This window comes from Schistocerca cancellata, chromosome 1, assembly GCF_023864275.1.
Source record: "Schistocerca cancellata isolate TAMUIC-IGC-003103 chromosome 1, iqSchCanc2.1, whole genome shotgun sequence".
Taxonomy (NCBI): Eukaryota; Metazoa; Arthropoda; class Insecta; order Orthoptera; family Acrididae; genus Schistocerca; species Schistocerca cancellata.
Genome location: NC_064626.1, coordinates 816,660,850 through 816,937,034, shown reverse-complemented (window position 1 = coordinate 816,937,034; position 276,185 = coordinate 816,660,850). Strand labels below are relative to the sequence as shown.

The following is a 276,185-nucleotide window of genomic DNA, read 5'->3' as shown; positions in this document are numbered from 1 at the left end:
TAATTAAAACAAAATTCTTTTATATACCAACTTATAGGTAAATGTTCCAAGTATGTTCACAAAAAATTTCATTCTCCTCCTGAAAAAAATAAAAGAATTAGAGTCGACTGTGCAAAACTTTTTTAACGCCCTTTGTACGTGAAAATTTTAGATATTTACTGTCACGCGATCCACTAACGCTACGTTAGTTCCTGAGCTACCAAACCGGGTGCATTAATGCGACGAGTCCATCGCCAATTACATCGTTTTTATACCCGAAAAACTACAATAGTTACAGCAAAACCGATTACTGTCATTTAAGCTAATTTCCTTAGTAAATTAGCTTATGAGAGCCTGAAGTACTACGAACTCAAAGGAGGTGGTAAACGAAATGTACTTTCTTATATTATAACCTGCGAGCGCCATGCTATGATACGCTAAATAATTTTAACGTTACAAACAACAAACAATTTTGCAGTTAAAGACATCTGGCCAGAATACACAATTCTCCACAGTAAGTCAGCACAGAGTAGGCACATCCATTACCTGCGTCCTTTCTTAGCGATTTTACATATCCTGTGTTTTTTTAATAGTTATATTAACTTTATTCAAGTCGCACATTATTGTTATTTATTTAGCGTATCACGCCACACAAAGAAACAGTGTTTCTTCAACAATACATATTCACACGTTTAACACACAGGAAAGAAAGTTATGATTATAAATTGATTGAATTTACAATATTTACGAAGTACAGAATTCACAGGTTCATGTTGAACTACTTAACATATACAATTGATGCCTTAGCTGCTAACAGGAAATCATCTGGATCGCCATGAAAGGGTGAATTTGGAAAATTTGAAATTTGTGGTAAGTTCCTATGGGATCAAACTGTTGATGCGATCCGTCCCTAGGCTTACACACTACTTAATCTAACTTAAACTAATTTATGCTAAGAACAACACACACACACACACACACCCATGCCCGAGGGAGGACTCGAACCACTGACGGGGGGACCCGCTCGAGCTGTGGCAAGGCGCAGCGATGGATTTGCGTGCTTATGTATGATGCGGATGTTCTGAACGGTTTGTCGTTCTGCTCCACAGTCACAGTTTAATCCCCATTTTTAGACAGAGTCTGCACATCTTTCAGTATCTGTCCTCATTCCATTGAGCGCAGACCCTGCGATGCTCTTCAAACCGTGGTGGTCTCGTCAAGATGCGGGGCATCTCAGCTCTTCTGGCGTAGCGTTGTGCTGTCATATCTCTGTACATCTGTCTGCTGTTGTTGCTCCGTTATCCCCCAAAGATTTTGCTCGTTGCAGAGGTGGGTAATGGGAGCTGAGTACAGGAATATCCTCATTGTATAGGGAGGTAAGGAAGATGAGCAGGTTCACGGCTCAAAAATGGGAGAGCTATGTGGCTGAAAACTTATTTGCTCAACACATCATAAGCTATTAACTACGACGCGCAATAGTGACTGCAAGGAGCATCTGCAGGGTGTCTCAGGAGGAATAGTCAATATTCAGGGATATGACAGGAACGATCATTCGTAGCAAAAAAGTCCAGTAAGCAATGGCTCTAAAATGCATACCTCAAGAGCTATGAACAGTTGCTCACCTTCGATACTCAGGAACAAATCTCTTCCACTGCCAGCTCTTTGCTTTCCGTATTTTCAGAGGTGGTAGCATCGGAAAAAAATATCCAGTAAATCTGGGCTGTGATCTGCATACCTTAAGAATTATGTAAGCTGTAAGGTGCCTAGTTATTTCGCTGCGTTGACATGCACTGTACTGGTGAACAAATGCTTTGAAAACTCTCTCTGTGTCTGGCCAAACAATTGCTTTCTTCACAGGTCGTACAGTACCTCATAATGCTGAATGAGAGAGTCTGTGAAAGTAGGAAATTGCTTGTTTGTGAAAATCTGGGGCAAAGTGCGGTTTCCCTTGTGGCGTTTACACTTCGCCATTTAGTGTTACGTCAGGACTCGTTATTCGAATACGTCAGAGCTGTGAGCCTGACGACGTTTCAATGCATGAATTAATTTTCACTGTTTCCTTCCTGGGCGTTGGCAAGTGCTATTAAGCGAAGTTCCCTCGCGACATTACCGATGCGACATCGTGGATCTGCTGATTCATTTTGCTCACCATCAACATAGAGAATACTCGTAGTCAGTTGTGCAATGAAGCCCAGATGCTGCAATTGGCGCAGTGATCCTGTATCTGGCTTCCGATGGAAAATGAATACAAATGCCTTGCGGTCTGCGATAAGTGTAAAAAATCGACCTTCAGGCATGTGCTTACACTTGTTGTTTGAAGTATATGCCACGTAGAGCTCGCAGTCATAGAGCGACCAATTTGTTTGTGAAGGTGATAGTTTTTTCCTTGAAGAAAGTTAGAGGTTGCCAGTAATATTGCACGTGTTATTGTAACACAGATCCAGTTGCAGTTGATTATGTATCAACCATAACTGCCAGAGGTGCATCATGAAGAGGATAAGCTAACAATGCAGCCTCTGCAATAGTACCTTTCACTCCGCTTAAGGACGCTATCCTTTCATCAGCCCACTCTGGTGTGTCATCAAGTTTAGGCTAACCTTTTAGTATTTCACTGTGAGGTGCTGCCAACACTGCATGATTGCGCACAAAACGCCGATAAATGTTTGTCAAGCCCCAGAAATGGAGTTATCCCACACTGCAGTGAGCTGGGGAAACTCGGAAGTAGCTTCCACTCTGTCTTGAAGTGTCACGATTCCTTGTGAACTAGTAAGGTACACTAAGAATTTTACTTCCGTCGCTCTGAAGACACATTTTTATGTTTTAATCACTACACCATGTTCTTGAAGTCAAGTGCACAGTTGCTGTAGTTGTGTTGGGTGCTCTGCCTCGCTGGATGACATTACAAGTAGGTGATTACTGCAGGTATAACAAACTCCGAGTCTCTAATTACTTCATACGTGAAGTGCTGGAAGGTCTGTACGGCACTGCACAGTCCGAATGCCTACACAAAAATTCGTAAAGTGTGAATGGAGTGCAAAGAGTGGTTTTGGGTCAATCTTCCGGTGCAATTCATATATGACAAGAAACACGGACGAGGTCGATCGTGGATAACACGTTTTACCATGAATGTGCTCAGCAAAGTCTTCGACATGTGGCACAGGATAATGATCAGGTATCGTTCTGGCATCAAGTTGACGCCACAAAGGCGTCACCCATCACTCTTCCCAGGGGCAATATGGGATGTGAGCCCCAGCTACTATGTGAAGGGGACAGATCCCCTGTGCTGACCTGAAAGAGAGCTCTTGCTTTGCAGTCTTTAGTTTTTCTGCATGCAGACGAAGAGGCCATACATGAACTGACAGTCCTGGCACGGTGACAATATGAAGTATTGTTGAATATTTTAGTGATGCTGGAGAAGGCGATGGACTGGTGACTTAGGGGAACTGGAGAAGCAATTTGTTCTTTGGTAAATCACCTGCAGCGCTTTGACGCCAGCATGGTTGGCATGGAATAGGTGCTCATGACTGACTAGACAACTGTGTTGTAGAGGAAAGCAAGTGTCGACTACGAAGATCTGGGAGGATGCTGTAAAACGATAGGAAATCCGCTGGAAACAACGAATCTCTATAACAATTCACGTCCTGGACTGAAGTTTAGATATAAGTTGATGTAGCCGTAAGTTTTGTTGGAAGACCCGTTAGTAATACACAGGTGATTGCCATTGGTTTTCCGACGTGTAAGACGAGAATAAGAGTAAAGTGAGAAATTAGCACCTAGGTATCAATGAGGAATTGTAGCCTGGTAGAGTGCTCTCTTATGAACAGTCGACCGCTGTCAGGTTTGAAATCAGGCGCCGTAGCTACTGATTCCCGGCAGCGTTTCCCTCGTCGCGGGGTCGTCGACGCTGCCAAGCTGCAACTACAGTTTTTTTGTGATACCAGCAGATACTCTTCCTGGTGCGCAAACCCGTGTTATGCTGGAAAAGCGTCGCCGTCACGAAGCACCTGTGGAGCGCCGCACCTGTAGGGCTGTGACTTGCTTAGGTGGTTCAGTTACTTGTGTTTCCAGAGAAGTCTCTGTTCTGGCGGACAAGGCTGCCACGTCCGTCGATGGATACATCTAGAGTATTGTGTCAGAAGTTTGAGCGAGAACGCCGTGGTCGCCAGCGGAAATTACAATTCCTGTGCGTGCGGAAGGAAGTGCGACAGCCATAAATTCCACAAAATATCTTTGTTAATTGCGTTGTCTGCGAGCGTGCTAAGTAGTTGAGATGGAGTGCGGTCGCCGAGTTCTTTAGTGCAATTTTTCAAGACTCATAGCTTCTGACTGCGACAAGCGCGTTACAAGTGCATGCTTGCTGGAAGTGTGTTTTTCAGTGCTTGCCGGCCGCGGTGGCCGAGCGGCTCTAGGCGCTTCAGTCTGGAACCGTGAGACTGCTTCGGTCGCAGGTTCGAATCCTGCCTCGTGCATGGATGTGTGTGATGCCCTTAGGTTAGTTAAGTTTAAGTGGTTCTAAGTTCTAGGGGACTGATGACCTCTGATGTTAAGTCCCACAGTGCTCAGAGCCATTTTTTCAATGCTTAGCGGGGAAGCTAGAATGTCTTGTGCCACCGTACCTATTCGCTCGTGAATTACAGCTACCACATAATTACAGTTTCGTCTGAGGTGGCGTGGACCAAGACAAATTGTCTCTGAAGTTGTACGAAACACATTACTAGATTATCCGACCCGAAGGGCGGGGTTTTCGCCACAATTGGACTTAACGATCACATTTGTCACTGTTAAGTCAGCGTGTGTCACGGTAGGCGGTGGTTAGGCGACGCGGCTGTTCACGAGTGGTTCTGCATGGCGCCGTTGATGTAAAAACTCACGAAACTGTGTTTTATGGTTCCCGCGTGCGATGCGATCGTTCCGTTGTTGTCCAACACAACATAAGTGATTAATTACAGCCCTTCATAGTTAGACTGAACGAAGTACACTCTTGGAAATGGAAAAAAGAACACATTGACACCGGTGTGTCAGACCCACCATACTTGCTCCGGACACTGCGAGAGGGCTGTACAAGCAATGATCACACGCACGGCACAGCGGACACACCAGGAACCGCGGTGTTGGCCGTCGAATGGCGCTAGCTGCGCAGCATTTGTGCACCGCCGCCGTCAGTGTCAGCCAGTTTGCCGTGGCATACGGAGCTCCATCGCAGTCTTTAACACTGGTAGCATGCCGCGACAGCGTGGACGTGAACCGTATGTGCAGTTGACAGACTTTGAGTGAGGGCGTATAGTGGGCATGCGGGAGGCCGGGTGGACGTACCGCCGAATTGCTCAACACGTGGGGCGTGAGGTCTCCACAGTACATCGATGTTGTCGCCAGTGGTCGGCGGAAGGTGCACGTGCCCGTCGACCTGGGACCGGACCGCAGCGACGCACGGATGCACGCCAAGACCGTGGGATCCTACGCAGTGCCGTAGGGGACCGTACCGCCACTTCCCAGCAAATTAGGGACACTGTTGCTCCTGGGGTATCGTCGAGGACCATTCGCAACCGTCTCCATGAAGCTGGGCTACGGTCCCGCACACCGTTAGGCCGTCTTCCGCTCACGCCCCAACATCGTGCAGCCCGCCTCCAGTGGTGTCGCGACAGGCGTGAATGGAGGGACGAATGGAGACGTGTCGCCTTCAGCGATGAGAGTCGCTTCTGCCTTGGTGCCAATGATGGTCGTATGCGTGTTTGGCGCCGTGCAGGTGAGCGCCACAATCAGGACTGCATACGACCGAGGCACACAGGGCCAACACCCGGCATCATGGTGTGGGGAGCGATCTCCTACACTGGCCGTACACCACTGGTGATCGTCGAGGGGACACTGAATAGTGCACGGTACATCCAAACCGTCATCGAACCATCGTTCTACCATTCCTAGACCGGCAAGGGAACTTGCTGTTCCAACAGGACAATGCACGTCCGCATGTATCCCGTGCCACCCAACGTGCTCTAGAAGGTGTAAGTCAACTACCCTGGCCAGCAAGATCTCCGGATCTGTCCCCCATTGAGCATGTTTGGGACTGGATGAAGCGTCGTCTCACGCGGTCTGCACGTCCAGCACGAACGCTGGTCCAACTGAGGCGCCAGGTGGAAATGGCATGGCAAGCCGTTCCACAGGACTACATCCAGCATCTCTACGATCGTCTCCATGGGAGAATAGCAGCCTGCATTGCTGCGAAAGGTGGATATACACTGTACTAGTGCCGACATTGTGCATGCTCTGTTGCCTGTGTCTATGTGCCTGTGGTTCTGTCAGTGTGATCATGTGATGTATCTGACCCCAGGAATGTGTCAATAAAGTTTCCCCTTTCTGGGACAATGAATTCACGGTGTTCTTATTTCAATTTCCAGGAGTGTATATATATCATTTATTTGTGTTCAGACGTAGCGAAAAGGCTTTGAGAGTGTACACAGCGCGCATAAAATGTAGTAGACTATTCCCTGTCTACTAATCTGTATGTAACATGAACCGGAACGTCGCCTATGATGTACATATGATATTAACTGTTCTAAAAATCGTTTATCAGTTATCGTCCCGTACCATATTGTGCAGTATTCGAGGTGCTTATCTGTGCTCACAGTTTGGGGACGTAGCTCAAGTCTTCTACATCTACATCTACGTGGGTACTCTGCAATTCACACTTAAATGCCTGTCAGAGGGTTCATCGAACCTTTTTCATACTACTTCTCTACCATTACACTCTCCAATGGCGCGTGGGAAAAAGGAACACCTAAATCTTTCTGTTAGAGCTCTGATGTATCTTATTTCATTGTGATGATCATTTCTCCCTACGTAGGTGGGCGTCAACAAAATATTATCGCATTCTGAAGAGAAAGCTGGTGATTTAAATTTCGTAAATAGATCTCACCGTAAAGAAAACCGCCTTTGTTTCAGTGACTGCCACCCCAACTCGCGTATCATATCAGTGACACTCTCACTCCTATTGCGCGTTAACACGAAACGAGCTGCTCTTCTTTGCATTTTTTCGATGTCCTCCGTCAGTCCTACCTGATAAGGATCCCACACCGCGCGGCAACATTCCAGCAGAGGACGGACAAGTGTAATGTAGGCTGTCTCGTTAGTGGGTTTGTCGCATCTTCCAAGTGTTCTGCCAACAAAGCTCAGTATTTGTCTCGCCATCCCCACAATATTATCTGTGTGATCTTTCTAATTTAAGTTGCTCGTAATTGTAATTCCTAGGTATTTAGTCGAATTGACAGCCCTTAGATTTGTACGGTTTATCGTATACCTAAAATTTATCGCATTTCTTTTAGTACCCATGTCAATGACCTAGCACTTTTCTTTGTTTAGTGTGTTGCACAAGAACGATATTTTCTGAATCTGTGTTGATTATGTATCAATAAGTCATTTTATTCAAGGTGATTCATAATGTTCGAGTACAGTATATGCTCCAAAATCCTACTGCAAATTGAGGTCAGTGATATGGGTCTGTAATTCAATGGGTTACTCGTATTTCTTTTCTTGAATATTGGTGTGACCTGTGCTACTTTCCAGTCATTAGAAACAGACCTTTCGTCAAGTGAGCGGTTGTATATGACTGCTAAGAAAGGCGCTATTGTGTCTGCACACTCTGAAACGAACCTGACTGATATACCATCTGGACCGGAAGACTTGCCTTTCTCAAGTGATTTGAGTTATTTCGCAACACCTAAGATATCTACTTTTATGTAACTCTTGCCAACAGCGGTTCTGGTTTCGAATTCTGGAATATTTACTTCGTCTTCTATCTTCAAGGGAAGTGCTTCCACTTACAAATTCTGACGTCATTCCTCTCTCAAAAAAATAAAATCGTAGGCTCCTTCTACCAGTTTTGAATGAATCTCCTTTGGTGACACACGACTATAGAAATAAGTACGACAGCAGTTTACTCATTCGAATGCAACTAACAGTTTTAGTAAATAGCGCAGTATTATGCGAATTAAATGAAATGATATTGCTCCACATTGGGAGCAAAAATGTATTAAAGAAAGGAGTATGCAAATAGAATGGAAAAGCCCCACAATGTTCTCAAAAAATATAGTAAATAAAATTGTTAAAAAGACAAGAAGGTGTAACAACCACTTGATGTTCCTGCAATACCAGCTGCCCGCCTGCTGGCGCGTAGGACTACTTCGCAGGTTTTCTCTGTGAATGTGCATTTTAAATTCCAAATGTGCTCGTGTGCCACTGAGAATATTGCCGAACTGGCAGGTATTAAAGAGACCGTTTCCGGTTGTGTTCCTGAATGTGTCAATGTCGCACACCTCCACGATCACGCCACAGGAGGGCGTGAATCAGGAGGGCTTAAGAAGAAAAAGCACCGTTTGCTGCTTCGGATCACGTTAAAATTTCGTCGAATGGTTTTAAGCGTTCCATTCTGTACACCAGAGGAAAAACAGCGGTCGCAGTGTACTCCAGAGGGGTGCGATCACGCACAGATAGACACAACTCACTCACTAGACATGTTGGGAGAGATTAACCGGTTAATCTCACCACGTGATGGAATCGGGGGTGCTTAAATGCGCAGGCGGTAGGTGCAGTGTCGATGTATTTTGTGAATCTCTAACCGGGACGGCATCCTGTCGCATGGGCACTCATTGATAGCCGGCGGATTTTACATCTGCATCTCTGCCTACCTTCGGTTTTGCAGCCGACGATCAGATCAGCATAGCCCGCGTCCTGCCCACTGTTTTCTCCTTAATCGCTCTATGTGTAAAGCCGGCAACTGGCAACCAGCGCAGTACTACTACTGTGCTGGTGCCAGCGGCAGCTCGCTGTGTCGTGTCGCTTATACGGCGTCTTTTGTTTGCAGTAACCTCACTGCAAAGGCGGCGCCCAAGTCACGTTTGGAGGTGTACGTCAGATAGTGGAACACAGTCTAATGTTCACGTATTCGAACAATGGACCGAAAGACAGACCATTCGACACAGAATGGAAACCCAGATTGTCACAAAATGACAATACACATCCGAACGAATTCAGGAATAAGATTCAGAGTCTGAAAAATTGGGTAGAAAGCAGACTGACACGTCTCCAGAATGCGCAAGATTGTGTGAATCAATCACACGACCTCGAATGAAAATCTCCTGAAAGAATCTCGGAGTGAATCAACCTCAGATTGGACTCGTAAGTACTCGTGCTTGGGAGCTGTAATCTTATTCCTCCACTCTTGTCCTTCAGGAGACCGAATTTCTCATCGTTTCGCCTTGACTTTCATGGACTCAGTTTGCAATGTCTCCAACAGACGATCGATGTTGGTCGACTCCACCCCACCAATCTTGGTCACAGGGTGCCAACCCTTTCGATCCCGCTTCGAAAAATACCTTGACGATGGTTGTTGCAGAGTTCTCTGCATTCTTGAGCCCCCAAGATGGCTCCAGCTTAACAACAGGTCCCTTTGTTTGTAACGGGGACGCCTGTGAGTCCCCAGCTCAAGAGTCTCAGGTCCTTTGGGACTTGGTGGCCCCCTTGTGTTGTGTCAGTCTCTAATTGGAACACCCATTTCAGAGCGAAACATAACACTTATAAACCGCACCTGTCCATTTTCTGTGGCTTTGGTGGAAGTCTCACAGTAACAGAAGAAGTTTGCCTTTTAGCGAAATTGAAGTAGATAGTTCCTGCGAAATAGTATGGCTAAAGGTTATACCTGACAATTGGACTAAACTATTAATTGCATCGCTTGTCGACCCACCGACTCAGAAGATATAGTTGCTCAAACAGTTCAAAGAAAACTTGAGTCTCATTTCAAGTAGGTACCCCACTCATACAATTATAGTTGGTGATGACTTCAATCTACCGTCGGTATGCTGGAAAAATTATACGTTTAAAGCCGGCGGCAGGCATAAAACGTCATCCGAAATTGTGCTGAATGCTTTCGCAGAAAATTATTTTGAAAAATTAGTTCATGAGCTCACTCGAAGCGTAAGTGGTTGAGAAAGCATACTTGACCTCTTAGCAACAAATAATTCTGGACAAATAGTGAGTATCACGACCACAAGGCAGTTGCTGCTAGGCTGAATACCGTAACACCTACAACCATCAAAAAGAAACGCAAAGTATATCCATTTAAAAAAGTTGATTTAAATGCTCTTAACGCCTTTTTAAGAGAGAGTCTTCACTCCTTCTGATCTGATTGTGTAAGCGTAGAAAAGTTGGGAAATGATTTCCAAGAGATAGTATCGGCGGCAGTTGAGAGATATATACCACATAAGAATAAGTGATAGTACTGACCTCCAAGGTACACAAAACGGGTCAGATCGCTGTTGCAGAAGCAGCGAAAAAAAGCATGCCAAATTAAAAACGACGCAAAATTCCCAAGACTGGCAAAGTTTTACAGAAGATCGAAATATAGCGCGCACTTCAGTGCGAGATGCTTTTAATAAATTCTACAACGAAATTCTGTCTCGAAATCTGGGAGAAAACCCAAAGAGATTCTGGCCATACATAAAGCACACCAGTGCAAGACGCAATCAATACCTTCACTGTGCGATAACAACGGTGAAGTCACTGATGACAGAGCCACTAAAGCAGCGTTATTAACCACGGTTTTCCGAAACTCCTTTACCAAAGAAGACGAAGTAAATATTCCTGAATTCCAATCAAGAACAACTACCAAGGTGAGAGACATAGACGTAGATATCCTCGGTGTAACAAAGCAGGCAGCTTAAATCACTTAATAAAGCCAAGGCCTCCGGTCCAGATTGTATACCAGTCAGGCTTGTCTCAGAGTATGTTGATACAATAGCTCCATATTTAGCAATTATATACAACCGCTCACTCACAGAAAGATCCGTACCTAAAGACAGGAAAGTTGCTCAAGGCACACCAATACCAGAAAAGGGAAGTAGGAATAATGCCCTGAATTACAGGCCCATATCACTAACGTCGATTTGCAGTAGGGTTTTGGAACGTATTTTGTATTCGAGCACTATGAAGTACCTCTAAGATAACGATTTATTGACACGTAGTCAGCACGGATTCAGAACATTTCGTTCTTGCGAAACACAACTAGTTCTTTCCACTTATAAACTAATGAGTGCCATCGACAGTAGATGTCAAATTGATTCCATGTTTTTAGATTTCCAGAAGGCTTTCGACACCATTCCTCACAAGAGTCTTCTAACCAAACTGCGTCCCTGTGGAATATCGCCTCAGTTGTGCGACTGGATTCATGATTTCATGTCAGAAAGGTGATACTTCGTAGTAATAGACGGAAAGTCATCGAGTAAAATAGTAGTAATATCTGGCGATCCCCAAGGAAGTGTTATAGGCCCTCTATTGTTCCTGATCTATACTAACGACATAGGAGACAATCTGAGTAGCCGTATGAGATGATGCTGTCATTTACCGTCTTTTAAAGTCATCAGATGACCAAAACGAATTGCAAAATGATTTAGATGAGATGTCTGTATGCTGCGAAAAGTGGCAATCGACCCTCAATAAAGAGGAATGTGATGTTATTATGACTACTAAAATAAATCGGCTAAATTTTGATCACGCGATAAGTCACAAATCTGAAGCGTGTAAATTCAACTAAATACTTACGTATTACAATTACAGGTAACCTAAATTGGAAAGATCACATAGATAATGTTGTTGGTTGAGAAAACCAAAGACTGCGATTCATTGGCAAAACACTTAGAAGGTGCAACAGGTCTACTAAAGAGACTGCTTACACCACACTTGTCCGCACTATTCTAGAGTATTGATGTGCAGCGTGGGACCCGCATCAGGTGGGACGCATGACATCGAAAAAGTACAAAGAAGGTCAGCTCTTTTTGTATTATCGCGAAATAGGGGAGATAGTGTCACAGACATGATACGTGAATTGGATTGGCAATCATTAAAATAAAGGCTTTTTCGTTGCGACGGGATCTTCTCATTAAATTTCAATCACCAGTTTTCTCCTCAGATTGCGGAAACATTCTGTTGGCACCCACCTACATAGGGAGAAATGACCATCACCATTAAATAAGAAAAACCAGGCGAGCCCTGAAAAAATTAAGTGCTCGTTTTCCCGCGCGCTGTTCGAGAGTGGAACGGTAGAGAGACAGCTTGAAGGTTGTTCATTGAACCCTCTGCAAGGCACTTTATTGTGAATAGCAGAGTAATCACGTAGATGTAGATGTAGATGAACAGCCTGTAGCTTCGCTAGAACACTATTGTTCACCGGTAGGGCAGTGAAGTATTACACAGTACATTTATATTCTGGGCTATATGTCATGCTACACTCCAGTACCACTTACATTCACAGCACTAGATAGATATGTAACCTATTTTAAAATTATGAAAAGTTGATAAACGCAATTTTAAAATTCTATAGTCTGCTAGATGATGAGATACTGCCGAAATCAGGTGCTTATACCTTAATTGTAGTGTAACCTCCATTCCCATCTGAGATCCACGCGAAACATGAATATTTGACTTCGACAGGTGATGGGGGAAGTGCCACTGTATTATTAATTAGTGCATCGTTTCTCGAGTGATCTGTATTACTATGACATTAAGGTGAGGACAAGGGAAATTGAGTAGCGGGGAATATGGAACAGTAACCTACTAAACAGCTAGCTTTGGACAGTTTTATTATTATTATTATTATTATTATTAACATTAAGACCACCCCTGCAGCTGAGTGGTCAGCGTGGCTGACTGCCGTGTGTAGAACCCGGGTTCCATTCCTGGAACTGTAGGGAATATTTCCCTGGTGGGAGGACTGGAACAGGGTCCACTCAGCCTCATGATGTCAACTGAGGACTAACTTGAGTAAGAAGTAGTGACTAGAATGTTTGGAAATCCAACAGCTGGCAGAGTGGTGAGCTGACTTCATGCTCCTCCATACCGCATTCACACGGCACCGTTGGCAGAGGATGGCACAGGGGGCGGTACGTATGACGCATTCCTCTGGGCCTGATCACAGGATTACTTTTTTATCACTATCATTATGTAGCCACCCACATGTGGATCAGTATGATGCCATCCTCAATATTATCATGTTACTTTTTCTCTGTGAACTTACTGTATTCATTTTTATTGATGATCTGTATCTCATTCCAATCAATCCCTTTGTTCCCATCATTCTCGTTCCCAGTCAGCAGTCAAGTACAATCAGGCCTCTTACAAAATCTCTTAGATCAGCAGCTATCCCAGTTCTTTGCACATGCAGTGCTTAGGCTTGCATGTATTCATGTAAATGGCTTTACTTGTGGACTGTCTTTTCGTTACATAGCTACAGCTTCTCGTGTATCAGTAGCTGCTGCACTTTCACTACCCTGACTGGGATTTATGCGTGTGAGCAGCTCATGCAGGTGACTTGTGTGCTGGGGGTTGACAATCTCAGAAGAAGTCTCCGGATCGTGACTTACGCTTGCTAGCTGTCGAGTTCTGCTCGTCATGTCGAGATGGCAGATGTTTATTTTGAGAAGTGTGCCCACTGTTATGTGGCAGTTTATGTCCAAACTCCCATGAATCGTATTTGATAATGTAATATGCACATCCAAATAGTAAACTCAGTTCTTGTACGCTGGATGAAAACTTCAGACAGTATACACCGCTGTCAATGACTGCAGAGCTTGTTTACTTTTCCTTCTCCTTTCCTTTTATTTCAGTGAGCTGGATCTATTATTTTCTGCAGCCTTGGGAACCTTCTTTACCTGGTTCGTGACAGGAAAGTTAACTTAAAAGGACCAAAGTGTCATAAATGTACTCAGTGCTGAAAGCAACTCCAAAGCATGTACAGGACAAGTAAGTCGCTAGGTCCTGTCTCTGCACATCAGGCACGTGCGAGGAAAGCCTGTGCGCCACAAAAACCGCCATGTGCGAGACTCTAGCAGGAATCATTTCTAGTGGGATAAAGATCTGAAAGCCAGGTGTAATACCTAAAACTTGAGACCATGGGATCAACCGATGTCTGCGACCATGCCACCCGAGTAACAGGGACTGTTACTGGCTCACAGTAATAATTTCAATACAAGGAACATTTTACCATATATGTCTAACTTTTGGTTGGCTGAGTTTAGAAACCAGTGGGAGAGATGTTCTGCTTTCTTTCCTGCCCACACCATTATTGGTTGACCATAGCAAAATCTGGAAGACTTGTTAAATTTATTTGTAAAATTATTATCGGTCAGAAATCGCAAGGACTGGTGCACACTGATAGAACCAACGATGTTACGGAGAGAAAAGCCAGAATACATTTTCTGCCAGGAGACTCAAAACACACATGCTTCAGGGGCACTAGAAAGAGCACTTGCTTTAGGGCAAGGGCACCTGTATGACAGTCTGAATTGGGGAGGGGGGGGATAGGCATGGAGGTATGGAATAATTCTCATATTTTGGAAGACAAATGGCTATTTGGAAATATCCATAAAAAAATCTTCAGTTCTGACTGTTACAAACCAGGGTAAGACCGACTTTTAAATCATTTCCGTGAAATTTGTTCATTTCCCTGAGATGTAGAGGGGTTGCTGCCAATTACTGCTTCTGAATGTGGACGCCCATGCTTTAGAGAGATCAATGAGTCGTTGTAGAGAACTGCAGAGAGGGATGTGTCCGACTGAGAGCAAATTAGAGAGGTCGAGCTGGACTCAGAATTAGGTCAAGCTACACTCAGATTTTCCAGTCGTTGCAGCCACCATCTCCCACACTCACACTGTTTAAAGAGTGGCAAGCACGAGTTGGCAATGCAATAGCACATCTGAGGGGGAGGCAAGGCTAGTTAATTTAAATCAGAGTTTAATTGCAAGTTTTAACGTTTGCAGCCAGTTACTTGCTACCATCATTCACTTTGGCGTATCTATCGGTGTTCGCACTTGTTTCTCTAGGGTACTTTCCTCGAATCGCTAACCATTTTCATAGTAATTGGCTGTATCTACTATGTAATTTCATTTTATGCTTTCATGTGTCCACCCTCCTGTGACAAGTTTTTCCACTTATTAATGGATTATATATTCTATTCAGTGGGTAAATCATATGCTTGATGTCTTTCAGTAATAAACCAAACTGCTATAGTAAGTGCAACTTTCCTTTTATAGTTAGATGACACCTGCGTTAATACACTGCATCTATGTTAGATGTGGTATCCGTAGTTTCACGCTTCATTGGGCCACCCCCCAGTGATTTTTATTCTATAAGACATCATCCATTGAAAAACCTTTTTACTCTCAAATTTGTGTGATCTCATGAGGTGCATCCCGTCGCTATGCGTAACTGGGGAATTGGGTTTATAACATCTTAGAGGTCTGCTAAACTGCTCAACCGACACCTCACGCTGCACCTACTGGGGAGCTTCTGCTTCCCTCTGTCTGCACAGCAGTGGGCCATACTCTGCAGTTCGACTAGGCCAGTTTTTTGCTGCCGTGGTTGTTGGACGTGGCCACATACTCTGTCCTTAATTCTCTTAGGCCTGATGCAGGAATAATGGTGAGCACCAATTTTTTATGTAGTAAAGTGTTGGGCTCAGTTTGTGAAAACCTTTGTGCTTTTGCTTTCGTTTGATGTTCTCACCACAAGCTGGTTTGTCTTATAATACTGGCTGTTGTTTCTGCCAAAGTCCTGAATGTGGATCAGCATCCTGGAAATAAGGATGTAAGGAGGTATGATCGTTAGGAGGCATTCATTTTGCCTTGTTCTGTTTGAATATGGTCATTTCCGTGTAGCCAAAAATATTGTTAGTCCCAATAAGTGCTTCTGGGACCATTTTCTTACGTCTACAGCGTTAAAGAGTTTAGTTTTGAATATAAAAAAGGGAATTCAATGTACTATTATAGACATTGTAATCTATTTTTATTTGGGATGTGCTAATGAGCTTAATGGTTGATAATTGTTAAACATGGTGTCTCTGACAAATAAGTATTGTTCATATTTGTTGATATTAAATTTTGTATCCATGGTATATTATTTTCTTCATCTTTTCTTTAAGTGTTCTGTTAAATCGTGCAACAACAGATGCTTTTAATTATGAAAAAATTGAATAATGATTAATGTTACATTTCTTTAATAATTCTTTAAATTCTTTATTATAAAATTCTTTAATATTATCTGTCTGTAAATTATATGGCTTTCTATCTATAAACTTTTTTTCGAATGCATCAACTATATTTTTAGCTGTTTTATCTTTAATAGGGACAGAACAAGCAAATTTCGAAAATACATCAATAACAGTCAATAATTATTTGTATCCTCTATTTATCTTCGAAATTCCTTTCAACTTGCCCAAATCCATTTCGACTAAGTCGGCTTGCCATAAATCATCTATACCGAGAGAAATTACATTTCTTCATTTAAATTTTTTTTCATTGGCTTATGTAATTCATTAATAATTTCTTCACAAATATTATATAGACCTTTGCCTACAAATTTTTTTTGACGAATTTACTTTTCCTCTCTTTACAAATTCTGCAAAGACCTTCAATTCTTGGTCTTCCATTTTGATTTGTTACTCTGTGTGGATTATGTGTATGAGTAAATTTCTTACACTTTAAGCAATAAATGTGATAGTCACGCGAAGTGTGGTTGCCCATTTATGTAGATAAAATTTATTAAACTTTTAAATTAATCTATAGGCCTCAGTGCTTCTAGTTCTCTAGCAACTTTTTCATCCAAATATGTAACTAAAATTTTAAGTATACTCTTAAGTACGCTTTCTGTATTTTTAAGTGTGGTTTCTATAGAATTAATCTGTTTCCATCTTATTAATTTCTTTATTATAATGTGCCATAATACCATCAATAATACCATTTCTTTGCTCTAAATCTGAAAGATTCTTCTTATAATCTTCTCTGTTAACATAGTTATCAAAAACTTTTTCTATTTCCTTTTTTGAGAAATAATCTGAAAAAGCTTTTTCTACTTTCATGAAATTATTAATAGTCAGTTTGTTATTTTGATTAATCTCATTCAGTTTTTCATTAAACTGTGTATCAGTAACATAATTATTAAATTGTGTTAAAATGCTTGTATATTCTGGTTTTGTAACAAAATTTAATAGTTCATTGACAAAATAATGTTTGTTAACTACATCTTTTGCATCAATTGGATCATTTACATTAGCAAGTCTTCTACCTTTAAAACCAATATAACCTTTAGTTACTTTAAAAATAGCATTAAATTCTTTCTGAAATTTTTTAATTGCATTAGTTATCATTGGATCAAATTGCTTAATCATATTTTCAATTTTTTCTAGATCGAATGATGGTGCACTGAACTCTTCAGTTTGACCTATCTAATTTCCAAAAATGTTCATTTATTAAGTCTAAAATATTATTAAATTCAAAATTATCACAGAATAATTTCAAAACAAACAGACACAAATGGCCACATATTACTTCATCGAAATTTTGTATTCTCTCACTATTATAGTACAGATCAGTTCTTCCTAAACAGTTAACTAATTGATTTGGTATGTTGCCACCAAATGAACCAAAAACAAATTTCAAATATTTAGCTTTATAATAAAAAATCCAGTGAGTACCAACATGATAAGAAGTATCTAAATTTACTATTCCAGATTCATATTGTCTTGCATGATTCAGTAATTCATCAATCATGTGTACACTACAGAAGTGTTAAATTTTTAATTGTTTAGCAAGTTTTTCTATATCGAAACTACTTATTGCATTAGGATATTTATTAATTATTTTTTGGAATTTTTAATTTGGTTTCTTTAGTCCCACGCCAACCTTCTTTTCCATTACTAAATTCTGCTTTTTTTGTTCTTCTAATTCCTTATCACCTTTCTTTTTGTTAATAACTGCATTTACATTTGCTGCAGGTCCACCAGCCAAAGCACCAATTGTTGCTAAATAAGGTAATGCAGCTAATAATAATGGTAAAAATCGCCTTCGTGTTGTGTTATCCCTTTACCATCTGTCTTTTTTGTTAAATACTTAACAACAGGAATACCTAATGTAATAAATAAATTTCCACCAGTTTTTTTAACGTTCTTACGTTTTTGTGTTGCAGCTAAAAATGGTTGAATTACATTTAATTGATTTTGGTTTTGTTTTGCCACTAGGTAGCTAAGTATAATCAATTGCAACATTGAAACTTCCTGGCAGATTAAAACTGTGTGCCCGACCGAGACTCGAACTCGGGACCTTTGCCTTTCGCGTGCAAGTGCTCTACCATCTGAGCTACCGAAGCACGACTCACGCCCGGTACTCACAGCTTTACTTCTGCCAGTATCTCGTCTCCTACCTTCCAAACTTTACAGAAGCTCTCCTGCGAAACTTGCAGAACTAGCACTCCTGAAAGAAAGGATACTGCGGAGACATGGCTTAGCCACAGCCTGGGGGACGTTTCCAGAATGAGATTTTCACTCTGCAGCGGAGTGTGCGCTGATATGAAACTTCCTGGCAGATTAAAACTGTGTGCCCGAACCGAGACTCGAACTTGGGACCTTTGCCTTTCGCGGGCAAGTACTCTACCATCTGAGCTACCGAAGCACGACTCATGCCCGGTACTCACAGCTTTACTTCTGCCAGTATCTCGTCTCCAACTTTCCAAACTTTACAGAAGCTCTCCTGCGAAACTTGCAGAACTAGCACTCCTGAAAGAAAGGATACTGCGGAGACATGGCTTAGCCACAGCCTGGGGCATGTTTCCAGGAGTGCTAGTTCTGCAAGTTTCGCAGGAGAGCTTCTGTATAGTTTTATTTCCAGCTAATTTTTCACCATGAATTACAGCTAATCTATCAATTAATTCTCTAATATCATTCATCCAGACATATTCAATTGGTTTTTTCTGTATATTTTTAACTAAGCCTACATAACTTTTTTCATCTGAATCTGATGTCATTTTTTTGGAAAGATAAAGTTCAACAATTTCTTTTATCAAATGTTTATATTTATTACCTTTACTTGATTTTATTTTATTTGGGTTATTGACAGAATGTAATGTTCCTGACTCAATCAATATATCAGCATAATTTGACAGATCGGACCTTGTGCATAGTGTGTTCATATTATCCATAGTTATTTGTTTTTTAGTTAAATGTTTCATTAATCCATTAGTTCCTACATATGTTCTATTACCAATTGTTGATTTATCACCTTCAAATTTTACAGACAATCTACCAACAAATTTAAATGTGCCAACAGGCTTCAGTCCAAAAACTTTATCATCACTATAATTAATGTATTCAAACATTGTTTCACATATGTTTATTTTTTAACATCTTTGTCTCTTAACTGTTTTCTTTCTTCAATTATAATTATCTAACAACTTTGTTATTTCTGACTTGATTAATGTATAATCTCTTTTATCACTTTCATAATGCTTAATTGCTGGAATATCGTTAAATTCATCAAAATAATAAGGAATCATTTGTTTTTCAACTTCTCTATTTTCTTCAATAGCCGTCAAAACATTGTAATCCTTCAATTCACTGTTTTACTTGTTCAATGGCATCGATAACTGGTTGATCTTCTTTTTTAATTTTTTCATACTCTGTTCTTGTTTGTCTTTCCCATTTTTAAAACTCTTCTATTAACTGTTCTTTTACTCTCCTGTTCTGTCTGGCTTTTTTAACGACTTCTGGATCGTACTTTGCAAACATGTATTTAAGAATAAAAACATTAACCAAAATATTTATGCTGGTAAGAAATTTTGTATTTTATTTCCAAATTTACGTTCATTTGGTTTTCTAGACATATCTATTGTGAAAAATCCAAATTCATCATTCCAACATTTGCTACACATTTCTTTAAAAATATCAAACTACACTCCTGGAAATGGAAAAAAGAACACATTGACACCGGTGTGTCAGACCCACCATACTTGCTCCGGACACTGCGAGAGGCCTGTACAAGCAATGATCACACGCACGGCACAGCGGACACACCAGGAACCGCGGTGTTGGCCGTCGAATGGCGCTAGCTGCGCAGCATTTGTGCACCGCCGCCGTCAGTGTCAGCCAGTTTGCCGTGGCATACGGAGCTCCATCGCAGTCTTTAACACTGGTAGCATGCCGCGACAGCATGGACGTGAACCGTATGTGCAGTTGACGGACTTTGAGCGAGGGCGTATAGTGGGCATGTGGGACGCCGGGTGGACGTACCGCCGAATTGCTCAACACGTGGGGCGTGAGGTCTCCACAGTACATCGATGTTGTCGCCAGTGGTCGGCGGAAGGTGCACGTGCCCGTCGACCTGGGACTGGACCGCAGCGACGCACGGATGCACGCCAAGACCGTAGGATCCTACGCTGTGCCGTAGGAGACCGCACCGCCACTTCCCAGCAAATTAGGGACACTGTTGCTCCTGGGGTATCGGCGAGGACCATTCGCAACCGTCTCCATGAAGCTGGGCTACGGTCCCGCACACCGTTAGGCCGTCTTCCGTTCATGCCCCAACATCGTGCAGCCCGCCTCCAGTGGTGTCGCGATAGGCGTGAATGGAGGGACGAATGGAGATGTGTCGTCTTCAGCGATGAGAGTCGCTTCTGCCTTGGTGCCAATGATGGTCGTATGCGTGTTTGGCGCCGTGCAGGTGAGCGCCACAATCAGGATTGCATACGACCGAGGCACACAGGGCCAACACCCGGCATCATGGTGTGGGGAGCGATCTCCTACACTGGCCGTACACCACTGGTGATCGTCGAGGGGACACTGAATAGTGCACGGTACATCCAAACCGTCATCGAACCCATCGTTCTACCATTCCTAGACCGGCAAGGGAACTTGCTGTTCCAACAGGACAATGCACGTCCGCATGTATCCCGTGCCACCCAACGTGCTCTAGAAGGTGTAAGTCCACTACCCTGGCCAGCAAGATCTCCGGATCTGTCCCCCATTGAGCATGTTTGGGACTGGATGAAGCGTCGTCTCACGCGGTCTGCACGTCCAGCACGAACGCTGGTCCAACTGAGGCGCCAGGTGGAAATGGCATGGCAAGCCGTTCCACAGGACTACATCCAGCATCTCTACGATCGTCTCCATGGGAGAATAGCAGCCTGCATTGCTGCGAAAGGTGGATATGCACTGTACTAGTGCCGACATTGTGCATGCTCTGTTGCCTGTGTCTATGTGCCTGTGGTTCTGTCAGTGTGATCATGTGATGTATCTGACCCCAGGAATGTGTCAATAAAGTTTCCCCTTCCTGGGACAATGAATTCACGGTGTTCTTATCTCAATTTCCAGGAGTGTATAAATCTCCACCAACAAATTCGTGATAAATATGATTTAAATTTGTATCATCTTGTCTAAAGATATTTAAAAAATTTAAGTTATCTCTTACTAATTGTTTTGGTATTTTTGAGTAAGTCTGAGCTAAGTAAAAACAATCTATTCTTTTATGTCTTCCTCTAGTAAAATATTCTCTAACAATTTCTTGATTTTCTAGAATAAAGTCATCAAATACAACAACTGTATTATCTTCACATTTATTTAATGGAATTATTTCTTCATTATTTCAGATGAATGTACCTATTTTTTCATTATGCTTATCTTCAATTTTTTGACATCCTTTCAGAAATTCCAAGTATTTTGGTTGATCTAAACTTTTTGAATAAACTTACAAGTGGTTAATTTTATTCCAATTCAGCCATCCTGAAGCTAGAATATAAATATCAATCATTAATGTTATTTTTCCACATCCAGTCAGTCAAATTATTGCACATCTAATAGAATTTGTAAAAGATTAATATGTTTATTTTTGACTTCTTTTCTGGAAGTCTTATTTTTGGTTCCCAATCTCTTTTGCTCATGTATTAATAAAAATTTTTAATAGTAAATGAGTTGATTGTTTCAACTTAGTGATAAATCATCTGTTCAGGAAAAAAGGTTGACTGTTCCAATACGGGACAGTTTTAGTAGTGTTTCATTAGTTGATTTTTATTCAACTTTCCTAACTCCGAATATTACATTGAGAAATAATAAACTATACTGCGATGGAGAAACAATAGAAATTTCTGTAGGTCAGTATAGTTTGAAAAACTTGGAAAAATTTATTCATTCGAAGAAGCAAAAAATCCACATTAAAGGAGATGAAATTTTAAACAGAATTGTTATTGAAAATGATGTAAAATTATATATGGATATAAAAGATAGTATTGGTAGTGTGCTTGGATTTAGTAATCAAGTTGTTTTACCTCATGAAAAAGCTGTAGCTAAAGATGTTCCTAAAATAATTCCTTTTGAATTAATAAATATAAATTTCAATCTTGCTGATGGAATGTATGTAAAGCATAATGATCATTTTCACAGAGAAACTAATATTATTGCTTCAATCAAGCCTAATGCAGAATTTGGTGAACCAATAATTCATGAACCGAATTATCCCATAAATATACCAATTTTTGACATTATTCAAGACTTAGAAATTTCTATAACTGACGAAAACTATAATTTAATTGATTTTAATGGTGCTTATGTTAACAGTTATTTTAGAAATTTGCTGATGATAATGTTTTTATTCTTAAATAAATCATGAACAAAGTCGAAAGTTATCAGTTTTATTCATTCCCAGCGAATGAAGAGACTAAAAATAATTTGAATCTCCCTGACAAGAACATGGAGATTAATATAAATGTTGGAAATTGTTGTGTTCATCCAAATCATGCTCAATTGGACATGAATTTCAGTATTATTGGAACTGATGGTACAGATTATCCAACTTATGATGGAAAATCCAATAAAAAATTAATTGATAATTGTGTAGCAAAACTGTTTGTTCGATGTTATCACCATAAAGAAAGGTAACAATATTTTGTCTAGAATGGATTTTCTATTTATTTCTTCATCGGCACTTATTCGATTATCTTCGACTATAGCCAATGAGTTAACCATAGAAGGTCATATGCTTAATAATGGAAAGATAAAAAGCAAGAAAAATGAAGTACTTTATTCATTAGAATTATTTGGTGGATTTTTTAAAGATTATAAAGAAACAATGTGGGAAGGTGATTTAACAGTTATTTTTACATGGTCATCAAGTGCTGGAGATTCAATTTTTCGTTGGTCAGATCGTAACCAAGCTGAAGTTGAAGATGTAACTACATTTCCAGAAGAAGGTAAAATTGTTATGAAATCAATGGAAATTCGTGTTCCTGTTGTTAAATTTTAACCAGAATATTGAATTAGAAAAAGATAGACTTAAAAATCCAAAAATTCCCATATCTTTCTTTGAACCACAGACTGTAGAGATTGTTGAATTAGATGAAAAAAAATTGAGTTAGATATTATAAATTTCTATAACTGCAGAATGTGATATGCCTTATTTCATCTTCGTTGTTTTCCAGACAAAAAGGAAAAATAATCAGTTAGTTGACTCTTCCTTATTCGATTATGTTAAATTACAGAATATCTATATAAAAATGGAAGAAACGAGATATTTCCTCAAGAAATGTGGAATCTAGATCCGCCAAATAATTATTTAAAAGCTTATCAAGCTTTCTTAGATTTTAAGAGAACTACACAATTGAATGGCGATGTTAATGTGAGTCCATTCAGCTTTATTGAAAATTATCCTGTCTATCTTATAAATATGTCTAGAAGAATGAATGTGTTAGCTACACAGAAAACTACAATGAAGCTGTGTGCAAATTTTAATGATAAAATTCGGAAAAATACACTTATGTATTTGGTAATGTATGGTACAAACAAATTGACATGTGATTCACAGCACAGAATTTTAGTTGAAAATTTTTAATTGCCTTGCAGCCATTTATAAAAAAAATTTAGTGGCTAGTGCGCACAGATTGGCAGTTTATAAGACAATGAAGAACAGCATTATTAAATAACCTTCAGCTGCGCTCAAGTGACCCAGTTAATATTTGCCTACGTCTTCTGGAGAGTCGTCTGCTCATGCGGTAGCAGGCGATACTCTGAAGTTTGAATAGACTTGTTTCCTGCTGCTTTGGCTGGTGAACGTGGCTTCATTACACCATGCTTAATTCTTCTAGGCCTGATGCTGGAAAGACAGTGAACATCATATCTTGTGTGTGATAAAATGTCCACCACACTTCGTGAAAATCCCTGTGCTTTTGCTATTGAATTTGGATTGATGTTCTCACTGTAATCTGATTTGGCTTATACTGCTGGTCTTTGTTGTGGCCAAAGTCCTCAAGGTACATTTGTATATCAGTAATAGGGATGTTCTCAGGTTAAAAATTGATACGATTGTAAGAGGGCTTCCATTTTACTTAATTCTGTTTGTGAGTATCTGGTCTACAAGGATTTGTACTACTGGTACATATGTTTTTTAGGTTTAGGTATCCTTAAATCTTTTTGTTGTCTTTTTACCTTGATCTGCAAAGATTTGCCTTTGCCTGCGTTACTGGTGCTTGTCCTTTCCAAGTTAAAATTTCTTTAATATTTTCGTTATCATTTAAGATTAAAAAGCCCATATATGTTTTGTTATTTATTTTGTTATGTAAATTCTACACTGTTGACATCAAATACTGGGGGTCAAACGGACACAGTTGCCCAGCCTCATTTTCTCTGTCATGGCTGTAGGTCCATATGGTATTTGTCATTTATGTGTTGTGAAAATTTAATGTTGTTTATGTATGTTCTAGAATCTGTACTGAACAGAGTAATCTTCAGGCATGGGCCTACTTCAAGTCAGTTACCATATGCTGGTTAACTCACGTGCTCAACCCTTTTATTTACTTTGAGTTTGTTCCTGGTTGCTCTTATGAATAACTGCTTATCCCTGTCTATCTGCTAAAGCTCACTTTCTTTTTTTAAAGCATGTATAGCAGTAGCATATTCTGCTATTTTGAAAGTTTTTTACTGTTTAAAGTGTGTACCCGTTTTGGCGTTCGTAATATGGATTTCCTGGTACCCAAAACGATTGTTAGACGCAGTAAGTTCCTCTGGGTCGATTTTCTAGCATTTATAGAGTTGAAAGCGTTTATTTGGAGTTAATTAAAAATAAATAAAAATAGGATTATCTGTGCTATTGCAGATACTGCAGTTTAATTTTTTTTATTTGGGTTGTTTCTGTGAGCATAAATTTGGCCTCTGTAACAAATATGTATTCCTCATTTTTGTTGTAATTGATTTTGGGGTCTGTGGTAAATAAATATTTAAATGAGTTATTTTGAATGATTTTCTTAATGTTGAGCACCTTACCACTCCCAGATCATAGTTTCCACCATATCAAGTGGACCAAATTATTTATCTGTTTCTTTCCTACCTATTAAAGACCTTTTCATGCTGTGTCGTATTATCTCTACCTTCCTAGGTGTATTCATTAAATTCGTGTTACTTTAATTGTTACAACCATTTTAAAACATATGTTAGTATGTGTTATCTGCACAAATAATTTTTTTTGGAAGTGATATTTTTTGACAGAAATAGCAACATCTTTGTATGTATGCAAATGTACGATTATCTTTACATTTGTATATTTCTTGACTTGCCTGAATTTTATTTATGTTTAGCGAGATGAAAAGTGTGTACATGTATGAAAATATATTTGCTCATACTGTGCTTAAAAACTATGTAACAACTGCTGGAAAGTAATTTTTTACTATTTGTTTAGTATTTTAAAATTTGCAATCACAATGTGTCATCTTGTAATATGTAACAAGTTATTGATTGAGTACCATAAACAACAAATGGTGGTTTATATCTACACTTGACAAGGATCCTGGGTGGCAGAGACAGATTACCTAGTGGAGTGAGTCAAGTACTGTGGCCCTAAACATGTGGATAACGCAATCTGAATTGATCTGATGCTGAGCAGACTTTGATTGATCAAATCCACGGAAGTTTCTCTACATAGGTGTAGCTGAGAGCAAGTGACGATTGAGATCTGTATGCCCTGACAATGCCGGAGCGGGAGTACGTTACCTTGTTTCCTTCATAGAGCGATGTAACTTGATGCTGGCGAGGTGTGTGCGATGGAGGTGAGACGTGGAGGCGGCACCTGTGAATCGATGGCAGCCACGAAAGAAATGCAAAAATCTCATGGTCTAGCGATCAGGCAGATTGGTTGTAATTTACTCTCTACTAGAGCTCTGAAATGATGGTAGATTTCAGTGTGTGACACACCCGTTTGCTGGTCATACCAAGGACCAATTTGGCTCACTTATACGACAGAGCACACAAGGATATCAAATGTCAAGACTGGTAAGCCAAAAACGAATAATTGTGCCCTCGGCAAATGAGCAGTCTGAGACATTTGAAGTCACACTGTCAGTACAGTAAGAACTTCACCACTGGCTCCCCAGTCCAAACTACTCGCAAGTGAAGCCAGTCTCAGGAAATGTCCCAAGTGCCAACCACACATGCCAGAGCCTCAACTAGAAGTTCTCTTACCAGACCAAAGTCCAGCACCCGAGTGCTTCGCACCTCTCCAGAAAAAAAATTCTGTTTTCCCGCAAAGTGCATGAACGACACCGCCCTCATCCCATCTTGAGCCAATCACAGGGCTCTAGAGGCACTAAATCTCCCCTCTCATACAACAGCTCAAACTCATGACGAACTAGGGCAAGAGTTCAGAAACCTGCGACTCTGGAAAGAAAAAGAAACAGCCAATTACTGGCTTTTTTAAGTTTTCGCAGAGGGGGAAGATGATTTTCTCTGAAGTCATGTTGCTTCCCACGGCAACAAGCAAACAATACACTCTTAAAGATCTTTATCTAAATCGCCTGTGCCTTTGAGCTTATTAGTCCTAGCTATGAGGTGTAATAAAGATTCTTTCTCTAAACGTTTCTCAGATGCCGGAGTTTCTTATACAACTGAGGCAGCTGATGGAAGTGGGTCACAGGCCCATTTGCAATATTGGTGAACACGAAAACAGGTGAATTTTTATTACATGTGGCTCTACACACAATGCCCAGTTTATGACTCCACTGTGTAGACATGTACCTTCAGACTGTTGCCCCCAGCCCAGTGTTCTTTTGCTACCACGGCAGGTATTGTGGCAATGTTATGCTGGAGACCTGTCTTGACGAGGGGCTGCTCTGTCTGCCCTGTACAGCTGTGGGCATGTCCGGTAAGATTTACTAATGGACGGGTTCCCCGCCAATTGCTTTCGGCTCCCAACATGCCGTTTTTACCTCACGCTCTTAGCTCCCTACCAGGCTCCATCAACATCTGCTCAGGCCGTTAATTTTCTAGAGGCTCGCTCAAGGTGCATCAAGTTCTAACAAAATCTTTAATAATTTCCCGTATACGAAAAATAGGTGAAAGATTAACTTGTCCTCTCTCAATATCATTTCGAAGACATTTCATTATGATGTCATGTGCAACAGATATCAACAAATTTTGGTGTTACATGATCAAGTTTTAACAAAATCTGCATGTATTCTTCCGTCATTTTTTTGTCTGTCTTACCATAACTTACAAATTTCAATTAAGAATGCACCACAACCTAGCACAGTCATACATATCTTTGTGGCTGTCATGTTCTGCAAGTTGTTCTGAATCCTTGAAGGAGAAGCTGTGCTTCGAAATACACGGTCGGGGACAAAATTCATTAGTCCCATCGCCTTTTACGCCTTTGAGCAGAAATGCAAAGCTCCATTGTCTGTTAATTACAATAACAGGCAAAGAGACACAATGTTACTGAAGTATAATCAACTCACATGCATCCCGAGTATGCACTTCTTCTTTACTGTATCAATCTTATGACAGATTTCAACTGGAGGCTCTCCACCATGTCTAGTTCAGAGCATCTTCCATTGCCTCTTTGTATATTTGTCTTTTTCTAATGCCGTCCATTATTCCAGTTCTCTTCCTACCTACTTCTATCATTACTTCCACTTTTCCCTCTATAATTATTTGTTGCAGAGAATTCCTACACGGTAATTCCTACACGGTATACGTCCAGCCAAGACGTTTTGCTGTTTCTGATCGCTTTCAGTAATCTTCTTTCTTCCATTCTTGCATTACTTTTTCATTCATAGGTCTGTCGCTCCACTTCCCCTTAAGCATTCTTCTCTTCATTTCAAAATGTTCTAAATATTTTTCTTCTTCCTTTTTAACTGTCCTTGATTCACTGCTGTATAACACTATGCTCTAGACATAACATTTATCAGATCTTTTCCTCAGCTCGATTGGGAATCTTCTAGAAGTAAGTAACTGCTTCACCTTTTCAAATGCTATTTTTCACATAGATATCCTCCTTCTCATTTATTGTATACGGCTTCTGTTCTGTGCCAATAGGTTTCCCATGCACAGAAAGGATTTTACTTGCTCTATCGCTTCTCATCTAGAAATATGTTAACTGGAGTACCTTCTCGATTATTTTCATCACTTTTGTCTTTCCTCTATTTATCTTCATTCCATAATCCTTGTCCCTTCTTGCAGTACTGTTCAACACCTTCTGCAGCTTGTCTTCCGATTCCACCAGCATTACTTTGTCATCCGAACATTTCATAGTCCTTATCCTTTTTCCCTATCAGTTCTTTTCCATGTATGTTAAATAGTTTCGCCTGACAGTGACATTCCTTGTCGTACTCCCCTTCCTATACTCATCTATTCTGTCTCCTCATTCCCTACTTCAACTGTCACTTTTTGTTTTGTATGCATCTTCTTTATTAACCTTCCATCTTTCGAGTCTACACCCACATCTTTTAAAATTCTCAGCTGTACACTCTGTATGACTGTATGTTGCTTCTCCCAGTCAATGAAACAAATAACAGGTCCCTGTTCATTTCGTTCATTTTATACTCCAGTCACCCCCAGACAACCTATAGCATCTCTTATACCTTTACCCTTTCTGAAGCTGAAATGGTCTTCCCGAGAATTTTCCTCAATTTTCTTTCAGTTCTCCGTTGGATAACTTTTGTTATTGCCTTTCTAACATGACTGATAATACTAATTGTTTTACAGTCTTTGCATTCTTTTGCGTTGTACTTTTCAGGCAAATATACCAAAATGGTCGGAAGTAAATAGTGAGACCAAATTCATATGTCATAAATTCTGTTTACTACCTCACTCAGTCTGGCTACTGAATTTGGACCTATGACTTTAATTGGGTCAGGAGGTACGCTGTCACAGCCCGATGCTTTCTTTCCCCAGAGTTCCTGAATTGCTTTTTCTAATTCCTATTTCAATATCTTTGGGCGTCGGTCTTCTTCATCCACCCCAATCCCCCCACCACTTTATCTTCCAAAACCAATCTAGTGTTATCAGCCTGTGCACTGAATCCGCTCTTATACGAGGAGAACTCGCGACCCCGATTCTCGGTGGTCCAGTTCCCATGTTCTTGGCACCATCGCAAACGGTGCCGTCGATGTGCCAGTGTCAACGATCGTCGGTCAAAGAGACCACACCCATCCAGTTGACGCATCACTGGGGAGAATGAGACTGCGTGCTTACTGTGGTTGCAATAGCACCCGTTGCTTGTAGTGGTCACCTGCTTCAGTAGGTAACCGTGGTCAACCACCTCCTCTTCTTGGGGCAGCAGTGTCTGTGGCTCGGAATACTTCTCATTCAATGATTGATGTGAACCGTACCAAACTCCACAGCTACAGTTGTCACACTTCGTCTTTGTTTCAGTTTGCTGAGTATTCTTCTCCGTGTGTAGCCATCCATATGTTGTCTGTGGTCGATGATGTAATGAGCACCACCACAGAGCACCGTAACTGCTAGCTGGTTGACACATAGTGCCTTTTCCCGTTCCTTCAGCCGCCTCGCACTGCGAGGCCAGTCCCATTTGGTACTGTATTCACGGTGCGTCACGCCATGTGGCGTCCAACTTAACGTGCACGACTGAGAGACCTACGGCAACATGCGCATACACTTTTATTCATTTCCACCGAGTAGTGAATATGTCATGTTCCTTTATGTAGCACGTTCTTACGTTTTACAGACCAGTGTATAATAAACAACAAACAGTCTCTGAATCTCCACAGTCACTTATTTTCTAATATGTAGAGCATGCAAAGAACAGAAAATGGTTTCTGCTGATTGTAGTTCAGAAAAAATTATACTGGTTGCAGTTGGGTCTCTCATCGACTAACGTTCCTGCTGAAGGCAGAATATGAATGAGAGATGATACTTAAAGTTAAATGGTTCAAATGGCTCTGAGCACTATGGGACCTAACTTCTGAGATCATCAGTCCCCTAGAAAGTTAACAGCACTTAAAGTTAACAGCAGAATACGAAATGTATACAATGCAACGTAAGTAGTCTTGTGTTTATATATGTGTTAATCAGCGCCACGAGAATGTAAATAAATCACAGAATCTGTTGTTAAATTTGTAATTATTTCTCTTTAAATCATAATGATTGACACAAAGAAGAATAGACGTAAAACAGAAATCAGACCTGTAGCCCTGCGACAGCATGTGTTTTGGATACTCCTTGGGCTAGGGACCATTTGCATACCCAACAGAAGGATCGTCTTACTGTAACTATCCTATGGTACAGGGTCAATATTTGAGTATTATACATATTCTCCAGGTAAGGCAAGTGGAAGCAAATGAGTTGGTTCTTTTTAGATTATATGTGGTCTACGGTTCGCCTTAAAGGGCTTATGGAAGCGCCGTTTAGTTCATGGTCGGTTCATGAGAAAACCCGAAAAAAGCGTATTTCACCGTTTTTTCTCCGTCAGCAGCAAATATTTAATTAACTAATCCAAGAAAATTGCTCAAATTTTAACAGTACATTCTTTAGGCATTTTTCTAGAAGTTTCATCTTCCCGTTTCCAAAAATCTTTATCTGTCATCGTGAAGAACCTCAGAACATGGTTTTTGGGTACCAAAACCGTGCTGCGGATTCCAAGTCGGCTATGCATAGCAAAAAGCTGAACGTTTTACAGAATATTCCTAAGATCCCGATCTCGAACAATCTAGAAAATTTTCTTGATAACTTTATCCGTTTCCGAGATACAGACGTTCAAATTTACCCTACTACTACACCTAAAAGACATCGTGAAATCCGGACTTAGGCGAAAATGTATTTTATAAAGTTACGTAGCACGGAGGACTATGTTATAAAGTGTCTCCGTTTTCATCATAAGGGTTCTGGGAAGCCAATGTGTAGTACTGAAGCATATTCAAAAGTTTTGTGCACGTGAGAACTGGTCTGAGGTTTAAAATTAGTTTTGTGTTATTTCAATTTCAAATAAGTAAATTGTCAATAACTGAGCCCTAACCCTCGAAAGGCAAATGTCCTGAGTTCGCGTCTCGGTCCGGCACACAGTTTTAATCTGCCAGGATGTTTCATATCAGAGCACACTCCTCTGCAGGGTGAAAATTTCACTCTGGAAACGTCAAAATTTCACTGACCTATGAAGTTCTTTTCATACGAGTGATATGTCCTGCTATACCAGAAAAAAGAAGAGAACCAGCGGAGAAATGCTCCTATAAAGGCGAATATGCACCTGTTCAAAAGGCTCTGAGTGAAAATTTGGGTACCAGCTGCCCCATTATTGCCTTCTTTAAACATTTTCCCAAAAATTTTGGCATGCGAACACAGTCGCGCTATTATGTGCTGAGCGGGAAGAAGACAGTGGCAATAGGAAAGTAACAGAAAAGTAATAAATACTGGAAGATAATAGAGATTGGTTATGATGTAGAAAGAGCGAAGGAGACAATGGCAGTGTGAGAGGAGTGGGACAAAGTGGTAATGGAACATAGTTGTCAGCGCCACAGCTTTGCTAGGAAAAGAGTGAAGGAGACAGTGGACATGGAAGTGGGTGAGAGCCATTAGTAATGAGAAACAGAACCCATGACAATGACAACAAGGAAGAGAGAGAGAGTAACAGTGAGAAGAGGCAGCAGAAGTGGGAAGGCATGAACGGGATAGTAGCAGTAAGAGAGAACAAGAGGGTGACAGTGATAGTGAGAAGAGACAGTAGACAGTAGTAGAAGGAGAGAACGGAGGAGACTGTGGCTGCGAGAAAGGACACAGTGTCAGTTACACAAAGAGATGAATGAGTGAGAGACAATGGGCAAGTGGGAATGGATGGGTATGAGCGACTTACAGTGATGGACTAGTGGGTGTATGCGAGTTACAGTTAAGGGAGCTTGTGCGATTGATAGGTGAGTTCCTTGTTAAAAAGAGCGCGAATATGTTCGCATGCCAGAAATTATTGTGAAAATTTGTAAAGTTCTTCAAGAAGATAGACTGAGGCGGTTGGTACTCCACTTTTCTGCCAAAGCTCTTTAACAAGGGGCATATTTGTATTTCCTGTGCTCCGATATGAGAATTTTTCTGTTGATGGATTAATTTCTTGCATTTGTAAAGAGTGACAGCCGAATATCAACATTTGTGGTTGTGATTATGAATGTATTAAAATTATAAACAAGAAGTGCCTCTATTATTTCAGAAATTACGAGTACAACCTTCGTTTCTCTATTACGTGCACACTCTAGACGTGCTATTAATAAATCTAATAACCACTTTACCCTACAAGTCAAAGGTTTATTTTTCTCCAGGTATAGCCACAACTGTTATTGAGAAATTGATCCAAGGTGCACATTAGGTAATTATATTTATAATGTATCTATATAGGAAACTTTAATCACTGACCTCACTGCTAGCTTGTATTTGTATTTCATTTTAATTCGTATTTTAGTTGCTACGTCAACCGCAGGTATTAAACTAGTGGACTTGGCAATTAAAATGTAACCTTTAAAACGACCATTAGTAACCCCCCCATACCAGTTACCGCCACTTTAGTTTGACTTTCACGTGGCAGGTCCGAATATTGTGACTCTCTGTGACCTCTAGTGATTCGTAACAGCAGGAGGAAAGCAGAAGCCCCCTTGCTTGTTCTCCGAACGAACAAGTGCTGTAAATAGTGGTCCAGAGCAGCACGTATTAGTTAACTGATTCTTTTGTGGCAGGCAGGATTCGATACAAAAATTTTCTTCGGACGACGGTATGTGTTGCAACAGTCTGAAAATTGAGAACCGTAATGGCTACGAATCCACGCTGTTGTGGCCGATGGCTTAGGCTGCAGGTCTGTCGGAATGGATAGGCGAAAGCCAACTTGGACAGAGCCCAGGTCGTTGGGTACAATTATGCCAGCCAACCCGATTGTGAATTTTAGAAGTGTCCTCATCCTCATCTAGGATAGCTTTGGGCTGGCTTGCAGCTTTGGCTGCAGTTAAATGTTTGACGATCACGAGCATCAATGAGAAATTAAGCTGGATCTTGCTACAAGTACGAGGATAACCTTTAGACATAACTCGATTCTTATGTACACATATGATCATGTTGATAATGCTTAGGGATTTCACCTCATGCTTTTCTAAAGATATTATCGGTAGCTTAGAGACCCACGGGTGTCTGTCTCCTCTGTCTTGTTGTGATGAGGGTGACACAAACTTTGAAGCCCTAGCTGTTATCAGTAGTTTGCCTTCAGTCGTTTAATTCACTGAATTCACTGCCGTTTCATCATTAATAAATCAGGAAAGTTCGAGTAATATGTATAAACTATGACATCTTGAGAATTGGTGGTGTATAGTATTGAAACTTCGATAACACGGACGTAGAAAAAAATATATCAGCCACGAAGAGTTTAAAATGTGAGAAAATAAAATTTCTAATCAACTAGAAAATCCGTCTGCGAAGTCCGTATTCTGTCTTGTAAACACTACGATTCACGAAGAAAATTGCTAATAAAATGTTCAAATTTGTGTGAATTCCTAAGGGTCCAAACTGCTGAAGTCATCAGTCCCCAGACTTACTCACTACTTAAAGTAACTTATGCTAAGCGCAACACACGTACCCATGCCCGAGGGAGGACTCGAACATCTGGCGGGAGGGGCCGCGCAGTACGTGACATCGCTCCTCAAACGGCGCGGCCACTCCGCGCGGCAAGAAAACTGTAATTATTTGATATTATTACTCGCTGTGATGCCCATAGATGGCTATTTTCTGTTCACATTTGATGCCACAAAAAATGACCTTTTGGTAAAGTGTTTATGGTCAACGCCTGTTAATGCCTAACGTAGCACGAGTTGACATCGCACGTATTGTTTTCTACAAGGAACAATAGAAACACAGGTGAATTGCCTGTATTTTGGTAGCACTGTTTCCTTGCCTGTTGTGCTGTTTAACAGAAAGTAAAGCTTTGCAGTTCTGCATAATGAAAAGGCGGAGGATTTCGCGCATTCCGTCTCCGACTGTACATAGATAAATCAAATACGCTAATGATGAGACACTACCAGACTTTATAGTTAACGTTTCCATTCATTATAATCTGTATATGGCAGCCATGAAATGAGTATTGATCGTGCGGTGGATGATAGAATTATTGTACTGCTGAGGAAGAAACGACTTCACAGTCAACAGCGATCACGACATACGGAGTGATTGGGAGGAGGAAGCATAAACAACAGGGTACAAAAGTGGGTGTCATGCTGAGGCACCACGCGAATGTCGTGCGGTAGCAACGTGTCAACAACATGACAATGACGCCCTGACGTCAACGTTTTTGAAGCTCCAAGGTATCTCAAATGAATACTGCTTTGCGCGTTGCACTCAAGCTGAACGTGACATTGCTCTTTAAGGAAGCCAGACATACGTTACACGTTTCGTATTACGGAACGGATTGAGTAGCAGTAAATATACCACGAAGAGTTTCGTTCGTAGCTTCACAGAACAACGTTGATACAGTATTTAAACTTCCGGAGACCTTTGAATAAATAGGGGAGTGTTAAATAATTGAGCTCTTATGGACCAATAAACCATTTGAAACTTTTCTGTGAAACGGTCGAAACATTTTCAGCGCCAAAACTTTCCTTATCAGCCTGACTCAAAGTAGTAACTAGCTATGGATCGATATCAGATCCCTACATTAATACTTCCTTTCATAAAAAAGTGGAAAGTGTATGTTTATATCACACACCTCAGAAACGGTTCGAATCGGAGCTTACACGTGTACTAACAGTGTATAATGAAGGGAAAGCAAAGTGCGAATTTGAGAGAAGTATATCGTACGGCCATCAAGATTCCTGATATCAGCCTCACAACTCATGAGATTTTAATTTAAAACCAGGAGAACCCAAGAAACTAAATTGAAAATACTGTTTCGGTGTGCCAGAACGAACGTTCATCTTTTCATACAACTAGGTAGTCGTCTTTGTATCCTCATTTTTAACAGTGCCACGCATCTGTCGTCTAGCTTTCCTCCGTCAGTTATAATCGCGACACACTCGATTCCAACACTATAAACTACAGCCTCTTCCTCGTTTCTCGTACCAAATATGTGTATAAAGAGTTCTCCTTTGCAGCAAATACTTCAAAGTTACACAAGTATCCTCGCTATCTTTTTAATTAGATATTACTTGAAATAAGGTGCAACTAGCCCTTGCTGCTCATTCTCTATCCAATTTACATTTATTCTCTCCTTTTAGTTGCAATTTTTCTTTTCGCATTGCTGTATCACAATATAACGCAGTTATATAACCTCATGAATTGCCATTAGCAGTTTTGTAACAGTCTGTACATCGTGAAATACAAGCTTTCTGGAGCGATGTAAGAGGTGCTCTGAAGGTCCTAATCTACTTCATGAAAGTAACCGAATAAATAAAACACAGTAAATAACAATTAAAAAGCCAGTTTGCTGTCATTATCATTCCGAGCAGACAGAGTGCGTAATTTTTTCAGCCGATTGAAAACTCTGCACATTGTTTTGATTAGCTGTTTTCATTGTTAGACAGATACTCATATTTGATCCGTTGTAATAACCAGTTTTGAGAAGTGGATGAAAATTCTCCGAAACAATGTAGTGCTTTTTCTGAACCAAATTATCTTTTTCACCACGGAGACCCGTCTGTCAGATTTATACGTGGTTTACTTTTTTGTATGACATCGAGTAAACATAGTGGCCTGCAACACTGTACTTTTCAATGAATTATCTAAAGAATTATACAACACCACTATAAAAGCCTTAAAACGCACTTTTTGTTTATAAAGTTAAGGCCAATTACTTTAACGGTCTGTGAAATACTATCATGGGTTTAGAATCAGAAGTTTGTAACAAAAGGTCAACAGGTGATTAATACTCCTAATTCTCGCCAGAAGAAACTTTATTCGCAGAATCATATGTAAAATTTTTGTGAGAATTTAACTGCTGATTGTGCGGATGAAGTTAGAATGCTGTACATACAAATTAAACGACATTAGTTAAGAACAACATGGTAGATACTATAATAGATGAATGAAAATTGGTATCAGATCATCCAAATCTTTTTATTTCACAGCAGCTGTTTGAGAAGTTGACGTTTAAGAGCGCGCACATTGTTCGAGAGACTCTGATGCGTCTGGCTTGGAGGGCAAGTCGTTTTCGTTAACCAAACTCAGAGAAAGGCAATGTCAATTCATCCATATATGGAGGGCCGGTCTGTGACCCCTACAGTCGTCAGGACTTTGCCGTGAGAGTTGAGATGGCGAGGATCTGTCAGACACTCGAAAGCGTTAAGAAAACATTACTGTCAGTTACGTATTTATTAATCAGAAGTACGCAGTGGTGTTCCCAAGACGTCGACAGCAAAGGCGCGCTGGTGGAGTGCACGCCACACCAGAACGTACTGGCGAGTGCACGCCTCGCAGTCTCGGACTGACAGGCTGCTACGTCATTCGCGGACGATGCCTCCGGTATCGCAGCCAACACATCCAGCGCGGGGCGCTGCTCTGCAGCGCTGCTAATTCCTCTTCAAGAGACCTCTTGCTAACATCGAAGATCAACACCCAGGAGAGGCGTCCTCCAGCCCTGCTTGTAGTACTTGTAACCATGCAGAGGAAGGCCACTGCTTTCCGTTAGGAGAGAGGCTGGCAGTATCCTTCAGGAAAGGCGAGTGGTAGCAGTGGCTCATCTTCATGATGATGGATGACAGTCTGCTCCTAGGGTTTGCTGGTGAAGCCTCCAGAAGACCAGGTGGAGTATGACACTCACAGCACACCATCACTCTACATCTACATCTACATCCATACTCCGCAAGCCACCTGACGGTGTGTGGTGGAGGGTACCTTGAGTACCTCTGTCGGTTCTCCCTTCTATTCCAGTCTCGTATTGTTCGTGGAAAGAAGGATTGTCGGTATGCCTCTGTATGGGCTCTAATCTCTCTGATGTTATCCTCATGGTCTCTTCGCGAGATATACGTAGGAGGGAGCAATATACTGCTTGACTCCTCGGTGAAGGTATGTTCTCGAAACTTCAACAAAAGCCCGTACCGAGCTACTGAGCGTCTCTCCTGCAGAGTCGCCCACTGGAGTTTATCTATCATCTCCGTAACGCTTTCGCGATTACTAAATGATCCTGTAACGAAGCGCGCTGCTCTCCGTTGGATCTTCTCTATCTCTTTTATCAACCCTATCTGTGCTGGGGCTCACAGTGGCAAAGTCTCTCTAATAGGATTTGGTGCTCTATGTAAGTACAAGATATGATACTGCGTGAAGAATTTGACAGAGCACTGAAAGACCTAAGTCAAAACAAGGCCCCGGGAGTAGACAACATTCCATTAGAACTACTGACAGACTTGGGAGAGCCAGCCCTGACAAAACTCGACCATCTGGTGAGCAAGATGTATGAAACAGGCGAAATACCCTCAGACTTCAAGAAGAATATAATAATTCAAATTCCAAAGAAAGCAGGTGTTGACAGATGTGAAAATTACGGAACTATCAGTTTAATAAGTCACGGCTGCAAGATACTAACACGAATTCCTTACAGACGAAGGAAAAACTGGTAGAAGCCGACCTCGCGGAAGATCAGTTTGGATTCCGTAGAAATATTGGAACACGTGTGGCAATACTGACCCTACGGCTTATATTAGAACATAGATTAAGGAAAGGCAAACCTACGTTTCTAGCATTTGTAGACATAGAGAAAGCTTTTGACAATGTTGACTGCAATACTCTCTTTCAAATTCTGAAGATGGCAGGGGTAAAATACAGGGAGCGAAACGCTATTTACAATTTGTACAGAAACCAGATGGCACTTATAAGATTCGAGGGACATGAAAGCGAAGCAATGGTTGGGAAGGGAGTGAGACAGGGCTGTAGCCTATCCCCGATGTTATTCAATTTGTATATAGAGCAAGCAGTGGAGGAAACAAAAGAAAAATTCGGAGCAGGTATTTAAATCCATGGAGAAGAAATAAAAACTTTGAGGTTCTTCGATGACATTGTAATTCTGTCAGAGACAGCAAAGGTCTTGGAAGAGAAGTTGAATGGAATGGACAGTGTCTTGAAAAGAGAATATAAGATGAACATCAACAAAAGCAAAACGAGGATAATAGAATGTAGTCGAATTAAATTGGGTGACGCTGAGGGAATAAGATTAGGAAATGAGACACTTAAAGTAGTAGATGAGTTTTATATTTGGGGAGCAAAATAACTGATGATGGCTGAAGTAGAGAGGATATAAAATGTAGACTGGCAATGTAACGGAAAGCGTTTCTGAAGAAGAGAAATTTGTTAACATCGAGTATATATTTAAGTGTCAGGGAGTCGTTTCTAAATGTATTTGTATGGAGTGTAGTCATGTATGCAGGTGAAACGTGGACGATAAATAGTTTGGACAGCAAGAGAATAGAAGCTTTCGAAATGTGGTGCTACAGAAGAATGCTGAAGAATAGATGAGTAGATCACATAACTAATGAGAGGCATTGAATAGAATTGGGGAGAAGGGAAATTTGTGGCACAACTTAAAGAAGGGATCGGTTGGTAGGACATGTTATGAGGCATCAAGGGGTCGTCAATTTAGCACTGGAGGGCAGCGTGGAGAGTAAAAATCGTAGAGGGAGACCAAGAGATGTATACACTAAGCAGATTCGGAAGGATGTAGGCTGCAGTAGGTACTGGGATATGCAGAAGCTTGCACAGGGTAGAGTAGCATGGAGAGCTGCATCAAACTAGTCTCTGGACTGAACACCACCACAACAACAACAACAACAACAACAACATGTAAGTACAAAAGCGACTAGCCGAGTAGAATGTAGCCTCCCCTCCCGACAGGAGTGTTGAAGCTGAATAGTTTACTACCAGGACAGTATTAGCATTTATGCTGAGCGTGCTCGTGTGCTCTGGTAGTGAGGCAGCAGCAGTGTCATCATGAGTCCTGGTTTTCCTGTTTGGTCAGCGCTCTTGGTCGCTTCACAGTTTCTCAACTTCGCCTTCCAGACGCTCTTTTTTGCTACATTAGTAACTGAATAGTTTCTCTCACGATAGATCTGGGCTTTCTTGAGACTGCGTAGTCACCATTATGACGGTATCATTCTGTTGCCATGATGTCGTTGTGCTACATTTGCGTACTTGAGCGTTTGGCCATTTAATAGTGTCACAACAGTTTCTGTTTTAAGACTGCAGTGTTTCGCTCTTGCTGTCATCGCGCAGGTCATTGACTCGCTCTGCGCTGCTTCTGGGGTTGCTAAGGAAGAACTTTCATAGTTTTTAACGTCTGCCTGGAATACTATTCTCCTCCTTCTTTTAAAAAAATAGCCTGGATTTTTTCTGCTTGGAGTATCTCTGTAAAAATCGCGTCATGCGTAGTTGACATCAATAATTATACACTGTGCTCTATGAAAGTACAAAGCCGACCAGGCGCTCGACAGGACTGCTGCAACTGGATAGTAATCCACGAGGACAATGTTAATGTTTATACTGGGCGTGCTCTTACAGAGCTGAATCACATGACCCTTGTATTGATTATTAACCTTAGAACATTACATTCTATGTTTAGACCATTGGCTTAATCATCTTGACCTATATCGAAGTGATTACTTACGTTCTAGCACACTCTTACATATACAAGTTTATCTAGTGGTTCATTAAATAATCACTTATTAATTTTTAGCTCTGTTAATTAACCAATCAGTGCGTATTTGATATAAAGGTGGCTCTGAGTGGTATACAGACTTTCGTTCGAAACAAAAGTGGATTACACAAATCGCAATCAGAACTACTGCAGCACTGGAAGATGTAAGTAACACACATAGTCGTTCAGGTGTGACGTGGTCTACCGCGTTATCCTTGCACATGCTGGAGCATTTTCTCTGCTGTGATTAGTCCTTTTTGTGTCGATACAACTGCATCTAGTGAGCGTAGGATGTCTAGATTAAAGGTTATATTCAGGAAAGTTAGATTTAGGTTTGGCAGCAATTTCTAGTCGTTTCTCCAGACAGTAAAACATACACTCCTGGAAATTGAAATAAGAACACCGTGAATTCATTGTCCCAGGAAGGGGAAACTTTATTGACACATTCCTGGGGTCAGATACATCACATGATCACACTGACAGAACCACAGGCACATAGACACAGGCAACAGAGCATGCACAATGTCGGCACTAGTACAGTGTATATCCACCTTTCGCAGCAATGCAGGCTGCTATTCTCCCATGGAGACGATCGTAGAGATGCTGGATGTAGTCCTGTGGAACGGCTTGCCATGCCATTTCCACCTGGCGCCTCAGTTGGACCAGCGTTCGTGCTGGACGTGCAGACCGCGTGAGACGACGCTTCATCCAGTCCCAAACATGCTCAATGGGGGACAGATCCGGAGATCTTGCTGGCCAGGGTAGTTGACTTACACCTTCTAGAGCACGTTGGGTGGCACGGGATACATGCGGACGTGCATTGTCCTGTTGGAACAGCAAGTTCCCTTGCCGGTCTAGGAATGGTAGAACGATGGGTTCGATGACGGTTTGGATGTACCGTGCACTATTCAGTGTCCCCTCGACGATCACCAGTGGTGTACGGCCAGTGTAGGAGATCGCTCCCCACACCATGATGCCGGATGTTGGCCCTGTGTGCCTCGGTCGTATGCAGTCCTGATTGTGGCGCTCACCTGGACGGCGCCAAACACGCATACGACCATCATTGGCACCAAGGCAGAAGCGACTCTCATCGTTGAAGACGACACGTCTCCATTCGTCCCTCCATTCACGCCTGTCACGACACCACTGGAGGCGGGCTGCACGATGTTGGGGCGTGAGCGGAAGACGGCCTAACGGTGTGCGGGACCGTAGCCCAGCTTCATGGAGACGGTTGCGAATGGTCCTCGCCGATACCCCAGGAGCAACAGTGTCCCTAATTTGCTGGGAAGTGGCGGTGCGGTCCCCTACGGCACTGCGTAGGATCCTACGGTCTTGGCTTGCATCCGTGCGTCGCTGCGGTCCGGTCCCAGGTCGACGGGCACGTGCACCTTCCGCCGACCACTGGCGACAACATCGATGTACTGTGGAGACCTCACGCCCCACGTGTTGAGCAATTCGGCGGTACGTCCACCCGGCCTCCCGCATGCCCACTATACGCTCTCGCTCAAAGTCCGTCAGCTGCACATACGGTTCACGTCTACGCTGTCGCGGCATGCTACCAGTGTTAAAGACTGCGATGGAGCTCCGTATGCCACGGCAAACTGGCTGACACTGACGGCGGCGGTGCACAAATGCTGCGCAGCTAGCGCCATTCGACGGCCAACACCGCGGTTCCTGGTGTGTCCGCTGTGCCGTGCGTGTGATCATTGCTTGTACAGCCCTCTCGCAGTGTCCGGAGCAAGTATGGTGGGTCTGACACACCGGTGTCAATGTGTTCTTTTTTCCATTTCCAGGAGTGTAGGTTGTGTTCGCTTAAGTGGAGGTGGTAGTAGTTGTGAGACGGAATGTCGTGCCCTCTGGGCCATAAATTGTGCTATTTATCGGTATTCTGCTGTTCTGAAATTCCATTCCGATCATACCCTTCGGTTTCCCATTTTCGTAGCAATTTGTGATAACTATTTTTCGCGAAAAAACTGAGTAGACCCATTATGTACCTACTGTCTAGAAATGAGAACGCGGGCAGCTTCGGTTTTGCCCATTAACAGTTGTAGCTCGCGTTCCTGTGCGCCAGTCTGTATCATTCTACTCGGGCAAATCGTAATAATTTCCCTCTGTCACCCCCACAAGTCTTCCAGTGACATTAGAACGTAAGCTTTCCTTTTTTCCGAAATTACCGATACTTCCCTGGTTCCTGCCTGTGAAAAAGAAACCTTTACCACTTCTACTCCCTACTCCGAAAGGTGAGGCTACATACTTTGAGTAACACAACCTGAACATACAACAACAGTAACCTTCGTTCTCTCCCATTACACAATCTATCAACAAAGACTGGGGAAGAAACCAAACCTGCCATGATACATAGTACAAAAAAAGTTCGTATTACCCATCATTAAACTAGACAAAGAAAATAGGTGTGAGACTCAACCAAGAAATATAATCTAAAAGTCAGCCATAAACTTTGTTATCGACGTGGTCGAAGTGCTTAAGGTATCCTGTGTGCACTTTTTTCATTAGTGGCTGACCATTTATTTACCTCCCTATACTTTCAAGGGAACCTCTCCATCGCACCCGCCTCACATTTAGTTATAAGTTGGCACAGTGGATAGGCCTTGAAAAACTGAACACAGATCAATCGAGAAAACCGGAAACAGTTGTGTGGAACTATGAAAAATAATCAAAATATACAAACTGAGTAGTTGATGCGCAAGATAGGCAACATCAAGGACACGCTGAGGTCAGGAGCGTCGTGGTCCAGTGGACGTAGTCGCCTTCTATGACAGTGTGTGTAAAGATAGACTAGCGAGCTCAACGAAAAACCCAGCGTGTGAATTAGCTTGGAGTTCATTTCGTCTTTGAATTGTGAAACTATCAAATATTTTGGCAATGGCGAGTGGTATGAAAGTGGTCAGTGTTGGTGTGGCACTGCTCTGTTTTTTCGGTTTCGTCGCTCCGAAATCTCCGTTGTCATGCTCTGCTGTATTCAGTGATGGGTCAACGCAGTGGGTTGACATGGTTGAACCCTGTGTATTCATGGTGAAAGAACAAATATAAAGGGAAGTCAATGTGTCCATGGCGTACGTAGCAATGGGTGCATATTTTTCAAGAGATGCCGTCAACAGGCCATGATTTGCCAAGATGTTTTTCGATAGCGCAAAAGAGGAACGTGATCATGCTATCAAGCTGATAGATTATTTGCTAATGTGTGGTGAAATGCTGGAGGACATAAAGAGTCTTATAGTAGTGTTTCCACCAAAAAAGCTGGAGTGGAGGGATGGTGTCAAAACCTTGAAGGACGCACTTGAACTCGAGGGAAATGTAACCGTTGCCATAACATCAGTGATTAAGGAATACGAGTCCCCCAAGACCAAGGGTCAAAAACCTGGTATTGGCAATAAGCCAGGTCGAAAAGCAAAACAGTCATTCAACGATTATCATCTGGTGGATTACCTCACTGGGGTTTATCTTGAAGAGCAGTATCACAGTCAACGTGACCTTGCTGGAAAGTTGTACACGCTTGGAAAAATTATAGAAAATCATGGCCCTCTTGGAGAATTCTTGTTTGATAAGAAATTATTGAGTGGGGAGGTGCCTGCTTTTGGTTAAGTTGCTGCAATTAAGAACAAATTTTTATACCTGCAGATGTGAACAGTTTTGTTGTCACCTTATTGTAAAGTTATTGATAATGTTTTAGCCACCTCTGAGAGTCCTATTAGTAATGTAAATAACATTAAATACAATAAAGTTTTCTTAAAATTGCAAAAAAAAAAAGTGGTTAGCGTGAGCAACTGCTGAACGAGAGGTCCTTTGCTCAAGTCTTCCCTCGTGTAAAAACTTTGATTTTTTATTTTCAGTTTATGTGTCAAACTCTTATGTTTTCATCACTTTTTTGGGAGTGATTATCACATCCACAAGTGAACCTAAATCGGGCAAGGTAGAAGAATCTTTTTACCCATTCGCCAAGTGTCCAAGTTAGATGGGTCGACAACATATCCCTATCATGTGACGCACATGCCGTCACCAGTGTCGTATAGAATATATCAGACGTGTTTTCCTGTGGAGGAATCGGTTGACCTATGACCTTGCGATCACATGTTTTCGGTTCCCATTGGAGAGGCGCGTCCTTTCGTCTACCAATCGCACGATTTTGTCGTGCGGTCGCAAAACATAGACACTAAACTTATTACAGTGAACAGAGACGTCAATGAACGAACTTACGGATCATAAATTTGCGAAAATAAAGAAAGTAAAATTTTCCCTCGAGGAAAGACTAGAACCAATGACCTCTCGTTGCATAGCTGCTCACGCTAACCACGGGACCACGGCATTCTTGATCTCGGACTATCCTTTATGTTGCATATCTTGCCCATGGACTACTCAGTTTGTATATTTTGCCTATTATTTCATAGTTCCACACAACTTCTTCCTGTTTTCTCGATCGATCTGTGTTCAGTTTTTCAAGGCCTATCCACTGTGCCAGCTTATAACTAAATCTGAGGGGGGTGCGATGGGGAGGTTTCCTTGTTAGTATTACGTTTTGTAGATGATGACGGCACTTGTGGTAAAGCATCCACAGTTCCCTTAAATAGGTTAGCAGGTCCTGCGTGAATAATCTAAGTTTTCGTTGGTATCGGTATTTTAACGTTAACAGATGATGTCATTTCCACCACTTGGTAAGGTCCGTGGTATCACGTTAGGAATTTTTTTGTTTTGCCTTCAGGTGTGTATGGATTCATACGAAAACCCATTGACCAGTCCTGTATTGTGGCAACTTCCTGACTCATTGTTCTATCAGCTCCTGACATTTCAAAGCTTTCGTGTCTGCGCGTTTCACTTTTTGCCAAACGCCTCACAACATTTTCGCAAACTTTTTTACCGATTCAGCCTTTGTTCCAAGCTTCGGTTTTGTTATTTCGAAAGGTAAAGGCACATTCCTATATATCCTCATACGGCGAAATGCCAGTTGCTGGGTGGATTTTGGAATTGTATTCAGCAGTTAAGTAATTAAGGTACACATCGCACAAGTCGTGACTAGTATTCACATAGCAGCTTTACATCTTAGAAACCATACGATGAACTATCTCTATTCTCCCATTGGTCTGAAAGTGGAAAGGGCTTGTCCTCAGCTTGCGAAAGTAAAGAAATCGACGCAACTGTTTCATCACATGACACATAAAATTATTGCACTAATTAATGTTTCTGGAGCGCCGAATGTGAGCAACCAATCATTTGTCATAGATTCAGCTGCTGTACTTGCATGCTGGACAGAAATTGGTTTCATCACTATGAACCGTGAGAAATGGTCTGTTATGATCAACATGTACCGATTACCCATGGTGTCCTAGTAAATGATTCTAAAATGTCAAGTCCTATAATTAAGAATGGTTTCGACGCTATTGGTAGTCATTACAGTGGAAACAGTAGGTGACTGAGATCAGCTCATTGCTCACTAGGTACGCAGTTCCTAACATCTTAATCAACATCCTGTTTCCTAGTCCTCCTCCAAATTTTTCAGTCATTCTTCAGTCAGTTGCTCTACAGCTACCATGGCCTGCAAACATATCATCATATGCTTGTTTCAAAACTTTGTCCCAGAGCAATGCAGGTACCCTTACATATAGTCTGCACTATGTCATTCTTCAGAGTAAGCTGCCACGCATCAGGAACCGTGGCTGTCACTTGAGTGGTTTACAGTCAGCATGAGCTTCCTGGGCCCTTTGCCACTCTGCAATACTCTTGCTTATTGCCTGCAGACTGCAGTTTTCCTGCTTAAACTGTCAGAATTAGTACGCTTTTTACCCTGTTTGTGAACCACTTCATAATAAAATTCACTCAACCTTAGCAGCCACCTTATCAACCTACTAGTACTCTGTTTTAATCCTGACAATCAGTTAACTCAGCATGATCAGCCACTGTTTTAAAGTTTTTGCCATAAAAATAATTGCAGAAGCAAGAAATGCTATACATAACTGCTAACAGCTCGTTCTCCGTATAGAAGTAATTTCGTTCTGGTTTTTTTTTCAGTTGTCTGGACACACACACTACTCGATGTTCCTTGTCGTTGATTCTCTGGCTGGGAACGCACCTGACCACCTCATTACTAGCACTCCGGGACAAAATGAGCTCCATTTCGAAATTGGGGATCCTACATCAGAGCCTGTTTCAAAGTATCAAATGCTATTTGAAATTCGGAAGACTACTCAAATTTTGCTTCTTCCTTTAACAAATTGTTCAAAGGCTTGGAAAGCATGGCAAAGTTCGTTATGGATTTTCGTTAATGATTATAGAGACCCAAAAAGACTGCAATTGCTTAGCAATTTGTAGTGGTGAGAAGTTCTGAACTACCAGCACTAACCAAGGATCAGTTTTTGCACCTGACTGATCAGGTACTCGAGATACATTACTTCTGTCGCTACCGACATTCAACAATACTCAGCATTAGATGTGCTTTTCTCGTCTCTTAAACGCCTCATCCAGTCGCCATACCTGTTCTTTCATGTCCCTCGGAAACACTATGATGTCATCCAGATAGACCATGCATCATTTGGCCTTAAGCCGCTAAGAACCCTATCCAATAGTTTTTGAAAAGTAGCTGGCGCATTCTTGGCACCAAATGGCATTCAACGATACTGGTAACGGCCCCAGGGGATGGTAAAAGTAATCTCCAGCCAGTCCACTAACGCTACTTCCAACTGATGATATCCACTTTTCAAATCCACTGTCGAAAATATTTGCACTGACCCATACCGTCCAAAGTCTCTGGTATGGGATATGCATTGGTGATAGATCTTGTATTGAGGTTTCGATAATCACAGCGAAATCTGCATTTATTTGTGGTATCAAATGACTTTTTTAAAATCAAGGTGACTGGTGATGCCTTTGATCTGTCACTATGTTCAATAATTCTATCAGCCAACTGTTGGTCAAAAAATTCTTCCACCAGTGGTTGTATACATATCGGGATCATTTATGATTTCCTGAATACTGGAGCATTCCCCAGTGAGATCCTGTCTATGTGACTGGTGTCACTAGTAACACACCACTTTGATTAAATAAATCCATAAACTGCGGTAACAAGACTTCCTTTGGTTTCCTATTTTTTCTCCATATTTCAGTTTCTCATGTAATGCAGATGCATTACTCACTTGACTTACATGTATCATCTTCCTCTAAGACATCTAAATTATCAATCAGTAAACCCTTTGGCAGAGTCACCTTGTCCGTGCCAAAATTATCAATTGGAACCATAAAATCTCCATCTGTTTTACTGATGTGTACTATACTTCTGCGAGCAAAGCAGTGTAACTTGTCCAGTTCCTTGTTCCTTTTCAGTGTGTCTACAACAAATAATAATTTCCTCAGTAAGTCTGTACCTGCACTAATCCAGACCAACTTGCTGTGTTATAGCATGAAAATCTACCTTTATTGCATATGTCTGGTGTTTACTTGGTATCACCTTCACGAACGGTGAATCTTGCTGGAAATTATCTTACTAAAAATAATATGCTTGTTGTTATTTATTAAAAGTTTTGCAAACTGGCAATTTAAGCTATCTGTAAACTTGCATAAAGTTTTAACATAGGACTTTGAACACAACCATTGTTCCTGTTGAAAGAAATATGTTATTAGGGAGTCATTCGTCAGTCTGTGAAACATAACGTAAGTAAAATTTGTGGCCACAAGGGTATCTAATCTACGTGTGTACTAACAAAGAAATCTTATCTAAGGAATATCTGCTTAATGCACACCAAATGTATGACAGGCTGAAGTAAACAATAAAGAGTTGATGTACAATGATTACTGCTAAATGTCATGGAACAAACAGAAATCATAAGAAACAAGTGGTATGGACTTGGTGAGAAAAACAACTGTAAAATTGGGAACATGAATACAAGCAGAATCTCTCTTAATCAGAGTAAACAAACAGTTATCTACAGGCAAAAAAAAAAAAAAACAATGTTTGGAACATCATGTAAAATCAAACGTAGCATCCTCTTCACAACCTTATCAACAAGCTCCTTTCTTAATGCATACAACACCCCGTTCTTAGGTGAAATATTTACTACATCTGAAAAATTGTGAAGTGTGCGTGGTAAGCAAATCACAGGTTCCCTAACCATATTCGCATCTTCCTACACATCATCAACATATCGCTTAAAAACATATCACATAAACCAGAATGAGATTTTCACTCTGCAGCGGAGTGTGCGCTGATATGAAACTTCTTGGCAGATTAAAACTGTGTGCCCGAGTTCGAGTCTCGGTCGGGCACACAGTTTTAATCTGCCAGGAAGTTTCATATCACATAAAGCCACTTAACAGTATCAAAATGAAATCTCCATAACATCATGTCATAGCCACTACTAAAATTCCTCCAATACGTCATCATTCATCTTAGAATCGATATAAATGTATCTAAAGCGTTACACGACTTTGCTCAGAAATGTTGCCTTTGCCATAATTCGACCCAGCAGTCCTAGCTGAAATTAGCGAATTCTGCCAACATTTTAACAACTCCTTCAAAGAAATGTTACCTGATCTTCACAAAAGTCCAACCTCGTTTACCATTACCTGTCAGTTCCACGGTATAGCACTGTCTGCCTGTAACAAAAATTATTAGTTTGTTCCCGTACCTGTGAAACCATTTTTTGTGTGTTCATCATTTGTTTCATCTTCATTCCATTTTATTTTGTTCTCCTGGTTACATCTACAAAAATAAATTTCAAGACGCATAATGTGTGAAATGTAATCTGCAACAGTGAAGTAAATTGCATCAAGACGTGCATCTTAGGCAGAAATACAAGAAATTGTTGACTTTGCATCATCAAAAAATCGAAATCTACTCTCTAAGGCTTCCTCTTAACATCTAAAGAGATAAATGGTATAAAACATATATACAGGCTGAAATAGAAATTTGTTTTAATTTTACATATGTGTGGATGTTCCAGAATGTCATAGAAAAATACTCTTATGTTAAAAACTGCCATAGAAAAATTTTCTTGCTGGCTGCATTCATTCTCCATCAGTGTGTGAGGCAAGGATAAAAAGTATAAAAGCAGACATTATTCGTGAAACTTTTCGACGTTTGCTATGTGGTGTATGCCAAGGCCACGTTTAGTCCGTACAGATTCGACCTCAAAAGCGTTGGGATGACAAATGCAATGAATCCGATAAGGACCGTTGAGAGTTAAACAGAATTAGCTGAAGGTGTGTTTACCTTTGTGTGATATGCGGTGTGAATGAACCAAGGCTTTTTCACCTCCCTAAGTATATCTGTCTCTGCCTTTTGTTTTTTGAAGTCGTTTTCTCTTCTCTGCTGCTTTCTTGATGTTTGCTAGTGCAATGTCTACTATTTGGTGATGTCGTAAGCATTATGGTTTAGGAACTGGTACAATTTCTGTAAACCTGTCTGATGGCAGCTTGTTTTTGAGCACTAAATGAGGAGAAAGTAACGTTGAATCGTTTCGTAAAGAATTTACGATATCCTGAAAAATGTTGATATACTTGTCACAGTCTCTGTGTTTCCTGTGATAGTAAAGTCTGCATAATTTTCCAATTTCCATCATGGTTCTTTCAGCTGGACTAGATGAGGCATGATAGCGGGAGATAAAAATTAGCCTAATCTTCCTATCGTTCAATGTGCGAATCCAAAAACTTTATCTAAATTGTCGTCCATTGTCAGAGATAACGTTGTCAACATAACCCACACCTCCTAAGAAGTTCTTAACAAATGCCGCTGAGACCGTGTTGGCAGCTGCTTTCCTCAGTGGTGTGAACGAAACGGATTTGGAAGTAAGCTCAACATCTACAAAAATATACGGATAACCTTGTTTCATAGTCGTATCAGGTCCATTCAGGCCAACGGCTGCTAAATGACGCAGTTTAAAAGGAATGATAGGGTATAACTGAGCTACGTATGAAGTAGTTGACGTTTTAATCTTTTGACATAATTTACATTTCGCTAGAACTCCTCGAACCCGTTTCACCATGATGAAAAACTAAAAAGTTTGTCTAAGTATGTAAAAACATTTTCGTGCTCCGTAGTGTGCGTAACTTAGATGAATGTATCTCGTAAGTTGTGAACTAAATCTTCAGGAATTCAAAGACGCTATATAGTACTGTCAGGTTTCAGACGTTTGAAAAGAATGTTGTTTCTTACAAGGCAAAAGAGTCTAAGTGAAGAGTTGATTTTGCTGCTTAATGTTTTTACAATTGGTTCTATGTCTTGTTTCCTTGCAATGTTACTTAATGCTGATGAAACGTAAGTTTCGAACGCTGCTTGTTACATTCACAGTACGCTGATAAGTGGTAAGGTCTTATGGGACCAAACTGCTGAAGTCATCGGGCCCAGCACGCTGAAATTGGATTGCTAAGAAATCTGTAGATGAGCCAGTTTGTGTTCCTCTAAGAGATCGTGATAAAGCATGTGCTACAACATTTTCTACACAAGAAATGTATACAGTCTTAAAGCTAAATTCTTGTAAATACATTGCCCATCGTATTAATCGATCATGAGAATGTTTGCCTGTCATGAGATACTGTAAGGGTCTGTGGTTTATGTAAATTTTAAGGTGTTTTAAATCAGAAACGTCGATATTTAGCGAAAGCCCAAATTACTGCCAATTCCTCGAGCTCAGTGATGGAATAATTACGTTTAGAAGGTGATAACACTCGACTTACAAATGTGATACTTTTTGGAGCAATAACCACAATTTCCTGAAGCTCTTGGAATAGATACACGCCAATTGCCGTCTTTGAACTGTCAGTACCTAAACAAATGTCGCTAGAAAGGTCGGTATATGAAAGTAATGGTACATCTTGCAAAGCCTGTTTTGAAGTGCCAATTCTTTCTGAGCCTGTTCGTCCTGGCGCCAGTTCGTATTTTTACAACTAAGCTGACGTAATCGTGGCGTGTCAAGAACCTTGTAATGAATGAAACACCGAAAGAAATTTATGAGGCCAAAAATACTTCTTCACTTGGCGTTTGGGTATTGGAGTAACAATATCTCGAATGGCCTCTGAATCAGGTTTAATACCAGAAGCTGAAATCATATGTCCTTAAAATTTAATTGAAGTCTTTCCAAATTCCGTTTTATTCAGGTTGACAGTAATCCAATTTTTTGAAAAAAATTCTAACGGTGAGCTTAAAGTGCTTTTGTATTGGCGCCATGCTTTCTCTGCAATGAGTACGTCATCGACGTATGTAGTGATTCGCTTCTTTAATTCTTAGGGTCCAAAGGAGTTTAATCCACTGATAAATGCTGCTGAAGAAACATTCAAGCCGAAAGAGAGTTTGCAAAATTGCTAACAAATTCCAAAGCAAATAAGCGCTGTGTAATTTCTGAAACAATTCGTCTAAGGTATGTGGTCTGTCTGCTTCTGGTACAATGCTCTCATTTATTTGCCTCGAATCCATAATAAGTTTGAGAGATCTGTCTTTCTTTGACATGATGTGTAATGGACTATTGTAAGCTGCTGTTTCGATGATGTCTTGCCGAAACATAGAATCAGTCTCCTGTTTAGCTTTCTCTCTATAAATGAATCGAATATTGTAATGTCTTATTGCAAAATATTGTGTGGTTTCACTTGACATTCGTAAAGAAATCCCCTAATGGTTCCCGGAATGTCGTAAAAAACATGAGCATGCCTTTGAAGAATCTGCTGTAATTTTTTTTGTTGTGGTCAGCTGTAGTTTTGCAACTGTCTGCTTTAGTCTGTATTACTTCTAAATTGTTTGTTGATGATTCCTTATCTTAATTTGTGTGGGAAAAGTCTGTATTACTTAACTGTGTCGTGAACCATCAATGTTTTTGTTTGAAGTTAAGAAATATGGTCTATTGATATGCCGTTCTTCTCTCTATAAGCTTTTTTCCATGTTTAATGAAATCTTAGAGAGCATCGTTTTGTATAGTGATACGCAAGAATTATTGAAATCCAATACTGCATTGTGTTTGTTCAGAAAATCGATACCCAGTACTATTGCAAGTAGAGATACGATCAAGAAGATTACGAAAAAAGTGTGACTTTTTACGATGAATTCCAGATGTATTTGTGATTTGACATCAACTCGTTTTCCTGCAACAGCACCTTTTATTTTAATTTAGTGTAAGTGTAAAGTAGGACAACATTCGTCTGACTTACATTTGTTGAATGCTGAATCGCTGATAACTGTGACAATAGAGCCTTAATCTAAAACTGCATTTAAAGTTGATTTCCTGTTTGTATACTGGCGATTGGGTAGTAAATGTGTATCTGTGATTCTTCTTTCTCTCGTAATAGCAAATCTTCAGTCTTCTAAAGAGATTATATTTTCAATAACGTTGTCTGAATATTATGCTGTATTGTCTGCCAGAGCGCTTACACTTCTAATTACCATCAACCTCCGCTATAGCGTCTCTGTATGTTGGGTGATGAAACTTCTACTATCTGTACTCTTCTTTGTTGTTCCGGATTATTCGTAAAATGCTGCTGTGGATGGAAACGGCTGTCTGGTTCATTTAAAGACATATTTTGTTTTTTTTATTAAAGTTTCCTCTTCTCCAGTTTTCATTATTCCTGCTCCCATAACTATTATTTTGGTTCTGATAATGTTGTCTGTTGTTTGTATTCTGATGGTATGGTCGTTGTCTGTGATGGTGTAAATTGTTCTTCCTCTGTACGTAATTATTTCCGGAATTATTATTATTGTGTATGTGTGTGTGTGTGTGTGTGTGTGTGTGTGTGTCTGTGACCATGGCTGTTGATGTGAGGTATGGTTCATGTTTCCTTCTGCGTTGAATGTCTGCTGGTTGTTGCGATGAAAGTTGTGATCTATTAGAGTTCTGGTTATTATAATTTTGGTTTCGTATCGTTTGTCGTTACCAGAATGGTTACGTCTGTTGTCTGACTGACCTCTGTTGTTTCTGTCCTGATAATTGTGGTTTTTGCAGTGAAAAATTGTTATTACTCTATTGGGTGTGTGACTGCTCAATCTCTAGTAATTGTAAAATGTCTCGAAATACGTGAATATTGCCTTTCTGGTGACTTGTCAGCGGTGAAAAGTGTAATGATTTTGGAAGTTTCGAAGTGCAAAATTGGTTTAACGCTCATGGACTGTAAGGTTCTAACAAATGTTGGTTTGTTGTACCATGCGTTCAAAAAATTATGTGAGTGTTTAAGATTGCGAGTTTTCAAAGCTTGGTAAATTTAGAAGTTTGTCCTTGACATCACGCGGTGTTGCCTCAGACCAGTATGCTGCAAGGAATGCGCTCTGAAAGTCTTCAACTGAAAATCATTGTAGTGCAATCAGTCTCATTCTTATTGCTGGTTCTCCTGGCAAAAAACTGCAAATACATTCTAATTTGTGCGTGACTGGCCAAGTAGGTGGTAATGAAAAAGTAAACTGCTGGACCCAGTCTAACGGATGTAAGTCGTTTGCTCGGTTCCAGAAAACTTTACTGATAAAAAGTGTTCGTAGTCAAAGTTGTCGTTTCTCTATTGCAGTAAGCGCGAGAATGTTCATGTGTTTGTTCAAAGTCTCTTTCTCTCCAAGGTTAACTTAAATATTGCTGTTGAATGTTTTCCATTTTACCTTCGCTATAGTTTTCTGTGCAATTGTGAATAAATTCCTGAGAAATTAATCTCTTTTCAATTTCTGCAAGATGAGCGTGAATTTTGTTCAATTCTTGATTGTGCTGTTTCTTAAGTGCCATCTGCCTTTGTTTAGAATTTTCTAATGATAGGTATTTCTCTGTTTCCGTAAAGTGTACCGTTTGGGTTCCATCTGACTGATATTTGCTTTTAACTATAACTGAGTTACTTGAAAGGTCATCAACCTGAACTTTCAGTGTCTCGCAATGTTCCTTCATTCTGGCATCAATCATTTTTGTGTCTACTTGTATCTGTTCTGAATATGTGCATGACTTCTCTTGTGATTTGGTTACGACTGCGCTAGGAACTACCGTTTTCATCTTAGCAGTTATTAAAGTTTTGTCTCGGCGGTATGTGTCAGTGATTGCTTTAAGCCTTTCGACTACCTCAGACTCTCTTTGCGAAAAACATTCTAATTGTGTGTGTGCAGCTGCAGTTTCCTCGACCCTAAAAGTTCCATTCCGAATTTCTGTTTCAATTTTATTGGCTGAATTACTTTCAAGTACTTCTGCGTTTTCTTTTTGTTGTTTTCTTAGTTCCTTTTGACCTGATTTGATTAATGAAGCAGAATACCCATGTCACTATAATGTTTGTTGAGTGACGAACCAGTTGTATGACTATAGTGTCTGAAAAATTTTGCATAGTTTGAGTGGCTTTGGTTTCCAACGGAGTTGAATTCGCAAATTTAGTCTCGAGTTTTGACTACCCTTAGAGAAAGAAATGTTCAAACTTGCAAAAATGTTGTTAAGTGAATTTTGAAGCGTGTCTGATTCCTGAGTGCTGATATTAATTTTCTCTAACTGTCTGGAAGGGATGTGACAGCATCCTGCTTTACTGCATCTAAATTAAGCTCACTGTTATTAGCAACTATGTGATCTGAAATCATATTATTGCTGTCTGCTGAATTTTGCAAATCAGTTTTCTGCGAGCTGATTGTGGTACGTGGAAGAGGAGCCAAACAGACAACTTTGGCTGATGACGCAAAGGCCGCGCAGGTGTGGTTCCAGACATAGAAGTCCGGTCTGTGGTCCCTATAATTGTCAGGATCGTGCCGTGTGGGATTTGGTGGTGAGGATGTGGTGGTGAGGATGTGTCAGAGGCTCGAAAGCTTTACGAAAATATTACTGTTGGTTACATATTTATTAATGAAAAGTGCACAGTTGTCTTGCGAATGACGCTGGCAGCTTATGCGCACTGGTGAAGTGCACTTAAAGCCAGCGAATGCTGACTCGTTGCACGTCTCGCAGTCTCGAAGGAGCAGCAATGGCTCACATAGCAAACCGCTTCATCACGGGTGGAAGACGATACGGTAGCGCCGCCAACACAGCCAGCGCAGGGCAGTGGTTCGCATCTCTGCTAACTGGTCTCCAGAACGTTCTCACTGTCGTCGAAATCAACGCCCAGGATAGGTACCCTCCGGCCCTGCTTGGAATGCATACCACCGACCTGCCTTTAGGAGACAGAGGCTAGCAGCATCAGTATCCGCTGCAGGAACTGGGGTGAGCGGCAGCAGTGGTTCATCCCCACTATGATGGATGTCAGTCTGCTCCGAAGACTTGCTGGCCAGGCTTCCAGAAGGCCAGCTGGGTGGTGACAGTCATAGCACTCCATCAGTCTCGGCTCAGTAGCAGGCACTGCAACTCAAAGCAGTTAAGTCCTTCCACTAGAATTTGGTATAACAAGGGAGTTTACTTGGCGAGCAGATGGTCGACTGACATAAGCCTCCCCTCTCGACAGGACTGCTGCAACTTAATAAAAATTCACCAGGATAGTAGTAGTTTTTATGTTGGGTGCACTCGTGTGCTCTGGTACAGTGAGGCAGCAATGAAATCATGCGTTCTGGTTTCCCCACTTGGTCAGCGCTCTTGGTCGCTTCAGTATTTCTCAGTTTTGCCTTTCAGACGCTCTTTGCTACTGCGCTGGTAGCTGAGTGGTTATACTTATAATAAATCTGGGCTTTCATCTGACACTTTGCGCAGTCACTATTATGACGGTATTCTTCTGTCGTCATGAGCAAACATCAGTGTGTTGGTTGTTTTTCTCTGCGTCAAACTGTCTTCCCACAAAGACGTCACAAACTTTATGATTTGATATTTTCTGCACGGTCGTAACTGCACTAACAAGTGGACTACGCCTGTCAGGATAGAGTAACCGTTTTGCGTCCATGCATCCACACTTCAACACTTGTCGTCCAGGGGAAAATAAACATAAATGACTTGCTTTTGCCACGTGTATTTGGAGTTGGTACAAACCTAAAAACATTACGTTCCTAATACCTTTAATTATTAGTCTTCAAATCAGGTAAATACTGATGGAACGTTGTTCAGCACACTACACGCAGTCACCAACAAAATATCTGCACTTACACCCATTACATACCCGATAGAAGGAAAATTTTATTTTTACTTAATTAAAGATTTCCTTACAGTATCTTCAGTCTTGTTTTCGCCTAAAACAAGAAGGCAAAAGCTAAAAAGGAAAAAGGATAAAACGTGGACAACTCCTATGATTAAATTATCTATTAGTAGGGAGGTCCGCAGCTCGTGGTCTCGCGGTAGCGTTCTCGCTTCCCGAGCACGGACTCCCGGGTTCGATTCCCGGTGGGGTCAGGGATTTTCACCTACCCTGAGATGACTGGGTGTTATTGTATCGTCTTCATCATTACGGTCGGAGAAAGGCAATGGCAAGCCACCTCCATCCGGACCTTTCCTAGTACGGCGGTGCGGGTCTCCCGCATCGTTCCCCTACGCTCTGTCAAGAAGCATGGGACTTCATTTCCATTAGTAGCAAGAGGGGGCACTACCTAAATCAGTGGACAGATGACAGTTAAGTTGAAACCTGTTACCATCAGCATGTAAACAAAGCAAGAACGCTGTATTATGTCATAAAGCAACGCTCTAAGAATGAAGCAAAAGTAGTTTCGAACTTCACTAAAGAAGAAACGAGCGAAACAAGTGTCCAAATGAAATTTAGTCACCTGAAAGTAACTGTGGCGGAGATGATGACGCATTAATACCACTGGTCACCAAACTGTTGCTTACTACGTCACAGTGGCAGGAAACATTGCACCAACTAACGAGGAACCAAATACAGATGTTTTAATGTACAGATAAGGTGCCACATATCACGTGTCATTTTATGTATTCATCAGACGCGAGTATTCTCAGATATTCATTCAGGTTTCGAGCACGATCCGACACTATCGTCAACACAAAGATGTATTAGATGTACTGCAGAGACGGCATGCACCACCAACTGGTGTTAATTTCAAATATACAACCCTGCGAACAATTCCTAAAAATTCTGATATTTCGGCCTTGTACCTTCCGGTCATTGTCCAAATGAGCCGAGGGACTGAAGCTATAGCATTCGTGTCTGTCCTTTTAAATTCGCGGCCCACACCACTGGAGGCGTGGTCGCAGACGCACAAGCTTTAGAGATGTTTCCCCGCCGTAAAGAACGATGCATAAATTGTTTCTGTGATTAGGCCATGGCGATATCGGTCCGTGCACAACAGTGTACGATGCCAATATGTTCCAAAAAGTAACGCGCAAAAAAGGCAGTTTTTCATAGGGGAGGGTCATATCTCGAGGTCTACTGAACACAGAGATAAGGGGTCAAGTGTTTCGGATAGTCCTTGGTCTAGAGGCTATTTGTGTACCCATCGGAAAAACGACCGTTCTGTAACTATCTTACAGTAGAGGATCAAAATTTATACATTACACGCTTCCTCCAGCTCAGGCACATAGAGCCAATCGGTTGGTTCTTTTGCATTGGGTGTGGTCTGGGAAGTGCCTTAGACGGCTTATAAGAAAAACTGTGTTCTCGAGAAAGTCCCGAAAGCCAAGATTTTGGGACACCGAAAGTGTCATTTGTGCGAGTGGTCACTTCTATAATTTGTGCTCATGGGAAATCGTCGAAATTTTTATCAAATATTCTTTAGATGGCGATCTTGGTGAACCTTGAAATATTTTTCGATCTCATAATCCGTTACTTCTATAATTTGTGCTCATGGGAAATCGTCGAAATTTTTATCAAATATTCTTTAGATGGCGATCTTGGTGAACCTTGAAATATTTTTCGATCTCATAATCCGTTTTGGAGATCCAGAGGTTCAAGTTTACCACGCTTGTGCAAGAAGATATGCACGTAATATCGGCTCTGAGAGGCAAATGTAGTTTTAACTGACCTAATGAGCCCTTGGCAAGGACTCTAGAGCCATACGAAGGGTTCTCATATCACCAAACTATGTTTTAGTCACAGTTTTTTCGCCCATAAAACTTTATGACGAACTGTCTCTGTGCAATGCGCGATTCACGTTTTGAACTGAAAATAATTCGTTGGTACCACATGACGGTGTAAGTACCATGCAATAAATTATTTTGTTATGCAAAATTCGTTGTATTTCAAATCAAACACTTTATTTCTTGGTATATAGTAGGTGTAGCCTAAAAATGTGCATTTTTATGGAAAGTAGTGTAAAGTGAACTTGCGTTAGATGGGAATCAATTCTGTTTTAACGTTATTTTATGCGAACTTATTTGTTGTTTGTATGTGTACCGTAGCACACCGCTGTGTCTCTGTTCTAAAAGAAAATGACACGCTTTATCAGTGGACTGTACCATTTTGCTTTGGTACAGAGGTACGGCGATGTCTACCTCACTATGACCTGTGGATATCAGCGTATACTAGGACTGTAAAAATGGACCTGCAAACAGATAAATAATTTATTTCGTAACTTTATTTTCTAAGGTGTTAGTTAAAATTTTATAGCTAACATACCCATTTATCCGAATATAACTTGTTAACTATCCAACAACTTCTGGAGAGAGAAGGTAATGCAAGACCTCACAAACAAAGTCCTGACAGGGGCAAACAAGAACGACATCCTACTATTATACGCTAAGGTGATAAAAGTCATGGGATACCGTCTAATACCGTTTCGGACCTCCTGCCCTGCGTAGTGCAGTAACTCGACGTGGCATCGACTCAAGTCGTTGAAAGTTCCCTGCAGAAGATTCGAGTCATGCTGCGTCTATAGCTGTCCATAAAGGGGAAAGTGTTGCCGGTGCAAGATTTTGAGCACAAACTGACCTCCCGATTGTGCCCCATAAATGTTCGATGGGATTCATGTCGGGTGATCAGCATGACCAAATCATTCGCTCGAATTGCCCAGAATGTTCTTCAAACCAATCTCGAACAACTGTGACCCGTTGACACGGCTCATTGTCATCCACAAAAATTCCATCGTTGTTTGGCAACATGAAACATAATGGCTCCAGATGGTCTTCAAGTTTCCAGCTAATGAGCGCTTCAGTTCAGAATGTCCCACACATCTAGCTCGAGTTACCATTCTGTTATGAAAATCTGTTAATTCCCATCGTACGACTACAATCACGTCAGAAATCTTTTCACATGAATCACCTGAGTAACAAATAACAGTTCTGCCAATGGTCTGTCCTTTGATACCTTGTGTACGCGATACTACCGCCATATTTATATGTGCATATCTTTATTCCATATCCTGAGGAAGGAGATCCTGAGTACGTTGGTTTGGGATACAGCGTCTCATGGAAGGCGATCTGGACTATTGGATGTTCGGAAAACAAGAAACGGGAAGCATCTCAAATATGATGCTGTCGAAGAATGTAGAAAGTGCACAGGACAGATAAAACAGGAAGTGGAGAATTAGTACAAAGAATAGGCGAGGAATGGAGTCAATGGAAGGTCCTTACAAGATCAATAGAAAGGTTAGTGAAACATCTGCTAAGGCATCCGACACTAGTTAGTTGGCTCTGGAAGGAACTGCAGGGAGGGGGGGGGGGGGGGCGGGATATAGGGTCACAAATACAATGGAATACACAGAACACATGTGACTAGAGGATGTAAAATTTAAGATTAAAATAAGGTAGGAAAAGATGAAGAAAGCATTGGACCAGTGGAAAAAGCAACGCTTTAAAAAAATGCTTCGGAGTGATGATTATTCTAAAAGTGTACGGCCTAGAGTGGAAGGCTAATTTGCTTAATTCATGACACTGACAGCGGCTGAAAACCACTGCCCATCTTTTCTGTAGATAACGATGCGATGAAACACAGCACGGTGATGTTGACAGCGTGCATCCCTCACCCAACGTACCACTAGTTTAAGATGTGTACCTGTGATCTTTTGAAGCGTTTAATGTTTCTAGTACAACATCAGACCAGTTATATGCATTAAAGATGATTGAGTTTTCAGGCAGGAAGATACAGTTAAAGTACGACTAATCGATTGGAAAATTCGGATTTAATATAAATGTAATGGTTCAGACTATGCAATCGCTACATTCTGTGAGCAATTACTTATGTTTTATAGACTTCAGTAGGATAAGTTTTGGAAACTCTCATAAGTAGATAGAAAGAAACATTTAAGGACAAAATGTTGTGGAATGATGACGATACTACTAAGAATCAATTGTTACTGAACGGTGCGGGCAGTGAAAATAGAACCTAACGTAATTCAATTCAGTTAATGAGAATTACTAGCGCGTTGAACTTGTTGATTCAGACAATCTTTCATCACATATTTGTTTTCTATGTAAGCTGATGCTATTCAAGCAAACAACATCTAACCATCATAAATTGTAATAAATGCGAAAATTAACGTAATAAAAACAAAGGAAATGACATTTTTGCACGATTTATTAGAGAAAATACATCGGAAAATGATTCATTAAACTGCGTCACTGTGGAAATACAATCTGTACTAGAATTAAAGCATTAGCTCCATTTCTTGATTTTATTACATTATACGACACACTTGCTCAAAGAACAACATTCTTTACATTAAAACAACTAATTATATCCCTCGTTTAGCACAATATGCTATCCCATTTAATGGTAGTTGTAATGCGCTGCTATGCTAGTCATGTACTGTAGTTGGGAAACAAAGAGTCGGCGGTACTTCTGAAGTGCATGGATGAGGCTTTCAGAGAAGTCACGGTGGAATGCTGCAGCCGTGGCGGTCAGGGCCAGACGACGGACTCTATCCAGGGCACGTAGTGCGAGACGCGCGAGTAGACGGCCGGCGAGTTCTCGAAGCCGCAGAACTTGCCGAATGACGTCACGCCCACCAGGCCGTACATGCAGTAGGGCTCGTGCAGAGGCACCTGCAGCGGACCGCCAGAGTCGCCCTGTAACACGGGAGGAAGAAAAATCAGCACTAAGTCTAAAATGGAAAAAAAGATGCAGGTCGAACACGTAACTAGCAACATCAGGTTCTTGAAACTTCCTGGCAGATTAAAACTGTGTGCCCGACCGAGACTCGAACTCGGGACCCTTGCCTTTCGCGGGCAAGTGCTCTACCATCTGAGCTACCGAAGCACGATTCAGGCCCGCTACTCACAGCCTTACTTCTGCCAGTACCTCGTCTCCTATCTTCCAAACTTTACAGAAGCTCTCCTGCGAACCTTGCAGAACATCCCACAGGCTGTGGCTAAGCCATGTCTCCGCAATATCCTTTCTTTCAGGAGTGTTAGTTCTGCAAGGTTCGCAGGAGAGCTTCTGTAAAGTTTGGAAGGTAGGAGACGAGATACTGGCAGAAGTAAAGCTGTGAGTACCGGGCGTGAGTCGTGCTTCGGTAGCTCAGATGGTAGAGCACTTGCCCTCGAAAGGCAAAGGTCCCGAGTTCGAGTCTCGGTCGGGCACACAGTTTTAATCTGCCAGGAAGTTTCATATCAGCGCACACTCCGCTGCAGAGCGAAAATCTCATTCTGGAAACATCAGGTTCTTGTTATACACTGCTCTACAAAACTTAACGTCAAGAAGGATAAAGCAACATATCATGTTAACTACTCGTTGGAAATGAATCAAAGTAGGGAACATGTTGCCAGCCCCGCAGCACGAGGTAGTGCAAGGAATGGGAAAAGACGGTGTTCAAATGGTTCAAATGACTCTGAGCACTATGGGACTTAACATCTGAGGTCATCAGTCCCCTAGAACTTAGAACGACTTAAACCTAACTAACCTAAGGACATCACACACATCCATGCCCGAGGCAGGATTCGAACCTGCGATCGTGGCGGTCGCGCGATTCCAGACTGTAGCGCCTAGAACCGCTCGGCCACCTCAGCCGACCTGGTCTCTTTGACCGACGACCAGTACGTTGTGTTCCGATGACAGAGACACATGAGCGACACTGTTTGCTAAGAGAATAGGGACTGGACCATCGAGAAATTGGGTCGCGTGCTCTTCTCGGATGAGGGCAGATTCAGTGTGACTAGTGATTCTCGACGTACCCTCATACGTCGAGAGGAGAGAAAACGTAATGCACCCAGGAACGTTGTAGAAATGATCGTTTAGGTAATCTAGGTGTTATGATGTGGGGAGGCATAATCTTGCATGGCTGTACTGACTTCCAAAACTTTGAACACGGTGCAGTCACCGATATATGTCACTTTGCGCTGTACTAAATCCCCTTGTAAGTCATTTCATTTCTGTGGATGAGAATGTGCGACAGCATCGAACGGTGCAGACGGAGGAGTCCTTGGAACGACAGCATATTCGATGAATGCACTGGCCTGTCCGTTCCCCCGATTTAAAATCCCGTCGAGCACGTGTGAGAAGAGCTTGGCTGTTGTATTGCAGCACGCCCACATGCATCAACGACCATCCAGCACTCGTCAACCGCGCTGCTGGAGAAATGGAACGCCTTACCACAGGAAGTCCTTAACAGGCTTGTGGCCAGCATGTGAACACTTGCAGAGCGTGCAGTGTCGTCCAATCACACCCTGATAAGAAGCGTGTTCTGCCTTCCGCAAAGTCCAGGGGACCTTCATAAATGGCGGTGACTTCAGTGTAATTGTTACCCCCGAATAAAAGGGTCGCTACAGCTCGTCTCATTGCATGTTTTTTTCAGTTACCTTCTGTACTATGCTGCAGTAGTTATTTATATGTATGGTCCAAGTTTCGTGGAGCTTTGTTACTGGTAAGTGACACATCATGCGAAAGTTACTTTTGTCCCTAAGTTTTGGACACCAGTATACATACCACTTTGGCTAGCTGCGTTTGCAGATAATGAGGAAAGATCGATGTAAATGCAAACCGCTGTTTAGGTAACTGACATTATCTAGAACTGTTGATGCATTAAGCTACTTTCATGATGTAGTCAGGAATAAGACAGCACCCACTGCGATCAGATCAGATGGTGATGTAAAATTTTCCGTTGTTATAATAACAGTACCTAGACAGTATCTTCTGTGTGAAATGTAGTAGTAACGCTGTAGACCTTCAGAGCCCGAGCCACGCATACAGATCGGCATACAAGTTAAAACAGTAGTAGAATGTTACCTATTAGCCATTAGTTCTAGACTATGTACAGTCCAAGACCAGAACCAGTGGCGGCAGCGAAGGCGACTCACCAATATCCCTTCCCATTTTCAGTTGTATCTCATCTCTTATCATCTTTACTTACATTTTTTCAATTTGACGTGTAGTTCGTACATTTTACATTAAGTAGTAGTAGGCTGCACAAACCACAAGTGAACCTATTATTCTTCGTCGCCTTATGTCGTCCATATTGAAACATGGGTTTGAAGCTGCGACTGTTCATGACATAAAATATAAATTAAAACAATTATGTGTGTCAGTCACTTATATTTCCTTCCACAATGCATTTCGAGGGGTCATACCCTCATCTTCAGGTGGACCGGTGGGTTACATTAGAAATCTATTTGCTGATTATAGACAGTAGTCCATTGTAACTTTCTTTTAACTACAAGCAAGATATAATTTGTCACTATTTACAATAATGTGGCACTGAAATTAGTATTTCCAGAAACAATAAACTCAAGACTCGTAATACATATACATTTTCATCATTAGGTGGTACACGTACATGAAATAACGACGGAAAAAGTCAGAGATTGTACAGCTGTAGAAATACAGTGCTCAGTAACTGAAAGAGAATTTCCAGCTTACATTGCAGTTAAAATGCACTATATTGTTCGTTCGTGTTCGTGTGTCATTTAATGATGGAAATCTGTTTTTATAGCCCCCAGGTTACTTTTGCTGGAATATCTTGTAGTGCATGCTGGAATATCTTGTAGTGCATTTTTATCGTTAAAATTTATAACTTCAGTGCCATATCACGATAAAAGAGCCAAATTTTACTTTATTTGTAGTGAAATGAAGCTTAAGACAGACAACTAGCTACATCTAGTAAACGGAATTCTAATGAAATTCACTGACCTACATGAAGATAAGGGTGTAGGCCGTCGCAACACGTTGTGGAAGAAAATAAGTGACTATGACACACAATAGTTTTAATTTTGTATTTTATCATTGGAGGGCAGCGTGGAGGGTAAAAATCGTAGAGGGAGACCAAGAGATGAATACACTAAACAGATTCAGAAGGATGTAGGTTGCAGTAGGTACTGGGAGATGAAGAGGCTTGCACAGGATAGAGTAGCATGGAGAGCTTCATCAAACCAGTCTCAGGGCTGAAGACCACAACTAAAACAACAACAACAATTATTATTGATATTATTGTTATTAATCTTTCAAACCATATTATACAAACGAATTGTTATTGAATGCCGCAATTTTATGTGACTTTATTGCTGTAACTATCATAGTTAATTCTGCCATTAACGGAATGTAAAATCTGTCATTTTATCTAAGCATCGGACCGCATAGTTCTCGGAAAACTCAATTCAGAAGTGTAATAGGTCTTCTGATGTTCTCACTGGGCATAAAGGATTTATCTGACAGGATAAGCAGTACTAAGATTGTTCGCTGTTGATGCTGTTGTGTACAGGGAAGTATCGTCGTTGGACGTTCGTAGGGAATTGCAGATTGACTTGGACAAAATTTCCGTTTGGTATCTACATCTGAATCTACATGACTATTCTACAGTTCCATTTAAGTGCCTGGCAGAGAATTCATCGAACCATCTACAGACTATTCTACGACCGTTCCACTCTCGAACAGCTCTGATTTCTCTTATTTTCTCACGAGACTCTCTTCTCCCTATGTAGAGATATTTACACATTCGGATGAGAAATTTGGTAATCGAAACTTCGTGAAAATATCTCGTCCCAAATAAAAACTTCTGTTGTAATAACTGCCACTCCAGCTCGCGTATCGCAACCACTCTGTCACCTGTTTCGCTATACTGCAAAAGGAGCTGACCTTCTTTGAACTTTTTCGATGTCCTCCGTCGATACTGATCCCCTAACGCGCAACAATACTCCAGAAGACGATAGACAAGCCTAGTGTAGACAGTCTCTTTAGTGTACCTCTTGCATCTTCTAAGTGTTCTGGCAATGAAATTCAGTGTTTGGTTCACTTTGCCCTCAGCGTTATCTGTGTGATCGTTCCAATTTATATTGTTTGTAACTGTTATCTCTAGCTATTCAGTTGAACTGACATCCTTTAGATTTGTATGGTTCATCGTCTAACCGAAATTTGAAGGGTTACATTTAGTAGACCTACTCATATGGACGACCTCACACTTTTCATTATTTAGAGTCAATTCCCGTTCTTCATACTATGCAGATATCTTGTCTAAATCAGTTTGGCAGTACTGAGAGTGTTATGCACCAGTTGTCAAATGAATGATTTTTACCACTGTGGCATAATGGCATTATAGCATAGAGGCTTAAGGTACGTTACACTACAGGACGTTATAAATATTTACATTGTTGTCAGTATGGGTAGTATTGTCATACATTGATTTATTTCCTTCTTTTATGGCACTTGGTAATGGGATGACGTAGTAAATATATCACACGTGTGACAACTGATGTGTAACATTCTCAGTACTGTTTCATGAGACAGTCTTACGATAGCTTCACAAGGATAAACCATTTTGCTAATGGTTTTGATCTTGTGATGACTTTCCTAGACGGAAAATGGCGGCATCATTTGCAAGAAGTCTAAGAGGGCTGCTCAGATTGTCTCCTAAATCGTTTATGTAGATTAGGAACAGCAAAGTACCATAGCACTTCTTTGGGGAACGCCAGATACCACTTCTGTTTTATTCAATGAATATTCGTCAGTCACTACGGACCTTTCTGACAGGTAACGACGAATCCAGTTGCATAGCTGAGACGATACTCCATAGACACGCAATTTGATTAAAAGTCGCCTGTGAAGAAGGATGACAAAATCTTCTCGAAATGTAGAAATTTGGTACCAATTTGATAACTACTCTCGAAAGCTCTCATTACTTTATGTGAAGGTAAGAGATAGTTGTATTTCAAAAGAACGTTTTCTTTTCTGAATCCGTTCCGACTATCTGCCAAAAGAGTGAATTCTTCGAGGTACTTTTGGAACACTGTGTATGTTCCAAAGTCCTGCCGCAAATCGACGTCAATGGTATGGATCTGTAATTGAGTGTATTCCTATTCTCTTGTTGAGTAGTGGGTTGACCAGTGCAACATTCCAGTCTTTAGGTATAGATCTTCCGCCGAGCGAACGCTTGTAAATGATTAGTACACTCCGAAAAGAGACTTTCCTTTATTAAGCGAGTTAAATTGCTTTGATGTACAGGAGAAATCTACTTTATCTACTTCATCTACCTGAAATATTTACTTCATGTTCTTTGGTGACAAATTTCGGGAAACCGAGTTAGTAACTCCGCTTTAGTGGCACTGTCGTCGGTAACATTACCTCTGCTATTTGCCCAAGAAATTCACAGTGCCGTAGACACTGGCGAGCAGATTGATGCCGTATTCCTGGACTTCAGGAAGGCATTTGATACGGTTCCGCACTTACGTTTAATGAAAGAAATACGAGCTTACGGAATATCGGACCAGGTTTGTGATTGGATTCAGGATTTCCTAGAAGAAAGAACTCAACATGTCATTCTTAACGGTTCAAATCTGCAGATGTAGAGGTAATTTCGGGAGTACCGCAAGGAAGCGTGATAGGACCTTTATTGTTTACAATATACATAAATGACTTAGTTGACAACATCGGTAGCTCCGTGAGGCTATTTGCAGATGACACGGTTGTCTACAAGAAAGTAGCAACATCAGAAGACTCGTACGTACTCCAGGAAGACCTGCAGAGGATTAATGCATGGTGCGACAGCTGGCAGCTTTCCCTAAACGTAGATAAATGTAATATAATGCGCATACATAGGGGCAGAAATCCATTCCAGTACGATTATGCCATAGGTGGTAAATCATTGGAAGCGGTAACGACCGTAAAATACTTAGGAGTTACTATCCGGAGCGATCTGAAGTGGAATGATCACATAAAACAAATAGTGGGAAAAGCAGGCGCCAGGTTGAGATTCATAGGAAGAATTCTAAGAAAATGTGACTCATCGACGAAAGAAGTAGCTTACAAAACGCTTGTTCGTCCGATTCTTGAGTATTGCTCATCAGTATGGGACCCTTACCAGGTTGGATTAATAGAAGAGATAGACATGATCCAGCGAAAAGCAGCGCGATTCGTCATGGGGACATTTAGTCAGCGCGAGAGCGTTACGGAGATGCTGAACAAGCTCCAGTGGCGGACACTTCAAGAAAGGCGTTACGCAATACGGAGAGGTTTATTATCGAAATTACGAGAGAGCACATTCCGGGAAGAGATGGGCAACATATTACTACCGCCCACATATATCTCGCGTAATGATCACAACGAAAAGATCCGAGAAATTAGAGCAAATACGGAGACTTACAAGCAGTCGTTCTTCCCACGCACAATTCGTGAATGGAACAGGGAAGGGGGGATCAGATAGTGGTACAATAAGTACCCTCCGCCACACACCGTAAGGTGGCTCGCGGAGTATAGATGTAGATGTAGATGCTATCACGCTGGCGTAATTCACGTAGGGCTAGAATCTCTTTGGACTTCCTGCCAGATTTCAATGCAGAGCTTCGTTGAGAAAACTATTAAATGCATCTCGCATAGAAGCCCGCTCTAAATTTCGAGCTTCAGTAAAACATTGGCAATCTTGGCGATTTTGGGTTCTTTTAAACTTGGCGTGCTGTTTCTGCAACAGTATTCCGACCTGTTTTGTACACCATGTGGGGTCAGTTCCATTACTTATTAATAACTTATTTGGTGTAAGTATTTCAATTGCCATCGGTACTGTTCCTTTGAATTTAAGCCACATATGGTCTACGCTTAATAGTTAGTTTGGAAGGAGTGAAGAATGTGTATTAGAAGGTGTCAAGTAAATTTCTTACTGCCTTTTTAAATAGACATATTTTCTGTTTATTTTTCGTGGATTTGGATGTTGCGATATTCAGCCTCGCTACGACGATGTTGTGGTCACAAACACTGTATCTGTCATGATACTCTCTATTTCCCCAGGATTCTTTGTTGGTAAGAGGTTAAGAGTGTTTTCGTAACCATTTACACTTCGAATGGACTCCTGAACTAATTTTCTGAGAAGGTATTTAGTACGATTTCGGGCGATATTTTATCCCTACCACCGACATTAAACATATATTTTCGCCAATATATCGAGGATAGTTTGAAGTCACCATCAATTCTAACTGCATGAATGCGGAACCCACTGGAAATGAGACTCAAGTTTTCTTTGAGCCGTTCAGTAATTGTATTATCTGAGTCGGAGGTCGCTAAAAGGAACCAATTATTAATTTGTTCCGGTTATCAAGTATAATCCCTACCCATACTAACTCACAGGAACTATCTACTTCAGTGTCACTACAAGGTGAACTACTTCTGACAGCAATAAACACTTCATCACCAATTGTATTTATTTCATCCCTTCAGAACACCATTAGGAGCTTTGTACAAACTTCGGTTGAAACTATCTCCGGCTTTAGCCAGCTTTCAATATTTATGATCATTTGCGCTTCAGTGCTTTCTGTTAGTAGTTGGAGCTGTTCTTTCCCAACACAATTATAATCATTTACAGCTATAGTACCTATTGTTCCTAGGTACCTAGGTACCTAGGACTAGTCTCGTCCTGTGTTTACCCTCCACTGTTTGAGACTGAAGCCCTCTATGTACTTTCCCTAGAGGCTCTAACCTAAAAATTGTCCACAGTCCCGCAACCTCCCCCCCCCCCCTTCCCCTATCCGTGGAGACGTGTGTAATGGACCCTAAGCGAAACCCGAAACCCAATGGCGTATGTCGAAGAATCTGCAGTCCACAGGGTAGCAGAACCGTCTGAGCTCTGATTCAGACCCTCTACTCGGCTCTGCAGCTAAGGTCTGTAATCGACGATGATACGGATGGTGATCTGCGCTTTCATCTCGCAAGCAAGACTAGCAGTCCTTGCCAGTTCATACAGCCCCCTGCAACCTGCATCAGGAAGCATACTATGATAAAGAGCTGTAGATAAAATAAGGTAATACTTATAACACAGAAAAAGTCAGATAGCATCGGATTCAAGATTATTGGTGTACATCGTGAAAAGTGTTTTGGGGCAATACTGGGAAGCGACGTGAAGTGGGCGATCACGTGAAACGATTGTTAGAGATGTGCAAGGGAAGACTTGGATTTGTTGGAAGCGTTCTGCGATGTGCAGTGCATCTGTAATGGGAACTGAAAAAAAAAAAACACGCTAGTAGGACCAATTATATGGTATTTTTCCAGTTTTTGGAGTCCCTTCCAAGCATGCAAGGGAACTGAGATAGCAGGAATTCGGAGACACGTTGCTTGGCGTCACAGGACGATACAGCCAATGTGTAAGTGTAAGAGGAACGTTTGGACTACCTAAATGACAATTGTTGTAAGAAAGACGACGCAGTTCTTGTGAAACTTTGTTGAGGAGATTGAGAGAAGCTACATTCGAAGGAGATCGTGCAACCGCTACCTCTCGCGTATGGATCATGAGGATATGCCTCATTCGATATGCAAACGAATTTCCCCGCGGATGGCAAGGCTCTGAGTTCGAGTCTCCATCCGCCTTTCACTTGTAATCTGTCAGAAAGATAAGAAGTGTTTCAGATCGATATTAGAAGAGGAGGAAGGCGTCTTTGTGGAAGAAATATTTTATAGAGTGTTAAGTGGTAGGATTCGTCGAAATTCCCACTGATGTAGAAAAACAGTTACAGAAGGTGTAAGATTAATTCACGTAGCGCCGAAAATCAGACGATATACCGTCAATATCCCCCCAAGAACCATGGACCTTGCCGTTGGTGAGGAGGCTTGCGTGCCTCAGCGATACAGATAGCCGTACCGTAGGTGCAACCACAACGGAGGGGTATCTGTTGAGAGGCCTGACAAACTTGTGGTTCCTGAAGAGGGGCAGCTGCCTTTTCAGTAGTTGCAGGTGCAACAGTTAGGATGATCGACTGATCTGGCCTTGTAACACTAACCAAAACAGCCTTGCTGTGCTGGTACTGCGAACGGCTGAAAGCAAGGGGAAACTACAGCCGTAATTTTTCCCGAGGGCATGCAGCTTTACTGTATGGTTAAATGATGATGGCGTCCTCTTGGGTAAAATATTCCGGAGGTAAAATAGTTCCCCATTTGGATCTCCGGGCGGGGACTACTCAAGAGGACGTCGTTATCAGGAGAAAGAAAACTGGCGTTTTACGGATCGGAGCGTGGAATGTCAGATCCCTTAATCAAGCAGGTAGGTTAGAAAATTTAAAAAGGGAAATGGATAGGTTAAAGTTAGATATAGTAGGAATTAGTGAAGTTCGCTGGAAGGAGGAACAAGACTTTTGGTCAGCTGAATACAGGGTTATAAATACAAAGTCAAATAGGGGTAATGAACGAGTCGGTTTAATAATGAATAAAACAATAGGAATGCGGGTAAGCTACTACAAACAGCACAGCGAACGCATTATTGTGGCCAAGATAGACACGAAGCCAACGCTTACTACAGTAGTACAAGTTTATATGCCAACTAGCTCTGCAGATGACGAAGAAATTGAAGAAATGTATGATGAAATAAAAGAAATTATTCAGATAGTGAAAGGAAACGAAAATTTAATAGTCATGGGTGACTGGAATTCGGTAGCAGGAAAAGGGAGAGAAGTAGGTGAATATGGATTGGGCCTAAGAAATGGAAGAGGAAGCCGCCTGATAGAATTTTGCACAGAGCACAACTTAATCATAGCTAACACTTGGTTCAAGAATCATAAAAGAAGGTTGTATACATGGAACAAGCCTGGAGATACTGACAGGTTTCAGATAGATTATGTAATGGTAAGACAGAGATTTAGGAACCAGGTTTTAAATTGTAAGACATTTCCAGGGGCAGATGTGGACTCTGACCACAATCTATTGGTTATGAACTGTAGTTTAAAACTGAAGAAACTGCAAAAAGGTGGGAATTTAAGGAGATGGGACCTGAATAAACTGACTAAACCAGAGGTTGTACAGAGTTTCAGAGAGAGCATAGGGGAACAATTGACACGAATGGGGGAAAAAATACAGTAGAAAAAGAATGGGTAGCTTTGAGAGATGAAGTAGTGAAGTCTGCAGAGGATGTAGTAGGTAAAAAAATTAGGGCTAGTAGAAATACTTGGGTAACAGAAGAAATATTGAATTTAATTGATGCAAGAAGAAAATATAAAAATGCAGTAAATGAAGCAGGCAAAAAGGAATACAAACGTCTCAAAAATGAAATCGACAGGAAGTTCAAAATGGCTAAGCAGGAATGGCTAGAAGACAAATGTAAGGATGTAGAAGCTTATCTCACTAGGGGTAAGATAGATGCTGCCTACAGGAAAATTAAAGAGACCTTTGGAGAAAAGAGAACCACTTGTATGAATATCAAGAGCTCAGATGGAAACCCAGTTCCAAGCAAAGAAGGGAAAGCAGAAAGGTGGAAGGAGTATATAGAGGGTCTATACAAGGGCAATGTACTTGAGGACAATATTATGGAAATGGAAGAGGATGTAGATGAAGATGAAATGGGAGATACGATACTACGTGAAGAGTTCGATAGAGCACTGAAAGACCTGAGTCGAAACAAGGCCCCGGGAGTAGACAATATTCCATTAGAACTACTGACGGCCTTGGGAGAGCCAGTCCTGACAAAAATCGACCATCTGGTGAGCAAGATGTATAAGACAGGCGAAATACCCTCAGATTTCAAGAAGAATATAATAATTCCGATCCCAAAGAAAGCAGGTGCTGCCAGATGTGAAAATCACCGAACAATCAGTTTAATAAATCACGGATGCAAAATATTAACGCGAATTCTCTACAGACGAATGGAAAAACTGGTAGAAGCCGACCTCGGGGAAGATCAGTTTGGATTCCGTAGAAATATTGGAACACGTGAGGCAACACTGACCCTACGACTTATCTTAGAAGCTAGATTAAGGAAAGGCAAACCTACGTTTCTAGCATTTGTAGACTTAGAGAAAGCTTTTGACAATGTTGCCTAGGACACTCTCTTTCAAATTCTGAAGGTGGCAGGGGTAAAATACAGGGAGCGAAAGGCTATTTACAATTTGTACAGAAACCAGATGGCAGTTATAAGAGTCGAGGGGCATGAAAGGGAAGCAGTGGTTGGGAAGGGAGTGAGACAGGGTTGTAGCCTATCCCCGATGCTATTCAAACTGTATATTGAGCAAGCAGTAAAGGAGACAAAAGAAAAATTCGGTGTAGGTATTAAAATCCACGGAGAAGAAATAAAAACTTTGAGGTTCACCGATGACATTGTAATTTTGTCAGAGACAGCAAAGGACTTGGAAGAGCAGTTGAACGGAATGGACAGTGTCATGAAAGGAAGGTATAAGATGCACATCAACAAAAGCAAATCGAGGATAATGGAATGTAGTTGAATTATGTCGGGTGATGCTGAGGGAATTAGATTAGGAAATGAGACACTTAAAGTAGTAAAGGAGATTTGCTATTTGGGGAGCAAAATAACTGATGATGGTCGAAGTAGAGAGGATATAAAATGTAGACTGGCAATGGCAAGTAAAGCGTTTCTGAAGAAGAGAAATTTGTTAACATCGAGTAAAGATTTAAGTGTCAGGAAGTCGTTTCTGAAAGTATTTGTATGGAGCGTAGCCATGTGTGGAAGTGAAACATGGACGATAACTAGTTTGGGCAAGAAGAGAATAGATGCTTTCGAAATGTGGTGCTACAGAAGAATGCTGAAGATTAGATGGGTAGATCACATAACTAATGAGGAGGTATTGAATAGGATTGGGGAGAAGAGAAGTTTGTGGCACAACTTGACTAGAAGAAGGGATCGGTTGGCAGGACATGTTCTGAGAGATCAAGGGACCACCATTTTACTATTGGAGGGCAGCATGGAGGATAAAAATCGTAGACTGAGACCAAGAGATGAGTACACTAAACAGATTCAGAAGGATGTAGGTTGCAGTAGGTACTGGGAGATGAAGAAGCTTGCACAGGATAGAGTAGCATGGAGAGCTGCATCAAACCAGTCTCAGGACTGAAGACCACAACAACAACAACCGTCAATATGTTAATAAAAGCTCCGGAAAATGTTAGAGCATCGAGAGGCACATACTCTTTTGTTTGGTTAATGTTTTTAGCGCTAGTATCAATGGAGGTATTGAAGTAAGTTTTTTTTTAATGGAACCGTATGCTTCTTATAAAGGCATTCGATAGCTATTGAGAAGACAAATACAATGAAATAGCGTTTGTTAATGTTGACTTTGAAATCCGTTGTAAAATAATTCGAGAAATGCCCTAGAATTTGAGAGCACGGTGTCCGGAACGAGCGGTACAAACAACGCCAAGCAGAGTTTTCATGTTATGCTGTTTCAGAATTTGCCTGTTTTCTTGTCTGTACTGCAGGCCACACATTTCTGCTCCAATATTCGTTACGTGCAGACATGTGCACCAATGAGGAGAAGTTATATACACGATTTTTATATACTGAATGTAAAAAAAAATGCCGTAGAAACAGTACAGTGGTATAGGGCTATGTATACCCAGCGTCTCACGCGCCAGGCAATTGCATGAATTATTAAGACTCTCGCACGGACATGTTGCTTGAACGTCAAAAAGAGGTCAAGAAAGTGTGCTATTAACATATAACACGAAGAAGCTGTTCTCGCTACGACGCTAATGAATCCGCACAGTGGCAAGAGACATATTGCCAATGAATGTAGAATCAGCCAGACAACTGTCATTTGCATCCTGCATCGACAGAATTTCCATCCCAATCATTTGCCACATCTGGCACTCGGCGACTGTGATTTCGAACGCAGTGCAGAATTTTGTCGGTTTGCCCTTCAGCATCTGAGAGACGACCCTACGTTTTTCCAACGTGCGCTCTTTACCAGTCACGAAACGTTTACTAGCAACCCTAACGTAAATTTGCATAAGGTGCACTGCTGGGCAACCGAAAATCCACACTGGCTTCGTCAGATGCAACATCAATGGCCGTGGAACGTAAATGTATGGTGCATCACCATAGGAAATTACATTGTGGTTCCTTGCTTCAATGCAGGCGCTGTAAATGGACATTCATACGTCTACTTTCTGAAAATTCTGCCGGTTCTTCTAGAAGAGGTACCATTGAATATCATACCGTGTATGTGGCTGCAAAACGACTGTTGTTCAGATCACTCGCCCTGTGTTGCAGCGCAAATACTGAATGAAAACTTTCCTGACGTTTGACAGGACAAAATTCTGTTGTCAAATGGTCCCCCGATTTGACTCCTTTTGATTTATTTCTTTGAGGAGCGCTCAAAGATGCAGTCTGTGATGAAGCTCCAAGTACGCCACACGATGTGTGTCGTTGAATCGCCAGTCCATGCTCTACCATACCATCTACTCTAATTATATCTGTTCGTTGTTCTTTTGAACGACGATTGCAAATATGCCTTTCAGTCCATGGTCAACTGTGTGAAAATATGCTTAAATAAAGGATAAAGTTATTTTTTGAAGACACAATTTATGTTACATCATTGTTTGCTAAATTGTTTATTTCATTTCCATGTCTACGAAATTGCATTCCAATGTCAAATAAGTCGACAGCGTGTATTGCACGTAGCTGGTAACACTGTCATTATGAACTTACGTTCAACATGAAACAACGTTTCGTTAAGAAGAGTATTTATTTCTCGGTATACAGGTGGTCACCAAAGCATTTCTAATAAAATTTTTAATTCAACGCTTGTGTCCCATGTGATATAATTTAGCGCAGTATAGGCACAGACAGTTGTCCGATAGCATATATTTTACTTCTAAGAAGCACATAGACAAGTACAGGAAATCTTCCTTCTAATCATTTAGATATTTAATACAGTAGTTGTTTTTTGTAGCGTATGAGACCACATTATTTTTGAAGAACGAACAGTTGATTTCCCTGTTTCATCTCACGAAAATCTAGGTGGATACACAAATACGAAATAGTTTTCCTAAGCCCTTTGTGATACGCTAGAATTCAAGCCTATGTCGTATTTTCATATACAACATTCGTAGGTGAACCTGCATCTAGGCCGTAAGTTGGTTCAAGGGGAAATAAAGTTTTATTCTCATCGCGCAGGTCTAAATTACGGTGTACAACTACGCAGCCTGATCCGCGGAGCCTGCTTGGCAGTGATTGTACCGTAAATGACGTTTCCGGCCACGGTGCTCTCACATTCTAGGACATTTCTCGAACTACTTAACGACAGATTTCAACGTCAACATTAACAAACGCTTTATCACTGTAACTGTCTTCTCAATAGCTATAGAACGCAGTAATAAAAAGTACACGGCTCCAATTAAAAAAAGTCCTTGCTTCAATATCTCCGTTGATACCAGCTCTAAAAATATTAACCAAACAAAAAAAAGCAGGAGCCCCTCGACGCTCTAACAAGTTTTGCATCACCCCGGTTCCCAGAACTCGTGAAGATGTACGTTGACTGTGGGTATTGCATCACAGAGACAGTCCATTTGACTGTTCAGAGATGTCACTAAACCCGCCCAAAGATGTAAACAACCATGCATGAGCAGCGCCGATAGACGGAGGGCGTCCGACAGACGATCAGTTCCAGTCATTCCACATTCCACCAGGACGGAGGTACACGGCTCGTATTATCTGTAGTTCAACCATGCCTAGACGGTCAATACCGTGATTCGATCGCATCCGCATTGTTACTTTGTGCCAGGAAGGGTTCTCAACAAGGGAAGTGACCAAGCGTCTCGGAGTGAACCAAAGCGATGTTGTTCGGACATGGAGGAGATACACAGAGAGAAACTGTCGATGACATGCCTCGCTCAGGCCGCCCAAGGTCTACTACTGCAGTGGATGACCACTAACTATGGATTATGTATGGCTCGGAGGAACCCTGACAGCAACGCCATCATGTTGAATAATGCTTTTCGTGCAGCCACAGGACGTCGTGTTACGACTCAAACTGTGCGCAATGGGCTGCATGATGCTCAACTCCATTCCTGACGTTCATGGCGAGGTCCATCTTTGCAACCACGATACCTTGCAGCGCGGTACAGTTGGGTTCAACAACATGCCGAATTGACCGCACAGGATTGGTATCACGTTCTCTTCACCGATGAGTGTCACATATGCCTTCAACCAGACAATCGTCGGAGACGTGTTTGGAGGCAATCCGGTCAGGCTGAACGCCTTAGATACACTGTCCAGCGAGTGTAGCAAGTTGGAGATTCCCTGCTATTTTGGGGTGGCATTATGTGGGGCCGACGTACTCCGCTGGTGGTCATGGAAGGCGCCGTAACGGCTGTACGATACGTGAATGCCTTCCTCCGACCGATAGTGCAACCATATCGGGAGCATATTGGCGAGGCATTCGTCTTCATGGACGACAATTCGCGCCCGCAAAGTGCACATCTTGAGAATGAATTCCTTCAGGATAACGACATCGCTCTGCTAGAGTGGCCACCATGTTCTCCAGACATGAACTCCATCGAACATGCCTGGGATAGAGTGAAAAGGGCTGTTTATGGACGACGTGACCCACCAGCCACTCTGAGGGATCTACGTCGAATCGCCGTTGAGGAGTGGGACTATCTGGACCAACAGTGCCTTGATGAACTTATGGATAGTATGCCACGACGATTACTGGCATGCATCAATGCAAAAGAATGTGCTACCGGGAATTAGAGGTACCGGTGTGTACAGCAATCTGGACCACCACCTCTGAAGGACTCGCTGTATGGTGTTACAACATGCAATGTGTGGTTTTCATGAGCAGTAAAAAGGGCGGAAATGATGTTTATGCTGATCTCTGTTTCAATTTTCTGTACACGTTCCGGGACTCTAGGAAGCGAGGTTATGCAAAACTTTTTTTGATGTGTGTATACATGAATTCGAGAGGCTGTGAGGGTGTGTTGAGGGGCCAACCGAAGATAGCAACCCAACGACACTGACGCTACCGATTCTTCCGGTATGGAATCTGCGTACTCCATCTCTCTGCGTCTAGAGAAAATCTTTGATCAAACGTCAGAACGTTCCTCTGAATGTTAGAGCAGAATGTAAGGCAGCTCGTACATGATCAAACTTGTTTGTCAAATTCGCTCTTTTCTATTCACGTGTTTGTGAAACAGACCCGTACATGTACCAACAAAGTTTGTCAATCTACTCTCACTTTTGAAGCAATCTCTGTTCGTATCGTGAAGTATTTTGAGGTTAGTGGGAGTGACCACCAAAGTAGGCAAGCTTTTCTTGTACTGACTACATTATTGTGTATAAAGAAGAGAAAGAAAACTAGACGCCTTGCGATAGAGTGATTGAAACCGACAGACAAATACTCCCATGAAAATCTGGGAAAGGAAATATTGCACTCAGAACCTGATGATTCATCAACTTTCTCCTAAAAGACAGACGCAGTTTTAATGACTGAGTTGCTTTGGCCTCACACTGAAAAAGAAGACACAATTATGCGAACATTTGTTCTCTTCTATTTGATCCTGTGATGATAGTTCCTTAAAATGCCACGAACTGTGAACATGTACATCGTCCGTGGAAGAACTGAAGAGCTTCGACATTTGTATTTTATTCCACTCCCGCATGTGTGTTATGCATAGAATATTTATTTTCTACTTAACCCCTTCTTCCTTAAAACGTGGCTGCGAAAAACGCAAAAAGTTTACCATTTTGGTAATTTCCAGCGCTCTTTGGGTTTATCCTTGATCGCAGTTTACACAGTTCCTGAAACTCACTCCCTGAAACCCATCATACAGTCGGATAAATAGCAAAGAAACTCTTTTCCGCTAAACACGCGTGACGAAACTTCGATCGCGATCTTGTAATATCTGCCGTCAAACAACATTTCTCTCAAATACGCTTTATCTTTCACAAACACGTCAAACTGCGCCGTACACGGTCAAATATTTGACGGACCTAGTAGAGTCTGACGAACTGTTTTATTGAGTACGAGATGCTTAACTGAGGCGGGACATGGGTATCAGTCCAGTATATACCTACTGGGATGTGGGAAACCGCCTAAAAAGCACATAAGGGCTGGTCGGCTCACCAGTCCTAATCGTTAATCCGCGAGGCGGTTTCGATCCGGGGAAGGCTCGCTTCCTACTTCTGCAGAGTAGATATGGATGGAGGAGGAGTTGCCACATTTATTAAAAACTGCCATAAATTCAAGAACATTGACATTAATAAATTCTGTTTAGACCAGCATCTAGAAGCATGTGCAATGGAAATAGAATTCCATAACAGATCCTATATAATAGTAACTTTCTACCGAGCACCTGCAGGAAATTATAATCTATTCATAAATCATCTAGAAGCTCTTTTGGGTTATTTAACAGGAAGAAACAAAGAAACTTTGATTGCTGGTGACTTTAATACAGATTTTCTAATGCAATCTTCCAGTAAACATTTACTGCAGTTAGTAATGTTGTCTTTCAATCTAACTCACACTATAAACATTCCAACTAGGATCACTAAATCCTCAAGAACAGCCATTGATAACATTTCATAGACAAATCAAAGGAACAAAATCATATCATAAAACCTGTAATAAATGGACTATCAGATCATGACATGCAGCTCCTTGTTTTAGATGTAAATTGTAAGCAGATTATCAAGACTGCTAAATCTGAGTACAGGAGAGTAGTCAATCAACCAAAAATTGAGTGTTTTAGAAAACTGCTCAAAGATATGAACTGGAAAGATGTTTATAGTGCCCATGACATGAATGAAAAATATAACACATTCATGAACAGTGTCAGTACCATGTCTGAAAACTTTTCCTCTAAAAGTTACTCAAATTAAACATAAGTCTATAATAAAACCACGGATTACACAACGAATAAAGATTTCCTGTAAGACAAAAAGGAAAATATATCTGTCGACCAAGAATAGCTCCAATGCTGATGATTTAGCTAAATACAAGGAATACTGTAAAATATTTAAAAAAGTAATTCAGACATCTAAACAAATGCACTACGAGAAGAAGATAGCAATGTCAGAGAACAAAATAAAAACAATATGGGATATAGTGAAAGAGGAGACTGGTAGAACCGGAAAGGAACAGGAGCAAATAGAATTACGGGTAGATGGCATATTAGTCACCGATGGGAATAGTGTGGCAAATGTATTTAACAAGTACTTTATATCCATTACTGATGGAATGGGATTGTCAGGATCAGTAAATAATGCCCTTGAATATCTGAAACTAGCCTTTACAAACAGCTTCAGGTACATGAATATGTCACTCACTTTACCAAAAGAAATAACTTCCATAATAGAATCTTTAAAAACAAAGCATTCTAGTGGTTACAATGAAATATCAACAAAGTTAATTAAGGCATGTTCATGTGAGTTTAGTATAATTCTAAGTTACTTGTGTAACCAATCAATTATAACTGGGACATTTCCTGAATGGCTAAAATATGCAGATGTTAAGTCTCTATTCAAGAAAGGGGATAAAGAGATACCATCAAACTAGAGACCGATTTCTATTATGCCAGCATTCTCAAAAATTTTAGAAAAAGTAATATCAGGCAGCTTCTCAACCATCTGACCACAAATAACATATTATCAAGAACACAGTTTGGATTTCTGAAGGGTTCTGATATCGAGAAGGCTATTTACACCTACAGTGAAAATGTACTTAATTCATTAAATAACAAATTACAAGCAGCAGGTATTTTCTGTGATTTATCAAAGGCATTTGATTGTGTGAACCACAACATCCTTTTAAATAAATTAGAATTCTATGGTGTCACAGGCAGCGCTGCAAAATGGTTCAAGTCATACCTCGCTAACAGGAAAAAAAGGTGTCAGTACAAGGGACTAGTGAATTAAGTCATCAGTCATCATCAGAATGGGAAGAAATTACATGTGGTGTCCCACAAGGATCCATTTTAGGGCTGTTGCTTTTTCTTGTGTACATTAATGATCTCTCATCAGTTACACTGCCAGAAGCAGAGTTCGTTTTGTTTGCAGATGGCACAAGTATTGCAATAAATAGTATGTTGAGTGTAATTCTAGAAAGATCTGATAATGATATTTTCATGGATATCAATAAATGGTTTAAAGCCAACTCACTGACATTAAAATTCGAAAAGACTCACTATATGCAATTCAGAACCTGTAAGAGCTTTCCACCCAGCATATGCATAAAGTATGAAGAAGAGCAGATAGAAGAGGTTGACAGTCTTAAATTCCTGGGATTACTACTTGATAATAAATTCAGTTGGGAGGAGCACACCACAGAACTGCAGAAACGCCTTAACAAATCTGTATTTGCAATTCGAGTGCTAGCAGACATAGGCGACATAAAAATGAAAAAGCTTGCATACTTTGCCTACTTTCATTCCATGATGTCATATGGTATAATATTTTGGGGTAACTCTTCAAGTCAAACTAAAGTTTTCAGAGTCCAAAAGCGTGTAATACGTATTATTTGTGGAGTAAATTCATGGACGTCCTGTAGAAACCTCTTCAAAGAACTAGGTATACTAACTACTGCCTCTCAGTATATTTACACCTTAATGAAATTTGTCCTAAATAATATATCTCTTTTTCCAACAAACAGCTCAGTTCATACATACAATACCAGGAACAAAAATGATCTGCACATGGACTTAAAAGCACTTACTTTAATTCAAAAAGGGGTCCACTACTCAGGAACACTCATCTTCAATAATTTGCCAGCAAACATAAAAAATTTAGTTACAAATAAAGATCAGTTTAAAAGAAGCCTGAAAGACTTACTAGTGGCCAACGCCTTCTACTCCATTGACGAATTTTTTAATAGAAACAAATGATGTATTGTATATACTCATACTGTCAGTATTGTTATTTCAGCTTAAAAATGATGTCTAGTATATACTCATACTATTAGTATTGTTATTTCAGCTTAAAAAAAGTGACATGTTCCACATCCACGAGGATCTCCTCAGTACGGTTCTATGGAATGAAAAACTAATCTAATATACTCTAATCTAATCTAATCCGAAGCGATGCTTTAAAGCGTCCAGCTACCCACGCAATTAATGGGCGCACACTTACGTACGTACTTAAACGGCGTCTCTCACGCGCTCGCCTGTCACAACAACACTTTTTTTCCGAGTGGACTGGAAGTTGTTCACAGGACGTAATTAAAAAGATACTCACTAAAGGTCTCAGTTTTGTCGTGTACTATCGAAAAATTACATACATTTAAAGCGCAGTCAAGCATTATTAAACTCATTTGAAATAAAAATTCCTGGCATATTAAAACTGTGTGCCGGAACCTTTGCCTTTCGCGGGCAAGTGCTCTACCATCTGAGCTACCCAAGCACAACTTACGACCTGTCCTCAAATTTTCAAATGTGTGTGAAATCTTATGGGACTTCACTGCTAAGGTCATCAGTCCCTAAGCTTACACACTACTTAACCTAAATTATCCTAAGGACAAACAGACACACCCATGCCAAAGGGAGGACTCGGACCTCCGCCGGCACCAGCCGGACCCGTCCTCACAGCTTCAATTCTACCAGTACCTCGTCTCCTACCTTCCAAACTTCACAGAAGATCTTCTGCGAACCTTTCTTTCAGGAGTGCTAGTTCTGCAGGTCTGCTCGTCTCCTACCTTCCAAACTTCACAGAAGCTCTTCTGCGAACCTGCAGAACTAGCACTTCTGGAAGAAAGGTTCACAGAAGAGCTTCTGTTAAGTCTGGAAGGTAGGAGACGAGATACTGGTAGAATTGAAGCTGTGAGGACGGGTCGTGAGTCGTGCTTGGGTAGCTCAGATGGTAGAGCACTTGCCCGTGAAGGGCAAAGGTCCCGATTCCGAGTCTCGGTCCGGCACACAGTTTTAATATGCTAGGAAGTTTCATATCAGCCACACTCCGCTGCAGAGTGAAAATCTCATTTTCATCTGAAATACACTCCTGGAAATTGAAATAAGAACACCGTGAATTCATTGTCCCAGGAAGGGGAAACTTTATTGACACATTCCTGGGGTCAGATACATCACATGATCACACTGACAGAACCACAGGCACATAGACACAGGCAACAGAGCATGCACAATGTCGGCACTAGTACAGTGTATATCCACCTTTCGCGGCAATGCAGGCTGCTATTCTCCCATGGAGACGATCGTAGAGATGCTGGATGTAGTGCTGTGGAACGGCTTGCCATGCCATTTCCACCTGGCGCCTCAGTTGGACCAGCGTTCGTGCTGGACGCGCAGACCGCGTGAGACGACGCTTCATCCAGTCCGACATATGCTCAATGGGGGACAGATCCGGAGTTCTTGCTGGCCAGGGTAGTTGACTTACACCTTCTAGAGCACGTTGGGTGGCACGGGATACATGCGGACGTGCATTGTCCTGTTGGAACAGCAAGTTCCCTTGCCGGTCTAGGAATGGTAGAACGATGGGTTCGATGACGGTTTGGATGTACCGTGCACTATTCAGTGTCCCCTCGACGATCACCAGTGGTGTACGGCCAGTGTAGGAGATCGCTCCCCACACCATGATGCCGGGTGTTGGCCCTGTGTGCCTCGGTCGTATGCAGTCCTGATTGTGGCGCTCACCTGCACGGCGCCAAACACGCATACGACCATCATTGGCACCAAGGCAGAAGCGACTCTCATCGCTGAAGACGACACGTCTCCATTCGTCCCTCCATTCACGCCTGTCGGACACCACTGGAGGCGGTCTGCACGATGTTGGAGCGTGAGCGGAAGACGGCCTAACGGTGTGCGGGACCGTAGCCCAGCTTCATGGAGACGGTTGCGAATGGTCGTCGCCGATACCCCAGGAGCAACAGTGTCCCTAATTTGCTGGGAAGTGGCGGTGCGGTCCCCTACGGCACTGCGTAGGATCCTACGGTCTTGGCGTGCATCCGTGCGTCGCTGCGGTCCGGTCCCAGGTCGACGGGCACGTGCACCTTCCGCCGACCACTGGCGACAGCATCGATGTACTGTGAAGACCTCACGCCCCACGTGTTGAGCAATTCGGCGGTACGTCCACCCGGCCTCCCGCATGCCCACTATACGCCCTCGCCCAAAGTCCGTCAACTGCACATACGGTTCACGTCCACGCTGTCGCGGCATGCTACCAGTGTTAAAGACTGCGATGGAGCTCCGTATGCGACGGCCAACTTGCTGACACTGACGGCGGCGGTGCACAAATGCTGCGCAGCTAGCGCCATTCGACGGCCAACACGGCGGTTCCTGGTGTGTCCGCTGTGCCGTGCGTGTGATCATTGCTTGTACAGCCCTCTCGCAGTGTCCGGAGCAAGTATGGTGGGTCTGACACACCGGTGTCAATGTGTTCTTTTTTCCATTTCCAGGAGTGTATTTGCAGCATAATAATGTATTTACATACTTTGTAATATGAAATAAAAGAAAATTATGATAGTTTTGTTAGATCCTTTGTTTCTTAGCTACAATACTATACATTATCTGGATTGTGGCTATAGTGTTGTTCATCCGAGTTGTCAGTTTCTACTGGGGGATCCTGTTCATCATCATTTTCAGCTTGAGGAACCTGCCTAATCCATCCTTCGCTTGAGAGTGTAATATCTTTTTATATTCGATGAATTATTCTGATACAATTCTACCCTTGAATGACGTTTACTAATTTTCTATCTTCATACTCGCAGAATCCATGCGCAAAATAGTTTCATACAATAGATATGCCATGAGCGCATAATTATTCTTTGTCGTACTCTCTCTGGTGGTTGTTAGAAAAAAGCTTCCGGGATTATCTTCGTACCGATTAGCCTGAGCTTTGTTTTGAAGAACGATTAAAAGGGAAATATATATATATATATATACATACATATATATATATATATATATATATATATATATATATATATATATTGCTATTTCATACAAAAGGTGTGCATTTGACATTTGAGAATTAATGATATTCATCGATATATTGCGTAGTTGTTAATCAGAAGGGAACTTCCGTAAGACTGAATACGAACCTGCATTTAATAATCCAAGAGCTCCATTACTTCTTCGGAAGGTTAAACTTCATCAAAGCCAAATATCCGCTGGATCTGAGGTTTCCCGACTTATTATACAACGCTTGCAAAATACGAGGCATTTTATTTGTACAGATTAGCAGACTGCCGCAAAGCACGAGCCTGCAGAGAAGAAGAATCATCGCCTGATTTCATTCTAACAAGTAAAATTTCTGAATCATTTTGAGTGACTGAGCTATGACTGTGTTTCCTATCATGAATGATTGATTGGTCGAACGAATTGAGAACTACGTAGATAGGAGGAAAAATTACAAGAGCAGGCAATGTAATGTTTCTTTTAAGAAAGGTTTGCTTGTTTTCTTTGGTTTCGGTCTCACATCTGTTGTTTATAGATCAAATGTCAGTAGTAGCCTGTTTATCATGTCCAGAAGTCCAGACGAAAGTTCTTACTGCGGACCTCGGCTGCTTCTTCTGATAAACAGCCCAGGGGTGAGAGGGCACGTTCAGTGACAATTGGACCATGCCCAGAAATCTTGTGCACCGTGGGAAACGTAGGATGCCATGGATTAAATCAACATTCAGTCTTGCTGTTTCAGCAGTATAAGCAGAAAATTTTGTCTATGTCTGTCGTATGGCTAATGGAAATAGCTTCTTGAATAGCCCTGAATCGATAGATGAGTTGCAGATCTGCATCTGTTGTTTCTGATGATGTTTCAGAGTCTGCAACAAATCGTCTATTGGTATTTCCAATTTCCATCGTTGCTGTTTCCATACGCTTTCTTGGGGACATTTATAATTAATCCCAATCGATTTATAAACATTTCTTATGTGACTTGTTCCTGTCTTGAAGAACTTTCTTTTTCTCTTTTGAACGGATTTTACACTTCTTGATGTCTATTTTATAGAAAAAATGCAATGAAAATTCAAAAAATGTGATTCGGGCATGAAATATAGACATTTTGAACTGAAGAGCTTCTGTATTTGGTTTTTGACAAGTCATTGACGTCTATTGAGGCAACTTTTGCAAGTGTAGCATCTAATTATCGAAGGAGCCTCTGTTACTGCAATGCAGACCTTTGCATCTACCACAGGCATCAGCAATGTGTGTTTTATGGAATTTATGTCCTTGGATTTTTTTTTCCTTGTAAGCAACAATTTGTCTGTTGATATAACCAATTTCTTCGTTAGTAATATGAGCTATTTCATAAATAAATATAATTCTTACTGGTCTGCAATAGTGAGGAGATAATGATGTAGGAATTTTCCAAACAATTGGGTCTCTATTAGTGCGACTACAAGTTGGTGAGTCAGTGAAAATGAATGAAATATGTTCGCATTAGAATCATGATTGTTTACAAATTTTTGTTTAAATAGAATTTTCTGTGTACCATTACAACCCAATTTATAGTTAAGTTCGAATGCATTTAACCCATCATTTGGATGGTCATTCAAAACCAAAAAGAATACCACAACTTTAAAAATGTGTATTTAATGAAAGAAACATAATATAACCTTCTGTTATACATCATTACAAAGAGTATTTAAAAAGGTTTTTTTTCACTCGAAAACAAGTTCAGAGATGTTCAATATGGCCCCCTCCAGACACTCGAGCAATATCAACCCGATACTCCAACTCGTTCCACACTCTCTGTAGCATATCAGGCGTATCAGTTTGGATAGCTGCTGTTATTTCTCGTTTCAAATCATCAATGGTGGCTGGGAGAGGTGGCCGAAACACCATATTCTTAACATACCCCCATAAGAAAAAATCGAAGGGGGTAAGATCAGGGCTTCTTGGAGGCCAGTGATGAAGTGCTCTGTCACTGGCTGCCTGGCGGCCGATCCATCGCCTCGGGTAGTTGACGTTCGGGTTTCATAACCACCCTTTTTCGTAGGACTCTCCATACAGTTGATTGTGGAATTTGCAGCTCTCTGCTAGCTCTGCGAGTCGATTTTCCTGGGCTGCGAACAAATGCTTGCTGGATGCGTGCTACAATTTCATCACTCGTTCTCGGCCGTCCAGAACTTTTCCCTTTGCACAAACACCCATTCTCTGTAAACTGTTTATACCAACGTTTAATACACCACCTATCAGGAGGTTTAACACCATAATTCGTTCGAAATGCACGCTGAACAACTGTCGTCGATTCACTTCTGCCGTACTCAATAACACAAAAAGCTTTCTGTTGAGCGGTCGCCATCTTAGCATCTACTGACGCTGACGCCTAGTCAACAGCGCCTCAAGCAAACAAATGTAGAACTAAATGAAACTTTATACCTCCCTTAATTCGCCGACAGATAGTGCTTAGCTCTGCCTTTTGTCGTTGCAGAGTTTTAAATTCCTAAAGTTGTGGTATTCTTTTTGAATCACCCTGTATAACAACCGCTCACATGTGACACATCTGGCAGTCACGTGATATGATTCACTCATAAGATAGCACTGTTTTTTAGCCTCTTGAAAGACGTTGTAACAGGGACGGGCCTGCTTATTAGCTACGCGGATTATTTCGTTTTGTTCCCTTGTCAGCACGATTCCACAAAGAATGACTACGTTTGGATACGTGAAAGTCGCTTTTCTGCTTGTGAGTCTCTACGAGTTCGATCTAATGCTTGTCTGAATTTAGCTCCTCGTGTAGGAGATGAAGTAGTATATTTAACCACGTTGGAACCGTCAACATTTACAGATCCTCGGAGCTTCATTTGGCTGGCATATGTTAATTCTATGGCACCAAAATTGTTTCTCAATAGCTGTGTCTTGAGCCTTTTGCTGCGTTCGCTTCACTCTGCTAACGACTGTGGCGGCCTACCAACTCGAGTAAAAATCATGGAATTTTAATGGTACTTTGCAGCCAATCATTGTTATATTTAAGAAGGTTCTTCCAACTTTGTGTGAAGCAAGCTATCTTTTCTTTAATTGTGACTTTATGTGAGACAATTTATGTTTAAAAGATTTCTTTTTTTCATAAGGGACGGTAGGATCACCTACTACATACACTACTGGCCATTAAAATTGCTACACCACGAAGATGACGTGCTACAGACGCGAAATTTAACCGCCAGGAAGAAGATGCTGTGATATGCGAATGATTAGCTTTGCAGAGCATTCACACAAGGTTGGCGCCGGTGGCGACACCTACAACGTGCTGAAATGAGGAAAGATTCCAACCGATTTCTCATACAAAAACAGCAGTTGACCGGCGTTGCCTGGTGAAAGGTTGTTGTGATCGTATCGCGACATTGCTGCTCGCGTTGGTAGAGATCCAATGACTGTTAGCAGAATATGGAATCGGTGGGTTCAGGAGGGTAATACGGAACGCCGTGCTGGATCCCAACGACCTCGTATCACTAGCAGTCGACATGACAGGCATCTTATCCGCATAGCTGTAACGGATCATGCAGCCATGTCTCGATCCCTGAGTCAACAGATGGGGACGTTTGCAAGATAATAACCATCTCCACGAACAGTTCGACGACGTTTGCAGCAGCGTATACTATCAGCTCGGAGACCATGGCTGCGTTTACCCTTGACATTGCATCACAGACGGGAGCGCTGCGATGGTGTACTCAACGACGAACCTGGATGCACGAATGGCAAAACGTCATTTTTCGGATGAATCCAGGTTCTGTTTACAGCATCATGATGGTCGCATCCGTGTTTGGCGACATCGCGGTGAACGCACATTGGAAGCGTGTATTCGTCATCGCCATACTGGCTTATCACCCGGCGTGATGGTATGGGGTGCCATTGGTTACACGTCTCAGTCACCTCTTGTTCGCACTGACGGCACTTTGAACTGTGGACGTTACATTTCAGATGTGTTACGACCCGTGGCTCTACCCTTCATTCGATCCAAGCGAAACCCTACATTTCAGCAGGATAATGCTCGACCGCAAGTTGCAGGTCCTGTACGGGCCTTTCTGGATACAGAAAATGTTTTACTGCTGCCCTGGCCAGCACACTCTCCAGATCTCTCACCAATTGAAAACGTCTGGTCAATGGTGGCCGAGCAACTGGCTTGTCACAATACGCCAGTCACTACTCTTGATGAACTGTGGTGTTGTGTTGAAACTGCATGGGCAGCTGTAGCTGTACACGCCATCCAAGCTCTGTTTGACTCAATGCCCAGGCGTATCAAGGCCGTTATTGTAGCCAGAAGTGGTTGTTCTGGGTACTGATTTCTCAGGATCTATGCACCCAAACTGGGTGAAAATGTAATCACATGTCAGTTCTAGTACAATATATGTGTCCAATGAACACAGGTTTATCATCTGCATTTCTTCTTGGTGTAGCAGTTTTAATTGCCAGTAGTGTAATTTTCTATGAAGTCCAATGTTTTTCCAAACTCTTTTTCTGAACATCACTTCAGAAGGTCATAGAGGCCTTTCCTTGTCATCATTTTAGCTGCCTAAGGACCTAGGATAAAAGAATGCTTTCAGAATTCATTTAGGAGATGACATTTTATTATAGCTGACAATTCCTAGATCAAAACACTCGTACAAAAGTAAACTGAGGTATTCAGCAGGTACTTTTCTAAATTTCCAGTAGAGGAACGATTTTTCGATCCCACTGTGTTAACAAATATGCATAGAAACACCATGAAGTATAAGAAAAATAATGAGTACCAACAGAAGTAGTGAATAATGTTAATGAGAACAATTAATTTCGTGATGCCTGGGTGTTGGGTGATGTCCTTAGGTTAGTTAGGTTTAAATAGTTCTAAGTTCTAGGGGGCTGATGACCATAGCTGTTAAGTCCCATAGTGCTCAGAGCCATTTGAACCATTTGAACAATTAATTCCAAATAACGGTACATACCCGAATCTTCGAAATCCATATTGCTTTCTACCTTACTTCAAGTAAAAACACACTTTAAAGCAGCCACAAACCAGGTGATTTCAGGCCAATACAGAAGCTTCAGATGGACTAGCTCTGCTGCATATCAATGCACAATATGCAAACATCACACTGCCTCAGCAATGCCCCATCTCTCAGACTATTGTAGGAAGTTATGCATTCCGGGAGTTACTCGGATTTGAAGAGTGGACTTTTGGCCAGCTTTTAAGGCAAAATACCCCTGTGTGGGGAGGAAGAATTGTGAGATGCACTTAGGGGCACGTGCGCCGCGTTCGCCCCAGAGCTGCTAGGTGGACGCACCTGGCAGGTGTCCTTGCCGCCCTTCAAGTCTCCGGCGCACAGCATGGAGTCCCCGCGGATGCCGTCCCTCAGCTTGCGGCTGCCCCTGTCGGCGCTGAAGGCGGCCTCGCAGTCGGCGTGCGAGATGAACGGCAGCCGCACCTTCAGCAGGTCTTTACTCGTCGTCTTGCTGGCTGCAGGAAACACCAAGGAAATGATTAGTGCTCAAAGCATGACTTTGAAAGTCTTACTTTCTTTTGCTGTACAGCGTACTAACATCTGAAGTAGGTTCCACTTCCGGAAATCTTGGTCGTTCGTTCTAAGTAATTTTTTGTTTTAATTGTTATTATTTACTGCTTTTTATCAAATACAGCTTCTTATCCTGATAGCTACAATGGCTATGCAACCTTCATACACCTCCTGAGAAAAGAACGTGAAGTACCTGGAAACATGGTCGGACGTCAAAGTAACTTTGTACAATCCATTAAATTTCGGGCATGCAGCCGCGCAGATAAAATTACCTTCAGTGACATTTCGGCCGCGTATCGTCCGGATGGCACATTAGGACATATCGGAAACCAACGCACACAAATCTGTATCTCCATGCCAGTAGCTGCCATCACCCTTCACAGACCATAGGTATTCTTAAGACCTTAGTGCATCGGGCGCACTGTGTATCCGATAAAGACAATTTGCAAGAAGAGCTCACATACCTCAAGAGCATTTTTAAATCGAACGGATTTTCTCCGCAACAAATTCGTACAGCATTCGATGCAAAACCTAAAAATCAGGTATGTGGTGGGGAAGAAGATAGCAATTCCTTCAGATCTAGTGCGTTTTTGCCCTATGTGGGTGCTCTTTCCTCGAAGATAGGCCGTATTCTTGAGAAACACTGTATAAAGGTGATCTTCCGGCCCCCCACGAAGATAGCAGCTTTACTCGGCTCTGTGAAGGACGATTACAGCTTCGTAAAGCTGGTGTGTACCAGATTCCTTGCGGAAATTGTGAGAAGTCGTACATAGGTCAAACAACACGCACCGTTCATGAGAGGTGTGTGGAGCATTGAAGATACACACGCTTATTACAGCCAGACAAGTCAGCTGTGGCCGAACATTGTATTGATATAGGTCATTCCATGAATTACAGTGATGTGAAGATTTTAACATCCACCTCTTCTTTTTGGGAATCTGTCTTCAGGGAAGCTATAGAAATTAGATTAGCTGACAATTTTATAAATAGAGATAATGGCTCTGAGCACTATGGGACTCAACTACTGAGGTCATTAGTCCCCCCCCCCCCCCCTAGAGATAATGGTTTTCATTAGGACAGAGCATGGAATCCGGCTCTTGGAGTAATTAAACTGCAGAGAAGTCGTCATCGTGTAACCGCCGCCGATCATATATATCGAATGTCTGTACGCCTTCGCCACAAGCGGCGCATGTGTAAGCGTATGTCTATGCCGCCGACAAGCATCTGTGACCCGCATGCACAGTACCGCCACGGTGGAGCATATAAGGCCGCTCTTGGCATCTTGTCGTCAGTCTTGTGACTCAGTCTGAAGATGGCCGGACGATACGCGGCCGAAATATCAGTGGAGGAAATTTTATTTGCGCAGCTGCATGCCCGCAATCTAATGGATTATTCATTATGCCGCGAGAAGTTGAAAATGCACAACTTTGTACAAGTCCACACTACGGACGTCTATGTAAATGACTAGAATTGTAATGTTCTGTGTCAGCGTGAACGGTCAGCAGAGTGCATTCACGTTTAGTCTTCCTACCAGGCCAGGTAGGTAAACTGGGTCAGATGTTGACGATCACTGTGAAGGACATGAAGATGCCACGTGTTCGTGTGAGACAGCTTTATCAGCACCTGACGGGCGTTTGAGAGGGGTCTCACAGATGCCCCATCGATTTGTGTGGCATTCATATGGGAAAGTGGACCAACGTTGAACGGCATGGGAACGTGTGTGCACGCGTATTCGGCGTCAAGGCTCCACTCGACCACGTCTGACCACCACAGTTGTGGATCGCCGTATTGTACATCAAGCACATTGTAACTCCTTCACATCTGCGAGTACCATCCGAGAAAAAGCAACGGTGCTCCGGCAATATTCTGTGTCTTCCCGCAGCATGGTCAGAGACCAGCAGGAGCCAGACAAGGGAATACCACCGCACGCGTAGGCTGCAGTTAGCACCAGAACACAATTGGCTGCGTCTGTAGCAGTGCCGTCACTGGGAAGCACTGACTGCTGGTGAATGACGTGGCATTTCGTTCAGCAGTCAACCGCGGGGTACTGTACTATGCCGGACGACTATCGTCGGCAAGTTTGGCGGAGACATGGGGAGAGATCCAGGAAATCCGGTGCTTGGAGATGTATGGTTGGTAGTGACTGAGGGAACCCTGATGGCACAATGGTACATCACGGACATGCTGCGTCCTCTTCTGTTACCTCTCATGCGACAGTATCGTGTTGCCATTTTTCAACATGACAATGCTCGCCTATACATGGCACGTCTTTCCATAAACGGTATGCATGATGTTCAGTTGCTGCTGTGGCAAGCAAGATTCCCAGATCTATCACCGATAGACACGAGTGGGATCATCTCGGACGTCAACTCCGATCCAGTGACGATACCAAGGATGTCAAGGAGCAGTTGGAACAGTGATGGCTCATCTTGCCTTTGCAGAGCATACGATGGCTTTATGACACGATTTCCAACCGAATAGCCGGCCGGGGTGGCCGAGCGGTTCTAGGCGCTACAGTCTGGAACCGCGCGGCCGCTACGATCGCAGGTTCGAATCCTGCCTCGGGCATGGATGTGTGTGTGCTGTCCTTAGGTTAGTTAGGTTTAAGTAGTTCTAAGTTCTAGGGGACTGATGACCTCACAAGTTAAGTCCCATAGTGCTCAGAGCCATTTGACCCATTTTTGAACCAACCGAATATGTGAATGCATCTAGACCAAATGCACGTGCAACTTTCTACTGATACGTGGGCTCATACTGCCAAGCACTTTGTAAGTTTGACTCGATTTTATAATCACTGCAACAACACCACGTACGCTCGCAACCTGTCATGTTTCAGTCAGTTTCTTCCTCCCCTTTTGGGTGATTCACTTTTTTCTTCAGACAGTTTATTTGAGTATAAAAATATACTTGCCATAATTATTACTACCTGCTCCCCACAGGTCCTACAGAAGCAAAATAAAGAAAATGAATTACGCTTTCTACCACTACGAAGCTAAGCACGCCGAAAAAACTTACATCTAAGAGCCATCACGCTGATACATTATAACACTAAGGGTAGTCCTGATAATGACCTCAATTCAGCTAAATTGACCACAACATTTTTCAGGTTTGCCATTGATGATTGGGTACCGTAGAGCTATCAAATTGGGGAATTCTGACTGCTGCGTTTCACTCATTGTTCCACAAATAGGTCCGAACATTTTCTTTGGGATTCAGATCGAAAGATTTAGTAGGTCAATCGTGATGCACGAGGCTGCTTGAGTGCTCCTCAAAACACGAACGTTTGCTCGAAGCTAGTGTCATCTTGGACGATGGGGATGTCCACAGCTCAACCACGCCTCTATTTTTTTAACTAATACATCGAGGACAGATAGCTGGTCCAGAATTTCAGGTTTAATTGAGAATTTTATGCTTGGCAAATATAACATGTTTATTTTTCTGTTCCAGGTGTCCACAGAAAAACGTGTCGTCCTTGTGTCAATAATATCTCTACTTCAAGATGCTCCTTGTATAGGTTCGCCACAGCAGTGATGAAGGGCTACCGATCACTATGACGTGGTTACACGTCGGCGAACGGTGGATGAGTCTTACATTCTATTGCTAAGATTCTGTCGATGCAGGCTCGTAAGCTTTCTACGAGTCAGTTGTCGTAGAACAAGAGACGAAAGTAGGTTCAGTGTGACTAGGGACCGACTCTGAACGTGTGGTAATTGACAACAGTTACTGACCTATCTTTTAGAATTTGGCTCAGAAAATAAAGCAGATGGTTGGGCCAGTAAGTCACTTACGATGCACTCCGATGAATAAGCTTAACAGGTAACAGAAAATATAAAAAATCAGTTACCCAAACAAAATTTTTCGTTTTATTTTATTTTTTGTTTCTTACATGTGATCCATGTCTCAAAGCACTTTCATCCCACCCGCCGCATTAATCAAACTCTCTATTCTGCAAGTAAAGGCATCTGCACGCGAGCGATTTCACTTAGTCACAAAACTGTTCTGCTGGCAGTTTGAAACGCGTCTGCCATTCACCTCGACTCCTTTAATTGGTACATTAACATACGAGCTATCCTGTCTCATCCAAACAGACATATACATAAATATACTTATATAGCTCATTGCTCTAGCAGGTAGCAATACGTGTGGGATGTCTCACACGAGGCTCTTTGGTTTGTGGCGGGCCGCGAGAATTCACCTGGAACTCAGCATGGTGTGAGTTGAGTCATCGTTACTCTTATGTCGTGTCTTTTTTCTGCTCTGTTGTCGCTTGGCGTTACACTACATGCTGCCGGCCGTTGGTGGCCGAGCGGTTCTAGGCGCTCCAGTCTGGAACCGCGCGACCGCTACGGTCGCAGGTTCGAATCCTACCTCGGGCAGGGATGTATGTGATGTCCTTAAGTTAGTTAGGTTTAAGTAGTTCTAAGTTCTAGGGGACTGATGACCTCAGATGTTAAGTCCCATAGTGCTCAGAGCCATTTGAACCATTTGAACACTACATGTTGCTGCAAATCTGTTGACTAGATCGTTAAATACTACTGACCTAAGCAACGCGTTGCAAATATAATCGGCTGCATTCATGGTCTACTTATTCTCCAAAAGTAGTGGTTGTTAGCAAATACAGCGTCCAGGTGTCTGTCTTCCGGTGGATTATTTTGTTTGTCCCACAAGCACACGTTCATGTTAGCTTATAGTCGGCAACAGGCCATACTACGATTCCACGCGCTGTTTAATTTTCTGCCCCCGCAATTATCTCGTTGGGAAGAGTAGCCTAAATTGCATTATCTTCGAAATTTTATTTATTATGTCCTAAACAGTAAGTCAAAAAACATTTAAACAATTTCATTCTCAACTACAAGGTGTTGTACTTGGCATCTGATTTAAAGAATAGAAATCCTGAGAAAATAAACACAGTCCCTTTCACTTTCTAAACATTTGCAAGTGGCACAAATTAGGGAACTGGTTTTCTAATTTGTCCTAGTGAGTGCATAAATTGTACACCCCTTATACACTTTGTCCCTGAACTTGAATATATGTACTAGCCCAAGTTTAAAGAAATACTGCATATTTTAGTTTTTATATCACTATTTGCAGCCATTGCCATGTAACTTTTTCACTTCTTTCGCCACCCCCAACACAGTTTCCATAAATTTATTGTATCTGGCAATTTTTCTTTCATTTGATCATCTTCGCACAATTCGCAACAACATTCTACTATTTAAAGACTCTTTTTGGTGCCTTACCCGCAGAGTTTTCAAAACACTTCCTTTTCACAGATAAATATGTTTTTATAGATTGCTTCCTACTTTGCTTCTGTTAACTTATTTGCATAGGCTGGTCGTCAGCTTAAAGGCTCTTTCTACATCTACATCTACATGGATACTCTGCAAATCACATTTAAGTGCCTGACAGAGGGTTCATAACCACCCTCACAATTCTCTATTATTCCAATCTCGTATGGCGCGCGGAAAGAATGAACACCTATATCTTTCCGTACGAACTCTGATTTCCCTTATTTTATCGTGGTGATCGTTCCGCCCTATGGAGGTCGGTGTCAACAAAATATTTTCGCATTCGGAGGAGAAAGTTGATGATTGGAATTTCGTGAGAACATTCCGTCGCAACGAAAAACGCCTTTCTTTTAATGATTTCCAGCCGAAATCCTGTATCATTTCTGTGGCACTGTTTCCCATATTTTGCGATAATACAAAACGTGCTGCCTTTCTTTGAACTTCTTCGATGCACTCCGTCAGTCCTACCTGGTAAGGATCTCACACCGCGCAGCAGTATCCTAAAAGAGGACGGATAAGCAGTCTCCTTAGTAGGTCTGTTAAGTGTCCTGCCAATAAAACTCAGCCTTTGGTTAGCCTTCCCCACAACATTTTCTATGTGTTCTTTCCAATTCAAGTTGTTCGTAATTGTAATACCTAGGTATTTAGTTGAATTTACGGCTTTTAGATTAGACTGATTTATCGTGTAACCGAAGTTTAACGAGTTCCTTTTAGCACTCATGTGGATGACCTCACACTTTTCGTTATTTAGGGTCAACTTTTCGCACCATTCAGATATGTTTTCTAAATCGTTTTGCAGTTTGTTTTGATCTTCTGATGACTTTATTAGTCGATAAACGACAGTGTCATCTGCAAACAACCGAAGACGGCTGCTCAGATTGTCTCCCATATCGTTTATACAGATAAGGAACAGCAAAGGGCCTATAACACTAACTTGGGGAACGCCTGAAATCACTTCTGTTTTACTCGATGACTTTCCGTCTATTACTACGAACTGTGACCTCTCTGGCAGTAAATCGCAAATCCAGTCACAACTGAGACGATATTCCATAATCACGCAATTTTACTATGAGCCGCTTGTGTGGTACAGTGTCAAAAGCCTTCCGGAAATCCAGGAATACGGAATCGATCTGAATTCCCTTATCAATAGCACTCAGCACTTCATGTGAATAAAGAGCTAGTTGTGTTCCACAGGAATGATGTTTTCTAAACCCATGTTGACTTGGTCTTTGGTTAGGCCTTAAAATTTTGATTGGACTTTCAAACTAACTTTACCTCAGATTTGGTGATATCCCTTGGATAGGCAACTTTAGCCAACTTTTTTGCTTTCCATGAATTTTCTGCATTGAAATTATGGGGCAGTCATTTTCTTTATGCAATGTCGAAAGCAAGTGTATTAGGTCCGACATGCATAAGCGAAACATCATCTCTTTCAATAGAAGAATATGCTCTTTCGATTTATTTTCAGCTTCGTTGGAAATTACTTTCTCCGTTTTATACCCCAGTTTGCATTTTTTTTCTTTTTCACGTACCTCTTAATTGTTGGCTTAGGTACATTATATGCATGCATACTTATTTAACCCCTGATGCCATTTAGATATACTGTTACAGCCTAATGGCATTCATCTGTACCCCACTTTCCATAACGCCTTTCTGTTGCGATACTGAATTGCAAATTAATTGTTTGATTAATGACTTTGGGTAAAGCAAAAAAAAAAAAAAAAAAAAAAAAATGTTCAAATGTGTGTGAAATCTTATGGGACTTAACTGCTAAGGTCATCAGTCCCTAAGTTTACACACTACTTAAGCTAAATTATCCTAAGGACAAACACACACATCCGTTCCCGAGGGAGGACTCGAACCTCCGCCAGGGACCAGCCGCACAGTCCATGACTGCAGCGCCTGAGACCGCTCGGCTAATACCGCGCAGCTCGGGTAAAGAACGCATTAGAAAATTCACGACATCCTTTCTAAACCCTGTGTTGCACTGCTAATTGTAAACGCATTTTTAAGGCTCACTTTATGAGCAAGTTTTTAAATTCTACCTGTACAATATCGGACACTTACAGGGTTACGTTATAGATCACGTCGTCCTTTCTATGTATAGGTTTCTTACAAATGAATCACAACTATAACAGATTCACGACTAACTGAAAAATAAGGTATTTTTTTCATGTATATTCTTGAATACAACGCGTTAATGTTCCGCATTATTTCTGAAAGGTTAATAAGTTGTATTCAAGTTTCTTATATGTTTATGTTTCTCCAAGAACCGACGGAGCATTGCATAGATATCATGATAATTTTCCCTTAAATGATACATTACATTGCCATTTACCTTATAACAGTAAGCCCCTTCGGCACGTCGCCGGCCGGAGTGGCCGAGCTGTTCTAGGCGCTACAGTCTGGAACCGCGCGACTGCTACGGTAACAGGATCGAATCCCGCCTCGGGCATGGACGTGTGTGATGTCCTTTGGTTAGTTAGGTTTAAGTAGTTCATAGTTCTAGGGGACTGATGACATCAGAAGTTAAGTCCCATAGTGCTCAGAGCCATTTGAACCATTTTTGAACCTTCGGCATGTGTGCAAAATACACTCCTGGAAACTGAAATAAGAACACCGTGAATTCATTGTTCCAGGAAGGGGAAACTTTATTGACACATTCCTGGGGTCAGATACATCACATGATCACACTGAGAGAACCACAGGCACATAGACACAGGCAACAGAGCATGCACAATGTCGGCACTAGTACAGTGTATATCCACCTTTCGCAGCAATGCAGGCTGCTGTTCTCCCATGGAGACGATCGTAGAGATGCTGGATGTAGTCCTGTGGAACGGCTTGCCATGCCATTTCCACCTGGCGCCTCAGTTGGACCAGCGTTCGTGCTGGACGTGCAGACCGCGTGAGACGACGCTTCATCCAGTCCCAAACATGCTCAGTGGGGGACAGATCCGGAGATCTTGCTGGCCAGGGTAGTTGACTTACACCTTCTAGAGCACGTTGGGTGGCACGGGATACATGCGGACGTGCATTGTCCTGATGGAACAGCAAGTTCCCTTGCCGGTCTAGGAATGGTAGAACGATGGGTTCGATGACGGTTTGGATGTACCGTGCACTATTCAGTGTCCCCTCGACGATCACCAGTGGTGTACGGCCAGTGTAGGAGATCGCTCCCCACACCATGATGCCGGGTGTTGGCCCTGTGTGCCTCGGTCGTATGCAGTCCTGATTGTGGCGCTCACCTGCACGGCGCCAAACACGCATACGACCATCATTGGCACCAAGGCAGAAGCGACTCTCATCGCTGAAGACGACACGTCTCCATTCGTCCCTCCATTCACGCCTGTCGCGACACCACTGGAGGCGGGTGCACGATGTTGGGGCGTGAGCGGAAGACGGCCTAACGGTGTGCGGGACCGTAGCCCAGCTTCATGGAGACGGTTGCGAATGGTCGTCGCCGATACCCCAGGAGCAACAGTGTCCCTAATTTGCTGGGAAGTGGCGGTGCGGTCCCCTACGGCACTGCGTAGGATCCTACGGTCTTGGCGTGCATCCGTGCGTCGCTGCGGTCCGGTCCCAGGTCGACGGGCACGTGCACCTTCCGCCGACCACTGGCGACAACATCGATGTACTGTGGAGACCTCACGCCCCACGTGTTGAGCAATTCGGCGGTGCGTCCACCCGGCCTCCCGCATGCCCACTATACGCCCTCGCCCAAAGTCCGTCAACTGCACATACGGTTCACGTCCACACTGTCGCGGCATGCTACCAGTGTTAAAGACTGCGATGGAGCTCCGTATGCCACGGCAAACTGGCTGACACTGACGGCGGCGGTGCACAAATGCTGCGCAGCTAGCGCCATTCGACGGCCAACACGGCGGTTCCTGGTGTGTCCGCTGTGCCGTGCGTGTGATCATTGCTTGTACAGCCCTCTCGCAGTGTCCGGAGCAAGTATGGTGGGTCTGACACACCGGTGTCAATGTGTTCTTTTTTCCATTTCCAGGAGTGTATTAAACGAAAACTACAAGACTGTCTTTCGACGATCTGTTCCTCAACATGCAGAACTCATGGCTGACAAAACGGCGCCAAGAAGCACGTAGCTCACGCTGATCCCACTAAATGTCCGTTAGTGCAAGATGTATGAATTTCATAGAAGAGGTACAAATTAGTAGCCGTATCAATACACGCAACTCTCCCCTCCATTCCACAACGTCACTAGTATTATTTCATATTTCGTAATTTCTCAGCGGTTTTAGACAAAATATCATATAGCAGACTGATGCTAAATGCAGCCTCGCAACCAGCACACACTTCATATAGCTCGTTTTGTGTTCTGAGATTAGTGATTTTACTTTTAAGTGCGGTTCAGCGTTGTTTCACATTAGACAAACTGCACGAATAAGTGCACTGCATGGATGATCTCTTATAAGGAGATCTCAGTTACACTATGAGTTGATAATCTGTGCATCCCGTAGTTCACGTATGTTTTTTTTTGTGGTACTAACTAAGCATTTCTTTCTGTGACAAAAGAGTCTGTTTTCCGTTGGGCTTGCGAAAGTTAACTGTCGTCACCACATAAATGATGGTCAGATGCTTCTTTACCAGAACTTGCCGGGAAAAATATAAACAGTTACAAATAGTTCAATTTTTTGATCATAGGGTGGCCTGAAGAGGGGCAGTAGCCTTTTCAGTAGTTGCAGGGGCAACAGTCTCGATGATTGACTGATCTGGCCTTGTAACGCTAACCAAAACGGCCTTGCTGTGCTGGTACTGCGAAACTGCTGAAAGCAAGGGGAAACTACAGCCGTAATTTTTCCCGAGGGCATGCAGCTTTACTGTATGGTTAAATGATGATGGCGTCCTCTTGGGTAAAATATTGCGGAGGTAAAATAGTCCCCCATTCGGATCTCCGGGCGGGGACTACTCAAGAGGACGTCATTATCAGGAGAAAGAAAACTGGCGTTTTACGGATCGGAGCGTGGAATGTCAGATCCCTTAATCGAGCAGGTAGGTTAGAAAATTTAAAAAGGGAAATGGATAGGTTAAAGTTAGATATAGTAGGAATTAGTGAAGTTCGCTGGAAGGAGGAACAAGACTTTTGGTCAGGTGAATACAGGGTTATAAATACAAAATTAAATAGGGGTAATGCAGGAGTAGGTTTAATAATGAATAGAAAAATAGGAGTTCGGGTAAGCTACTACAAACAACATATTGAACGCTTTATTGTGGCCAAGATAGACACGAAGTCCACGCTTACGACAGTAGTACAAGTTTATATGCCAACTAGTTCTGCAGATGACGAAGAAATTGAAGAAATGTATGATGAAATAAAAGAAATTATTCAGATAGTGAAGGGAGACGAAAATTTAATAGCCATGGGTGACTGGAATTCGATAGTAGGAAAAGGAAGAGAAGGAAACGTAGTAGGTGTAAATGGATTGGGGGTAAGAAATGAAAGAGGAAGCCGCCTGGTAGAATTTTGCACAGAGCACAACTTAATCATAGCTAACACTTGGTTCAAGAATCATAAAAGAATTTTGTATGGTTGTATACCTGGAAAAAGCCTGGAGATACTGACAGGTTTCAGATAGATTATACAGGGTGTTACAAAAAGGTACGGCCAAACTTTCAGGAAACATTCCTCACACACAAATAAAGAAAAGATGTTATGTGGACATGTGTCCGGAAACGCTTAATTTACATGTTAGAGCTCATTTTAGTTTCGTCAGTATGTACTCTACTTCCTCGATTCACCGTCAGTTGGCCTAATTGAAGGAACGTAATGTTGACTTCGGTGCTTGTGGTGACATGCGACTCATTGCTCTAAAGTACTAGCATCAAGCACATCAGTATGTAGCATCAACAGGTTAGTGTTGATCACGAACGTGGTTTTGCAGTCAGTGCAATGTTTACAAATGCGGAGTTGGCAGATGCCCATTTGATGTATGGATTAGCACGGGGCAATAGCCGTGGCGCGGTACGTTTGTATCGAGACAGGAAGACGTTTGAAGCAATTGATCGGCGTCTTAGGGAGCACGGAACATTCCAGCCTATGACTCGCGACTGGGGAAGACCTAGAACGACGAGGACACCTGCAATGGACGAGGCAATTGTTCGTGCAGTTGACGGTAACCCTAATGTCAGCGTCAGAGAAGTTACTGCTGTACAAGGTAACGTTGACCACCTCACTGTAAGGAGAGTGCTACGGGAGAACCAGTTGTTTCCGTACCATGTACAGCGTGTGCAGGCACTATCAGCAGCTGATTGGCCTCCACGGGTACACTTCTGCGAATGGTTCATCCAACAATGTGTCAATCCTCATTTCAGTGCAAATGTTCTCTTTACGGATGAGGCGTCATTCCAACGGGATCAAATTGTAAATTTTCACAATCAACATGTGTGGGCTGACGAGAATCCGCACGCAATTGTGCAATCACGTCATCAACGCAGATTTTCTGTGAACGTTTGGGCAGGCATTGTTGGTGATGTCTTGATTGGGCCCCACGTTCTTCCACCTACGCTCAATGGAGCGCGTTATCATGATTTCATACGGGATACTCTACCTGTGCTGCTAGAACATGTGCCTTTACAAGTACGACACAACATGTGGTTCATGCGCGATGGAGCTCCTGTACATTTAGGTCGAAGTGTTCGCACGCTTCTCAACAACAGATTCGATGACCGATGGATTGGTAGAGGTGGACCAATTCCATGGCCTCCGCGCTCTCTTGACCTCAACCCTGTTGACTTTCATTTATGGGGGCATTTGAAAGCTCTTGTCGACGCAACCCCGGTACCAAATGTAGAGACTCTTCGTTCTCGTATTGTGGACGGCTGTGATACAATTCGCCATTCTCCAGGGCTGCATCACCGCATCAGGGATTCCATGCGACGGGGGGTGGATGCATGTATCCTCGCTAACGGAGGACATTTTGAACATTTCCTGTAATAAAGTGTTTGAAGTCACGCTGGTACGTTCTGTTGCTGTGTGTTTCCATTCCATGATTAATGTGATTTGAAGAGAACTAGTAAAATGAGCTCCAACGTGGAAAGTAAGGGTTTCCGGACACGTGTCCACATAACATATTTTCTTTCTTTGTGTGTGAGGAATGTTTCCTGAAAGTTTGGCTGTACCTTTTTGTAACACCCTGTATAATGGTAAGACAGAGATTTAGGAACCAGGTTTTAAATTGTAAGACATTTTCATGGGTAGATGTGGACTCCGACCACAATGTATTGGTTATGAACTGTAGATTAAAACTGAAGCAACTGCAAAAAGGTGGGAATTTAAGGAGATGGGACCTGGATAAACTGACTAAACCAGAGGTTGTACAGAGTTTCAGGGAGAGCATAAGGGAACAATTGACAGGAATGGGGGAAAGAAATACAGTAGATGAAGAATGGGTAGCTTTGAGAGACGAAATAGTGAAGGCAGCAGAGGATCAAGTAGGTAAAAAGACGAGGGATAGTAGAAATCCTTGGATAACAGAAGTTATATTGAATTTAATTGATGAAAGGAAAAATATAAAAATGTAATAAATGAAGCAGGCAAACAGGAATACAAACGTCTCAAAAATGAGATCGACAGGAAGTGCAAAATGGCTAAGCAAGGATGGCTAGAGGACAAATGTAAGGATGTAGAGGCACATAGCACTAGGGGTAAGATAGATACTGCCTACAGGAAAATTAAAGAGACCTTTGGAGAAAAGAGAACCACTTGTATAAATATCAAGAGCTCAGATGGAAACCCAGTTCTAAGCAAAGAAGGGAAAGCAGAAAGGTGGAAGGATATATAGAGGGACTATACAAGGGCGATGTACTTGAGGGCAATGTTATAGAAAGGGAAGAGGATGTGGATGAAGATGAAATGGGAGATATGATACTGCGTGAAGAGTTTGATAGAGCACTGAAAGACCTAAGTCGAAACAAGGCAACGGGAGTAGACAACATCCCATTAGAACTACTGACAGCCTTGGGAGAGCCAGTCCTGACAAAACTCTACCATCTGGTGAGAAAAATGTATGAGACAGGCGAAATACCCTCAGACTTCAAGAAGAATATAATAATTCCAATCCCAGAGAAAGCAGGTGTTGACAGATGTGAAAATTACCGAACTGTCAGTTTAATAAATCACGGCTGCAAAATACTAACGCGAATTCTTTACAGACGAATGGAAAAACTGGTAGAAGCCGACCTTGGGGAAGATCAGTTTGGATTCCATATAAGTATGGGAACACGTGAGGCAATACTGACCCTACGACGTATCTTAGAAGCTAGATTAAGAAAAGGCAAACCTACGTTTCTAGCATTTGTAGACTTGGAGAAAGCTTTTAACAATGTTGACTGGAATATTCTCTTTCAAATTCTGAATGTGGCAGGGGTAAAATACAGGGAGCGAAAGTCTATTTACAATTTGTACAGAAACCAGATTGCAGTTAGCAGAGTCGAGGGGCATGAAAGAGAAGCAGTGGTTGGGAGGGGAGTGAGATAGGGTTGTAGCCTCTCCCAGGTGTTATTCAATCTGCATATTGAGCAAGCAGTAAAGGAAACAGAAGAAAAATTCGGTGTAGGTATTAAAATCCATAGAGAAGAAATAAAAACTTTGAGGTTCGCCGATGACAGTGTAATTCTGTCAGAGACAGCAAAGGACTTGGAAGAGCGGTTGGCGCAATGGACAGTGTCTTGAAGGAAAGATATAAGATGAACATCAACAAAATCAAATCGAGGATAATGGAATGTAGTCGAATTAAGTCTGGTGATGCTGAGGGAATTAGATTAGGAAATGAGACACTTAAAGTAGTAAAGGCGTTTTGCTATTTGGGGAGCAAAATAACTGATGATTGTCGAAGTAGAGAGGATATAAAATGTAGACTAGCAATGGGAAGGAAAGCGTTTCTGAAGAAGAGAAATTTGTTAACATCGAGTATAGATTTAAGCGTCAGGAAGTCGTTTCTGAAAGTTTTTGTATGGAGTGTAGCCATTTATGGAAGTGAAAAATGGACGATAAGTAGTTTGGACATGAAGAGAATTGAAGCTTTCGAAATGTGGTGCTACAGAAGACTACTGAAGATTAGATGGGTAGATCATATAAGTAATGAGGAGGTATTGAATAGGATTGGGGAGAAGAGGAGTTTGTGGATCAACTTGACTAGAAGATGGCATCGGTTGGTAGGACATGTTCTGAGGCATCAAGGGATCACCAAATTAGTATTGGAGGGCAGCGTGGAGGGTAAAAATCGTAGAGGGAGACCAAGAGATGAATACACTAAACAGATTCAGAAGGATGTAGGCTGCAGTACTGGAAGATGAAGAAGATTGCACAGGATAGAGTGGCATGGAGAGCTGCATCAAACCAGTCTCAGGACTGAAGACCAGAGCAACAGCAGGGTGGCCTGATTATGATACTTAGTGCCGTAAGTATTAGGGAATAGACAAAATAGAAGTGCGTCTATGGATTAAAGCAAAAATTTTCTGATTGTGTTGGCACTGTTCCAACCGAGAAAATGTCGGGAATGCGTCAAGTCTAACACTTCTGACAATTCTTCCTTTATTTTCACAAGTCCGTCTTGATTACACAGATTTATTACACGTTATTACCGCTTTCGGCATACTGCCACCCTCAGGTCTGTTACAAGGATAAATATTGTGTAAGCGACAGGTTCAATAAGTTAACGCTAAATCTAACAAGTCTTAGTGATACATAAAATTTAAAATTATAAAATGTTTATAGCCACCTATATCAGCTATACATGCGATTAAAATATTCTGATGTAAATCATCGTCAAGTTAAACATGTGGGTACATGGTATGTGCTGGTAATACTCAGATTGCGTCTGGTATTTATACAAGAGACCAATGCGAGCAGTGGTCACGTTAGCTAGAGTGCACATTAAACCAGTGTCGCCAATGTGGTGATTAAATTGCGGAGTCATTAGCTAAAAATTTATTTTTTATTTTTTTATTTTTATTTTTCATTTTTTAATTACTTCCCATAGCAAAACGAACGTCTGACAATTAAATGTAACTGATGTGAAATTGAATTCATACCAAAATTCCATAAAAAGTACAACTACTAATGTAATACAGCCATTAGTATGACTAGGTAAAACATACAACCTCTAGAAGCTAGTATAAAAAGTGAAAAAATAAAATATCAAAAAAATCTTCCAGCCTGACAGATCAGTTACCATATACGAAATTGTAGTACAGTTAATAACATAGTAACTATTCGTTAGAAGTAAAAAAAATCGATAGTCGATATTATATCCAGCGTGTGGTCTCGATGGCGACATGTCGTGGTGTTCTTGCTTTCCTGTGGTGGAGCTTACGGAAGAGGCCCCGTCTCCGCGTTGTCGGTGGCCGGCGCACGTCATGCGCTGGTGTGCTCTACATACTCAAACTAGTAGGGCTCTGAATATATCAAAATAATCACATAGATTGAGTTCATTCTGTTCATTCAGCAGTAACTGCCCTCTGCTGGCATTGGTCTCTTGTATAAATACCAGACGCAATCTGAGTATAACCAGCACATGCCATGTTCTCACATGTTTAACTTGACAATGATTTACATCAGAATATTTTAATCGTATGTATGGCTGATATACGTGGCTATAAACATTTTATAGTTTTATATTTTATGTGTATCTAAGACTTGTTAGATTTAGCGTTAACTTATTGAACCTGTCGCTTACACAATATTACTCCTTGTAACAGACCTGAGGATGGCAGTACGCCGAAAGCGGTAATAAAGTGTAAGAAATCTGTGTAATCAAGACGGAATTGTGAAAATAAAGTGCCGAAAATGGTTGTGGACTCATTTACAAACTTTGTCTTCAATTAATAATTTTTCCTTTGTTAGGCACTACAGTCATTATTTTTCCCTGAAATCGTCTCAATTTTACTATGAGTGCATTTATATCACACTATGTTGTTTTCGGCTTCATAGCCATCATCAAGTGCAAGACATATCCACATGTCTGAATGACATTTCGTCGTCGAAATATTACAACACGTATGTGGTCATATATAGTAGTTGTCGCATTATAGGATCTGTATACGAATGAAAAATATTTTGACATGGTTCGAGTCTGCTTTAGGACTGTATTGGCCGTTACTAGCACAACGCGGTGCGTTAAAACGTGTCTGTTGGGCGTAATGTCAGCTGTAACACCAGTTTATAATTCGCGCTCAGTTCCTATAAGGCGAGCACTGGTATAGAAGACAACACATGTGTTGTAATGTTTCTATGACCCTATTAGTCAGATAATATGTGTATAGAGTGAACACGAAGGGTGCTGTAACAGTTCCGTAAGACATTTCAAAGGATATACTTGTCTTTGGTATACATTCAACGTGCATGGCAACGTTTTGGCTTCTATTGCTTAAAAAGTCTTCGATGCAGTCATATATCTGAGAATCTTATTTTGTATGCTCGGATCCTCGTTAACAGTTTGTAGTTTGGCACTGCGTGAAACACTTTCCGGAAATCTAGGAATACGGCTGTTTTTCTTCATGCATGGTTCGCAGGATACCTTGCAAGAAGAGGGAAAGAAGAACGAAAAAGAAAATTATGGATCTGTTAGACGACGATGGTCTGGTTTTAGGAGTGTTGAAGGCACCAGAGAGGCACTTCTGACGTTGCGCTTGATAATAGAGGGAAGACTTTAGAAAAATCAAGACACATTAATAGATCTGTCGACTTAGAAACAGTGTTCAATAACACAAAATTCTACAACATGTTTGACCCGCAGAAAAATAGGCATAAACAATACGGAATGACACATGATGTACAATAAGTGCAAGGAAAAATAGGGAACAATAAAAATGGAATACCAAGAGAGCAATGCTGCGAATAAAAGTGACGAAATGCAGAGATGCAACCTTTCTTCCTGTTAACTCGTACATCGAAGAAGCAGTGACCGAAACAAAGGGAAGGTTCAGAAGTGGGATTAAAATTCAGGCTGCAAGGATATCGATTGTAAATTATACTGATGATGGTACTATACTCAGCAGTGATGAAGAGTTACGGGACATGTTGAATGGAATGAAAAGTGCGGTAAACACTTAGTATGGAGAGTAATCAAGGAAAGAGGGAAGTAATTAAGAGTGTCAGAAATTCTATTTGACTGGTCTTTCCACCTGCGACGGTATCTAAGGGTTACTGCATGTGTAGTTGCTCTTCCAAAACGGCATGCGATAACGAGCAGTCTGGTTGCGCTTTTACCTGCGGTTGCTCGTACTTTATGTACTTAGTCTGTGCACGGCTCTGATCAAAAAGAATAGCTCGTTGTAGTGATAGGGTCGACCCGCACGCATGTGCTTTCATGCCCTGCAGCTAATTTAATGCAAATAATGACCTGCAGATGTGATCATGCTGAGGAATAGTCTATGTACTGATTAGAACTGCGAGTTAAAAAATATACAGAAATACAAAATTAAGTTATAGAAATCGAGTTGAACTTACGAGGGCTTAAGTCAGGGGAGTGCAGTAGGTGGTATAGCACCTAGCAGCCCCATCAGTCAAACAAATCAGTAACAGCTTGCACTGTACGTGCAAAGTGATGATCAGGTCTTCATAAAAGATTTTGGTTACTAATGTGGACAATGGATGGAATAAGGAAGAAGGGGGTAGATTACAAAGTCCTGTTCTGCCAAGCAGATATAATTTTTCCGTTATTTTTACCTTCGTCGCTTAAGGCGAACTCTCGATGATTTTCTTGAAGCGCCGATGTCTTTCATTGTCCTTCCCCTAGTCTATCTTACACACCGCCTGTAATGACCTGTTTGTGGAGAGAAATTAAACCCTAATCTTTTTTCCTGCCTCTATTTCATAGCAACAGAGTAGTTAGTGGTGCAAAGCATAGCGGTCTTTAACCCGACTGAAACACCGAAACAAAACAATTGTTGCTTAGAGCAGGAGTTCTCAAACTTTTCCCGTTGCCCCCCCCCCCCCCCCCTTCTGAAACATAAATTATTTTGCACTTCCCCTACCCCTACTTTTCTTTCCTTCTTCAGCACTTCTCATACTTGGCACAAAAACAGCGCACGACATCTATTTTCTTCTAACTAATTTTTGTAACTTTCAGCTACAACAACAACAACAACAATAATAATAATAATAATAATTAGCGACTGTCCTCCAAAAACATCAGCGCTACACATTTTTAAAACAATTATCAAACATTTATACTAGTCGAAAGTGGTGAAATTTAACAATTACAGCTAATTTATACATAACCTTGACTGTGTGTGCAGTTGCTGGAATTGACTAAATGTGTGTATATCACTATATATACACTCCTGGAAATTGAAATAAGAACACCGTGAATTCATTGTCCCAGGCACATAGACACAGGCAACAGAGCATGCACAATGTCGGTACTAGTACAGTGTATATCCACCTTTCGCAGCAATGCAGGCTGCTATTCTCCCATGGAGACGATCGTAGAGATGCTGGATGTAGTCCTGTGGAACGGCTTGCCATGCCATTTCCACCTGGCGCCTCAGTTGGACCAGCGTTCGTGCTGGACGTGCAGACCGCGTGAGACGACGCTTCATCCAGTCCCAGTCCGCCCCAGTAGCTGAGTGGTCAGCGTGACGGATTGCCGTCCTCCGGGCCCGGGTTCGATTCCCGGCTGGGTCGGAGATTTTCTCCGCTCAGGGACTGGGTGTTGTGTTGTGTTCATCATCATTTCATCCCCATCCGGCGTGCAGGTCGCCCAATGTGGCGCCGAATGTAATAAGACCTGCGCCAAGGCGGCCGGACCTGCCCCGCGAGGGGCCTCCCGGCCAATGACGCCAAACGCTCATTTCCATTCCATCCAGTCCCAAATATGCTCAATGGGGGAGATCTTGCTGGCCAGGGTAGTTGACTTACACCTTCTAGAGCACGTTGGGTGGCACGGGATACATGCGGACGTGCATTGTCCTGTTGGAACAGCAAGTTCCCTTGCCGGTCTAGGAATGGTAGAACGATGGGTTCGATGACGGTTTGGATGTACCGTGCACTATTCAGTGTCCCCTCGACGATCACCAGTGGTGTACGGCCAGTGTAGGAGATCGCTCCCCACACCATGATGCCGGGTGTTGGCCCTGTGTGCCTCGGTCGTATGCAGTCCTGATTGTGGCGCTCACCTGCACGGCGCCAAACACGCATACGACCATCATTGGCACCAAGGCAGAAGCGACTCTCATCGCTGAAGACGACACGTCTCCATTCGTCCCTCCATCCACGCCTGTCGCGACACCACTGGAGGCGGGCTGCACGATGTTGGGGCGTGAGCGGAAGACGGCCTAACGGTGTGCGGGACCGTAGCCCAGCTTCATGGAGCCGGTTGCGAATGGTCCTCGCCGATACCCCAGGAGCAACAGTGTCCCTAATTTGCTGGGAAGTGGCGGTGCGGTCCCCTGCGGCACTGCGTAGGATCCTACGGTCTTGGCGTGCATCCGTGCGTCGCTGCGGTCCGGTCCCAGGTCGACGGGCACGTGCACCTTCCGCCGACCACTGGCGACAACATCGATGTACTGTGGAGACCTCACGCCCCACGTGTTGAGCAATTCGGCGGTACGTCCACCCGGCCTCCCGCATGCCCACTATACGCCCTCGCTCAAAGTCCGTCAACTGCACATACGGTTCACGTCCACGCTGTCGCGGCATGCTACCAGTGTTAAAGACTGCGATGGAGCTCCGTATGCCACGGCAAACTGGCTGACACTGACGGCGGCGGTGCACAAATGCTGCGCAGCTAGCGCCATTCGACGGCCTACACCGCGGTTCCTGGTGTGTCCGCTGTGCCGTGCGTGTGATCATTGCTTGTACAGCCCTCTCGCAGTGTCCGGAGCAAGTATGGTGGGTCTGACACACCGGTGTCAATGTGTTCTTTTTTCCATTTCCAGGAGTGTATTTTTACATATTAGTTAGTTTGTTGAAATTTAGCTTTTTCCATCTGCATTGCTTCTAATTCAATTATAATGTTCTAAGATTTGAAATATCACGCCTAAAAAGGACGATACAGCTACAGGCAATCCTTAAATCCCAGTTTAAAAACTATTATGTTTAAACTGATCATACAAAAATGAAATAAACAATAGTAAATATGCAGATGTTTAAAAATTCGCAATTTTTTTACATTTGCAAATGTAGTATGACGTGTGCGCTTGAATTTGTGAAGAAAGTGGATCCAATATTGGTTGTATCTCTGAAACAGAAACTTTCAGATCCCATTACAGCTGCAGTCGAGACCGATATTTCGTTTGATTAACGCCACTAGGGATAATCTTGTCGAATCTGCACCCACAGATTTTCAAGAGACTCCTGTTTAAATTCATTTCATAATGTTCCAGCATTTCAGAGTTCTGTTAGCTCCTCATTTTTACTGTTGACAAGAGTCTGATTACTGGTCTGTTGTGATAATAACGAACGAGTTGTGGATCCATTAATAATCAGATGAACGTTCTGGTAATTTATTCTCGGATTGTTGACGAAGGTTTTCGAGATGTACTGCGCTCATTCTACTAATTTTGTCCACATCCACCTCATTTTCCTTCAAGAAATCATTCAGACAAAATGCATCTCGCTGTTACCCTTCTCCGTTTGTATTTTTTAAAGTGTAAGTCTTCTCTTGAACACAAGGACTTCCTCCCCAAGAAAGATGGCGATATTCTTTCGTCCTTGAAGTGATACGGTAAGATCATTCAGTTTCTCTTCAACACTGAGGAAGTAACACAATACTATAAGCCATTTTTCATCCAGAAACAGAGCTGCAGTTGTAGTACTGCTGTTCAATAGGAAAAGACAAATTTCATCCTTCAGATCCACAACAGAGCGAAGGACTTTACCATGAAACAAGCAACGTACCTCCGTGTGCAAAGTAGCGAATCGTGAGTAGAACCCATCTCCTCATCTCCTCAGAAAGAACGGAAAACAGGTTACAGTTTAAAGCACGCGTTTTCACAAAATTCAAGACACTGACAGCATTGTTCAGCACTTTATTGAATTTCAATTGTACTACTTTATAAGTCATTGCCTTCATGTGTATTATGCAGTGCGTGAATTTTACAGAAAAAGAAACAGGAAAGACTCCTTTGAACCCCTTTTTAGTTCCAGCGAACGCTGCCGCCGCATCGGTACACAAACCATGGCAGTCTATTGTCAACAAAAATGGAATTCACAAGAAAGAAAATATCTTCGGTGCAGTCTTCCCTTCTAGAGCTTTACAAAAAAGAAAATCCTCGTGTATTTCATTTTTCATGTCAGAGGCTATTGCATCAATACGCTGACCACAGTATCACCTGACGGTGATATCGACTTCAGACCCTCTCCAAACATTTCTCCATAAATTTTGACGGCTACGGGAAGAAGTAAATTCCCGCCAATAATGCCTGGTGATTTGGATTTCACAATTAAATAGGATTCATCTTGAATGCTCTCAGGGCTTTCTCAGGAACTGATATCAGCTTTTTGAGGAATCTGACGTTCCCTTTTAGTTAGCTCAGGACGATAAAAAGATTCGAAGGGTTTACTCATGTGATCTGTATATTCTGTCTGCAAGAGTCTCTTTGATTTTATACTCTTCAAGCTATCGTTAGCTAAAAACAAAAACACATCGTGATCTTCCTCATTATTCATAAGAGTGTTTTTAAAGCCTAACGGCAGATAATCAGCTTTATATTAAGCATTTTGGTTTTAACGTTTATAAATAAGGGTGCTGATAAGAACAGAAGAAGATGCGCAAGAAGAACGTACTTTGAATACATTCAAATATTTTGCTTTACCACTACAAAGCTGCTTATTATTCAATAGAATGGCGGAACTTTATTTTAAATCCGGTTAACTACTTCCCCTGAACAGACACTAGAACTCAACTTCTAGCTAACTTACTACCTCTGAATTCACTTCGGAAGCCTCGGATGAAAACGAATGGACATTCACAATGGCTGTGATTAATAGCCTATTATTGTAGTCAGCGTTTCCATGAAATGGCAGTTACATTGCGAAGTGGCTTACTGTCATTGGTGGTTGTTAAATGCTTGGTAAGTAGCTAACCCTGGGGATGACTGGTGACAGTTTCTCAGCTTCCCACTGACAGGATCTACTGGTCAGTTACCGATAAATAAGACAGCAAACTAACGAAGGGGGAGCTTCCTAACATGGCTCCTGGAAACGAGAATCTGACGCTAGCAGTATTTATTCACCGAAGATACGTAATATAAAATGCAAACATTTCAATGAAAGCCGGCACCCCCTCTATTACTTTGTGCCCCCCTCCCAGGCTCCCACCTCCCTCCCCCCCTGTGCACACTCACCCCCCCCCCCCCCCCCACACACACACTTTGAGAATGCTGGATTAGTGTCGTGAAAGGAGCTATTATCTTATAATTTAATGATATGTTTGTCTGCACCACAAATTAATTTCTTGACACGTTTCGGCCACTGGTCATCTTCAAAAGGACATGAAATAAATGAATACCAATTATCTCATGAATGTTATCTGGTACAAACCAAAAGTCCAAACACGGTTCGAACCGACAATATCGATATAGTTAGGTAACACAATTTCGACATCAAAAATAGGGGGAAATAGTCCATTTGCATTTTCAAAATGGTCGGTGCCTGAGACGCGTCGGGAAATTAACGAAATATTGGAGATCAAGATAAAGGCATAGTCAAATTGTATTAGTGCAGCTATGAGCGCTACATCTCATTTTGTTAACGTAATATATTTTCATGGTAAGAGATTTTGGGGATGCCATATTTTTTACTCGTCGCGTTGCAATAGTGTGTAAATATCTAGTGTGGTTCTCTAGTGTTGGTTCACGAAGCTAATTAACAACAGTAGTAAACGTCTGTATAAAACTAAAAGCACGTCGTAAAACTATTTACTGTTCTCGTGATGTGGTAAGACGGAATGTGTTGATCACAGATGTAAACGCTCAAGTTACTGGAGAGTTTCTCAATCCCCCGTGTAGCGAAGAAACAATATAGAACTGCAATTTATCCTTCGCCGATGGAACACTTCGTCACTTGACAAAGAAAAGGAAAACTTCTATCGTGGCACAGAAGTTACATCATTTGGTCGTGGAGGCTGTAAATGCCTTTTTAGTTGCAAACTTAATATTGTCTTTGACACAATCAAATTTTCTCTGTTTGTCTTAAAGAAAATATTAAGCGGAGCAGAGTCCATTTCTCTATGATAATAACGAACTTGTCGAAATAAGGACGTTAAAATACTTATTAAAGAAAATGAAGGTTTCAGTTTTAGCTTATCTTGGGATCTGATACTCACTATGTTAAAGTTTCGCAAGCCAACTCATCCTTCAGGACACGAAATCATCGAAGGAATGTTTAAGAATAATGTTTCTCATATCTGAAGAACTCTAGTAGGACGGTCGACAAAACACTGTAAGCCTAAGTGTAATCGTCAGCTCCCATGGACGCCCGTAACCTATCATCGTGTCGGCTGTTATTTAATTAAAGAATCTGTTTATTCTCGGAAATAAAACGATATTTTTAAACAGCTGAACTACACTGTCGGAAGAAAATAGTTCACCTGAAAAGATGACGTGATGTTGATTCGATGACGGCCTATGCCGCCTCGGGAATGGTAGATTTACTGATAATGGTTGCAACGTCGTTCGCCAAAAGAGTAGTATATACCCTTTAATATGGAAAGCTCACAGCTAGAATGCTCAGTGTGGTGCAAGCAAGTGAAGCAAGCAGGCAACCATGCCACGGAGACAACTCGTGCTTCCTACAGCCAACTGAGCGTTTGGAAGGTACACAAATTGGACTTGCTGTGTCTGTTGTGAAACGACGTTGGTGACAGTCTTCACGCGAACATTCTCACACCAGCAGACGAGGTTCTGGACGTCCACGCAGCGCAGAAGACCGCCAGGATCGTCGTATAGTAAGGGCAGCAGTGGCAGGTCGTACAGCTACCACAGCACAGATGAGAGGGCTTGTGAGGCCGGACGTGGGAACGCGAACTGTTGCGAACCTATTATTTGCAGTGGGACTACGGGTATGAACATCTTCAGCACGTCTTCCACTCACGCCACAGCATCGACGTGCACGGCCCGACTGGTGCCGTCAGAGGATCACTTGAAAGATGGAAGGCCACACTATGTTCTGCAGCGATGGAAGCAGATTCTGCCTGCGCGTAAGTGACGGTCGTTTGTGCATACGACGTAGACCTGGTGAGCGCTGTCTCGCAGAATGCATTAATGCAAGGTACAATGGCCCCACCCCAGGCCTTATGGTCTGGGGTACGATAAGCAACAACTCTGGTTCATCGTTGGTGTCTGCGTAGAGGACGCTAACCAGCGCTCGGTGCATGTGGGTTGTCCGTTCTCTTGCCGTTCTTACAACAGGAAGGCGATGTGTCGCTACAACAGGATAATGCTCGCTCACACACTGCCCGTGAAACTCAACGTGCTCTGCCAAGAAGTGCAGCAACTTCCCTGACAGTACGATCTCTGGGCCTGTTTCCCGTCGAGCACATTTGGGATATGATCGGACGAGAAGTGGCTCGTCCAACTTGTCAACCAACAACTCTTACAGAACTACGTGAAAAGGTCAATCAGGCGTGGCATAATATGTCCCAGGACAGTATTCGCCATGTGTACGATCAACTGGATGGCAGGATCAGCGTCAGCATTGCTACCTGTGGAGGCTACACCACATATTAATATGGTGCCTCAGAACCGCTTGAGCTAATGATTTGTTCAAAAATGGTTCAAACGGCTCTGAGCACTATGGGACTTAACATCTACGGTCATCAGTCCCCTAGAACATGGAACTACTTAAACCTAACTAACCTAAGGACATCACACAACACCCAGTCATCACGAGGCAGAGAAAATCCCTGACCCCGCCGGGAATCAAACCCGGGAACCCGGGAACCCGGGCGCGGGAAGCGAGAACGCTACCGCACGACCACGAGCTGCGGACAAATGATTTGTAACTGTAATCACTCTACGTACTCCATATGAACTTTTGCATATATGAATTGTGGAACTTTAGACAACAATTAACTGAAACAATAGAATTGAATACAACAGAAGACGAGCATGCAGTTTCTAGAGATAAAACAGAGAGGGCAGCAGTGGATCAAATAGGTGACAAGACAAGACCTAGTAGAAATCCTTGGATAACACAAGAGATACTAAATTTAATTCACAAAGGATGAAAATACAAAAATGTAACAAATTAAGCAGGAAAAAACAAACCGATCAGAAATTGCAAAATGTCTGAGCAGAAATGGCTAGGTGACAAATGCAGGGCTTTAGTGGCAAACGTGACTTGGCGAAATATAGATGCTGCCTATAGGAAAATTAAAGAGACCTTTGTAGAAGAGAGAAGCAGCTGTATGAATATCAGGAGGTCAGATCCAAGCAAGTACTAAGCAAAGAAGGTGAATCTTATAGCTGAAAGGAATATATAAAAGCACTATACGAGGAACAATATTATAGAAAAGAATGGAGAAGTAAAAAAACACGAATGGGTGACGTGGTATTGCGAGAACAATTTGACGGAGCACTAAAATACCTAAGACGAAACAAGTTGCGTTAGAAGCATCGAGATCCCAGGAAGAGCCACCCGTGACAAAACTTTTCCACCTACTGAGACAACTGAAAGACAATATTGAAGGCTGTGATAATTCCGTTTCGAAACAAGACTGCGACTGACGGTTGTGAATATTACACAACTAAAAGTTTACTTAAGCATGGTTGAAAACTGCTGACCTGAATTATTTGCAGACGAATGGAAAAACTGGCAGAAGTCGACCTCAGGGAAGATCATTTTGGTTTCCGGATGAATGTAGGAATACCAGAGGCAATAATGATTCTACAACGTATCTTAGAAGATAGGATGAAGAAAGGCAAATCTACGTTTATAGCACAAGGTTGCTGTTGTCGTGATCTTCAATCTAAATATCGGTTTGACTGGTTTGATGCAGCTCTCCAGGCTGCTTTATCCTGTGCAAGCCTCTTCATATCCGAGTAACTACTGCAACTTACATCCTTCTGAATCTGATTACTCTATTCATCTCTTGGTCTCCCTCTACGACTTTTACCCCACGCTTCCCTCCAGCACTAAATTGATCATCCCTTGATGCCTCATAGTTATGTCAACTACCCATCTAATCGTCAGTATTCTTCCGTAGCACCGTATCTCAAAATATTCTATTCTCTTCTTGTCTATCGTCCATGTTTCACTTTCATATATGGCTACCTTCCTGACGCTTAAATCTATACTCGATGTTAACAAATTTCTCTTCTTTACGAACGCTTTTTTTGCCATTGCCAGTCCAGATTTTATTTCCTCCCTACTTGGGCCATTATCAATAATTTGCTGCCCAAATAGCAAAATTCATTTATTACTTTAAGTATTTCATTTCTCAATCTAAGTCCCTCAGCATTTCCTGATTTAATTCATTCTATCATCCTCGTTTTGATTTGGTTGATGTTCATCTTATATCCTCCTTTCAAGACATTATTCGTTCCGTTCAACTGTTCTTCCAAGTCCTCTGCTGTCTCTGACAGAATTACAATGGCATCAGCAAACCTTAAAGTTTTTATTTCTCCTCCATGGATTCTGATTCCTACTCCAAATTTTTCTTTTATTTCCCTAACTTCCTGTTCGATATACAGATTGAATAACATCGGGGATAGGCTGCAACCCTGTCTCACTCCCTTCTCAACCACTACTTCCCTTTCCTGCCCCTCGACTCTTACACTGCCATCTGGTTTCGATACAAATTGTTAATAGCCTTTCGCTCCCTGTATTTTACCCACTGCCACCTTCAGAATTTCAGTGAGAGTACTCTAGTAACATTGTCAAAAATTTTCTCTGACTCTGTGAGTCTACAAACGCTACAAACGCAGGTTTCCTCTCCTTAACCTATCTTCTATTAGAAGTTCTGGGGTTAGTATTGCCTCGCGTGTTCCTACATTTCTACGGAATCTAAACTGACCTTCCCGCGGTCAGCTTCTACCAGTTTTTTCATTCTTCTGTAGAGGTTTCGTGTTAGTATTTGGAAACATGATTTATTAAACTGATAGTTTGGCAATTTCCACATTTGTCAGCACCTACTTTCTTTGGAACTGGAATTACTATATTCCTCTTGAAGTCTGGGGAAATTTCGCCTGTCTCATACATCTTGCTCAACAGATGGATGAGTTTTGTCATTGCTGGCTCTCCCAAGGCTGTCAGTAGCTCTAATGGAATGTTGTCTGCTCCCGATCTAGTTCTAAAGACAGTAAGGGTAAAATAAAGGGAGGGAAAGTTATCTATAACTTTTACAGGCACGAAAGTACAGTTACTAGGTTGGAAGAACACGAAACGGGAACATTACAGTATTTAAGAAGGGAATGAGCCAAGGTTGTAGCCTGTCCTCAATGTTACTCAGTTTATACGTTGATCAAGCAGTAAAGGAAACGAAGAATATATTTGGAAATAGAATTAAGGTTCAGGGAGAAGAAATAAATACTTTGAGGTTTGCCGATGACATTGTATGATGAGGTGACAAAAGTCATGGGACAGCTATATGAACATATATAGATGACCGTGAAATGGCATACACAAAGTATAAAAGGGCAGTGCATAGGCGGAGCAGTCATTTTTACTCTGGTGATACAAGTGAAAAGATTTCCGACGTAATGGTGGTCGCACGACGATTAATAACAGACTTTGAACGCGAGTTGTAGCTGGAGCCAGACGCATGAGACACTTCATTTCGGAAATCGTTAGGGAATTCAATATTTTGATATCCACAGTGTGAAGAGTGTGCCGAAAATATCAGATTTCAGCTATTACTTCTCACCGTGTACAACGCAGTGGCCGACCATCTTCATTGAACGACAGAGAGCAGTGGCGTTTGCGTAGAGTTGTCAGTCCTAACAAACAAGGAACACTTCGTGAAATAAACGCATGAATCAATATGGGACGTACGACGAACATATCTGTTAGGACAGTGCGGCAAAATTAACGGGCTATGGCAGCAGACACCGATGCAAGTGTCTTCGCTAACAGCACGACATTTCCTGCAGAATCTCTCCTGGGCTCGTGCCCATATCGGTACGACCATATACGTCTGGAAACCGTGGCCTGGTCAGTTGAGACTCGATTTAGTTTGTAAGACCTGATGGTAGGATTCGAGTGTGAAGCAGACCCCACTAAGCCATGGACCTAAGTTGTCAAGAAGGCGCTGTGGAAGCTGGTGGTGGCTCCATAACGGTGTGAGCTGTTGTTATATACCGTTAACATTTCTTTCATCGTTGACAGAAAGCCGAGCAAAAAACTCCTGCGGCCTCCTAGACGACACAGGTTTAATTGTGCGCGTCGTAAACACAGGATAACATGATGGTCGCGTATGAATTACAAGCTTTTGGGGTGAACGTTTTATTCCGTAGTGGTGTGCAAGCAAGAAGGTAGCTGAGTGATACTTTCAGTGCAGAGAGATGTGGACAGTAATTTCCAGTGTCGCCAGTGTCCCACGCCACAAGCTCCGCTCGTGCTCTTCCTTGATAACTGTCGACAACAGGGTAGGCCGCACGTTGGGCCACTGTTTGTGCTTCTGACCCTCCCTTGACAATGTCATGTACTCGGGATACTCTGTGCCGAACGGCTCAGCCCTCCCACAATTCTGAAGTCCAGCTACATACCGTGTGCGGCGCTGTTATCTCTGGCGGCTGATTTCGCGATCTAATTCGTGCAGCGGCCAGAGACTAGGTTTACTCGCTCGTAACAGCGAGCAGTGCCGTACGCTAGTAATCAGTAGTATGGGTCACCTCTAGACGTTGTGTAATGGGTCGTTCTTGTTGCATTGCTGGAACTTACAGTCGCTTATGTAGAGGTTGTTGTGACAGATTCGGTCTCGCTTTAATGGATAGCCAAGTAATTGCATTCTGTTTAGTGTTCTCGTACTGAACGGAAGTGCCTGGAGGATTTTCATCAATTGTTCGATGGTTTCTTTAGTAAATCGTGAATCGATTGAGCATCGGCTGAGGTGTTACATTTTAACAGCAGTAGTAAGGTATTTCTTACTTTAAGTACCGGCATTTGCAATGAGTTTAGTGTGTGTGATCTGATCCTGGCCCGTCGTGCACTGCTTATCTGGAAATTAGTTTTAGCTCCACGATGAATTTTTTCATAATTTCGTGTATTTGGTGACTAGGGACATACGTGTTGTTTCGTATGCGAACAGCGTGCAAAAAATGATTCAAATGGCTCTGAGCACTATGGGACTCAACCGCTGTGGTCATCAGTCTCCTAGAACTTAGAACTACTTAAACCTAACCAACCTAAGGACATCACACACACCCATGCCCGAGGCAGGATTCGAACCTGCGACCGTAGCAGCAGCGCGGCTCCGGACTGGAGCGCCTAGAACCGCACGACCACCGCGGCCGGCAACAGCGTGCAGTTTAAGTTATTAACGTGCCAGTTTTATGTCCACCAGTGAGCGTGTGTGTTCCAGGTGGGTTAACACACCACGTCTGGAGAAATTTGTTTGGCTCGCACTGCGAGGTTTCCTCTGTGACGTCTGGTTCCTAATGGGACAGTGACATTCTCTGGGCGTGCGAAACGGCTAGAGGTTTTGGTCTCGATAGTTATTTGCCGATGTTTCATTGTCTGCTCTACGTAAAGATCTTTTAAGCTTGGGCAGTTTGATAGTAATTCTGTAGTGCTTGTATACAGCAGTGATTGCACCATTCGTGTAACCAGTTCAGTGACCTGTAATCAAATCTGCACTAGTTGGATACTAGGCAGGGTGCCTCTGGAAGTGGAGCTGTTGTTGGTTTGTTCCCTGAGCGGTTACATGGCTTAATACATCACGAACAGGTTGATGACGGAAGCTGTGTCTCAGAGAAAACAAATTTCGCTGATGGTGTTATGTTCAGTCTTATTGATTTTATGTTTATTCGACAAAGGCGTTTGCATTTATTTATGTTGTCGCCTTGTGCTGGTCTGTATTTGTCCTCAGTATTATCGTCGTGTTTGGTATTAACTGTGAATGGGATCTACGGCTGCGTATTTATTTAAGTCGTCGCATTCTGCCGATCAGTTTGAAATGCGTTTTGCCGTTGTAGTTTTGGTCGGTTCGAAGGAACGTGATCCATGTTGCTTGTGTTAAGTGAACTTTCTGTACTCTGGTTAATTATGTTTATTGTACGGCCGGCCGGAGTGGCCGTGCGCTTCTAGGCGCTACAGTCTGGAACCGAGCGACCGCTCCGGTCGCAGCTTCGAATCCTGCCTCGGGCATGGATGTGTGTGATGTCCTTAGGTTAGTTAGGTTTAATTAGTTCTAAGTTCTAGGCGACTGATGACCTCAGAAGTTAAGTCGCATAGTGCTCAGAGCCATTTGAACCATTTTTTTGTTTATTGTACGCACTGGTTCGTATCTTATTGTGTTGTTCTCTTGCATTGCGCCTTAGGCACAGCAGACGTGTGTTCGTTGCCGAGGTTGTATACTGTCCTCAGAGGCTATCCTGAGCTCTAACAGCCAGTGGTTCTAAATCTATTAGTCGTAAATTAGCCTAGAGCGTTGATTATTACGAAGGATACCGCCGTATGCTAATGTTATAATGTTAGTTTTGACCAGGCTAGTGCCCGTTTTGTTATAATGAGGTCAAGTTCCCGCTATAAACCGAAAAAAAAAACATCAAGCTAGGACTAATGGCGATTACCGTAAGGGGACAGCACCTGATACTTGAGTATTACCTTATAACTATGCCAGTGTCCGCCCCCGACTTAAAACGCTTTATCATAAAAAGTTCCAAGATAAGCTCGCACCGTGTTTCTATGTCCCCAACTTTTCTGTCTGCTCCCGGTACCTGAGTGGTCAGCTCGACAGAATGTCAATCCTAAGGGCCGGGGTTCGATTTCCGGCTGGGTCGGAGATTTTCTACGCTCAGGGACAGGGTTTGTGTTCTAATCATCATCATTTCATCTCCATCGACGCGAAAATCGCCAAAGTGGCGTCAAATTGAAAGACTTGCACCCGGCGAACGGTCTACCCGCCGGGAGGCCCTAGTCACACCACATTTACATTTACTTTACCAACTTTTTCACTCCTGGTAGTATTTCTTGCTCTAACATACACTAGGGTAAACTTTTGAAAAGAAACAGCGAACTCGAGGGTTTATTTAAATTTGTATATATATTTTGATATGTAATTAATATTGCATAATTTTATAACTTGTGCTACATTTAGCAAATTTAAGCTGATAATATAACATATCCCAGGAGGTACATGTTGTTTCATACACCACCACAAAGATACTTATTCTATTGTTCTGACATGCAAGTGGGGTATTCTTTTTATTATGTATTATGTATGTTTTTATTATGATATGCATGTCAAATCTGATGCTACTTATGTATCAAGACAGAAAGCTAATGTAACACAATAAGTGGAGGTATGTAACGTAGCACATATGTAGGCGAGATGATCGGCTGCCTAGAATTGCTATAAGGTAAGACAAATTTGATGAATGGCTGAATGTTAGTGGACTTGCAGCTTAGGGTGCGCTCAAGCGGTTGCTCCAGTCCACTCGGAGACGAGACAGGCAGCACATGACTGGAAACTGGAACATTCCGGTGCGAGAAATTTGGTTGAAACGTTGGTGGCTTAACAGGGCCGGCTATGCTCCCAGAAATGGTGGGCTTTGAGACAAACTGAAAGACGGCTTCTTACAGCTCGTTGAGAGTCTACAATAATTTGCAGCCAAATATTAATGGAAATCTAAACACATCAGCTATCCCTGAAAAATCAGGCACATCCAAAGAACCATATATTTTAATATTTTTAAAACTACTGAAAATAATATTTCATAATGAATAAATATCTACACAATGAACCTCTGAATTAACAACTTTTAATCACTTCATGCAAATTCTACGGAAGATGATGAAATTGCACCATAGCCATTCATCGCTGAGGGCTACGTATCAGCTTCTGTTTTATTTCTTGATTAATTACGTCTTTTACAACTTTTATTTTTATTATGCAAATGTTTGCGCAACGTCTTATTCTAAGCATTTACACAGTAAATGAACACAGCATACATTTTGTCATCCTTGTTAATTTATTTAACGAACAGTTTAATATTTTGGTAGCAACTATTAAAAAACTGTGCTATTTTAAAAGTGGCCGGTCGCATGTGCTAGCGGACACCACAACTGAACAGAGACCTAAAAGACGCTGCTGTCGAGCAGGCGTAAATAATTGTTTAAACTATATTTAAGGACAGTCTGTTGTCATTTATTGTGAGCGCACTTGTGCAAGAATGCTGGCTTATTTATTTATAAAAGAACTATTACTTATATTTATTGTAAATGATCTGAGTGTAACCGAATGTTAACGACATTTCTTTATTTAAATATTGTTGTACTGTGATAGTTAAGTTCGGGAAGTGGTCACCTTGAATCAGGTCGTGTGTGTAGAGTTTATGGATGATACACGAGTACTTTTGGTGACGACGGCCTGCAGCCAACGGAGAAACAAACAGCAGCAGAAAACTACGGGAGTCAAGTGAAGACTGGGGCTTGTCGAGTAAACAGTCCAAGGGAGCGATTCTGACACTTACATGAGTTGTGGAAACAAGGACGGAAAGAAGAAAGGAAGGAAGATTAGGTTTTACATCTCGCTGACATCGAGTTCTGGAAAGAGTCAGACCTGCCTGTAGTAATGAGTGGTATTCGACTGCGGAGGTGACTGATTCTGGGCGGTGAACGGCCGCTACCGTACTTCTGAATGGACTTATATTTCGAGAGGTCAGAATGTGGTCCAGAGTAGGACGCTAACTTTTGCCACTTGATCTATGGAATATAAAATATATAAAATGTAGACTGGCAATGGCAAGGAAAGCGTTTCTCAAGAAGAGAAATTTGTTAACATCGAATATAGATTTAGGTGTCAGGAAGTCGTTTCTGAAAGTATTTGTATGGAGTGTAGCCATGTATGGAAGTGAGACATGGACGATAACTAGTTTGGACAAGAAGAGAATAGAAGCTTTCGAAATGTGGTGCTACAGAAGAATGCTGAAGATAAGGTGGGTAGATCACGTAACTAATGAGGAGGTATTGAATAGGATTGGGGAGAAGTTTGTAGCACAACTTGACTAGAAGAAGGGATCGGTTGGTAGGACATGTTCTGAGGCATCGAGGGATCACAAATTTAGCATTGGAGGGCAGCGTGGAGGGTAAAAATCGTAGAGGGAGACCAAGAGATCAATACACTAAGCAGATTCAGAAGGATGTAGGTTGCAGTAGGTACTGGGAGATGAAGAAGCTTGCACAGGATAGAGTAGCATGGAGAGCTGCATCAAACCAGTCTCAGGACTGAAGACCACAACAACAACAACAACTATGGAATTGAGAGTGTGTTAATTTGTGGATCATTGTGTTGAACTTTGAACTGTTTCGAGCTGGTGAATATTTGGTGTATTATTATCACGAAATAGACTTAGTTTTCGCGTATCTTCGATGACTATTTAGTTCGCGGGATTTTGCTACCATTCTAGTGACGATTTCAATATAATTTCAATGCATTTGATAAGGATATTTTCTGTTTATATTTTGACTGAATATCGTAGAACCACTTCCCATTTATCTGAGAGTTCCCATTCTTGAATAAATATTATTCAGCATAATTCAGTCGTCTAAATCAAATACAGACGTTAGAACAGAACCCTCGTTTTCAAAATAATCATTTATCTTTCATTATATATCTCCGTTTAATTTGTTAATTCGCTATCCTAGCCAACGCACAGACTATTTGTCTGCAGGATAATAGTTATAGGTTATTCTCTGCAGATATCAGATGTGTGTGGCTCGATCCTATGAATATATCGAGCTATTCTTTTTTAAACAGAGCTGTACATAGACCAAGTATCTAAAGTATATGTAACTACACATAAAGATACAACAGATTTGTTCGTATAGGATGGTGTTTGAAAGAACAACTACTGAGCAGTAAGTGTCAGGTACCGTTGCAGTAGTAATTAGTCCATTTGTACTACCCTAACAAATTAACTGTTTAACAATTTGCAGGAGTCAAACACATAGCTTGAAATACTGACCACCACCTTACACACAAACATTTTCCAAAATTGGGCAATTAAATTCCGCCACAAATAGATTATAGAACTAATTATATCCTAGGTGTTGCATGCACTGACATTTGAGAACACGGGCATCCTCCTTCACCACATAGTTTCCACTAAACACATCTGTCGAAAAAAACCTGCCAATCGAACACGCTCGCGGTAGTGAAATGCGCGTGTGCATCAGGCTCGCCGCAGTTGTGCACACATACATTTCCGCTTCTGTCACCACTTAATCAGCATTGTGGTACTACTCATATTGGTGGTGCTTACTACATCCAGGTCTATGACCAATGTTTCAGTGTCCTCGGTGGTGGTCATCATGACTTCCAAATCTTTGGACACTGCGTCTTCCATTTTTGTGGCTTACAGTGCATAACCACATATGGAATTAGGGGGTATTCTACAGGACGTAAACTGACAGAGCAGAGATAGTATGCACCACTAGTTGTCAGTCGCACCGGTGGGGGAATAGAATGATTTTCATACAACCAGGCGAGCATGTAAGTCCCCTCATTCCTCCAGATTTTTGTCGTATTTTCCTCAATTTTACGTATTTTCCATCAATTTTCGTAATTTTATCATATTTTTCGTAATTTCGACACATTTTATCTAATTACTCGAGTTCCAAACTATCACTCTCGACGACTTGTCACGTCAACAAAACATCCCATCGCATCGATCTCGTTATGCTATCAGCCAATTACATTGCAGCATGTTTCTCAATGACTGTATCATTGCTAAACCACCCCTTCCATTTCTTTGTGAGTATTATATACATGGGGAATATCGCGAACCCTGTTACACTGTCTACACCACATGATAAAATACTGTTTCTTAGTGTGGGAGTTAAATATCAGCAGGGAAGAGATGCAAAAACTACGTTACTTAGCTGAAAAACTTTATAAATTCGAAAAACTTACGATTGTTCTTCTCTACTTATCTGGGGAGAGTATTCTCGCATTCGTAGGATAAAGTCTGGGGTTGAAAAATCTTGAAGATCGCCACTCCAGCAAACAAATCACATCCATTGCAGCACTCTGCAGCAGTTCGCCGTTGAACGTATTGCCTAATGATCCTGAGCAAAACTCTAGATGGACTCTCTACACTTCTTGTAACTGTTCCTTTGCCTTTAACCAACACTCCCTGCAATACGAGGTGCATTCAAGTTCTAAGGCCTCCGATTGTTTTTCTAATTAACTACTCACCCGAAATCGATGAAACTGGCGTTACTTCTCGACGTAATCGCCCTGCAGACGTACACATTTTTCACAACGCTGACGCCATGACTCCATGGCAGCGGCGAAGGCTTCTTTACGAGTCTGTTTTGACCACTGGAAAATCGCTGACGCAATAGCAGCACGGCTGGTGAATGTGCGGCCACGGAGAGTGTCTTTCATTGTTGGAAAAAGCCAAAAGTCACTAGGCGCCAGGTCAGGTGAGTAGGGAGCATGAGGAATCACTTCAAAGTTGTTATCACGAAGAAACTATTGCGTAACAGCTCGATGTGTGGGCGTGTTGTCTGGGTGAAACAGCACACATGCAGCCCTTCCCGGACGTTTTTGTTGCAGTGCAGGAAGGAATTTGTTCTTCAAAACATTTTCGTAGGATGCACCTGTTATCGTAGTGCCCTTTGGAACGCAATGGGTAAGGATTACGCCCTTGCTGTCTCAGAACATGGACACCATCACTTTTTCAGCACTGGCGGTTACCCGAAATTTTTTTGGTGGCGGTGAATCTGTGTGCTTCCATTGAGCTGACTGGCGCTTTGTTTCTGGATTGAAAAATGGCATCCACGTCTCATCCATTGTCACAACCGACAAAAGAAAGTCCCATTCATGATGTCGTTGCGCGTCAACATTGCTTGGCAACATGCCACACGGGCAGCCATGTGGTCGTCTGTCAGCATTCGTGGCACCCACCTGGATGACACTTTTGGCATTTTCAGATCGTCATGCAGGATTGTGTGCACAGAACCCACAGAAATGCCAACTCTGGAGGCGATCTGTTCAACAGTCATTCGGCGATCCCCCAAAACAATTCTCTGCACTTTCGCGATCATGTCGTCAGACCGGCTTGTGCGAGCCCAAGGTTGTTTCGGTTTGTTGTCACACGATGTTCTGCCTTCATTAAACTGTCACACCCACGAACGCACTTTCGACACATCCATAACTCCATCACCACATGTCTCCTTCAACTGTCGATGAATTTCAATTGGTTTCACACCACGCAAATTCAGAAAACGAATGATTGCACGCTGTTAAAGTAAGGAAAACGTCGCCATTTTAAGTATTTAAAACAGTTCTCATTCTCGCCGCTGGCGGTAAAATTCCATCTGCCGTACGGTGCTGCCATCTCTGGGACGTATTGACAATGAACGCGGCCTCATTTTAAAACAATGCGCATGTTTCTATCTCTTTCCAGTCCAGAGAAAAAAAAATCGGAGGCCTCAGAACTTGAAGGCACCTCGTATTGTCTGCGATTTAATTAGGAACTGATCAAAAGTGGGAGGATACTGTGCCAGCTACAGGCGGCGTCTCGTGAAGGAACAGAACGAACTGAGTTCCACATAATCAACATACTTCGATATTTTGTTTTCCAAAAGAACACGAGTTCCAAACTTGCACAACGCATCGACACTAGTGATATAGGCCAGTATTCTCACTCCAATGCCGTAACTGCCGATCTGCGAAGACTGTTCCACACCAGTCTTACCCACATCGTCCGTTTCTAGATGCATGTATGCTGAGGAGGTTGGCATTCCTTATTGGTGTATAATAGATATGAGCCTGATACATTTCAGAGTGTTGTGGTGATATAACAGATGGTTAAGAAGAAAAAGAAACACACGATTTATGCATGACGGAGCTCCAAGCAGAAGGGTGTAGAAACATTTTATGCAAATCACTTGTTCTATTAATTCTGTAGTATTGTTGTGGTGTTTAGACTCGATACCAAGAAGATACTACAAACAGAGGACAACGGAAAAACTGTGCGATAAACAACCTGCCACTACATCCCACTATCTCTAGAATGCATCGTTAGTCTACCATTAAATCCTATCTCGTTGCAAACACTCTCAACCGATTACCCCGTCGACCTTCTATCATCCTTTAATGCAGTCCCATGTCAGTTTAGAGGCAGACAGTTCTGTTTTATAGAAAAGCATCCAACACAGCAGTCAACTTGTATGTATCCATATTACCTCTCTAGACATACAGCGGAATGTTATTAAGAACCATGCACAAAGTGTTCTGTGAGGTATTTGTTAGCTGACACTGCATGGTTCTGATTGGTAGAAAGTACAGAGAAGCACATTGTAAAAACTATTAGAGTTTAAAATACTTAAACACAGGGTCAAACGCGCGATTCATTCTGTAGTTGTATACTGTGGTCTCATGCTGCTAATAAAATGTTCTCCAGCTAAGGAGGACATAAAGTTTATCCTACTCATATGTCTAGACACTTTATAAAAGTCTGTTAAGGTGGTTGTTGAGAACTTTGGGGTCACACCTAGGCTTGTGATCAGAAAGATATAAATTCATTACTCAACATTTGGTGGTCATCCATGTTAGACAATTTGTTCCAGCCGTCTTATTACTCCCCTTGAAAAATTACTGTTTGCCTGGTAGCTAGTGCTTCCATGTCGAGTTTTCCTTGTATTCCTTTTGCTCTCACATACTTGTTGCCATGCACAGAATTTTCCTGCGCAAAGCAGACTTGTAAGTACTCTATCATTCTCCCTCAATTTTCCCTCATTTTGTCGTATTTTCCCTCGGTTTAAAGGTGTCTTCCTTCAGTTTTCGTAATTTTACCGATTTTATATAACTTTTGCTCATGTGATCATGACCTCACTCCGGGCCACGTATTGCTTGTAAATGTAGTTCATTTGTCAACACCTAGCGCAACTAAGCTATTTTTCTATGCGTTTGTGTGTATCGAACTCATGTGAGGGGGAGGGGTGGGGGGTGGGGGGAGGAACACCTTACTGCAGACCTACCACCATTGAATACATGTTCAAACACCGAACCAGACACATAATGGGTGGATTCACCTTCAAAACCTGTCCCAACCGTAATGCATGGTGATCATCCATCACCCATCCCTACCTGGGCCATAATGTGTGCTGAATCCACTTTTGAACCCTATCCTGACTGTAGCGCGTAGCGAATCCATCATAGAAACCTATTCCTGTCCTAATACACGGAGGATCTACCTACGAGCTCTATCCTGATCCTATCACGAATCTACTCTGCCCCCCAGGTATTCCCATTTGAGCTACTTGGCGAGTGTGACCCAACTGCAGAAAAAAATCACTCACCATGCAAAGGGACTCAGAAGATCAATTTAATTAATTATTCAATCAGTTTGATATCAGTGACGTGCTGCCGGGCGGGTGGGAGCGAGGGTGAAAGTACCACGGACATGATTCATGAGTGGAAGAAGTAATCAGGTGTTTTTCGTTGCGGCGAGATCTTTTCACGAAATTGCAATCTCCTGCCTACTCAGAGAGAGATAACCATCGTAGTAAAGTCAGCTGTATTATCGAATTTATAAAGTGATATTGGTATTAACCTGACATTTACAGCTCCTCTGTGCTGCTACCTTAAGAGACTTTGCAAATGACGAGGCATCTGGCTAGTTTAAGAGAGATCGGAAGTGAGGAGGCATCCTATGAGAGAGAGAGAGAGAGAGAGAGAGAAAGAAAAATGAGTTTAATATTCTAGTCATGTGATGCAGGGCATAACAGAAATTAAGCTGATGAGAACAGATTGTTTTACCTTGTGAGAGATACTCAGAGGAAATATAGCCTCTGCCATTCTATTGTACAGGATATTCACAACAAGTAATGACACTTTAATAATGTGAAAAGACGTATATGCCCCTGATTTGTTCTCTTTTCGAAAATAACTCGTATAAAGGGGGGGGGGATTTACTTTTCACGTGAGAAATTCGTGGTACATAGACAACAACATTTCTTTCAAACTGGGGTGAGTCTATGTTGGGATTAGAATTGCAGTCTCAGTGTGCCAGTCAGTTGCAGGGGCCATCATGGGGATGGGGGCATGGACGACCTGAAGCCATAGCTTAGCCTGTAGGGACCAATTAATTACAAGGAATGCTCCTACTTGTCGGCTCTTGCCCACAGCCCTGGGGACAAGTCCCAGCAGTGGCGCGCTCTGGGCGGATGAATAGCAAAGTAACCGTTATGCTGGTTGAACGGTGACAAAAGCGGACATGTGTGTTGCATGAGAAGACTGAATATGGCGCGTGTTTGAGCTGGGCGACTATTCCCCCAATGTAAACTGATCAGCTGACTGCTTCATGGTCATGGTGGCAGTCTCTCTTGCATCTGAGTGTCGGGTAAGCTGGAGATGTGTGTGCAATAGCCAGCATGGCTGATGCATCTGTGGGCCTCAGCTGCCTGGCAGTCGGTTGCCAGTGCACAATTCATGATCGCAAGTGTATACGATTAGTAGGTTTTTCGCCAGATATGTTTAGTGGAAACGTTATGGTGGAGGCGGGTGCTAGTATTCTCAAACATCAGAGCACGCAAGACCTCAGATATAATTAGTTCTATGATCTATTTGTGGCAGAATTTAATTACTTGGTTTCCAAAATGTTTGCACTTGATTCTCAAACGTTGAGAATATGTTTTATTACGGAAAATAATCATCGTAAGTTGGTGGTGAGTGTTCTAAGTGATCTACTTGACTCCTGTAAATTCGTAAAGAATTAATTTGATAGGGTAGTGCAAATGGACTATTTACCACCATTTTTGATAGTGCATTGCGTCAGTTTTCCCTTTGTCCCCAGCATTAGCCAATAAGAATACAGTACTTTGAGGAGGGATGAAAAGCTCTGTCTGCATGTTTGGACACATTGGTTTGTACATTTCTTCACGCAAACAGGAAGCAACCGCTTGAGAAAGACAGACAGGAAGTGAGTATGGAATTTCACAATCAAAGGAGTACTGCCACCTGATGCTTTGTCTGGGGGGCGTGAGAACAAATGGAGGTCCCTCAGGCGGGTAGGCACATCACCTTGGTCTACGGCTTTGAGATGCAGATGTTGTAACAGAAGTGGCTACTTGAGAGAGCGAGAGAGCAGAATTTGTTTCCCTGGTATCAAAGGACGCCATACTCCTGTCCAAGTTTGTGGTATTTAGTATTATGACCTTGACAACACTGAGTGCTTTTTGACCTCTGTGGCAGCGCTCAGACAATGGATACACGCACAGGCTACCCAGAACAGAGGCTAATATACTGCATATCATTCCATTCCTCAGTGCTTACTGTTATTATGTCATGGGAAGGGGGGGAGGGGTTTGCAGATATGAGTTATATCCAAGTGGGGGGAATCCTGTCTCCCACAAACTGATGAAATAAAGAATATTCGAACTGAATTTAACAATGTATTATTGGCATTGATTTGAATTTCATGTCGTAAGATCCTTCCCCTCCAGCAGAGACTGAGTCTTTTTCCCGCCAATTTCGAGATGAGGGAGGGGAGGGGGGAATTCAGTGAGAGGAAGGGAGGGCTGGGGTATTTCCTAGGAGGGTGAGGGAAGAATTAGTTGATCAATGTAATGAATTAGTCAATTACTTTTGATATAAAAGTGAGCTCATATCGGCGAGGGGAGGGTGAGGTTTGGGGATTTCCCAGAGGAGTGGGAGAAGGAGAGAGGTTGGGTGTTTCTTAGAAGGGTGGATTATCCCCAGGGGGTCATAAAACAATCCCCATGGGTCATAAATCAGTTAGTATAATGGTAGCTTAAGGAGAGTGCATCATCAATTTAATTAATTAGCAAACCAATTTGATATCAAAGGTGGCTCACTTCTCTCTTTACTCCACTAATGATATGTGTTGTAGAGTTCCACATGTTTTCCCACATTATGCGGTGCTTTCCATTTCCTATCCAGGTTGTTTGTCATAATAAATGCTCCTACGCCCTCCTTCCCATGTTTTACAATTTTTGGGTATTGCCATTCACTTTCATGCTCTGTGTAACTCAGTGACATGTCAAACTATTGTTTGTATTATTTTTATATAGTGTCTAGTGTCAAGTGGTTTGTTAGCTATGTCGTATAGAACTGCACTGCATATTTTCCGGTACACAATTATTAAAAATGTACGGCACTCGTTTGGTAAATTGTAATGACAGTTTGGATACTACAAACATTATCAGCCACTGTACTGCACATGTGAAGGTAATTCTAGTAATATCCTTTTCCCTGTATTTCTGCCTTTTATGAGTCTGTTAATTCTTTGGAATATGGTGTCCATGTATTAGTGCTTTAATGTAAGTAGCAAAAATTATATACCGCACGTCTGTCAAGGATATTTTGTATATTTGAATCTGAACTGCTTTGAAATGTAACATTTGCGCCTTTATTAATATAAATCGGTTCCTGCAACTGATTATCATGTACTTACAAGTTAAATTACATGGTACCTGTAATAAATGTTGATATGTCACAGATATGGATGTTGTTGTAGACACTGTGATACTGTTACTAACTCCACATAGTAGCAAAAGATGTTTGCCTTGTAACATGTTGTACTGCCTGAGCCACTTTGGGCACTGATGTACTGGAATGAATTAGAAGTGACAAGATACCGCGTATCAGTGTTCAACGTGTGTTACTCGGTTTCATTGCTTCATTGTAATGGACATTCCTCGATTTTATCCTACTTTGTATTTTTATGCCGCGGATCTGGGGATGAGGTAACCCATAACGCGTCATGAGGACTAAAAAATAAAGAATTTTTTGGCGACCAAGAAACATATGGAATCATAAGGAAGTAAAACTTTGGAATCTGTTTAAAACTTTGAGGAATGGGAATAGGTCTATTAGTTTTTGCGGATAGCATAGCCACAGTGACAGAAGATGGAAAGCAGCAACAAAACAAATTAATTTACTGGACGACGTGCTGTAGTGGTTCAAATGGTTCAAATGGATCTGAGCACTATGCGACTTAACTTCTGAGATCATCAGTCGCCTAGAACTTAGAACTAATTAGACCTAACTAACCTAAGGACATCACACACATCCATGCCCGAGGCAGGATTCGAACCTGCGGCCGTAGCGGTCGCTCGGTTCCAGACTGTAGCGCCTAGAACCGCACGGCCACTCAGGCCGGCGTGCTGTAGTGTACAAATTAAACTCATAAGCAGTGGTGTCAAGTTATTATCAGTAACCAAAGCTATGAAACGATCGTGTTTCATAGCTTTGGTTACTGATAATAACTTGACACCAGTGCCTATGAGTTTAATTTGTACACTACAGCACTGAAGATGATCAGTATGTGTTTGAAAATCGACGTAATTGTCCCAATCGGCTAATAGCACAGCTAATAAAAAGTAAAAACAATACAGCCTACAACAGACCATGCTTTCCTTCAAAACTTTTCTAGAGACTGTGGCCCGACACAGAAGTGAAATTCTAACAAGCTTTTTAGTTTGGATCAGGAACACCCACCAGTACAATAGGTATACTAAAATTGTTACAGAATTGTGGTATAAAATAACATGAAGCATCCATACACTCAACACAATTAAAAATGCTGGAGCATGCTAGACATTTTTTCGAAAGATATTTTCATGTCATTTTCTTCTGTGCTGTAATATACAATTAAAATTGATAGGCACTGGTATCAACAAGCTTAGAGCGAGTTTATGTGATCGCTCTAAGCTTGGTGATAACAGTGCCTACCAATTTTAATTGTATATTACAGCACTGAGGATGGCCGGCCGGAGTGGCCGAGCGGTTAAAGGCGCTACAGTCTGGAACCGCACGACCGCTACGGTCGCAGGTTCGAATCCTGCCTCGGGCATGGATGTGTGTGATGTCCTTAGGTTAGTTAGGTTTAAGTAGTTCTAAGTTCTAGGGGACTTATGACCACAGCAGTTGAGTCCCATAGTGCTCAGAGCCATTTGAACCATTTTTTGAACTAAGTGACCGAAAATCGATTTTGCGGATAATGAAACAAAAAAATACGACCAATGCTGATTCTCCTTCCAATTATATCCACTATTTGGTCGTGGTGCACAGAACACTCCATGGAGTCGCCAATCAATAAAAAATGGGGGTTCCTATTTCAAAAACCGCAGTTGATATCCGTTCGACCTATGACAACGCATTGTATCGGGCGAAGCATAGCGTCATCTGGTTTCCCCCCTCAAGCTAGACAAGTTTAGTTCTTTGTAGTTTTTTCGTTTGACGCTAATTTCGTGAGATATTTGGCCCGGTCACGATCAATGGACCACCCTGTGTAAACGTTGTTCATCCGGTGTGTAGACGACAATGGTTACACATTTACGTAAGAAGTATAATCCCGTGTTGCGCTCCAGAAGCCTGTTGTTTAGTCGGGACACTAGCTTGCGGTCAGCTCACCGAAGTCGATCTTCCCGAAGCCGGTGGCGACGCCGACGGCGGCGGGCACGTCGGGCTGCACGTGCAGGCAGGCGGGCCGCGTGTACGCGTCGAAGTGGACGGAGTGCTCGAGGCGCAGCAGCGCCACGTCGTCGTAGCGGCCGGGCGGCTTGTAGCCCGGGTGCGCCACGCGCTCCGCCACCGCCACCTGCTGCGGGTTCGCGTCCCGGTTCTTGCCCTCCAGGTTCACGTCCCCCAGTCGCACCCAGCGCGCCGGGCCCCTGCAACGGTTGAGAAAGGAGCAGCTTCAAGTCCCTCACGTAGTTTATGCTCGTAGGGTCAAATACACCTCGTAATTTATGTGCTTGAAACACCCATTTTCTGTTTAACCTTTCCAACGCGCGCATTCCTAGTACTATACCACACCCTCCTGAAAACCCAACGATCCCTTCAGCTCCATCTAAACCAGTTTACTTAACTGCTCAAATCGGTGGCTCCTCAAGATCTATCCTTCCGTAGTCTGGACAATATCTTAACTATAAGACGAACCACCTGCGGCTTCCACTCCCATTTACAACTATTGTATCAAGTTTAGTACGTTCTAAAACACCTCGAACCAACCCTAGATTGTAACTACTAGAAAGCCGAATATAGAGATTTTACCTTTCTACCACACTCCATACCTACAAAGCCTTGGTCCGACCAATCTGCTCTTTTGTGAAAGCCGCCTGAATTTCAGTTCCACCACAATCTTGCCACTGTCTCGAAGTCTTCAAACGCACTCCACCTTGCCTGCGCTATCCGTCTACCGTTTCCGACTACGATCCTATACAAATATCAATTTTACCTAGCTCCCCTCCCACACAGAGCACCTACCGCAAACTTAAGACCGAGCGCCCTATCCTTTCATCCCTGATTATCAATTCTCGTACCCTGACAGGCTCGTTCCAACACATTATCACCTCCCCCTTCCCTCTCTAACCTTCCAGCTACACACTCTGCACATCCTGTCGCAACGAAGTCTACCTAACAGCGAATCATGCCCAGAGATGCTCCCGTCCTTGGAGCTTTAACAGAGTGACCCTTCTACCTGTCCCTGCCAGGATTGCTCTTCATCCAGCTTTATTCTCTCCCTTTGAAAAATCTTGGTCTGAGGCCCTCCTTTTCCATCCTATATTACTTCCAAAACTCGATGCAACAACCCTTCTCACTCACTTTCTGTAACTCAGTTCGGTAAGGTACAGTGTTCCATATCTTATGAAGATTATTGTAAATTTTCTGCATTTTAAAGTATATCAATATCTTACTTAAAATCTTCAATGGTCTGCTGCCCTTGTAATTGTTTTACTCTGACATATCGCTGCGCGATATTGATTCATTTTTGTCACGATTTCGTGATTAATTTTACATGGACTGTACTGGGCACATTTACTGGGAGTAAAGCTTTGAATTTTTAAACTTCCTGGCAGATAAACACTGTGTGCGGGACCGAGATTTGAACTCGGGACCTTCGCCTTTCGCGGGCAAGTGCTCTATCAGGAGTGCTAGTTCTGCAAGGTTCGTAGGAGAGCTTTTGTAAAGTTTGGAAGGTAGGAGACGAGGTACTGGCAGAAGTGATGCTGTGGGGACGGGGCGTGAGTCGTGCTTGCGTAGCTCAGATGGTAGAGCAAAAAAATGGTTCAAATGGCTCTGAGCACTATGGGACTCAACTGCTGTGGTCATAAGTCCCCTAGAACTTAGAACTACTTAAACCTAACTAACCTAAAGACATCACACACATCCATGCCCGAGGCAGGATTCGAACCTGCGACTGTAGCGGTCACGCGGTTCCAGACTGTAGCGCCCAGAACCGCTCGGCCACTCCGGCCGGCGATGGTAGAGCACTTGGCCGCGAAAGGCAAAGGTCTCGAGTTCGAGTCTCGGTCCGCCACACAGTTTTAATCTGCCACGAAGTTTCATATCAACGCACACTCCACTGCAGAGTGAAAATCTCATTTTGGATTTTTTTCACGGGGAACGTGTTCCCCAGTGTGGTTTCGAGGATCTCTTTGTCGGCTGTGAATCTCATTAGGAAGGACGTGGGTCCCCTGGAAGTTGCGCAGTTTTCGCGGAAGTAATGCTGCGGCCAGTTTAGTGCTTTTGTTGGCAGACCAAGCACCTCCCCTACTCCTGAACAGAAGGTGCCGTGTCTCCACGTCCATCCTAATAGAATAAATGAGCTCGGCACTTCTGTCTATTCTGTTTGGACATCAAAAGACGTGGCACTCAGACCCTGCCTGAGTGGGCCGCGGGGGATTAGCCGAGCGGTCTAGGGCGCTGCAGTCATGGACTGTGCGGCTGGTCCCGGCTGAGGTTCGAGTCCTCCCTCGGGCATGGGTGTGTGTGTTTGTCCTTAGGTTAATTTAGGTTAAGTGGTGTGTAAGCTTAGAGACTGATGACCTTAGTCCCATAAGATTTCACACACACACCACACCCGTCTGAGTGGCGTCCGAAGGGTCGTTGCTTTCGCTCCAAAATTTGGTGTTGCACAGTTGAATTGAGTCGCCCCGCCACCGTGCTTGGCCCGAAGAAGCCGACAAATCAGTGAAACATTTCCCCATCCCACTACCAACGACTTACTCGTTAAGGTGCCTTTTGTACGCCAAGAGCGGGAAGCTTCCGTGGTGTTCCCCAATTTATCATGAAATATGCTGTCTTCCCGTCCGGCATATTAGCAACGGCATTGAGTCGTCCCCTCCATATAGAGTTTTGTGAAGATACGGAGTTGTGGAGGGCGATATATATTGCGTGGTCATTCGGTCTCCGCCCTCCACGACGGTCACTAGTCTCTCGCTTATCATTTGGTGCTGACGGGGACGGGGTTTGCGTATTTTGTGGACATGTACGAGTATCATAAGTGTCGCTGTTTTCGTAATGTGATCCACATTCTGAACAGCTGGCTATCTGATCACTTTCCTGCGCAACATGTCTTGCTTGATTTTGTTATAATCTGTGTCATTGTGTTGTGTCATTAACTCTGACTTCGCGAGATGCCCAGATAAGCGTATCTTGCTGCACTTACTCAACACAGTTTCCACACTGTTTGATTCGTCCCCACAGTGTTAGCGTCATTCTGTAGTTTGATCTAAGTTTTAGAGAACTTTGTTGTCTGTTAATTTTTATTGTGATTTTTGGCAGTCACCAGAGAAAATAAATACCTGTTAATCTCAACCTTGGAATAGATAGCAAGATACTTTACATTGTCTTATAACTTTTCCATGTTTAGTCGACCCACTAATCATAAATATAATCTGGTGTACACGTAAGCTTGTTGTTTTATTGTGATGGTGTTATCACAGTGCACAGTGGCCAAACTCAAAGATCACTCGTATTAAGAATTCAGAGAAAAGAAGCAGCGTTGCTCCCTCTCTGGTATTTTCAAAAAATAATTTATAAGGAGCATTGCATTTAAGTACATCGACTCCGGTCAAGAGAAGTGGGGCTCAACTTTCACTGTGCTTGTGCTGCCAGCCCCGACTCCCTCCCCCGTCCCTCAACTTGAGTACAAGGGAATCAAATAACAGTAAAGGCAGAAATATAATATTTACATACCAAAGATAATGACGTATGTGTATATACATTGATTTCAGATAGTTTCAGAAAAAAAATGATAGAAAAAGAGGTTAGATATAAAAAAGTGCCTACAGAGAGCTGCGAATAATAGCACAAATTTCAACCAAACTTTGAGAAGTCAAAATCAGTGAGAGATATTCGCTCTCTGTGACTAAATTTAAGCACTTTCAAGGAGAACAGAGTGAAATGAAACGTCATAAAGGCAACGTTTTGGTTGGGAAGGACATAATATAACCATTTTATTCTCCTCTAAGGTAGTCTGGTCCAGGACTGTTGCTGCTGGCTCTTGATAACATGGCTATTGACCCTGGACTGTAACTGACGTCCGAGCTGATCCCAAACGTGTTCCATTGGGGACATGTAAGGGTATGTTGCTGTGTAACGGAGTCATTCAACATAATGCACGCATCAGTACTGAGAATATTACGCACCAGTTGTCGAAAATGCGTGATTAATTAACTTTAAGTAGTTTATAATGTGATAATGTAGTCGCAAAACACGTTGTGGTACAGAAATCACACATTTTAGAAAACTGGTGCGTAATATTATCAGTGTTGCTTCGTTCTACAGTTGTACGACTGCGTTTTACAACAGATGATGCAGGCAGTTCATAGGGTCACGTACCGTGTCAAGATGAGCATTGTGCTGCTGATAGATGGCACCAGGATGTTGTCTTACGAGGTATAGCACATGAGGATACAGGGCGTCTGAGATCTACTGCTGTGTCGTCAAAGTTCTCTGAATCACTATCAGAGGCGGCTTGATGTCATACCTGATAGTTCTCCTCGAAACGCCGTTAGAACTAATACTAGCATCTGTATCCAAAATATTGTTAGAGTGTGTCGTCTTCCTTTGGAGCCATCATCTCACAGAAGATTGTCGTCCGAGGCAGTGCAGAGCCAGAATTCTTCGTTGAAAATGTTGTGATTCACATTGTCAGCAATCCATGCTTTCCAAGTACGTTACCACTGCACTAGCAGATAACTCTCCTGACGCTGGTTCAGTTCCCACCTCATGTCAGTCTCTAACTAACACACTGGAATCACATAGGATGAAACTTCAAATGGTTAAAATGGCTCTAAACACTATGGGACTTTACATCTGACATCTGAGGTCATCAATCCCCTAGACTTAGAACTACTTAAACCTAAGTAACCTAAGGACATCACACACATTGCCGGCCGAAGTGGCCGTGCGGCTAAAGGCGCTGCAGTCTGGAACCGCAAGACCGCTACGGTCGCAGTTTCGAATCCTGCCTCGGGCATGGATGTTTGTGATGTCCTTAGGTTAGTTAGGTTTAACTAGTTCTAAGTTCTAGGGGACTAATGACCTCAGCAGTTGAGTCCCATAGTGCTCAGAGCCATTTGAACCATTTTTTTTTTGAACATCACACACATTCATGCCCGAAGCAGGATTCGAACCTGCGATAGTAGCAGCAGCGCGATTCCAGACTGAAGCGCCTAGAGCCGCTCGGCCACAGCGGCCGGCTGATGAAACTTTCCTGGCAGATTAAAACTGTATGCCGGATCGGAACTCGAACCCCAGAACTTCGCCTTTCGTTCGCAAGTGCTCTGCCGACTAAGTTGCCTTTTTTTCATGTTCTTCGTCATTTGGTATGGGCGGACGTCACATGACACCCCTTCAAGTTCATCGTTGAATACTTCACTCAGTCTTTTTTATTACAGAGGGCAGCCGGCCCACTGATCGAACGCGCTCAGCTACCGTACCGGCGAGCTACACAACACGACTCACGTCGAGTCCTCAAGGCTTTACTTAGGCAATTTTCTCATTAGTCTACCTTCTATGCTTCACAGAAACTCTGCTGCGGAACTTTCAGCAGTACTAGCACTCCTGAAAGAAAAGGTATTGAGGAGACTTGATCTAGGCACAGCCTGGGGGGATTGTTTCCAGAATGAATTTTTCACTTCGTAGAAGTGTGTGCGCAGATGTGAAAGTTCCTGTCAGATTAAAACTATGTGCTCAGGAAGTTTCACATTAACGCACACTCGGTTGCAGAGCGGAAAATTCATGCTGGTGAAACAGGTTGTATTAGTTAATTCATTTCATATGCCTGATGGCAGTTGCAGACGTTCAGAGTTTGTTGGTGTATAGTACAGCAATATTCTCTGTGTGTTGTGAGACTTTCTCTACAAGGACCATGAAGACTTGTTTAGTTTTCCCTCACGTTCCCACTCAATATAACATTGAGCTGGTGTCACATGAAAACGCCCCGCACAGCAGGGTATTGCACTATTCTAGGAGCCGGGCACTTGCAGACCTACAATATTCAACTCTCAAACTCTGCAACGGTCTCATGTGAGTCCGTGGAGTTCTTGACGGTTCTGCACGATGGTCACTAATCATCTGACGCATTTCAGTGCCTACTACATGCCTATCAGAACTGATAACATTGTCACTTGGTGAAAACACTTGTGGCCTTTCTATGAAATTTCACAGAAGTGCAATTGGGGTAACATGGATACAAGGAATAATAAATGAACAGATCAGGGAGATGGCAAAGAAACTAACCTTGGAGGAGCAGATAGAATAATTAAGGATTAAGTGCTATGGACGTGTATACATTTGATAGTATACTATGGAAGATGTATCAACTGAGGCTCCAACGCAAAATACCTAGAGGAAGACCTAGGGATAGTTGCTGGAAGGAGACTGGGACAGTATACACAGTAAAGGAGAGAACTGGAACTGGATGGTGGTGGGAGGACAGAGGGAAATGGGGAGATGTGTGTGCAATTCAGGCCTGGCCAGTGGTTGGAAACTGTTCCCAATGACGAAGATTCTGGTACAGTAGCAAAAATTTCACATGGGTTGCACTTCTTTCATTATACATACAGAACTTCACACCTGTGATCGTTGTGCCTATAACCTCTACTATTGTGACGAATTCTTATTTGTGGCTTCATGTACATGTTGTTCTTTTCACACAGTTGCATGCATGGTAAAGTGCTGTAAGGATTAAACATATGTGCGATGTCGCTTGATGATGTCCATGCAGGCACAATTAGTTGATCTCTGTAACAAATAATAGTTAATGGCTTTTGCTGATGAGGTAATGATCTGGGAGCATAATAAAGATGATCAGCGACAATTACATGCAAGTGTAGCAGCTGCTGTATTATGATTCATGTATTTTAATGTGAGGAAGATTGTAGGCTCCCAGCATGCACTATTATCGACTTCACCGGCAGCTGTAGGCTAATGCTGACTGGTGATGTAGTTTCACTCACCTTGGTACGGTCCTTGGCAGCTCATGGCAAGTTTTTAGTCTTACCATTCAGTGTGTATGGGTTGGATAGGATGACCCACTACCCTACTTCCTAATGTGGTAAGCCCTTAGGGTGTTTCACAGATTCTCCTTGTCTCTCCAGTGCCCTTGTGTTCGCCTTCTTCACACGCTTCCATACTTCTCTCACTGTTCCCGTGAATTCACAGACCACCTCTCGATTCCTGCCTGTTTTTGTCTTAATCATACAAAATGACAATGGCATTTTTCTACTATACATCATCTCATACGAAGACAACCCTGTAATGGTGTGGAAATTTGACAGTACACAGTCATGACAAACGGAAGATATGTATCCCAGTCATTATCGTGTGAGTTCACATAGTAGCTTAACGTCATTTTGATTATCTAGTGTAAATGTTCCTTCTACTATTTGACCGTGGGTGAAGTGAACTAGTTCTCAGTTGAAGCAGCAAGGAATACAGTTTCTTTATCAAGTCTGACATAAAACGTGTCCTTTGATCTACAGTCATAGTTTTCGATACCCCAAACTCAAGTATTCAAATGGTGAGCATTGCTTGTGTCATTGTAACTGCTAGCTCGTTCGGCATGGCAATCTCTCCACATACTGAGGAAAGAGATCTATTACTGATAAAATTCTCTTGAGCTTCCATTCGTTGCAAGTGGTTTAAAATCTATAAGCTTTCAAATGAGTACTCCTCGGCCATTATACAGAGATGACTGTTTCTTTTGTTGCTACTACAGTCCTTGTATAGCCGCGCTACCTCCTGCGACGTCACTGGAGCCCGCTCCACCACCATAAAAGGTACTGTTTCCGTTGTGCGCCCACTGTGCCTGCTTCAGCCTTCCAGTGGCTGAGTCCCAAGCTGTGCTTAACTGTAGGCTGCCTTCTTTGTTGACGGTGTGGTAACAAAATTTTTTCTCGATCGCTTTTTTAATTACGCTATCGCAGAAACTACTAGTCCATGTAATAACTGATGTCTCTTCGAATGCCATACAATGTCCGTTTTCTAGAGCATGCTTTGCTACCACTGATTTCTCAGGGTGCCGAAGGCAAAAGCATCTCTTGGGTTCTATGCAACGATGTTCAACGGCACACAGTCTCACAGCCTGTCCGACATAAAACTGTCCACACTCACGTGGTGTTTTACATACCTCTCGCGTTCTGAGCCCTCTTTCGTTTTTTACAAGCCTCATGAGTTGTCAAATTTTTGTTTTAGCCCTGAAGACAAAATCGATTTTGCGCTTGTGTAGGAGCCGGATAATTTTTCCTGCTACTGAGCCACAGAACGAAAAAAACGCAAGCTTCTTCGAGCCTCCTCGGGGTCCTTCTGCTTCCGTGTTTTCAGAAAGGTGGCTTGCGAAATCTGTCGGTTGCTGTAGCTGTTAGTGGGAATGTAATGGGCATTTTGGATAAAACTGGACTTTAAACGGCCTTGAAATGTGCAAGTATTATTGTGGGTTGCATACATTCAGGGGTAAACTTGATTGATTTGTGCCCTTAAGTTATTGTTATGTTAATTGATGTATAACCCCATGATGGTTTATTTATGACCCCTGGGGATAAACTGTCCTTCTGAGAACCCCAACCCCTTCACCTCCCTCTCCTCCTCCCCAACCCCTCTCTCCTCCCCCTTGACAATGTAACCGACACTTTTGATATAAAATTAATTGGATAATTAATTAAACTGATCAATTAATTAACACTTCCCCTCAATAAATCATAAATCAAACCCCAGGTGTCATATATCAGTTAGCATAACTATAGGTAAAGGTCATGAAGCAACCGTGTTCGCCTCTGAATGTATGCAATTCGCAGTACCTTGATGGCATTTCAGGGTCCTTAAAGATCAAATTTTATCCACAATGCCCCTTACATTCCTAATACCATTTTTGTTGAATACTTTCAGTAAGTGGCTGAGTTCCTTCGACAGGTTTTCAGTGTCTGAAACAGTTTCCGTTCAATATACCAAGGTCCTCAGGACAGAATGTTTCTGCAGCGGATGGTGATAGCTGTTAGCGTGCAGATATTGGTCCATTTGTAAGGGTTTCTGGTAAACACTGCGGCTGAGACACCTATTTGCTTTACGGCAGACGGATACTTCAAGGAAAGGGAAGGCACCATCGATCTCTACCTCCATCGTGAGCTTGATGTTGATATGGATATTGTTGATGTGGTCCAGTAATTTATCCACCTTTTTACATCCATCTCATGGCTCAGTAACTGAAGATCAACCAGCTCCTACAGAAGCATACAGAGGCATAAAATCTGTTCTGTCTTTGGGGTTCCAATAAAAATTCTACTTCTTATGAGGCTTGTGAAAGATGATTTAGGGCTCATAACGCCATAAGTATATAAAATATCGTATGGGTGTGTACCGTTTTATGTCATAGAGAGTGTGAATACTGTTGAACAGTGCTGTGTAGAACACGAGACGCTTTCACCTTCGGGACCCTGGAAAATCAGCGATAGAAAAGCTTGCTGCTCAAAATGTACATCGTACTGCATTCGAAGAGACTTTGGTTATTACGTGGACTAGTAGTTTCTGGGTTAGCGTAATTAAAAAGGCTGTAGAGATAAAAGTTTGTGACAACACCTTCATCACACTGCAGCCTACAGCTAAGCATGGCTTGGGACGCGGCCATAGAAAGGTCGCACATCGAAAATATTATCTTATTTGGTGGTGGAGTGGACACCAGAATGCAACGCGGGGTATAAGGACGACAACAGCAACCAAAAGACAGTCGCCATTTGACAATGGGCGAGGCGTACTTGGCCGAAAACTCGTGGATTTTAAAGCACTTGACGCGAATGGGAGCTCGAGAAAATTTTATCAGTACATATCGCCGCGAAACCATGCATTCATGTGATCTATTATTGTGAACACAAAACGATTCCCTGTTGGAGATCGGTTGACGGTCTGAAAACATCCTCCCCAGTCATTTCAAATGGCTTTGACGCTTCTGGCAGTCTATGTAATGGTATGCGATTTATCACTCAAGCCTCCATTCAGCATGCACTCACACAATTTCCCACATCTCCTTTCTTTCCCCGCCACCAATATTTCTCAGCCACCCTTTTGTTTCTTGCTCTGCATCCTCCACGAGCGGACATGTGATCATGTGTCTCTCTCAGAACTTCTTCCTTCAACTTAGCCCATACCACTGCTCATGGCCCTAACCTAGTTGCATTATACAACAGATCGTCACACGTGCTGAACTATGGTTGAATCTTGTATAGCTTGCATTTACTGTCAACTTGCTGTGCTGATTACCATTCAACAAGGTCATGACGCAGTATTTGTATTATTGCTACCTTCCTGCCTAAGGCATCCTCATTTCCATGTTTCTTTTCTGGTTTGTGTACGACCTCACAGTAAAACTCACTGAGCCTTAACGCCCATCTAGTTAGTCTAATGAATGGGTCTTTCAACCTTACTAACAATTTCAACGCCGAAAATATGTGATTCCATGTATGAGGCTAAGCATTTCTTTGTCTGTGGTCGAATAGTTTTTTATGGTCTATTAGGTTGTCTCCATGTTAAAGCCGCAGGCTACTCCTGTCCTTTGACCTCTTGACTTAGGACATACCCAAAAGCGTACTTAGATGCATTGTATGACAAAATAGATTCCTTTTGGGAATCTGGAAAAATTAAAACTGGAACTGACATTAAAATTTTTTCAATTTTTCGAACACGTCCTGATATTCTTCTGTCCACATGAATTTTTCATCCTTTTTCAACAGTTGTGTGAGTGGTTGCTCTATATTAACGAACCCCCTAAGGAACATCCTATAATAGTTGGGGAGTCCCAAGAATGACTATAGTTTCTTACTTGACTTCTGAATTGTGAAATCTCGTACTGTATGCACCAGTCCAGGATTAGTTCTCACTCCATCTTTGCCAATCACACGCCCTAAATAACCTACTTCCTCCAAAACGGAAAGATATTTTTCCGTAATTAACATCAAATGTTCAGCTCCTAATCTCATAAACACTTCTCCCACCCATCCATTACGTTCCCCCACGTCTTTCGAGAACACAGCTGTATTATCCGGATATACTAGACACTAGTAAGGCTTCAACCACATCAATACACCATCCATCGCTGAAACACAGGGTCATTCTTTAACGTGAACTTCATTCCCTTATGCTAAAAATGGCCCCAGAGAATGAGAAAGCTGTGTTTGGTCAGTTCTCCGGAACCACTTCCAATTGATGATCCTGGTATCCACTTCTCAGGTCCATGGTAGAGAATTACTGACACTGACCAAATTTATCGATGGTCTTCGTGATATTGGGTATGGGGTGCGCATCTGTTACTGACTTACTATTAAGCTGACGGTAATCGCAGCAGAACCTATACTTCATAGAGCCATTCGTAGACTTCGTAGATACAATCACAATTCCTGCCTCCTCCACCCATGGACTATTGCTTTCTTCTACTACTTCACAAGCCATTTGTTCATTGATAAACTCCTCCAGAATAGATTGTAAATACCGAGGTACACATATGGTTTCCAGCACTCCACTGCTTTATATCCTGTCGTAATTCTGCCTTGTGTAAGGGGTTCTGCTGGCCATGGACACTTGCCCGCGAAAGGCAAAGGTCCCGAGTTCGAGTCTCGGTCGGGCACACAGTTTTAATCTGCCAGGAAGTTTCATATCAGCGCACACTCCGCTGCAGAGTGAAAATCTCATTCTGATCTGAAGTAGTGCTGGAGGCAACTGACACCATAAACCCTGCAGGGCTGTCCATAAATCCGTAAGAATACGAGGCAGTGGAGATCTCTTCTGAATAGAACGTTGCAAGGCATCCCAGATATGCTCAATTATGTTCACGTCTGGGGAGTTTGGTGGACAGCGGAAGTGTTTAAACTCAGACGAGTGTTCCTGGAGCCACTCTGTACCAATTCTGGACATGGGGGGGTGTCACATTGTCCTGCTGGAATTGCCCAAGTCCGCGGTATGCACAATGGACGTGAATGGATGCAGGTGATCAGACTGAATGCTTACGTACGTGTCAACTGTCAGAGACGCATCTAGACGTATCAGGGGTCCCGTATCACCCCAACTGCACATTTCCCACGCCATTACACAGCCTCAACCAACTTGAACAGTCCCCTGTTGACATGCAAGGTACATCGATTCACGAGGTTGCCTCCATACCAGTACACGTCCAGCCGCTCGATGCAATTTGAAACGAGACTCGTCCCAACAGGCAACAAGTTTTCATTTATCAACAGTCCAATGTCGGTGTTGACGGGCCCAGGCGAAGAGTAGAGTTGTGTGTCGTGCAGTCATCAAGAGTAAACGAGTGGGCCTTCGACTCGAAAAGCCCATATCGATGATATTTCGTTGAATGGTTCCGCGCTGACACTTGTTAATGGTTCAACATTGAAATCTGTAGCAATCTGCGAAAGGGTTGCACTCCTGTCACGTTGAACGATTCTCTTCAGTCGTCGTTGGCCCCGTTCTTGCAGGATCTTTTTCCAGCTGCAGCGATGTAGGATATTTGATGTTTTACCGGATTCCTGATATTCACGGTAAACTCGTGAAGTGGTCATACGAGAAAATCCCCACTTCATCGTTACCTCGGAGATACTGTGTCCCATCGTTCGTGCGCTGGCTTTAACGTCACGTTCAAACTCATTTAAAACTTGATAAGCTGCCACTGTAGCAGTAACCGATCTAACAACTACGCTAGACACTTGTTGTCTTATACAGGCGTTGCCGACCGCAGTGCCGTATTCTGACTGTTTACACATCTCTGCATTTGAGTACGGATGCTTATACCAGTTTCTTTGGCGCGTCATTGTATATACTCTCGGGTGGTGGGGTGGCTTCAATGTCGGGACCACAGACCGCGGAGGCTTGAGGTGGGGAAACAGACCAGTGAAGTCACAGACAGAAGAGGCTGTGTCGATGTGTAGAGGCGACCAACGTCCCACTCCGTGGGAAGAGTGCAAGTGGCTGGCAGCTGACAGCAAGCTATCAGCCAGCTGTCTGCAACACACGTGCGCCCAAATCTGCTGACTCCTGTGCTCGACGGCTGCACGCTACTATGATGCCAGAGCCACAAATACCAGGTGTCAGTGGCTCACTAAGGAGAAAAGGAATCTGGCAAAGGTAGCCAATTTCTGCGATGAGTAACCACGCCCAGGCAGTCACTGCGTGCAGGGTGTAGGCGCGGCCACTGCAGTGATCCAAGGTGGTTGCTGTGCACGGGCTGCAGCCCACAGCCCCCAGCGGAGGAGTCTGGCTGCTGCTAAGGAGGCCCTCTGCGCTCTGGCGTGTGAAGGGACGAGCTAGTACAGGACGCCGGTATTGTGGCAGAGACAAAAACTAGTGACTGCTGCTGGGAACTCTATGTGATCTTTGCGTCTGGTGGCTTGGCCCGTCTCCAAGTAGTGCAACAACTTGTTTGCTGTAACTGAACTGACGACATCTCTCAGTTACCAGCTACCAACAGCTACAGTCGTTTTACACTGCACCTTCTCACCGATTTGTGGCGCTACACGTCAGTGGTGTGAGACCATCGAGTTACCAGAACTGCAGGTTACCATGACATTCGCCAGATTTAGGATCCTCTTAATTCCACCTGTTCCTGTATCTAAACACTTTTTAAGTTGTGAAATGTTTTGCGTCCGATGAATAGATAAGCATTTAGCAGACGACTGAGAATCACATTTTATAGATGGAATCTACTGACTGGAAAAACAATGGATTACGTGCATTGTGAAGCGGTAGGAAGCTGGTTGGGAAGTGGCAAGGTACTGCGATCACAAAATAAAGTTTACAAGAACAGGAATTTACTGACCAAGAATTAAAATTTTTACTACCCTTGACATGCAAGGGAATAAGACAATTATAAGAGAACAAAGATTACCCCGCATTAGAATGCCAAGACGAAAATATCAAAAAATTCAAATACTAAGCAGGTCACGGCGTAGTCGAAGTAATTTAAAGTTTTAAGTAGCTGCTGCACAAGTGATTAACAAAGAGTTACAGGTCAAGACCAATCAAAAAATTATCCTTAGCAACTGCGCAAATAGCATAGGGTCCAACGATAAGTATCTTCCTGCAATACAAGAATAATTTAAAATTTCAAGCAGTTGCAGCACGAGTGGTTAACGATGAACTAGAGGTCAAGATGTAAGTAGGCTGTTTATGTTTTCTTTATGTAAGTAGGCTGTTTATGTTTTCTTATTGGCAACGTTACGTAGCGCTCTATATGAAAATCACTGGCTGTGCTGTGTGCAGTCTGTGGCTAGTTTTCATTGTTGTCTGCCATTGTAGTGTTTGGCAGCGGCAGCTGGATGTGAACAGCGCATAGCGTTGCGCAGTTGGAGGTGAGCCGCCAGCGGTGGTGGATGTGGGGAGAGAGATGGCGGAGTTTTGAAATTTGTTATACTGGATATTATGAACTGCTATATATATTATGACTATTAAGGTAAATACATTGTTTGTTCTCTATTAAAATCTTTCATTTGCTAACTATCCCTACCAGTAGTTAGTGACTTCCGTAGTTTGAATCTTTTATTTAGCTGGCAGTAATGGCGCTCGCTGTTTTGCAGTAGTTCGAGTAATGAAGATTTTTGTGAGGTAAGTGATTTGTGAAAGGTATAGGTTAACGTTAGTCAGGGCCATTCTTTTGTAGGGATTTTTGAAAGTTAGATTGCGTTGCGCTAAAAAATATTGTGTGTCAGTTTAAGCACAGTCCTGTATAAATTGTTCAAAGGGGACGTTTCAAAGACAAATAAAATAATTGTTATTTACAGCGCAGACAGTTTGAGGCACAATCGTAAATACCTAGCACGTCAAAACCGTCTTATGTAATTACAATTGTACACACAATTTTGATTAAGGGAGATGATACCTGCGCTATAAAGACCAGTATACATGTAACACCGCCAAAATTAAGTGGACAGAATTACACGTCAAGAGACCTTAATAGAATTTACAACAAATACATGGTAACTGAATTAACAGACGGCGGTCATGTAACAAGTTTGCAGTTGGTGAAGGTGCTTCAGGACATACAGAAATTGGTAACTACTTTGGAGGATCTTAAACACAGAAAGCTTTACAGCGCAATGGCAGAGCAAAACATCAGATTGAACTTATATTAAAGACCACCTCTAGATGGTGTAGTTTAGATTTACTGCAACAGGATTTAGAAGAAATCAGTTGCAGTAAATCATCTGCAATCGAGATATGAAACAAAAAAATCAAGCCATACGCTTTATTTCAAAAGCTACAGGAAAATGAACAGCGGCAATAGCTGACCAAATGCGTACAAGACGGGATCAGCTAAGCCGGTGAGCAGCAACCGTAAATAAACAAGTGACAACATAATTGTCACACAGGCGGCTAGATCGTAGAATAGCAACTGAATTGTAATACAGACCTGATGTAATCAGCTGGCCAGCTGTCTTACCAAATAGATAAATGTTTCGCAAAATCTTTACGTGCATGTCACTGGATCGACCAAAGCATACAATAAAGTCCTTGATAAATAAAGCATTAAATAATAGCTAATCTGTTCTCTGACACACACATTCAGGTAGAATTAAACACTATTCTCATTAAATGTAAAACCAATGCATAAAATGTGTTTGACAAGCATTGAAATCGTTAAACAGTATTCTAATAAAATACAGGAACCCAACGAATTAAGCCAATTGGGCAAGCACTGAGCGTTAAGCACTAGTCTAATGAAATGTCAAAACCATAAATCAAATAAAAGCTGATGAGTATGGAATAAACACTATTTTCATAGAAATACAGGGCACTAGGTAATATTTCAGGCAGGTAGCTTACAGTTAATCTTAACTAAGTACCTAGGACAGTATTTTAATGGCAAGAAAGTCACATTAAAGTATGCTAGAATGCATGACAAACAACAGATGTGAACAGGTAGCCTACAGAACGCATCTTGTGCACACAAGCCAGCCACGCTCCTCAGAAACACGGCGAGACACATTCGCCAAAATTCGCTAACCCATGTCCAGGAAAACGGCCAGACACAGACAAGTATCAAAGCACAAGCCAAGCACCTTGGCTCACAGCAGCTGACGGGAGGAACGACACAAGGATCAAACAGGCCTGAAAGTAACCAGGATGCAGCGCTTCACATATAGGATCAGAATAAAATTACTGCCTGTTACAAAAACGCCTCAGCATATAGTCTACAATATGGGAACGCACAAATTCCATGAGGAGGCTGACTTGCCTCAGCGGTCCAGTAGCTGACAGCTACCTTTCAGCTGTGTTCAGCTCAACAGAGCGCTCACACGTCCTCTGTAAATGTGGACCTCCACCTGCCCACTGCTGCCAGCAGGTCACTTAGCCATAGAAAGCCAAGACAGTAAAGCGCGACCCTACTTCTGCATCTGATCTGGCGGCTAGGCATCCTCTGAAGTCCCAGCAACGCGACAGAGATGAGCACAGATCAGATATAATCGATACCAGAGGTTCAAAGATGTCACACGCGCACGGCACACGTTGGTCTGCAAGTGGATTACATTTTCAAAGAAAATCGTGTTTTGGTTACAAAATCACAGTATTTCATTGACGCGCCCAGAAATTTCCACCTTGACCCTCTACATTGAAACTCTCTGTTTGTAGGGATGACTTCTTTCAGGAGAATTTCTACTTTTTTGCACCTGTACATACCTCTCTGTTACATGTTTCATAGTCTAATTATACTGACGGAAAAGAAATCACAACACCAAAAAATCATTAATGTAGAGTAATGAAATCACGGGAATATATTTGTCTAGGTAACAAATTTTACTGATAAACATTTCAAGATCGAAGGTTAATGTCAGCGCAAGATAAACCATTGCGAATGTGAAATGCTGGTGCATTAATAACAGGTGTAACAACCATGATGTTGAATGCAAGCATGAAAACGCCCAAGCGTTGTGTAGTAAAGGTGACTGATGTCAGTTTGGGGGATGCAGCTCCATGCCTGTTCCACTTGGTTGGTCAATATATGGATGGTTAGTTTTGTTTGCAGATGACGCTGGGATTGTTGTCCGATGATGTCCTATACGTGCTCGACTGGAGACACATCTGGTGATCGAGCAGACCGTGACAGCACGTCGACACTGTATTTAGAGCGTGCTGGGTTACAACAGCGGTACGTGGGCGAGTGTTATCCAGTAGGGAAACATTCCATGGTATACTATTCACGAAAGGCAGCACAACAGGTCCAGTCACCAGACTATCGAACAAATCTGCAGTCAGGGTGCTTGGGACAACCATGAGAGTGCTCCTGCTGTCATATGAAATCGCACCCCAGACCATAGCTTCAGATGTAGTTCTAATGTGTCTAGGCTGCAGACAGGTTGGTTGCAGGTCCTCCACTGGCCTCCTTCCAACCAGCATACGGCCATCACTGTCACCGAGGCAGAACCAGCTTTCATCGGAAAACACAACAAATGGTTGAAATCGCTCTAAGCACTATGGGACTTAACATCTGAGGTCATCAGTCCCCTAGGCTTAAAAGTACTTAAACCTAACTGACCTAAGGACAACAACACATCCATGCCCGAGGCAAGATTCGAACCTGCGACAGTAGCAGCAGCGCGGTTCCGAACTGAAGCGCCTAGAAGCGCTCGGCCACAGCGGCCGGCGGGGAACACAACAGACCTATACTCTGATCTCCAATGAGTTCTCGCTTGACAAGAACGAAGTTGCAAATGTCAGTGATTTGGGATCGGTGGAATGCACGCTGCAGGGCGTCTGGATCGGAGTTGTGCTTGAAGTAACCGATTTGCAACAGTTCTTTGTGTCACTGTGGTTCAAACTGCCCCTCAGATTACTGCTGCAGATGCAGTGTGATGCTCCAGAGCCATACGCGGAACACGATGATCTTCCCTCTCGGCAATGCCTTGTGGTCCGCAGCTCGTGGTCGTGTGGTAGCGTTCTCGCTTCCCGCGCCCGGGTTCCCGGGTTCGATTCCCGGCGGGGTCAGGGATTTTCTCTGCCTCGTGATGACTGGGTGTTGTGTGATGTCCTTAGGTTAGTTAGGTTTAAGTAGTTCTAAGTTCTAGGGGCCTGATGACCATAGCTGTTAAGTCCCATAGTGCTCAGAGCCATTTGAACCATTTTTTTTTGAATGCCTTGTGGGCGTTTGAAGGCCGGTCTTCTTGCGATCCTACATTCTCGTGACCACTGCTGCCAGCAATCATGTACAACGGCTACGTTCCTGTCAAGTCTTTTGGCGGTATCGCAGAAGGAACATCGAGCTTCTCTTAACGCTATTAGACGGCCTCATTCAAACTCAGTGATGTTAAGGGTGTCTTTGTCGCCTTAAAGGGAGTCTTTACTAACATCAACTGTCCACGTCCAGTCTCAAAGGCAACTAACGCTCACGACCGTTACAACGTGTATTTAAGGGAAAGCCGATTTGCATCCTCGTTCGACTGGGGTGAAATTTGAATAGACATCATTTGTCAGATGTAGAAACACGCCACCAATTTTCGTTCATGTCACACAATTCCTTCCTCGTGTTGCGATTTTTTTTCCGTCAGTGTATTTGCATTGTGTATTTTCTTCTGACATGTATTATCTTAAATATTTCTTAAGTATTCACAACATTTGCGCTTTATTACAGCAGTGCAAGTTAAGCTTTAACTGACTTTTTTCGTATTATATTCCAGATCTCTTTTTTCGAAAGATCGGACATCACATCGATATTCGTAGACATTGTTTAGACAAAAATATGGAAGGCCGGCATTGGATTTCAACCATTCCTTTTCCTTCATATGATACTGATTCATAACGAAACGTATACATCACTAATACCCCATCACGTGGCATATATTACTGGGAGAACAATGGAATATTTTGGGAGTTTGCCAAGAGTATATTTCTTCTGCATACAAAATTTTGTCCTTAGATGATAGTAATTTGGTGCGTGGGGCCCGAAATGTGTTTCATTTTTGTCTGTTCTGCTGACACGATCCATTTGGTTCCTTCCCAGATACAGCTTAGTGTATTGGTGGACGTAAATTGCTAAGATACCCATCACAGTAATCCACATGAAATATGCACATGTTGGAAAATTCATTGATAGGAAGTGATACGTCATTGGACAACCACCCCTCCACTGAGTTTTTGTCGAGAACAGCAAGGTACTCACTTATCATGGCTGTTGAGGCAGTGAGCAGCAGTCAAGATATACGTCTCGCTGATGAGGGAGCCGCCGCACATCCAGTCGATCTCCTCCTCATCTCCGTAGCCTATCACCGCCTACAACAGAAAACACAACACACTGTACACGACGTTGTGCATTACTGTTGCAGGTTGTTTATTACTGATGAACTGACATTTATCAGCTCTCTTTCAAATTATATGACATGCTAATAGTGTTCCACCATGTTTGGTACTTGGTCCACTCCTTCTCTTGATATAAGTAAATGATGCGATATTACTTAAAAAAAAAAGCGAATTCCCATTAAATTGTGCATTATGCAGGATGTACCGTACTGTCACCAATAACAATAGAGTTTGGTGAAAAGGAGATAAATAAAACTGATTGTTTCAAATTCCTGTGTGTGAAAGTTGATAAGAACTTGAATTTATTGTAAATCATACATTACACATCTCTCTAACTTCCCAAATTCAGCAACATTTTTTTCGTTCTGTGATGGTTGATTTTGGTGATGAAAATTTCAGAAAGTTAACTTAATTTGCATGCTTCCATTTGTTAATGTCACAGTGAGTAATGAATAACATACTTGTACAGAAACTTGTTTTAAATGTAACAACCGTATTCGAATCTCACGTACAAAAATAGACTCACCAGAAACAGCCTGAACATTAATTTCCTTTATTATGTGTCTAGTCTGAAAATAATAATACCGTTTAGAAACGTCACACTATAACAAAATTACCATCCAGTATTCACAGTTTAACCTTACTCTAGCACAGAATGATGCAAAGTATGCAGCTACAAAATTATTTGATAACCACTCTAGAAAATTAAAGATGAAAGCTAATTGAGATCATTGTCAGTGAATACATCTCCTTAGCCATATACAAATTTTACAATGGATAATTTCTGGGTCTTTGGCTTTCTGGTACTAAGTCTGAACGCAGAAAATCATTTAAATGGTGCATAAGTTCCTAAATTTTCAATGATAAAACTATAACATTTGCAAAAATAATTTTTTAAATCATAGTGACACGCCTAAAAAATGAACCGTGGAAGATTTATGTAACTAAACTACCGAAACTCACTAAATTCTACCAATTTTGCTTTTTTGGTAATCTCTAAAAATCGTCACTTACCACAAGTAAATATTTTATCAATAAATGTTCAAATAATTACATTCTGCATTATTAAACCAACAAGAAAAATTGAAACTGAAACTTCCTGGCAAATTAAAACTGTGTGCCGGTCCGAGACTCGAACTCGGGACCTTTGACATTCGCGGGCAAGTGCTCTACCGTCCTAGCTACCCCAGCACGACTCACGCCCCGTCCCCACAGCTTTACTTCTGCCAGTATCTCGTCTCGTAACTTCCAAACATCACAGAAGCTCTTCTGCAAACCTTGCAGAACTAGCACTCCTGGAAGAAAGGATAATGCAGAGACATGGCTTAGCCACAGCCTGTGGGATGTTTCCAGAATGAGATTTTCACTCTGCAGCGGAGTGTGCGCTGATATGAAACTTCCTGGCAGATTAAAACTGTGTGCTCAGACGGTAGAGCACTTGCCCGCGAAAGGCAAAGGTCCCGAGTTCGAGTCTCGGTCCGGCACACAGTTTTAATCTGCCAGGAAGTTTCATATCAGCGCACACTCCGCTGCAGAGTGAAAATCTCATTCTGGAGAAATTGAAACTGCATTTCAAATTCTCTGTTGTGAGTAAATTTTATTAAAAAGTTTGAAATTTTCCTTCATCAAGAGAAATCAAGTATAAGTGGCTTACCTAATAACATAAAGAGATGACTCAGTTAAACAATGAACAAGAACGAAATTCGCCAAAAATCAACACAATTTTTGTTTCTGTTTGCTAAATGATTATTCACCTAGTGTCCTCTTATGTAAGGCTGGTAAAAATTTGCAGCTATAAAGAGAATTTGATCACGCCTGAGAATAGCTCAAAGAAAATTTGACTAAAAGAGTCTAGTACTATATTTTGGATGGCGACTGTTCAACAGAATCGGAAGTCCCATCAAGTGTAGCACTGGGGGTGCGGCACTGACTTTTGCCTTTCACATCGGGATCTTCTGCCAACGTTTGTTTAGTGATTTTTCAGAAGTTTCGGTAGCAGGAGTGGCTCAAAGTGTGAAAGATTTACCGTCTACTGCTCGTTATGGGTGGTAACGAAAGAGAAATTTTTAACAACAATGTCTGCCACTCGTGCTGGAGAAACGTCACAAAAATCGTTGAACTAACATCGGCAGAAAATCTAGAGAAGAGAGGCAGTAGTGAATACGTCGATCAGTGGTCACTAAAGCCTCAACGATTTAGACTGGGAGTGAGCTCTTTAACCTGCTTGTTGAAGTGGTTTGGAAAATGATGGTTAATTTCGTGAATAAGGTATTCTATGGACATGGAAAACGGAATCAATATAAAAACCATGGACTTAAATTTTTTGATTTAAAATACTAGAAAGGAATGTAAAGCTAATGTGAACACATAAAGAACAAACCGAAGAAATAAGAGAGAAACAGTAGACGAGTAAAGAAGGCGTCAACTATGGCAGAGAGCAATTACTCCAGGATGATAGACAGTCGAAATCGCATACAATGTAGTGTCCACGATGTGACTACTGGGTAATCTACTCTCAGCTTGGCATCATAATATGGTGGGATTTCAGTGTCAAATAATTAACTTAAATGCATCCTATTTCCGACGAACGCTAATTACATTACATGTGAATTTTTATCTGACTGAGGACGACAGACCCTGTTGAAATCGGATAATGGGAATTTTTTATTTTTATTTTTTAATTTACACCTTTAGTTTCATAGGAACAAATTGAGTAGCAAACTCCAAGGTCATGGAACGTATCAGCAATAACAGATAAGATACAATGTTTATGAACCCAAAAAAAGGCAAGCCATAAGTTTATGTAAACGCAATCAGCAATATAACACAGGGGTCAGCCTGATTTTTCAAGGAACTCCTCGACAGAATACAGGGAGTGACCCATGAGGAAACTCTTCAGTTTCGGTTTGGAAGCGCGTGGACTACTGCTAAGATTTGAGAATTGTTGTGGTAGCTTATCTGAAATGGCTGCAGCAGTATACTGCACATCTTTCTGCACAAGAGTCCAGGAAGTCGATCCAAATGCAGATTGGCTTTCTGTCTGGTATTAACTGAGTGAAAGCTAATAATTCTTGGGAATAAGCTGATATTGTTAACAAGAAATGATAGTAAACACACACACACACACACACACACACACACACACACACAGAGAGAGACAAAACGTAATACCATACGACATGTTGTTGTTATGGTCTTCAGTCCTGAGACTGGTTTGATGCAGCCCTCCATGCTACTCTATCCTGTGCAAGCTTCTTCATCTCCCAGTACCTACTGCAACCTACATCCTTCTGAATCTGTTTAGTGTATTCATCTCTTGGTCTCCCCCTACGATTTTTACCCTCCACGCTGCCCTCCAATACTAAATTGGTGATCCCTTGATGCCTCAGAACATGTCCTACCAACCGATCCCTTCTTCTGGTCAAGTTGTGCCACAAACTTCTCTTCTCCCCAATCCTATTCAATACTTCCTCATTAGTTATGTGATCTACCCATCTAATCTTCAGCATTCTTCTGTGGCACCACATTTCGAAAGCTTCTATTCTCTTCTTGTCCAAACTATTTACCGTCCATGTTTCACTTCCATACATGGGTACACTCCATACAAATACTTTCAGAAATGACTTCCTGACACTTAAATCTATACTCGATGTTAACAAATTTCTCTTCTTCGACATAACCGAACGAAAATAAGCAAAGTAGACAACTTTTCGTATCGAACTATCACTTACTTAAGATACCGTTCGAATGGTAAAAATGGCAGCATTAAGTCTTTGAACAAGATCATGAACGTGGGCTTTCCACGACAGTTTTCTATCTGAACACCTAGAAATTTGAACTGTTCAGTATCACTAATCATATGCCCACTCTGTGAAGTTAAAACGTAGGGTTCTTGACGTGTGTGTTAGAAACTGTAAAAACTGGGTCTTACTGTGATTTAGCGTTATTTTCTACAAGCCATGAACTTACGTCATGAACGGCACTATTTGAAAACGAGCCAATGTTGCACCCAACATCCTTTACTGCCAAGCTAGCGTCATTAGCAAACAGAAATATTTTAGAGTTACCCGTCATACTAAAGGGCATATCATTTATATAAATAAGGAACAGGAGTGGCCCAAGCACAGATCCCAGGAGCACCCTCCATTAGATTGAGCCCCACTCAAACCACATAGTATAGCCATTCTCACAGAGAAAATAGAATATAGCGTTTTCATTTGATAAAAGACTTCTAAAGCCGAACTGTACATTTGACAGAAAAGTAATGTGAAATAGTATGATCGATTATCCTTACATACACAGCCTTTTCAATGACTTTAGCAAACACTGGTGGCTTAGAAATAGGTTTAAAATTGTCTACATTATCCCTTTATGCCTTTTTATAAAGCGACTTTACTACTGAGTACATTAACTGTTCAGGAAACTGACCATTATTGAAGGAAATTTACAAATATGGCTAAGTACAGGGCTAACAGGTGCAGCACAATACTTTAATATTCTGCTAGTTACTCCATCAAATCCACGAGAGTCCTCGGCCTACAGTGATTTAATAATTTACTCAGTCTCCCTCCCCCTTGTCAGGATCACAGAGGAGTATTTCAGACATCTGTCTCGGAAAGGTATTTTCCAGGAGAGTTATATGATTCCCTGTAGAAACTAGATTTTTACTTAATTTACTAGCAATGCACAGAAGGTGACTGTTATGTACTGTAGATATTTCTGACTTAACTGTAACACGAATATTTTTACTGCGAACTGACTTTATATCGTCGACCTTTTGCTGCTGACCAAACACTTCCCTCACGACTGATCATATGATTTTAGTTTTATCCTGTGAATTACCTGTTCTATTTGCGTACCACACACTCTTTGCCTCCCTGATAACATTTTTAAATAACTTACAACACTGTTTATAATGGGCTACTGTAGCTCGATTGTGACTACTTCCAACATTTTGAAAGACTCCCAGAACTCCCAGTTTGTTCTATATGATATCCATATTCGACTAGTCAGCCACCCAGACTGCCTTTTACAGCTAGTACCTCGCTTAGAAGGTTCTAATGTAAAGCAACTTTCAAAGAACATGAAAAATATGGCATGAAAAATATGTTAAGAGAAGTATTACATTTTTGTCTCTATGTTATCGGTACTATAAAGATCCTGCCACTCTTGTTCCTTAACGAGGTTTAAGAAACTCTCTGTTGCCTTGGATTAGCTTCTCTACATAGTTTGCAATTATATAACATTTGTTTGAGGTCAAAAACCTTCTAGTGTTAAAATTTGTACATCATGATCTGCAAGGCTATTCATCCACTTACTCGCAATGAAGAACAGATAAACATATTATCTATGATTCCAGAATGAGATTTTCACTCTGCAGCGGAGTGTGCGCTGATATGAAACTTCCTGGCAGATTAAAACTGTGTGCCGGACCGAGACTCCAAGTTTGGAAGGTAGGAGACGAGATATTGGCAGAAGTAAAGCTGTGAGGACGGGGCGTGAGTGGTGCTTGGGTGGTAGAGCACTTGCCCACGAAAGGCAAAGGTCCCGAGTTCGAGTCTCGGTCCAGCACACAGTTTTAATTTGCCAGGAAGTTTCATATTGTCTACCGTTGTACTACTGTTTCCCTGCACCCTGGTTGGAAAAACACAGTCTGCATCAAATCATAAGAAGTTAGGAATCGTTCATCATCATTTTTCTTACACAATCACGTACAAAACTAATATTAAAGTCACATGTAACTAAATTTTAACACTTTCTGTAAAGTGAACCAAGAACCCTCTCTAGCTTGAGCAGAAGTGCTCTGAAGTCAGAGTTAGGGGACGTATAAACAACAACAATTAGAAGTTAGTTTCACTAAACTGAACTGTCCCTGCTCAACAATCAAATAACCGTTCAGTGCAGTGCCGTGATACGTCTACGGACTCAAATGGAATTCTGTTTTTAGGTAGGCCTACATGGTGACTCTTCCACTCCTCAAAGAACTGCTGGACAAACAGCCAGCTAATCTGTATCCTGGTAAAGGATTGTTAAATTATTTAAGTGGTGCCCCGATATACCAATAATGTCGGAGTCAACACCTATAATCGGTTGACTAACTTTGTCTCTAATACCTCTTATATCTTGATGAAATATGCTAATTCCTACACTACTTGGATACCTGACCTCCTCTGAAGGTGATTCCTTTGTTAGAGGGACTTCCTTGAAGCAAGGGTACCATCCAATCGAAAAAAGATGCAGCTCTGACACCCATAAGTGATCTCACCACCCATTACACTGTCACATATAAGCTTTGCCAGCCTCCCCTTCCTGTAACTATTGAGGAGCAGAGCATGCCTAGTGAAACGCGATCTATTTTGTCGACTGTGCTGGCCACACAGGCCAAACGTGTTCTGGATCTAAACATGTTTTCAGGTACGCTTTACTTTAAGAACATTTCAGGAATGATAAAACACAGAAACGCTGTTACTAAGTGTACTCAATTCATGGACCGTCTGGCAGCCTGATTTCTCCTTCCTCGTTACTGAGAATGTGCAGGAGGAATGAGGGTAGGTTACTTCTATGTTGTCTGGGATCGAGATCAATACAGATGGGACGTTAGCTTACATGAACAGGGGAGGAGGGTGAATCGTCTTGTCATTCTTGTGTCGTGGGTTAAGCAAACCATAGAAAATATAACGTAGGATGGCTCGAGCAGAAAGTGGGTTCCGCTGCATCTCGAGTATATTGCTTCTCCAGGACCTGTCCGGTTCCGGATGGAAAGATGCAGTGGCGGTGGGAGGGAGGAAGAGCCGTTGGAATCTCACGTGAATATTTTTATTTTAGTCATGCTGTAGTGAGAAACATAATTTGTTACTTATTAATGTTTACCTTATATTTGTGATTTCTGCATATGTATGCATCGAAAAGTGATATTTTAAGAAAATTAGTCGGGGCAGTATGATTTTATTGCGAGAAAAAAGTGAGACGAGAAATAATAAGGCTAGCGGCAGTAGCGAAATTTCATCTTTAGACTGGTGAAATGTGGTTAATAGAAGTTAATACAGTCAGAAAGACTGTATAATCAAGAAAGGCACTGAATTTATTGAAAAACTAAACAGTGAATCCGAGTGGCAGTTGCTTGGATCTAGACCGTTTTGAAGTAATGGTGAAGAGATCTTTGGAATAGATTAATTTATGGTTACTGGCTTCAGCTGAATTGCTAAATTTTCCTGCTGGAGAAATCTATGGAAACCATAATATATTGACTTTCATTAACACCCAGACTCTCATCCATTAGGAATAGCAAAACTGTGCTTCAGAATTTTAAGTTTCAATAGTGTGTCAGATGAATATCCTGGCACTGAAATCTCACTGTCTAGATCTGCTGGTAATAAAGTGTCACGGAACTGATTCCATCTTTAATAGTGGAAATCTGTGTTCGACAGCGGGAAGTGAAAAAAAGTCTGATAACGACAGAGAGATGTACAGGTGGGAAGTTATACATAGTAGTCGATTACTGAAATTGTTTCGAGTGATTAATTTCCTTTTTCGAACAGTATCCGAGCGTAAAATGTAAGTTTGGTTCAAATGGCTCTGAGCACTATGGGACTTAACATCTGAGGTCATCAGTCCCATAGAACTTAGAACTACTTAAACCTAACTAACCTAAGGACATCACACGCATCCATGACTGAGGCAGGATTAGAACCTGCGACCGTAACGGTCGCGCGGTTCCATACTGAAGCGTCTAGAACCGCTCGGCCACTGCGGCCGACAAATGTAAGTTTCTGAAAGTGATTTTCTGTATATATTAGTGAATTGATAAATGTGTTACTGGAATTGGTGCGTCTTGTTTACATGACTTAAACAAACACAAACTGATAATACGAAACTTTGTGCTACGGTCGCAGGTTCTAATCCTGCCTCGGGCATGGATGTGTGTGATGTCCTTAGGTTAGTTAGGTTTAAGTAGTTCTAAGTTCTAGGGGACTGATGACCACAGCTGTTAAGTCCCATAGTGCTCAGAGCCATTTGAACCAATTTTTTAAGAAACTTTGCAAATCGGAATGTCACATTTTAAGATTCTTTACTTGCAGTCGAATTGTAATATATGTACCATATGTCCTTGTCTTATGAATCCGCAGGTGTGTAGGACAATAAATTTTGAAATAATGAAAAGATATGTAGATTTCTGCTAATATTATGGAATATTAATGTAGACTTTCGTTGCGTATAATAATTGTAAGTAGACAATTAAGAATGGTATGACCGTCTCAGTTTCTTCTGTCTTAATCAACGACGAATGCTACCTGTTCGTTATGTTCCGTAGCGAAAACGGCGAGCTCGATTAACTGCGGCGTCAAATATGACGGCATAATGCAGATTCGTGTTAGTGAAGATGCAAGACACCAACTCTGACAGCTTTTCCAAGCACAAAAATTAGGATTTAGTCTCAAACTGCCGAGTAATTTTACAGTACGTTCCTGTAATGACTATCAGGATTTTTCAAATTAATGAGAGTAGATGGTAGTGTGAAATAATAGATTGTTGTCAAACATTAAATTGTGCGACAGTCACGAGAATTAATCCAGTGAGTCCCCACACCCATGAATGGAAAACTTTGATTTAGTCTCGCAAATCACCTGACTTTTCAAAAAAGATCAAGCAGTTTACGAGTGCCCCGTAGAATTTCTTCCCTTTCCTCTCGTGCCAGAACGTATTTTCTTCTTCCTCCGCGTCACACAAACGCTGAAATACTGCAGCCTTAGAAGAAGATGTAGTTCTTGTTAAATCCTTCCCGCTTTCCGACCCTCTCTGTTATATCCTCACAAAGCCGCTACCATCTTTACTTCTTACGTTTTAACTGTATTTTGGAAGAAGAACAAGTATACCACTTCAACAATACGTAAACAAATGGGCAACGTGCTCTTAGGACGAACTAACATATTAAAAAATAATCCAGTTCCAGAAAATAAGATTTATTTTCCTTTGTCTGCGCTCTGTTGAATGTGTAACTTAGTGTTATTTTTCCTATCCTGAATGATCTCTTGCAGTTTGCTTCTATGATCGATATTTTCTCTTATGGCCACTTACTTTAACCCGATGGTAGCTTACTACAACCATCGGGTACACCACAGAAGATAGGTAACGTCGACGTCACTGTTGGCCATGCTTAGCTATACAGGTCCCACGAAATAACAAACGGCGTCAGAAATTAGTTACGTACGATGCTTAGCCGCCACTGAAGGTGACGGGCAGTTGGTAGGTTCCTCCAAGTGTTGTTCAATCCGAGCGGAAACATGCCTACCCGATGTGCAGGACGAAACGGCGGATACCTGAGCGTGTTTGCCGGCCGGAATGGCCGAGAGGTTCTAGGCGCTACAGTCTGCAACCGCGCGACCTCTACGCTCGCAGGTACGAATGCTGCCTCGGACATGGATGTGTGTGATGTCCCTAGGTTAGTTGGGTTTAAGTAGTTCTAGTTTCTAGGGGACTAATGACCTCAGATGTTAAGTCCCATAGTGCTCAGAGCCATTTTGAACCTGAGCGTGTTTTGAAAATATCTCCCGCTGAAGCAAGCCTGATACGGCTGTCCGCGCTTTCTAATGCTATCAACAATTCTTGATCATTCAGACCAAGGTGAACCATTTGACGGTCTCGAAGTCATTCATAAGATTAAGCAGCGTACAGCAATGTTCGCTGGTTGTGACATTATCTCGTGGGTTGTTTATATGAAGCAAAAATTACGTGATATTATCTGTCGTTCTGATTCAAATTTGGAACATATTTATTCTATATTGCAAGCAACTGAATAAATTTCGCTCATGAACAAATCAAAGGAAAATGCGTACTCTCATGCCATGCGATGCCTAAAATTTTCACGAACATTATACACTTTCTTGTTATTCATCTATTAAAGAGCAGATTTTTTTTTCTAAGAAGCTCCAAGACTATTCTCGATCTCCGCAATGCCATAAATATTAATAATCACTAAAACAACAATTGTAACAATTTTTATTAAGATATTTACGATTTCTCTCATTACTTTGAGAATCTTAACGAATGATCCATTGTTTAAATGAGGACACATTTCATTGACTCAGATACACAAAATGTTAATTTTTGACTCGGGCAATGGCCAACTGTCACCGTGAAGCAAATAAGATAGTTGTAATCCCGCCAGTTTTCCTGCCACGGTTTTCAGGAGGTTTCCTTGGTTAATGGAGCACATACCGGAACTGGAAGTCTTGTCCGTCGGCTCCCAGAGCGCTGGGGTATCTAGCTGAACAGAACAAAGTTCTGCGTCAGCCCGTCCAGTTCTTACGAGGAGGGAGTGAAAGATGGAAGAATCAACTTAAATCCCTGTTCTGCTGTTTTTTTCTCTGTTCCCCATACATAACTTAGGACGAAACGGCAGTGTATTTATTTCGGACACTGTGGCGGATATTTGTTGAAAAATACACTCCTGGAAATGGAAAAAAGAACACATTGACACCGGTGTGTCAGACCCACCATACTTGCTCCGGACACTGCGAGAGGGCTGTACAAGCAATGATCACACGCACGGCACAGCGGACACACCAGGAACCGCGGTGTTGGCCGTCGAATGGCGCTAGCTGCGCAGCATTTGTGCACCGCCGCCGTCAGTGTCAGCCAGTTTGCCGTGGCATACGCAGCTCCATCGCAGTCTTTAATACTGGTAGCATGCCGCGACAGCGTGGACGTGAACCGTATGTGCAGTTGACGGACTTTGAGCGAGGGCGTATAGTGGGCATGCGGGAGGCCAGGTGGACGTACCGCCGAATTGCTCAACACGTGGGGCGTGAGGTCTCCACAGTACATCGATGTTGTCGCCAGTGGTCGGCGGAAGGTGCACGTGCCCGTCGACCTGGGACCGGACCGCAGCGACGCACGGATGCACGCCAAGACCGTAGGATCCTACGCAGTGCCGTTGGGGACCGCACCGCCACTTCCCAGAAAATTAGGGACACTGTTGCTCCTGGGGTATCGGCGAGGACCATTCGCAACCGTCTCCATGAAGCTGGGCTACGGTCCCGCACACCGTTAGGCCGTCTTCCGCTCACGCCCCAACATCGTGCAGCCCGCCTCCAGTGGTGTCGCGACAGGCGTGAATGGAGGGACGAATGGAGACGTGTCGTCTTCAGCGATGAGAGTCGCTTCTGCCTTGGTGCCAATGATGGTCGTATGCGTGTTTGGCGCCGTGCAGGACTGCATGCGACCGAGGCACACAGGGCCAACACCCGGCATCATGGTGTGGGGAGCTATCTCCTACACTGGCCGTACACCACTGGTGATCGTCGAGGGGACACTGAATAGTGCACGGTACATCCAAACCGTCATCGAACCCATCGTTCTACCATTCCTAGACCGGCAAGGGAACTTGCTGTTCCAACAGGACAATGCACGTCCGCATGTATCCCGTGCCACCCAACGTGCTCTAGAAGGTGTAAGTCAACTACCCTGGCCAGCAAGATCTCCAGATCTGTCCCCCATTGAGCATGTTTGGGACTGGATGAAGCGTCGTCTCACGCGGTCTGCACGTCCAGCACGAACGCTGGTCCAACTGAGGCGCTAGGTGGAAATGGCATGGCAAGCCGTTCCACAGGACTACATCCAGCATCTCTACGATCGTCTCCATGGGAGAATAGCAGCCTGCATTGCTGCGAAAGGTGGATATACACTGTACTAGTGCCGACATTGTGCATGCTCTGTTGCCTGTGTCTATGTGCCTGTGGTTCTGTCAGTGTGATCATGTGATGTATCTGACCCCAGGAATGTGTCAATAAAGTTTCCCCTTCCTGGGACAATGAATTCACGGTGTTCTTATTTCAATTTCCAGGTGTGTATATCGATAGGTAGAGGCTGATCAAGCAAGGATTTAGGTAAAAACATCGATACAAAAGGTTTGTGGCCTCAGTAATGTATGTCAAAGAGTCTTATCGGTCTAAATAAATAACTGCAATTATTATCGTATAAAAGAGTACGAGGGGTGTTCAATAAAAATGCAACACTTTTCTTCTTGGCCAATTTCAGTGGAAAAAATGCAGAATATGTTGTGGAACATCGCGGAATATTTTCGCTTTGGCTCCTATAGTTTCATGAAGTTCTGACAGGTGGTGGCACTATACTTGGCCTTCAAAATGGCATCTTGCCTTCCAAATAGAGAGCTGTCACTGAGTTTCTTTTGGATGAAAACCAGAGCATCGCAGATATCCATAGGTGCTTGCAGAATGTGTACAGAGACCTGGAAGTGAATAACAGAACGGTGAGTCATTGGACGAGGCATCTGTCGTCACTGCAACGAGGTCGCGCAAACCTGTCCGGTCTCCCTCGTGCCGGCCTGCCATGCAGCTGTGTCTTCCACAGTGTTGGAACGTGAGGACACTCTCATTCGAGGTGATCGGTGGATGGCGGTCAAGCGCCTCACTGCACAGGTGGACGTCTCTGTTGCTAGTGCTGACACACTCCCCCCTCCAGTTGGGGTACTCAAAGATCTGTGCCCGCTGTTTTCCTTGCCTCCTAACAAACGACCGTCAAGAGCAACGTAGGACCGACCAACTGTGCGAAAATGCTACGTGTTACGAGGCTGATAGTGACAATTTTTTTGTCGAACATCGTCACAGGTGATGAAACATGGGTTCATAACTTAAAACCAGAAACAAAGCGGCAATCCATATAGTGGTACCGCACCACCTTTCCTCTGAAGAAAAAGTTCAAAGTCGCACCCGCAACCGATCAAGTCATGGCGACGGTTTTCTGGGACTGTGAAGGGGTTAATTTGTTTGATGTCCTCCCTCATTGTACAACATCACGTTCAGCGTTTTCGTCTACACAAAAATGCAGACGAACTTCTCCTTCTCCCCGACAACTCGAGGCGTCACACAAGTCTGTGCACCCGAGAGGAGCTCACAAAACGTCATTGAACTGGTTTTCCTCGCCCAACCTACATACCAGGTGTCGCACCTTCCGACTTCTGTCTGTTTGGGCCAATGAAGGATGCACTCCGCGACCGCTACGGTCGCAGGTTCGAATTCTGCCTCGGGCACGTATGTGTGTGATGTCCTTAGGTTAGTTAGGTTTAATTAGTTCTAAGTTCTAGGCGACTGATGACCTCAGAAGTGAAGTCGCATAGTGCTCAGAGCCATTTGAGCCATTTTTGATGCACTCCGCGGAAAGCAGTGCGTGAATGACGCGGAGGTTATTGATGCAGCGAGACGCTGGCTCCGATAACAATCAGTAGAGTGGTACCATGCGGGCATACAGGCCCTGCCAGTACGATGGTGTAAGGCTGTCCCACTAAACGAAGATTATCTTTAAAAGTAAGGTTTTGAAGCCAAAGCAATGGGCAATAATGTGGTGTATTGGAATACTGAATAAACAAATCTGTTTTCAGAAAAAAGAGTTGTATTACTTACACAACGCCCCTCGTATTTTTGTACTGCAGTTTTGTGTATGAATGTTAACAAAATATTATCCACAGTTCGTGGTATAGTGGTTAGTGTTTCTGCTTTTGGATCCTGGGGTCGCACGTTTTTTTTCCCGGCCGTGTTGGAGACTCCATTCGCCTGAGGGCTGGGTGTTCTCATCATTTCATCTCATCTTCCTCGACGCTCAAGACATCAAATTAGTCTAATAGGAAGACTTACAACAGGCGGCCGAACTATCTTGGTCAGTAACGTTATATGTTCATTTTATTACAAAATAATGTTTAACAAACTATTTGCCGGCCGGTGTGGCCGTGCGGTTAAAGGCGCTTCAGTCTGGAACCGCGTGACCGCTACGGTCGCAGGTTCGAATCCTGCCTCGGGCATGGATGTGTGTGATGTCCTTAGGTTAGTTAGGTTTAATTAGTTCTAAGTTCTAGGCGACGATGACCTCAGAAGTTAAGTCGCATAGTGCTCAGAGCCATTTGAACAAACTATTTCTCATCTGTAAAAATGCTAGCTGGCCGCCGTGGCAGAGCGGTTCTAGGCGCTTCAGTCCGGAACCGCGCGACTGCTACGGTCGCAGGTTCGATTCCTGCCTCGGGTATGGGTGTGTGTGATGTCCTTAGGTTAGTTGGGTTTAAGTAGTTTTAAGTTCTTGTTGTTGTTGTAGTTGTTGTTATGAGCAGAAAGTCTGAAGCCATGGAACACCTGATGTGAATGTAGCTAACGATATGAGAGGAAACAATAATGGTGATAATTTATTGGACTAAGGAATGATGATACTCTAACAGAAAGTGAGGATGTGGGAAATTATAGAAGGAATATGAGAAACACTGATCGATGGAATACGTCAGGATAACTATAAACTATAAGTGTCATTTACCGTGTTATTATACTGCTCCGTCAACTTGTAGAGTACTGTGTCAAGTCCGTCATGGTTCTCTGCATCGAACTGAACAATTACAAAATAATCAAACAATGTCGATATCCGTCACACTGGATTTAAATATACTGTTCAGTTTCAATGTCTGTGAAGGTGAAATGTTCAACGCTCAGTATTAGTTTGCTTGAAGGTTAAGACGAGAATAGGTTTTTGTATCGAAGAACTGGTTGTGCTCAGCTACGAAATTGTTGATTGAATGTATTTGGACTTTAGTGTCTATTGCCTTAAATTTGCTTCTTTTGCCAATGCACAACTAACCTTGAAGATGTCCGTTCTTTTTTGTGACACACTCCACTGACACGGCGAGCGATCTGCAACACTAATCAACTAAAAACGTAACGAGAAGTTATTTTTCATTTTGCACCTAATGTTATATGAGCGCCTTTCGTCATTCCATGAATGATGTTCCTGAAAAATAGGGAAAATGTCGGCATTCCATTGTGTAGTAAGTGAACCGAACCAGTAAAATTGAATGAATATGAGAAAAAATAACTTTTAAAGTGTAAACGTAGTTGTTTTCAGAACATTTATTTAATTTGGATTGATCATGTTTAGTACAAAATGTTCAAATGTGTGTGAAATCTTATGGGACTTAACTGCTAAGGTCATCAGTCCCTAAGCGTATATACTACTTAACCTAAATTACCTTGAGGACAAACACACACACTCATGCCCGAGGGAGGTCTCGAACCTCCACCGGGACCAGCCGCACAGTCAGTGATTGCAGCGCCCTAGACCACTCGGCTAATCCTGCGCGGCATGTTTAGTACAGATTCATTTTTAAATGCCCACGAGCGCCACACATTATTGCTGAATTGATGTTCAGAAAGACAGACTACTTGTTCTTTTAGGTATTACAAGGGCCTACATATTTATTTCCCAATATAGTCACCCTGGCGACGAAAGCATTTCTCCCAACCTGAGACGATTTTGTTGATACCGTCACTGTAGAATATTTGAATTTGTAGACGGAGCACAACCTCGCCTCTGCTTGCACCGCTTTATTACTATGAAAGTGAAGTGTCAGAAGGTGTTCCTTAAGTTTCGGAAACGGATGAAAATCGGATAGGGCCAAGTCGGCACTGTAGGGAGGACATCGGTGACAGAGTACCCAAGGCGTCGGACTGTTGCAAATGTCACAGAGTTCGTGTGTAGTCTGGCAGTGTCATGCTGAAGCAAAGGGTGCCCCTAGTATGGACGAACTGTTCGAATTCGAAACTCGATTACAGCACACTGTTTCTCACGCACCGGCGAAATTACGTTACACACCGCGATGTCACACACTACAATTCGGAGCCCTCTTGCGGCAGAGGACTGCAAATATGTAGGCACGAAGAATAAATATTAATAACGTTTGCTTTTACATAAAAAATTCAGAAGCATTACTTTTCTGCGCCCCCCCCCCCCCCCCCGTGTTTTATGCTAATGTGTTATGTTGCTCAGCAAAACCCCTCCGTGCAAATTTCACAACACGTGGCGGGGAAGGAAATCTACCTGCCTGCGAAACCCTGTTGCCATGGTTGGAATATTACTGAAATAGCATGGTGCTGCAATAGAGGCGAGCTAAATTTCCTCATGCTGTCTTCCTTAGTTCCCTGTGTGGCCGAAGGCTGGGTCCTGTCCAAGCAAAGGTGGGCAGAACCACTGTCAATACCTATTGCTGAGACAACTGAAGAATCTTGACCTCGATACCATCGACCCCCAGACCAACTTCATGCTAGTCGTCGGTCCAATGTGGGACTTCGCCTACGTCACCTACATCTGCTATCTGTTGGTCTACAACCCGTTGCCAGACCTGATGATTCTGGGCTCGACACGGAGCATCCTCCAGGGTGACTTCATCTGGTCTCTGGGTGTCGTAAAGTGTCTAGGGCTCCTGGCTTGCACACCATCACGCCACACGCCCGACAGGCCATTGGAGGAGTCGGCGGTACAGGACAGGTACCTGCTCCTTTCCGACGCCTGACGTCAGGCTGACGTCTACAACACCGACACCAACCGCTGTCACTTCAGTGAGCCAGCGCTCCTGCCCAGGGTCCACAGGCAGCCGCGGCCAAACACGCCACTTTGTGCTATGCTGAGGTAACCTCTGCCACTTAACGCACACTGACGAGTCTTCATCTACCACTACTGTACGGGTGCCTTACTGAATAAAGATTCTACGACCAGTGTATTACTGGTACTATGCAAACCACTGTCCGGCACCCCAACTCTCTGGGTTAAAGACGACTATCCGGGTAACTAATGCTTTCTGTATCTCTGCAACTATTACAATATACACTGAAGAATCTGAGAAACTCGTACACCTGCCTAATGTCGTGTAGAGCCCCCGCCAGCACGCAGAAGTGCCATAACATGACGTGGCATGTACTTGATTAACGTCTGAAGTAGTGCTGGAAGGTACTGACACGATGAATCCTGAAGGGCTGTCATTAAATCAGTAAGAATACGAGGGGGTGGAGATCTCTTCCCGACAGCACGTTGCAAGGCATCTCAGATATGCTCAATAATGTTCGTGTCTGGGAAGCTTGGTGGCCAGCGGAAGTGTTTAAACTCAGAAAAGTATTCCGGGAGCCACTCTGTAGCAATTCTGGACGTGTGGGGTGTCGCACTGTCCTGTTGAAATTGTCCAAGTCCAATGAATTCAGGTGATCAATCAGTATGCTTACGTACGAGTCACCTATAAGAGTCGTGTCTTGAAGTATCATGGATCCTATATCACTCCAACTGCACATGCCCCACACCATTACAGAGCCTCCACCAGTTTGAACAGTACTCTGTTGACATGCAGGGTACATGGATTCATCAGGCTGTCTCCATACCCGTACACATCCATGCGCTCGATACAGTCTGAAAGGAGACTCGACCTACTAGGCAACATGTTTTCAGTCATCAACAGTCCATTGTCGATGTTGACGGGCCCAGGCGAGGCGCAAAGCTTTGTGTCGTGCAGTCATCAAGGATACAGGAGTTGACCTTCGGCTCTGAAAGCCCATATCGATGAAGTTTCGTTAAATGGTTCGCATGCTGACGCTTTTTGATGGCCCAGCTCTGAAATCTGCAGCAATTTGCGGATGGCGTGCACTTCTATGGTCGTACGGGAAAATCCCCACTTCATCGCTAGGTCGGAGACGCTGTGTCCCATTGCTCGTGCGCCGGCTATAACACCACGTTCAAACTCACTGAAATCAGGATAGATTGCCATTGTAGCAACAGTAACAGATCTAACATCTCGCCAGATACTTGTTGTCTTATGTAGGCGTTGCCGACCGCAGCGCTGTATTCTGCCTGTTTCCATATCTCTTTATTTGAATACGCATGCCCATACCGGTTTCTTTGGCGTTTCAATGTATTTACTGTTTGGGGCAAAATAATCTAAAATTTTATAACGTGATTGAGCCACGCCGGCTCTTATCTGCAATGCATGTGATAAGGCTCTTTCATTTTTACCGAGCAGTAACTTCGTGCGTGGCGCCCGAGACGGCGTGCGCGCTGACTTACGAGCCTTTTATGGGCTACCAGTATCACGGCGAGGAATCTGTGTCTGGCGGTCAAGACAGAAGTGAGCAACTCCAGAGCAACGTGTGGACAAATGCATGAGGCTGGTGTTGCCTATGCAAGCATGCGGAAGGAGGCAATGTAGGTGGCTGTTCAGTGGGTGAAGGAATCGTCGTGTCATGGCGCGCAACCAAAGGAAGACTGGTATTCCACTTACCACTTGGAACAGCCCCTGTTCAACCAAAAAGATACTGAACTTGTTGAGCACATTTCAGAACATTTCCTCTTGCTGTGCTCTTGCGCCTTGAAGCCGATTTCAAACTGCAATCCTGTCTGGTTTAGTTCAAAATGGTTCAAATGGCTCTGAGCACTATGGGACTTAACATCTGAGGTCATCAGTCCCCAAGAACTTAGAACTTCTTAAACCAAACTAACCTAAGAACATTACGCACATCCATGCCCGAGGCAGGATTCGAACCGGCGACCGTAGCGGTCGCGAGGTTCCAGACTGAAGCACCTAGAACCGCTCGGTCACACCGGCCGGTTGTCTGATTTAGTGCTACTTGCGAGAACTTCACGCCTTATTGGTCTGCAGTCGGTTTCTTGCTTGATGCTTGTTACTGGAGCCAATAGAGTTGAAAGCAGCTGCCCTTTAATTTGGAACTGGTGTCATGAACCAGATTTAATGTTATTTGATCTAGGTTTAAACTGGCCGTTTATCCGTTTGAGTACCAGAATGTATGGGAAGAACAGATTTGAGTGGTAGAGTTGGTCAGAGCTTGCTCAGTCAGTGCGACTGGTTTTAAGATATTTGTAATATGATTATTGTAACACGTCCTAGTCGATGCTGTACCTTTTTCTTAATTCTGTTCGATCTGATTTCCGTCATCATCACTGTTTCTTCAATGTTTCAGCCTAGCTGTACTATTCTGGTTCCAGGTTCTCCAGGCCTTGTTGTTGTTGGTTTATTATTCAAGGGTTAACAGCTATTGGCGTTAGATACAAGCAATATTGTTGTAACCTTCCTCTTCTATGGTGGTTTCAGATCACACATATACTACTGTTGGGTCGGATCCGACCAAAGGGGGGATAAGTGAAGAAGCGTACGTACCTTAAAGGTGTGATCGGGTCAACGACTTCCCCACGACTGACGAGGAGGTGCCCTTGAACGACAGCATGGAGCGCCCTCTAAGTTAGCTGTGGCACGAAATATAACTTTGAACTGGGTCGCATACGACCTACCGTAGTAGAGGAGGGTTAACTTATTCTTATTTGTGGGGTTTAAAATATTTTTTAGCATTGTGGAACGTTATTTACGATATATTTATTGGTGCGAGCAATGTAGTGTGTAATCCTGTGAATCTTCGAAAAACTACCCGCTTTTGTGAACTGGTTATTGTGCGTTTGTTAAATGTATTCCATTTATATGTTTTAGAAGTAACAGTGATTGCGTTATTTGGCTATCGTCCTGTAGAACTGCCCGTCGAGGACTGTGAACTGGTGCCCAGTTTGGGTACTCCATTAACTGTGAAAGGCAGCTAATTGGGCATCTGCTGGCTTTTATAATTGCATTGTAAACTTTTGGCCAACCAATTGTATCTTGTTACTTAATGAGCACAGTGTTGCTTTTTATTTAAATAAAATTGTTATTGTGTAAATAATATTTATTTGATGGACTAGTCCTGCCATTCCAGAGGCACGTAGCTCAATGGTCATTTCAATGGTGACTGTGTGTGATTCTCTGCGAGGTGGAGAAATTAACAGTTTCAGTTAAGCAAGACTGGTGTTTTTTTTAAATGAACAAAAAGATTTCTTGTAACAATTGTATGGAGAGTCTGTAATTTTTTCCTCCTATCTACGTAATTCTGTAGCTCTCAATTCGTTCGAGCAATCAATCATTCATGATAGGAAACACAGTCATAGCTCAGTCACTAAAAATGATTGAGAAATTTTACTTGTTAGAATGAAATCAGGCGATGATTCTTCTTCTCTGCAGGCTCGTGCTTTGCGGCAGTCTGCTAATCTGTACAAATAAAATGCCTCGTAATTTTGCGAGCGTTGTATAATCAGTCGGGAAACCTCAGATCAAGCGGATATTTGGCTTTGATGAAGTTTAACCTTCCAGAGAAGTAATGGAGCTCTTGAATTATTAAATGCAGGTTCGTATCCAGTCTTTCGGAAGTTCTTCAATGTTTCAGCCTAGCTGTACTATTCTAGTTCCAGGTTTTCCAGCCGGCCGCGGTGGTCTCGCGGTTCTAGGCGCAATAAGATCACCACGATAAGATAAGGGAAATCAGAGCTCGTACGGAAAGACACAGATGTTCGTTCTTTCCGCGCGCTATACGAGATTGGAATAATAGAGAATTGTGAAGGTGGTTCGATGAACCCTCTGCCAGACACTTAATTGTGGTACATCTACATCTACATGGATACTCTGCAAATCTGATTAACAACTACGCAATATATCGATGAATATCATTAATTCTCAATTGTCAAATACACACCTTTCGTATAAAGGAGCAATATATATATATTTCCCTTTGAATCGTACAATTTCGTCTCAGTTATCTTCTGTCATAAATCTCAATAATCAGATTACAATTCTTCAAACCAAGCTCGGTCTAGTCGGCACGAAGACAATCTCGGAAGCTTTTTTCTTCTTTTTTTTTTAACAACCACCAGAGAGAGTACTACAAAGAATACTTATGCGCTCATGGCATAGCTATTGTATGAACTACTTTTCGCATGGATTCTGCGAGTATGAAGACAGAAAATTAGTAAACGTCATTCAAGGGTAGAATTGTATCAGAATAATTAATCGAATATAAAGAGATATTACAAGTCTTTTTCTACTTTCTATGTTTTAGGTGTACGTTGCACGCTATGGAACCAAGAGGTGTCCTGGGGATAGCATGTTTAAGAAGAAGCAGTTGCAGTACGAACTCCAGATTCGTGGCCAGTCGAGATAGGGAAGCGTCACTGTGCTGTATGAATGGGTGCACAGCTAGTGGCGTCCGCTGCGAGCTACTGTGAGCAGCGTTAGTGAGGTTGAGTACCGCACTATCCGTTTGTGCCGCCTCTTTCTTGAGCATAGGAGAAAATATTCAGTTCCTGGTACGTCTAAATCTACATGGATACTCTGCAAATCACATTTAAGTGTCTGGCAGAGGGTTCATCGAACCACCTTCACAATTCTCTATTATTCAAATCTCGTATAGCGCGCGGAAACAACTAACATCTATATCTTTCCGCACGAGCTCTGATTTCCCTTATCTTATCGTGGTGATCGTTTCTCCCTATGTAGGTCGGTGTTAACAAAATATTTTCGCATTCGGAGGAGACAGTTGGTGATTGGAATTTCGTGAGAAGATTTCGTCGCAACGAAGAACGACTTTCGTTTAATGATGTCCAGCCCAAATCCTGTATCATTCCTGTGACACTCTCTCCCATATTTCACAATGATACAAAACGTGCTGCCCTTCTTTGAACTTTTTCGATTTACTCCGTCAGTCCTATCTGGCAAGAACCCCACACCACGCAGCAGTATTCTACAAGAGGTCGGACAAGCGTAGTGTAGTCAGTCTCCTTAGTAGGTCTGTTACATATTCTAAGTGTCCTGCCAATAAAACGCAGCCTTTGGTTAGCCTTCCCCACAACATTTTCTATGTGTTCTTTCCAATTTAAGTTGCTCGTAATTGTAATTCCTAGGTATTTAGTTGAATTTACGGTTTTTAGATAAGACTGATTTATCGTGTAACCGAAGATTAACGAATTTCTTTTAGCACTCATGTGGATGACCTCACACTATTCATTATTTAGGGTCAACTGCCAATTTTTGCACCATTCAGATATCTTTTCTAAATAGTTTTGCAATTTGTTTTGAACTTCTGATGATGTTATTAGTCGATAAACGACAGGGTCATCTGCGAACAACCGAAGACGGCTGGTCAAATTGTCTCCCAAATCGTTTATATAGATAAGGAACAGCAAAGGGCCCATAACACTACCTTGGGGAACGCCAGCAATCACTTCTGTTTTACTCGATGACTTTCCGTCAAGTACTACGAACTTTGACGTCTCTGACAGGAAATCACAAATCCAGTCACATAACTGAGACGATATTCCATAAGCACTCAATTTCATTACAAGCCGCTTGTGTGGTACAGTGTCAAAAGCTTTCCGGAAATCCAGAAATATGAATCGATCTGAAATCCCTTGTCAATAGCACTCAGCACTTCATGTGAATAAAGAGCTAGTTGTGTTTCACAGGAACGATTTTTTTTGTGTATGTTTATGGTGTGTAGTAATCCGCCCCTTGTGCAGATATATCGAATACAATTGGCATATCTGAATTCAAGAGCAGAAAGTAGTTAACACTAATGAGGGACAGGCTCCACTATTAATGAATTGCAAAATAGACTTACGGAATTACAAATGAAGTTGAATATGTTAGAGCGGGGCACCTGTTCATTTGGTGATAAGGAGGAGGTCGCTCTCCCTCACGAGAATACGGGTGAAGTTAACAGTGGGCTGAGAGAGTGTGTTTGTGAACGTATAGGGCACCACTTTGCTAAGTTACCCAACCCAGTTTTGCCAGTCTTTCGCTGTGCTATTATTCTCTGAATCGAGAATGTTCAAGACATAGTCATTTTTGTTGTTTTCTGTTACCTTGGAAAACAAAGCGGATATTCTGAAGATCGAGCATTCAATAATTTCTCAAATTTTATACCTCTGTCTCGTGGTTTTTTGTGCAGTATAAATAATACCACCTTGTATGACTGTGGCACGTTGGGTGATTAACGAGAAAGGATTTGCAAGGGAAGAACTACCAAGAAGGATGAGGAAAGACTTAATTAGGCAGAATTTCTTTCATATGCAGAGGCATAATGAGGCGTTGATAGAGTATGTGTAACAAATTCGAATGGCCAGTGTGGCTCTGAACATTCAGGTCACTGATGGCGAGGTTGTAAGTAACATCTTAGAAGGGATGCAACAGGATTATTTTCTAAGAAATCTGTAACGTCGCTGATTTGGACAAGAGCCGCCAGAATAGAAAGCAACAGATTTTCTGATGAAAGACGTGATCATAAGAATACCTTTGGTACGGTTAAACGCGTGACACAAGGCACAAGCAAACCTAATGAGAGTGCTACCTCGGACAGAGCGCTTGTTACCGCTGCGGTGTGTCTGGGCATATGAACATGATTACCGTTTAGGACAAAATAAATTAGCTGGTAGCTGATATCAAGGGAAAACGGAGTGGCGTCGATCTGAAGTATTATCGAGAGGTTGAAATAAGTTGAAGCTGGTGACAAGCCGTAGACTATGCTTTGTGTGTGTGCTGATCAACCGAGAACCTCTTTGTGCTTTATTGGATTCTGGGAGCAGTGTCATTCCCGATCATACTTGGTATTTGAGGAATCGGGACATATGCCGGTTTTATTCATTACAACCCATGAACCAGGATTGTCACACCGTCAACGGTCTGTTATTACCATTAGTTGGCTAAGTACAAACCTATTGTAAAATTGAGGGCTTGTTATGTCCAGTGAGATTATTCATGTCTAAGTGATTAAGTGTAAAACTGTTGCTGGTCTGTGATTTGATTCATGGTTTAAATTATGCCGGTAACCAATTTATTTGAAATTCGGGCCCTATAAGTGGTATAAACTGTGTGAACGTAGTGATGTTCAAGGCGTGTACAAAGTGTCCAGTGACTCTACCGAATTTGAACTTGGTCACTTACGACACGAAGAGGCGCATCTATTATTCTAGGTGTTGAAGGAATTTCCTGATGTTTTGACTGATAACCTAGGCCAAAATAAATTATCAGATTAACCTGTCAGATAAGATACTGCTGCACCATGCCCCCTTATCGGCTGTCGCCGCCGGAAATGAAGATTCTCCGTCAGTTGATAGAACAGATGTTATGGACGTGATAATCGACCTTGCCTTACGCATCGTCGTTGTCCGTGGTTCCCAAGGCTAGTCGTACGGGGTATAGAACAATTGTGGTTTATAAGGCCCTAAATGAAAAGGTCATTTTAGAGTCAGTTCCCTTGTCCGATCTCCACAACTACTTCACTCGGTTTGTCGGGGTGCGGTACTTTACCATTCTAGACCTCAACCAAGCTTATCACAAAATTCCTTTGGCTGAGGATTCGAAACCTTTTACCATATTTTGCACTGATTGGAACTCATATGAGTTCAGTCGAGTTCCCTTTGGTTTATCTACCATGGATGCTGTACTTTCGAGGCACTTGGATTCTTTTTTGGGGATTTTCAAATTTAAATTTATTTCTAATTATCTAAAAGACATTGCAATAAAGAGTGATACATTTTACGAACATGTCGAGCATAACCGCCAAGTAGTGGTGTATTAGCGTTGTGCTAGCCGTCTAGGGTTAATCTGGCCTGTGAGGAAATCTTCTTCCTGGGGCACTAAGTGTTGGTCAGTGGCGTAGGTGAACGTTTTTAGGAAGTTCGTACGTTAATTTGCTCAGCTTGCCGCAATTTTGAAATTCTTACTTAAAAAATCCAAGGTGTTTTACTGGTCATAAAGCTAGCAGGTGGAATCTGATGCACTGAAATCCGCTTCAAGTAATGCCCCAAGTTCTGGCTATCCCGGATTTTGACTGGCATTCATAGTCCAGACCGAAGCCCCTAACTCAGGCGTCGTGGCAGGTTTGCTGCTAGAACAAGGCGGGGCCGTGTAGTATATACCTCCAGGTCTTTGTCTCCAGCCGAGACAAAATATTCAGTCTATGAGTTAGAGGCTTTGGCAGCCCTCTTCGCACCAGAGTATCACAAAAATTCAAATTCTACCTCGATCGTAGAGATTTTCCCCTGAAACGGATAATCAGGCTTTAAGCTGGGTTCTTGCTCGACCACGTGAAACAGGTAGCATTGCCTGTTGGGCCGTCCATATTTCAGCGTTCTGCTTCCCCGTCAGACACATAAGAGGCTCCGATATCGTGGTGCTCCGGTGCTCTAAGCTGCTTATCTCAAGACGATGATTTTGGTAATCCTGGAGACACCGAAGGCGTCCGCTGAGATAACCTACTGCGTGATTTTTTATAGTAATCTGTTTTATTTTTTATGTGCTTATTTTATATAATAGTGGAAATCAGGGTAGTGGTGCAGATGTTGTGTGTAATGATATACAGACTTTCCGCTGTTCAGAAAGTGTGTGTTGTTGTATTTCATTTTTGAAAGCAACTACTATGCTTTTCTAACGGTGGTGGCTGATATCTTGTCTGGTGCTTAGGTTCTCCAGTCTAACTGTATCATAAGTGAAATTACGCTCTTTCTGTATGCACATTAAATTAGGCTATATATTTGGCTTTATGTGGTGTAAATTTTACACACAATGACAGACAGATTTTGGAAACACAACATGAAGATGATATTTGACCTCAAAAGTACAGAGGGCTCATAAAATCTATGTCAATGACCACACCAGGAACAGGTGGGTCAAACGTAAGTAGAAAGTGAGTAGATATTTCGAATATGTGCGAAATTTGTGGATTCTAACTGTTTTTAAAAAGTTATTCTTGGATTTTTCACCTAGAGGTATTCCAGTAAGATACTGGACAAGGAGCGGAAACCATTGATCATCTCCCTAAACTGAATTAAACTTTAAGCGACTGCATTATTCGTGAATGATAATGTCGTTTACCGTCTAGAGAAGTCATAAAAAATCAAAATGAATTGCTAAATGATTTAGACGAAATATCTGAAATGTGTGAAAAGTGGCAGTTTACCCTATACAATAAAAATGTAAGGTTCTCCAACGAATACTATACAAAATCCATTAAATTTTCGTTACAGGATAAATCATACAATTTTAAAGGTTGTCGATTCAACTAAATACTTAGAGATAACAACTTCAGTTGTAACCATTACACAAATAAATATTCTGGGGAAGGCGAGCCGAAGTCTGCGTATTTTGAAGGAACACTCACAAGACGCAACGAATCTGCTAAAGAGACTGCTTTCATTACACTTCTCATTCCTCTTCTGGAGCATTGCTACACTACATGGGGGTTTAGATGATAAGATTGACGGAGAACATCGAGGATGAGCAGTTCGTTTTGTATTATTGCGGGATGGATTGAGAGAATCTTACAGAATGACAGGCGAGATGGTGCAGTAATCACTATAACAGAGTCATTTTTCGTTGCGGTTGTATATTTTCACGAAACTTCAATCACCATTTTTCTGTTCAAAGCTGGTATAATTTGTTGACTCTCACCTATACAGGGAGAAATGGCCATCCTAATCAAATAAGAGAAATCAGACTTCGCACGGAACAATTTAGGTGTTCATTTTATATCAGATGCTATTTGAGAGTGAAATGGCCAAGAATAAAACTTGGAGAAGTGCTATTCATGCCCGGTTTCCACAGACTGGATTAATAGTCAGGGATTCGTATTGTTAGCCAATCAACAGATTGTAATAATACTTTGAAAGCGTATTTTTTGTGCAAACATACACTATTTTACTTCGCAGAACGCCTATTGACATTTACAAACTAAAGGTAGCGCAAATTAGAATGTTAGTTGTGTTCTTTGCAGGTATCTAGAGCGAGTCGTTTAAGAGATACCATATTTTGAAAAGTTTCCGCACCGACATACGTCTGTGTCATTCAGCCTGCATAGTTGCTAGGTACAATGATATTATGATTACTTTCGTTATGCTTTTGTCGATTGCGACTTGCTAGTCAGTTAGTGTGTGACAGTCGAAGCAGCAGGTCGCGAGCAGTCGCTGGAATTTACTAATGCAGAAAAATGCGACATGTTCGTGGTGAACGGAGTGTGTGGGAAAAATGCGGTTCATTCTCGTATGGAGTATGCGGCAAGATATCCCAGCAGCCGTCAACAATCTCTGCAATTATTTATCAACCTCTTGAACCACTTAAGTGAAAGTGATAGTGTAACACCTAGACAAAGTAACAGAAGGAAACAAGCGACGACAGAAAAGTGGGAATTCATGTTGTTGCTGCTGTTGCAGCTGATTGGCTCGTTAGCTCCCACGCAGTCGGTCGAGGAAGTGGCATGAGTCAGGCTAGTGTTCTGTGCATTCTACACCGACATAGGTTCCATCCCTATCACATCTCTCTCCATCAAGGGACTCGTGTTTACTTCTGTACATGAGCATTAAGACAGGATACTCCAGATGTACGATCTATCTTGTTTGCTGATGAAGGCACATTTTCCAATTATGACCAATTATGACCAGATAAACTGCCGAAACATGCACTATTGGTCTGTTGAAAATCTCCGTTGGCTTCATCAATTGGAACGTCAGGGTCCACGGAGTATGAACGTGTGGTGTGAGATAGTGAACCTCAGCTCATAGGTCCGTTTTTCATACACGGAACACTGAATGCGTACAAGTGTCGCAGCCTCCTGAGAGACTATCATCCACGGATGCTAGAAGACGTTCCTCTGCAAACTAGGAGGAACGTGTGTTACCCACATGATGGCTGTCCAGTCCATAGTGCACGAAGTACCACAGCATCTTCACGAACTGTTTCCAAATCGTTGGCTTGGACGCAGCGGACCTGTACCTCGTCCGGCCCATTCCCCGGATTTGACGCCTGTTGACTTTTTTCTGCGGGGAAGGTTGAAAGACGCTGCCTAAAAGACATAACATCCAGCCCAATGATATGCAACGACGTGTTATTGCAGCCTGCTAGTACATCGCCTCTGAAATGGTAATACGTGTGCAGCAGTCGTTCAATACCAGACAGCCGGCCGCGGTGGCCGAGCGGTTCTAGGCGCTTCAGTCCGGAACCGCGCGACTGATACGGTCGCAGCTTCGAATCCTGCCTCGGGCATGGATGTGTGTGGTGTCCTTAGGTTAGTTAGGTTTAAGTAGTTCTAAGTTCTAGGGGACTGATAATCTCAGATGTTAAGTCCCATAGTGCTCAGAGCCATTTGAACCATTTTTTCAATATCAGACAGCGGGCGTGTATCGGTGCTGCTGGTGGTCATTTTGAACACAACCTGTGATGGTCAGTTGTCCCGTTAATGACTAGAACCAACATAACTGGCACATGCACTTGTGTTGTTCTTTAGTGTGTGTTTCCACATGTATCGTACAAGTATCGATGTGGGAAATCTCAAAATTCGATGTCTCTTAAATGACTCTCACTTGAATCCTGCAACAAACGCCACTGACACTCTAATTTACACTAATTTTAGTTTGTTAATGTCAATAGGCTTTGTTGCATTTAAAAAGTGTACGTTTGCACAAAAAATATACTTTTCAATTAGTATTACAATCTGTTGATTCACTAACAATACGAGTCTCTGGCTACCAAACCATTCTGTGAATATCGCACATCAACAGCACTTTCCATTTCCACAATATTCGCGGTGCAAGTTTTAGGTGATTCACTCTATATGTATATCCACCCCCGTCTGTACATTTCCTCCTCTCCCTAAATCTGATCATCCCTTCCTTGCCCCTCTTTCTGTACATCTTCTCCTCCTCCCTCTATCTATCTGTCCATCTCCTTCTCCCCACTCTCTCAGTCCATCTCCTCCTCTCTCTCTCAATGACCATCTCCTCCTAACTTTTCTTTCTGTCCATCTTCTGCCTCCACCCTCCTCTGCTGCCTATATCCTCCTTTCTTTCTCTCTCCATTTCATCCTCCCCCTCTCACTATTCATCTGCTCCCCCTCTCTCCGCTCAGCTGTGCCAGTGCTCATGTATACCACCTGGAATGCTTTCTAATACTATCTACACAACAAGCTATTAATGCATGACAGCCTAGATATCAGGTTTTACGAACCATTTTCTCCCTCTGTTCCACCCCCAGAGGAGCCAAGAGGCTCCTATCTTCAGAGTACTTCTTTCCAGACAATAAGTAGTGTGTGTACAAAATTTGGTTAAAAGCGATCCAGTGAAACAACAATATCGGAATTGTGAGTCCGTCTTGATTAAAAACACCTTGGTATTTGATTACTTATTTATTCCCCAAACTAGTTTCGGCGACAAATATTACCGTCATCAGTCGGTTCTTTGAATCTTATGCATTGTAAGTTATGGTACGTTTTTAATAATTATTGTCGCTGTTTGCGGCGTATTTTCTCTGCTTTTTCTGTTACCCTTTTTTCTCAGCGTACATCATGTCATCTGCAAGTTCGTTGGACGGCATGTAGCTGATTTTATACACAGAAAAACAAAACTTTCGCCCTTTGTTTACGATCAACAACATTATGCCAAAACATTCTGTGATAAAACATGTGCTCAGTGATGTGTATTCACACGATCACGCATTACATCACATCATTAACGGTAACGGTCGTTCGCAAAATGTCTAAAGTTGAATGGAATCGCCATAAATACGAGTTAATGCCAACGTGCCCGCCCGGTTAGCCGTTCGGTCTAACGCACTGCTTTCCGGGCGGGAAGGCGTGCCGGTCCTCGACACGAATCCGCCCGGCGGATTAATGTCGAGGTCCGATGTGCCGGCCAGTCTGTGGGTGGTTTTTAAGGCGGTTTTCCATCTGCCTCGGCGAATGCGGGCTGGTTCCCCTTATTCCGCCTCAGTTACACTATGTCGGCGTTTGCTGCGCAGTACAGCATAATTACTCTACCACGCAAACATTTGGGGTGGGGTTGCACTCGTCCGGTGTGAGACGTTCACGAGGGGGGGGGGGGGGGGGAGGAGGGGTGTTCCACTGGGGGCCGAACCGTACAATAACACTGAGTTCGGTGTGGAGCGGCGGTGGGGTGAGTGGACTGCTGTAGCCTGTTGTGGGGTTGTGTACCACTGAGGGCTACGGCGGGGACGAAGCCTCTCCATCGTTTCCAGGTTCCCAGTTCCATCCATTACATTAATGCCAACGTTCATCTCCCACGCTGCATCAACGGAAAGACTGCATTAATTACATTATCACAAACGATGCTTTGGTGGATTGCGGTGAATGTATGTGAATGTGATGTCAGGATACTATGGATCAGTGAGTGAACACTGTAATCCTGTGAAGTTCGCAAGTTAATAATAGCATCAAGTTCTATCATCCTCGTATTATGTGAATCGTTTGTGTAGCAGCTCATTTATGCCGTCTGTAGTTTTCTGTTTATTGTAGCTATATTCTAACTTCTTTGCGGTACAGTGCTACGATGAAAGAAGTCAACGAGAACTGAACGGCAGAGGTGAGTGGGACATGTGGGTGTAACAGTACGAGTACTTTATGAGTTGATGGACAAAAAACTTGAGTGCTCAGTGATACGTTTAGAAAAAATATCAGGGCAGCGCTATGCAAAGATCTTGTCAAAGAGATGGCAATAGGACTGTACCAACTTTACTTCCATGGCAGACGAACAAATGACGATCGGAGTAGTTGGCAATGATGCCACATGGCGCCACAGAAGAGGTGATATGAAGACAATAGAGCATCACGTCACGTATCGTCTTCCTGCCACGTTCGGAGCTGGAGACAGAGATCTGAAGGTTGTAGCAGCTCAACTAGGTCCACATCGCGGCGCAGCAGAAGAGCTGTTATCAAGATAAGAGAGCATCGCGAGTTACATCCCAGACAGCCCCCACCACATGGAGCAGCAGCGGAGCTGACATCGTTACAATAACACGCAGCCAACGCTAATAGAATTAGGAATCGTAAATGTTGCGATACTTACGTAAAAAATTAACATTAGTAGCGCACCCATGACAGCAATAATAATGGAAAGGCAATTAATAATTGCATTGTATCATCTTGCATGTCGAAATTAGTTAAGGGCTTTGGTTATTCCTTAGTAGGCCTGAAGTTGCGTGTAAAATAGCTTTGCTTAATAAGTAAATGTTAAAGACTGTTGCTAGTCTGTCACATTAATAAAACTGCAAAACTGCAGGGCCAGATTCCAGACTGGAAATGTAGGGCAAAAGGTCCTATGAACGTGTGTCCAGAAATGCGTCGTTGTCACAGTAGATGGCGCTGATGAATGGAAGTTGTGTGATTGACACATCAAACTGTAAGCAGCAGAACGGTCCGGTATTTCTGTCGGGAACAAGCCAAAATGGTGTTTGTATACAGCCAGGCAGATGAAAACGGTCGAGAGGCAGTCCCTGGTTCTTCAGTCTAGCCCCTCCCTGCACGCTAGGCTGTCTGCAAGGCCCCATGATCACACGGGTTTGAAATATTGTGTGATCTAGTTGGTGTCTGCGAGAGTATTTGTTTAGGTATAGGAGTGCTGCCTCTCGACCGTACACAAACACCATCTCGCCTTGTTCCCGACATGACTACTGGACTATTCTGCTGCTCACTGTACTACTCGTTAGTCACAAGACTACAGCATACAAGGAACGCATGACATGTGGTAAGAGTAACTTTCATTCATCAGCACCATTTGCAATGGCAACGACGTATTTCCGGACATACAGGTATGTTCACAAAACCTTTTTCCCTCCATTTATAGTCAGCAATCTGTCCCTGCAGTTTGTTGGATTTATTAATGTTCACCTCGTATATAATTGATTTCAAAGTGTACTCTGGTGTTGAGTTCATTGTCAGTGTGGATTACTCTTGATTTGTATTATTGTTTATATGTCAGGGATAGGTTCCGTGACTGAAATTATTGTAATGTACCTATGGAGGGTCAGCAAGATTATTTAACAGTGAAACTGAAAAGGTACGTTTAGGGAGAGTAAAGACAGAAATGGTTGACGATGAGGGGCCAAGTATTCTGATGCAGTGCTATCGTTTCAGTATGAAGCTGAGGAGTTAATTCTCTGGAACGTAAAGACGAAAGTAGTAGACGATGAGATACTAGACGATTCCGGTTTTCCAACACTGTTTAATTACGAGACTGAGGTATCTGACAATTGTGATTCACATGATTACAGCGTGGGAGACACTGCTTTGATAGGTGATGTGGAAAATTCGAATATGAAATTGTCTGCAGTCTTTAACACTGTCAAACAAGGACAATGGGTTCAGAAAGAGTCTTGTACGCCTTTTATATCTAATGAGCAGGCCCAGAAAAAAATGAGGATGGTCAGAAAAAAATCTGCAAGGAAACTTGACGAGAGTATCAAACAAAATAACTAAGCTCAGAAAATTTCGTAAAAGAGGTCCAGAGAGTTCGTGAATAACTCACTGCAGAACTTCAAAAGGTCAGTGACAGGATTCAGAAACGAGATGAGGAGCCGGATCAAGTCACAAAAATGCTCAAGTGAGTGATCCATAAGGCATATGAAGCACGCTAAAACGACGTAAGTACAGTTTCAGTAAATGTTAATCAGTACAGGGAAAACTGCGGCCATCGATATAAGGTGGTTGGAAAACACAAATACTGTAAGGACAGACGTGTCTAGACAGATTGCTTCTAATGCAAAACGAACGGAGAAGCTAGGTGAAGATACCTCGCATCTTGATTCAGAACAGAAAGTATGCTTGGAGCATGTTGATGCTGTATGTGTTGATGTGGGAATGTTGAAGCTGTAGGACAACAAATAGAAATCCAGGTCAGTTCGCTGTTACAACCTGGTGACATAGCTGAGAATAATCTCATGGGAATACAGAGAGAAGCAGTGTTGTCAACACTGTCAGTTTCCGGAAGCTTAGACCGAGTGGGAAAAGCCATCCCAGTAACTTCCTGAATCAATTTAAGGTCGGATTATCAGCTCTTTGGGTTGACCACATCAAGATTTGATTTGTAACATCAGGTATGGAAGAGCAAGCAGGCACATAGGGGATGAGAATTTGAAACGTCTCTGTCAGATTCGTTTCATACTATTTAACTTGTCCGCTCAGTTATTTATAATTTAGTTCAGTACTTCATGTTTCTCCCTATTCAGTGGTATACATTAATATTAAAGTATCAATTTTTTTCAGTAAGCATCTAATCCTATGTACATTACCTACATTTTGTGCTCCCAGATTTCCTTTCTCTCTTTATCATCTATATGAATAAGTGAGCGAGTGTGTATGTTGAATTTGCCTTATACATGGTGGTTGTCTGCTGTGGTAGCGACAGTGTAGCCAACGTAGCTTTCTCAGTCAAGGCAAAGATATTTGTGCCCTTTCGGTAGTCATTCGGCTCTAGTTGGTGGCGAAAAGGACCTCTCTGGTCTCTTCCAGCTGCGTAGGGGAAGTTCCTTGCAGGGAGAACATGCTCCCGGCTCTCGGGACTGCATCTTTGGTGAGTGAAGACGGTACTCTTAAGAACGACTTGCCGCGGTGAGTGTGTTAATGTGTGGCGGTGTGTAGCTATTCCAATGATTTGCTACTTCATTTGCAAGTTCGGTAGTCGATTTCTTAAATTTTTGAGAGTATAATCACGAGTATTTTTTTCTGTATGTAATAAGTTTTTCCGGTCGTCTTTATGTGTAAGCAAAACACCTGGTGTAGGAAGTTCGTTACTCCAGTACAGATTTAAAATTCAGTTGTCTGACTTCTTTGTTAACTGGAATATATATGCGAACTTTTTTGTGTGTTTTATTTCTTATACTTTTCATTTCGTTTCAGTTTTAAGATTGTCTAGTTTTTTTCATACCACGTGGTGGTGATTTCACCGTCTGCAATTTCAGAACCATCTTCAACGAGTTTTATTCTTAATTCTGATTACTATTTTATTGGTACTTGTGTCTATACGGTTTACATATGCGTTCTCGAAGTTTTCACGAGTCTTAGTAATGTTGCTTTGTTCATGATTGTTCACGGCATTTGGGGGTGTCTCAACCCAGCGTGCCTTAGTTTCATGTGCAAGGTGATGCAGATAAATTTGTTTGTCGAAAGTGTTTCGTAGTATTCTTTATTCACGATAATTCAATCACAGCGATAGGGACTAACCTCTCAACCTTTAACTTATTGTGATGGGTAAAATTCTTTTTATCTCTCTGCTTGTGTGTGTGTGAATCGTGTATGTTTGTGTGAACTTTTCCCATGCGCGCCTAAGATTTCCTTTCCAATTATCATCGAAATGTACCTCAGTACTCTTACGGGTTTAAGAACAGCCCAGCAGGATTCATGGTGTCAATTCCAAAAAAATGTTCAAATGTGTGTGTAATCTTATGGGACTTACCTGCTAAGGTCATCAGTCCCTAAGCTTACACACTACTTAACCTACATTATCCTAAGGACAAACACACACGCCCATGCCTGAGGGAGGACTCGAACCTCCGCTGGGACCAGACGGTGTCAATTCCCTCCAGCACTTCTTCAGACATTTGTCGAGTCCATGCCACATCGTGTTGCGGCACTTCTGTGTACCCGCGGGGCCCCTACACGATATTAGGCAGGTGTACCAGTTTCTTTGGCTCTTCAGTGTACATACATAGACTGCGTCTGGTGGTGCTGTACATTCACACAGATTCGTTCAACCTGTTCTCTTCAATAGACTGCATTTGGCAGTGCTGTGATACATTTGCACTTTAATTTCATTAACGTGTTTCACTTCCGCTAATGTGTCGCAAGTCTCTTATACATTCTTTTGTTTATTGTATTTTTTGTAATTCTTATTGTATTTTGGCTGCACTGTAGAACTCAATCTAATAATGAATATTTTTGACTATAACTTTTATCGATTATTTCTTTGTCTAACTCATCAAACTCAAACCTGTAAATTTAAATGTCTATTGTTATCTAAAAGTAATATAGTACACCAAATAACCTTCGTGGAATTTTTTTCCGCTCTTATCACTTGGCGCGAATATTTCTAGTGTTCTCCTTTATGTGGGTGACGCCCCCCGCACCAAACATTTCGGTTACCTTGGTTACGAAAGCCCCCAACATACGAGCACCAATAATTTTTCCACGATCGAATTCACTTAGCTCCGACATAATGCACTCGCAATTACGCAGAACTCTGTCCTGATCAGGACTGACTCTTGCAGTGTACTGAGGACACTGTACAAGCGTAGTTCGTGCTCAAATACAAGGGGCCTTTGAAAAGTCCGTGTAAAAATAAAAACTACTTACGTGTTTGGGGTAAATTATTTTTATTTTTCTACATAGTCTCCTTTTAGGCTTATACACTTCGTCCAACGCTGTTCTAATTTGTTGATCCCTTCCGATAATAGTCCAAGTCTGCAAAATAGCTATTAGTTCCTGTAATCAACTCCTCGTTTGAATATTTGTCCCACTAGCCATTTCCGAGGGAGCCAAGTCTGGAGAACAGGGGGAATGTGAAACTAGTTGGAATCCTGTTTCCAATAATGTTGCGACCACAACTACTGTGGTGTGTGCTGGTGCATTCTCATGATGGAAAAGGACTTTTTTGCAGTCCACTCGCTGGCGTTTTTCTTGTAGTTCGGTTTTCAAACGGTCCAGTAACGGTGAATAATATGCACCTGTAATAGTTTTACCCTTTTCCAGATAGTCGATGAGGATTATCCGTTGCGAATCCCAAAAGACAGCCGCCATAACCTTTCCGGCCGAAGTAATGGTCTTCGCCTTTGTTGGTGCAGATCCTCCCTTGGTAACCCATTGTTTAGATTGTTGTTTGGTCTCAGGAGTATATTAATCTATCCTTGTTTTATCCACAGTGATGAAACGACGCTTAAAGTTCTGTGGATTCTTCCTGAACAGCTGCAAACCAGCCTTGCATCACTTCACACGATTCCGTTTTTGGTCAAGCGTGAGCAATCGCGGAACCCATCTTGCGGGTAGCTTTCTCATGTCCAAATGTTTATGCAAAATATTATGTACCCATTCATTCGAGATGCCCACAGCACTATCAATCTCACACAACTTATCTCTTCTGTCATCCATCACCATATCATGGATTTTATCAATGATTCCTGAAGTCGTTACCTCCACAGGTCGTCTAGAACGTTCAGCATCACTTAAGTCCATATGGGCACTCCGAAAATTTTGAAACCACTTATAAACTGTTCTAATCGAAGATGCAGAGTCACCGCAATGTTTATCAACCTTCACTTTAGTCTCCCGAGGCGTTTTGCCTTTCATAAAGTAATGTTTAATCAGCACACGAAATTCTTTTTCGTCCATTTTTTGACAATCACTCGACTTCCTTGATTCACACGAATGCCAAACACAAAGAAATAGATCAATATGTCTTAAACTTGGTGTGGGGTCATTCCAAAGATGCTACTAATTAAACATGACCTTAATGCGCGCCGGTGGTGCCATCTCTCGGACTTTGCACGGACTTCTCAAACGCCCCTCGTACGACAACACAACCTGCAGGTTCGGCTAGCGTCTGCATTTATGTCCAAGTACGCATTTCTCATCGATGTTTCCGCATTTCTGTCCAATCCCTGTAGGTCGCATGCATCAAAGAACGGTGTGTTATATGCCGTCACCAACAAAGCAATCCAACATTTTGAAACGCCTGGTTCGTTTTTGAACCAAGTGATGTCCCAATTGTTTTTTTTTTTTTTTTTTAGGAAGTAGATGTGTGCTTCCGTCAGAAGCAAAATATGGACATAAGACACAAAACTTTGTGGCATTTTCTCCGATATATAATTTTGATGGAGGATAGGGTCCAATATTAAAGTTTTACGTAGGCCGCGCTTGTATATTTTGCAATAACTTTTCATGAGGGAAAATGGTGTTCTCGATAATTGAACCACAGTGGGAGAGGTGACTAGAGCGGGGAGGAGACAGAAAACAAGGCCAGTATTGGCGTAAGGAGGTGCTGGAAACTGTCTAGAAACTACACGCTTCGTGACGCGCTGTGTAGACCAGTCTTGGCGTGCGAGTTGACACACTTCTGGCACGCATGCTGTGCCGCGGTTTCTCCTTCTGCGCTATGCTCTCTAGTTCTCCAGGTCAGAGTGAAATTGTTGAGGCTCGTACTATCATCGTAGTATGCATATTGTTGGGGACATGACAAAGACCAAAATGATGATTAGATAAATACCCGCTTACATGGACGGAGAAAGCGATTGTGGTGTCCGTGTTGTAATTTAGGATCAGTAATTAGCAGACATAATATTTGATTCGTCACCGAAAAGCAAGGGCCATTTCACTTGGGTGACCTGACACGGCAGCTCAGCTTACGGCATCGTAAGAAACTGCGCCTGCTCTTTGATGGCTACCGGAACGCTCTTAACGGACCGTTCGCTGGCCGTTTGTCTTATCTGGCGGACTCCTGCTCCTTGCCGATGACTTTTACGACTCATTCACGACGCTTTATTCGCTGTTAATGGCGCATTCCATTTCTGAACGGTCGTTAAGGATCTACAATAGACCACAACTCCGTACTCTGTTCCATTGGAGCAATCTTAGCCCCTAAAACCCCCTGTAGTTCCTTTGCAATAAGAACATAGCTTCCAGATAAAGATAAACTTTTGTTTCTCGGAAACTCGCAAAATTACTCATGTATGACTAACACTATTCTGAACAGAAAGCTTGTTGTCGGCGGATAAGCTTGCATATAAATTCCAAGTAAATGAAGTCTAATCCTCTTAAGTTTATGCCGTTTACATATGTAATGAAAGCGTAGATAAAAGGCGCATCTTTTACACTGATTTATTGATTGAAACGTCTTCTGTCCTCGTTATCGTACTGTTTACAACAACGTTTTATTAAATAACGAACTTTTTCATTGTTATTTTCAACATTCATATTAACAGTGTTAAACATTTTCTCAAAAACTACGATATTTGCATGTGTAATTGAACAAATACTTGAGGAGAGATAAATCCGAGTAAAATATCCGCACATTCTGCTCTAGAGTCTCGGAAAGACGACAGAATACACTGATCAGCCAGATCATTATGGCCACGTACCTAATAGCGGTATGTCCACTTTTGGCACGGATACCAGCGGCGAAGCGTGCCATGGAAGCAATGATGCCTTGGTAGGTCGCTGGCACCACATCTGCACACACAAGTCACATAATTCCCGTAAATTCTGGGGAGCAAGGAGGCGGGGGGGGGGGGGGGGGGGAAGATGAGGTTTATTAGCTCTGACGCTAAGTTCAATCACATCCCAGATATGTTCGATCGGATTCAGATCTGGCGAGTTTAGGGGCCAGCACTTCAATTGGAACTCGCGACTGTATTCTTCGAAACACTCCATCGCGCTCCTGGCCTTGTGACATTGCGGATAATCTTGTTGAAAAATGACGCTGCCGTTGGAAAACATTATCGTCATGAATGAGTGGGCATGATCTGCAACCAGTGTACGATGCTCCTTGTTCGTCAAGGTGCCTTGCACAAGCTCCACTGAATGTTGAATGTTTTCCAGAGCAAAAAATGGTTCAAATGGCTCTGAGCACTATGGGACTTAACCGCTGAGGTCATCAGTCCCCTAGAACTTAGAACAACTTAAACCTAACTAACCGAAGAACATCACACACAACCATGCCCGAGGCAGGATTCGAACCTGCGACCGTAGCGGGCGCGCGGTTCCAGACTGTAGCGTCTAGAGCTGCTCGGCCACTCCGGCCGGCTTTCCAGAGCATAACGGAGCCATCGCCAACTTGTCTCCGGTCTGCAGTACAGGTGTTGAGGAGCTGTTCCCCTGAAAGATGACGGATTGGTGCTCCCCCTGATGAAGAAAGTATCTGGATTCATCAGGCCATGCAACTATCTACCACTGCGCTAACGCCCAGTGTCGATGGTCACTTGCCCGCATTAGTCGTAGTTGCCGATATCGTGGTATTAACGTTGGCAGATGCATGAGTCGTCGGCTGCGGAGGCCCATCTTTAGGAATGTTCAGTGCATTGTGTGTTCAGGCACACTTCTACTCTGCATAGCGTTAAAGTCTGATGTTAGTTACGCCACAGTTCACCGTTTGTCCTGCTTTACCAGTCTGCCCAGCCTACTACGTCCGACATCTGTAATGAGAGGTGACCCCCCTCCCCCAACCATACGATATCTGGATGTGGTTGCACCACGTATTGAAGGCACTCACCACAGCACCCCTAGAACACCCGGATAGTTGTGTAGTTTCCGAAATGCTCATGCCGAGCCTGCGGGCTATCACATTCTGCCCTCGGTCAAACGCGCCTTCCCCATTCTACGCACGGACACCGGGTACGCTGATACTACATGCATCGTGTGTGTGTCTGACTAGCAGCCATTTCTCACCACGTGACGCCGCTGTCGCCCGGACGGGTTTACATAGGTAGCAGGTCGGTCATCATAATGTTCTGGCTGGTCAGTGTAGCTTGTGTAAGAACTGAAAATATGCTTCTCGCGAATTGCAAAAAGTAATAAAAACACACACACCAACACTCCTTGTTTTAGTAACAATCTCTTATCAATTCGAGCAGCAAAATGAAATGTGTCTTAAATTGACCACATTTCTTCAACACCTCGTCTACAAACATTCCAACTATACAGAGCACAATGGTGACTGAATTACCTGTGTCATTCTACCTGCGGATAGCTGTTCGCCTCCGTAATTGAGTAGCCGTTGTGGTTGAACGCCATGATAGAGCCCGGGTGTGATTCCCTGCTCGGTCGGAGATTTTTCTATGGTCGGGGAATCGATGTTATATTGTCCTCGCCATTATTTCATAATCAGTGATACGCAAGTCACCAAGGTGGTGCCAAATAAAAAGACTTGCATCAGGCGGTTGAAATCTCGCAAACGGGACTCCCACTCTAAATACACAAAAAAAGCGATGTCCACGAAGGAATTATGCGAATGGGACGAAAATAGGTAGGTATGACGTACCTGTACAGACAAACAAATGTTTACAATTTCAAAAAAATTGAATGATTTGTTCAAAAGAAAGCGCTTCACAAGTTGAAGAAGTCAGTAACGCGTTGGTCCTTATTCGAGTTGGAGTTGATTGACAGAGTTGTTTGATATCCTCCTCGTGAATATTGTGGCCATTTCTATCTAATTGGTATGTTAGATCGCACAACCCCGAGATAGTTGGAGGTCCCTGCCCATATTGCTGCAGGCCGCTGTGCACGAGCGGTTCTAGGCGCTCCAGTCCGGAACCGCGCTGTTGCTACAGTCGCAGGTTCGAATCCTGCCTCGGGCATGGATGTGTGTGATGTCGTTAGGTTAGTTAGGTTTAAGTAGTTCTAAGTTCTAGGGGACTGATGGCCTCAGATGTTAAGTCCCATAATGCTTGGAGCAATTTGAACCATACTGCTCCAAACTTTCTCAATTGGGGAGAGATCTGGGGACTTTACTACCCAACGTAGGATCTGGCAAACTCTAATAAGACAAACGGTAGAAACTCTCGCCGTGTGCGAATAGGTATTATTTTGCCCGATCGTAAGCCCAGGATGGCTTGCCACAAAGAGTACATCAAAACGGGGCGCAGAATATTGTCGACATAACGCTCTGCAGTAAGGGTGCTGCGGAGTATAACCAGTAGGGTTTCTATGAAAAGAAAAGGCACGCAGACCATCTCCTTGTCGTCGAACCATATGGTAGTCGGGTTGGTTCAAAAATGGTTCAAATGGCTCTAAGCACTATGGGACTTAGCAGCTGGGGTCATCAGTCCCCTAGACTTAGACCTACTTAAACCTAACTAACCTAAGGACATCACACACATCCATACCCAAGGCAGGATTCGAACCTGCGACCGTAGCAGCAGCGCGGTTCCGGACTGAAGCTCCTAGAACCGCTTGGCCACAGCGGCCGGCAGCCAGGTTGGTATCCCATCGCTGTGCGGGGATTCTCCAGACACGTGTTTGGCCTCAAATCTAATTGACATTGACTCCCGCTTCGAACTTGGACCCGATGACCGAGGGTTGGACAAAAATATAGAAACACCGCGAAAAATATATGCTTGAACATAAATGCAGATGCTAGCCAAATCTGCTGGTTGCGCTGTTGTATTTGACCATGAACAGCACCAATGTGGTGCCCTCAATATGTTGCAAGTGTCTGCCATGATCAGAGCAGAGACAGTTGCAAAAGTCGTTGCACAACTGAATGTCAAACTCTCGAACCCTGTCAGCACCAAAACAACACGAAGGGAACTCCATAATCTGGAAATGCAGAGTGAGTCGAAACTCGAAAACGACACATCAATGATGAAATACTTCTAACACGAAAATGCCGAAGCCATAAAATGTTTCAAATGGCTCTGAGCACTATGGGAGTTAACTTCTGAGGTCATCAGTCCCCTAAAACTTAGAACTAATTAAACCTAACTAACCTAAGGACATCACACACATCCATGCCCGAGGCAGGATTCGAACCTGCGAACGAAGCGGTCGCATGGTCCCACACTGTAGCGCCTAGAACCGCTCGGCCACCCCGGCCGGCCGAAGCCATAAAAGCAGGTGCATGGAGCAATGCAAGAAAGTCATTTGGTCGGATGAGTCATGTTTCACACTGTTTCCAGCTTCTGGCCGAGTTTACGCTTGGCGTAAGCCGTCCCGAGCCGACGACGCAGACTGTTCGCTACGAAAAGTGAAACATGACGGGGGGGTTAGATGATGATTTGGCCACCCGTATGATGGTATTCCATGGGTCCTTCCTACTCTGTATGTTCCGTTTCTGCCAAGGATTATGTGAGCATTTTGGCTAGTCATGTCCATCCCATGTACAAAGTTTGTTTCCAAATGTTGGTGCTGTATCGAAGACAATAGGACCCCTATACAAACAGCATGCTGAACTTGCCACTATTTTAGAGCAAGAACGATATAAGATTCCCTTGCAACCATACAGTACCTGTATTTGCCGAGCGGTTCTAGGCGCTACAGTCTGGAACCGCGCGACGGCTACGGTCGCAGGTTCGAATCCTGCCTCGGGCATGGATGTGTGTGATGTCCTTAGGTTAGTTAGGTTTAAGTAGTTCTAAGTTCTAGGGGACTTACGACCTCAGCAGTTGAGTCCCATAGTGCTCAGAGCCATTTGAACCATTTAGTACCTGTATTTATCCATTCAGAGGCTACTGGAAGCCGTTTTGAACGTCAAAGGTTTTCCTACGCTTCCTAATCCTAAGATCAACTGTAATCCCGGCTTCAGTTCTCAGTGGGACTCAGCAGCAGAAGCATCCATTCTTCTGAAGACTGCGAACAGCTGGATCGGCGAAATATTGAATCGAGTGGATTTTAGAATCCGTCACGAAATCCGAAGAGACTTTCAAGACTTATTACGCCGCGAAAGCCGACGAAGTCACATAAACATGTAATGTTTTCTTTTAATACTTCCATTCTTTTGTCCAACCCTCGTAGATACTTCAACGCCGATAATTGAACAGGAATCGTGGTATAGATTTACAAAAAAACATTCATGGTACTTGGACATCCAAAAGTACAGGGTATTATTAATACGAAGAAGAGCCTCCCGAGTCTAGAGGCCCCTGAAATTGAGCCACCACAGTTAGCCACAAGAGCGCACAGAAAAAACCTAAACAACCCAGAACTCCCTATACATGACAACTTGGCATCTGCAAACGGACGTAAATCTAGTTTACCTTTATGAGATGACTGCGAAGATCTGCAAGGCTTCGACTCAACGACAGCGTGTAAGGAAATATGGGCTGTAAGTTTAGTGGATGGTCCGAACAAGAAGATCGAAGGACTCATTCTCCTGAGGAAATTGCGCACAACTCTGTATCGTGTCAGAACGAGTGTCAGTAGATGTGAGCAACTGATGAAGAAATGTGAGCGCTGTGAAGTCCAATCGATGGACCTTTACTTGTGTGTGAAGCGCATGGCTGTGAGAGTGAATTGATGGTCATACACTGACTCTCTGACCCAGTCATAGAATTGATAAATGATATTTGTAATACAGAATGAAATTAGAAGAATTATCCGTAATGAACATTGTAATTCAGCCCATTGGCAGAAGAAACTTCATTTGATCGAACGTCAGTGGAGAAAATTCAACAAAAATTCAGTTTGTCTGGCCATAATGCACCTGTCACTCACAAAGACACGTGCTTGAAAACGTAACATTCGCGCAATAGCCCATTGGACTGAGAGCCAGCACTCCTAAGCCGCCACACAAACCGCGCAAGGATGCGAAGGGCAACTAATATGAACGTAGATTGCCATTCACTAGAAAATCCATCGAAGTTAATAACATATCAGTGGGGTGACGGAGAGGACGGGGAAACGGAAAGCTCTCAAGCCTTGCGACGCATGTTCTACAAGAGGACCTCTCGAGAACGCAAAATACTAGTTGGTCAGAGGATATAGAAGCCTGTAAATACACTCTGACTGCAATGATGTTTTAACATTCCTACAGTGTGCCGCCGATCTTGACATCATATTGATACAGGGGATGGCCGCCTCCAAACTACTAATCTTGGAAGGATATGAGGCCATTTTAAATATAGATACAGAAGCAGGAGCTGTCATTCTGTATAGAGAAGGCTTGCAATGCGAGCCCATCAGTTTACTGCAATCAATGTGAGTCATTCAGTTCAAATGGTTCAAATGGCTCTGAGCACTATGGGACTTAACTTCTGAGGTCATCAGTCCCCTAGAACACAGAACTACTTAAACCTAACTAACCTAAGGACATCACACACATCCATGCCCGAGGCAGGATTCGAACCTGCGACCGTAGCGGTCGCGCGGTTCCAGACTGTAGCGCCTAGAACCGCTCGGCCACTTCGGCCGGCTGGCATTCAGTTGATTGACGCTTACATCCCCCGGAGGTAGTGCAAAACAAGAGAGCCGAGAATGCTTTACAACGTTAATGGCAGAATTGATCTCCAACTTACGGTATCCAATCGTCATCGCGCGCGACTTTAATTACATACTGCAGCAGTTAGACCAAGCACCAAATTTCAATTTAAGTCGTTAACAGCAAGTATTAGCGCGAGAATTTAGACGTAGAGACTTGGAGACTTAGTTACCCTGAGTGGGTATCATATACTGGGTGGTTATAATTAAAGTGCAGCTACTCGCAGTGATCCATTGTGGATTGTAATCATCGTGTGGCAGCGAAAGCTGGTAGACATTCTAATGCGTTAATACGAAACCAATTTGCGATGGGAAAACATTAGTTCAAGTCGTCGGCACCAGGTGCAATTCTAGCACTGTGAATGCAAGAAAGACTTATAGAAATGGTTCCATATGTAATGTGGTCAGGAAAAGTCAAACAACTGACAAATGCATAACGCTGATTTTATTATTAACTGGTGTTTACACAATTTGTTCAATATGAACACCGGAGACGTCGACGAGATGGTATACAGCGACAGCTTTGCATCTGGTGGTCGAAACTGGAACTAATTTTTTTCAAGCATAAATCGGTTCCGCAGTAACTCAATAACATAACTACATAGTTTCGCTGCAGTGCGATAATTACAGCCCACACTGGAGCTTTGTGAGTACATTTGTGAAAAGTACAAGAGCGAGTCGCATCTATAAAATTTGTGCCTCACAGTCGCTGTCTGACAATGTATACATAGCGGAGCTCTAGCCGACTGCCTTCAGTAACCACTATGCATATCATATCAATTTAGCACTTGTCCCACAGAGAGTTTTTAACAAAAGAGGAGCAGTAGCATGGCAGTTTAACACAGCAGCAAGTCACGCGCTCACAGTACTTCCCGGTTTTACAATGATGGGTCAAACTGGACAAGCCAGCTTTAATACCGTGTATAAGAACTTGAGCAAAAAGCTGCATGGCAACAGCACGCGCGAGAATTTTATTTCTTAGCGTTACGTCATTTATACAATCAACATGCTGACTGATATAGCAACATACCTGATATTATGCTTACAACTTTTCTTCCGCCATTCTACAATAGACGGCAGTAGCGGAAAGCGATGGTGGTGGTCGTAGGTTGTGTCATACAATAAGCACACACATTTGTAAGCATAACATCATCAAAATATTAGTCGATTATGATTGCTTTATGAAGTTATTCTCGATTGAAAATGTGAACTTATAAGCCCAGTTCTCGTCATTGCCGGGCGCGGTGGTCTCGCGGTTCTAGGCGCGCAGTCCGGAACCGCGCGACTTCTGCGGTCGCAGGTTCGAATCCTGCTTCGGGCATGGGTGCGTGTGATGTCCTTAGGTTAGTTCGGTTTCAGTAGTCTTAAGTTCTAGGGGACTGATGACCACAGCTGTTAAGTCCCATAGTGCTCAGAGCCATTTGAACCATTTTTTTCTCGTCATTTGTGAGAAGTTTTAATTTTCTGCTAAACTTGAAGAAACCAGTGACTGAGGCTCATAAAGCGCTGGGTAAGAGGCACCTGTTAATGAATGTGGAGAGAATGGTTTCAGCGCTTCAAGGACGGTGATTTTGAAATCGTAGACCGGTACGGCGGTGGAAGAGAGAATGTTTTCGAAGCCAGTGAAACCGACGAAAACAATCACAGCAGATCGTTATCGAAAGCAACTGGTGCGTTAGAGCTGAGCACCGATAGACAAACGGCCACAATACAGTGGCAGACACGAAAAGGTGATTTTGCAGCATGACAGTGTCCAATCCCATATCGCAAAACCCCATCAGAATCTATTTGGAAACGCTGGAATGGGAGTCCTGCTCCACTCGCCGTATTCTCCAAGCATTACTTCCTCTGACTACCACCTTTTTGTATCAACAGCCCACGGCCTGGCTGACCACTACCTGCGGTTACCTGAACAAGTGCAAAATTGGATCAATTCATGCATCTCCTCAAAAGACTTCAGTTCTTCTGCTGCGGGATTCGTATGCTGCCCGAAAAATGGGAGAAAGTAGTGGCCATTGATAGCCAATACTTTGAATCGTAATTTTTTGCACATTTTTCACTATGAAACCTCTAACTTCCAGAGAAAAACGACGCAAGCAGAGCTCTAGACCAAATACAAGTTGGATTAAAGCAAAACATTATTAGTGAACCTAGGAAACATAGAGCTGCATTCAAAATTTGAGGGCGAGGGACATTAAAAGCGTGTGACTGCAGGTGGTTACTGCACATCAACACGTGCAGGACCTGTGAACAGCGCCGACCGATGTGGGCGAGCGGTTCTAGGCGCTTCTGTCTGGAACCGCGCGATCGCTACGGTCGCAGGTTCGAATCCTGCCTCGGGTATGGAGGTGTGTGATGTCCTTAGGTTAGTTAGGTTTAAGTAGTTCTAAGTTCTAGGGGACTGATGACCTCAGATGGTATGTCCCATAGTGCTCAGAGTAATTTGAGCCATTTGAACCTGTAAACAGCACCTAGACACCTAACAGAGAACTGTAAGTGAAATGACGGCACCCATCATGTTACACAAGCTAGCATCGAACAGACCACAAAGGAATATTTCATCAAGTTGTACACCATCGACCTTAATAACTTCACTAGCCTTGAGGAATAACTGGAAAAGGCGTGCAACCTGAATGCGATTACAAAGACGCAAAATACCGAACTCACGACTCCGTTTTCAAAAGAAGTTGACTCCATTTTCAAAGGAAGAACTTCTCAGTGTCTTCAAACCGTTCCAGCGAAACTAGGATGCAGGGCCTGACGGCCTGTCTTACACCGTTACTCTAAATTTTGGTGTTTACTGGCTGAGACAGTGGATGCTACAACTAATAAAATTCTGCCTTGGGTAATGGGGGCATCTGAATACACCGAAGCAATCACAATTTTCAATTCCCTGAAAGGCCAAAATTAATCCTACAAACATACCGGATTAAAGTCGTGTTACAAAAATTCCCTGGAAGGCCAAAATTACTTCTACAAATGCAGGATTAAAGTCGTGTTACAAAAATCGTAGTACTGTATTAAAGGACAGCTGTCTTTGGGCACGATATGGCGGACATTTTAGCGCCTTACCCGGGTAGCTCACACACTGCTGGAGGTCGCCTTTTCATACTTCCAAGAAATGTATGCTTTACTGGAACACAACTACCATTCCGTGTCATGGATAAAATGACCAAGCTTTTTACAACGATAATAAGCAATTGCATGCACAATGTTAGAACCAAAAACGAACAAGTATTAAAATAAATGACACTTTCGAAGCCCACATCCAATTCCGATAAAGACTAGGACAGGTCACTAAATGCTATAGCTACAGAGCCCCTGAGTTAGTGTCTCCGATGCATCAAACTATCGTTAACGCTTACTCTAATGGTCTCAGTATTATATTGAACAGCCAAGACGATGAAACACGGACAGAATAAATCGTTCTTGAATATCAGCGAATTACTTTTGCACTGTTAAATAAAAATAGATCAGCCATTTACACCCTGGGTCCGACACTTCAACACCCACGTGACAGTTCGCTGAATGCAGTATACTCTAGACTACGGTTGAATAAGGTCATTACAGTCAAACTACAAGGCGCAGTCGAGCAAAACTGGAGAGAGAAAGAGTAACTACACAAGGTTTGAGTAAAAGAAAAGCATCTGCACAGCTCAGATTGCAAAGGTTTATTACGTAAACACATACGTCCTTTGAAAATTCAGTCACACTGCAGCCATCTTACCTGTGCAAAGCAATTATAAAAGACAGGTCCTGGCTGAAACAGGATGCTACATGTGGATTTTAAATCTTTTGAAACGACCCTGTCTTACAAAAGCCAACGTGTGCCCTATTGAAGGGCTTGACTTGCGCATCCATACACATTGAAAGGCCATACTAGGTTATTTGTAAGTTCCTTCGTTGTTGCAGTAGATGGCTGAACAAAAACTACAAGACGCGCCTAAACAGACAAATATCGGTGGATATAGCATCTCTCCAAGATTTAAACACAAAACAGACCCTCAATGTCGACATCGCTCGTGACACCGTGAGCAGTCGTACATATGTGCAGTTCATCAAAGTTACTGATGTCACTTCCGTGAATGGCACATCGCGTGTGGCTGCTATGCAGTGGGTTCGGGTTAGATTCCCAGCAGTGTCGGAGATTTTTCTCCGCTCGGGGACTTTGTGCTGCGTTGTCCTCATCATCATTTCATCATCAGCCACATGCTAGTCGCCCAATGTGTTGTCAAGTGAAAAGACTTGCAACTTGGCGGCCCAGGTGGGGACTCCTGGCGTCAAAGCCATACAGTCATTTCATTTCATTGCTCTTTAAACACGGGAAAGTAAATCTATTCATTGGATTTGCCAGTCTGCCGATACGAATTAATTTACTGTGACAATAGAGACCATATGATTAGTCTGTGTGTTCTGATATAACTGCCCCCTAGTGGTGCAAACAGTAACTACACCACGGCACGTACGATGTCTCGAAACTTGGAGAGATTCTCTGCCCACTGAAATTTACCTATTTTCAGTGCGTCTTGTAATTTTCACACAGTCCTCTTCTGAAACCTTAGAGGTACTTCTGAGGAAGCTTGTATATCTGTAACAAATTCACGGATTTCCTAGTAACAACAAAAGCAGCACGATAAAATATGGTTCAATGCACATCACACTGTGGATCCAGGCTACCGATATATGTCAATGACTGACTGAATAACGCCAAGCTATATTAAGTTATATCATATATAAAGTAATATCATGCATCATTTGGAGCTTAATTACATTTACTGAAACACTCTGAAACAGCCGACAATCCGTCTACATCACTTTCTCTCACAGGATGTCCCAAGGCACCTCGTACTCGTAAAATACCCGGCAGCAAATTAAAACCGAATTTGAAACAGCAGTCATTCCAGGTTCCAGATGACCAACGTGAGGAGGTCTGGTTAGATTAAGTCACGGAAACTTATCGATTTTCGGAGAAGAAGCACAGAATAAATTAATCCAAATCCCGGTCCGTGGTAAACACAATTCTGTCGGAATCGCAGTCCATACATTTTTATGCCATCAGCTCGTCACCATTTGGAACTCGATTACATAGAAATTGAGTTTTATCATGCGGTACGCACACGAACATCATCAACAACATTTCGCGGCTCGTCCATTGCTATTAACCTACTAACATTTATTTTTCATTTTTTTTAAAATTCTAGTTGTAAGTGCGGTTACGTTCCACTGGTGACACAAAAAATGAACAAACTGCATTATCTTCTTCCCCACTAAAATTGAACTTGATGGTGTGAAACATTACTGAAGAAATTCTAATAATATCAGGTGATTTTTATACCATGAGTAACATAGCTTCAAATATGACTACGATCGAAATATGAACACTCTTTATGTATTTTGACAGATATTTTAGGTGTGAAAATAACATTGTGACATTTGACATACTGTAGATATCGTATGTGTTGTTATCTTCTTCCCCGCCCCCCGGCCGTAAATTAGTGGTTGGTCAGATTCGTTTTCGTGCATGGTCTCGTTTAGGCCTAGGATGAAATATCAGCTTCCTTCTTAGTGTGTTATTTTAGTAAAGTACATGTGTTTTGTACAGTTATAGAAGAATTTAGATGCGGAAATAAGTTACATTATTTACATATTTTAAACGTGGAAATAACAGTGAGACACTTGACATAAATAGAGTGTGTGTGTGTGTGTGTGTGTGTACAGTGTACTTGCTTACACATATTTGAATTCTTACAGGTTTTGAACACGTTGGAATAAAAATTTTCAAAACATACAGATATTTTTGAACATTACAGAAAAACTTCAGACTGCTCTGATACTTTTGAACGAGATGTCATACTGAGAGCTTGCCCAAATGGGCTAGTCCTGCCATTTTTTTTTTCAGTTTCCCGTTAGCACCACTGGGCTAGTTCCACCTTCTTGCATTTTTGGAATTTTCTGCCACCACCATCTTGCATTTTTTGTATTTTCTGCCAGCAGGATCTTGCGTTTATAATTTTATTGCATTGCTATCTTGCAATTTTTAAAATTCACACCCACGCCGTATTGGACTTTTGAATTTTACACCACCGACACCTTGGATTTTTACGCGACTGCAGTGCCGGCTAATGGCAGCCGCTTGAACTGAGCGCCAGGTTCGGTACAGCTATTGCATCTCATAGGTCCACTCTTTTTCAGTAGGTCTGCCGTCAACAGAGATGTTTACCTGGACTTTTTACAAGCGTTTACTATGCCACAATAGAACCTGACGCCATATTCAAGCAGAGTAGCTTCTAATTGGTCCCTAAATTTGCAACAATCTCTGGATAAAGAGTTTCCGGATAGGTGGATTGCACAAGATGGCCCGATTCTGTGATCATCATGATCACTTCGCCTCACACCAGTAGACTTTTTCCTATGGTATTTCATTGAGGATCAGGTGTACCGGATCAAGATTACAGAGCCACAGGACTGGAAGGCATGGGTTTGCCTGAAGCTGAACGTCTCACTGTGGAGTTGCTGGAACGATCGTGAAGAGAAACTGAATACTTAGTGGATGTGGTCCGTGCCATCAGGGGTACGCATATCGTCGTGTATGAAAGAGGAAACAAAACTTTGATTTACAGTAATAAGCCGAGACATGACCACCCACCCAATAGCGTGTTGGTCCATCTCTGGGAAAAAATACTGCAGTGATATGCGTGACATGGATTTGGCTAGCTTTGTTTGGTTTTAAGAGGTATGTGGCTCCAGGTATCTACGCACAAGTGACGCAATTTCTGTAAATTACGAGCTGGTCTTTTGTGTATGCGGAGCTGCCACCCTGCGACCCATATGTGCTCCATTGGGCTCTGATCAGGCAAATTTGGTGACAAGACATCAATGTCAGTTCACTAACAGGCTCCTGAAACCACTGTAGCACGATTCTGGTCTTGTTAGAAGAACAGATATCCTTCTGGAAGTTATCATTGCCATCGGGGAAGACATCAAGCATGAAGGGATGCAGGTGGTCCGCAACAACGTTCACGTAGTCCACGGCTGTCGTGCTGCCTTTATTACCCACGAAGGGATGCAGGTGGTCCACAATAACGTTCAGCTATTATGTTGCCTTTGGATTATTACTATAGGTCCCATACAAGCCCAGGTGAGCCCGCATCTCGTGGTCGTGCGGTAGCGTTCTCGCTTCCCACGCCCGGGTTCCCGGGTTCGATTCCCGGCGGGGTCAGGGATTTTCTCTGCCTCGTGATGGCTGGGTGTTGTGTGCTGTCCTTAGGTTAGTTAGGTTTAAGTAGTTCTAAGTTCTAGGGGACTGATGACCATAGATGTTAAGTCCCATAGTGCTCAGAGCCATTTGAGCCACCCCAGGTGAATGTCGTCTGCAGCAGGTTAGTTAGGTTTAAGTAGTTCTAAGTTCTAGGGGACTGATGACCATAGATGTTAAGTCCCATAGTGCTCAGAGCCATTTGAGCCACCCCAGGTGAATGTCGTCTGCAGCAAAATACCAGCCTGCACCGACTTGTGTCCATGCCGCCGTGCATGTTTCGAGGAGTCGTTCGCCTGGATGATGGCGTATTGAGACACAACTGTCCATTAGCTAGAATAAAAATGATTCATTTGGCTGGACAACTATCTTTGATAGTTCCACGGTTCAGTCGCGATGATCCTGTGCCCACTGTAATATGAATTGACGACGTTGTTGGGTCAACATGGGAAAAGGTAGAGTCATCTACTGCGGAGCTCATGTTCAGTAATATTCGCTGAACCGTGAGGTGCAAAGCACTTGCACACTGTTTCGGACCTGCCAAGGATTGTCGCCTACCCTGCTTTATAGAGCGAGCAAGTCTCCGGCAACCACTTTCTAAGATAAGGCATGGAAATCCAACACCTTGTCATCTACTCGTTGTTTCACCGTCATTCATCCACTTTCCGTATATGCTCACGACAGCGAACAGCATACTAGCTTTGGCATTTCCGATATGCTCGTTTTCAGAAGCCATGCCGTAACGTTGTACCCTTTATAAAAGTCACTTACGTCAGTGGGTTACCACGTTTGCGGCCCGTATCGTCACTAGAATGATTCCCCATTCTCGTGTGTTCCACCTATGTACTTTCCTCTTCGCGTCACGTGCCACGAGAAGTGCCAGCGTATTGCATAAGGCTAGAAGAGTGGCAGAAGAGTTGCAGCTGGATGTATTATGCCTCAAAGAACCGTATACAACGGCAGAATAGATCCCCAGTATGCCAGTAACTGCCCAGATAGTCACGTCATATGTCAGCAATAACAGTATTTTACAAGTGCGGTGGCGCCGACCTGCGCTACTGACCATGTGCGGGAACTCCCGGGGCCCCGTCTTGACGCCGCCCACGATCAGCGGCACGCCCACGATGCCGCAGACGCTTTCCCTGGTGGGCAGGGCGCGCGGCAGAAGCACCGGCGCCTCCGACTCCACGAAGACCGCCCTCGCGTACTCCTTGCACTCTGCAACACGCGTCGGCCGTCTCACACTCTTGTTGGCAAATTGGGTACAGTCAAGAAATTGGGGGCAGGCTGTCGACAATATGACAGAATAAGGTACACTATAGTCACTACACACTCAGCAGGAACGAGTGTGTTTTGGAGACTGCTGGGTATTAAATTTATAACACTATGCAGGAAACGTCCAACAAACGTCAAATTTCCATGAAGTGTGCTACATTCTTGGTATGAAAATGACTAGTACTGACTCTTCCGTATCGATACTAGCTTTCGGATTTTTCCTTACGTGGTGTCGAGTTCCTGGTTGCTGGGCGGGAGGGCGTCTCGGGCGCCGGTTAGTACGAGGTGCATTCAAGTTCTAAGGCCTCCGATTATTTTTCTCCGGACTGGAAAGAGATAGAAACATGCGCATTGTTTTAAAATGAGGCCGCGTTCATTATCAATACGTCCCAGAGATGGCAGCACCGTACGGCAGATGGAATTTTACCGCCAGCGGCGAGAATGAGAACTGTTTTAAATACTTAAAATGGCGACGTTTTCCTTACTTGAACAGCGTGCAATCATTCGTTTTCTGAATTTGCGTGGTGTGAAACCAATTGAAATTCATCGACAGTTGAAGGAGACATGTGGTGATGGAGTTATGGATGTGTCGAAAGTGCGTTCGTGGGTGCGACAGTTTAATGAAGGCAGAACATCGTGTGACAACAAACCGAAACAACCTCGGGCTCGCACAAGCCGGTCTGACGACATGATCGAGAAAGTGGAGAGAATTGTTTTGGGGGATCGCCGAATGACTGTTGAACAGATCGCCTCCAGAGTTGGCATTTCTGTGGGTTCTGTGCACACAATCCTGCATGACGACCTGAAAATGCGAAAAGTGTCATCCAGGTGGGTGCCACGAATGCTGACGGACGACCACATGGCTACCCGCGTGGCATGTTGCCAAGCAATGTTGACTCGCAACGACAGCATGAATGGGACTTTCTTTTAGTCGGTTGTGACAATGGATGAGACGTGGATGCCATTTTTCAATCCAGAAACAAAGCGCCAGTCAGCTCAATGGAAGCACACAGATTCACCGCCACCAAAAAAATTTCGGGTAACCGCCAGTGCTGAAAAAACGATGGTGTCCAAGTTCTGGGACAGCGAGGGCGTAATCCTTACCCATTGCGTTCCAAAGGGCACTACGGTAACAGGTGCATCCTACGATAATGTTTTGAAGATCAAATTCCGTCCTGCACTGCAACAAAAACGTCCGGGAAGGGCTGCGCGTGTGCTGTTTCACCAAGACAACACACCCGCACATCGAACTAACGTTACGCAACAGTTTCTTCGTGATAACAACTTTGAAGTGATTCCTCATGCTCCCTACTCACCTCACCTGGCTCCTAGTGACTTTTGGCTTTTTCCAACAATGAAAGACACTCTCCGTGGCCGCACATTCACCAGCCGTGCTGTTATTGCCTCAGCGATTATCCAGTGGTCAAAACAGACCCCTAAAGAAGCCTTCGCCGCTGCCATGGAATCATGGCGTCAGCGTTGTGAAAAATGTGTACGTCTGCAGGGCGATTACGTCGAGAAGTAACGCCAGTTTCATCGATTTCGGGCGAGTAGTTAATTAGAAAAAAAATCGGAGGCCTTAGAACTTGAATGCACCTCGTAAAGTAAAGGGCCAGTGCATGCGCGCCGTGGTGAATGTTGTTACGAACGAGGACTCCGGCGAACTGAAGGCCACGGGAAGGTGGATGCTGGTACAGAGGGACGTGTGAAGATCGGCTTGCTGTCCCACGTGTGGGGAAAGTGTGAGAAAAAATCGCACAAATGTCGTCGCTGATAGTGGTCCCCCTTAGTGCGATCGAGCCTGTGTGAAATTGCCTATTCCCTTCCTGTTCCTCGTGAGCTGGTGCGGTCAGTATTAAACACGGTGAGCACCTTTCTACCATTTGTCAGAATTCCTTGAAATCGTAGTAGCTGGTTACTGATTACATGTGGAGCCCCCACTGAAAAAACGGGGTAAGTGTATTTATGTAGAAAATGAGTTTGACATATTCTGACGGCCAGCCTTCGGTTCTACAAGGTAGTTAAAATGACTTCCAAATAACATGGGGAGGTACCAATATACACAATGTGATCAAAAGTATCCAGACACCCCCAAAAACATACGTTTTTCGTATTAGGTGCATTGTGCTGACACCTCCCGACAGGTACTCAATATCAGCGACCTCAGAAGTCATTAGACATCGCGGGAGAGCAGAGTGGCACGCTCCGCGGAACTCACGGATTTCGAGCGTGGTCAGGTTATTGGGTGTCACTTGTGTCATACAACTATACGCGAGATTGTGAAGTGGAAACGTGAAGTGACACGTACAGCATAAAAGCGTACAGGACGAGCTCGCCTACTGACTGACAGAGACCGCCGACAGTTGAAGAGGATCGTAATGTGTAATAAGCAGACATCTATCCAGACCGTCACACAGTAATTCCAAACTGCATCAGTATCCACAACAACTACTATGACAGTTAGGCGGGAGGTGAGAAAACTTCTCATGGTCGAGCGACTGCTCATTACGCCGGTAAATGCCCAACGCCGCCTCGCTTGGTGTAAGGAGCGTAAACATTTGACGACTGAACAGTGGAAAAATGTTGTGTGGAATGACAAATCACGGTACACAACGTGGCGATCCGATGGCAGGATGTGAGTATGGCGAATGCCCGGTGAACGGCATGTGCCAGCGTGTGTAGTGCCAAAAGTAAAATTCGGAGGCTGTGGTGTTATGGTGTGATCTTGTGTTTCATGGAGGCGGCTTGCACCCATTGTTGTTTTGCTTGGAACTATCACAGCACAGGCTTACATTGATGTTTTAAACACCCTCTTGCTTGCCACTATTGAAGAGAAATTCGTGGATGGTGAGTGCATCTTTCAACACGATCGAGCACCTGTTCATAATGACACTGCCTGTGGCGGAGTGGTTACACGACAATGACGTCCCTGTAATGGACTGGGTTGCAGAGTGTCCTGACCTGAATCCTATAGAACACCTTTGAGATGTATTGGAACGCCGATTTCGTGTCAGGCCTCACCGACCGACGTCCATATCTCTCCTCAGTGCAGCACTCCGTGAAGAATGGGCTGCCATTCCCCAAGAAACCTTCCAGCACCTGGTTGAACATATGCCTGTGAGAATGGAAGCTGTCATGAAGGCTAAGGATGAGCCAACGCCATATTGAATTCGAGCATTACCGATGGAGGGCGCCACGAACTTGTAAGTCATTTTCAGCCAGGTGTAAGGATACTTCTGATCACATAGTGTACAAAGGCTTTTACTTTTAGTGGTAACGGAAAGAAAGTTCTGAGTTGGGCTTCTCACGAAACGAATGCACCGAGTCCAAGGTTTGCCTCAACTGTTTGCAACACACCTTTTAGGTCAGTTGGGTTGCTGCTGCAAACACGATCGGTTGAGTTTTTTTCTCTGTGTTGTTTCCTTGTAGTAATAGTGATTTTATGTACTGATACTTTCCATGACCTTGGAGACTTGCTCCTGAATTTGGTTATGGAACTACACATGTGAAATAAAAGAAAATAAAAGAGTTTGTAACGTTATAGTAGTGTGGTGTTCTTAGGATCTTTAAAATATGCGGATTATCACAAGATGAAGGTGACAAGCCATTTACTAATCTATCACCCAAAAAGAGAAAAAGTTATAACAGAATGGGCAATGTTTGTAGAAATTGGAAATTTGTGGTAAATTATAAGGGACCAAACTGCTGAGATCATCGGTCCCTAAGCTTACACACTACTTAATCTAGCTTAAACTAACTTGCGCTAAGGACAAGACACACACCCATGCCCGAGGGAGGACTCGAACCTCCAACGGTGACAGCCGCGCGAACCGTGCCAAGGAGCCTAGACCGCACGGCTACCCCGCGTGGCCAATGTCTGTAGAGACCATAGGGCCATGTCTCATGAGTTAGACGTTGTTTGAGTGTTTCAAACAAATCAAACCCCACGAAAGAGAACAACTTATCTTGAACTTTAAATTGTTAGGTGACTGGAATGACAAATCCTACTATTTAACCAAATTCATTTCTGTGACATTAATTGCCCGTAGAAGGCTTCGCATGACTATTCCAATGCCAGAGATTGCTCTTTACGACACATTATAAGAATCAAACGAAACGATACCATGACTGAAATTCCTGTTTGCCAAAACTTCTTCACTGTGATGCAATATTTTATACTTACACTGAAGATTTTGGGACAAAAGGAGCGAATTAAGTTATTAGTTCTTTGCACAATTATGTGAGTGGAATACGTGATCCAAAAGTAAGAGTTCTCGTAATATTCTGTGATTCGTGTTCAGGACAGAATAAGAACTATACAGTGTTCATATACCGTCACTGCCTCGTACAGACCATTAAAACATTAGATAGTGCCAAAATAGTATTTCCAATAAGAGGACACTTTCGAAAAGAAAGTTATTGGACAGCAACAGGAATTTCAGTCATGGTATCGTTTCGTTTGATTCTTACAATGTATCGTAAAGAGCAATCTCTGGCACTGGAATGTCATGCGTAGACCTTCTACGAGCAGTTCATATCACAGACATTAAGTTCGTAAAATCGGAAGATTTTTCATTCCAGTCACCAAACAAATTAAAGTTGACATAAAGCAAAACACCTTAATATGCCCAATTTCACCTCTTCTTATAGGATCGGCTACCTTACTCATTAATTTACTACATATTATTTCCAATAACACTAAACAGGTATCGCCGTTATATTTTAATTGTATTCAAAAGCATGTTACTACTATTATGACCAACCAAATCGTCACAAATCGCGCGGCGTGCGTTTTTAATGATAACTTTACGCTATTCAATTAAATCGCGCGGCGTGCGTTTTTAATGATAACTTTACGCTATTCAATTTCCGTTACAGCTATCTTGACTCGTAATGTTACACGGCCCCCCAGACTGTGATGTCTTGAAGAGGGTTCCAGACAGAACAGGCTTATTTTTTTGTGTACTGTGACAGGAGAGGGTATTTGTTTCGGCGAATACACTCACTCTCAGATTCACTCAACAAGTCAGTACATACATTCTACATTATTTAAGTTGAGTTAATGGGCCTAGACAAAATGCCCTTAACTAAATTCCACATTTGTTTATAGGTTGCCTTAGAAACACTTCACACTAATCACTTCATATTCACACCACATTTTTTTTCTTGGATGAAGCCCTCAGTTCTTCAACCGACTGTGCAAGGCAGGGATCACAGCCGGGTTCGACGATTGGCATCCTAGGCCAAAACCCTTATTAGGCCACTTGTTTAACCAGAGAGGATTTGGTCCTTTTCTGTTCCTCTTAATTCCACTTTTAACTCATCCATCCTCGCTGTTCGGTGAGAGGATAAATCGTATTTCAGCGTCGACATTGTTGCTGATACCAAGAAAGTATCTCATAGAAATCGTCGGTACATTCTTTAATTTTCTTTGTAAGTTAGTATAAGTACGTATTTATCCACTGGTGCTTTTATTTAGTCCACTGAGTGTAGTCTTGGTATCATTCAGTGTTTCTTGAATCTATATTTTGCTCATTATTGATAATACTTCTTCAGGTCTATGTGAGGGAACAAGCCTTTAATTACATCAGTATCACAATATGCCAGGAGGTAGCTCCCTTCATGAGGTATTTTCATTATTTTGTATGGACCTGTATATAAATATTGCCATTTCTTATTCAGTCTTTTCCTGGTTGATGCTTTTGGGTGATTTCTCAATCAAATTTCTTCCCCTACATCATATGTGACTACTTTCTTCACATTTTTATCAAAACGGGTTTTTCTCAATTGTGCTTGATGCTTCAGGTTTTCGTAGACCTTCTTCACCATATCTTCTTTCTTGGTAATCTTTTGTTCTATCGCAGGTAATTTCTTCATCCATTCTGGCACAATACTTTCACCAAATACTATTTGGTTAGGTGAATAACCTGTCAATAAGTGTGGTAAGTCATTATACACTTTCTCAAATTCATAAATCCAATCGATCCATTTATAATGTTGTTTGGGTATGTATGTCCGTAAAAATCGGTTCAACTCTCGGAAGATTCTCTCAACCGGATTTCCACAAGGGTAAAATCTTGAGATGTAAATGTGCTGGATTCCTTGTTCTTTCATAGTGCCTCTCCATACTTCGCTTGTATAATAAGCAGCGTTGTCTGTCAAGATGCCAAGCTCAGTTATATAGTTGTTGATAAATTTGCGTAACATGGGTCGAACGTAGAGATTTTTCAAAGGATATAATTTCACATATTTTGAAAAGAGATCATAGAAAGCCAATACATATTTGAACCGTCCACGTGTCATGGGACATGGCCCACAGACATCACATGACACCAACATTAAAGGTTGTTGTGGGATGATAGGATGTACTTCTATCTTCCGACAATAGTTTATGGGTTTCGCCTTCTGACATATTTTGCACTTCTTAAGAATATTTGTAGCTATACGTCCCAAATTTGGATGATAGCAGTATTGTGCTATTTTGGCTGTACATTTAGCGGCACCAAAATGACCCCAATTCAAGTGAGTGTACCATACTAGTGATTCTAAATATTTATTTGGAACACAAACTTTCCAAACATCTTCTTCATCCTTCTTTCGATACAATATTCCGGATTTTAATTGATACTGTTCTTGAGAGTGACTTAGCGTTTTGCTTTCAACAGTATGCCTAATGGCTTTCCACAACTTATCATCTTCTTGCAGTTGTGGAAGACTTCGACATAGCTGTGAAATCTGCCTCTCACAATATTGCCTTGATAAATTCATGACTTTAAAGTCAATAGTCTGTTCTTCACACTCGTCGTCATTCTTTCTTTTCGGTAGTCTTGAAAGAGCATCGGCTATGATGTTGTCTTTCCCTCTGATGTATTTGAGCGTAATATCATATTCTTGCAGTAGCAAGGCCCACCGGGTTAAACGTGAATGGAACATCCTTCCCGTTAAAATAAAAGATAACGCTTTGTGGTCACAGAATACAATGATCTTCTTTCCATATACAAAATAGCGAAACTTTCTAAGGGACCAGACCACGGCCAGTACTTCCAATTCAGTAGTACAATATGCACGTTCACAGCTGGAGAGTGTTCTGCTGGCAAACCCAATTATTTTGATGGTACTGATATCTTCTGGATTGTCCATCTGGAAAAGAGTGGCACCCAATCCTGTTTCAGAAGCACCCGCAGCAATATAAAAATCTTGATCAAGTCTCGGATGATGTAACAGTGGAGCATTAGTCAAAGCATTGCGGATGTTATCAAAAGCTTGCGTGCATTCGGAGTTCCACTCCCACATGACATTTTTTCTTAAAAGCCGTAACAAACAGTCTTGGCTTCCTAACTGATTGGGTAAAAATCGTCGAAAAAATGAAACTAAGCCGATAAATGACTTTAATTCCGTCCTATTTTTTGGATAAGCACATCTGTTAATCGCATCCATCTTTTTAGGATTTGGTTTTATCCCTTCAGGAGTGATTATATGTCCAAGAAATTTCAATTGGTTATGAGCAAACTTGGATTTGCTCAAATTTACAGTAACTCCGTATTCCAAAAATTTCGCAAAAACTCTTCTTAATAAGTCCAAATGTTCCTCCCAAGTTTCAGAAGCAATTAGCAAATCATCCACATATAACGTAACTTCATTCAAAAGGTCTCTGCCCAGTACGGTATCTAATGCCGATATGAAAACACCACCGCTTATTTTCAACCCAAATGGCATGACGGTAAACTGGTAACTTCGGCCCAGAAAAATGAATGTTGTATATTTTCTAGATTCTTTCGATATTCTAGTTTGCCAATATGAACTACGCATATCCAAAGAAGTTAAGAAGCGGGCACCATAAAACTTTTGTACTAACTCTTCTAGGTTCTCCGGTCGCGTTTGTACAGGTATAATGATCTTATTGATCTCTCTGGCATCCAACACCAATCTGATGTCACCATTGGGTTTAATTACCGCCACAAGAGGGTTACAATGTTCGGAATCTGAGGGCTCAATAATACCCCATTCTAACATTTTATTGATTTCCTTTCTGACTATTTCTTTCTTTGTCCATGGGATAGAATAGGAAGTATGACAAAAGGGTTTATGTGCATACGTCTTTATATGGAAATCAAAGTCTTTTATTATACCCGGACGTTTACTAAAAATCGACTGATGTGCTTCCAACAAGTAGTACAATTCGTCCCTTTGGATAACAGATAAATATTCTGATTCTAACACCTTTTCCTGCAATGACATTTTATCAATCATTTCTTCAGAACATTCAATAAGGCATATATCATACACATTTTCATCATCAATACTGACATATTTTACCATTAGTTTCATACACAACTGATTTGGAATTACTCGGCCCTTTCTCAGGGTGGCTGTCAAAACATTACCATTGGAATTAAACATACATTCACCTTTCTCTAAATTAATGATTGCACCGGTCTCACATAAAAAATCCAAACCCCAGATACATGGTACTGTCATTTTAGGAACAACCAGGAATGTACTTTCTATTTGAGCCCCCCGTATTGTAACGTCGACACTTACCTGTTTCACAACTTTTTGCATTTTTGCGCTGAACGCGCCAGACACGGTACATCCTGTGATAGGAAAAGTGGGTATTTTTACCCCTCGGCTTATCTATTTTAAACAGTCCAGCGTCATGACACTAATAGTTGCTCCAGTATCAATTAATATTTCAACATCAACATTATTTATATTTGTTGGAATTATTGCCTGTAAAATTTGTCCACATTTATTAGAAACTTCAGGTTTTTCTTCAATTAATTCATTCCTTATATCCTGATCATTATTGTACCTTAATACTCTCAGTTCAAATTGATGCCTGCCTTCCTTCTCCTTTCCAGTCATCCTAGGAAGGCATTTGGTGACTGGTATTAGTTTAATCTATCTCGTTGAGTCATCGGTGGGGGTTCATGAACTTCCACAATCCGTACAGTATGATCCGAGTTATGGTATTCACCCCGTCGCACATTGGAGGCTCCTTCGCCCATTGGTATAACTCCTTGTGCTGGATGAGGACTCGAGGCATTTGTTCCATCCTGCCGATGAACATTATGCTTCGAATTATCTTCCCAAGGTCGAATACAATTGGGATCATCACTTGGGTACCTGTTACTCTTATTACTATCACTACTATGCACATTCGCGTCACCATATTGAGGTTTACCTCTAGCACAGTAAGTATCTCTTCTATATTTATTATAATCATTGTTTTTATTGCAACCATAGGATGAAGATTGTCCACGCTCCTGTGATGCGGGTTTGACCTAGTTTTCGGTATTATTATTATCATACGTTAAATTATTATTATTATTATAATTATTCGTATTACTATGAGTGTGAGTCGACATTTGATTACCACTCATTTGTCTTGCGTCTTCCATAATCATATCTATAGAGTCAATCACCGACAAGAACTGTTCTACATCGTGGTCAGGAACATTTATTAACTTTTCACGTATATTTATGGGCAACCTTCCCTTCAAAATTCTGATCACTTCCTTGTGAGAAATTGGATCACTCCAATAACGTGTCTTATTTATATACTTTTCAAAATATTGGCTTAAAGTACTCCTTTTACTGTTAAAATACTCAGGTTGGTAAACCTCTTTTCTTAATTTCTCTTGTTTAGTCGACGACCAGTATTTAGCCAAAACAAGTTGTTCAAACTCAGCGCAAGTATGGCAACTTTCACTTACTTCAGCGGCCCATAATGCGGCTTCTCCGGTAATTTTGGATACTATAAATTGAAGTCGGTCGTGTTCTGACCAGCTACGTGGAAATATTCTTTTGAAATTATTGATAAAGATTTTCGGATGCAGGTTGTTCTTTTCAGTGGAGAATGTTGGGAATTGTCTACTTTTAAAAATGCTGTTCTCCACCTTTAAAGAAGACAAATATCCTCGCTGACCAAAAGAATCATCATCTTTACCAACCGAATCATCAACTTCCTAATGCAAATTTTCACCACAATTGTACTTCGTATTTTCACATGTTCGGTTGTTTTTCGACCTATTCTCCGAACGTTCGTCCTCTGTCAACAAATTTTGTGATGACTTTCGTTCTAACTCCGCCAATTTATGATTGGTTTCCTTTTGCCATTTAGGTAACTCATCAACTATTTTCTCTTTTATTTTCTGAATGTCACTAGTGAAGAGCTTAATTAATTCATCATTTCTACTTAGGTGCGCATTGATATTTTCATTTGGCTGGGATCCAATAGTAGTCTTAACCTTGTCTACAATTTCATTTCCTTTTATTTCTATCCATTCAGATAGATCTTCGTCAAGTCTTTTAGTTTGATCTACTAAATACTTGTCAATCCCCTTACGAGCATCGGACTCAAACTCGACTATTTGTTTCGAAAGCTCTTCTATCTGTGCGCTAGCATTGAAACAGATGCTTTCACACTTAACCATCCTATTGGACAGGCCATCATAACTCTTCGAAACTACCTCATATTTCTTTTCTACGTCATGAAGTTTTCCCATTAAATTATTATATTGCCTTTCTAAGGTGTTAGAAAACTCTACATCTAGTTCTCCAAATTTCGCATTTAATTGAGTCTCCCAGTCCGCCTTTAATTCTTTCTTAGTATTTTCCAGTTTATAATCAAAGGTGTTCAGTTTGCTTTCCAAAGAATCCATTTTAACTTCTAATGAACCAAATTTGGCCTCAAATTTTTCGTTTAACTTCTGATTGTCCTCTTTTAATTGCTTATTATCTTTTTCTAGTGAACCAAGTCTTCCATTCATTACACCCATTTGAGTATTTATTGATACCAGCATATCAAACATTTTTTGATTAATATTTCCATTTTGAGGATCAACTTGCTGATCTACTTCCGAAACCTCAAGATCTTTATGTTCTCCCATGCTGCTTACCTTACTTATCATCGTATTTGAATCTCCTAACGGCTCTAAATCAATAACTGTATTATTATCTGTACAGGTCTCCTGTCCCAGATTGAGCTCATGGGATGCATCATCCATATCCTCTTCACTTTCCTCTCTCTCTCTACTCATTACGCTACTCAACTGCACATTATCATGTATTCTTTTCGTTCGTTTTGACATGATTATTCACTACCAAGACATACACTTATTTTCACTATGTATTTATATATATTTATCTACCGAAATCACAAGTCTCAACTTCTTTTTTTTATAATTATACGGTTATTTTAATCATACCTGGTAGTATCGCTCACTTTTAGCGATTATTGAAGAATACCTCTTTCATTGGACAAACTCACTGGCTGCTACTATATTTTCCAACTCTAGGGTTCGTGAATCCGGATGACACTCGACTCGATGCAGCAATCCTCCTCGATCGAGCCCCGCGTTGGGCGCCACTTCTACCGTATCTTCCTTCGCCGTCGGCGTTGTCGTTGTTACCGTGAGACACCGTTATACCAAGAGGAAAGGCGCGTCGATCTTAGAGCATGAGATATGATGACCTTAAGCCATTGACAACACACAACGGTCACGGTAGCACCTGATTCCAGAATAGCTGCAGTAGTTAAGTTCTACGAACTATCCCCTGTTGACCAGGTCCCCAAAACTTAACTCGTAACGAGATCCCTTCAAAGCAAATGGTCATAACGATCGTCTATAAGGGCTTCGTACAACGAGAAGAAATGTTACGGTTTATGGAATAATAACTGATACGACCAAACTGTCTTGTCTCTTCTGCTTTATTTAACATAACTTCGTTCACAGTTTCATTTCGCATTCACCACTCATTCACCGAAACCCTTTGATGAACAGTTTTGGTTGCTTAACACCAACAGTCAATGATAATGATACATATTTTCTCCTTTTTAAAAATTGAAGCCCGCTCTCCGTGGTATAATTAAAAAAAACCGGTCTCAATACCGCGTCCCTCGTGAGATGCGAATAGACTTATCCCGGAATTGACCGCCCTGTAAGTGTACTCAATTTAATGACCACACTTCGCTGTCCGCTATTTCGCGTAACTGAATGTCCATTTGTTAGTCTGATTATACACTGTAGCTATTTAAAATTCGCCCCTATATTTTTCACAACGCACAATTAGCACTTCGTTACTTATTTGTCTTTTTTATAAGAGTAAACGGAAAAAAAGACGCCGTATCATCGGCTTAGTTGACATAAAGCAAAACACCTTAATATGCCCAATTTCACCTCTTCTTATAGGATCGGCTACCTTACTCATTAATTTACTACATATTATTTCCAATAACACTAAACAGGTATCACCGTTATATTTTAATTGTATTCAAAAGCATGTTACTACTATTATGACCAACCAAATCGTCACAAATCGCGCGGCGTGCGTTTTTAATGATAACTTTACGCTATTCAATTTCCGTTACAGCTATCTTGACTCGTAATGTTACAATATCACAGATATTAACTTCGTAAAATCGGAAGATTTTTCATTCCAGTCACCTAACAAATTAAAGTTCTTGATAACTTGTTCTCTTTCGTGGAGTTTCATTTATTTGAAACCGAGATTAATACTTTTGAAACTGCAAGAGAGGATCGAGGATCTTACAAAGTCACTTCTGTTCAACAAGAGAGTATACGAGTATGAACGACCTTTTTAAAAGCATGTTACAAACCAAAGTGTTCTTTCAAGACACGACTGCTGAGAGAAGTTCAGGTTGTGGAGGACGATAAGCTGTTCAAATACAGTATTACTTAGAATGGAACTTGAACACCAGCACGTTTGTAACGTTCTGTTGGCCTACAAGTAGACATCGAGCGAGTATTAACTGTGGGAACCTGACAAATCCTCACGACCACAACGAGCATGTAATGGTAATATGACACTTTTTGGAATGTAAATAACTACTGTTTAGTAAATAACAAATTCTGTTGGTGTATTTTTAGAGCCCCTGACAATACCTGACGAAAAATACGCAGACTTTCAAGAACTTTCTCAGCTTTGTGGTGAAGGAGCAAGAAATATCTACCACGTAACGAACCAAAATCCAAGACTAACGAAAACTAACTTCCAGTGCTAAACAACGCAATGAAGCGACGAAGGCATATCAAAAAATGATGGGCTTATCACATTCTTTTTGTGGTAAACATGTACTTTCTTTGCATTTACCGTCTTTTTTACCATATAATTTCAATTGTCATTTTTTTGTAATGTATATCCTCTACAATCATTAAATTTGGCATCATAATTATATTACTAAACCTCAACTGGATAGTTTTATATATATTTTTCTAATCTTGAAAGTTTAAATCGCGTCTCCTCAGAAATGTATAAAATGTGACTTACCCTGTACCGTGTGCTCTTCAGGTGATAGTGATTCGTCATGCTAAATGGTGCTGACGTCGTTCTGTCCTACCCTAAATGTTAAAATTCTGCTACGCAAGGATTAGAAGCCCCTACGACTGATCGGTTATTCTGACTTCTAAACGTCGTTCCTTACTACATCCGTTCACTAACACTGTTCTCCTGGCAAATTATTGTTGCAGCACTTCTCATTGGGGTATTGACCATGTTGATTATCCTGGCTAATGGTTAAGCACAATTAAAAGACAATTGTCTCATTAGACAATTTAACTGTGCAGTAACCTTTTGGGTGTGCTAATTAAATTTTTAAATTGATTGTCATCTACATCTACATCTACATCTACATCAATACTCCACAAGCCACCTGACGGTGTGTGGCGGAGGGTACCTTGAGTACCTCTATCGGTTCTCCCTTCTATTCCAGTCTCGTATTGTTCGTGGAAAGAAGGATAGTCGGTATGCCTCTGTGTGGGCTCTAATCTCTCTGATTTTATCCTCATGGTCTCTTCGCGAGATATACGTAGGAGGGAACAATATACCGCTTGACTCTTCGGTGAAGGTATGTTCTCGAAACTTCAACAAAAGCCCGTACCGAGCTACTGAGCGTCTCTCCTGCAGAGTCTTCCACTGGAGTTTATCTATCATCTCCGTAACGCTGTCGTGATTACTAAATAATCCTGTAACGAAGCTCGCTGCTCTCCGTTGGATCTTCTCTATCTCTTCCATCAACCCTATCTGGTACGGATCCCACACTGCTGAGCAGTATTCAAGCAGCGGGTGAACAAGCGTACTGTAACCTACTTCCTTTGTTTTCGGATTGAATTTCCTTAGCACTCTTCCAATGAATCTCAGTCTGGCATCTGCTTTACCGACGATCAACTTTATATGATCATTCCATTTTAAATCACTCCTAATGCGTAGTCCCAGATAAAAAATGGTTCAAATGGCTCTGAGCACTATGGGACTTAACTTCTGAGGTCATCAGTCCCCTAGAACTTAGAACTACCTAAACCTAATTAACCTAAGGACATCACACACATCCATCCCCGAGGCAGGATTCGAACCTGCGACCGTAGCGGTCGCGCGGTTCCAGACTGTAGCGCCTAGAACCGCTCGGCCACCCCGGCCGGCTACTCCCAGATAATTTATGGCACTAACTGCTTCCAGCTGCTGACCTGCTATACTGTAGCTAAATAATAAGGGATCTTTCTTTCTAAGTATTCGCAGCACATTACACTCGTCTACATTGAGATTCAATTGCCATTCCCTGCACCATGCGTCAATTCGCTGCAGATCCTCCTGCATTTCAGTACAATTTTCCATTGTTACAACCTCTCGATATACCACAGCATCATCCGCAAAAAGCCTCAGTGAACTTCCCATGTCATCCACAAGGTCATTTATGTATATTGTGAATAGCAACGGTCCTACGACCCTCCCCTGCGGCACACCTGAAATCACTCTTACTTCGGAAGACTTCTCTCCATTGAGAATGACATGCTGCGTTCTGTTATCTAGAAACTCTTTAATCTAATCACACAATTGGTCTGATAGTCCATATGCTCTTACTTTGTTCATTAAACGACTGTGGGGAACTGTATCGGACGCCTTGAGGAAGTCAAGAAACACGGCATCTACCTGTGAACCCGTGCCAATGGCCCTCTGAGTCTCGTGGACGAATAGCGCGAGCTGTGTTTCACACGACCGTCTTTTTCGAAACCCATGCTGATTCCTACAGAGTAGATTTCTAGTCTCCAGAAAAATCATTATACTCGAACATAATACGTGTTCCAAAATTCTACAACTGATCGACGTTAGAGATATAGGTCTATAGTTCTGCACATCTGTTCGACGTCCCTTCTTGAAAACTGGGATGACCTGTGCCCTTTTCCAATCCTTTGGAACGCTACGCTCTTCCAGAGACCTACGGTACACCGCTGCAAGAAGGGGTGCAAGTTTCTTCCCGTACTCTGTGTAAAATCGAACTGGTATCCCATCAGGTCCAGCGGCCCTTCCTCTTTTGAGCGATTTTAATTGTTTCTGTATCCCTCTGTCGTCTATTTCGATATCTGCAATTTTGTCATCTGTGCGACAATCTAGAGAGGGAACTACAGTGCAATCTTTCTCTGTGAAACAGCTTTGGAAAAAGACATTTTGTATTTCGGCCTTTAGTCTGTCATCCTCTGTTTCAGTACCATTTTGGTCACAGAGTGTCTGGACACTTTGTTTTGATGCAACTACCGCTTTGACATAAGACCAAAATTTCTTAGGATTTTCTGCCAAGTCAGTACATATTTTTAAAATGGCAAGAAATTGTAGTTTGTCAGTGTAACTATGCAGCTCTTCTTATCGGTACACCGAATAAAGGTTGCTTTTAGTTAACGGTTATGTTTTTAAAGTGTAAGGTGTTTGCCATGAGTAAAATAAGTTGTGCAGCACTTTTCACTTGTGTACGGCACAAGGCACAACCTTGCTTCACGTTTTTTAAGTGTTTCTTGCACAGTCCTTCTGTTCTGTTTATTATTTTCTCTGTTTTAGAAACTTGTATTCTGGTACTGTGGAGAGCCCCGTTTGCGGGCGTGACTGGCTGCATGTTTAGTGAATGCCTTGTGGGGGCCGCCTGTGTTCGGTCGTGCGTGCCTGTTGGTAGACCAGTATATGGGCAGCATCATTTATGTGGGTTCTGAGGTAGGCGAAATGTGCTTTGCTTCTTAGAAGGCTCCAGGTTTATTAAGTGTTGGTTCTGACATTTGTTGATTTTTGCGAATTTTTCTTCCGTTTTTTTTAAGAGTTTGCAATAACAATTCATTTTAAGCTACGGATTTTTTTTTAGAAATCGGCGTTTGCTTTAAAGTAAATCCTGAGTACGGCCTTGGTTTAAAAATCAGGAGAAGCATCGAGAGGTCCTGTTATCGCATCTCAAGTATTTCAGCAAAAATCCTTAAGGGGACTCAGAAAATGTTAAATTCATCACATTTATGTATCTTTAGCTGTGGGTCTGTTGCACCTTGACTTTCTACATTTTGACAGTTGTTTTCAGCATACATTGTTATGTATTTGAAATGTAATCAATGTTTTTATCTTCTTTGTTAAATATTTATTAATATTGAACCATTAAACTAGTTTTAATTGGGAAAAATTCTCATAATTCTCTTTGATGGAGAGAATAAGTCAGTTCATGTCACGATTGTAGTCCTATGGCACCTTTTAACTGTTTTATAGCGTTTTTTGAAAATATGAGTGTCACTGGCTTACGTGAATGTGAGATAAAAGAACATATATATTGTCGAGTCAGATTACTGTGACCACCTGTCAAAAGCCTGATAACCACCTTTCGCGAGATGTGCAGGAATGGAGTCGTTCTGGAAGGTAGCGACAGGGGTATGGAGCTATGGCGACTCCAGTGCCCTGGCCAGCTCGGCCAGGTTCCTCAGTTGACGATTCATGGTGCGAACAGCCCGATCTAGATGAGCCCACAGACTCTCGATTGGGTCTAAAACCGAATCTGATAGTCAGGGGAATACGGTAAACTCGTGCACTGGGACCTGTGTGACACATTGCGTTGTGCTGCTACCAGATGCCATCGTGCTGAGGAGAAACAAACTCTATGAGGGGGTGGAATTGGTCCCCAAGGATATCTGCATACTTGTATAGTGCCTTCCATAATGACAAGACCACCCAGGAAGTGCAACGAAAATATTACCCAGACATTTTAGCTTCCTCCTTGTTGCAGGGTGTTTTCTTTCAGACATTTCACGCTGAACACGCCAACGGCCATCTGTCCAATGGAGCACGAAACGTGATTCATCGGAAAAGGTCACCTGTCGCACTAAGTGGACATCCAGTTTCTATATTAGCGTGCAAATACGCCAATGAACAGCAAAGCTTTGGTCCACGAACTAGGTGCCTGCCGCGGAGATCCATATGTAACAACGTTCACTGAACAGTCGTTAAGGAGACACTGATGGTAGCTCCTTGGTTCATTTCAACCGCCAGTTGTTCAACAGTTGTACGTCTATTCGCCGATAGACATCTCCGCCGCCATTTTTCACCTCTGTCATTTATGGTTCGTGGTGCACCACGGTTGTTTCGGTGCAGGTTTTGGATAGCACCAATTAGCCATGCAACGTATACTTTAACCATAGCGGTAGGTGAACTTAGCCGTTTTCAAAGTGCTTCCATGCTTGTTCCGAAACCCAATTATCACGCTGCTTTGAATGTCAGATAAATCGCACCGTTTCCGCATTACGACGACTGCGTTGTTTACCGCCTGCCCCCGACACGCTTTATATACCGTCCTCTGCTACTGCTGCCACCTGCCGTGTGTCAGTTTGTGTTACACCTTGACATCGAACATAGGCGGTAGTCACATTAATGTGACGTTGTCGTATTGGCTGCCCTGGGCACAACAATATTTATTCATATGGAATTACGAACAGTGCGACGAATGAAGACTTTTATGATTCTTGAAAGACATAAGTAAAAACGTACAGAAAAAGCATTTATCATTAAACGTAATTTTATTTAAAAACAATATCGATTTATTGTGTATATAATTCTTTGTTCTATATCAAAAATGTTAATAAATGTGAAACAGTCGAATGAATTTATGTAATTACTAACCCTGGTCTTCATCTTAGATGCGGACAGACGTGAAAGATATTGTAAGCGAACTTACGTTGCATTTTGGTTAAATGTACGTGTTCATTTGCTCTTAAAAACTTTATTTTTGTATCTTTAGCATTCCTACATGTTAGGAAACTAATACTTATTTTTTCAGTGTATCAAAAAGCGCAATGCAGCGCGAACTTATGATTGATTGTTGTCGGTAATTTTCACGGCTGCCAGGTTTTATTTGAACCTTGCCAATATTAAGCGTCACAGAGCTGCAGAAATAACTTACAAAGTTTGCATTTTAATGATAGTAGTTAACTTCAGTGTCATTTTAATTTATTCGCAAAGATTAATAGCAGTTTTCAATAAACGTTTGTGGTTGGCGCGCAACGGTTATCTTTTATCTCAGAAATTAACTTATTCCGAAATGATTAGTGATAAACATGCCACACAATAATGTTTCTCTATGCGAACCCATGGCATTAAAGCAGTAATAATTTCTATAAAATTGCAATGCAAAAACAACCTGAGATATTTTGGTAACATACGAGATAGTACAGTGTTTCACACCGGTCTTTACGTTTTTCATATTGCGGGCATTAAAACTTCAAATAATATTTCCATAAAGAAAAAGACTGTGCAATTTGCCCGTGATGTGTTGTCAATTTAGTTTATGTGGCGTCATTGGGTGTGTAACTATACGTATATGCGCCTACAAATCATACAGTTTAATGAATTATGTGTACACAACTAAAGCACACCCCACGACCTACAGAACGGAACACAACAGCAAACGCATTACAAACAACACACTGGCATCCTGCCACGTGGCCAGAAATACTTCTGTGGTTAGGTTATACAATATCTGTACTTTATTGTAATACGTATTGTATTTTCTTTCACGTACCACGTCGACTACAACGAGATAGATACTGATTGCCAAGGATTCTATAAAAGAGAGGAGGCATTGCTAATTCTGAAAAATGTACAATATGACAGAACGTTCAAGGTAAGGAAACGGTTGTATTCCCACAAAGCTTCAAGGATGCATGCAAATAGTGACTTGGGAGCATGCAATACGTGATCTGTGTTTGTACATTTTTTCTAAAAGTATTCCTTGTTGCTGCGCATACTTCATTGCCTTGGGAGATAGTTTTATTCACAGCTTTGTTTTAATAGATAATTAGAGATTATGTTTAGTAAGGGGGCAAAGATATTTTATTGAGTTTATTGCAGCATTATCACTGTCATACTATTTTTTGTGTTTTGTGTGTTATATTTGTATATATTTATTGCGTACTTTGTACTTAGTCATCAAAGATGGGTTGGCCAAAGAGAAAGGATAGAGCAGAAGGTGACAATTTTAGAGAGTTAGAGAAGTCTGAGAATATCAAGGAGTTGCCGTATACTGATACAGATAATATTAGCCCTGAATTCCAAGCTTTGGAAAACGAAGAGTCTGAATTAGGGAACTTAATGTCTGGTTCTAATGTGGAGGCGTTAGAACCACAAGACAGGCGCCAGATAACCTGATTCCAAGGTCAATACCGAACACGCAGTACGGCAGAAAATGTGATACCACCTACGGTTGTAGGAAATAACTGCCTCTCTACGTTAATCCATTCCGTAAAAGAAATGGTAGCTGATAAGGAGCTAAAACATGAGGAGAAGGAACAAGCTAAAGAGAAGGAACGCGGAGGAAAAGAGAGGCTAAGAGAAACCGAAAGAGACACGAGGTTAGCAGAACAGCTCAATAAGATCCTCAGTGCCAGAGATAAGAGGATCGTTGACCATATTATAGATGAAATAAACAAAATGCGCACCCAGGTCGAAGAACTTGTTACGCTAAACAAAGATTTGCCTAACAGAGTGAGCGAACTAGACTCACGAGACCTAGGCGAAGCCCATCAAGCGCTTGAAGACCACATTTAAAAAAAATACGACGACTGTAGACGATTTGTCTATCGGCTTAGATAGAAAAACTGAACCCGAAGTAGCCGCGACTCTGCAGGGTGTGGATATTGCAGTGAGTTGCGAGGAAAACGAACATAGTACACGACTGCCACAGGATGGGTATGAAGTGCCGCAGCTTAAGCCTGGAGCAGAGCGTGAGAACAATGGCAGTAGGTATCGACAAACTGAGACCTCACATACGAATGATCAGTATGGAAATAGTCCAATCAATGCTACGCGTTGCGAGAATTTAAATCGCAATGCTGCTTCCAGAATGAGATTTTCACTCTGCAGCGGAGTGTGCGTTGATATGAAACTTCCTGCAGATTAAAACTGTGTGCCGGACCGAGACTCGAACTCGGGACATTTGCCTTTCGCGGGAAAGTGCTCTACCATCTGAGCTACCGAAGCACGACTCACGCCCAGTCCTCACAACTTTACTTCTGCCAGTACCTTGTCTCCTACCTTCCAAACTTTACAGGGGCGTGAGTCGTGCTTGGGTAGCTCAGTTGGTAGAGCACTTGCCCGCGAAAGGAAAAGGTCCCGAGTTCGAGACTCGGTCGGGCACACAGTTTTAATCTGCCAGGAAGTTTCGCAGTGCTGCTGTTAGGTGCAGCCCGTGCAGCGGAAAAGGCATTCTTGGCGCGGTGGACGCTGGAGCTGCGGTGCCAACATTGGCACGTATGAAACACGAAGAGTCATTAATAAACCACCGAGAGTTCCAAATCTTCTCTTAGAAGAAAACTGTGTATCCCGTGATACTTATTACGAGTTTCTGGAACGTACTGCCTACGTCATGAACTGAAAGACAGGAGATACAGTTCGTGATCTCATTTATAACTGGCGATGCATCTCTGAGGGTGATAGAGATCGCTGATCGCTGCCACACATTTTTCGAATTTGAGAAGGAATTCTTGGGTCGCTTCTGGTCGAACGGTGCTCAAGAACGCTGAAGAAAACCAGTTCATATGCCTGAGCCGTACGACCAAACGCAGGGAAACCTGCGCAAGTACGTCGAAAAGTACCTGAAGAAAACGCAGTACTGGAACGAGACCACATCTTTGTGCGACATATTAAGAATTTTAAAAGGTAGTTTATCTATCGCTATACACGGGAAACTAGTCCGCGCTCCACACTCGGACCTGAATTTCTTTATGGCCACAGGTGACTCGTTCGAACACATTTAAGTGGATGCAAAGCGGAGTGAAGCAGTGGACAGTGGTCACAATAACTACAATAAAAATAAAAACTAGAATGGCAATAGTCCACATAAGAACGGTCGAAAGAGAGATAATGATTACTGTACATTGAATAACAGTAATCAACATAACGGACATGTAAATCAGCCTAACTGCACTAGTGGCCATTAAAATTGATACACCCAGAAGAAATGCAGATGATAAACGGGTATTCATTGGACAAATATATTATACTAGAACTGACACGTGATTACATTTTCACGCAATTTGGGTGCATAGATCCTGAGAAATCAATACCCAGAACAACCACCTCTAGCCGTAATAACGCCTGGGCATTGAGTCAAACAGAGCTTGGATGACGTGTACAGGTACAGCTGCCCATGCAGCTTCAACACGATACCACAGTTCATCAAGAGTAGTGACTGGCGTAATGTGACGAGGCAGTTGCTCGGCCGCCATTGACCGAGCGTTTTCGATTGGTGAGAGATCTGGAGAATGAGCTGGCCAGGGCGGCAGTCGAACATTTTCTGTATCCAGAAAGGTCCGGACAGGACCTGCAAAATGCGGTCGTGCATTATCCTGCTGAAGTGTAGCGTTTCGCAGGGATCGAATGAAGGGTAGAGCCACGGGTCGTAACACATCTGAAATGTAACGTCTGCTGTTCAAAGTGCCGTCAATGCGAACCAGAGGTGACCGAGACGTGTAACCAATGGCACCCCATACCATCACACCGGGTGATACGCCAGTATGGCGAAGATGAATACACGCTTCCAATGTGCGTTCACCGCGATGTCGCCATACACGGATGCGACCATCATTATGCTGTAAGCAGAACCTGGATTCATCCGAAAAAATGACGTTTTGCCATTCGTTTCCGAGCTGATAGTCTATACTGCTGCAAACGTCGTCGAACTGTTCGTGCAGATGGTTGTTGTCTTGCAATAGTCCCCATCTGTTGACTCAGGGATCGAGAAGTGGCTGCACGATCCTTTACAGCCATGCGGATAAGGTGCCTGTCTTTTCGACTGCTAGTGATACGAGGCCTTTGGGATCCGGCACGGCGTTCCGTATTACCCTCGTGAACCCACCGATTCCATATTCTGCTAACAGTCATTGGATCTCGACTAACGCGAGCAGCAATGTCGCGATACGATAAACCGCAATCGCGATAGGCTACAATCCGACCTTTATCAAAGTCAGAAACGTGATGGTACGCATTCCTCCTCCTTACACGAGGCATCACAACAACGTTTCACCAGGCAACGCCGGTCAACTGTTGTTTGTGTATGAGAAATCGGTTGGAAACTTTCCTCATGTCATCACGTTGTAGGTGTCGCCATCGGCGCCAACCTTGTGTGAATCCTCTGAAAAGCTAATCATTTGCATATCACAGCATCTTCTTCCTGTCGGTTAAATTTCGCGTCTGTAGCACGTCATCTTCGTGGTGTAGCAATTTTAATGGCCAGTAGTGTATAACAACCTTCGTAACAACCGAACAAAAGGTAATTAGTTTCGCAATGTAAACGGTAATATTAACAGAAAAAGGTGGAATGAGGATGGTTACAGCCCCATTCCAGCCTAAAAGCATGCTTGAGATGAATGACCCTGGACAAACAACAGGTCCAGTAAACTGGCAATCGGATCCACCACGGGACAGAAACCAGCAACAACAGTGGATACCGCCACAAAACGAGATGCCGCCGCACGTGCAGCAGTAATGTCACAGCGTTAGGATTGTTGAGGTAATTGACGAAACCAAGCTCAGCACGTCACTAGCGTCAAACTCCACACGACCCATGTAAGCTCTCCGCATGTGGTCGTTGGGGCAAAAAGAGGGGCGGGCGATCCTCAAGTAAATTTATCCGTGCTCAGGTGCAACGTGGGGCTGGACCTGAACGAGGAACGGTGCGCTGATACCCGCAAATGTGGGTAGCGGAACACTGAATTGGTGCAAGCTGCGACTCGGACAACTATTCATGGAATGCACGTGAATATCGTTATAGACACTGGTGCAACTGTATCCGTGATGGATTGTGACTTACTCAGGTGCATAAACCAGGTACGTAAGTTACCGTCACTGCCGGCGCAGAAATGCAAAATTGTGGGAGCCGTATGTATACGTATGCTACGAATTCAGAACCAGGTGCAGACCGTTATACAAGTGGAAAGCGAAGAGATTAAATGCTCATTCGTAGCTGTAAATAATTTGGCGGTTCACTGGGATGGAAAGTTTTGAGACAGAGGGATGCAGAAAGAGACCTTTCTCGGATTGTCTGTTCGCTAAGGAATGATGGCAGATTGTAGAACTGGCAATGATAAAGACAACCGCCCTGCACGAACAATGTTGTTACCGATTTAAGGTTACTCATGACCGGCCAAAGTTATTGCACATCGCCTGCAAGTACACGAGGCAAGACTACCCACGTATATGCAGGAACTGCGAAAATGAAATAGACGTGATAAAAAAGGACTTGACGAAAGTCAGCAACACAACTCACACAACTGCTAAAGTATTATGCAGCTATATTCTCGGAGAAACCAGGCACAATAAAAGAATACATTTATGACATCCAAGTTAAACCGCATGAGACATATTGCCGAGCTATCTACTCTGTTCCTTGGAGCAAGAAACGGGTTGTATCCAAAGAGGAACTATGGATGATAGAGTGTGAGATATTAGAGACCTCCTTATCCACTAACAGCAGCTCGCTGGTCACATTCGCCTTGTGCTTGAAGCGCCGGATGGAAACAAGGTAATCGTTCCTGTGTGAAGACTACCGGAAAACGTGGAGGAAGCTTCAATACTTTCAGGCAAAGAGGCGCAAATCAGAAGTCGGCAACATAAAAAAGAACAGAGGGCTATTCATGAGTACCGAGAGGGCAGTCTTGTCTTGCTGAGGACTCACGCAAAAGACTCTTGTCTAGAAAGAGTCAATAAAAAGTGGCAATTGCCACAGGGCCTTAGTTGATTGTAAAGATACCACTTGGAGTTTGCTCCCTTCTTGTTAATCAAAGAGCTTTAACGGTGAAAGTGTTATACCCGCACCGTGATTTGAAACCTTTCATTATCGCAGAGTAAGTGAACATTAAAATGCCGTGACGTATGACAAAAAAATGTGTGTGAAATCTTATGGGACTTAACTGCTAAGGCCATCAGTCCCTAAGCTTACACACTACTTAACCTAAATTATCCTAAGGACGAACACACACACCCATGCCCTAGGGAGGACTCGAACCTCCGCCGGGACCAGCCGCACAGTCCATGACTGCAGCGTCCGAGACCGCTCGGCTAATCCCACGCGGCATGACGTATGACAGAAAAAACAATATTTTTACTCATTAAACACTAGATTCAGCATGATTTCTGTGTTTTATTAATTGGTATTTACATATACATCTACATAATACTCCAGAAGGCACGTAATGGTGTGTGGAGGAGAGTACTTTCGGTACCACTATTTGATGCCTCCAACCCTGTTCCACTCACGAACAGCGCGTGGGAAGAATGATTGTCTGTAAGCCTCTGTATTGGCACTAATTTCCCGAATTTTCTCCTCGTGATCAATACGCGAAATGTGTATAGTGGGAAGTAATATGTTGTCCTACTCCTCCAGAAAAGTGCCGTCCCGAAATTTCAATAGTAAATCTCTCCGTAATGCTCAACGTCTCTCTTGTAACGTCTACCAGTGGAGTTTGTTTAGCATCTCCGTAATGCTCTCTCGCCAGCTAAACGATCCCGAGACTTAACGCGCCGCTCTTTGTTGGATCTTCTCTCTCCTCGATCAGTCCTACCTGATAGGGGTCCCAGATAGATCAACAATACTCAAGAATCTGGCGAATAAGCGCCTTATAAGCCACTTCTTTCGCGGATGAATTACATCTTCTTAACATTCTTCCGATGAATCTGAGTCTGCTGTCTGCTTTTCCCACTATCTCACAGGACACGGGAAATATCATGTCAGAAGTTTCTTCTATATTTGTGTAATTATATGTGTGTATTGTTTTGTTTGACTTTGAGATAGTAACTCAAGCCACAGACATTTCATTGTTTTTGATGTAGGAGTGCCAACGCCAAGGGAACCGTATTAACAATTTCAAGTCAAAATGAGCCCTCAGTTAGCAACTATCGCATGCTCCAGGGGCACTTTTTGCCTTTATGTTTTCGACTTACAGATTTTCAGTTTGCTTATAATTATGTGTCGTCTCGCGGTTCTAGGCGCGCAGTCCGGAACCGCGCGACTGCTACGGTCGCAGGTTCGAGTCCTGCCTCGGGCATAGATGTGTGTGATGTCCTTAGGTTAGTTAGGTTTAAGTAGTTCTAAGTTATAGGGGACTGATGACCACAGCTGTTAAGTCCCATAGTGCCCAGAGCCATTTGAACCATTTGAATTATGTGTCAACCGAGATGACACTTGTCCTGATTGTGGACAATTGTACACTTTATGGGTATGTTCTTTACTGATCATTCACGCGCCAGAGTTTTCTGCACGTTATAGAGAAGCTCGGCAGGATGCAACCGTGTCCTGCATGTGACAGTATTTTGCAGAGTGAATCAGTACTAATGAATGTGAAACCACAAGAATTAGTCCAGAGTGACCTAATGGTCAAGTTTTGGGAGTGCAAAGATGCTACGCTACTCTTGATGAAATCCTAAGTAACGAAAGCTCAAAGCATTGTAAATGATAAAATGTGACATTTTGTATATATGCTCATGAACTGCAGGAATTTATATGCTTATAGTGCTTCTTTCTCATCATGTACAGTCTACGGACTGAATGATGTGAATATAAATTGTGCTTTAAGTGCAAGAACGCTCTATTGGTTTGATAATGCGTGTGTGACGCAAACAGACAAAAACTAAGTAATCACATAAATCAAGTGACTGATATAAATATCAGTGAGTTCAATTACTCAGTTAAGTATGCTTTACCTCACAAGTCTATACTCTAGAATTGTGTGTTACGAAAAAGAGACTCCAATTGTTTCGCGCGGATGGAAACCAGCTGTGTTTACTCGCAAGGCGGACGGTGTTAGTTAAAAGTAACGCATATGAACGCTGCGACGTCAGGTGCACCAACCATGCAAACTAAAAGCACTACAACCCGACAAGTCTGTTACGAATGCTCACCGCAGTGTCTACAGACGATGCGGGACGTTAGAACTGCTGTGCCAAAATAAAAAGTGATGCTTTGTATAAATTCTTGAAAACAGAGTTCCTACGACCCAAACGTGTACGAAACTTCGACTGAAACAAATCTTCATATTACATACGAGCCGGTCGGAGTGGCCGTGCGGTTCTAGGCGCTATGGTCTGGAGCCGAGCGACCGCTACGGTCACAGGCTCGAATCCTGCCTCGGGCATGGATGTGTGCGGTGTCCTTAGGTTAGTTAGGTTTAATTAGTTCTAAGTTCTAGGCGACTGATGACCTCAGAAGTTAAGTCGCATAGTGCTCAGAGCCATATGAACCATTTTTATTACGTACGACAACATTTATCGACAGACAAGAATAACTGTGGAATGAATGCCGACTAACAAAACTTCTTTACAGTTAAACCGCCATTGCTGCAAAGATATTAATCCTGTATTCGATGAGAAAAAGATTGAATAATCAACGAAAGGATAACGTTCTACGAGTCGGGGCGTGGAATGTCAGAAGCTTGAACGTGGTAGTGAAACTAGAAAATCTGAAAAGGGAAATGCAAAGGCTCAATCTAGATATAGTAGGGGTCAGTGAAGTGAAGTGAAAGGAAGACAAGGATTTCTGGTCAGATGAGTATCGGGTAATATCAACAGCAGCAGAAAATGGTATAACAGGTGTAGGATTCGTTATGAATAGGAAGGTAGGGCAGAGGGTGTGTTACTGTGAACAGTTCAGTGACCGGGTTGTTCTAATCAGAATCGACAGCAGACCAACACCGACAACGATAGTTCAGGTATACATGCCGACGTCGCAAGCTGAAGATGAACAGATAGAGAAAGTGTATGAGGATATTGAAAGGGTAGTGCAGTATGTAAAGGGGGACGAAAATCTAATAGTCATGGGCGACTGGAATGCAGTTGTAGGGGAAGGAGTAGAAGTAAAGGTTACAGGAGAATATGGGCTTAGGACAAGGAATCAAAGAGGAGAAAGACTAATTGAGTTCTGTAACAAGTTTCAGCTAGTAATAGCGAATAACCTGTTCAAGAATCACAAGAGGAGGAGGTATACTTGGAAAAGGCCGGGAGATACGGGAAGATTTCGATTAGATTACATCATGGTCAGACAGAGATTCTGAAATCAGATACTGGATTGTAAGGCGTACCCAGGAGCAGATATAGACTCAGATCACAATATAGTAGTGATGAAGAGTAGGCTGAAGTTCAAGACATTAGTCAGGAAGAATCAATACGCAAAGAAGTGGGATACGGAAGTACTAAGGAATGACGAGATACGTTTGAAGTTCTCTAACGCTATAGATACAGCAATAAGGAATAGCGCAGTAGGCAGTACAGTTGAAGAGGAATGGACATCTCTAAAAGGGCCATCACAGAAGTTGGGAATGAAAACATAGGTACAAAGAAGGTAGCTGCGAAGAAACCATGGGTAACAGAAGAAATACTTCAGTTGGTTGATGAAAGGAGGAAGTACAAACATGTTCCGGGAAAATCAGGAATACAGAAATACAAGTCGCTGAGGAATGAAATAAATAGGAAGTGCAGGGAAGCTAAGAAGAAATGGCTGCAGGAAAAATGTGAAGACATCGAAAAAGATATGATTGTGGGAAGGACAGACTCAGCATACAGGAAAGTCAAAACAACCTTTGGTGACATTAAAAGCAACGGTGGTAACATTAAGAGTGCAACGAGAATTCCACTGTTGAATGCAGGGGAGAGAGCAGATAGATGGAAAGAATACATTGAAAGCCTCTATGAGGGTGAAGATTTGTCTGATGTGATAGAAGAAAAAACAGGAGTCGATTTAGAAGAGATAGGGGATCCAGTATTAGAATCGGAATTTAAAAGAGCTTTGGAGGACTTACGGTCAAATAAGGCAGAAGGGATAGATAACATTCCATCAGAATTTCTAAAATCATTGGGGGAAGTGGCAACAAAACGACTATTCACGTTAGTGTGTAGAATATATGAGTCTGGCGATATACCATCTGACTTTCGGAAAAGCATCATCCACACAATTCCGAAGACGGCAAGAGCTGACAAGTGCGAGAATTATCGCACAATCAGCTTAACAGCTCATGCATCGAAGCTGCTTACAAGAATAATATACAGAAGAATGGAAAAGAAAATTGAGAATGCGCTAGGTGACGATCAGTTTGGCTTTAGGAAAAGTAAAGGGACGAGAGAGGCAATTATGACGTTACGGCTAATAATGGAAGCAAGGCTAAAGAAAAATCAAGACACTTTCATAGGATTTGTCGACCTGGAAAAAGCGTTCGACGATATAAAATGGTGCAAGCTGCTCGAGATTCTGAAAAAAGTAGGGGTAAGCTATAGGGAGAGACGGGTCATATACAATATGTACAACTATCAAGAGGGAATAATAAGAGTGGACGATCAAGAACGAAGTGCTCGTATTAAGAAGGGTGTAAGACAAGGCTGTAGCCTTTCGCCCCTACTCTTCAATCTGTACATCGAGGAAGCAATGATGGAAATGAAAGAAAGGTTCAGGAGTGGAATTAAAATACAAGGTGAAAGGGTATCAATGATACGATTCGCTGATGACTTTGCTATCATGAGTGAAAGTGAAGAAGCATTATTTCTCTGCCTCGTGATGGTTGGGTGTTGTGTGTCGTCCTTAGGTTAGTTAGGTTTAAGTAGTTCTAAGTACTAGGGGACTGATGACCATAGATGTTAAGTCCCATAGTGCTCAGAGCCATTTGAAGAAGGATTAAATGATCTGCTGAACGTAATGAACAGTCTAATGAGTACACAGTATGGTTTGAGAGTAAATCGGAGAAAGACGAAGGTAATGAGAAGTAGTAGAAATGAGAACAGCGAGAAACTTAACATCAGGATTGATGGTCACGAAGTCAATGAAGTTAAGGAATTCTGCTACCTAGGCAGTAAAATAACCAATGACAGACGGAGCAAGGAGGACATCAAAAGCAGACTCGCTATGGCAAAAAAGGCATTTCTGGCCAAGAGAAGTCTATTAACATCAAATACCGGCCTTAATTTGAGGAAGAAATTTCTGAGGATGTACGTCTGGAGTACAGCATTGTATGGTAGTGAAACATGGACTGTGGGTAAACCGGAACACAAGAGAATCGAAGCATTTGAGATGTGGTGCTATAGACGAATGTTGAAAATTAGGTGGACTGATAAGGTAAGGAATGAGGAGGTTCTACGCAGAATCGGAGAGGAAAGGAATATGTGGAAAACACTGATAAGGAGAAGGGACAGGATGATAGGACATCTGCTAAGACATGAGGGAATGACTTCCATGGTACTAGAGGGGGCTGTAGAGGGAAAAAACTGTAGAGGAAGACAGAGATTGGAATACGTCAAGCAAATAATTGAGGACGAAGGTTGCAAGTGCTACTCTGAGATGAAGAGGTTAGCACAGGAAAGGAATTCGTGGCGGGCCGCATCAAACCAGTCAGTAGACTGATGACCAAAAAAAAACAAAAAAATTCGATGCTATTTCATGTAGTCGCGTCAATCATTACGGCAACAAATTGGTCGTGCGGAACCAGACCGGCTGATCGCCTCTCGGGGCAGAGGCGGCCCCAACAGCTGACTGACGAGGGGCTTGTTCCTGGCCTCGGGCCGTCGCACCGCTTCGGACAACCACACGTCGAACCATGGATGGTTCAAATGGTTCAAATGGTTCAAATGGCTCTAAGCACTAATGGACTTAACATGTGAGGTCATCAGTCCCCTAGACTTAGAACTACGTAAACCTAACTAACCTAAGGACATCACACACATCCATGCCCGAGGCAGGATTCGAACCTGCGGCCGTAGCAGCAGCGCGGTTCCTGACTGAAGCACCTAGAACCTCTCGATCACAAAGGCCAGCCGAACCGTGCACTTCTGTTCCAATGCACTTCATTCACAATGACGCCACCAACGCAACCAACGAAGTATTATTTACGTATTCACGAACTAAGATTGTAAAAATTTCGTACTTCCGCAAACATTATTAGTGAGAACTGTTCACCAAACCCTTTTTGGCAAGGACTTTTGAATTCATTCATGTTTTTGACACACAAATCACAATCTTGGGCAATCTTGGAAACGAAGGTTGTAATGTTCTTTATACTACAAATATGTTCTTGTAAATTTCGGAGCCAATAACGAAATAATTTTCATTTCTTACTGCATTCTAAATGATTGAAATAATGTGTATTGTAAAGGACTTTGAAATTATCATGTTAAGTTCAGTCATTCACAGTCTGAAGACTCCGAGGAGGGTATTTAGTAGTATCCGGATTTTCCCGTAGCCTGTAACCCGAAGGGCAGTTAGTCAATATCTTTCCGGATAATGTAAATTTTACAGACTGTTTTCGATAATTGTGATGTATGAAGGGGCCAAAAGTCAATAATATAGTGCCCATGTAAACCCAAATAACTATGCATAGAATGTGTGTAAACAGTAATATCCAATGTTATCTGATATTTAAAAACTTTCAAAACTTTGAAAATTTAATATATGTAATCATTCCTAACTAATCATGAACGATCTGAAAAGGAGATGACACAAAGTGTAATACCTAACTGAAACTAATGTAAACCGTTTCTTTCACAAGTGTGAACAAGATGAAAAAAGAAATGCCGTGTTTCTAGTAGGGCCTCCCGTCGGGTAGACCGGCCACCTGGTGAAAGTCTTTCGATTTGACGTCACTTCGGCGACTTGCGTGTCGATGGGGATGAGATGATGATGATGAAGACAACACAACACCCAGTCCCTGAGTGCAGAAAATCTCCGACCCAGCTGGGAATCGAACCCGGGCCCCTTAGCATACTCGTAGTATTCCGTCGCGCTGACCACTTTTATTTACTTATGTTTTAAATCTCATTTTGTACGTTATTGTTCGTTCTATTTGTTCGACGTGGACGTCCCATGACGCTTGATCCATTCACGCAGGGTTTTTTTTCCGCTGAGCTACCGTGCCGGCAACCACTCAGCTATCGAGGCGGACAGTGCGAACAAGGCGATCAATTGTGAGAGTGCAATACCAGTACTAGTGGAAAAACGATTTGAATATGTGGGACAATAATCCCAGGGGGCCATTGTACTGGTTGCCCTTGGGAGAACAGTATTTATTCATATGGAATTACGAACAGTGCAAAGAATTACGACTTTTACGATTCTAGAAAGATGTATGTAAAAATGTACAGAAAAAACATTTATCATTCAACGTAATTGTATTATTCATGTTTAAATTATTAATAACTGTGAAACAGTGGAATGATTTTATGGAATTACTTACTCTGGCCTAGATCTTGATGAGGATAGGCGTGAGAGACATTGTGTGGATACTTACGCTGCATTTTAGTAAAATGTATTCGTTCATTGGCTCTTAAAACCTTTATTTATGTGACTTTGGCATCCCTATGCGTTAGGAAACTAATAACTTATTTTTTCAGAGTATCAGAAAGTGCAGTACAGCACAAGCCTACGATTGACTGTTGTCAGCCATTTGCACGGCCGCAAGTTTTTATTTGAATATTGTCAATATTAAGCGCCACAGAGCTGCATAAATGACTTACAAACTTTGAATTTTAATTATATTATTTAACGTCAGTGTTATTTTAATTTATTCGCAAACATTAATAGCAGTTTTCATTAAATTCTTGTGGTTGCCGCATAACGGCTATCTTTTATCTCAGTTACGTAAATTCACAGAAATTAACTTACTCCGAAATGATTAGTGATAAACATGCCACACAGTAACATTTCACTATGAGAATATGAGAAACCATAACATTAAAGCAGTATTAATTTCAATGAAATTGCAAAGCAAAAAGAACCTGAGATACTTTGTTACCATACGAGCTAGGACGATGCTTCACACCGCTCTTTACGTGTTTTATATGGCGCGCATTAAAACTTCAAATAATATTTCCATAAAAAAAGACTGTGTAATTTGCCCTCGATAAGTTGTTGTTTAGTTGGGCAGGGGGAGGGGCCCAAACAGCGAGGTCATCGGTCCCATCGGATTAAGGAAGGATGGGGAAGTCGGCCGTGCTCTTTCAAAGGAACCATCCTGGCATTTGCCCGAAGCGATTTAGAGAAATCACGGAAAACCTAAATCAGGATGGCCGGACGCTGTTTTGAACCGTCGTCCTCCCGAATGCGATGACAAGTTGTGTTGTACTTTAGTGCGTGTGGCGTCATTTGATGTGTAACTACACGCGCATGTGCCTATAAATCGTACAGTTTAATGAACTGCACATGTACACACAAAGCACACCACTTGACGTACATAATGGAATGCGACATACATATTAAAAACAACGCACCGTGTAACAATGACAATGTCAAATGCTAGAAAATGCGATTCAAATAATTTATTACGGAAATTCACAAATAACTCTGATTTTCTATAAGCATTCTGCAGAATAACCAGGATCTTCTTCTGGTTCTCCCTCTTCAGCTAGAACCTTTCTTCGAATACCCTTGCTTCTTGGTATTAAATTCAGCCTATAGTTTTGCATGTTGAAGGCTTTTGGTGCTACTGACACCAGCCCTTCCGAGACATTTACATTTCGCAGATGAGATTATCAGCAAACTATTTTTTTTGTACAATATTGAAACCGATATCTCGGAAGATCAGGACGCCACAAGTACCTATTCAGGGTGAACCAGAACTGCACAGAAAAACATTTAGCGATTGCTCAGGGATACTTTCTGAGTATTTTGGCATGAGAGACCTACAGTCTCCGGAAGTGTAATGTGGGTGCGAAATCTTATGGGACTTAACTGCTAAGGTCATCAGTCCCTAAGCTTACACACTACTTAACCTAAATTATCCTAAGGACAAACACACACACCCATGCCCGAGGGAGGACTCGAACCTCCGCCGGGACCAGCCGCACATAGTCTCCGGAAGCTCGGTACAGAGTTCTTGCATTTAGTTTGGCTTCTTGCTAGATTTACCTTCGTACCTGTATTGCATTGAAAATATTTGACAACAGCACAGATGTCGACAGTATGCGATGTGAAGCTTGTTTGGAAAGAAATTTGTTCCATTCACTCACGGTACTTGTTGTTCATAACGAGAATGGCTACTTCCCGCTTTGCACTCTGGCCTGCATTCAGTACTGCTGGGTTCTGCTGTAAGGAGTGTGTCAGAACTCTCCATTACACTGATTAAATATTACATTGAGTATCGAAAACAATATAGCCAAGTTAAGGCTATTCTTTGTATTGTGTAAGATTCGGCGATTCTGTATGGAAATAAATAAGCACTCAGATATCGATAGTAACAATCTGAGGGCGAAACATGGGAGCGCGATTCTAACCATTGTTTTGAGACGAGGTCTGTTTGCGAGAGTAAAATTTCACTAGTGTTGGTCGAGAGACCGGAGATAGAAGACGTGTCACGCTCCCCTCACGTCGGTGGTGGCAGATCTTATCACATTCGAGGCCTGATTTCATTTATATGGCGAGGAGAAATTTAGGTGGCTTAACTACGCTTTAAGGTGGAATTCACGGTAAAATTCGCAAGCGTAGCGCAGTTGCAGGGTTAGTGTGGTGATTGTTTGTCCGAGTATGCAACGATTCCATGTCTTGCTTGTCAATTAAAGAAGCCTCCTTATCCTCCAAATAATAATAATTATTCTCCACATCTAATTCATGAATATGCTGTGGTTATTAAATGTTAATGTAACTTTGAAATTGAAATAATTTGTTAATCTGGCACTCAGCCATTATTGACACTTATAAGGTCACTGTCAGGCATTTCGCTATTGTTAATACTTCTCAAACTATTATTCGTCATGATAATTTCTGAAGTTTTTAAAGACTTAATTGATGAAATCCCTTTTTAAAAATTATTTAGTAGTTAACAGGACCCAAGCAAACGTTTTTTTATTAAATTCATTCTTAGTAACAATAAGCTTTAGCCGCTACTGCGAATTGCTGTAAACCACTTGGGAAACGGCAATAATCTAAAGAGGTGAGTGCAAAACTTAGGGCCAAAACAGAGACACTGACACACCACAACATGTCATGTACTCTAATCCAGTGAATTCCGTTGCACAAGCCAGATTCTGTATCACTTGTAAATTCTTATTCAAATACGCAGTTAGCTTATCCAAATGCCTTAAAAGCAAAGAAGCGCATTTGAATGTTCGCATATTGGAAAAACTGGAAGGACTCTTCCAGGCTTCCGCTCAACCCCATCAGTGAAGGTCTGCGAATGCAACCGCAGTCAGTTCCTCCCCTCTTCGTACATTTCACAAGCAAAACGACCAGACACCTTCTGATAGTAAGACATTTTGAATTAAAAAATTGTGTAAGGCGTTTCAGTAAAAGCTGAAAGCAAACGTTCTATTTTTCAGAGGTGGCGGTCGTCTTCAAGCTATAGATTGAGAGCGTTTTCTTCAAAATCGGTGTGAACCTAAACAAAATAAGTGAAACTAATTTTTCACCCAGTATGAAAAACAGCACTTCTACTCGGTTTTGTGAAAAATGATCTGGTGCTTCGTAAAGCAAGTGTGTATAAGGTACTGGATACTATGGACTTCCACAGACTGGCAGTCTAGACGGACCATTCAAAAACTATACGTGGAACATCAACACAGACCTGCCTGTTACCACCTGACAAATGAGTGATAGCTGAACACTGCACTGAGATGGACATGGAAAATATTCTTACATCCACGTTATCCATCTGCAACTCTATCGCCAAAGAAGCTACTGTCATATGCCTGACATAGGTCTCACTCAGTCATGATAGCAATTTCGGTCTAGACAGAGTATGAATATTTTCTCCAGAAGTTGCTCGAAGACAGCTACATAATCTTCGCGTTGACGTGACCAAATGCTTACGACCAGAGTTCTTTACCAATTATGTAAGTTGTAGAGAGGGTGCAGACCAGCCAACTCTCTGCCACCTGAATGCCATTTCTCCAGGGGATAATCTATGAAGCCGTACAGTGTGGGTGCAATTCGCCGGTCCATAAGAATGGTGGAGTGCTATGTCTTCAGTCTTACTTCTCACTCAGAAGGTGCTTGGTCGTTTTGCTTGTGAAATGTACGAAGAGGGGAGGAACTGATTGCGGTTGCATTCGCAGACCTTCACTGATGGGGTTGAGCGGAAGCCTGGAAGAGTCCTTGGGGCAGACTGAAGGGTTGTATTTGGCCTTCCCAATGCAAACCTAACGGCTCTACAGGCCTGAGAAGTGGAGGCCACGCTGGCCAGCCATGTACTGCGCATACTTGTAGGGATGGGAGTTTTAATTATCCAGCACAACAGCCTGCTGCAGACGGACGTGATGTCCCCTGAATACGAAGTCTAGAGCAGCTGTAACTCAAAGTGCAGTACTTACGGTTGAAGTAGTTAACAGCGTTCCTTCTGCTCCCAAGCAGAAGGGAAGCACCATATGCACTTCCACTATCTTCATCTGTATCCTCACTTGGCAAACCACTTTACATTGTGTGGCAGAGTGAACGTTAGATACCAACGTCATTTGGTGGCAGGGCACTTTGTAGTGTCAGTCTTTCCTCTCTTCTTTATTTTCTCTTCTTAAAATCAATAACTATTCTTAATTTAGTACATTTCCGATAGGTCATTTAGTAAAGTTTTCAGAGTTTTCATATAATTCTGAAAATAGTTTTATGACATGGTAACTATAAAATGAACTCTAAATCAATACATGCATTGCTTTATATCCATAAAATGTACAACCTATTCTAGAGTCTACATAACAGACCAAAATAAATAAATATAAAATCAGCTTGTATGTATGTGTGTCTGGGATCTCCTCCCAAAGCCCTGGCTCGATTTAAACCAAATTTGGCACACAAACAGCAAACTTCGTATCAGCACTGGGGTTTATAAACGCCTAGTTCTGCCACATATGTTTGTCTGCATGACAGGCATATTTTGTGGGAATAAAATTGGCCTGCCTTTTAGACCAGATTTACAGATGAGTGTACAGGCCAGGGGCAAGAAACGGTTTCCCAGCCCTCATTGTACGCTGCCCTCCATGACAGATGTGTTGCCTTGCAATAGTATTGGTCTGCTTTATCGAGCTGCTTTGCATGGCAGCCTATATATCGTTATCAAAATACAGATTTCATGCCCATGACGTGTAGGCTGCACTGTGCAACAGGCATGTCGAAGGAGTAGCATGGTCCTGCTTTATTGATCTCTTCTGCAGGGCATAGCTTGGGGATAGCTGAGTTGGATAGAAGGGGGATGGACAGAGGGAGCAGGCAGGAAGAGTTGGACATAGAGAGGGGGAGGAGGAGATGGATAGTGAGAAGAGGTAGAAGAAGATGTTTAGGTGAATAGGGAGAAGTGGGGAGGAGGAGGTGGGTAGGGAGAGGGGTGGTAGGAGGAGACAGGTAGGGACAAGGGGGAAGTGGGTGGACAGAAATACTGGGCCAGGAATTGACGGACTGAGAGAGACAGAGGGGGGAGGGGGGTAGTTGGATAAAAAGAGATAGTAGGGAGAAGGAGATTGCTGGGGAGAGGTGAAGATGTGGTTGTCATAAATAGAGGAAGGACGAGAGGGACAAAGGTAAAGGACACTGAGAGGGGGGAGGATGCCATGGAGAGATGGTGGAGGGGGAGATGGACAGAGAGACAGGTGACAGAGATCCAGAACAGAGAGAGAGAGAGAGAGAGAGAGAGAGAGAGAGATAAAGGGGGAAGAGGAGATGGGCAGAGAAGGGGAGGATAGTAATGGGCAGATAAAAGGGGAGAAGGCGATGGACAGAGAGAGAAGGGAGGAGCAGATGAACAGAGAGAAAGGAGAGGGAAGGAGGAGATGGATAGAGAGAGAGGAGGAGGAGGAAATGTGTGCAGTATATGCGTAGGAAGTGTATGTGGGCGAAGCTGCAGGGAAAAGTACTATTATTTACCTATACTCTTCCCTGTTCCAATCGAGAATGAAAAGTGGGAAGAACGGCTGTCGGCAAACTTCTTTATGAGATCTAATTTCACTTATTTTCTAATCGTGTTAGTTTCACAAGCCGTGTATGGGAAGAAGAAATATGTTCCAACTTTTCTAGTAACGCAGGAGTCCGTCATCGTAAGGAACCTAGACTGCTACTAAAGATTTTTTCTCTCAGAGTTGGGAAGAATATACGTGTAGTGACCCACGTTTAACATTGGGTTTTAAAAGTAATCAAACTGATACTTAGCCGGGACAATATTAAATAAAAGTAAAACCCTTCAATGACAGTCAATGTGTAAAAAATAAAATCAAACTTTCGCCTATTAGACGAAAAAGCTAAAACAGAAAAAGGGTTGATACACGTATTTGGTGCCCTACAACGCGGGGCTCGAACAGAAGATTGGTAGAGCAAGATTTGAAGCCGCTACGGGTATTGAGGTTCGCATATTAAGAAGAAGGACGTCGTAGGCAGTTTGTTTCACAGGTCGCTGTTGAGTGCGAGAAACGCGGGTCTTTCCAACTGCTGAGGGAGACAGCCGGCAACGCAGAGGACGACACAGCGTGACCAATAGGCGACAGCGCTGGACTTCGAGTCTAGAGAGTGCAGCCAATCACAACGCAGCTGATCTACGGAACCACGAGAGTACAGCCGACTGCTGTGCCACACTGCTCGTCTCTACGAGAGTCTATTACTGCTATTACTAAGCAAAAGAATCGACCTCAGGTATTTAATTATTATTTTATCCGAGGCAATCTTGATAGGGATTGTTTCTTTGTGTCGACTTTCGAAGTAGTGCTGTAGTGTAGAGAGTGAAGTATATTTTTTAAAAAAGCGTGTGACGATTAATATTGATTTTATAAATGGCTAGGAGGCGTAGAAATAGAATGGATGATATGGAAGATTTACACTTAGGGAAACCTGATGTACAGAGAAATGTGGCAGAGGGATTAGATCCTGTTGATTCACAAGTAAACGTTAGTGACTCAAATATTGCTCTGAATATGGAGACAACTACTGACGTTAATGTGAACTTGGTGGAAGCGCAGAATACGGGTACTGTGTTATGGGAGTGCATCTCGATCTAGTGATACCAATACTTTAGATGCTAATATGTTAGTTAATATTCTTGCACAATTTAAAGAGGAATTGGCAAAAGATAGTAGATTAAAAGAAGCAGAGCGTTCTGCAAAAGAAGCACAACGTTTTGCTAAGTTGGAAGAAAACATTGCTGCTAAATTGGAAGAAAACATTGCAGCAAAAGAAGCAGAACGTTCTGCTAAAGAAGCAGAACGTTTTGCTAAGTTGGAAGAAAACATTGCTGCTAAACTGGAAGAAAACATTGCAGCAAAAGAAGCAGAACGTTCTGCTAAAGAAGCAGAACGTTCTGCTAAAGAAGCAGAACGTTTTGCTAAATTATAGGGAAATATTTTGAAAGAAAATAAAAAGTTATTCTTTAAATTAGACAATGTAGAATCACATTTTAAGAAAAGATTTGAAAAGGTTCAAGATGACGTACAAGAGATTACTGAAAAATACGATACCTTAAGTATTTTAGTTACGCATTTAGAATCTAATCAAGATCAGATCTTAAATAATGTTAATAACTTGACCGATAGAATGAAAAAGATAGAACTTAATACTAAAGAAGCCGTTGATAATTATTTAGAGGAACAATCGAAGGGCACTGAGGAGAAACTATCCCAATGGTTCGAAGAAAAATCCTCCAAAATTCCTAATCAGGCCACTGATATTGGAAATGATATTCAACGGTCATGTCAGGAAATTATTAATGGGTATAATGAAGAATTTAAGATAATAAAGGAAAAAGCGTTATAGAAAGTTTCAAAACAACAATTAAAATCAGTTTCTAAAATTTCTAGTAATGAATTTCGTATCGAACGGATGGACAGATTGGATAGCGGCGTGATGCAAACCTATATGCATTCTGATCATGATTTTAATTCTAGACCGAAGAAACGGGTAAAATTTGGCAGGGAATGGTATGAAAACAACGAAATGTCTGGCTGGGATTCGGAACCAAGAATGCAGCAGGGATATTTGTCGATCTTGAGAATTGAAACCAGTATTTTTAAGAGTAGACAATTCCCTACATTCTCAATCGAGAAAAACAGTGTTCATATACACCCTAAGGTACTCATGAATAGTTTTAAGCGTATATTTCCTCAAGGTTGGACAGAAAAAGAGAAAATACAATATATTGTGTCTAAAATGCTAGGAGAAGCGGCGATATGGGCTAATGACGTAAGCGAACGATGCAGTTCATGTCAAGAATTTAAGAGACTTTTTCTAGCAAAATTCTGGTCGTATAGCAAACAAGAATGATTGCGAAACGAGGTTTATAATCCCGAGAAGTTCAATCCAAAAAAAGGATACTCTTAGGAACTATTTTGAAAAATACATAAATAAGACAAAATTTTGGTATAATCCTATTTCACATAGGGAAGTAATAAGGATTTTAAGATCTAGATTGTCGATTTACATTCGAGAACGACTAGTAACGGTGCCAGAGGACGATCTTGATTACTTTTTGTCTATGGTAGATGAAGTAGATATGTTATTAGAAGATGCTAGACACCATAATAATAACAGTAATTATTATCAATTTAGTGCAGATGGTAGTAATGGTAACAACCACAACTACAACAATAACAACTTTGCTCGTGGAAATGGCAATCGAAATGATAACAATAATAACAATAGAAGGCAAAATTCTAATTCTGCGCAGGTGAATAGATATTCTTTTGGGAATAATAATCCAAATTTTGGTACTAACCAATATTACGGTTCTGATAATAATTATGGGAATAGGAATGGTAATAATACATCGTACAATGTCCAGAATAGGAAGCGTAGATTTGTAGAAAATCAATCGCATAATTTTAATAGAGTAGACAATATTTCTGCACCAAGTTCATCTTGGACGCGAAATCAATATGTACGATGGGAAGAACCACATAGCGATAATAGTAATAATAATTTCAGAACTAATATGAATAGTGCTAATAATTCGATACCATTACCCGACAGAAAAAGCTTTAATAATCCAGGTACTTCAGGTAACAGTCAACATACTGTGAGGATTGTTGAAGTACACGATGAACCCAAGATTACGACTTAAACTAGAGAGGTAAACTAGATCCAGTCAGCTTAGGCCTTCCACGGTTGACCGGAGAAGAGAAGCAGGAAGACAAATCGTGTAATGCGTGTATGCTCCGATATAATAATGAGAACGATATTAGAGAAGAACTATTAGAGGAGAGACATTGTCCGAACGTAAATAGAGAAACCTTACTAGCCACAGTGGAGGTAAAAATTGACACACTTCCTGTGCAGATATTAATAGATACAGGCTCTTCAGTAAATGTCATGAGTTACAGTTTTTACAAACAGATTTGTCGATGTACGAGCTGAAAATCTCGAAGAATTGCTGCAGATGTTCTATGGAGTCTCTTTTCTAACTTCTTTGGACATCCACAACTCGTACTGGCAAACAAAATGTTTATTTGCTTTGTGTGCCAGGGAGGTTATTTATCGAATTAAAAAAAAAAAAGGTTCAAATGGCTCTGAGCACTATGGGACGAATTACAACCATGTACAGAATGATTAATATATTTTAGTACGTACATTTGCGTGTAGAGATCATTTCCTTAGGGAATTTACTTAGCTTTTTATTAGAAATTTGGTTGCTTGGCACACGGAGCACAGTGACAAATACATCACATATTAATACTTTCGCACATAGATATTTACATCATTCCGAAGAGTTTTAACTTCAAAGATAAACTAGTTTAAATTGCTAAGATAGTAATAAACAATGGACACCACAATTAGAGGATTGTAGGTGCATGGCTGAGTGACGCGGTGTTAATGCATCTGTACTGCGACATTCCGAAGAGTTTTAACTTCAAAGATAAACTAGTTTAAATTGCTAACATAGTAATAAACAATGCATCTGTACTGCGACAGACCCCCATGAACCATGGACCTTGCCGTTGGTGGGGAAGCTTGCGTGCCTCAGCGATACAGATAGCCGTACCGTAGGTACAACCACAACGGAGGGGTATCTGTTGAGAGGCCAGACAAACGTGTGGTTCCTGAAGAGGGGCAGCAGCCTTTTCAGTAGTTGCAAGGGCAACAGTCTGGATGATTGACTGATCTGGCCTTGTAACAATAACCGAAACGGCCTTGCTGTGCTGGTACTGCGAACGGCTGAAAGCAAGGGGAAACTACGGCCGTAATTTTTCCCGAGGGCATGCAGCTTTATTGTATGATTAAATGATGATGGCGTCCTCTTGGGTAAAATATTCCGGAGGTAAAATAGTCCCCCATTCGGATCTCCGGGCGGGGACTACTCAAGAGGATGTCGTTATCAGGAGAGAGAAAACTGGCGTTCTACGGGTCGGAGCGTGGAATGTCAGATCCCTTAATCGGGCAGGTAGGTTAGAAAATTTAAAAAGGGAAATGGATAGGTTAAAGTTATATATAGTGGGAATTAGTGAAGTTTGGTGGCAGGAGGAACAAGACTTCTGGTCAGGTGACTACAGGGTTATAAACACAAAGTCAAATAGGGGTAATGCAGGAGTAGGTTTAATAATGAATAGGAAAATAGGAATGCGGGTAAGCTACTACAAACAGCATAGTGAACGTATTATTGTGGCCAAGATAGATACGAAGCCCACACCTACTACAGTAGTACAAGTTTATATGCCAACTAGCTCTGCAGATGACGAAGAAATTGAAGAAATGTATGATGAAATAAAAGAAATTATTCAGATAGTGAAGGGAGACGAAAATTTAATAGTGATGGGTGACTGGAATTCGAGTGTAGGAAAAGGGAGAGAAGGAAACATAGTAGTTGCATATGGATTGGGGCTAAGAAATGAAAGAGGAAGCCGCCTGGTAGAATTTTGCACAGAGCACAACTTAATCATAGCTAACACTTGGTTTAAGAATCATGATAGAAGGTTGTATACATGGAAGAACCCTGGAGATACTAAAAGGTATCAGATAGATTATATAAGGGTAAGACAGAGATTTAGGAACCAGGTTTTAAATTGTAAGACATTTCCAGGGGCAGATGTGGACTGTGACCGCAATCTATTGGTTATGACCTGTAGATTAAAACTGAAGAAACTGCAAAAAGGTGGGAATTTAAGGAGATGGGACCTGGATAAACTGAAAGAACCAGAGGTTGTACAGAGTTTCAGGGAGAGCATAAGGGAACAATTGACAGGAACGGGGGAAAGAAATACAGTAGAAGAAGAATGGGTAGCTTTGAGGGATGAAGTAGTGAAGGCAGCAGAGGATCAAGTAGGTAAAAAGACGAGGGCTAGTAGAAATCCTTGGGTAACAGAATAAATATTGAATTTAATTGATGAAAGGAGAAAATATAAAAATGCAGTAAATGAAGCAGGCAAAAAGGAATACAAACGTATCAAAAATGGGGTCGACAGGAAGTGCAAAATGGCTAAGCAGGGATGGCTAGAGGACAAATGTAAGGATGTAGAGGCTTATCTCACTAGGGGTAAGATAGATAATGCCTACAGGAAAATTAAAGAGACCTTTGGAGATAAGAGAACCACGAAAATCAAGAGCTCAGATGGAAACCCAGTTCTAAGCAAAGAAGGGAAAGCAGAAAGGTGGAAGGAGGATATAGAGGGTCTATACAAGGGTGATGTACTTGAGGACAATATTATGGAAATGGAAGAGGATGTAGATGAAGATGAAATGGGAGATACGATACTGCGTGAAGAGTTTGACAGAGCACTGAAAGACCTGAGTCGAAAGAAGCCCCCCGGAGTAGACAACATTCCATTGGAACTACTGACGGCTTGGGAGAGCCAGTCCTGACAAAACTCTACCATCTGGTGAGCAAGATGTATGAAACAGGCGAAATACCCTGACTTCAAGAAGAATATAATAATTCCAATCCCAAAGAAAGCAGGTGTTGACAGATGTGAAAATTACCGAACAATCAGTTTAATAAGCCACAGCTGCAAAGTACTAACACGAATTCTTTACAGACGAATGGAAAAACTTGTAGAAGCTGACCTCGGGGATGATCAGTTTGGATTCCGTAGAAATACTGGAACACGTGAGTCAATACTGACCTTACGACTTATCTTAGAAGAAAGATTAAGGAAAGGCAAACCTACGTTTCTAGCATTTGTAGACTTAGAGAAAGCTTTTGACAATGTTGACTGGAATACTCTCTTTCAAATTCTAAAGGTGTCAGGGGTAAAATACAGGGAGCGAAAGGCTATTTACAATTTGTACAGAAACCAGATGGCTGTTATAAGAGTCGAGGGACATGAAGGGAAGCAGTGGTTGGGAAGGGAGTAAGACAGGGTTGTAGCCTATCCCCGATGTTGTTCAATCTGTATATTGAGCAAGCAGTAAAGGAAACAAAAGAAAAATTCGGAGTAGGTATTAAAATCCATGGAGAAAAAATAAAAACTTTCATATTCATTGATGACATTGTAATTCTGTCAGAGACAGCAAAGGACTTGGAAGAGCAGTTGAACGGAATGGATGGTGTCTTGAAGGGAGGATATAAGATGAGCAGCAACGAAAGCAAAACGAGGATAATCGAATGTAGTCGAATTAAGTCGGGTGATGTTGAGGGTATTAAATTAGGAAATGAGACACTTAAATTAGTAAAGGAGTTTTGCTATTTGGGGAGCAAAATAACTGATGATGGTCGAATTAGAGAGGATATAAAATGTAGACTGGCAATGGCAAGGAAAGCGTTTCTGAAGAAGAGAAATTTGTTAACATCGAGTATAGATTTAAGTGTCAGGAAGTCATTTCTGAAAGTATTTGTATGGAGTGTAGCCATGTATGGAAGTGAAACATGGACGGTAAATAGTTTGGACAAGAAGAGAATAGAAGCTTTCGAAATGTGGTGCTACAGAAGAATGCTGAAGATTAGATGGGTAGACCACATAACTAATGAGGAAGTATTGAATAGGATTGGGGAGAAGTTTGTGGCACAACTTGACCAGAAGAAGGGATCGGTTGGTAGGACATGTTCTGAGGCATCAAGGGATCACCAATTTAGTATTGGAGGGCAGCGTGGTGGGTAAAAATCGTAGGGGGAGACCAAGAGATGAATACACTAAGCAGATTCAGAAGGATGTAGGTTGCAGTAGGTACTGGGAGATGAAGAATCTTGCACAGGATAGAATAGCATGGAGAGCTGCATCAAACCAGTCTCAGGACTGAAGACCACAACAACAACAACTGCGACAGAGAGCGAGAGAGAGAGAGAAAGAGAGAGAGAGAGAGAGAGAGAGAGAGAGAGAGAGAGAGAGAGAGAAGGGGTGCATAAACTTGATAAAGCTCGGCGTAAGTTGCCGAAGATGACGGAAGTTTCATTGGCGGGTGCGCGGCGCGTATCGCCACGCAGCGCCTTCTCCGACGGAAACACTTTCGTAGCTGTTGCGAAGTAGCATAGAGTGGAAGCATGATGCATTTCCTTTACACACGCTACACCTAGTGATTCCTTTCTCATACTGCTCAACACAGTGAACATGATAAATTCTAGCGAGTATTATCAGATTATTTTCTTGAGTTATCTCCGATACTTTGGCAATCTGGGTGAACAACTGAATGTGAAGGCACACGACTACAATAGAGTATTTTATAGTTTTCCGTAAATTATCTTAAATGATTAATTAAGTCATTTTATGCTCCTAAAGTGGTATTTTTCCTCTTGAATTCCAGTATTCTTTTATAAAAAAGGAAATGAAATACAGATATTTCGAATGCCCGCTAAAACGCTCCATTGGAGTCACGTGATGCCTGTAACGTCACTGGCTAGCTCGCTGCTCCTGCTGTCGTTATGCTAATTCATAGTGATCTCTAGTTTTGGAATTTACGTTTCGAAAACTGGGTTACAAATGATGTGCAGTACCATACCGTACAAATACATCCACAAAAACTCCGAAAAGGTGTTTTCTAGTGTTCCAGAGAATGAGAAGTCGCGCTAAATGCGGTTGCACTATACCGGCAAATTGGCACCACTTCGACGCACAAGTTCACTAACTAAACTAAAATGTGTTGGACTGTCAAGCTGACATTAACTTGCCTCCGAGATATGCTCTCCCACTGTTACAACGAAGGATAGCGTCAGTCAACGAAATTAAATTCCTAGTGAAAATTGTCGTATTACCTAATTACACCCTGAACTATTCGGTAGCTCAGTTGTTAGATCGGTAAACCGTCGAATTTTGTAAGACGATGTCCATATATTGCTGATTTGAATCTAGCCCGAAGGAACATTTAGCTTATTTGTAAAACGGCTCCACCGTCCTTTCATATGAAAACTAAATCATTATTACAAAACTTCACCACACCGGTCGGAAACGGAATGTTATTTTTTTTCCCTCGCTGTTTACATGCGCTTACGTTTGCAATCGCTGTTCACACACGTCACGTTCAAGAAAATATTTTCTAGTCAATGTGAAGATACACTGAAACAATGTTTTTATCTTCGTACTGTGTAACTAGGATCCTTAATGTTTAAACTTTCGCAGTTTCATCATCTTACTTAAAGATGACGCTAACGTTAGTTTACACCCACAAACATCACAGCCCTAGAGTTTGTGTCACCTGCGCGTTGTACATCCTTTATGTCTCTCCGTATAACGTCACCGTCCTACATCTCGTTGTACCGTGGACGAATGGTGATATCTTTACTTCTAGCTATGCTTTCCAAAAAAGTGAACTGTTTTTTCTGAAAGTAAATGCATTTACTCTCTGTTGTGCAATTATCAGAATAAGGCTAATGTGAAGCTATATATAATACTTCCCACAATCAGTTATTGCTAATACTGTTTTCGGATTTCGTGTAAAACTGTTAAAAATATATGACGCTACTAGGATTCGAACATGTGACGCTTTACTGCAGTCGAATGCTCTGTCTGTTGCACAACAGAACGCCTGCTAGATGCAGTATCTCTGATGAGTGTTTTCTGGACAGAAATCAGCACTAAGTTTTGCAAGAATGATTTATAATTTTGTCGTGCTTTGATACCGTATTCCACGTTCTCTCCAGATGAGAATCCGTCGAGAATCACTCTCCGGACGAAATTGGGACTCACCTGCTAAAAGATCATTGGCTCACAGTTCGACGGTCCAGGTGGCATATAGACGACTCCACTCTAAACGTTTCCTTCTGTAGAGACGCGTCGGAGGTACGCTTACAGCAGGTCTCCAACAATAAAGGCCACTTTGCCGAAGCCATCGCCCGTAGCCGCGCAGTACTAAGAAGGTACCGACTTGCTTTTACAGCCAGATGACGGTGCTTCTTTCTGATGTCTCACATGCTCATCCCTAGATCCAAACATTGTAGAAAAAGCCAGTATCAAGAAGGGTCCCTAATGGTGCGTACAGGTATTATGTTGACCATTCGAAGATCTCTTCTTGAAACTGTACGGGTGAATCGGCAAGGTTAAACTGCTGTCAGATATGGTGATGAGATCTTGGGACCTCATGTGCGGTTGTTGCTAGGTGCTGTGGGCCCAGATTTCGTATTGATGGACGATAATGCTCTACTTCACAGAGCACAAGTGGTTGACGTATCTTTGGAGTTCGGAGCCACGATTTATAGAACTTGTATAGTTTTCAACATGGGTATCTTTAGCGATACTTGTGTGCACCGGTAGAACCAACACCACTTTTATGGAGGGCGACAGTAACATACATATTGCGACTGCATTTTTTAATAGTTGGCCGCTTAGAAGATGATTACATCTTTCTTCCTAAGACACACTGGTACCACTCACAAGAAAAACAAATGAGACATGTCCATCCATCGCAGATTTTTGCTTTATATTGTTTGGTGTAACCAGCTTTAATTTATTGGCGAAGTGTTACACCAGAGTCAAGGTAACCCCTGAGGTCCGACAACCCATATAACACCGTAGAGGATGAGGTTGTCTATGCCCAAAGGCGTACCCAAAAGCACCGTGGTAAACACCGGCTATTTACACAGAAGAGAATGGAAACAGACATTCCGAGTACTACTTCCTGCAGGGGGAGCTCGAGCCATGGCGTGCAGGAAGTATCACTACGCCGAAATCTGATTGGTTGGGGACAGCTATTTAGGGGCTGGAGCCAGGCGCAAAGTTCTCCTTTCCGAACAGCTTAATTCCCGTCGCTCCGCAAGCTTCCTCTCCCTTGACCTCGAACGCGCTTATGACCGCGTCTGGCATTCCGGTCTCCTCTTCAAGCTCCAAACCTTTGCCCTTCCCATTAACTACGTCCGTCTGATCGGTTCCTTTCTCTCCCGCCGTCCTTCCTATGTCACCATTCATAACACAGATTCCTACACTTTTTTCCCCTCCGCCGGTGTGCCCCAAGGCTCCGTCCTCTTCCCCCTTCTGTACCTTTTGTACACGGCGGACATGCCGCCGCCGTCGCCCCCCGTCCACCTCCTCCAGTTTGCCGATGACACCGCCTTCCTCGCCCTTGCCCCCACCCTGCAACGCTCCCAACGCCTTCTCCAATCCCATCTTGACCGGTTCACCGCTTGGTGCAACCAGTGGTTGCTCAAGGTCAATCCCTCCAAAACCCAGGCGATCATTGTAGGCAAAACCACCCCTTCCTTCCGCCTCCTTGATTTCTATCTCACCGTCTATGGCCGTCCTATCGCCCTCACTCCCACCCTTAAGTACCTTGGCGTCACCCTCGACCGTCGCCTCTCCTGGACTCCCCATCTCCAGACGATCCAAGCCAAGGCACGTTCCCGACTCCGTCTCCTCAAGCTCCTTTCCGGCCGCACGTAGGGTCTGGACCCCTCCACAATCCTCCACACCTATAAATCCTTCATCCGCCCTATCCTTTGTTACGCCCATCCAGCCTGGATCTCCGCCACCCCTACCTTCTATAAATCCCTCCAAATCCTTGAACGCCATGCTCTCCGCCTTGCCTATCGCATCCGTCTCCCCTCCCCCACGCGGATCCTGTATGATCTCATCCCCTTCCCCCACCTCCTCCTTTTCCTTGAAAGGATACGGATCCTGTACACCTCCCGTAAACTTGATCCTCCTCACCCACTCGTGTCCCCGATCCTCTCCCACCCCCGCCCGCTGCCGCGCCTGTATTCCCACGTCCCACCTGGTCTCCATCTCTCCACCCTCCTTACCCTCTCCCAAGGTGGCTTCCGCCAGCTCCCCCTCCCTGATGATGTCCTCGTCCCCTCCATCTACCCCTCTTATCAACTTTGACCCTGCCCCCCCCACTTCCGATGTCCTTTCCCTTAGGCACCCTCCCTCCCTTCTCTTCCCTTCCCTTCTCTTTCCTTTCCCCCGTCCCCTCTCTCCACCCCTCTTCCCCCGGGCTTCCACTACCCCTTCCTCTCTCCTCCCTCTCTCCCATGCCCGTGGCGTCTCTGCTCTCCCCTCTCGCTCTCCGACTCCCCCTCCTCCTCCTCCTCCTCCTCCTCCTCCTCCCTTGGCAGGTCCCCGGACTCGCACACGCAAAGTGAACATTCGCGCGCCGGAGATCATCGCCCTCAGTTTAGTGTCTGTGCCGTCGTGTTTGTGCATCTGTGTTTTTCGCCGTCCACGCTCCTTCGTTCACATGTGTCGTCTAACTCGTCAGTGTTTGTGCACAGTGCCGACAGTTTTCTTGTTTGTTTCGTCGATTGTGAACGGCTTCATGTTTTTTAATTATTGTATCTACTGTTTTTTAACCGCCACTCTGTTCCTTATATGTCTCACATTCTTTATTATTGTCATGCTTACGGCTGAAGAGCGGACTAAACTTAGCCGCTGCCAGCCGACCTTGTATGGGGTGTTCAAATAACAATAAAGAAAAAAAAAAAGCGCAAAGTTCAGTTCACGCCGGATGCCGACCTCGTGTACTGCAACCGTCGAAGATTACGTCTTCGTCTCGGAATTGGACTGTTACTAGTGTTCACAGCACGCAGTGTTATACTTAGTAGGGGATGCGTGATAGATTCACCATGATCAGCAGGCTTATAAAGACAATGTTCCGACATCTGCAAAGAAAACGGCTTTGTCCTGTCGTAAGGAACGTATGGATTTCACGTGGAAGATTGTGATAGCCGTAAGGGGAATGAAAGATCTTTTTTTAAATGGAAAAAATTCCAGTCATAAGAATTCTACAGATTTTCTGATTTCATAGGACGATTCTGCCTGGCGTGCGGGGCGCGTAGCGGAGGCTGCCTGTGGTCGGAACGATTGATATTTCTGGCTTACAGTAGGAGCCATCCGAATTGGGGGGGCCGACTGGGATACATGGATGTAGCTGATATAACCGTCACGCCCACTACATGGGTGAATAGCGAACTAATACCTAGTATGTGTTGGGCAGCCTTTGTGATTTGAGGAGGTTCAATATGTATGTGTGCCGTGCGGGATTAGCCGAGCGGTCTGGGCGCTGCTGTCATGGACTGTGCGGCTGGTCCCGGTGGAGGTTCGAGTCCTCCCTCTGGCATGGGTGCGTGGGTTTGTCCTTAGGATAATTTAGGTTAAGTAGTGTGTAACCTTAGGGACTGATGACCTTAGCAGTTAAGTCCCATAAGATCTCACACATATGAATATGTATGTGTGTTTGCACTGGACAGTAATTCCCTCCCGTGTAGACTGACTAGTTGACTGCTTCTGCACATTTCCCATCTTTATTTGGTTGGAAGAACATCGGTTGTAATGTGTGTTGTGTGCATCTAGATGGTAAAAGACAGGTGGAAGAGACGTTTGGTGGTTCGCTAGACATGAGAAACACCTTAGTTGGCTTTGTAAACTAGAAGGATGATTTCGAATCTGTTATCATTGATATCGGTATTCGTTAAAAAATACGAGTGGAGCTATTAGTTTCTTCTGTTTTCGAGTTTTCATGTAAAGATCTTCACAGACAAGACTAGTTTCTAGTTACTCAGTAGTTTGCAGCAAGTTCCACTTCGTTGCATCTCGCTAAAGTTTCAGGTTTCTAAAAATATAATTTCCTCTCTTTATATTCGGAATTATAACGTGCGGTAGCATACTGTTATGTGCTTGATATCGAGAACTATTGCATAAATGGTATGAAAATCTCGCAAACCATGGGAAAATACATATATTCTTGAAATCCCAGAGCCTGGAGATGGCTGTAGAAGGCATGGCAGCAAGCAAGCAAGTAGGTCGTGGCCAGAAACAGTAATGCCTTTGGGCCGAGGGGAGCTAGCACAGCCTTTGTATACGAGCTGGGAGGGTGACAGAGGTCTCCTGAGCGCGCTCTGATCGCGCCTTAGGGCAGCGTGTATCGTGGGCATTTAACTGGTGACCGCCACGGTGGATGACCGACTGATCTCGTGACGCCAGTGTGTGCTTCGAGAGGTGAGGGAAATGACAAAAAATGGTTCAAATGGCTCTAAGCACTGTGGGACTTAACATCGGAGGTCATCAGTACCATAGACTTAGAACTACTTAAAGCAAACTAACCTAAGGACATCACACACATTGATGCCCGAGGCTGGATTCGAACCTGCGACGGTAGCAGCAGCGCGGTTCCGGACTGAAGCGACTAGAACCGCTCGGCCAAAGCGGCCGGCAGGAAAAAGACATCCCTGACTCCAGCAGAAAATATAAACTAAGCCCACTCACCGTTTCAAAAATGTGATAAACACCACTGCAGCTGCAGGACTCAGAATTTTTTCTCTCGCTCTAGCAGTGCCTTCAAACAAGCAGTTAAGACTCGAAAAATGGTGAGTGTTTTGTTTAAAATTATAGCGATATTTATTTCGACTTCCAAATATCGTCGTTTTGACGTGTAAAATCACATATTGCAGCATTTTTGGTTTCGGGATTTTTTTCCCACAAAAGTGTGTGAAGTGTTTCAGGGACCGTTTCACAAATGTGGCGCCATCTTTTAAGAGTAAGTGTTCGAGTGTATCGATGTACATCGCAAAACTGAAGCTGACTACAGTGCAGCGATCTTTTTTAAAGTGTATTTAGAGACATATTCAGTTGTATTTAGTATCTTCTGAAGCAGCCTATGCTCAAAGACAAGGGTATTTCCCACAAAAGTGCACGAAGTATCTCAAGGATAAAACGAGTAATTACATCGAAAATTGTTTAAGTATTGTTGCATCAATCTATGTATATGACAATATTCCGCACATTGCTTGCACACCAGATGTAATAACCCCCGAAGCAGTTCGTGTTCAAAGACAAAGGGTATCCGTGCGCCAGGGATGGGAAGGAGGACGGCTGCGGATATTTCCAACGTGACACGAAGCACGTGACGCCCCCTGTGGCTACCGCATCGCGGTGCTGTGAGCCTGGCATGTGACTTTTCTTCCAACAGATGCGGAGACTTTGGGATGAACGTCTTTCCTCTTCGGGACACAGTCGCATCACTCGCACGAGTTGCGACGTGTAACTTAGTCGCACCTTGCTGCATTTTCATAATTTGATGAAGCGTATTAGTCTTCACCAAATATCATTGCTTTCCAAACATCGTGCAGGTGGCTATGGACACAGTACTCAGCTGCATGATTAGAGTTTTTACACCCGTTAAACTCCTCCTCCAGCACAGAAATCTCATTCATTGAACTCACAGTACACACAATAAACAATTACGTCCGTCCTCCCAGTCCAGTAGCTAGACACAGACTGAGCGAATTTCCCGCCATTTTCCCCCCCTGACCGCCATCTCGGATTATGTCAAGGGAGGGTATGGGGGGAGGGCCAACAGCGCCCTCTGGTAGTCAGTTGGACTTCGGACTTCAAGGTGAACGCACTGGATGGAGCTATTGTCTATGTCAACTCAAACTGTTTAAATTAACAATGCATAGAAAATGAAGAGTTATGTCTATCCTATGCGGCAGCCCAGCACAGACTGGTCCTTTTTCCATCAATTTCCTGGTGGGAGGGGAGAGGATGGGGAGGGGGAGAAGGAGCTGTAGTTCGTTTAGTGCAGGTAGCTCAATTGACGTATATTCCCTCCAAAATTTTAACTTCACACCATAAGGTCACTGCAATGTTGTCACATCTTTGGCTGCAGCTTGGATACGCCATCTTGAATAAATCTGGCAACAATGCAGAGGGAGGCCATGCCCGCTTTACCCCACTACTACCATGCATGCAGCTCCACCACATGGATGCTGTACTTTAATTAAATGGTGCAACATCCTTTCTCAATATAATCATTTTGGATGTAGACCACGTCATGATTCCATAAAACTATCAATATATCAGCTACATTTGCAGCGAGACACAGTGATTGAGGCTGTGTGCACTATCAAGCAAAACGTTGGCAGTTTTATAGGGTCGTGAGGTGGTTCTACATCCAAAAGAATTATATTGAAATGTGTTCCAATTCTGAAAATCTGTACTCTTATGTTGTAGTATCCTGTCTCCAGCACTACGTTTAGCTTCGCGTTCTGTTTATCAAATAAAGTTGTGCCATCAATTTTGTGTATTCCATGTACAGTCGCAAGCCGAACACATCAAATGACGCTCTGAACCTGGGCCAACTGCTTCCCACAATTAGGCACATCACTGAGGTAGAACAGTGGCGTCAGTTTAAAGAGCCCAAGGCCATACCATACTGCAAGAGGGATCCAACGTCCAGTGATTTGGGCCATGTGCAAATTTCGACAGTATCTCCAGGGAAGGCCATTCACAGTTGTTACAGACCATCATTCACTTTGTTGGTTGACAGGTCTTAAGGATCCAACAGGACGACTTGCCAGGTGCCCACTACGTCTTCAAGAGTTTGACATTACCATAGTGTACAAAAGTGGAGGAAAGCACCGAGATGCCGACTGTCTCTCAAGAAACCCTGTGCAAGACCATCAAGACTTTGATGAAGATAGTGACTGTCTCGCTGCACTTCAGGGTCTCTTTACTGAGCAGAAGAAGGACGCCAAGATATCTCAAATTATACTTGTCTTAAATCGGTCAGAGGATGTGAAAGGACAATTTTAGGTAGTTAATGGATTACTTTTCAAGAAAAACTTTGATCCATTGTGATTCCTAAACACACGCGCTTAGATGTTCTACAGAAATTCCATGACACACCTGAGGCCAGACATTTAGGATTTATTAAGACATACGATAGAATCCGCAAGGGTTTTTTCTGGTCAGGTTTATTTAGGAGTGTCCTTCACTATGTGTCGCACTGTTAAGAGTGCGAGTGGAGAAAGGCAGTCCTTCAGTAACCACCAGGCTGATTCATACCAATTCCAGCAGCCGAAACGCCTTTCCAACGTGTTGGGATTGACCTCCTCGGAGGATTTAAAAATGGCTCTGAGCAGTATGGGACTTAACTTCTGAGGTCATCAGTCCCCTAGAACTTAGAACTACTTAAACCTAACGTACCTAAGGACATCACACACATCCATGCCCGAGGCAGGATTCGAGCCTGCGACCGTAGCGGTCGCGCGGTTCCAGACTGTAGCGCCTAGAACCGCTCGGCCACCTCAGCCGGCTCGGACGATTTCCAACGTCTGCTAGTGGCAATAGATGGAATATTGTTTGCACTGATTATCTGACACGCTATGCTATTAAAAAGCCGTGAAAACAGCTGAAGCATTCGAGGTAGCCAAATTCATCGTAGCAGACACTGTATTAAAACACGGTGCCTCAAGGTCGTTAATTACGGATTGGGGGGAAGTTTTTCAATCGAATCTTGTGACAGAGATAAACCGTCGGTGCAACATTACTCATCAAATGACGACTGCCTACCATCCACAAACTAACGGGCTTACTGAAGGCCTTAATAAGACCTCGGCCGACAATGTTGTTCGTCAATGTTGAGCAGAGCAACTGGGATGATGTGCTACCTTTCGTGACGTTTGCCTACAACACTGCCAAACAAGACACCACAGGATTTACGCCATTTTTCATGGTGCATGGTCGTGATGCGACGACGACGATGGACACTGTGTTTCCGTTACATGCTTTTGACGTGGGCGATGACTACATCGGCCAGGTGTTATCCAGAGCTGAGGAAGCTAGGCAGTTAGCTCGACTCCGCACGCTGCATGCTCAACGATCGCCGAAAGTATTTCGCGAGCCATCGCCCTGTTGTCTACTAGCCTGGTGATCTCGTCTGGATCCTGTTCGAAAGGTTGGTGTCTCTGAGAAGCTCCTCAGGTGCTACTTTGGAACTTATAAGGTTGTAAGACAGTTGTATGATGTTACTTATGAAGTTGAAGATTTCGACCCCTACACAAGACGACGAAAGATTAGATATACGATCCACGTCCTTTGAATGAAGCCCTATAAGGCTGCTGCAATCCAGGATAAATTCGAAGCTCCAGCGATATGCAACAAGAGGAAAGGTGACGAAGAACGTAGCAGCAAGGTAAGTTATAAGAGGATCACCGCCAGGGCGAACATCCGTCATCGGGAGTCGGAGTATGCAGGACGGATGACTCGTTTCCGGACTCGGATGACGTAACACCGAGAATGGAGGGAACAATGTCGCAGAAGAAATTGAGTAGCACAGTAGACGTAGTGTAGTGGTTATGGTACTAAACTGTCGCATGGAGGGTTGTGAGTTCCAAAAAGAGTCCGCCTTTAGCCGCGGAGTAGCTCGAACTTGTTTACGTCCCGGCTGCGAACGTTCGCGGAAGAAGCGGTGTTTACACCGTCATCACTCGCGCGTCTTACTGTTTGAATCGAACGCAATGGCACACAATTTCCGAAAAACCACGATACAGTTCACGTTCTGTAACGAGTATGCACGACCGAAGGCTTTCGAAATCGAACGTTTCTTAAGAGACGAAGTGCATCTTAATTACACGGAGATTATTGGAATTCATTTATCAATCGTGAGCAGCACTCTTTACGTAAAGATGATTGACGACGCAGCATGCGATAGGATCATTGAAGCCGCCAAACGAGGATTCCAGTTCCGACACTCCGATGGTCATATTGGCGAAGTTTTAGTCGCTCATTCGGGGGCTATTGTCATCTATGATGGACAGCCCCGGACATGCTCCGGGTGTGGAGGTGAAGGACATCTTCGATCGGCGTCTATGCAGAGGAGAATCGTGCAACTCCCCAGTGGAGACTTCCAGAATCCGACAACACCAACGTCACTGCCGATGACTTACGTGGCGGCGCTTCGCGGGGAGGTGACGCCGAGGTCGGAGCGCACTATCGAACCGACGCCGCAGTTGATTGAGGCGCCTTCGGACCCCACTGAAGGAGGAATGGCTCCGACCAACCTCCAATCTCAGACACTACAGGTGGTGCAGAAAGAGGATGACAGCATCACAATAGGCATGGAAGCTGAAGTGGAACGGCCCCAGGGCGTTATGGCGGCGGCGGGAACGCAGGAGATGCAAGATTCGCCAACGCCAGAGGCCGAGGTTAGGGCCCGCAAACAACGCTCGCCAAAGTGCCGCAAGAAGCGCCGACTAAACTCTGCGGAGACGCTCCCTTGTCTTCTCGGGGGCCCGGATGAGTCTAACACTATGGACCTGTCTGACTTGTAACCACAAGCTTCGGAAGTCGCAGACCATATGAATTCGGACAGTGAAAAGATGTCATGTCGTTCAGACGACGCATCCGCTCAGGGGCCTGTTACCCCTTCTGCGGTGGAGTCTAAAGCTGCGAAAGAACAACAGATGTCACACATCAATGCCGCACCGGAAAATTTGGAGCACCCCAATAATATCAGCTGGTATGAGCAGGACAACGAAATCACAGATGCGGACCATTCTATTGGTGGGGACTTGCATCCGTCCGGATCTCAAGACACCTAATGCCGCAGGGACACGTCCGTCGGGCGACCCTCTGCGGAAGTGCAAAGGGACTATCGATACGGTGAACCTTTGTCATTTTAACATCATGTGGAGATGACAGCTACTCGACCCCAGGCATACAGAATAGGGACAGTGAATGTAAATACCATTAGATCGGCCGTGAAACAGCAGTTTTTTAGGGACATGATATACGCGTCGGATGTGGATATACTGATGGTGCAGGAAATTTACATTCCTGAGTTCCAGGAAGTACATGGATACATCTCCTACACCTCGCCGCACTCGAACAACGATAGTGGAACGGCGATATTGATCCGGGACGGGATTCCGGTTCGCGACCTGGCTTATCTACCTTCGGCGCGAGGACTGGCGATAACTGTTAATGGGATTCGCATTCTCAATGTTTATGCCCCTTCCGGCACAGACAACAGACGGGCGCATGCGAGATATTATGCGGAAGAGATTGTGCCCTTATTCACCGGCTGATTCGATAATTTCATTATAGGTGGTGACTTCAATTGTGTTTTAGCCCAAAAAGACCAGACTCCACATTGCAATACCTGCCGTGAATTGGATGTGCTATGCCTGAATTTGGAGTTAAGCGACACCTGCGACATGATTCATAGGAACCGTGAGGGATATACTTTTTTTACCAGTCACTCGGCGAGCAGACTCGATCGAATGTATGTTTCGGTTGGCCTACAGGATCAGGTGGTCGACGCGGAACGATGGCCTGCGGCACTTACTGATCATCTGACTTACATTTGTACCATATTACTCCCTAGGCAAAGTGTGTGGAGAAGCCGCGGGAAATGGGAGCTCAATTCGTCACTTTTGTCGTCAGAGAGGCGAGGAGGTATGGGCCACGTGTCAACGCCGTCTACCAACATATAACTCCGTGCTTCATTGGTGGCTCGAGTGTACTAAGCCGGCAATAAGAAGAGCTCTAATACAGTATGGTCGCGATAAGACGAGATGGCAAAGAGACACTCCTGATTATTATTACACCATGCTTCGTGAGCTGTCCTTCCAGGTGCCGTCTGCAGAACATCATGCGGAAGTTCATCGTGTCAGGGCACAAATCCTATCGATACGCGTCGACCACTGGGTGGCATCCCAATACCGGAAAGATGTCACGACACCATCACTGGGGAACGTACCTAGATGCACCATGTGTCGCGGGAACATAAACGTTACCGCCGGGCATTGGTAACAGTGCTCCACGGTTTAGATGGCCGTCAACTGACAACACAACAGGACATTGGAAATGAATTTTTAAAGCATTTCCGCCACCTCTATGCCGGTACACCGACGGACCGTCGGGTGGGGGAAGAGATACTGCAACATCTGCAAACGACACTGACAGAGACGGATACGGCAGCGCTTATGGAGCCGTTCACAAAGACGATATAAAGGTGGCACTCACAATATTTCGGTGGGCAATATTTCGCCTTCTCTCGCAAACATTGCCTCATTTCTTGTTGATTACAGTTATGTTCGTCTGAAAGTACCTTCGACGAGAATACCCACGACTCGGGAGATCTATAGGTGCTTGATGGACCACCATGGCCGCAACATAATGGAATTCAAGTACCCGTCGAGAACGTCGAACCACATTTGATGTGCAGTGCACACTCCATTACTGTCAACAGCAGCAAGATCGATGTGGTATATTCTTATAAACCGTAAACTTGTGACCAGGAGTCGATTACATACAATTCATATGGTCGATTCTCCTCTTTGCACAAACTGTGGACTGTTAGCAACGGAAGAACATGGTTTAGTGTGTGGCGCAGCGAGGGACGTCTGGATGCTGACGCGTCGAATACTGGCCTTCCTTCGGCGCACTAACTACACAGAAATCACATCGGATGTCCTTCTTCTATCGGACAAGACCTTTTTCCCCAAATAAAAGACGTATGCGGTCAGTTGGATCGCTGGACATGTGACGAAATATTTGTATTCGCACGGTATTAAGTCCGTGATGGATTATTGGATGTATTTACAAGAACAACACGAGCCCATACGGAGTCATACGAAATACAGGACTTACTTTTCCAATTTTTTAGGAAGAGTTTTTCACAATCCGCCCGACAGCTGGGGTGTCCCAGAACTAAGAAGACTCCTGCAGCAGAACGACTAGAGACAGTACTGCGCGGTTCAATTATATTGGCGTATAGCACACTGAGAAGAAAACTGGCCCCTACCTGTTGGCGCCAGTTATGGCTGGATTATGTTAACGTGAAAAGAAAAAAAAAACCACACACACAACGATGGTAAACACCGAAACCGCCTCAGCTAATGGTCCTTCGAATGGTCGACGCAGGAGAAATACATACCGCCCACAATGGCAAAAATGGTCAAAATTATATGACTTTCTGCCAGATTTATGATGGGACACCGCGTGTTGCAGTGATTGTGATGCAGATGATAACTTCATTTTCACTCCCGCCCGTGACTAGGATTGTCATTTACTTTATTCATGTTACAAAAAAAAAATAATAATAATAAAATAAAATAAATAGGGCGGCCTTTACGTTGATTTTATGGTTTCCAAATTGTTTTTGCTGTCTCTCTACTTTTCTTATCCCTAGGACAGCACAATTGTACGAATAAAGATTGTTTGTTTACCCTGCCATCCAGTTAAAAAAAAAGAAAAAAAAAACAAAAAAGAAAAACAAAAAAGATGGATAGAGCGTTAAAAGAAACTCACCTGAGCTGTGAAATTTTAATTTCTATATTGGGTAATACATTCTAGAAGTATTCACAAATGGCAAGAATCATTGTACTGGACTGTTCTGTAGCTGTGTATATACCGTATGTGTTCTTGCCGGAGACAGTTCGCTCCACGCTCTTGTATGTGCAAGTGCTGAATAAACCTTCGTTAAGTGAAGTTAGTGTTCGTCATTCATCTAATTACACCTTCTCCTACTTGAAATTGTATAGGCTTTCTAAATTTATGGCAAAAATTGATTGAAATAGGAAAAATATATGGCTCGGTGTATAGTAGACTCTACACTCTGGTAGCATGAAACGTAGTGCAAAGAAAGTTTAATAATGAAGAAAAATTTCTTCCTTCATACATGTTCAAAATGTTCAAATGTGTGTGAATTCCTAAGGGACCAAACTGCCGATCTCATCGGTCCCTAGACTTATACACTACTCGCATTATTTAAACTAACTTATGGGAAGAAGATATATATATATATATATATATATATATATATATATATATATATATATATATATATATATATATATATATATATAAAATCTCACACACACACACACACACCCATGGCCGAGGGAGGACGTGAACCTCCGACGGGGGGAAGTCGCGCGAGCCTTGGCAAGGCGCCTGAGACCACGCGGCTACCCCGCGCGGCTTCAGACATGTAGTTTTTAGATTATCATAATATGAAGAATGAACTTCGTGTTTGCCAAAAGGCATTTTGGGAATTTAGAATGCAGTTTTTGGCTGCTTAGAATGAAATTAGCAAATCTGCAGTACACATTCTGGCAAAAATTAAAATTAATGTAACTGGATTCATGTTAGGCTGAAACATACTAAGGTTACTGAAACTAGGCTTCCAAAGCTTTAGTTTAGTTTCCGTTACAGTGTAATAGATATTTTCAGGTTATTAAGTGCAAAGGATCTCGGCTTTTAGAGATGGTTCCGCTTACTGTAGAAAACATGTGTTGGAGGTGGCCTGAAGATGGTTCGAACTGAGAATAGGCAGTACTAGTCGAAAAAGGATCAAGCTGCAGAGAAAACAGTTCATATCGAAGCAAATAAATAAGTCCGAAATTCGCTGAAGAGGAAAGAAAAGACAACTAAAATTCACAGTTTCCTGGGTTACAATGACACAAAGTGTATATATATAGTATATTGGGCCTAATCTCTCTGTTCAAAAACGTCCGAATCCTACTCATAGCGTGCAGACTAAAGTGCTAGCTACTGCAGCACCTTGAAAGACGGATAGCCAACCAAGATTCCCTTAGCGTGTTTGGCTCTTACAGAGCTTAGCATCGATGGGAGAAAAGCAGCCTACCCGTTCTGCTGTTAACGTGCGGTAGCTTGTCTGCACGGCTAACAGGTAAGCGTGGGCAGGTTAAAAGCGGAATGTATACAGGGTGGTCCATTGATAGTGACCGGGCCAAATATTTCACGAAATAAGCATCAAACGAAAAAAACTACAAAGAACGAAATTCGTCTAGCTTGAAGGGGGGAAACCAGATGGCGCTATGGTTGGCCCGCTAGATGGCGCTGCCATAGGTCAAACGGATATCAACTGTGTTTTTTTAAAAAGGAACCCCCATTTTTATTACATATTCGTGTAGTACGTAAGGAAATATGAATGTTTTAGTTGGACCACCTTTTTCGCTTTGTGATAGATGGCGCTGTAATAGTCACAAACGTATAATACATGGTATCATGTAAAATTCCGCCAGTGCGGACGGTATTTGCTTCGTGATACATTACCCGTGTTAAAATGGAACGTTTACCAATTGCGGAAAAGGTCGATATCGTGTTGATGTATGGCTATTGTGATCAAAATGCCCAACGGGCGTGTGCTATGTAAGGTGCTCGGTAACCTGGACGACATCATCCAAGTGTCCGGACCGTCCGCGGTATAGTTGCGTTATTTAAGGAAACAGGAAGTGTTCAGCCATACGTGAAACGTTAATCACGACCTGCAACAAATGATGATGGCCAAGTAGGTGTTTTAGCTGCTGTCGCAGCTCTTCCGCACATCAGTAGCAGACCAATTGCGCGAGAACCGGGAATCACAAAAACGTCGGTGTTGAGAATGCTACATCAACATCGATTGCACCCGTACCACATTTCTATGTACCAAGAATTGCATGGCGACGGCTTTGAACGTCGTGTACAGTTCTGTCATTGGGCACAAGAGAAATTACGGGACGATGACAGATTTTTTGCACGCGTTATATTTAGCGACGAAGCGTCATTCACCAACAGCGGTGACGTAAACCGGCATAATATGCACTATTGGGCAACGGATAATGCACGATGGCTGTGACAAGTGGAACATCAGACACCTTGGCGAGTTCATGTATGGTGCCGCATTATGGGAGGAAGGATAATTGGCTCCCATTTTATCGATGGCAATCTAAATGGTGCAATGTATGCTGATTTCCTACGTAATGTTCTAGCGATGTTACAACAAGATGTTTCACTGCATGACAGAATGGCGATGTACTTCCAACATGATGGATGTCCGGCACACAGCTCGCGTGCGGTTGAAGCGGTATTGAATAGTATATTTGATGACAGGCGGATTGGTCGTCGAAGCACTGTACCATGGCCCGCACGTTCACCGATCTGACGTACCCGGATTTCTTTCTGTGGGGAGAGTTGAAGGATATTTGCTATCGTGATCCACCGACAACGCCTGACAACATGCGTAACGCATTGTCGATGCATGTGCGAACATTACCGAAGGCGAACTACTCGCTGTTGAGAGGAATGTCGTTACACGTATTGCCAAATGCATTGAGGTTGACGGACATCATTTTAAGCATTTATTGCATTAATTTGGTATTTACAGGTAATGACGCTGTAACAGCATGCGTTCTCAGAAATAATAAGTTCACAAAGGTACATGCATCACATTGGAACAACCGAAATAAAATGTTCAAACGTACCTACGTTCTGTGTTTTAAACTAAAAACCTACTTGTTACCAACTGTTCGTCTAAAATTGTGAGCCATACGATTGTGACTCTTACAGCACCATCAATCATAAAGCGAAAAAAGTGGTCCAACTAAAACATTCATATTTGTTTACGTACTACACGAATATGTAATAAAAATGGGGGTTACTTTTTAAAAAAAAAAACGCAGTTGATATCCGCTTGACCTATGGCAGCACCATCTAGCAGGCAAGCTAGGTAAGTTTCGTTCTTCGTAGTTTTTTCGTTTGACATTTCGTGAGATATTTGGCCCGGTCATGATCAATGGACCACCCTGTATATAGGATTTCTAAATTTATGGCTAATATTGATTGAAATAGGAAAAATATATGGCTCAGTGTATATTAGACTCTATATTCTGGTAGCATGCAACTTAATGCAAAGAAAGTTTAATATCGAAGAAAAGGTTCTTCTTTCAGACATGTTCAAAATGTTCGAATGTGTGTGTATTCCTAAGAGACTAAACTGCTGATGTCATGTACGTTTTAGACTAACATAATATGAAGAATGAACTTCGTGTTTGCTAAAAGGTATTTTGGGAATTTAGAATGCAGTTTTTGGCCATTTAAAATGAAATCAGCAAATCTGGAATACACATTCTGGCAAAAGTATTACTGGATTCATATTTGGCTGAAACATACTAAGGTTAATGAAACTAGGCTTCCAAAGCTTTAGTTTAGTTTCCGTTACAGTGTAATAGATATTTTCAGGTTATTAGGTGCAAAGGATCTCGACTTTTAGAGATGGTTCCGCTTTCTGTAGAAAACATGTGTTGGAGGTGGCCTGAAGATGGTTCGAACTGAGAATAGGCAGTACTAGTCGAAAAAGGGTCAAGCTGCAGAGAAAACAGTTCATATCGAAGCAAATAAATGAGTCCGAAATTCGCTGAAGAGGAAAGAAAAGACAACTAAAATTCACAGTTTCCTGGGTTACAATGACACAAAATGAATTTATATATTATATTGGGCCTAATCTATCGGTTCAAAAACGTCCGAATCCTACTCATAGCGTGCAGACTAAACTGCTAGCTACTGCAGCACCCTGAAAGACGGGTAGCCAAGCAAAATTCCCTTGGCCGGCCGTTGTGGCCGAGCGGTTCTAGGCGCTTCAGTTTGGAATCGCGCGAGAGCTACGATTGCAGGTTCGAATCTTGCCTCGGGCATGGATGTGTGTGATGTCCTTAGATTAGTTAGGTTTAAGTAGTTCTAAGTTCTAGGGGACTGATGACCTTAGTCCCATAGTGCTCAGAGCCATTTGAACCAAGATTCCCTGAACCTGTTTGCATCTTACAGAGGTTAGCATCGATGGGAGAAAAGCAGCCTACCCGTTCTGCTGATGACGTGCGGTGGCTTGTCTGCTCGGCTGACAGGTAAGCGTGATCAGGTTACAAGCGGAATGTACATATCTCTGGCGTGAGGCGTGTGGAGAGAACGCAGTGGCGTCGCCGGAAAGTGTTGTTTGTCTGTCCAAGTGCAGAGCGCGGCGTGCTGCCGCCGCCTCGCGTGCTCGCGGCTATAGCGCGGCGCCCCGCTGCGCCCGCAGCCTCTGCCGCCCTCCCGCTACTTACTGGCCTGGCTCTTGTCTCCGGGGTCCGCGGCGGCAGGCGCCATCGCCAGCAGAAGCGCCACCGTCACGGGCAGCAGCTGCGCCGCCCGGCTGCGCTTGACCGAGCGCGCACACCGCCGGTCCATTGCGCCGCACTAAAGCTCCAGCTAGCTTTACAGAGCCTTTTAACTGGACGCCGCCACGATAAGACTAAAGACATCCCCCCTCCTCCAGACGTTTTCATTCTTTCCTTTTCTCTCTTTCTCACACTGCAGGTAAGCTACCAGCGTTCCACCCGGGTTTATATCAAGACATTACTGTGTTCGCTCACAGCCGCTCGCTGACGGTCTCTAATGGCGGTGACGTCGACGAGACATAACCGTAAAGCTTCATTTTTACGAACACCGCTTCTCCTGGAGTACTGGTAACTAGCTATGTTTGCAATACATAGAGAACACACCGACTTCATCGAAGTTGCAAATTCTCTCCTAATATACACTTCCAGCCAATGAAATTGCAAATTAAGAAATTTTATTTGTTGGTTACGTATAAGTTACACACTGAAGTGCCAAAGAAACTGGTATCGACATGCGTATTCAGATACAGAGGTATGTAAACAGGCAGAAAACGGCGCTGCGGTCGGCAACACCCATATAAGGCAACAAGTGCCTGGCGCAGTTTTTAGATCGGTTACTGCTGCTGAAATGGCAGGTTATCAAGATTTATATGAATTTGAACGTGGTGGTATAGTAGGCGCACGAGCGATGAGACACAGCATCTCCGAGGTAGCGATGAAGTGGCGATTTTTCCGGACGACCATTTCACGAGTGTACCGTGAATATCAGGAATCCGGTAAAACATCAGATCTCTGGCCAGAAAAAGATCCTGCAAATACTGGACCAACGAAGACTGAAGAGAATCGTTCAACATGACAGAAATGCAATCCTTCCGCAGATTGCTGCAGATTTCAGTTCTGGGCCGTCAGCAAGTGTCAGTGTGCGAATCATTCAACGAAACATCATCGATATGGGTTTTCGGAGTCGAAGGCTCACTCATATATCCTTGATGACTCCACGACACAAAGCTTTACGGCTCGCCTGCTCCCGTTCACACTGATATTGGACTGTTAATGACTGGAAACATGTTGGCTGGTCGGACGAGTGTCGTTTTAAATTGTATGGACCAGATGGACGTTTATGGGTATGGAGACAACCTCATGAATCCATGGACCCTGTATGTCAGCAGAAGGCTTTTCAAGCCGGTGAAGGCCCTGTAATGGTGTGAGGCCTGTGAAGTTGGGGTGATATGGGACCCCTGATACGTCTAGATACGACGCTGACAGGTGACACGTACGTAAGCATCTTGTCTGAACACCTGCATCTGTTCATGTCCATTGTGAATTCCGACGGACTTGAGCAATTCCAGCAGGACAATGCGACACCCCACAGGTCAAGAATTGATACAAAGTGGCTCCAGGAACGCTCTTCTGTGTTTTAACACTTCCGCTGGTCACCAAACTTCCCAGACATGAACATTACTGGGCATATCTGGGATGCCTTGCAACGTGCTGTTCAGAAGAGATCTCGATCCTCTTGTACGGATTTATAGACATCCCTGCAGGATTCATTGTGTCAGTACCCTCCAGCACTACTTCAGACATTAGTCGAGTCCATGTCACTTCATGTTGCGGCACTTCTACGTGCTCGCGGGAGCTGTACACGATATTAGGGAGGTGTACTAGTTTCTTTAGCTCTTCAGTGTACGTGGAGAAATACACTCCTGGAAATTGAAATGAGAACACCGTGAATTCATTGTCCCAGGAAGGGGAAACTTTATTGACACATTCCTGGGGTCAGATACATCACATGATCACACTGACAGAACCACAGGCACATAGACACAGGCAACAGAGCATGCACAATGTCGGCACTAGTACAGTGTATATCCACCTTTCACAGCAATGCAGGCTGCTATTCTCCCATGGAGACGATCGTAGAGATGCTGGATGTAGTCCTGTGGAACGGCTTGCCATGCCATTTCCACCTGGCGCCTCAGTTGGACCAGCGTTCGTGCTGGACGTGCAGACCGCGTGAGAAGACGCTTCATCCAGTCCCAAACATGCTCAATGGGGGACAGATCCGGAGATCTTGCTGGCCAGGGTAGTTGACTTACACCTTCTAGAGCACGTTGGGTGGCACGGGATACATGCGGACGTGCAGTGTCCTGTTGGAACAGCAAGTTCCCTTGCCGGTCTAGGAATGGTAGAACGATGGGTTCGATGACGGTTTGGATATACCGTGCACTATTCATTGTCTCCTCGACGATCACCAGTGGTGTACGGCCAGTGTAGGAGATCGCTCCCCACACCATGATGCCGGGTGTTGGCCCTGTGTGCCTCGGTCGTATGCAGTCCTGATTGTGGCGCTCACCTGCACGGCGCCAAACACGCATACGACCATCATTGGCACCAAGGCAGAAGCGACTCTCATCGCTGAAGACGACACGTCTCCATTCGTCCCTCCATTCACGCCTGTCGCGACACCACTGGAGGCGGGCTGCACGATGTTGGGGCGTGAGCGGAAGACGGCCTAACGGTGTGCGGGACCGTAGCCCAGCTTCATGGAGACGGTTGCGAATGGTCCTCGCCGATACCCCAGGAGCAACAGTGTCCCTAATTTGCTGGGAAGTGGCGGTGCGGTCCCCTACGGCACTGCGTAGGATCCTACGGTCTTGGCGTGCATCCGTGCGTCGCTGCGGTCCGGTCCCAGGTCGACGGGCACGTGCACCTTCCGCCGACCGCTGGCGACAACATCGATGTACTGTGGAGACCTCACGCCCCACGTGTTGAGCAATTCGGCGGTACGTCCACCCGGCCTCCCGCATGCCCACTATACGCCCTCGCTCAAAGTCCGTCAACTGCACATACGGTTCACGTCCACGCTGTCGCGGCATGCTACCAGTGTTAAAGACTGCGATGGAGCTCCGTATGCCACGGCAAACTGGCTAACACTGACGGCGGCGGTGCACAAATGCTGCGCAGCTAGCGCCATTCGACGGCCAACACCGCGGTTCCTGGTGTGTCCGCTGTGCCGTGCGTGTGATCATTGCTTGTACAGCCCTCTCGCAGTGTCCGGAGCAAGTATGGTGGGTCTGACACACCGGTGTCAATGTGTTCTTTTTTCCATTTCCAGGAGTGTATATAATTACATTTGTAGGTGATTTGGTGGGATACAGGTGTTCAGAAACAGCCTGAAAAGCTTGTAAGAGTTTTGCAGCGTAGGTTGTGCTGAGAAAATGTTTATACGTTGCGCCGTTTCTGAGTTAATTAGCATTTGAAGTTAGCCAATCCGGCCGTTGGGCGAAGAAATTCAAGTGGCCATTGAATAAAACTAGTGTCAGTTGTTATCATAGCTTAGTTAATAGCACATGAGACTGCTCAGCCTTTCACTCGAGATCGATCCTTACTACCGTCTCATGTGCAATTTTTGTATTCCTCTCCTGTACGGATTTAGGAAACCAAGCTAAGAACACGTTTAGCGACACCGTCTCCGACGGGCCGCTTAATATTGCGCAGGCAACGGCGTAATTGGCTAATTCCAATGCTAATTATCTCGGAAGCGGCGCAAAGTATCAATTTGTTTCCTTAAAAATTATTTCTCAGCACAAACTACCCTGCAACAACTTCTCAAACTGTTTCTGACTAGCTTGTATAAACAGCGCACTATCTGATAAAAGGTATGCTGACATCCCTATCTAACGCGAAACACTAGGTATCTTAAAAGATGGACCCATCACCATAAAATATGGGGGGGGGGGGGGAGGATTCTGTTGTCAGTAGACAAGCTGTAGCGCCAGAATGGATAAGAGAACTCAATGATTTCGAACGTGGTGTTGTCGTTCGATGCTTCCTTAGTAACAAAACCATCAGGGGCGTTTCAATCCTCCAATAGCTGCCCAAATCGATCGTTGCTGGTCTGATTGTAGACTCTAAAGGCATAGGAGCAACCGCAGCTGAACCAAGACCAGGCAGACCTCATGTAACGACGAATAGAGACAGATTTACCCTTACAAAAAAAGAGCAGCATTCATGTAATTTTCATAATACAACAAAGCAGATCAGATTTCAAAGCAAGCGCTCCAATTGGTGCCATACCTAGTACCTTTCTACCAGGGAAAATCATTAATCCTATCTACAGACGCTTCACAATAAATGGAGATAATACTGCACCACGAACAAACCAATGAACCAGAAAATTCCACAGAATTCAGCTCAAAGAAATTAACTGTTGCTTAAACAGAAAACGAACCGTTAGCCGTCATCTGTACAGTCCAGAAATTCCACGCTTCACCGTGTGGTGTAAATTTCCAGCTAGTAACCGACTACAAATGCTTGCTACGTTAGCCTCGGGTAAGACACGACAACGGAAATATTGCAGGGATTGGCATTATTCTTCCGGAATGTGGACGTGACATAATTTACAAGCCAATAGACCACCATGCGAATGCTGACAATCTGTCATGACACTCTGCAGGTGCAGACCCGGAATTTAACAAACAAGAAATCGTAATTTTCGGTAGTCCTACAACACCCTCAAAACTTTATAATGGATATTGAATAATAGCCCGGATAAAAATACAGGTGTGACATCTGTACTGGCCAGTTATTGACAGAGGTACTGAGGCCTTAGCAGTCATGCATGGAGTGCTCTCAGCGACAGATCTCACTAAACAGGGTGTTCTCCACGTCACCATCATCAGGACCATGGGAAGGTATTCGCTTATGTTATACAGAAACATCGGGGAATAAGACGTCACTGAGTAGCTGCTGCACATTCCAAGTCTTCGTACGTGAGGACAATGTGTTCTCCAATTACGGTCGCACTGAGGGCTGCCACAACAGTTTTTGCTGCTACAAGCTATCCAAATGCAACGAATAACTGATTTGTGATCATAGTAGAAACAACATCTCACAGAGCCATTCCGTTCACAAGCCAATAGAGTAACGGAATGTAAGATGCGTACATTTAAACAGAAAATAAATGCTATCGTCAAGACTGTCTCCAGAGATGGTATTCCTACAATCTACATTTAGATCATACTCCGCAAGCCAGCAAACGGTGGCGGTGGAACGTGCTTCTGGTACCACTAACTAATCCTCCATTCCCTGTTCCTCTGGCGAATGGCACGTGACAAGAATGTAAGCCCCTCTCTTAGCTCTAGTTTCTCGAATTTTTCAGTCGTGGACATTTCGCGATATTTATGTGGGAGGAAGTTATATGTTGTAAGACTCTTCCCGGAAAATACTCTCTAGAAGACCTCTCCATGATGCACAACGCCTCTCTTGTAAAGTATTCCACTGGAGTTTGTTGATCATCACTGTGACACTGTCGCGCCGACTAAACGAATCATGACGAAACGTGTCGCTCTTTGTGGGATCTCCTCTATCTCTTCTATCAGTCCGACCTGATAAGAGTCCCAGATTGATGAACAATACTTAAGAATCGATCGAACAAAAGCGTTTTAAGCCACTTTTTTAGTGAATGAATTACATTTCCTTAAGATTCGCCGGCCGCAGTGGCCGAGCGGTTCTAGGCGCTCCAGTCCGGAACCGCGTGACTGCTACGGTGGCAGGTTCGAATCCTGCCTCGGCCATGGATGTGTCTGATGTCCTTAGGTTAGTTAGGTTTAAGTAGTTCTAAGTTCTAGGGGACTGATGACCATACATGTTAAGTCCCATAGTGCTCAGAGCCATTTGAACCATTTGAACCTATGAATCTGCGTCTGGCATCTGCCTTTCCTACCATTTGTTTTATGTGGTCTTTTCACTTAAGGTCACTCCGGATAGTTACTCCTAGATATTTTACGGTAGGTGCTGTTTCCAGCAATTTATCAGTTGTACAATAGTGGATTTTTTCCTATATATGTGCAATATGTTACATTTACTTACGTTCAGTGTGGACTGCCAGAAAATTCACCAGTCGTCAATCCTCTCAATCCTCTGAAGGTCATTTTGCAAATCGGTACCGTCTTCAAGCGTTGCTACTTTCTTATAGACAACCGTGTCAAAAAAATGGTTCAAATGGCTCTGAGCACAATGGGACTTAACATCTGAGACCATCAGTCCCCTAGAACTTAGAACTACTTAAACCTAACTAACATAAGGACATCACACACATCCATGCCCGAGGCATGATTCGAACCTGCGACTGTAGCAGGCGCGCGGTTCCGAACTGAAGCGCATAGAACCGCTCGGCCACCGTGGCCGGCACAACCGTGTGATTTACGACCAGTCTTAAGGAGCTTCCGCCACTTTCCACTAGATCGCTGTAAACTATAAAGACCCCGTCAAACTTCCTCAGGGTAATCTGCAAGTTACCTTTACATCTGTCGATTTTGTTCCGTTAAGAGCGATGGGTTGAATTTTATCTGCTAGGAAGTCTTGAATCTAGTCTCAAATCTGGTCCGATACTAGGTAAGCTTGTATTTTTTCTACTAAATAGCAGTGCGGGACGGTTTTAAATGCTTTGCTGAAGCCAAGGAACACACCATCCACCTGAGCGCCGTTGCGTACAGCGCTATTGATCTCATGGAGGAACAGGGTGGGCTGACTTTCACAAGAGCTCTCTTTGCAGAAAAAAAACATGTTGATTTTTATAGAGAAAATTTTCGTTCTCCAAAAACTACATTATTCTTGAACATAAAACATGTCCCACATTTCTACAACAGGTTGACGTCTACGATATAGCTCAATATTTATGTACATCTTTCACAGTACTGACAGGTCGACGCTCATAACAGAGGAAAGTCTGGCCATATTACTTCATAAGTGACAAGCTAGAGGTCTCTTAACGTTGCTATACTCCAGCATTACTCCAGGCCGGGCATTCGATAACAGGCAGGTGTCCTTATGTGGGCGCGATCCTATTGAAGACATCCGACTGGGAGCCAACAACTATACGCAGAGGCCAAGGTTTCCGCCTGTTTGTAATAAATTCTGAGGAGCAACATTCGAGGCAGCACCAAAATTGTCGACAGAGGTCACCTCCACCAGACCCCACCCTGCAATCCGGCATGCGACCACATCTGCAAAGGCTGCAGCAGCATGCACCGTAGTGCAGGAGAATGGAGGACAGCTATGGAACATGGAGGGTCCCCAGTTCTATCCCTTCCGTCTAATACAATTCTAACAGCACAATACCAGCCCACCAAGGAGGATCCTACTGCATGCGCAACCACACCCTCCGAGGGGACTAAACACTACAACAAGAAGTTCTTGAGATCGACATAGAAACTCCAGCGTTCAGCAGCAGCGACACTTTCACCCCGCTACGCGGAACCTGTACGAATTGTGACGATTCCGCCACTATGTGTAGAGTCAGGGAGGGCGACGCGGAGGGGGAGGAGGAGGAGGGGGGGGGGATGACACTGTAACCGTCTCATACTCCGACAGCAACGTGGAAGATAAGTTTGTACAGCTCACTGAGAACATCGATCACTTACACTTCTAGAATTGCAGTCTAGAATCATAACTGAAAATAAGGCCAACTTTCTGGTAAGAAAGGAAATTCGACTGATAGTCGAATCATAAAGTACGATTGGCGCCTTCATCAACCAGTTATCGGCACGAGTAGCACCACAACAAAGCGACATACCCTCTTTTCAGACGTCGTATCATGTGGCATAAATCAGACGGCATCGGCTGGTCTTGGAAGAAGCTGCCCAGTCCAACGATATTCAGTCTGCAACCTCTTCTATTACGTACAACAAACAGGCGTATCTATTACGTAGCTATAGGCTGTTTACGCGGACGTAATTGGACTTAATTTCGGCTGGCACTGTGTGATCCCATTAAGATAAACTCTTGTGGTCTTGATCTTCCTCTCTACATGCCTAGTCACAGACAGTGTAACTCGACTACAGTCAACAAAGGCATTCATTGCACCAGAATTTTTACATAATTTGCGTTCCACTGATTCAGCCTTCTGAGTATTCCTTTAACTGATACTATGCCGCTATTGTAGGTGAATAATGTTGACCACATTTAAATGTAAGGGTGAGATATTTAGGTTTCAACAATAAGATTATATGAAGGGCAGTGGTCGATTGAACTATTAATAGTTCGAGTTGCCCAAGCTTGTGGGACCTACACTGGGTCGAGATAACGTCGAGCATGGACAAAGAACGGCCTTGCAAATGCTTGTTTGACTGGTGACGGAACGTAACAGAAACAATGAAGAATCTAAATTAACAGATACGCGAAGGAAGATACAATACATCTGAGAAATAACTATGTAGGAAAATTCAGAAACTGTCGTTCAGGGCAGAAACTATTAATTTTCTAAGCCACCTACATATGTACACTACCAATCACCAATCAGATCATATTCTTCAGTTCCCAACATTTCTCTGTTCTATTGACATACCCTCTGCACAATGTACATGCATGTTTGGGATCATTGTCTTGCTGCAGAACAAACCCGCGACTAACAAGTCTCTTGCCAGGTGGAACTGCACTGTTGAACAGTATCCTGTTATATCCTTCTTTCTTTAATATTCAATCAGTTCTCAGTATATCTCCGACTTTATCGCCTGCGAAACATCCCCACACCAGACCGACCCTCTACCATGTTCCACCGTTGGCGTCAGACACACTCTTCATACGCTTCCCACGAAGTCGACGAACAAATAATCGATGATGACTTTCAAATACTTCAAACTTAATTTCGTCCGTGAATAACACCTTGAACTATTGCTGCACGCTCTAGTTTTTATATTTCTGTGCCTACTACAATCGATTCACGTTATTTTGTTTGCGTAATAGTGGTTTTGGTCTCTATCCACCCCTTGTTCACGTAGACGGCATTGACTACTGAGATAGAGATTGGAGCTGCTGGCATGCTGTTTACTTCCTCTCGAATTTCGGGTGCAGTAGGAGTCCCCTGTCGTTTATTCTGTACACATATGAAGTAATCATCCCTATATGATGCTATTCGGGTCTAACAGACCGCGAAACGCCTGCACTGGCACTAGTTTGCTTGAACCTCTGCAACTTTCGTTGCTATTGTCTCACTAGACTAGCCTTGCAGATGCAGAACTATAATTACAGCACGTTTTTCAATTCCAGTCTCGCCGGCCGCGGTGGTCTAGCGGTTGTAGGCGCTCAGTCCGGA

At 42.8% G+C, this 276,185-nt stretch overlaps 1 protein-coding gene, 1 non-coding gene and 1 pseudogene across 2 annotated transcripts; 2 read left to right on the top strand and 1 right to left on the bottom strand.

The window, feature by feature from the left end:
* The first annotated feature begins 42,445 nt into the window (after window positions 1-42,445).
* LOC126162376 (ferritin subunit-like) lies at window positions 42,446-43,400 on the top strand (annotated as a pseudogene).
* A 16,632-nt stretch (window positions 43,401-60,032) lies between these two features.
* Window positions 60,033-267,155, bottom strand: LOC126162368 (serine protease snake-like). Its single transcript, XM_049918825.1, has 6 exons — window positions 267,038-267,155; window positions 203,641-203,795; window positions 151,774-151,883; window positions 132,765-133,024; window positions 88,736-88,908; window positions 60,033-60,481 (listed from the first exon to the last, which is right to left on the bottom strand). The coding sequence occupies exons 1-6, from the start codon at window positions 267,078-267,080 to the stop codon at window positions 60,314-60,316; spliced, it is 909 nt and encodes a 302-aa protein (XP_049774782.1). The 5' UTR covers window positions 267,081-267,155; the 3' UTR covers window positions 60,033-60,313.
* Window positions 60,921-60,995, top strand: Trnas-cga (transfer RNA serine (anticodon CGA)). The gene has a single exon. It is a non-coding gene; the product is annotated as a tRNA-Ser (tRNA).
* Window positions 267,156-276,185: the final 9,030 nt, after the last annotated feature.

Coding starts and splice junctions, on each gene's coding strand:
- LOC126162368 (XM_049918825.1), bottom strand. CDS start 267,080: ATGGCGCCTGCCGCCGCGGACCCCGGAGACAAGAGCCAGGCCA. Junction 203,796..267,037: donor CGGAGACAAGAGCCAGGCCA/GTAAGTAGCGGG, acceptor CGCGTGTTGCAG/AGTGCAAGGAGTACGCGAGG. Junction 60,482..88,735: donor GCGGCAAGGACACCTGCCAG/GTGCGTCCACCT, acceptor CCCGTGTTACAG/GGCGACTCTGGCGGTCCGCT.